This window comes from Archocentrus centrarchus, unplaced genomic scaffold (genome assembly GCF_007364275.1).
Source record: "Archocentrus centrarchus isolate MPI-CPG fArcCen1 unplaced genomic scaffold, fArcCen1 scaffold_33_ctg1, whole genome shotgun sequence".
In the NCBI taxonomy this organism is placed as follows: Eukaryota; Metazoa; Chordata; class Actinopteri; order Cichliformes; family Cichlidae; genus Archocentrus; species Archocentrus centrarchus.
The window spans coordinates 1,473,270-1,696,676 of NW_022060261.1; the positions used below are offsets into that span (position 1 = coordinate 1,473,270).

Below are 223,407 nucleotides of genomic sequence, written 5' to 3' on the forward strand. Positions count from 1 at the left end.
AGGAAATAAACAAAGCTAAAGAGGTCAGAGACAGCTCAGTGGAAGATGGACTATCACACTACCTGGAGTCTGACATCCCAGACTTGAAGAAGAAGGAAGAGCTCTTCAGTGATTATCTGCACATATTAGATGATGTGTACAAAAGAAGCAACAACAAGCCAGAAGCTTCATATTTGTCTGCTCTGAATGAGTTTTGGAGTATGTGGCTACTCACAAGCTTCAATGAAAAAGACTCTACTGCAGAGTTGAAAAGTAGACTGAAAGCAGACCTGCACACAGCCAGGGAGAAACTCATAAGGAGAGAATCACCCTCATCAAACATCTACCACTACATTGCCTTTGGTAATGACCTGCAAGAACAGGGGAACTTTGCAGAGAGCATCAACATGTACACTAAAGCCATAGAGAAGGATCACTGCTGGGGAGCTATTGCATATTACAACCGTGCTTTCACATCTCTGAAGCAGCACGACAGGCGTCAGAGTCCAGACTGCATCAATCGAGCTCTGGAAGATTTGCAACATGCGCTCCAGTCGGTTCAGCTTCACTGTGACCAACTTGAGGTCACATATAGGTTCTCACAGCAGCACAGCGAAAACAGTTATTCACTCACCAGATTTGACCAACACTTCAGAGCCAGATACACAGTGTTACTGTCATTCAATGAAAACATCACAGAGGCCATAAAGAAGGTGGAGAGAGCGAGAAATATGGGCAGGCATCTCAAAGTAGAAGAGAGTCCAGTCTACTTCATGGTTCCACTTGTTAATTTTTTACCCTTGATGAGCCTTTCAGTGGCATCAGTGCGTGTAATCCGCTCTCGAGACCCTCTGATGTGCCAGCAGCTCATCAGTGACCCCTCCTTTGATATTCTAAATGAACTGGAGTGTGTTAAATCTCAGGGCCTGACTCACATCTATACCTTAGACACACTGTTTTCTCTGGGAGGCTTTTTGTCAAAGATTGCTAGAAGCCTAAATTCAACAAGTTAGATGGCAGGTATTCAGCTTTAGGAAAAAAAAAAAAGCAAATAGCTGCTTGTCAACTGCACACTTTCAAGAGAAAACAATCTCCAGCTTCTAGCAGTTTCTTGAGATTTTCCAAGGTGATTTATTATCAGCAGTTAACACTGTGTTAAGGTGTCTGAGTTGTCTTGCTTCTCATTTAAAATCTTGATTCGAGAATGTTTTTTTCATTAATTCTATCGTGCTAACAACGCTAATGTCACGTGTTCACTTTTTCAATGTCTTTGTGATCTAGACCAGGGGTGCCCACACTTTTTCAGCTCGTGAGCTACACGCAAAGCTATCATGGTTAAATGCGCGTGTGTAGGGTGGTAACGAAACGGATAGATGACAGTTCATCAATCATCTTCTACTTCGTTTAATGCTGTGTGCAATCTACATTTTACCCCCCAACTCCACTGGGGTGTGCCATGCGATCTACCTGCATGCCTCTTGCGATCGACCAGTAGATCGCGATCGACAGTATCGGGCACCCTGATCTAGACATTAATGAAGTTATAACCAGTTTTTTTGTTTTATATGAGCATCATTGTATAAAGCTAACGACAAATTAGCATCTAATGCAGAATAGATCATTTAATGTATAATGATTGTAAATTATTTTAAAAGAGACTTTTGTTCCCATTTCCCATCCCAGAAGTCCTCTGAATGGTTGATTGAGTCATTGAGGTAGATTCTATTTGAGTGTTCATGATCATGATGAGTTTTTTTGTAAACATGTAAGATGTCTGTGTAGATTCTAAGTCATCCAGGTCATAGTAGTCTCTGGAGCTTGAAAAAAAGAAGTCCAGTCGCCTTTTTCAAGCTCCAGAGACTAAACATGTAAGAGTATTTAGGCTGTAAATGACTCAGTGTGGGGGAGTTTCTTTTCTCATTTTCATAATCTGAGGCATCAGTCATCCAAATAGATACATATATTGTCATTTTACAGATGATCACATAACTAATTTTGAGCATATTTTGAAGGTTTTTTTGTATTATTATTTAAATTATTATCTTAATAAAACACTCACGTTATTATCACTTATGATCAGTAACTTTTTGTCTGAAATGCCTAAAATTGAAGTGTGTTGACATTCATGTAGAAAAAAATATTTTATAACTAACTATATTAGGCAACATATTTCCAACTAGGCAACATATATATACTCCATATCCTCTATTTTGAGTTCTGCTGTTTGGAGCTTAAGTTGATTTTGCTCTTGAGCCTGTTCTTCATTAGATATGAAGGCTGAGCAGAGACTGTCTGATGTTATGTGGTACTGAAGCTTTATGTACTGGGCTTCAGAATCAGTGAATGTAATTATCAGTTGTTAGGCACATTTTATTGATATCATAGAATCTGTACGTATTATGAATAAATGTGATTTTCATCTAAGTAAATAAATGACAGCTTACAATGATCAACGAAACAATGTGCAACATACAATATTTGGCCTTAAAGGTATGTTAAAGTCTCATATATGCAATCCATATAAAACTCTTCATGAACTGAAAATAAATATATTTTGTTACCAAAAGAGAGGTTTTTTTCCCCCTTTTGTTTTGTTTATATATTTTTAAATGATAATGTTATTAACTTTGAGCTCAGGACTGATACTCTGTTAAACCAGAAGATTTAGTGTGTTCTCTATTTACTGTTTCTGAGTCTATTTCAGATGGTATATTTGAACTGTTTCTGTGCTTTTGTCCTCTAAAAGTCATATTCCACATATTCACAGGCTACAGAGTGATAAGTTCACATAAACTAACTGATGTTGAGTTCCCTTTTCAATAAGGTTAAAATTACAATAACAGGGTTGCAGGAGGATTTGAATGGATGCAACACTTTGGAATGTAGATCATGACATAAAAGAAATGCAAACAAATACTTGAGACCACATCAATTGTGTTCAACAATATTTTAAAACCTTTGCTCCTATGTATTTTAACATGGTCACAAATACGTGAAAATGATCCTTGACAGTCAAAGTCAAGTTCACAATTAAGGTCTCAACTCAGAATGTCCATCCATCCATCCATCCATCCATCCATCCATCCATCCATCCATCCATTTTCTTCCACTTATCCCAGGCCGGAGTAGAAGAAAGGAGCGTTAATTGTTGCACAACCAGGACGAAAATTGCATTGTTCCTCTTGAATTCGGGTATCAACTAACAGGCAGACCCTCCTTTCCAGCACCCTGGCATAGACCTTACCAGGGAGGCTGAGGAGTGTGTTCCACTAAAAGTTGGAGACAGCCCTACAACATCCAGAGCTTTCAGGAACTCAGATCCCATCTCGTCCACCCCAGGGGCCCTGCCACCAAGGAGTTGTTTAACCATCTCAGTGACCTCACCCCCAGTGATGGGCATGTCATCTCCCTCATCCCCAGATTGCGTCCACTACAGAAGGTGTGTCAGTGGGATTAAGGACGTCTTCGAAGTATTCCTTCCACCACCTGACTATCACCTCAATTGAAGTCAGCAGCACTCCATCCACACTATAAACCATGCGAGTAGAGCACCGCTTTCCCCTCCTGAGTCACCTGATGGTTTGCCAGAATCACCTCCATGCTGTCCAAAAGTCTTTTTCCATGGCCTCACCAAAGTCCTTCCACACCTGAGCTTTTGCTTCAGCCACCACCCAAGCCATGTTCCACTTGGCCTACTAATACCTGTCAGCTGCCTCCAGAGTCCCACAGGCTAACCAAGTCTGATAAAAGTCCTTCTTCAGCTTGATGGCTAACTTCACCTCCGGTGACCACCATCTGGTTAGGGGATTACCACCACGACAGGCACCAACCACCTTCCAGCCACAGCTCTGAGCAGCAGCTTCAACAATCGAGGTGCAGAACATGGTCCATTCAGACTCAATGTCCTCAGCCTCTCTCCGAATGCTGTCGAAGTTCTGTTGGAGGTGGGAGTTGAAGATCAAAGTTCTGCTGGAGTGGGAATTCAAGATCTTGCAAACTGGAGCCTCTTCCAGGCGTTCCCAACACACCCTCACAATACATTTAGGTGTGCCATGTCTGTCCAGCTTCCTCCCTCGCCACCTGATCCAACTCAACACCAGGTGGTGATCAGGTGACAGCTTAGCTCCTCTCTTCACCCGAGTGTCCAGAACATACGGCCGCAGATCTGATGGTACAATTACAAAATCGATCATCGACCTGCGACCTAGGGTGTCCTGGTGCCACATGCAGTTATGGACATCCTTATGTTCGAACATGGAGTTCATTATGGAAAAACTGTGGTTTGCACAGAATCCCAATAACAAAACACCATTTGGGTTCAGATCGGGCAGACCGTTCCTCCCAATCACACCCCTCCAGGTCTCACTGTTATTGCCCTCATGAGCATTGAAGTCTCCCAGCAGGATGAAGAAGTCACCTGATGGAGAACCTTCAAGCAACCAACCCAGCGACTCCAAAAGGATGGGTACTCTGAACTGTCATTCAGCCCGTAAGCAGAAAGAACAGTCAGGACCAGTTTCCTGGCCCCAAGGTGCAGGGAAGCAACCCTCTCGTCTACTGGTGAAAACTCTGATGTACAGGCGGCAAGCCAAAAGGAGACAAGAATACCCACCCCAGCTGGCCGTCTCTCACCGAGGGTGACTCCAGTCTGGAACAAAGCCCAGCTCCTCTCCAGGAGACTGGTTCCTGAGCCCAGGCCATGCGTTGAAGTGAGCCCAACTATAAGTTGCTGGTATCTCTCAACCTCACGCACTACCTCAGGCTCCTTCCCCACCAGAGAGGTGACATTCCATGTCCCAATAGCCAGTCTAGATAGCTGTGGATCGGTCCACCAGTGCCTCCGCCCTTGACCACCGCCCGACACACACTGCACCCAACTCAGAATGTGAATGATATTTATAGTGAAGCAAGAAATCTCCTCCTCTTTACTGTGTCACTGCTCTTGGCCCAAACATCAGGACCGAAAGAAGGTCTGTGAACAGACAGCAGTTAACATTCCTGCTCCTGAATTTAGGAATATTAAATGAAGATGTTTTACTCTGCTCTGCCACCAGAGGAAAAACTACTTATGCTGATTAGGTGATTTCTAACACTCATTTCTCACATGTTCCTTCAACATCCTCTCATTCAGGGAAAGCAGGGGGAGGAGATGAGATTTGCTGGACTGAAAGCTGGTCTGATCTAAGCAGTGAAAATTGCTTTCAAACTTTTCTTAGAAGTTTCTTCAAGATGCTCCACATATTAAACATTAGAAACACTTGGGGAGAAAAAAGCATGTGACCATTTAAGAAGTTGGTTTCTTTATTGCAGCACATTTAAACATAACAGATGTTGACATAAGTTCTGCATTACAAGTAATGTGTCACCAACTGTATGACAAAGTGCAAAGCTATAAAAAAGACAAAAGAAAAAAACTTTTATACTATACAGTCAGTGACCAGTCAAGATATTCTTTCTGATTCACTGAGGATTAGATATCTGGACAATCTTATCTCCAGAGGAAGGACCTCTGGTTAGCTCTCTCTACCTTTGCTTTGACAGTAGAACCATGAAACTATTTCATAGTTCAGATTTTTTTCTGGTGAAAATGGTCTCTGAGTGTGAATAGTGCCCTGGTCTCTTTGAGAGTTACACAACACAACAGATGTTGACAGAAATGTGGAACGACAAGCAGCTGAAATGCCAAAATTAACAGTTAAAATCATCCATCCATCCAACTTCTTTTGCTTATTCAAGACAGTTAAAATACTTTGAAAAATAAAACAGCTGATAATAACTGCAGATCACTGAAAATGTAAATCTGCAAAACCAGGATTCAGTTAAATATGGGATAAAACAATATTTCCCATTTTTAACACAATTCTTGCTTTGTGACAAACTGCTGTGGGAAATGTTTAACAACATGCCATCCTGGTCAGGTTCCTCTAAAAATATGTTTCAATAACATTTGATTATATCCTTTATGAAATGAGAAGATAATGGATATTTCAGGTTGGACAGTTTAGTTGAGGAGCAGCTTGGTGCAGTATCCAACAGGTGGCAGCAGATCACCTGCTCAGAGTGGTTCATAATGTAAATTTGTGTAGACACACAGATACTAAGTTTCAGGGGCGGATCTAGGATTTTTCTGAGTAAGGGGCCATCAAGGGGCCACAGTATTCATAGAGTGGCCAAGTATTTGTGGTAGATGTGGTGATATATGGACCAATAAAAATTAAAGCCATTAAAGTTATGGTAAATCTTATCACCATGAGGTGTAAGAATTCAGTGAACTTATGTGCCATTTCACTAAATAACAATATCACACATTTCATAGATTACAGCATTGACTGTTGTTGCTCTCCCTAAATGATTTCTGACCTGATGAAAAGGGACTGGAGGTGCCCTGCTCCTGACCAGCCTCTGGTCTGCTGTGTCCTGCTGCTCTCTCCCTCCTCTCACCCTGCTCCACTTCAGCTGGCAGACTCACTCTACTCAAAAACTGCTGAATTCCTGCCTGAGACTTTCTTTTCATATTCTTCTCTATCACTGCCAAACAATATAGTTAATGTTAACACACAAATGTTACAAAGAAGTACATGAATTAGTGAAATGCTAATTAATGAAATGGGGTGGCTGTAGCTCAGTAGGTAGAGCAGGTCACCTACTGATCGGAAGGTCAGTAGTTCAATTCCTGGCTACTGCTGGCTGCATGCCAATGTATCCTTGGGCAAGATACTTAACCCCAAGTTGCTCTCCGACCGTTCTGTCGGAGTATGAATGTGGGTGAATGTTACCGTAATTAAAGCACTTAGCTTAATTAATTAATCATGGAAGTGCTTGTATGAATGGGTGTGCATGGGTAAATGCAAAAACGTGTTGTTTAAGCGCTTTGAGTGCTCATATCTGAGTAGAAAAGCGCTATATAAGAACTAGTCCATTTACCATTCATATCCAAACACAAGTAGGGCCTCAGTTAATATTACTCTTAACTAACTTTGCTTCTTAATTTAATATTTGTCAGACTTACACTGTGTGACAGCTGTGAGTAAAAAGGGATTTATGACTTATTACCAACAAACTCCTCAAAATGTAGACTGGCATCAGTTGTTGGTTAAAAAACTTTCTCCGCAAGATCGTTCAAATCTTCTTTTTCTTCTGTAAGCTTTATTCACATTGGACATTCCTATTTGGCTCATTAGCGCTACTGGTGTTTTGGCATGGAATTGCATCCACCTATAATTTGATCCTCGCTCTCGGACAAAGGACAGATGAGTGACAGGACAGCGGCACTTCAGGGGGCCAATCAGATATCAGATGGGGCCAATGCCCCTGTGGCTCCGCCCCTACAACCGCTCCTGTATGTTTCCACCAGCGAGGTGACAGTGCACCTGATACCTGAACTGATTCAAAGCAGCAGTTCAGCCTTAGTTCAACCATCGCTTTTCTCATGTAATACACACCATGCAGTGAAATAGCGGTAGATAACTTTATGCTGAGATGACAGCACATTTATTTTAACAATAACAAAATAAGAGATACTAGGCCGCGGGGTTCGTGAAAACTGAGGGACGGACGCATACGGGGGGCTGTGAACGCATGCGGGTACACGGCGAGCCGCCAACATGCCCGGTCCGCCCGTGGGCAGAACGTCCGAGAGCCCCTCACAGCAAAGGAGACGGAGCCCCGCGCAGGCCGGGGAGTACGCTCGGCAGCCGGTAACGATCCTTCCGCAGGTTCACCGACAGAAATCTCGTTACGACTTTTACTTGCTTTAGTTTGAAAAGTTTGATCTCCGAACATTTTTTCTACACAGAGGATAGACTCACCTTCAGCTGTGTTTACAAGCTGACCACCAACAACAAAAGCCGGCTGCTCAGTGCAGCCAGAAAACGCTTCAAGTCACATGGTCCTATCTTACATTCTGATTGGTTCTAAGGCCATGGAGGCATTTGCGGACAATGGGAAATTGTATTTGCAGGCTGTTGGTAATTCAGACTAGTCAGCTGGCCTGTTGTTCCTGCAGCTGGAGCCTCGTTTGTCTGGTACTCTCAATCTTGGAGTCAAACCTCCACACTGATCTGTTTCTGAGTCTGCCTGTGGTCACAATTAAACCTGCTCTTGTGTCTTTGTTGAGTTTGGTGTCTTTGCAGCCATTTCTGGGCTATTGTGATGTATGAACCTAGAGATGTCCTACCAATACTTACCACAGGGGGGCAGACCGCCACTAGGGCATACAGGGGTTCTGATAGCAACAGTAGCATAATAAAACAAAGGAGTGAACCAGCAAGAAGTTGTCCTCCATGCTCTGTGTGTCGAGTAACAATGTTTACTTAGTGACACTATAAGGGAGCAACATAACATAAATTGGCGACGAGTCGTGTATTTCGGAATACTTTTCATCGACTGGCTGTGAAAGTTAAGTCAGCTTTGTGCAAGTTTTTGGACCGAAATGAACACCCGCGTTTTTGGATGGCTAATGTGCTGATCAACTATGAGCCAACCATCATCGGAGGGCCCGAGTGCAGCTAGTGTTACATCTGCGGATACAAGGACATCGAGTGCTTCGAGTTCATCTACAGTGCACGTAATCCCAGAAAGACGTATGATGGCTGGAATATATGGACATATGGACATTTTCGATGAGTCTGGTGAGCAATGGGCAACGTATATTGAATGTTTTGAGCATTACGTGGTGGCTAATGACATTCATGAGGCTAAGAAAGTTTCAGTACTGTTCAGTGTGATGGGACCTAAAACGTATGGACTGCTTCGTAGCTTAGTAGCTCCCGTGGCACCTGGCACAATGACTTACAAACAGGCTGTGACTGTGCTTAAAGATCACTTCACACCGAAACCGCTTGTTATAGCCGAGAGGTTCAGGTTCCACAAGCGAAATCAGGGGGAAGGAGAAACGGTAGCACAGTATGTAGCAGTGCTCAAGAAGCTATCGGAACACTGTGAGTTCGGGGCTTACCTAGAGGACGCTCTGAGGGACAGATTTGTTTGCGGATTGAAATGCGAAGCTGTGCAGAAACGCCTTCTGACTGAGGAAAACCTCACGTTCAAGAAAGCTGTTGAACATGCAGTGTCAGCAGAGACAGCAGCACGCGACGTACAGCAGTTAAGTAATTCCCTGAAAGTAAACGCAGTGTTTTTGCAAGGTGAAAAATGCCGCCGCTGTGGGAAGGGAAATCATAGTGATGATGACTGCTGGTACAAAGACCGCGAATGTCACCAGTGCGGGAGGAAGGGCCACACGAAACGAATGTGCAGGAGTAAATCAAAAAGCAGTCATGAAAGAGAACATAAACACAAAGATATTAAGCCTGAACAGAAAAGCCATGCACACAAACGCAGCGTGAAAGATAGAAAGAAAAAGATCCATCACGTCGAGGCGAATGAAAGTGAAAGTGAAGGAACGAAATCGGATAGTGACAGTGACTTGGGACTGTATGCAGTGTCTCAGAAAGGGAAATATTCACGCATATCAGTAGTGCCAACAGTTAACGGAAAGAAAATGGAGATGGAATTGGATACAGGGGCTGCAGTGTCATTGATTCCTTGGGAACTGTACAAACGAAAGCTGTATAAGTTTCCTCTGCAACCCACTGATATCATACTAAAGACATACACAGGAGAGCCTTTGGCACCAGAAGGAGTTGTTAAAGTGCAAGTGGCATTGAACAAGCAACACGCTGTCTTGCCACTGTATGTGGTGAAGGCGGATGCTCCACCATTATTTGGCAGGGAGTGGCTGAGAGCCATTCAACTAAATTGGAGAGACTTAAAGACTGTACATGCAATTGAGTACAGACAGACAGACAGCTTAGAGACAGTGTTAAAGAGACACTCCGCTGTTTTCTCCGATAAGTTAGGCACCATGAGAGGAGTGAAAGCCAGGCTCACTCTAAGACCAAACAGTGTACCCAAATTCTGCCCACCACGCAATGTGCCATATGCTCTTCGACTGCGAGTGGAAGCTGAGCTGACACGCCTCACTGAGCTTGGCGTCATCTCACCTGTGGCGCATAGTGACTGGGCTACGCCAGTGGTGCCCGTGAACAAGAAGGACGGCGCCGTGAGACTCTGCGGGGACTTCAAAGTCACCATCAACCCAGCTCTCTGCATCGACAAGTACCCAATTCCACGTATTGAGGACTTGTTTGCTTCTCTCGCTGGAGGTCAACGCTTCAGTAAACTGGATCTATCTAATGCATATCTACAGATGGAAGTAGAAGAGAGCTCCAAGAAGTTGCTGACCATCTCAACACAGAAAGGACTGTTCTGCTTCAACCGCTTGCCGTTTGGTGTAGCATCATCGCCCGCCTTGTTCCAGAAGGCCATGGACCAGGTGCTCCTCGGACTGCCACACACTCACTGCTACCTGGACGACATACTGGTCAGTGGTCCTGAGAAGCAGACACACCTGAAAACTCTGGATGCAGTACTCAGCAGGCTAGAGGAATACGGCCTGCACCTCAAGCAAGAGAAATGTCTCTTCTTCCAGGAATCCGTGGAATACCTGGGCCACATCATCGATGCTGCTGGGCTCCACAAGTCACCGGAGAAGGTACGTGCCATCGTGGAAGCACCAGCACCAGGCGATGTAAGTAAACTTCGATCTTTCCTAGGAATGCTAAACTATTATGGACGCTTTATCCCTGATCTGGCCACTGTGCTAAAGCCGTTGAATGAACTGCTGAACAAAGAAAAGAAATGGCAGTGGACGTCAGCCTGTGCATCAGCGTTCCAGAAAGCCAAAGCACTCCTGGTATCACAAGAGGTGCTCACACACTACAACCCTGAGTTGCCTCTCCGTCTCGCTTGCGATGCTTCACCCTATGGGGTCGGAGCTGTTCTCTCGCATGTCATGCCGGATGGCGATGAAAAACCCATCGCCTATGCATCCAGAACTCTCAGCAAAGCAGAACAAAACTACGCTCAGATTGAGAGGGAGGCGTTAGCGATAGTCTTTGGAGTACGCAAGTTCCACCAGTACCTGTATGGCAATACATTCACGCTACTCACTGACCATCGCCCGCTTACAACCATCTTCAGTCCAGTGAAAAGCACACCATCTATGGCTGCAGCTCGCATGCAACGCTGGGCGCTCATGCTTTCCGCTCACAATTACACCATTGAGTACCGAAAGGGGGCCCTACATGCCAACGCTGATGGACTGTCAAGGTTACCGCTCCCTCATGCCCCCAGTGAGAAACAAGGTGCAGTGGAGGTGTTCTACACGTCACAGTTGGACACATTGCCAGTCAGCAACGCCGAGATCAAGCGTCACACCATGTCGGATTCCACCCTGTCCCGTGTCATGGAAATGGTCACAACTGGTCGTTTTCCAGCTGCAAAGGACGCAGGTGAGCTGTCTCCCTATCTCCAGCGCCGCCATGATCTCACTGTGCAGCACGGATGCCTTATGTGGGGGTTGAGAGTGATTGTGCCACCCAAACTGCGCCCCCGGGTGCTGACAGAGCTACACTCAGCACACCCAGGTGTAGTAAGGATGAAGAGCTTAGCTCGTAGCTACGTTTGGTGGCCCAGCATCGACTCCCAGATCGAGCACCAAGCAAAATCATGCCACTCATGTCAACGAGTGCAGAAAGACCCTGGCCTAGCACCCTTACACCCGTGGATGTGGCCATCCAGTCCTTGGGAACGGATACATGTGGACTTTGCAGGTCCATTTGAAGGGCACATGTACCTGGTCATAGTGGACGCACACTCCAAATGGCCCGAGGTGCACATCATGGATAGCACCACATCCAGCAAAACCATCCAAGTGCTTAGGGGACTTTTTAGTCGCTATGGCATTCCACACAGTCTTGTAAGCGACAACGGCCCTCAGTTCTGCTCTGAAGAATTCAGCACGTTTCTGAAAGCCAATGGAGTCAAACACATTCGCTCAGCACCATACCACCCTGCCTCCAATGGCTTGGCAGAGCGATTTGTGCAAACCTTCAAGCACGCTCTGAAATCTTCCAGAGGAACTACACCAGTGCAGCAGCGTCTGGATACGTTCCTCCTGACCTACCGTAACACCCCCCATGCAACAACCAAGGAAAGCCCTGCAATGCTGTTCATCGGACGCAAGCTGCGTTCTCGACTGGATTTCCTGAAACCAAGTATGGCTGGAACAGTGCACCAGTCACAAGAGGCTCAACAGCAACGACGCCAGCTACACTCTAAACAGAGACAGTTTGAACTTGGTGAGCCAGTGCTCGTGCGTGATTATAGGAGGGGGGAGGATAAGTGGACGCAAGCTGTGGTGATCGAGAAGACCGGACCAGTGTCCTACAAGGTACATGTGGGAACACAAGGGGTCTGGAAGCGTCATGTGGACCAGATGCTGACTCGGCCCGAGTCAGACCCACCAGAGACTGCAGGGAGTTTTCCTGTGAGTTGTCCGCTGTCACTTCCTCAGACAACCACACCTGACCCAAATACACCTCAACAGAAGGAGGATACTGATACAGTGCCACACACACCACATGCACCACCAAAAACACCCAAAACACTCAAGACACCACAGTCCACAGAAATGACACACACAGAACATTCAGAGACAACAGGGACTGTACGACGATATCCTGTGAGGATCACACGTCCGCCGGTACGTTACAGGGATCAGTAACCTTAACAACCACAAAAAAAAAAAAAAAGAGTTGAACAATGTTGACATTCCAAGATGTTGTAAAAAAAAAAAAAAAAGAAAAGAAAAAGTTGAAGAATGTTTAAGAATGTTTGCTTTTGTAGAATGTTGTTAAATGGTTCTGAGTTTTGATATTTGAAGTGATTATAAGCTGTGACATAACTCTCCTATTTTCTGGTAATGTTGTGGAGAAGTAAAGAAAGAAATAATCTCATGTAGTTTAAAAGGGGATATAATGTCTTACGTTTGTTTCCGAAGAAATGTTTTTGTTACTGACAACAAATCTTAGTGGGGAGGAGATATGTGATGTATGAACCTAGAGATGTCCTACCAATACTTACCACAGGAGGGCAGACCGCCACTAGGGCATACAGGGGTTCTGATAGCAACAGTAGCATAATAAAACAAAGGAGTGAACCAGCAAGAAGTTGTCCTCCATGCTCTGTGTGTCGAGTAATAATGTTTACTTAGTGACACTATAAGGGAGCAACATAACAGCTCTGATGTGCAGTTTTGAGCATCATTTCGGATTCAGTCACACACTGTTTATTTTTTGTTTGTTTGTTTAATTTACCAAAAATAAATACAGGGCTCCTTTACTCTGTTTTTGCTGACTGTGGTGTATAAATAATTATAAATACTAACATAAACCCACCCTGTGGGCGCCCACCAGTTGATTCTGAAAGAGCTGTTAGCTGAAAATGTATCTCAGCATGTTTTGCAAATTTGAAGAAAGTGAACAAGTGGATACAAAATAAGAAGTGAGAGGCCTAAAAAACATCTACAGCAGATGAACAGAATCTGAAAGTCACTTCTTATAAAATTCATGGAGTTAAGCCAGTGACAGATACAGCTCAGTAACATGACCTAGACAGGAGAACAAATTAACATTAACTGGATGCTGCTGCGAGGAGTACAGTGGTTCCCTCACAGCTAGGAGGTCTGGGTTGGAATCCAGCTTGGCCTCTCTGTGTGGAGTTTGGATGGTCTCCCCGTGTCTGCATGGGTTTCCTCCCACAGTCCAAAGACATGCTGTTAGTGGGGTTAGGTGACCTATGGTATGATGGTATGGTATGATGGTGACCTATACAGGGTGTACCCTGCCTCTCGTCCTATGACAGCAACCCTGAACAGGATAAACGGAGAATAAGGCAGCAAGACCCCAGCTGATCCAAACTTCAGTTATTTTTCTTTAATTTGCATGCATGACAACAACAACACAACCCCAGCATGTAACTCATGATGATGAAGCAGAGAACATACAAGAGATGCAAACAAACGATCAGTCACATGTCTGTTTGTGTTGTGTTTTTGGCCTTTCTTCTCTATGATGCACTGAAGGACACACGGTTATTGTTATGGACGTTATGAAGAAGAATCCAGTCTCCTGGGAGGTGCTGCAGATGCAGGAGTGCAGTTTTGGTGTGAGTGGTGCAGAGCTGAGGTCAGACACAGACAGGTGACACATTTATGAGCCACATGTACTTTCAGTCTGTGGAAAAATGAGCACATGAGGCAGCTCAGGCCTGCCTGTGTGGTTTCACCCCCACACTGTAAAAACATGAACGGCCTACATTTATCTTCTCCTTAATCAAGGTCACGCTTCTTTGTGTCTGTGCAGCTCAGAACTGATGCTCAGTGGTCACTGCAACAATCTCACTGCAGTCCTCGGCCAATCCCTGCTCAGCATGGGTGGATTGTGCTGTTGCTACGGAGATGAGAAGGTTACTTCCTGTCAGACAAATGAGTGAGACACTTCCTGATAAAGTATGGAGGAGAGTCAGAGTGTTACCTTTGGCTCTGCATCGATACAAAGACACCATGAGGAGAGTGGAGATGAAGTATGGACATAACACCACCAGGTGGAGGACAAGTCTGAATACAAGGTGGGGGGAGTCAGGGGGTGGGGCTGAGGTAGAAGGTGGGGTTGTAGATGTGGTGGGAGGGACCCTGGTTGTAGGTCTACCTGCAGAGAATCCCACCTGTTCAGGTGAATATGTGGATAAATTAAGATGTGAAATGAGAGTGAAGCTCCTCACCTGTGACAGTGATCCAGCTGGATGGAGACTCTCCATGACCGCTGATGTCACACTTGTAGAGGCCTTCATCAGACCTGGAAACATGCTGGATGGTCATGTGACCTGTAGGCTGCTTCCTGATGAGGGAGCCATCTTTATAGAAAGCAGCTGGGAGGTTGGAGGGAGTGGTCTTTGTTTGACAGAGCAGAGTGACGTCATCTCCCTCCATCACAGGGAGGACAGGACTCTGCAGGATCACTGATCCACCTCAACACAGAGAAAAACTACAGCATTTCATCCATTTACACACAGCTTCATCAACACTAACTCCACACACTCAGCTTACCAGAGACTGTGAGATTAACCATGTTACTGATGGCACCTTCTCTGGACTCACACCAGTAAACTCCACTGTCTGATTGGAAAACAGTGATGCTACAGGAAGAACCAGACCATCTTCCCCACCCATCTCTACACTGAGTCCTCTGTGGTTTCCTTGTGTTCCTCCTCAGAGTCCATCCAGCAGAGCTGTCGTCCTCCTCACAGCTCAGAGACACAAAGTCTCCTTTAAAGAACTGAGAGCTGCTGGGACTCACAGTCAGACGAGCTGTGAGGGTTACAATGAAACATGAAGCTAAACAGGTCATATTAGTGAGCATTTATCAGGTTGAAGCTGTGACAGAAGAAGGTTACTGACCTTGGTTTGTTGTGCAGCTCAGCAGTGAGATCAGAACTAAAGAGAAATGACACTCAGGTTGGTTTGAGGTGAACACAAAGAACAACTCCACACAAACAGCTGACAGACCCACAAACTCGTCTCTCTGATAGATCTGCTCATTTTAGAGTTGATGCAGCAACAAGTTTCAATAAAGTTTGTAAAACACACAAAAACTGTGTTATAATTAAAAATGTATTGGGCCTAATCAGAGCTGCTGTGTTTCCTGGACTCCTGATCAAAGATAAAGAGTCAGTTCAGACCTGCAGTTGGTCCTCATGGTGTTTGAACTTGAATTCAGCCTGATTAGTTTTTCATGTCTTCTCCTCCATCATCAGTTATCAGGAGAGCAGACAGTCAAAGGTCAATAATTCAAACAAACACAGAGATTCTACTTACAGAGCAGACACAGCACAGATGTTTCCTTCATCGTCCTTCTCACTCATTTGAGCTTTTTTCATTTCTCTCACTGACACCAAGTAAAGCCCCGCCCTCTTCCTCTGAGCACCAGCTTTACTATTGGGGCAGAGACTGTGTGTGTGTGTGTGTGTGTGTGTGTGTGTGTGTGTGGACGTCCCCCTCAGTGAGAGAGGCAGATATGAGCTGAAACAGGAATCAAACCAGGGACGCTGCTGTTATGGAGCTGAACTGGAACCATTCACACACTGAGGCCCTCTGAACACATTTTAATGACAGCTGTGCAGAGACACACTGATGACTGACTGGAACACTATGATTCACATTTTAGATTAACACCATCCTCCCACAGGCTTTAGATATGGACACTAGAGGGAGCTGCTGGACTGGAAACACTACATGGATACAAGCAGGTCATCAGTGATGCTTTAACTGCATAACACATGTAAACTAAACTCTACACATTTCATATAAAAGTCCTCCAACCTTTCCTGCTGAGGCTGCTGGTCAGTCAGAGGTTCAGATCAGTGCAGCATTAACACATCAGTGAGTATAAATACTTATAAAATAAAAGTACTCAGTTACAATCTTCAGCCTTCTGCTGCCAGTGTCTCTCAGCTCCATCTAAAAACTTACATTTAATATACTCTGCTGAATAAATCAGTTGTTTTGTGTGTGCCCTTGTGTGGTGTTTATATTATTGTTGCTCAGCCAGTGTTCACGGGTCAACAGATGAGACCTGTTGAAGCTGAACCTCAGAGTGAGCCCGGCTCAGTGTGGTTCCTGTTTAACCCTTCTACTACCACAGGGGTCACTGCTGGCCGTGACCCCTGTGGTAGTAGAAGGGTTAAAAGAATCTCCTGGTTTTCCATGGAAAGATGAAAGCAGAGTTTTCCCACCTGGTGAGTTTTATAAAGCTCTGCTTCCAGTCTGTACCTCTCCTACAGCCTCGATTACAGCTACATGCAAATTAGGTGATGATGTCATATAGCGACTTTTAGGACAGCCAATAGTTACTTTACTGAGGAATTGGCAACAGTTGATGAAAGCTGCCGTCTTGTTCCATATTGTTTTTCATATATTTTGAACACTGTCACTGTGATCTCTGTATTTTTGCCTATTATTGATCATTTTCATCCATTGGAAGGTGTCCACATGGCCACAGAAAGATGGGAGACCCACTGTGCTGCTTGTAATTGTGATCAGTCCAAGTTAAAGGACAGTTTTGGAGTATTTGAGTTTCCAACTCCAGCGGGATCAGCAGCCTCAGTTTCCATTCCCGAGATGATTTTGTGTTTAAACCTGGGACTTCAAGGCTTTGGGCTGCACATTTTGAGGACTCTGCAGCATCAAACCTGTGGAACATACAGTATTTACAGGCAACAAACCTGCAAAAAACACTCGCTAGGTTTGCTGAAAAGCTCGTCCACAAATGGAACAGATACCAAAAAAAGCAATTGTATGGGACATTAACCCCCCAGGCCCAGCAAGCCACCTCCACGCCTAACATAAGTAGTTCGAGGTGGATCTAATGTGACACTTAGTGAACAAACACTCACACAATGTGAGAATGTAATCAAGCTGTTTATCAGGGGGAGCGTGTGACTTTTAGGATGTTGGAGCCTGGTAATATGAGCTGGTACACTGTTAGCGTATAACCTGCTGTTGTTGTTGTTGCTGTGACAGAAAATTATTTCTGGTATTTGCCAAAAAATGACTGGCTGCATTTAAACTGTTGTGAATTAGTTTTTGGCCTAAATTCTGCCACATTTTTGTAAGCAAAGATATCACACATCAAAAACACAGAAACACTTTTTGGTAGGTGAACTCTTTCTGGAACAACACCGGCTCTTGTCAGCTGTCCTTTAACAGCTGTCTGGAGGGGCTGATCTGCTGAAATATCAGCAACTGTGACAACATCAGGAATAAAAAGCATGTTATTCATGTTTTTGTGTTAGAGCCTTGACTTTAGTTCAGGAGACGAGGCTTGAAGTGAAGAGGAAGGAGGATGATGAGGTGGAGATGAGGGAGGACAGAGCACAGTGGCAAATGGAGCCCCAGGCATAGCTTGGTGATGTCCCAGATTACTGTCTGATTTATGGAGCTCGCAATCAGTTTTTATCAGACTGCTGATTAGGGGCATGCAGAACAGCTTCTGCTCACTCATTGATGAGCCACATCATAAAAAAATAACAGTTTTGGTGTTTCGAGCAGTGATTTATAATACATGTCCTTTAAGACTGAAGCCTTAATTAATGGTAGCTCTTCTTTAAGAAGTCTTGTAGTGGGGTTTAACAGGCATGTTGATGGTTTGGAGGAAGAAACTATTGAAGTTAACTAACAGAGATCAATGGAAAGTCTTTTCCTCCCACATGGCTCATATGTGGCCACTAGAGGGGGATGTTTGACTTTAAACACTAACATGGATACAAGATGTTTCCACCTTTTTTAAAAAAAAAGATAAAACATGGAGCCTGCGCTGCTCCTAATAAAATGGGCAGATTTTACTTAATGTGAGTCAAATTCACTTAAAAGTGTATTTGGAGTGGTCATGAAACAGACTTATGTGGACTTCCTGATCAGGCTGTGATACTTCTAATATAAACACAATAACTCATATACTCCAGAGTACAGTGAATAAAATTAATAATCACAGCCAGGAGTAAAAAGTGCTGTCTACTTACAGGCTGTCCTCTGCTGATCAACACAACACCATAATATTTTATTGATTTTTATTTTTTTTTTGGTAGCCTAACACTGATGCTGCTGTTTTCTCATCACCTGAACACATTTTCTCTAATACTCACAATGCATTATTCTGAGTATATAAAAGTCATCACTTCCTGTATCCATTTAAAACTAAAAGCCCTCTAAGGTTTTGTGGGCTCATTTAAAGGATTTTAATGAGGCTTTTATTATTAAATGTTTGCAGGAATGTATTTTTGAAAACTCAAATGAAATGTTAAAGATTCAATTTGATACAAGCTGATGTTACAGAAACAGAACTATTGAAATTTGCAACATACAATAAGCCAGTGCATCAACTTCTCACATACAGGGGTTGGACAATGAAACTGAAACACCTGGTTTTAGACCAGAACATCCCTTTCAAACAGCTTCCTCTTGCGTCCACAGTTAATCCTGTTGGATGTGGTTCGTCCTTCTTGGTGGTATGCTGACATTACCCTGGATACCGTAGCTCTTGATACATCACAGAGACTTGCTGTCTTGGTCACAGATGCGCCAGCAAGACGTGCACCAACAATCTGTCCTCTTTTGAACTCTGGTATGTCACCCATAATGTTGTGTGCATTGCAATATTTTGAGCAAAACTGTGCTCTTACCCTGCTAATTGGACCTTCACACTCTGCTCTTACTGGTGCAATGTGCAATTGATAAAGATTGGCCACCAGACTGGTCCAATTTAGCCATGAAACCTCCCACACTAAAATGACAGGTGTTTCAGTTTCATTGTCCAACCCATGTAGGAGCAACAGGCTTCAGGTGATAGAGCCACTGTTGTGTGAGAGACTGTTGACTTCTGTAAAATGCATCCAGGCATTTAAAAACAATTGTTTTTAAAAAAAAAAATCGGATTTGTATCAGTATCAGCAGATATCCAAATGTAAAAATATCAGTATTGGTATCGGACATTAAAAAGTGGTATCGTGCCATCTGTAGCTGTAATGCTTCTTATTTACAAGCATTCTCCTAAATATGTTTCTACTGCAGGTCTATTTTTAGTCACTGATCAGGGATTAAAGCATAAAAAAATTTTGATGGAGCCCCTCGGTACTGAAGGGGGGCTGTCTGTCATTACCAAATGATAGCTAGTGCTAATGGGCAAACTGTGGTGATAGCGGCCCGTTCTGGTAGCTAAAGCTGATGTTCTCAGCCCAGCGAGCACATCACGTGCGACTGTAGGGAGCATAGAAGTGTGGAAAAACATGTCAGCGATGATCTGCTGGGTGTTAAAAGGTCGTTTTTTTCCAACTGATGTCAATCTGTCACAGTGACAGAGAACTTTAATGCTGCTAATGTGAGTGAAACGCTGCGGAGACGTCTGAGCTGCAGAGTTTAAACGAAGCATCAAAGCAACAAATTTGTGTCGAGGATCTCTTATAATCGAAATATTCGAGTTACTCAAGGAATTGATGCAGCCCTAGTTGAAGGTATGATATGTAAGTGTTACTCTTCTGAGTCTGACAGGTGATCAATAAGTATTTATGATGATGAGAGTAAGGAAGATTCATTCATCCTAAAATAAGATACACTGACTTTCATAAACATTATTCAGTGAAAACACAATCGTCCATTAAAGAAGATTTTAATGTGTGAAAATGAAGATGATTTAAATTTGAAAGAAAACTGATTAAAATCAATTTTACAGCAGAAAACAAATGAGGACAGACTGAATTAAGAAAACATTCAGTGCTAATGTATGTAAAACTTTATTAGCAATGAACAAAGTCACAGAAAAATACTGAAATGAATGAATAACATGTGATCAGCTGTTGAACTGTTTAAACTGCAGAAACAAACTGAAGAGTCTCCTGCATGGAGGAAAAGCTGAACAAAGCTTCAGAGGAAACATCTGCCTGCAGCTGCATGGAGATGGTTTCTCTGTGCTTCATGATACTGTCTGTAACACTCACTCAGCTGGAGCTGATCAGTGAGTCCTGAACACTGTCAGGCACATTAGTGACTGTCTGTGATCCACACACAGATCATCACACTCAGTGTGTGTGCTGTCAGTGTGTTCTGTCAGTGTGTGTAATGATACTGTAACAGCTGATCTCTACATGAGGATCAGTTTGTGTGGTTCAAAGCTCACAGAGCAGGTTTGAGCTCACACACAGCTGCTGAACCTGAAGATAAACACACACTGATCCTGATGCTGTAACACACACGACACTGAACAGATCAGATTTATTGATACTCAAAGACGACACTGACAATTTGTAACAACACAAAGAGACTCACAGTTCAGCTACACAACAGTCTGAGACTTTTTATCCTGCTTTCTATAGATCACAAAAACAGCAGCAGCAACAAGAAACACAGCAGCAACTGACAGACCAACGATCAGTCCAACAGATCCTCTGTCCTCCTTCCCTCCTTCCTCCTTCCCTCCATCCTCTGTGGTTCCTCCTCCTGAACCTGCAGGTAGAAACAGGTGTGAGGTGTCAGCTGTCAGGTAGGTGATGAGTGAAGAACAGAACAGAATCCATTTCCTCTTCAAACTGCTGTCAGACATTATCTACTGCACTCTGATCACATCACTCAGACCAGCTGCTTTCTACAAAGTCTTATCAACAACATCTTTAGAAACAAACATCAACAACCAGGAAGCAGCTTCACCTCTGATCACAGACACACTGAACTCTGCTCACTCACCTGGAGGAACAACAACTCTCAGGTAGATGATGCTGATGAGCTCCACACTGTCATCCTCGCTCTGGACACGACACTCGTATGTTCCAGCATCATTAAACGTCACATTCTTCAGACTCACAGACACGTCTCCATCCTTCATCTGTCTGTCCTGCAGATCCACTCGGTTCTTAAAGGATGGATGCTGCTCTTCTGGAAGAACCTGACCATCCCAGCATACAAAGACATGCTGTGACTTCAGGTCAGCTCTGCTCCACTCTACAATGTCGATGCTGTGATTTGGAGCTCGACATGTCAGAGTGACGTTCTGTCCAGACTCAGCTGTGATGTTTTTCTGGTCTGAAAGAGGAAACAACACAGAGCAGAGAGGTTAAAGGTCAAAGTACAACTGGTCACATGGTTCCAGCCCTGTGCTGTGCCATGCTGAATTCAGGTTGAGCTGGGCTGATCATTGCTCCGGTTTGCCATCTTCACTATCACTGCAATTAGCAGGTGGACACACACCCCTCACACTGTGACCCATCGTCAATACCAGACTCTGATTCTTTCTCTGGTTAGATCGCTGCACTGTAGTATTATTTCAGAGCAATTTGCAATTGAACACCAGTCAGGGCCAGCTTTGTTTACAGCGTGCGATCTCCTGGTCCTGTTCCTGCTTGATTTTCACAGGCCTACAGAAAGCATATTTTTACTATTCATTTTCGGCTGCAGGTACAAAATACATTTCACTGTGCATTGTACTGTATATAACTGTGCATGTGACGAATATACATCATCTTATCTTAAATCGAGTAATTGAATAAGAAATACTTCTGTCTTATTAACAGTTCATCTGCATATTTTAACTTCTGCATATTTTAACTTCCGTACTGCAGTTTTTCCCTGTGTGACACAAACAGGGTGGATGGAGCAGCTACAAAGTTCTTTTCTTCACTTACTGATCAGGTGGTTGATGAAGGACCTCCAGCTGTTTCCCAGTAAAGGTTAAATGGAGGTTACAGGGGGGGAAAAAAGCTGCTGCTTTGTACACTAGAAAACCGTTTACATTCGCTCCTTCTGAGCTCACCTTTCAGTAAAGGCTCCGCCTGCCCGTGCAAACAGACTGCAGGTCGAACTGCTGCTGCTGCTGTGTTATCAGTGTTTTTGTTGAAAAACTGGGGGCTGCATGAGTGTGATGTTGTAATGCTTTGGATTTACAAGCATTCTCCTAAAAACGTTTATACTGCAGGTTTATATTAGTCACTAATCAGGGATTAAAGTATCAAAAATATTTTGACGGAGCCCCTGGGTGCTGTGGGGGTAACCGGGGGTGGGGGTGTGTGGAATGACGGCCAGTTCTAATAGCAGCACCCGCTTTTAACAATCTGTTTCAGTTCATTCTCAGCACAGTGAGCACCACCCACACACACACACACACACACACTCTTCTTTGTCAGCTTTGTGTCTCCTTCACACACAAACTGAACCATTATGTAAATAATTCTTGATTAAATATTAATATGCAGAGCAGACTGAAACTTTTCCTCCACCTCACAGAGTGAATCTCACCTGCAGACACAAACACAAAGAGGCCAACAAACAGCAAAGTCGAGCAGAGCGACTCAGATCCAGCAGCCATTTCCTTGTTCCTGAACAACACCTGGATTGTTGTAACTGTGTGAGGACGATGGTCTCTGAATACCTGAACCTGACTTTAAAACCTGACTACAAGAGATTAAATTAAGGTTTAAATGATGCTGAAAGTCTGTCTGTGAGCACAGATCTGACTTTGAGACACTCGTTCAGACTCCACATTTATGATTCAGCCGCTCTAAAGGAAGTCACGTTAGAGTGACGTAGGTGGGCTGGACTGTAAGGTAACCAGAAATAAGTGCGTCATAACTAAAGAGGAGAATTTAAAGCTAAATCATCAGCTACATACTAAAGAGCATCATCATCATCAAAGGACTTCAGAATGATTTCCCTGTATAAAAATGTAGATTGTACTATGGAGGAGGCAGCATTTAGCTGCAGCCTCCATCAAACCACAGCTATGCTGGAGAACTTTGACCTCCTTTGATTCTCTTTGAGTTGTGTTGGAGCCACAGAGAGCAGATCTTTGTTCTTCATGGAGAACCAGGGAGGCTGTAACCAGGAAGCAGTAAAGTGAAGCTTTAATCCTGCTTCATTAACATGAACAATCTGTTAATCCACTGAAGCTCACAGACTTCAGTCAGATCAGCTAAAAGGCTGAAAGAGGTCATTTTAAATACTTACTGTTGATGAAGGAGCTCTGAGAGAAATTATCCTCTGAGAGATTTAAAAAAGTGTCAGGTTGGTGTACTCCATCTGATTCTTCACTAGGTCATAAAGAATTTGCTTAAGTTTTATTCCACACAAGCAAAAAGGTTAAACTAAAGTCAAATATTCAAAAAAAAAAAAAAAAGATAAAGAAAAGTTCCCAACAGCCACCAATGTGCAACTGCACCTGTATTTCCTTGTTATAGTTCTTTATGTAACACACAGACCAGTATGACAGGTGCTGGAAAAAAATGCACCTCCTATTTCCTGATTATCATCATTATTATTGGTGCTCACAGACACTCAGCAGTTTAAACCTGTTTGAGCTGCTTTAACACCAACAATCCATTAATGATTACACTCAGCCTGTCAGCTGATCCACCTATAAAGAAATCCACTCTTTAAGACAAAGAAACAGCAGCTACACCAAACTGTGTCTGCAGTCACTGCCAGGCTGCTGTACAGCAGACTGTACAGCTTCATCACACTGTAGGTTCCTCTAAACCTGATAGTGATGCTTCAGTTTCACCCTGAGGCTGTGGGAGTGTTTCCAACAGTCAGAACTGGCTCTGCAGCAGCTCTGTGTGGGTGACCGTTTCTCAATATGTGTACTTGTGCGGACTTGAGACCATGTGAAAGGTCGTCACTCTCAGCCCAAGTTCTGTTCCAATTCAAAGTTCGCATAAAGGGAAGTTCGATCAAAATACCCAGATGTGTTCTTAAATTTTATTTTCCTCGGAAATGTACTTAAATCAGTGGGGAGTCCTCCTTGTTTGTGTGCCGGTAGATAATCGTATCGCTGCTATCAAACTACAATTATGGCCGAGTGGAGTGTAGTGGAACGCTCGGACACCTGGAGGGGGGGGGGCATGAAATGTCTCATTCACATTTAAAGAGACTGCACCAAAATGATTTACATATGAAAAGGAAGCATTTAAAAGCATGATATGTCTCCCTTAAATATTTATTGGCCTGTATTCTAAACGCCTTCTGTCTGTTGTAAGTGGTGGAAGGCTTCTGGAATAAAAACATCATTTTAACATCTGACCTGTTTTGTGCAGTAAGCAGCAGAGCGGTGTGTACATGTATAATGTTTTATTCAGAGGTGAAGTTTTAAAGCCAGTCAGTAAATTTAAGCTGGAAGGAGGTAGAAGCACTGAAGCTGAGCCGCGATGTCATCGAGGCCTCCGGTGTTCCCGTTCGAACTGGCTTACTTGTTTTTTGACAAACGGCCGGCGTCTCTGTCAGTGTTCAGGTTAAACTGGTTCAGCAGTGACTGTGTTGCTCTATTAAATTTTATTTTCTGCTGTTTGTGATCATGAGCCTTCTCGCTGTGAAGTGATTTCATTTTAACCTCAGAGTAGTAACAAAGTAGATCTGTGGAAAATCTAATTTTGATTTTGGCTCCAAACGGTCACAAAAACAGTGTAATCAACAAAAACAAGTATTATTAAAATGTTAGTGTAACAGGCCCCTGGCGAGTGGGCTGCCAACAGATTATATTTTGTCCTGAAAAGAACAGGAAAATCATGAGACGGACGACATCAGTGTGTTTCCTTCTCCCGCTTCTGCTGAGTCTTTATTTGTTTTACACATTCATGTGTCCTAAATGTTTTGTAAACACGTCTGTCTTCATCTATTACCAAAAATCAAAATAATATGGACTACAATTCAATATAAACTCAAATAATATAAACAAAATGTAACCAGTCAATAACAAAATATAAACTGATGTTGTTTGTAAGCAACCCAATAGAATACATGCTTGTTGTAATACATACTTTGTTTGTTACATACAATAAGTGCATAGTTACTCTCACATAGGTTTACAGGACAAACATTCCTGGGTTGTACCACAGCAAGGGTACATTAGTGTAGTGGTACACTTCAATGGACTCAGCAATGCAAAGAGGATTAACATTACACTAATCATTAACAATCATTTCAAAGGCACACAGAACAATCGCTATCAACGCATCAACTTTGATACATGTACAGGAGCAGTGCTATCCAATCATTACAAAAAAAAAGGAAACCTTAGGTTTAGAAAAGAACACAATCATAACTCCCACGCACAGCTACAGGGTGTGTGGTGAGCTAAGCTAGCTCCTCGTCTCTTCTCTTAGCAGCAACACGTCACTTTTTAAAGTACAGAATCAGAATCAGAATCAGAAGGTTTTTATTGCCATATGGGTGAACAGGTTCACAGCATTAGGAAATTGCTGCGGTACTTCGTGCGTACAGAAAAAAACAAATAAGTATAAAAACTATAAGACAATATACAAGTATACAAATTGCAAATATACAGAGATATTAGAGCTATAACTATAGCACAATATTACAAAATTACAAAATATACAGTGCAGAGACTAATTAAAAGATAAAAGAATGTAGACTATATTCCACTAATATGTACATCAGTGCAGTCAGACAGGTGCATAGACATAGGGTCATCAGCGTTTGTGGAGGGTGGTGGTAACAGTCTTAGGGTTATTGTTCATGAGTCCAACAGCAGAGGGGAAGAAACTGTTCTTATGGCGGGAGGTTCTGGTCCGTATGGACCGTAGCCTCCTGCCTGAGGGGAGAGGGTCAAAAAGTCTGTGCCCAGGATGAGAGTGGTCGGCTGTGATCCGACCTGCACGCCCCAGTGTCCTGGAGGTGTACAGGTCCTGGAGAGATGGGAGGTTACAGCCAATCACCTTCTCAGCAGAGTGCACAACGCGCTGTAGTCTCTGTTTGTCCCTAGTGGTGGCTCCAGCGTACCACACAGTGATGGAGGAGGTAAGGATGGACTCAATGATGGCAGTATAGAACTGCACCATGGTCCTTGCTGGCAAGTTGAATTTCTTCAACTGCCGCAGGAAGTACATCCTCTGCTGGGCCTTTTTGATGACAGAGGTGATGGTGGGCTCCCACTTGAGGTCCTGGGCGATGGTAGTTCCCAGGAAGCGAAAAGAGTCCACTGTGGTGATGGGGGTGTCAGTCAGGATGATGGAGGGTAGAGGGGCTGTGTGCTTCCTAAAGTCCACTATAATCTCCACTGTCTTCTGGGCGTTCAGTACCAGGTTATTGTGGCTGCACCAGGACGCCAGACGTTTGACCTCCATCCTGTAGGCCGACTCGTCCCCGTCTGAGATGAGTCCGATGAGAGTCATGTCGTCTGCAAACTTAATAAGCTTGACCGACTGGTGGTCAGAGGTGCAGCAGTTGGTATACAGGGAGAAGAGCAGAGGAGAGAGGACACAGCCCTGAGGAGGGCCGGTGCTGATGGTCCGGGAGTCCGAGTCATTCTTCCCCAGCCTCACGTGCTGCTTCCTGTTCATCAGGAAGTCAATGATCCACCTGCAGATGGGATCTGGCACGTTCATCTGGGACAGCTTGTCTTGGAGGAGATCAGGGATGATGGTGTTGAAGGCAGAGCTGAAGTCCACAAACAGGATCCTGGCGTAGGTTCCCTGGGAGTCCAGATGCTGTAGGATGAAGTGCAGAGTCAGGTTGATGGCGTCGTCCACAGACCTGTTGGCTCTGTAGGCAAACTGCAGGGGGTCCAGAAGGGGGGCTGTGAGGGACTTGAGGTGGGACAGCACCAGACGCTCAAATGACTTCATGACCACAGAAGTCAGTGCCACAGGTCTGTAGTCATTTAGTCCAGTGATCCTTGGCTTCTTGGGGACAGGAACAATGGTAGCGGTCTTAAAGCAGACAGGCACGTGGCAAGCCTCCAGTGAGGAGTTGAAGATGTTCGTGAACAATGGGGCAAGCTCGTTAGCACAGTGTCTCAGTGTGGCAGGTGAGACACCATCTGGACCTGGAGCTTTGCGAGCTTTGACACTCCTGAACTGCTTTAGCACCTGGTCCTCCTGAATACAAAAGACTGTGGGGGTGGGGGAGGAGGGGGACTCTGGGGTGGGAGTCCTTGATGATGTGGGCTTCTCTGAGGTGTGGGGAGTGGGGGAGGTTGGGGGGTGAATATTTGTGTTGGCTGTATTGTAGTTGGGACTGGTGGAGGTGTGAAGGCTGCTGAACTGACCATCAAAACGACAATAGAACTCGTTCAGTCTTTTTGCAGTTTGTAGGTCGTCTGTGGAGTGGGGGGTTTTAGGCTTGTAGTTGGTAATCTGCCTAAAACCTTTCCATACAGAGGCCGCGTCGTTCTCTGAGATCTGCTGCTGTATATTCTCAGAGTGATGTGATCTAGCAGTGGCCACTTCCTTGCTAAACCTGTACTTGGCCTCTTTGTAGCAGTCTTTGTCCCCACTTTTAAAAGCCTCCCTCTTCTCTATCCACAGCTGCTTCAGTTTGGGAGTAAACCAGGGTTTGTCACTGTTATAACTCACCCTGGTGCGTGATGGCACAATGCTGTCCTCGCAGAAGTGGATATACGAGGTTACAGTGTCCGTGTAGTCATCCAGACTGTCACAGGCAGCCCTCATTGAGTCCCAGTCTGTAGTTTCGAAGCATGTGCGGAGCTCCTCCACAGCCTCACGGGGCCACTGCTTTGTTGTCCTCACCACAGGTTTTGAGAGCTTCAGCCTCTGTCTGTACGCGGGGATCAGGTGGATCATGTCGTGGTCAGAGAGGCCGAGTGCAGCGCGGGGCACTGCGTGATAAGCCCCGCTTATCGTGCTGTAGCAGTGGTCTAGTGTCTTCTCCTCTCTGGTCGGACATGTGATATATTGTTTGTATTTGGGAAGTTCCTGTCTCAGGCTGGCTTTATTAAAGTCCCCAAGTACGATGATAAGAGAGTCCGGGTATGTCCGCTCCATGCACAGAATCTGCTCTGTGAGCGCGCACTGGGCCTCGTGCACGTCCGCGTCCGGCGGGATGTAAACAGCAGCCAGTATGAATGAAGCGAACTCCCGCGGAGAGTAGAACGGTTTACAGTGAATGAAAAGATATTCCAGTGAGGGAGAGCAGTGCTTAGCAATCTCTGTCACATCCGTACACCAGCCACTGTTTATATAGAAGCAGACTCCTCCACCTGTAGCCTTGCCGGAAAGCGCAGCTTGCCGGTCTGCGCGGAGGAGATGAAATCCCTCCAACTGAAGCGCGCAGTCCGGTATCTCCTCACACAGCCATGACTCCGTGAAGCATAACACACAGGATATGGAAAAGTCTCTATTCATGCTCCTCATCAGTATCAGTTCGTCCATTTTGTTCCTAAGTGAACGCACGTTGGAGAGGAAAATCCCAGGTAAGGCTGTGCGTAATCCACGTCTCCTTAGCCTCACAAGCACGCCAGCGCGCTTCCCTCTCTTTCGGCGTCTCACTTTCTGGGCCAGAGTGTGTAATAAATCCGCCGCAGATGCGACAAAAACAGGAAATAAATCCGAAGGTGTTGTGGACCTAATGTTGAAAAGCTCTTCTCTGGTGTAAGAATACCCAGAAGAGTGTCCAGACACAGAAATAACGCACAAAAACAAACAAAACAGAGCGCACCGAAGTACCAGGGCATCCATTCGCGGCGCCATCTTGGATTGGATCCGTACAAAGTACAACGTAATCACATACACATTCTGCTCTGATGAGCTACTGCTCAGGCGCTACTGTTACTCAGTATGTCAAATATAAGGATCACATGTGATTTTACTACTTACTAACCTGAAAAGAACAGGAAAATCATGAGACGGACGACATCAGTGTGTTTCCTTCTCCCGCTTCTGCTGAGTCTGAAGACGGAAGCGGAAGCCACACTAAACCATCTCACTGGGGTGAAGGTGCCCCCTTGTGGCGTAACTCAGGATAGCACTCCATTTATCTTGTAACAGAAATAAGAAAACTAAGATCCTAATTTAACAAAATTACAAACAAAATTCACACAATACCACAAAGTCAAACCACATAATGTGACCACACATTACGGTGTGTCACATTAGCTTGGGGCAGCACGGTGGCGTGGTGGTTAGCACTGCTGCCTCACAGCTAGAATGACATCTAGAAGGTCCGGGTTTGATGCCACCTTGGCCCAGGACGCTCTGTGGGGTTAGGCTAATTGGTCACTCTAAATTGCCCAAACATGTCTCTCTGTGTTGGCCCTGCGACAGGCTGGTGACCTGTACAGGGTGTACCCTGCCTTTCGCCCCATGTTTGCCCCCCTGTGACCCTGAAAAAGGTAAGTGGAAGAGGATGGATGCTTAATATACTCTAGGCTGGAATTATGCTTCTTTGGGTGCTCAGGCCATAACCAGAAACCCCTCTGAATTCAACACAGTAATCTATGGATTTTTTTTTTTTTTTTTGGTGTAACTTGACGTGCACCTCCTGAGAAACGTAACCACATGTCAGCTCGATGCAGCTCGCAACAATTCTGATTGGCCCATTCAGATTCCTCTTGTGCACATTTATAGAGTTTTTGAATTTATCAGTGAGAGAGAAACAATCCTCATCTCAGTATAAGGAATAACAATCCCAGCATCAATATAAGGACTCATATATGACAGCAAATTCCTGTTGGGAGAGCGGAATGAACAAAGCAGCACAGCATTCCCACTATAACCAGCATAACCAGTATTGGCTGTCAGTACACCCAGTATCTGCTGTGCCAGCCTGAATAATTAGGGCCCGAGCACGAACTGTGCGAAGGCCCTATTGTAATTGCTTCGTTTATTATTATTTTTTTTTTTTTTTTTTTTTTTTTTATTATTATTATTCAGGAAAATGAATTGGCTTTTTGGGGGCTTTATCATATTCAAAAACTCATGAAACTTTGCACATGCGTCACACCTGGTGAAAATTTAAGTATTTTAATGGGCTCGGGCAAGGGCGCGCCCAAATGGCTCGCTAGCGCCCCCTAAACTGGAGCCCCACCGCTGTGTTTCACGTACATGAATGAAACTTCATACACATGTATATCATGTCCAGGCGCACAAAAAATCCTCTTGGAGCCATGCCCTAAACCCAACAGGAAGTCCGCCATTTTGAATTAATTATGCAAATTTGGCGATTTGCAGCCCTCACACTTTTTCTAATAACTCAGAGGTTTTAGACGTTATCATCTTCATATTTGGTTTGTCTAACCTACACCCCCAGGGGAATCTAAATCTCGAAAATGGTGAGTTTTTGCCAAGGGGGAGGGGTCCTTATGCCCCTTTGAACTTTGATCATTCGCCATGAAATTTTGATTGCCTCTCATTCATACCTACATGATCCAATGTGCATCAAACTTCTCCAGTAGGATGAGGGTGCCCCCCTGAACACATACATATGACAATATTTAATATCAGTCGCAGCGCCACCTAGTGGGAACAGGAAATGTCATATTTTACACTTGGAGGTCCAGCTCCAAGGTGGTTTAGCAGAACCATCTCAAATTTCACCTGGAAAGCCTTAAGAAGTTGGACTTACTGTGTTTTCAAAACTGTGAGTTTTTGACAAAAGGGCGTGACCCTTATGGGACGGCAAAGTGCGATGATTCGCCATGAACACAAAAATGGCTGTAACTCCAAGCCAACTTGCCCAATCTGGCTCAAACTTCTGTGGTGTGATAAGCATGCTGCCCTGAACACACTCATATGCATAAAGTCCATAAACGGTAGAGCGCCGCCTAGTGGCAGCTCCGAATATCTTAAAATAGCATGTTTTTTGAGTAGCCCCGGAGCTACGTTTTATCTACATGTATGAAAATGTACAGGCTCATGTACCATCCTAAGACGTACAAAAAAGTCTCTTGGACCCATACCCCAAACCCTACAGGAAGTCGGCCATCTTCAATTGAAGGTGTCAATTTTTGCGATTTCCACGCCTGCTATTTGAACGAACTTGTCCTAGGGCATTTGACCCAGTGAGACCAAATTTGCTCCACATCATCTAGACAAGGAGCCCATCAAATATTGTGGAAATCTTTACAAAATATTAAATGGCCTTATCACACCAGGCCATTGAAGTTGGCCTTCGTTTTTCTCCCTCACCACCAAAATTGTTTGTGCACTTGTTCGCACATGCTTTGTCTGATCAGGCTGAAAATTTAATCACTCATGTACACACCCAGGCTGAATCCATAACTACAGATTCAAGACTGTAGGCGCAATAGCGCCCCCTACAGAAGCAAATGAAAATTTGTATGACCGTCCACAGAATTAGTTTTGCTCTGAAATACATGAAATATCTTTCACCATTCCTTACAAAATCCTCATCTATTTGATAAGCCTCCTGCCCTGAACACATTGATATGCATAAAGTCCATAAACGTTAGAGCGCCCCCTACTGGCAGCTTTAAATATCATAATATACCATGTTTTTTAGCTAGCCCCTGAGTTACATTTTATCTACAGCTCTGAAATTTTGCACACTCATGTAACATCCTAAGACATACAAAAAAGTCTCTTGGAGCCATACTCCAAACCCTACAGGAAGTCCAGCATCTTCAATTGAAAGTGTCAATTTTTGCCATTTTCAGGCCTGCTATTTGAATGAACTCCTCCTAGGGCATTTCACCCAGTGAGACCAAATTGGCTCCACATCATCTAGACAAACAGCCCATCAAAAAAGTCAATCAGACCCATGCCCTATTTTGCATGCTGGAGCCGTGACCACACCCCCAAATATTCCATTGCGTCTATGCCGAGAGCAAAAGATACCTTTTCCTATAAAAGAATTCAACTTTCTAGAGACCCATCACGATCACAAAACCTCCGAGTGCGGCACGGGTCGACAAGCGCCACAGGTCGACGCGCGCGGAGTGCGAGGGCCCGATATCACCGCTTGCGGTTTTAATTCTGATTCAGTCTGAAGCTGAACATGTTTCCTGTTTGCTCTGTGCTGTATGGGGCCAGCCTGGCTGGAATTAGGGGCGTAGAATTAGGTAGAGACAGTAGAGACACGTCCCCACCAATATCAAGTAGCATCCATTATGTCCCTATAATCACGGGGCATGATTAGCAAGTAGGAGACATCCCTACCAATCTTTGCTCCATGAGTGTAGTTAGCACCACGCCGGTCTCTGATTTCTCACCAAAACCCCCCCAAAAAACTCTTTGACTCACATCCCCGTTAATACCAAACCTTTGAGTACATGTGCAGGATCTGTCAGGATCTTGTGGGAGTCACTAAAATATGAGCAAATTTATTTGATCTAAATATCTCGGTCCTATTTCCTGTTAGTATTAACTGGCATTCGTCCTCCAGCTCACGGCTGAGTCAGGCTTCAGCGCTGTGTCTTTGTAGAGCTATGGCATAACCTGTGTAAGTGGCTGATGTTGTTGCAGCGTTTATGGGTGTGCAGGTGTGTTGCATGTGTTAATTACCTTTCAGTCATTTCTCTGTTTTACATGCAGTGTTGGCCGACAGAAACATAAAATGCTGGGACTTGTTCCCTCCTGGGTCCTACTCTTTGCTACGCTCAGGTCTTTTTAAAGGCACAAACACATTTGTCCCTCTAGTTTTTTGCTTCTGTGTACAAACACATTCTTCAATAACTAATCACACTTTCAATGCTGCTTACAAACGCGAGGAAATGAAGGTGTTTCCCAGGAGGTGCACTGTTGTAAAACCTCAAGAATAACAATATTACACCTAATAAAAATATAAGCCCGATATTAACAGAGTTATGGCATTTTTTTATAATGATGTCAGGGCTGCAGCTCCATCTGGTGGAAGATTGCTGCATAACATTTACCATTTACAGCACCGGGCATCAATGAAAACATTAATAATTGGGCTAACTGACTAACTGGTAACGACTAGTGACAATTAGTCGACTAGTTGTGCACATCCCTAGTTTTTGATTGTTTTTGTAATGAAACATTAATATCAGACCACCCTGAATTAAAATATCATGAAGGCTTTTTTTAATTTCTAAACTTACATCACTGAACAATGTCAATGTGCCATGAATTAAATTCAACACTTCCTTTGGAATTTTCACATTAAAAGTCTCTGTGCATTCTTTCATAAATGAGCTTTTAATGTGAAACAGAGCAGGAAGTGTTTAGTTTGGTAGTTTATGTTACAGAGTCTCAGTACAGTCGTGACTGAATTGAAGCTGTAAATATCAGCCTCTCTGCTCCTGTTTTAGACCTTTAAATGAAAAACCTGGTGTCTGTGGTCCCACGTCTGCAGCCCAGTGTTTTTGTGGTTAATGGACTAGTTAGTGTACCTTTAGTTTAGTAACATTAAATTTATGTACCTCTGTCCTAGTGCTGTCAGGTCTGTGTTTCTGTCTCCATGTTGTGCTGTTTCCTGTTTTACTTTGTCGGTCTGTGTCTCTTGTGCTCTGTGTTTGTGATTACATTCAGCTGTGTGTCCCATCTGCTGCCTGTTTCCTGATTATCCCTCTCTGTTTTTAATGTCTCAGTCTTCCCCTTACCATTTGTCAGAGTCTTGTTTTCCCATGTGTTTGTGTGCTTCCCTGCATCTTCCTTGTTTCTAGTATTTCCTGGGTTTTATTTCATTAGTCTCCGTGTTTATTGTTTGTGTTTTTCAGCCATAATAAAGACTCGCTTTTTGTTAACTCGCTCCTGCCCAACTCCTGAATTTTGGTGCTCACTTTTTACACGTCACGTCAGCTTTTACTGACCGTGACACCAGCACATTTAATAAAACAAAACATTAAAAAAAAATACAGTTACAATCACTGTCAAGTTGCATTTAACTTTCTTTAGTTTAAAACAGCTTCAGCAAACCCAATTTTGCTTTACATCTCAGTCCCAGGTTGTTGCTTTAAAGCTTTGGTGGCAGCTTTTCCTCTCACCTTCAGTGTAATAAAATATAAGCTTACATCTTAATGCAACTGTTCATATCTGTGTTTAGATATTTACTTTAACTAATATACAACACTGAAACATTGTTTTCAACTTTTTCTAATCAAACTCGTCCAGGCTTAGCCAGTGATAACAGTGAAACACTGCCACCATGAGGTCCAAATGCTGCATTACACTTACAGCTGTGCAGCTGTACGCGGATTGTTTTATATATGGCCACTAGAGGGAGATGTTGGACTTTAACACTACATGGACACCAACAGATCATCAACGATACTTCCGTGGTTTATTTAAAGGGCATGCGCAGTTTCTAACATGATTTGTGTACTTTACTTAATTTTGGATGCAAATTTACCTAAATGTGTGTTCAAACTGGTCTGGAAATAATCGTGAGTGTTAACATGTGTTTGGGCTGCCTGATGCAATCCTTCTAATATAATTAAAACAACTCTTTATTCCTGATAACATATTTAAAAGTGTTGTTAACTATTAAAAATGAGGACAGAAAATATTTTATTGTTTTTAATCAGATATAAATATCAGCCAGTGTAAATTCACACTCTGTGGGGCTCTGTGCTGCTTTAAATTTATCAGGTTTGAAACACTTCACGTCTTCCTTTTAGTGCGGCACTAAATGATTCCCAGAGGGAGAGCCATTAAATGCTGTCACAGAGTTTCCTGTATTGTCACTTTCAAAATTCAACAATTAATTAATAAACAGTTGAAATCTTTTTCCATGTCAGCAGCTGCCTGGTTTCTGGGTGTCTACAGAAATAAAGGAAAAATGAGGGCTGGGTGCTGGGCCAAAAAATATATAACCAAGAAAAAGTCTGAAGAAGGGCAATCTGTGGCCCGAAACGTCACTCGCTGTCAAGGTTTGTTTAGAATAAACATTATTCAGGAGCTTTGCCGGTGTGCCGACCCTTTTCTCTTTTTCTTTTTTACAGAAATAAAGAGATCACAGTTTCAAACACAGACGTCCTGTACTGAAGGGTTCCTGCGCTCTGCAGCTGCTGAATGAGGCTCCTGCGGTTTTTAGGCTGCACCTGTGGTTCACTGTTCTCTGCACTGAAGAGGGCCATGCAGCATTTAGCCACAAGCTAACTGGAACAAATCAAATTTCTCATGTGACACGAAACCCACAGAAACTTATGAAAAAACAGGAAAGTTTATTGATCCTGCAAACATCAATAAAATATTAATTACACTGAAGTTACTGAGGACATTAAAAAACACTTAAAACTCCAGTTAAAACTAACGTGGATTTTGAGTCACATCCATCCAGCTCAGTGATGAGAAAACATAAAACATGTTTCACATCAGACCTGCGTCACTTGTTTCAGTGCTGTCACAATCTTTTAAAGTCATTTTCCTCATTAATCTACACTCAGTACCCCACAATAACAAACTGAAAACAGAAATTTTTTTAACTTTATAAAAAAATTAAAATCTGAAGCATCACATTTACATAAATATTCAGACGCTTTTACTAAATACTGAAGCACCCTTTTGATTATGATGCAACAAGGTGTGGGCGGTTGGTGCTCAGCCATTTTCAGGTCTCTACAGAGATGTTCAGAGGCTTTGAGCCTGGCTCCATGCTTCAGTGTTGGGATGGTTGTGAGTAGGTGATGAGCAGGTCCTGGTGTTGTCCAGACGTAACATTTAGAACTGAGGTCAAACAGTTCAGTCTTAGTTTCATCAGACTGGAGAATCTGGTTCCTCACAGTCTGAGACCTTCAGGGGCTTTTTTCCAAACTTCAAGTGGGCTTTCATAAAGAGATGGTTCCATCGAACCTCTAATGGACAAAACTCCCACATCTGTGGAGGGCTGCAGTCATGGTTCTCCTTCTTGGTGAGCAGCTCTTGGAAGACTCCCGCTTGTGCCAAACTCCTTCTATTGGAGGCGTCTGAGCTCTGAGAAACCTTCAGTGTTACAAAACATGTTCATCTGCACATGTAGGCAGTTCCTTTGACCTCACGGCTTGTTTTGTTCTCTGGTTTTTCTCTGTGAGGCCTTCTTGAGTCAGGATGTGGTTTAGTTAGCTTAGCTTAGCATGATGGCTGCAAACAGCAGCTAGCTCGGCTCTGTTACAGAGCAGCTGTACCTGGGCCTCCTTGATGGACCGTGAGCCTGATGAGCTGCTACATCACTGATGTTCTGCTTTATAAACCATAGTTTTTTCCTCCTCTTAATACACAGACTGACCATGGCGGGGGGGGTTCTGAGAAAAAGGCAGGTGGACGACCACAAAGCTGCCATCTTTCTCCAGCGCACTCTGACTCGCCTCACCACAGAGCAAAGCAGTAACACTGTGGTGAGAACGTTCAGCTGTTTCAGATCAACTGTGATCAACAACAGGAAGTTGCTGCTGTGGTTTTACATGCACGACTTTAATAAAGTCCATTTATTGGAACAAAGAACATTTTGTCCATTCAGTCTGCAGCATCGCTATGACAACAAGGAGCCTAAACAACCTGAGCCAGAGTCACATGTTTCCTGTTTCCTGTTAGTCCGAAAAATACGGTAGTAATTTTAATAATAATACTACACCCCTGTTCAAATGCCAGGTCTTGTGATGATGGACAAATGAAGCTACAATAAGTCATTTTTTAAAACAAGCAGCATTAAGTCCTATTTTGAAAAAGCCAAATTTGGACTCTACTGATCTAAGCAACTACAGGCCAATATCAAAATTGCCTTTTCTTGCAAAAGTTGTGGAGAAGGTAGTGGCTGGGCAGCTGACTCCTTTCTTGGAAAGTAATAATATCCTTGATAAGTTTCAGTCTTGTTTTCGTAAGATGCACTCTACTGAGACTGCCTTGTTAAAAGTCTCAAATGACATATTGATGGCTGCAGACTCTGGTCAGTGCACTGTACTGGTTCTATTAGATTTGTCATCTGCTTTTGACACAGTCAACCACAAAATCCTGTTACATCGACTGTGGAATGATATGGGAATTTCTGGAACTGTTCTTAAGTGGTTTTCCTCCAATCTGAGCAATAGAACTTTTTCCATGTTTGCAAATAATGTAATGTCCAAAGTCGCTCCCTTCCTGCATGGAGTTCCTCAAGGTTCAGTCCTAGGCCCCGTTTTGTTCCTATTATACATCAGCCCCCTTGGTAAGATTATCAGTAGCTTTAATAAGGTGTCATTTGTTTGAAAAACAAATGACAAAATTGTTAAGAAGACAAACATGAAAAATAAAACATACACAATAAGCTGGATGCATAAGAGTGCACACTCCTAAACTAACACTATGTTCATGCACCTTTTGCTTTAATGACAGCATTCAGCCTTTTTAGGCAAGACTTTTGCCAGCACGGCACATCTCGACTTGGAAACACATTTTCCCCGCATGCTTTTTGGAGACCTGATTCATGTTTTCGCAAATTGTAGCCATCACATTCTGTTCTCAGACAAGAGGCCGCTATACATGCTCCATGGTGTGAAAAGAAAAAGCCATTGACTGCCTCACTTACCGTCTGGAGAAACTTCTCCATTCATTTATGGACTCCCAAGGAGCCACAAAGAAGTAGTCCCACTCAGACTCATCATCAGCAGTATAAACTCAGTCACTTACAGCATTTCCAAACATCTCGCCACCATCTTATCTCTGCATGTAGGCAACACACCCCATCACACTAAAAACTCCACAGATTTTACAAACAAGGTCCAGAATCTTGCACTGAATCCAGATGAAACCACGATGTCCTTTGATGTGGTTTCACTTTTCACTTGCATACCCACAACTGAGGCAGTGGAGACCGTCAGAAGACGACTACAGGAAGACGACTCCTTACAGAACAGAACCAGCTTCACCCCAGATCAGATTTGTGCACTTTTAGATCTCTGCCTTACCACAACATATTTCAAATACAATGATGGATTCTACAGACAGAAGCATGGATGTGCCATGGATGTGTCACCTACTGTAGCCAACTTTTACATGGAGGAAGTAGAAAGTAAAGCTCTTGGTTCTTTCAAAGGGATGGCGCCTAGCCACTGGTACAGATTTGTGAGTGACACCTGGGTCAAAATCAAAACCCAGCTCAGTGGATGAAGGTTCACCAGGGAGGATACCAGAGATAACAAGTTACCATCTCTGGACTGTGCAGTGCTTATTGAGGAAGGTGGAAGCCTCAACATTGACGTTTACAGGAAGCCCACACCGATATAAATCTGATTTTTTCTTTTTTTTAAATGCCTGGACAGCCTCTTTTTCTATTTTTTTTATTCTGTCAAGTCTTTTGTATTGAACGGTTGTTTTTCAATAACCTTGCCGAAGTTAACGTGTCAAAACACTGATGGCACATATAGACATTAATTTAAACTATATGGATGTGTAATTTTATGTTTCACCTTAAAACTTTTAAAGTTTCATCAAGTTTTCTTGATCAGAAAGTAGTTTAATAACGTAAGGAAAATGTCCATTGTCAAAGCGACAGTCCATCTCGGCCAATGCAATCAACAAATGAAAAAAAATAGTTATTTTAGCCAAATTAAACTATTCGGTTGGTTATAAAGCTGTTTTCTTAGCTCTTACATTTTCTGTTTGTCATACTTCTGGCTCTCTTTGCTGAAAATTTCATTCAAATATTGATTTAAAGTCAGAGAAAAAAAAAATGCTAACCTTTCTGCATGTACTGCACTTTAAGATCACAGTTTTCTTTGATTATGTGTTGTGTTTTGAGCCACATACGAGTTACGCCATTAGACTACTGCCCGCGCGGCTATATTCACTCCACCCACACTGTAGTGGTCCTCAGTTGCAATGGAAACACAACACGACCGTGGCGAATAGCTGTGAGTCGAGGCGGCCTGCGTCGAGTCGTCCCGTATGGAAGCGCAGCTTTACAGTGCTGTCCTGAGCTCGCTCCCCAGACGACTCAACCCCCATTCACACCTTTGTTCCAGTGACCTCAGTACGTCACATGAAAATTGGTTTCACCTGAAACCACTGATTGTAATGACCCTCACCTCCTTTCACACCTTGGCACATGTGATTATGCGCATGAAGAATAGAGGGTCATAACCACCTCCAGGGGACTACTCCCTCAGGGGGTTAAATACCTGGGTCTCTCCACCTTTTGGTTTTCTTTCAGTCTTTCACATGAGAGGTGAAACAAAATGAAGGCCAGTCGCATTTTTTCAAGCTCCAGAGACTATTTTGATTAATGGTGACGGGCCTGTTCGATTCCTTTTTTATGGTAGTGCATTTCTGAACCTGCTGTTTGGCATGTGAGTAAAACGCAGCCTAACCTTGACCGAAGCCAGTGGATTGAACTGTTGAATTGTTACCATTCATGAAGCAGTCTCTCTGTAGTAACAACCAATTTCACCAGTAGATGGGAGCAGACATTAAAGCTGGTTTGTCTATCTTACTGAGCGGTTTGATTGGAGGAACTCTGAGCTGGTTCAGGAGATATGGTCCAATAGGAAGTCCAGCCTGAGTCCACCGACAGAACGAGGTTTACTGTCCTCTTTGCTTACAAATTATTGATAAACTACAGTTGGAAATTTTCAGTAAGTGTTTTCTGGAGTCCAGGTTAACATGTTGAAATTGCTTTGTTTCTGACTAGGGTTTAATCCCGGGATCCGGGATTCCCGGGAAATGCGATCAGAACAATTTCCCGTTTCCCGGGAAACGTTAGACGGGAAACCGGGAAAAAAGTCGTGCGCGTCGATTTGACTTTCAGAAAGAAAAGAAAGCTTCAGAATGTTAAATTTAAGGAAATATTGAGAGAAGGGTTCGTTTAATGCGAAAAGCATTACTCTTCATTTCAGGCACGTTCAGCCTCCGTTTAAGGCTTCAGCCTTCATCTCAAGCGTATTAATAGAGGTATTACACATTTGTACTTTTTTCCTCTTTAATTTGTTGAAATTGTAGGCAATGTGTTTACCCTAAGGTATTTTGTATTATATAATTCTATATTATTATATATTGTTATATTGCATTATATAGCCTATAAAATATGCCTGCCCTGAACAATAAAGAAATATCTGTTTAACTTCGAGTGTTTCTTTTCCTCGTTTGCAGCCGCTTACTAACAATCATGAATTAGGATACGGGCCTAATGTGTGAAGAAATTATCATGAAATAGATTACTTTAACATATTTAGCTTTTAAAATGGAGTTGAGTAAAATGTATATTTTTTAGGCTATAATGATTGGCCATTTTTTCAAAAGACGATTCACAGCGAACCTACTTTAACCCTCAGACACGGTGTTATAAATTTGTTGTTGCCAGAATGGCAATGACCAAGTCGTAGTGCATTACTCAAGGCCCTGTGTTATGCCATATTATAGTGTAGTACGGTAGTTAACTTTTCAATGACTGTTACAGCGTTCCACTGGTGGAGATATAGCGCAACAGATGTCGCCACGACAGCGTGGCTGAGCCTTTATCAATGCTGTGTGGAGATGAACCGTATTGTTTTGCACCAGCAGTTGTAAAATATCTTGGTATAATTCCATGTGCAATGGAGGAATATTCGAATTATATTTGTTAAGGGAGTGTTGAGGAACGATACAACACCGCATAGCTCGAGCACTCGAATGCAGAGATCTAGGTTTTATTGCGTTAATCAAGCCGACGTTACCCCCTACTGGGCATAACAGGACATAGCTGGAAAGCTACCTCTACAATATCAGAATAGGTTAAGGCCGACACAGGCTACAGAAGGCCTAATTAAAATAAAAAAATAAATAAACTTTTTCCCGGGATTCCCGGGAAATGGCTCGTCATTTCCCGGGATTTGATTCATGTCATTTTCGGGAAAAATATTAAACCCTATTTCTGACTGACCAGCAGACAAAAGCTCCCAGTTTAAAATTTGGAGTGACTATAAAAGGGAAGAAATATTCAGATTTAAGAAGCTGAGACTTTTTTTTTTTGTTTAAAATGAAACAATGAAAAAGAAAAATGTTGCTGTGCCAGCAGCTGCTAGTGATGGTATAATGAGGCCCCGTCAATGTGTCGAATCGTTCTGATTCACCAAAAGCCTGGTCAGAGTGCTGACATCTGCTGGAAATTTGATGTACAGCATCCTTGCTGTTCTGTTACATGTTGGCTGGGGGATCTTTTAGCCTAATTATTCAATTCTGTCAAAATATCCATTGGAAAAAAAATCTCCATTGGAATAAATAAAATAAAAATTAACAAGAACATCCTATAGAAAACTTCTTGTAAAAGCAAATATGTTTGGTACATTAACGCACTGGGATCATCATTCTGATTGAGAAAACTGCCAGACATGACAGGCCCTAAATCCTAAAATCCATTTAAGCTCCATTTAAGCTGTTGTCACCCAGATTAAATAAATCTATGCTGATTGTGGTATATTAATAAAATATAAGATAAGATAAACTTTAATCATCCCACAACAGGGACATTTGCATATAACAGCAGCTAAGGTACAGAGAAGAATGAAATACAATAAAATGAAATAAAATAGGAAACACTATATACAAAATTACACACACACACAAATATATATATATATATATATATATATATATATATATATACACACACACACACACACACACACACACACATATATACATCAAAACTATATACAGTATAGTATAGAGACAGTATGTGGTGTCTTTGTGGATAAACAGTTACAGGAAGTGCTTGCATGGAGGTGCTTTATTAATTTTTATTCAGAAATAAAAACAACTGAAAATGTTGGGTCTGAGGTCTGAGGCGATTCTTTCTTTTTGGTATAACTTCCACGGCCCTAGAAACACAGGAGTGCAGAACCTGAAGTTCTAATGTGTGCAGGATCCAGGTGCTTCTGATTCTGCTGCTATAACAGCGGCTCAGACTCAGATCACCCAGGACGCTTCCTCTGTCTCACACGTCCTTTTCAGCAACTTGAATCATATAATGAAGCAGTCATGTGATTTTAGGAAACAGGGCCTCGTTTAGCTTTTGTCACGTGATTTTCTCAACAGTGATACGGGCCTCGACACCACAGATATATTTATGTCTATGCTCGACACAGGCTTCATTTGGACACGCCCCCTTTTACAGGCCTCGGAACATCACTAGCGGCTGCTGTTGGTTTGTGGGTGAACGAGCAAATAAAGACATTAAAACTCTTCACACACACTCTGTACTGAAGCTTTCTGTGCAGTTTGCAGCCATTGAAAAGTTGTGGCTGTTGTTGTGGGTTATTGTTTTTTCTTTGTTTTTTTCTGTACTGAAAAGAAATTTATATCGATTGGCCACAACCAAGTCAAATGTTCCACCCGGCACACTGATGAAACCCACAGAACCACATGAGAAAAACAAGTGAGAGCAAAGTTTATTAATCCTGCAGAGAAACCACATCTCTGCTGCATGAACAACAACCAACAAATAAAACATATAAAACTGTAAAGTTACATTATAAATGTTAAGGACTATTTTCCCACTGTTGCATTAGCAAAAAAAAATAAGCCTTTAAAGCTCTAGCTCAAAATATAATCAGAATTTTTTAGTCATTTACGTCTAATTAGGTGAAAAAATCTTAACATGCTGATGGTCTGTGGTGTGAGGTGCTGGGGGAGCAGTCAGAGAGCAGCAGCTGGACGTCAGTGGTTGGACTGGTGGATACTTCAGTGAAGAGTAGAAGACGTCTGGCTCTGGTTTAAAGTCTGAACACAAACACACACAGTTCAAACAACAGGAAACATGATTACAAGCTTTGGAGTTCAATCAAGACCTCCAACCTGCACCTCTCTGCATCACACAGTCCCAGTTCAGACTGTACTGGGACCAGTTCAGATCCAGTCACAGAGCTTCATACAGATTTATTAGTTTATGAACTGCAGCTTCTCCCTCTCTTCTCTCCACCCTGACAGAAGATTTCTCAGACTTCTACAAACTTCACCAAGTATTCAGTCTGTACATCAGTGGATCCTTATAAACAGGACTGCACCCAAATTTATATCCAGATATGTATTTGCTCTGATGCAGCAGCATTTCCATGATTTACAGTTCAAAATAATACTTCTTTATCTTATACTGAGGCTTAGTGCTGCCCCTCAGTTCATCTGTCTGAGAAAGCTTTTTTGTCATACATCAGTGTGTTGTTGTGGTTGTCTCTTCCTCTCTTCCTTGTTTCGGGGGGCTGGCAGGCTGGTTTTCCTCCTCTGTAGGGCGCTGATGAAGGCTGATGCTCGAAGCCCCTGCACTGCTGTGACAAGTTCTCATGCATTCAAGGTTCTGCTCTAACCTTGCTTTAGCCTCCTGTCTTTGCTAGAGGGTCTGCTAACATCTGTGGTGAAGGGTCCGCCAGCCTTTTTCGAGTTAGTAAAAAGTTTTCTGTTATTTATTCGTGTCTCTTGTTGAATAGAGGAGTTTGGTGCCTCACATCCTGGATTCTCATCAAGCAGACTGGTTATTCCCTCATTTGCTACTGAGACTCCCTCTGCCTCTCAGCCTTCATGCCCTCCTGGAAAAAAAGCTTCAGAGCCAACGCAGTGACCAGCCTCCCCACCATCTTCCTCACGTAAGCCGCTCTTTCCACATCTTCTTCCCTGGTTGTAGATGAATGGTCACTCTCTCCAGCAAATGACTTACTCCTCTTCTCCCTCTACCTAGACCGACCCCCCCACTTGTGATCCCTTTATGTGCCTGCAAGGAGATGGACTGTCTCCTGAGAAACCCCCAGAAAACCTGTTTACTCATTATTGCTGTTCTTTCTCCTTTTATTATTGTGTTCAATAAATTGTTTAAACTGTCCTATGACCTTTCTTTCCCGTCTGTGTGTGGGTTCACCTTGGACCGTGACATTTTCCACTTTAAGAAAGTATCTGTCTGATTGGCTGGATCTCAGGTGGGCGGGGTTTTGTACCCGAGATGACATCATATGGATCCAAGAGTGGAAAAACTTTGATAAACTGAGTGTTTAGAACAGTCTGATTTTTTTGGCTACCATGAATTTACATAAACTGAGTGTTTAGCTTGATATCCTGAGCTTGAGTCAGAAAGATAAAGAGCAGCTGTACCTCTGCTCCTCTTTGGTCTGATGGCTATTTGTCCATAACTGACGTCTTCTGTGCTCACTGCGGCGTAGACAGCAGCTGGATCACTCTCTGCAGAATAAAACACATGTAAATTACCACAGATACAACTACAGTACTGCAATAGCATTACACTAGAGTTTTTAATAGTGTTTAATGAGACATTAGGTGATAACTTCTGTTAAAAGCATCAGGTTTTCAGAGCTTTCCCCATGTTTTCACACCTCTGCTGTTTCACAGCTGTTTCCCAGCAGAGGTGTGAAAACATGACCACAAAGCTGCCATCTTCTTTCAGAGCACACTGACACATTTCACCACAGAGCGCACAATGAACACCCTCTCACAACATGAACACTCAGGTCCACTCTGTGGTGGGAAGGCTCTTCTGACTGCAGTTAATAGCAGGAAGTAACTGCTGTGGTTTTATATGCATCACTTTAAAGAAGGTCTGTTCAGTCTGTCTCTCTATATGTCTCATATTAATAAGATTTTCATACTGATAATAACTTGTGTGTACCAGACCCAGACAGCAGACACATCTGCCCACAATCTTGGAGCTTTTGGTTCTTATTGATCAGTTGAGGCACTGCTGGTTTAAATAGATGGTGACTTTCAAAAACTTTTCCCCCTATAATTTATACTTTTACAACACAAGCGCCAAATTTCCTGATATTACATCTTCATTAACGCGTCAATCCAGAGCATCAACATCATCAACATCTCTGGTTTCTGACACTTGAGCGCTGAACAAACCAATAATCAACCTCTGAGGCTGAAAATGAAGATCAGATGATAAAAACTGCAGTTCCTCTTCTGTCCACTTCAGGCTCCAGCAGTGAATCAGTTCCTACAGACTCCCAAATGTTCAACTTTGCAGCAGAAACAAACATGAGCACAGCCTGATACAAAATAACTTCTCCTTTCATAACAACTGCTCAGGTGAATTTTATTTATTTATTCATCTATTCATTTATTTGTTATTATTCATTTACTGTTGTTATTCATTTATGTGCCTCTTTGACTGACAGATGGATGGTGACACAGGCAGCTATAGCTGCTAGCTGTCTGCTAGCACTTCAGCTAACAGGGATCCTGAACTTGACCTCTGGATGGTTAATGTGCCGTTGGAGCTTTTGGAGTATTTTTAATGCAATTATCTGATAAATAACATGAAGCTGAGCAGATAATTACACTAACAGACTGTCCATCAAGTTTGCTTTGCTGAGTGAAATTTTCAGACATTAATTAGCAGGTATCTGCGTAATGCTCCTGTGTCTGTGGACACAGAGTGTTCTTTGTATGAAAAGCTAGACTTAAGACTTCTGGTCTGAGAGGACGTTGCTACTTCTCAGCTCGCAACAAATTAGTTTTGCTTTCTGTGCTGTTTGGCCTGATTTTATTTCATATTGGACCTTGTCATCTTCTGGTACTTCTGACATGGTACTTCTAAAATATTCTGCCTCAGCCTGTCTTGCAAATTCACGCCGGACTGTGCTGCTGTCATTAAATCCCTCAGACTCCAATGTCATCCCCGTTATATACATTGAAGCTCCACCTTCAAGTCTGTGTGCTTAGAATATCATAATTCCTCTATACTGCCTGACATGCATCCGGATATTGTTATACCCTCTGTGCTGTCTGGCAGGTGCTCCAGTAGTCAACAAGGACTTCACTGCAAACCTAAAGCGTGCATCCTGAGCAATTTACGTCCTCTGGCTTGCATAGACAGCGCCATTCCTGTCACACCTGCCTCACGATCAGCTCTCAACAGTGCATCTTTCAAGGTGCTGAATGTGTCATGGCCGGGGAGGAAACGGGCAAGGAAGGGCAAAAACGCAGGACTCCAGGGGTAACTTAAAAGGGCGTTTATTCCACTGGGGAAACACAAAAATACAAAAACCTTGGAAGGGAGGCACAGGGAGACGAAGGGCAGGCGCAGGGAACACGGGAACACAGGAACACAGGAACACACGGACACACAACGTCAACGACGCGACAGAGAAAAAATGAAAACTGAGGGCTAAAATACACAATGGGTAATCAGGGCAAGAGGAAACAGCAGGGAACAACAGGTGAGGCAAATGAAACTAATTACACAGGGGAAGCAAAGCTAAACACAAAGCACAAGGAAATCACATTGGCAAAATAAAACAGGAAGTGATAAACCAAGGAACACGCAGACAAGTCACAACACTGGGAACATGACAAACATACAGGGAGGACAAACTCAGGAAATAAACTATTAACACAAAACGCTGGGCCAACGGCCCAGGACATGACAGTACCCCCCCCTCAAAGGCCGGCTCCCGACGGCCAAAACCAGAAACAAAACCAGACAAGGGCGGGAGGCGGGGGACCAGGAAGGAGGGCCCGAAACAAAAACAGCCAGGGAGCAAACAACGTCAGGAACAAACCCAAAAACACAAGGAAGCACTGGAGCAAGGGAAGAGCACAAGGGCAAAAAACAATAAGCAAAAGGAACAGAACAAAGAAAAGCAATGGCACAAGCTGAATAACAGTCCAAAAACCAGAGCAAAAACATGGGGATGAGAAAACAAAAAACAACCGGATGAAATAAAAAGCGACAGCACAAGGCCGGAGAGCTCCAATGTCCAAAACAGGGGGTCAAAACAAGGAACAGTTCAGGAGCTATGACAAAACAAAAACAGCAGGGGAAAAAACAGTCCACAGTTCAGGGGAGTCAGTGGGAAATCCAAAACAAAAAACACACAGGTCAGGAGGCCGCAGGGGCCAAGGGGCCACAAAGCAAAATCCCAACGAGGGAGGCCGACCGCGCTCCCAGCGGCGGCGGCGACGAGGACGAGAAGGAATCACTGGAGGCCGACCGCGCTCCCAGCGGCGGCGGCGACGAGGACGAGAAGGAATCACTGGAGGCCGACCGCGCTCCCAGCGGCGGCGGCGACGAGGACGAGAAGGAATCACTGGAGGCCGACCGCGCTCCCAGCGGCGGCGGCGACGAGGACGAGGGGGAGTCACTGGAGGCCGACCGCGCTCCCAGCGGCGGCGGCGACGACGAGGGGGAGTCACTGGAGGCACACCGCGCTCCCAGCGGCGGCGGCGGAGACGAGGAGAAGACACTGGAGGCCGACCGCGCTCCCAGCGGCGGAGACGAGGAGAAGACACTGGAGGCCGACCGCGCTCCCAGCGGCGGCGGCGGAGACGAGGAGAAGACACTGGAGGCCGACCACGCTCCCAGCGGCGGCGGCGGAGACGAGGAGAAGACACTGGAGGCCGACCGCGCCCCCAGCGGCGGCGACGACGAAGACACACCAGAGCCGCAACATGCCCGGACTCCCCTGAGCCCAGGGCGGTCAAGGACACAGGAAACTCGGAAGGTCCGAACCGAGCGGGACCCCCTGGCGGCTCGGACTGAGCGGAACACTCCGAAGACTCGGACTGAGCGGGACCCCCTGGCGGCTCGGACTGAGCGGGACCCCCTGGCGGCTCGGACTGAGCAGGACTCTCCGGCGCGGAGCGCTCGGACTGAGCGGAGACCCCCATCGGCTCGGACTGAGCGGGACCCTCTGGCGCGGAGTGCTCGGACTGAGCGGGACCCCCTGGCTCGGACTGAGCGGAGACCCCCATCGGCTCGGACTGAGCGGGACCCTCTGGCGCGGAGCGCTCGGACTGAGCGGAGACCCCCATCGGCTCGGACTGAGCGGAGACCCCCATCGGCTCGGACTGAGCGGGACCCTCTGGCGCGGAGCGCTCGGACTGAGCGGAGACCCCCATCGGCTCGGACTGAGCGGGACCCCCTGGCTCGGACTGAGCGGAGACCCCCATCGGCTCGGACTGAGCGGAACTCCCTGGCTGCATTGCAGGGCACGCAGCCGTCTCCTCCGACGACTGGGGCTGCTTTGCAGATAGATCGGGTGAGTCAGATGGTGAGGATGAGGGTGACAGGAGAGCTGACTGAGGGCGAGCTAGTGCTACACTAGCGAACTGCGTGGAAGCAGACTGAGACTGGGAGGTGGCTGGAGCTACAGCAGACTGAGGACGAGGGAGAGCGGCTGGCTGAGAGCTAGGGAAATCAGGCTGCGTGGAAACTGACCGAGAGCTAGGGAAATCAGGCTGCGTGGAAGCTGACCGAGAGCTAGGGAAATCAGGCTGCGTGGAAGCTGACCGAGAGCTAGGGAAATCAGGCTGCGTGGAAACTGACCGAGAGCTAGGGAAATCAGGCTGCGTGGAAACTGACCGAGAGCTAGGGAAATCAGGCTGCGTGGAAACTGACCGAGAGCTAGGGAAATCAGGCTGCGTGGAAACTGACCGAGAGCTAGGGAAATCAGGCTGCGTGGAAACTGACCGAGAGCTAGGGAGATCTGGCTGCGTGGAAACAGACCGAGAGCTAGGGAGATCTGGCTGCGTGGAAACAGACCGAGAGCTAGCTAACACTGGGGCCTGAGAGGGAGCTGACACAACTGGAGCTACAGAAGGAGCAGGAGCTGAGGGAACTGGGACCAAAACCGAAGGAACTAAGACAGGGGCTGAGGGAACTGACTGAGAGGGCACTGAAACAGCTGACACTGGGGACCGAGGAAGAGTTACTGGAGCTAGAGCTGACTGAGGGCGAGGGAGAGCGACTGGAGCTAGAGCTGACTGAGGGCGAGGGAGAGCTGCTGGCTGCGTGGGAGCAGACTGAGGGAGAGCCGACTGCGTGGAGACTGACTGAGAGCTAGAGAGAGCTGACTGCGTGGAGACAGACTGAAGAGGCACTGTGGACGACACTGAAAACTGCTGTGAAGGCTTGGACCTGGCTGCCCCCACCCGCGGAACAGGAGCGGGCGCAGAGGTCAGCCCGTCCGTGGCTGCCTCCCCCCGCGGAACAGGAACGGGCGCAGAGGTCAGCCCGTCCGTGGCTGCCTCCCCCCGCGAAACAGGTACGGGCGCAGAGGACAGCCCGTCCGTGGCTGCCTCCCCCCGCGAAACAGGTACGGGCGCAGAGGACAGCCCGTCCGTGGCTGCCTCCCCCCGCGAAACAGGTACGGGCGCAGAGGACAGCCCGTCCGTGGCTGCCTCCCCCCGCGAAACAGGTACGGGCGCAGAGGACAGCCCGTCCGTGGCTGCCTCCCCCCGCGAAACAGGTACGGGCGCAGAGGACAGCCCGTCCGTGGCTGCCTCCCCCCGCGAAACAGGTACGGGCGCAGAGGACAGCCCGTCCGTGGCTGCCCCCACCCGCGGAACAGGAACGGGTGCAGAGGTCAGCCCGTCCGTGGCTGCCCCCACCCGCGGAACAGGAACGGGTGCAGAGGACAGCCCGTCCGTGGCTGCCCCCACCCGCGGAACAGGAACGGGTGCAGAGAGCTTCACAGAGGCTGGCGGAACCTGGGGCTCCTGGAGACGAGCTGGCATCACAGCAGACAGGGGCGAGCGCGACCGGGGGGGAGCGTGACGATACCGGGTGCGCTGCTTCCTCCGCTTTCTGTTGGAGTGGGAGGCACGATTCTCTACATCCAGAATGTCCACTAGCAGAGGAGAATCAATGATTTCTACATCTTGCGGCAGCCAACAGAGGTCGGGCTGCGCGACGGTGGAGTGGGAAAAAGTCTCAGCACTTGCCGCAATAATATCGAGCCCGGTGGTACTCACGGAGGTGGTGGCCTGTGCGTGAAGCGGTGACAATGTCCGCGGCGTTATACCGCTCGGGTCTTGGGGAGAGGTGAGTGGAATGGAAGATGGCAGGGCCTGAGAGCAAGGCAGCGCCAGTGGCGATGAGGGGCCATGGAGAGGAGGAGACGAGGATAAGCCGTCTGGCTGCAGGAGAGGTGCATTAGCGATGGCTTGAAGAAAAAAATTTGAGTCCCTGCCCTGGACTGGGCGGCCAATATTGTGCAGTTCATATTGTAGGTTCTTTCGGAGCATGATTATTGAATGGGCAAGTGAAGCGGTGTCAGGATGGGTGAGGAGCCAGGTGGAGGACGAAATAAGTCCACAACAGAAAGCTAATTGTATTAACCGGTGGTGACTGGTGGGGGCCTGAACAATTCTCTCGGAGAAATCCTTGAGCTCCTGGATCTTCTCTTCTTGCTCAGAGAGGGTCCTTATATCTGCGGGGTCCATAGTTTGGTCGCGTCGTTCTGTCATGGCCGGGGAGGAAACGGGCAAGGAAGGGCAAAAACGCAGGACTCCAGGGGTAACTTAAAAGGGCGTTTATTCCACTGGGGAAACACAAAAATACAAAAACCTTGGAAGGGAGGCACAGGGAGACGAAGGGCAGGCGCAGGGAACACGGGAACACAGGAACACAGGAACACACGGACACACAACGTCAACGACGCGACAGAGAAAAAATGAAAACTGAGGGCTAAAATACACAATGGGTAATCAGGGCAAGAGGAAACAGCAGGGAACAACAGGTGAGGCAAATGAAACTAATTACACAGGGGAAGCAAAGCTAAACACAAAGCACAAGGAAATCACATTGGCAAAATAAAACAGGAAGTGATAAACCAAGGAACACGCAGACAAGTCACAACACTGGGAACATGACAAACATACAGGGAGGACAAACTCAGGAAATAAACTATTAACACAAAACGCTGGGCCAACGGCCCAGGACATGACAGAATGTCCGTTAACTCAACAGTAAAGCACCACTAATCCATGATATCATCACTTACTGGAACACTGACTTCCTTTGCCTAACAAGGACACGGCAAATTCAACAGGACTTTTTCTCACTCAACCAATCCACTCCCCTGGGCTTGTGTACAATCAGAAACCTCGCTCCAAAGGTCGGGGTGGTGCCTTAGCTGTTATACAGCGAGCCGACATCCTGGTTAAAGAACTACCACTATCCAGCATCACCTCTTTTGAGAGTCTTCTTGTTACTCTGGCTCGATCTACACAGCTCCAGGTTGTCCTTGCCCCCCACCCAAGTCTCTACTTGCTTCACGTCTGACCTGTTTGAGTTTCTCACCTCTGTTGGTTACATGTCTCCAGCCACACTCTTGCTGGTGACTTCAGTATTCATGTTGACTCCAATAGCTGCATTCACTACCAAATTCCTCTCTCTGTTGGACTGCTTTAATTTCACACAGCACAGTAAAGTTTCCATTCATATCAGAGGCCACACATTGGATCGGGTTGGCTCTAAAGGAATAACTCCTTCCAATCTGAAGTGCTCGGACCTTGCTATCTCTGACCACCTTGCTGTTTGCTTCTCTGTTCCTGTACCTCTGCCCAAGTCGTGCGCCAAATCACATACAGGAACATCAAGACTATTAGTGCATTGGCCTTGAACAACCTGATAGCAATGTATTTGGCCTCTGACCCCCCCCAATATCATGACTGACTGACTTTGACCTGTTTGGCTTTGACCTGTTTGACCTGCTGCCCTCTGGCAGGCGCTACAGGAGCATCAAAGCCAGAACAAACAGACTCAAGAACAGTTTCTTCACCAGAGCAATCACCACCCTGAACTCACACACTCACCCACTGTAACTGTGCAATATTATATTATTCATACTGAACAATATCTATCACTCCTATATTGTGTAATATCCAGTATTCATTCACTAGTGCAATATTCATTCACCAAGTGCAATATTCATCATCTTCATTATTATATGTATACACGCATTTACTTTCCTACAATGTACAGATGCACCAATGTATGTATATATGTATATATTTTTATACATTCTATTTTTTGTATATTTTACACATTGTTTATTTTCTGTATATCTCTTGATCACATTGATTATACTAGATTATAATATTTTTATAATATTTCTATTTTCATTTTAGAGAGTTTGATTTTCTGTTACATGGCACTGAACAGGAGTGGCCCTCCAATCTCATTGTACATCCTGTATAATGACAATAAAGGCATTCTATTCTATTCTATTCTATTCTATTCTGATGGGCTTGTTGACCATTATAACTATGCCCTATTATGTAGCTTTAACTCCCTTGTCCCCATCAAAACCCGGACTTGTCATGATCCTGGGCCCAGTGTTTTGTCTTATTTTGGTTATGTTTTGTTACATCTCTGATTATGTTTATTTGGTTTCTTTCATGTTGGTCTTCAGTTTGTTATGGTTTTGAGTTTTTTATTCCAGTGATGGTTCCTCCATCTCACCTTCACCAGATGTTCAGAATTTGGGTGCCATCTTAGACTCCACACTTTCTTTCAAGAATCATATCAAATCAGTCACTAAAACAGATTTTTTTTCCACCTTGTGAACATCTCTAAACTTCTGCTTTTACTTACTGATTCTGTAGCAGAGACCCATGTCCACCCCTTTGTCACCACCCAGCTGGACTACTGTAATAGGGTCTTGTTCAGGATCTCCAGCAAAGCCCTGGACAGGCTTCAGTATGTCCAGAATTCAGCTGCCAGGCTTTTAACATGCACTAAGGTGTGGCAATACATCACCCCCACCCTTAACTACACTGGGTCGTATTGCATACAAGATCCTTCTAACTTACAAACTTACAAATCCCTCAATGCTGTTTCCCTTAAGTATTTGTCCAACCTCTTGCCCCCATACAAACAGCCTCAAACACTGCCATTCTCAGCAGTGTTAATTTAATTTACGAAATATTTTCGTCATAGTTTTCGTCAACAACCCTTTTTTGCATGACGAAAACGAGACGATAACTAAATGAAAACTACTGAAAAGGATTAAAAATGATGACGAAATTAATTCTTCAACGAATGAGAACAAGATGAAAATGCTTAGAGGGACAACATCCAATCAGATCTGATTTAATTTTGTGACAAGGCGTGACAAGTTAGGAAAACATCCAATCAAACGCACAGTTGCACAAATTTGCTCTAAACCCGGGAAGACCAAACTAGCCTGTGATTTGTCTTTACTCCCGATAGAACTAAGTTATGTAAACAATGTCAGCAGGGAGAAAGAGAAGAGCCGATGTATAGACACATTTGTCCTTTGATACCGTGATAAACAAAACGCTGTGTAACCCAGTGTTAATTTCGTTGACGAAGTATTTTCATCGACAAACCTTTTTTTCATGATGATAACGAGACAATAACTAAATAAAAACTACATAAAATGATAAAAACGATAGTGAAATTAATTGACACTTTCGTCAACGAATGAAAACGAGACGAAAATGTTTGGCGGGGACGAAATCCAATCAGAACTTATTTAATTTTGTGAAAGGGCGGGACAAGTTAGAAACACATCCAATCAAACACACAGTTGTACAAATTTGCTCTAAACCCGGGAAGAACAAACTAGCCTGTGATTTGTCCTTATTTCCGATAGAACTAAGTTATGTCAGCAGGGAGAAAGAGAAGAGCCGATGTATGGAAACATTTTTCCTTTGATACCGTGACAAACAAAACGATGTGTAAACCATGTTGGGTGACTATCTTGGGTAAAAACACAACAAATCTTAAACAACATCTGCAAACCAGTCACCCGGATCTCCATGCAAAGGTAAGCATTTTAATGTCATGCAGGGTAAAGTGTTTTTCCCAGTTTAGCGTTTGTGTTTAGAGAAAATCTCCACACCGCGGTGGATTAGCCTTTATAATCTTAGTCCTGAACACTAGAGAACTTTATAGAATCTGAGGAGGGTTTTTCTAACTCCTGATCCCCCAGTCCATTCCAGTAGGTGGCAGTAATGCAGCTCTAAGCTGGTTTGTTCTAGTGATGGGAATTCCGGCTCTTTTCAGAGAGCCGGCTCTTTAGGCTCAGCTCCCAAAGAAGAGCTGGGCCGTTTGGCTCCCAAATGGCTCTTTAGATTAAAATTTTTTTTTAAAAGTGTAAAATGAATTAGTAATGTAAAAACATACATTAGGCCTATATCAAACATTTCCTTATATACTCAACATATAATAGAGTGCTCCAAATACAAATGATAAAACAAACGATTGGAAATCAGAAAAAACAAGGGACTTTGAGGAGTTGATCCTGTTTCTCCTGCCTGATGACCTGCCCTGTTTTCTTCTTCTAATTGCACTGAGGGATGAACTATTTGTATACAGTATACCTATGTAGGTTGTTTGTGCAGCCTGCTCGATATAAAATTTAAAATTTGCAGTCTACACTGTCTATCTGAGTAATCTCCGCTGAATCGCGGGTTTACAAGCTGCAAACAGCTGATTAAGACGTAGGGTCTCACCGCAGAGTCACCTGGTCAAAGGAACTTGATCAGCTGGCTTTTTGTGGTAACTCCGCGACCATTCATGCTATCGAAAAAATTCAAACGGTTCCTGAAAGCTCAGAAATTACACTTCACAGTCATGTAATGGTATTTTGGTATTTGTGACCGGAAGTCCACAAACGCCGGCACTTTTGAAGTACGCTGTATCTCGTTCGACATGTTTGAAGGTATAAAGTTAAAATGTGTCCACTCTTTACTACGTTTTCCGTCACTCATTTTCCTCACCGTTCCCGGTGAGCCTCTATGTAACTTCCTCTGGCTCTTTCCTGTCTCCTAGCGCATTTTGCAGGAGCCCCTCCCTCTCTGATGTTTGTTTACTCACTGCCAGTGTGTCCGTGGACCCTCCCCTCCCGCTGTAGACAATCATATGCTACCATGCATCTTAACCAAACACGTGGGGCTTCCACAAAAAAAAAAAAAAAAAAAGGAAACGAACGAAAAGAAAAAAGAAACAGCTCACTATCAGGAGCTGTGTCCTGTCGTTCTTAGAACCGGATCGTTCGCAACCGACCCATCACTAGTTTGTTCAACCGCAAACCCACAAGAAGAAGATGACGACCGAAAACTGTAATGCAGCTAATGTGGGTCAGATCAGATCAGATTGCATTTTTTATTTCTTTCCAATATCCGATATCCAGTAATTTAGGCCAGGATCGGACCGATACTGACCGATACCGATACCTAGTGTAAACCATGTGGGGCGGCTATCTCGGGTAAAAACACGACAAATCTTAAACGACATCTGCAAACCAGTCACCCAGATCTCCATGCAAAGGTCAGCATTTTAATGTCATGCAGGGTAAAGTGTTTTTCCCAGTTTGTGTTTAGAGAAAATCTCCACACCGCGGTGGATTAGCCTTTCCTAATCTTAGTCCTGAACACTGCCCTGTACCTTTCAGAGCGTGTCCTGCTGTAAAACGCTCGGATTATCTCAGTAAGGTGGTGTTAATGATCAGGTGTGTGGGAAGTAGGTGAAACGCTAATGTTAATATTCCATAACTTTTAATAAATGTTTAATTTTGTGTAAGTGTGTATAATGACTAATTCAAGGGAACCGAAGAAAAAGCTTTTACATTTTACACCCTTTATATTATAGTCGACTAAATCGACTGTAGATTTAGTCCACTATATTCTTACAATAATTCGGCGACTAAAACTAAAACTATTCAAATGACTAAATTATGACTAAAACTAATATTATTATTAATAAAGTAGTCTTCACACAAAATTATCTTGCAACCCTCCCACCCCCACCCCCACCCCTACTCCCAACACCCAAAAACAAAAAAACAAACAGCACTACCTCTGCTTCGTCTGATTGGCTGCTGACTGTTTGATATTTTGATGTCACTGTACGTTATCTCATCTTCTGGAGCTTCTTCTTCATCTGCTGAAATGAACCAAATCAACAGCAAAATAAATAATCAGAAAAGGTGTAAATGAAACATCCATTTACACACAGCTTCATCAACACTAACTCCACACACTCAGCTTAACAGTGACTGTGAGATTAACCATGTTACTGATGGCACCCTCTCTGGACTCACACCAGTAAACTCCACTGTCCACTGTGTCAGCATAATTAATGTTACAGGAAGAACCAGATGATCTTCCCCAGCCAGGTCCACACACAGTTCTTAAGTCTGTGCTTGTGTTCCTCCTCAGAGTCCATCCAGCAGAGCTGTCGTCCTCCTCACAGCTCAGAGACACAAAGTCTCCTTTAAATACCTGAGAGCTGCTGGGACTCACAGTCAGACGAGCTGTGAGGGAAGTTATTTCATTCATTGTTATTATTATGGAGCACCAGTCAAATGTTTGGACATACTCACCTACGTTTGACTAATACTGTATACAGATTTTATACTTTCTTGAATTTCATGTGAATATTTCATTAGTAAAATATAAATGCACAAATTGAAAAACCTGACTTTTTCCAAGAAGTTTGCTCACCTTGCTTTGCTTTGCAGATAAGCATGGATGTCAGCACTGCAGAGAAATGAGCATTTTAATTTTAACGTTTGTATGCTTCAGATCAGAGACTGTAAAAAGAAAAGTAGTCACTATGACACTTTGTATAGGCCTTTATTCAAACTGGACCATCACTGGCATATTTGGATGTGCAGGTAGAACCAGTGAGTTAACCATTTTTGTTAGCATTGGCTAAAAAGCTTGATTAACAAGGTTTATTTCGCAATGACAGTGAAGGCCCTTTCACACCGGACGCGTAAATTCCGTGCGAATGTTTCGTGCGTTAAAAATATTTTTCGGACTCTCCTGTTCTTAATGCAGCCGTTCACACCGACCGTGTCATTTCACAGGACGAATTTGCGGCATTTATTTTTTCGGATCAAGTTCGATTTTTCTGACTTTCGCAAGCAAACAAACAGGACTGACCAATCAGAGTGCTGCATTTAGCAGCATGCGAGGTCATAGCTCAAAACCCGAACTGATGTACTGAATATACAGTGATGTGGGAACAATAAAATCATAATATTTTACCTCAGACACACAGCTACACGCTGCTCCGGGTCAGTCGGCTCGCTGATATTATCCTCTGCCTCCTCACATGTGATCCCAACTCTGCCAACAAGAGCTCAAACTGTCCCACTGACATCCAGAAATTTGAGTGAAAGCATCCGTGATGCAGCTTCAGCTCCGTGATCAAACCATGAAACTCTCCCTGCTGCTGCTTTCTTATGAGTTGGATGAACCCATAAACTCTGTTTCTTCTTCTCTTGTTTAGAAACATCAGGACCATTACATCATCACTTGATGTCGACTGCATTTTTTTTCCCACCGCGCGTTATATAGGGAGGATTTAGTCGCAAAAACGCAACGCGTCCGGTGTGTATATAGGTTACACGACAGGTTCGCATCCGAAAGATTCGGAATTTCGTGTCGTTTTTACGCAACGCATCCGGTGTGAAAGGGCCTTAACTCTTTCCCCCCTTGGACGCCTGCTAGGGGTAACCATTTTTTCTCATTTCTGTGATTCCTTTAATATTTCAGGCCTGCTTCCATCCATCCATCCATCCATCCATCCATCCATCCATGCCCAAAACACCTTGCTGAAGAGTTGTTCAGGAGGCATCCTTGTCAGATGCCCGAACCACCTCAACTGGCTCCTATCAATGTGGAGGAGCAGCAGCTCTACTTTGAGCTCCTCCTAAATGACTGCACTCTTCAGCCACCCTTTGGAAGAAGCTCATTTCTGCCCCTTGCATCCATGATCTTGTTCTTTCAGTCACTACACAAAGCTCATGACCATAGGTGAGGGTAGGGATGTAGATAACCTAGTAAATCAATGGCTTTGCTTCGCATTGACAACACTGCATACACAGACACAAGTCTGTCAATCTCCCACTCCCGTCGTTCATGAACAAGACCCTGAGATACTTAAACTCCTCCACCTGGGGCAGTAACTCGTCACTGAGCCAGAGTGGGCACTCCACACTCTTCCATGCTTTAATCTAAAACAATTATAAAGGCATGTTTCTTTTTTAATGTTTAACAAATTAGATTTAGCTGCTTGGGCAGGAAATGAAAATCTGAAAAAATCAAATCTAATCATAAGAGATCATAATAAATGTATGAATTATCCAGCAAAACAAAACCATGAATCCAGAAGTCTGAGTCTCACCTTCAGGTTTCCTGTGAACACATCGTCTCACCAGAAGAACCAGTAACACCAGTAGAACCATAACACAGACTGATCCAGTAAATGACATAAAAAAGAGAACAGCAGGAGAGGTGGATGTAGGTGGAGGTGTGGATGTAGGTGGAGGTGTGGTGGTGTGTCTCTCTAAAATAAAGCAAACACAGTCATTAAGTTCTGGTCACATTGTGAATGTTGAAACCTGCAGAAACACAGACAGGTGAGTGTGTCACCTGTGACAGTGATCCAGCTGGATGGAGACTCTCCATGACCGCTGATGTCACACTTGTAGAGGCCTTCATCAGACCTGGAAACATGCTGGATGCTCATGTGACCTGTAGGCTGCTTCCTGATGAGGGAGCCATCTTTATAGAAAGCAGCTGGGAGGTTGGAGGGAGTGGTCTTTGTTTGACAGAGCAGAGTGACGTCATCTCCCTCCATCACAGGGAGGACAGGACTCTGCAGGATCACTGATCCACCTCAACACAGAGACAAACTACAGCATTTCATCCATTTACACACAGCTTCATCAACACTAACTCCACACACTCAGCTTACCAGAGACTGTGAGATTAACCATGTTACTGATGGCACCCTCTCTGGACTCACACCAGTAAACTCCACTGTCCCATGTGGTGCTGTAGCTGATGTTACAGGAGGAATTAGCTGATATTCCCCACCCATCTCCACACTGAGTCCTCTGTTTTTTGCTTGTGTTTCTCCTCAGAGTCCATCCAGCAGAGCTGTCGTCCTCCTCACAGCTCAGAGACACAAATTCTCCTTTAAAGAACTGAGAGCTGCTGGGACTCACAGTCAGACGAGCTGTGAGGGTTACAATGAAACATGAAGCCAAACAGGTCATATTAGTGAGCATTTTTCAGGTTGAAGCTGTGACAGAAGAAGGTTACTGACCTTGGTTTGTTGTGCAGCTCAGCAGTGAGATCAGAACTAAAGAGAAATGACACTCAGGTTGGTTTGAGGTGAACACAAAGAACAACTCCACACAAACAGCTGACAGACCCACAAACTCGTATCTCTCTGATAGATCTGCTCATTTTAGACTTGATGCAGCATCAAGTTTAAATAAAGATTGGACAACACACAAAAAGTTATACTTAAAAAATGTATTGGGCCTAATCAGAGCTGCTGTGTTTCCTGGACTCCTGATCAAAGATAAAGAGTCAGTTCAGACCTGCAGTTGGTCCTCATGGTGTTTGAACTTGAATTCAGCCTGATTAGTTTTTCATGTCTTCTCCTCCATCATCAGTTATCAGGAGAGCAGACAGTCAAAGGTCAATAATTCAAACAAACACAGAGATTCTACTTACAGAGCAGACACAGCACAGATGTTTCCTTCATCGTCCTTCTCACTCATTTGAGCTTTTTTTCATTTCTCTCACTGACACCAAGTAAAGCCCCGCCCTCTTCCTCTGAGCACCAGCTTTACTATTGGTGCAGAGGCAGTGGGGGGGGACTCACATTTTTCCTTGTCTAAAGATAAAGGGTGAGAAGCAGTGTACACCCTGTACAGGTCACCAGCCTGTCGAAGGGCTAACACAGAGTGACAGACAACCATTCACATTCACATTCACATTCACACCTATGGGGGATTTAGAATCAACAGTTAACCCCAGTAACTGCATGTCTTTGGTGTGAGGAAAGTGGAGTACCCGGAGGAAAAAAAAACTGCAGTGTGTTTTTTTTTCTTCTTGAGACACTTTGAATTAAAATACTGTGGCTTAAAGCTGCAACACAAACACACAAGAACTGGAGATCATGAGCGTTCAGAAAACCCAGAAATATGCTTAAGAATCAAGTGTTTTAAGATTACATCTCATACCTGTAGTGAAACTTTTATCCTCCCACATGGTTTTTATATATATAAAAACCATATATATATATATATATATATATATATATATATATATATATATATATATATATATATGGCCGCTAGAGGGAGATGTTTGAATTTAAATACTACATGGACATGGACTACCGAATGAAATTGGGTATTTTATTTAACTCTGAATGAAGATTACTCTCACTTGTATATGTGTTCAGGATGATGATGAAACAAAGTATGGAGACTGTGACTGTGTGGGTCCAATACTTCCAATACTGCACAACTTCAAATATAAACTGAAGAATTGATTTATTCCAGAATACAGTGAACATGTTTAATTATCACAGTCAGCAGTAACAAATACTTTCTTCTTACAGTCTGTACTCTGCTGATCAACACAACAGCAGCAATGTTGCTGATTCACCTTAAAAATTGCTGGTTGCCTTTCAGTCATTTTTGAATGTATTCTAAAGATGAGACAACTGGATTATTTTTTTGTTTTTTTTTAAGCAACAAAAAAGGTCAACGGTAATGCAGACTGACCCTGGTCACAGCAACATTAATGTTGTTGTTTTCGCATCACAAGAATACCATATGTTCTCTAATAATTACAGAATTTTTCCCTGTGTATATAAAAGTCAACACTTCCTATCATCATTTAAAATTAAAAGCCCTTTAAGGTTATGTGGGCTACCTTAGAGGGCTTTAACAAGGCTTTTATTGTGAAATGTTTGAAGGAATGTATCTTGTACATGTAAATGGTAAATGGACTAGTTCTTATATAGCGCTTTTCTACTCAGTATGAGCACTCAAAGCGCTTATACAACCTGTTTGCATTCACCCATGCACTCCCATTCATACAAGCACTTCCATTTTTATGAAGCTAAGTGCTTTTAATTAACTAACATTCACTCACATTCATACTCCGACAGAACGGTCGGAGAGCAACTTGGGGTTAAGTATCTTGCCCAAGGATACATTGGCATGTAGCCTGGAGTAGCCAGGATTCGAACCGCTGACCTTCCGATCAGTAGGTGACCTGCTCTACCTACTGAGCTACAGCCACCATTGAGCATTGTACATGTTGAGCAGATTGTACATGTACAATCTGCTCAATGTTTTTGTGACTCATCTTAAATTATATTAAAATTTGAAATATTCATCTTTTTACTCGGCCAATGACAAATCTTCATACTACAGTGCCTTGCGAAAGTATTCGTCCCCCTTGAACTTTTCAACCTTTTGCCACATTTCAGACTTCAAACATAAAGATATAAAATTTTCATTTTTGTGAAAAATCAACAACAAATGGAATGAAATTTATTGGATGTGTCAAACTTTTTTAACAAGTAAAAAACTGAAAAGTGGGGCGTGCAATGTTATTCGGCCCACTTGCGTTAATACTTTGTAGCGCCACCTTTTGCTGCAATTACAGCTGCAAGTCTCTTGGGGTATGTCTCTATCAGTTTTGCACATCGAGAGACTGAAATTCTTTCCCATTCTTCCTTGCAAAACAGCTCAAGCTCAGTGAGGTTGGATGCAGAGCATTTGTGAACATCAGTCTTCAGCTCTTTCCACAGATTCTCAATTGGATTCAGGTCTGGACTTTGACTTGGCCATTCCAACACCTTGATACGTTTATTTGTGAACCGTTCCATTGTAGATTTGGCTTCATGTTTTGGATCATTGTCTTGTTTGAAGATAAATCTCTGTCCCAGTCTCAGGTCTCTTGCAGACTCCAACAGGTTTTCTTCCAGAATGGTCCTGTATTTGGCCCCATCCATCTTCCCAACTGATTGTTGTCCTATGGACAGACTCTCCCACCTCAGCTGTAGATCTCTGCAGTTCATCCAGAGTGATCGTGGGCCTCTTGGCTGCATCTCTGATCAGTCTTCTCCTTGTTTGAGATGAAAGTTTAGAGGGACGGCCGGGTCCTGGTAGATTTGCAGTGGTCTGATACTCCTTCCATTTCAATATGATTGCTTGTACAGTGCTCCTTGAGATGTTTAAAGCTTGGGAAATCTTTTTGTATCCAAATCCAGCTTTGAACTTCTCCACAACAGTATCTCGGACCTGCCTGGTGTGTTCCTTGGTCTTCATGATGCTCTCTGCGCTTTGAACAGAACCCTGAGACTATCACAGAGCAGGTGCATTTATACGGAGACTTGATTACACACAGGTGGATTCTATTTATCATCATCAGTCATTTGGGACAACATTGGATCATTCAGAGATCCTCACTGAACTTCTGGAGTGAGTTTGCTGCACTGAAAGTAAAGGGGCCGAATAATATTGCCCCACTTTTCAGTTTTTTATTTGTTAAACAAGTTTGACACATCCAATAAATTTCATTCCACTTCACGATTGTGTCCCACTTGTTGTTGATTCTTCACAAAAAATAAAAATTTTATATCTTTATGTTTGAAGCCTGAAATGTGGCAAGTTCAAGGGGGCCGAATACGCAAGGCACTGTAGCTGATATTAAAGAAACAAAACTACATTTAAAGAGTGAAGTTTGATCATTATAAATACAAAGCTTCAACACTTTCTTTCAACAAGTTTAAGATGTTTAGAGTGAATTATTTCCGTCACCTGGAGGTAAAAATACACTGAATATGTCCCTGAAAGACATGAAGACCAGTGAACAAGTGATCAACACAAAGTATTTGATGATGAGAATAAGGATTCATTTATCCTAAAATAAGATATACAGATGTTCCTAAATGTTCTCTTATTCAGTGAAAACACAGACGTCCATTAAAGGTTTTAATGTGTGAAACTGAAGCTGATTTAAAGCTGTTGACAGCAGCTTAGCAGCAGATCCACTCTGTGAACAATCCTCCATCCTGCTGGTTCTTGTTGCAGGAACAGACTCAGGTCTCAGCTTCATGTCTCAGTCTGATGCAGGGAGACGGTCTCAGAGCAGCTTCACTGTCAGCTTTGATCTGTTTCTTTCAGCTCCATCAGTTCTTTAGACCTGCTCAGTGGTTTGTTTGGACTGATTCCAGCTCACAGAAAATCTGCATCAACGGCTTCAACAGGTCAGAAAACTGATGACTGAAAAACTTCCACAGACACAGAAAACAAATGAAGACTGAAACATTCAGTACTGCAAAACTTTATTAGCAATGAACAAAGTCACAGAAAAATACTGAAATAAATGCATCAATAACATGTGATCAGCTGTTGAACTGTTTAAGCTGCAGTAACAAACTGAAGAGTCTCCTTCATGAAGGAAAAGCTGAACAAAGCTTCAGAGGAAACATCTGCCTGCAGCTGCATGGAGATGGTTTCTCTGTGCTTCATGATACTGTCTGTAACACTCACTCAGCTGGAGCTGATCAGTGAGTCCTGAACACTGTCAGGCACATTAGTGACTGTCTGTGATCCACACACAGATCATCACACTCAGTGTGTGTGCTGTCAGTGTGTTCAGTCAGTGTGTGTAATGATACTGTAACAGCTGATCTCTACATGAGGATCAGTTTGTGTGGTTCAAAGCTCACAGAGCAGGTTTGATCTCACACAGCTGCTGAACCTGAAGATAAACACACACTGATCCTGATGCTGTAACACACACAACACTGAACTCAGCAACAATGAGGACAATCAAATTATACACAAAGGAACTTCTGCTGAAATCAAAGGCAGATCATTTTAGTGTGAAATGCTTTCAGAAACTGAAATGTGGCTAAAAGCTGAAATAAATCCCTGATTCTGATGCTGTGCTGTGAGATCTTACAGTGAAATCAGGAGTTGATGTAACGCAGTCTAAACAGCTCTGATGATAATCAGAGAAATGTGGAATCAAACTAAATCTGGACGTGTTTGATGTCTGATTGGAGTTCAGCACCATCAGTTTCTGTCCTCAGATCAGATTCATTGATACTCAAAGACGACACTGACAATTTGTAACAACACAAAGAGACTCACAGTTCAGCTACACAACAGTCTGAGACTTTTTAACCTGCTGATATTTTCTATAGATCAGAAAACCAACAGCAGCAGCAACAACAAGAAGCAGAGCAGCAACTGACAGACCAACGATCAGTCCAACAGATCCTCTTGGCTGACCTGCAGGTAGAAACAGGTGTGAGGTGTCAGCTGTCTGGTAGGTGATGAGTGAAGAACAGAACAGAATCCATTTCCTCTTCAAACTGCTGTCAGACATTATCTACTGCACTCTGATCACATCACTCAGACCAGCTGCTTTCTACAAAGTCTCATCAACAACATCTTTAGAAACAAACATCAACAACCAGGAAGCAGCTTCACCTCTGATCACAGACACACTGAACTCTGCTCACTCACCTGGAGGAGGAGCAACAACTCTCAGGTAGATGATGCTGGGGTCATTGTTCGTTCCTCTCTGGACAACATGACACTCGTATGTTCCAGTGTCATTAATCGTCACATTCTTCAGGATCACAGACACGTCTCCATCCTTCATCTGTCTGTCCTGCAGATCCACCCGGTTCTTAAAGGATGGATGCTGGTGTTCTGAATCAAAGTGTCCATTCCGGTACAAAAGGACATATTGTGGCTTCAGGTCAGCTCTGCTCCACTTTACAACTGTGATATTGCCATTTTTATTGTTTGGAGCTCGACATGTGAGAGTGACGTTCTGTCCAGACTCAGCTGTGATGTTTTTTTGCTCTGAAAGAGGAAACAACACAGAGCAGAAAAGTTAAAGGTCACAGTACAACTGTTCACTTCTACAGCAGACAGAGTGAGGAGCTACAGAGACAAAGCTCAATGAGCACTGTGACACACACTCATTTCAGCTAATTGTTTTCTTTATTACTTTAACAACAGTTGCAGTTTTTGTCATTTTTCAACCAATAAATCATGAAGTTGACCTTGAAGATCTTGGTGTTTGAGAGATTTTAATGGATTGTTAACATGACCCCCCCTCTGCACTCCTACACAGTTTTATCAGGATTCATTCAAAACATTAGGAGCCATCCTGTTTACAGACAGAATGACACTCATGCAAACTTTACCAAAATCATGCAGAGGTAAAAATGATCAGAGAGAAAGCAGCCTCTGATCATCAGACACTGTGACTCTGCATGCTGCCTTTATGGAGCTACAGTCTGATACACTCAACACAAAGACACTGACTGCTGACACTACAACAACCTTTGTCTCTGAGATCTGATCACAGTCAGAGATGTTAACACCGCACAGACTCCACCCAACAACTCCATCTTTTATTGATTGTATAACTGATATTAAAAAACAGCTAAGTGATTTTGTTTTTAAATCATCAAAAATCTGAGTGTATTTTATTTGGTGATGCTACTGCCATAGACATCAGTGTTTTGCCCTTTAAGTTAAACACTACAGTTAGAAATCTTGGGGCATTATTTATCAGGAATTCAATTTTGACAAAGATTAATTCTTTAGTACAAACTAGTTTTTATTATTTGCATCTACTGGCTAAAGTCAAATCTTTTGTAGAGCACATTGATTTAGAGAGGGCAATTCACACTCTTATTAGTTCCAGGTTTTTCTGTATATGAGAGATCTTTGAGGTCTTCTAATCGTCTTTTACTAGATGTCCCAAGAACCAGGTTAAAGCACTGGGTCGATCGAGCCTTTTAAGTGGCTGCACCCCGACAGCCTCCATCAAACCACAGCTATGCTGGAGAACTTTGTCCTCCTTTGATTCTCTTTAAGTTGTGTTGGAGCCACAGAGAGCAGATCTTTGTTCTTCATGGAGAACCAGGGAGGCTGTAACCAGGAAGCAGTAAAGTGAAGCTTTAATCCTGCTTCATTAACATGAACAATCTGTTAATCCACTGAAGCTCACAGACTTCAGTCAGATCAGCTAAAAGGCTGAAAGAGGTCATTTTAAACACTTACTGTTGATGTGAAGGAGCTCTGAGAGCCTCAAACACTCTGCTGATCATCAGGAGGACAATGATCCATGGAGAGATAAAAAAGTGTCAGGTTGGTGTACTCCATCTGATTTTCAATAAGTCATAAAGAACTTGTTGAACTTTTATTCCACACAAGCAAAAAAGTTAAACTAAGTCAAATGTTCAAAAATCTAAATCAAAGATAAAATGTAACAAGTTCAAATCTAAACGTTCCCATCAGCCTCCAACAGGGAAATGTTCCTGTGTTTCCTTGTTCTCCTGTTTTATATGTCTCACCTTAGACCTGTGACAGCATCACCATAGCAACCACATCATTCCTGTCCCCTCATTGGCTGTCAGCTCACATATTTGACAAACAAATACCACAAACAAAAATCCAGAAGAACTGGAAACAACAACAAGCTGACAGCAGCTGCTGACAGCATCCATTATTAATGATGATCATTATTATTGCTGCTCACAGATACTCAGCAGGTTAAACCTGTTTCAGCTGCTTTAACAGCAACAGGCTATTAATCCATTAATGATCACACTCAGCCTGTCAGCTGATCCACCTTTAAAGAAATCCACTCATTAAGTTCTAATAAAAACATCCTCAAAGACAAAGAAACAGCAGCTGCACCAAACTGTGTCTGCAGTCACTGCCAGGCTGCTGTACAGCAGACTGTACAGCTTCATCACACTGTAGGTTCCTCTAAACCTGATAGTGATGCTTCATAATCAGCAGTTTCACTCTGAAGCTGTGGGAGAGTTTTTAAGCCTAATCTTAAAAACAGAGAGGGTGTCTGTCTCCTGAAGCCAAGCTGGGAGCTGGTTCCACAGAAGAGGGGCCTGAAAGCTGAAGGCTCTGCCTCCCATTCTACTCTTAAGTATCCTAGGAACCACAAGTAAGCCAGCAGTCTGAGAGCGAAGTGCTCTGTTGGGGTGATATGGTACTATGAGGTCTTTGAGATAAGATGGGGCCTGATTATTCAGGACCTTGGATCTAATTAGTTAAATAAAGAGCAGATGAACCTGTGGACATGTTTATGTGACCTGTGTATGACATCTTCTCAGACAATAATGATCTGGAGCAGGACAGTTTGGAAGTAAGAGCCTCTTTTTTTGGCATCTGCATTTATGACAAAAGATAATAAGGTAGAGTAGTTATGTCTCACGGACAAAAAGCAATGCTCTCTACGTGAATCCTCCATTAGTGGTGGACAGATTGATCCAAATATTGATAACATTGTTGGGGTTTTATTTTTTACCCAAGGAATAAAATGACAAACGGACAAATGTTTAAAAGTAAACTCCAGGAAATTAATTAATAAATATTGGATGAATCAAAGAACAGACAATTTAATAAATAAATAGAAACATTAAGCATTAGAAAGTGCCTGACTAACTTTTCATTCTCAGTGCATCTTATCTTGGAGGATCGGCTACAGTACGTACAATTAAAACATCCCCAACGTCACCGTGTTCTGTTATTAATCTGGACAAGATTGCTCTGTATATAAGGAGAGAGAGAGAGAGAGAGAGAGAGAGAGAGAGCGCGCGCACACAAGCCTGTCTCTTCCTTTGAGTCCCACATGCGCGTGTGTGATATCTTCTGACTCTTTAATATATTAAATATCTTACTTTTTTAATTACAGTGTTTCATGTGTCTTCCTTCACCAATAAATGAACACGACCTGTCAATACCAATACCAACATTAGTATTGATATTGATCAATACGAGTGTAATGAGATTGCTACCTTAGCTTCAGGCTGTCTCCGTTATGCGGTTTCATCAAAGATGCGAGCTGGTTAAGCGTCGCTCCTATCGCAGCACAGAGCAGGCACACTTTGCTCCTTCCCTCCCTGCAGTGTTTTGACATTATACCGTCACGTGACACGTAACAGATTTTACTTAGCAAAAAAAAAAGGAATTTGCTTTAAATGTTTTATAACATTGTGGAGTGATTATTATGCACAGCTTGTTTATTTAACAAAAAATCCAGAAAAATTAGTGAATGAGGGGATATTTTTATTATATTTTTGTATTATACCACTATCCTCCTTTACTCTGAGGATTACCCATAATCCTTCGCCATTACGAGTCAGTGCAGTGACATTTAAGACAACAGATGGTGCTATTGTCCCATTTAGCAGGGTTTAACCTGAACCTGCAACTGGATCAGGGGCAGACGCAGGGTTAAAGGTGGATCTTTTTAAGTTATAGACACATTGTGACATTGAAACTCGCTGTCATAATGGGACCAAATGCAGAGAGCAACATCAATTCAAAAGACTCATTTGCAAGAACTGATTCAGTCTGTGAGTGTTTACTGAGGCACCAACAGGAGGCAGGTGAGTGGGCATTCAGGTTAGCTTCCACACTTCTGGGACGTCTTTCTACAAGATTTGTGCCTGCTTGTTTTATGAGCCCAAGCAGATAATTTGCATTACAGTGCATCAACTATACATGTGCTCAAGCAGCAGCTTTCAAGCGGACTACATGAAAGGCAACTCCCATCGGATCTCCAGCTTCAGCTGCAGTGAAGGATAAAGCCTGGCCTACACTCCATGAGGATCTGTGCTACTTTGAGTTGTGACTCATATGTTCATGAGTTTGTAGTTTATCAAACACCAAATCACTTCATGTCTCCCTTTTAGTGCGACACTATAAATGATTCCCAGAAGGAGGAGCATTAAAAGCTACCAGACAATTTTCTGCATTTTTGCTTTCAAAATTGGACAATTATTCAATAAAAAATTACATTTTTTCATGTCAGCTGCTGCTGGCTGGTTTCTGGGTGAAAATTCAAAGTGCGCTTTCATGTGTTTCGCACTGAGGACAAACATCAATCAAACCCCTAATGGACAAAAAGCCCACGTCTGTGGAGGGTTACAGTGACGGTTGTCCTACTGATACTTGGTCCCATCTCCATACTGGATTTCTGCAACTCAGTCAGACTGACCATCAGGTTCTTGGTCACTTCTCTCACCAAGGCCCTTTTCCCTTGCTTGCTTAGTCTGGCTGGGCAAGCAGCTCTTGGAAGAGTCCTGGTTGTGCCAAACTTCTTCCATTTGAGAATTATGGAGGTTACTGTCCTCAAAAAATATTTTGAGTTAAGGCAGTTAATTTGACCTCATGGGTGGGTCTTTGCTCTGATGAACATGATCAGCTGTGAGGCCTCCCACAGAGAGGTGTGTGTGTCTCCAAATCACATCCACTCAGCTTAGTTGAGCAGCAAGGTGCAGAAACATCTCAACAACGATCGAGAGCAATGAGAAGCACCTGAGATAAATTTCAAGTGTTTTTGCAAAAGGTCTGAATACAAATGTAAATGTGCTGTTTTAATTTTTAATAAATTTACCAGAAAAAAATCCTAAAATTCTGTTTTTAGTTTGTCATTATGGAGTATAAATGAGGAAAAAAACAGCAATAATAATAACAGCATAACAACACTGAAAAAAGTCAAAAGGGGGTCTGAATACTTTCTGAACACACTGTTGGTCTCACTGTTGATTTTACTGCAAAATACCAAATGATATAAAGGCAGTGAAGGAGGGAGCAGTCAGAGAGCAGCAGCTGGACGTCAGTGGTTGGACTGGTGGATACTTCAGTGAAGAGCAGACGACGTCTGGCTCTGGTTTAAAGTCTGAACACAAACACAGGATTTTAAGCCCTTGTTAGTGTTCAGGTTTTTTTACTCAGCCAGTGTTTGTGTGCCTCTTGGAGCCACTGCCTTTTTTTCCTTAATCAATCAAACCATAAACAATTATGTAAAAATTGTTAACAAATGTTTATGTTATCTGAAGTCCAAGCAACAAACACCACATACATGGTTGCTATTTGGTATTTACCTGATAGAGCACATTTAAGAATAAATGCTCATATTTTCTCATAAATCAAATCAAAAATGAAAAATTAATCATAAAAGATATGAATGGGAAAAATAAGTTTATTTTCAAGAAACATAAAAGAAGTTTCTCAATATTGATGTTTACATCTTTGAACAGATTCATGTCAGTCTATAGTTCAGCATCACTGAAAGAACAGCCTGTTCAGGCCAGTGTTAAACTGCACATGTATTTTGTACACTTGATGCATGTTTACCGTGTCTATCTTGGACACACATTGCAGCGCACAACACAAGGAGTCTGAGTTTGAAATAACAATAAATCACTTATTTTTTTTTCTTTTGGTGCACTCTGAAACTCTGCACACTGAAACCAGGTCCAGCAGACCCAAACACACAAAGGTTAAGAGATTCAGGAACAGCTTGTCCATGAACATAAAGTTAGATGTGGGGTTGTCATCTTCAGGAAAGTGTGTCTCTGATTCATGGTTACTGTGTAAAAACACAACATGTGATGTGCAGGTGGACACCACTGTAGACATCACAAGACAATGATTGGAGTGCAATAACCCATATGGTGTGAAATACAGCAGTGAGTTTGGCTCATGGAGGTGAGCTTGAGGGACAAATTTAGTAGACCATCACCCAATCTCAGGTTTATGCCACAGCTGCCTTACATTAACAGTAGTGGTACTTTTACCGAAATCAAGAAAAAAAATCATTGTTATCCGTGAACTGTTGAATTGACTGTTTCTTTTTAAATACTAATTATATTATCATTATTTTTAGTAAGATGCCAAATTAGAGTTATGCTGCTGTGTAAAGCAAAAGATTCTGCAGTTAGTGAAAAAGAATCAAACTTCATGTCTCAGATCTTTGCTCAGATTCTGAAGCAGTTACTGTTGCATCACATTCAGTGTGTCCCACCTGCTTTATCAATTCAAGCAAACTCAAATCAATGCTGCGTATGTTCTGGTTGGAATCTGAGAAGGACTGGGATGATGGGGTTCATTTTCCACTCTTTACAGAGAGGTAACTGTTAGAAGAGTGTTCAGGACTCAGTCCCTCTGAGCTTGTGTTTGCTCATTCTGTGTGTGGCCCATTAAATCTGTTGAAAGAGAAGTGAGCTGGTGAAGCTGAACCTCAGAATTTGCTGGATTGTGTGTGTGGTTCCCATTTTTAAATTGTGTCACCCAAGGGAATTGGCAAGAGAGAATCTTGTGGTTTCTCAAGATGAAAGCAAAGCTTTCCCATGTGGTGAGTTTTTGACAGCTCTGGTTCCAGTCTGTACCCTCATTTCAGCGGGGCTTATTTGGTCCAGGTAAAAGTGGGTGACCATGATTATCTGGTCGCTACCTCTGATCAAAATGGCAACCTTTGCCATGCTACTGTGTTGAAACTGTATCCTAAACATAGGGCTGAACCGCTCAGTGGTCCATTTGATACATCATCAGGTCCTGACAAAACCATCACTGTTCATGGGGAACTGTCCGGTGCTGAACCAGTAAGGTTTGTCTCTACCTGTTTGCTGCACGTATGACTCCTCCTCTGTCCTTGGTGGCACTGGGATCTGCAGGCGGAGGAAGATGTTGACGTTTCCTGTAAAGCAATTGTACAGGGAAGGTTAAACATTTCATAGTTGGTAACTAACCTGGGTTCTCACCTGTCACATTTGTTGGATTTTCAACAAGCATGTATGAATGGGCTGATTTGATACAACAGCCATTATTTTCTGATGTGCCTTCATGAATCATGATATTGATGTTGGTGATTCTCCGGCTATTAAACACCATTTATATCATGTCAGTCTTGATGATGGTGGTTTAAAAGGAAGGTTGAGTACATGCTCAGGGATGTGATTGCTAGAGCAAGGCCAATCTCATGGAGTTCTCCCTTCATCTTAGTGGAAAAATCTGATAAATCTGCTCGGTTTTGGTCACTCTCCCATATGACTGATTTTGAACCATTTCATGCATGTATAACATGTGCACAGCAACACAGGCTAATGTATTCACAGACACTGTAATATCTGCCAGATCATATCTTTACATTTATACATGCTGTAGTACCATCTTGTGCAATATTTCAACTTATTATACATCAATAGAATCATCATCACCATAATTTTAATAATATGTCTGAAATAAATCCATAGTAACTACAGAAAGTAGCTAAAAAGTGCACTAACCCACAAAGAAATTGAGAATCGTTTTTTGTACAGAAATGCCATAGTTGTACATGCTAATGAAAACAATAAAGTGCATGGAGTACGTTTGGTTGTTTGTGCTTTTTACTCAATTTCTGTGAACCCATTAGGAGACGGTGCTCTGGGACACACTGAATGCATCATATTTAAGTATAAATTCTCTGGCTTTATTTGCAAACAGAATTATTGCTCTGTCATATGAGGTTTCAATTCAATTCACAGCAGCTAATAAAGTGCAACCACAGAAGCTTCTCACTGTAAAAAGACACAAAATTTGCCAAAATAAAATGCCGGGACACCCGCACAAAAAAGTTCTTAGCGACAAATCTAACCCTGGGTCTGCTCCAGAGGTCTCCTCCCAGTAGGACATACCTGAAGCATCTCACCCAAGAAACGCCCAGGAGGCTTCCTAATTAGATGATCGAAACACCTCAACTGGCTCCTTTAATGTGGAGAAGCAGCAGCTCTACTTTGAGCCCCTCCTGAATGTCTGCACTCCTCACCCTAGTCAGGTAGAGGTGGGTGTACATCATCTCATTTTCAGTTAATTATTTGTACGACTGTCCTGTGAGTTACTGCAGTCTGGGGGAAACTGTAAAGTTTAATAATTTCTTTTATTATGAAAATGATATTTTGCATTGAAGGAAAGTTGATTTTTATTTGTATATGCTGTCAAATACAGTTCTTAGAAATAAGATCAAAATTTGCTAAAATCAGTATCAGCAGGTTGGCCGATCACTGCATCTCTGGTTATCTTCAGGTCCCATTAACAAACCAAGCTGTGGTGGTTTCCACATTTGTGACAACTGATGATTTCCTCCATTACATAGTGATGGCTTTGGGACTGGACAATGCATGTGTTACATTTCAGAGGCTGGTTAACACTGTACTGTTGGGTCACTCTGAGTGTGAAGCCTATCCGGACAATTTGTTCATATATTATAATTCACTTGGTGTGGGTGAAAATAAGTCTTTGAGTGGATTTTGAGTGGCAAAGCAAATTTAACAAATGTGAAATGTGACTTTGGTCAGGTGACTGTAATCACCTTGGAGAAAGTAGTGGGCCATACTGGTGTTCCCTGTTCCAGAGTCTGTTTCTTTGGGATGGCCGATTACTACAGGTGATTTTGTAATAACTTCTTTGTTGCTGCAGCGTGATTTTTATGGCCTCTTTGTCTTAGGACAGGGTGACAAAACTTTCCCTGGGAAAGTCGACCTCCGATCTCTAACATACAACATGCAAATACAGTTTACTTTTTAAAATGCAAAGTGTGTTTATGGCTGGGTTGTTGTTATTTTCTTAACAATTAGGGGATGAAGTGTACACTTTTGAACACTAGGGGGCACTCCATCTATACAGGAAGGCATTCATTCAGGTGTGTCACTGCAGGAACACAACAGTTTTTGACCTTACTAACTACAGCAGGTATGTCAGCAGTGACCATGTTAAGTTAGGCTGTATAATAACTAATGCTGGAACATGAACAAGAACAACATGTTTTGTGTGTTTGAATAATATACAAGAAGTAGTAGGAAAGATGCACCCAGCAGCTTCTCACTGAAAAGTTGTTACAGTGATTACAAGCTTTGTAGTTCAATCATGATCTCCAGTCTCCACCTCTCTGGGTCTCACACACACTCCCAGCTCAGATGTGTGCGTTGAGCTTTTAGCTGGTAAAGAGTCAGGATGTGGTTTGGTTAGCTTAGCTTAGCATGAGGTTAGCTTGGCTTAGCAACAACAGGGTGAGTAACTAGCTTGGCTCTGTTACAGAGCAGCTGTACCTGGGCCTCCTTGATCTGATGGTTGTTGGTCCATAACTGATGTCTTCAGTTGTCACTGCTGAGTAGACTGCAGCTGAATCAGTGTCTGCAGAATAAAACAATTAAATTACTGCAGGAACAACAACTGCAGCAGTACTGTTCACTCTACAGCTACAGAACAACAGTTTTATCATCTGTAATGATGCATTATGGAGAGATTAAGTGATGATTGGTTTTTATAAACCACAGCAGCTTTTCCGTCTTATTAACAGCTCTGCTCTGAAACAACAGTTGGCAATAAAGACCTGGGGGGTGTTTCTGTGAAAATAAAAAGTGGACGACCACAAAGCTGCCACCTGCTTTCAGTGCAGACTCACACTCTTCACCACAGAGAACAAAGCAAACAGCTTCTCACAACAGGAACACTCTTATTGGCCAAAGCAGTCCAGACTGTGGTGAGAGGCCTCATTAGTTTCAGACTGCAGTTAACTAGAATCAACAGGATGAATGTAGGTGGTCAACATGTCAGGATGTCAAAGAAACTACCAAATTATGAACTTTAAACTATATATTCAGAGTTTAAGCATAGGTACTGAGATAGACTGGATTTAAAATGTTGGAGTCACTTAAATATAAAAAATTCAGAGTAAATTAATTCAATAATTGTGTGTATGACTTCATTTTTGAATGAATTGCTGGTCTGTGTGCAGAGTTTAGAGAAATGTTCCTTCCTCTTTTTTAAATGAACAGCTCTGTGCTGAAACACCTGCAGCTGAAGTGTTTTTATCAGAAACAGGATGCTGGACGACTGCAGAGCTGTTGGCTTCAGTTAACCACAGACCACAAACACGCAGTCCAGCTCACAGTCAGCAACACTCAGTAAGCTCAGTGTGAAACACACATGATTACATTTGACCAAGTTTGCAAACTTTAGATAAAACAAACAAATTCATAACAGAAGTATGAACTGAAATATTGTGATTTCAGGATTTGATTGCATCAAATAAGAAAAGTGTTTGTTTCACTGTTACAATTAACATTTTTACAGATCAGAGAAAATGTTCTCATAATCCAGATTTTGCTGATAATGCACATTCTCCTCCCTTCCATGGAGCACCATCTTATTGTGTGTCCCAGTATTCCCAGTGGCTATGTTGTCGGTGGAGCTTTTGCTCCCTGGTAGAGCCTCCTAAGGCAAAATGATCCTGGGTGAAGGGCCAGGCAAAGACAGAGTCAGATACAACCCTATCAAAGGAAATAAATCATACTGCGCCACCATGCTGGAGCCATTCCTGAGGAGGAAGCTCGAGGGAGAGCACCTGGTGGCCGGGCCTTAGCCCATGGGGCCCAGCCAGGTGCAGGTCAAAGATGAGACATGGACCTGATCTCCAGTAGGCTCACCACCTGCAGGAGGTGCCTTAGCTATTGGGCACAATATCTGTGTGTTAGGCGGTGATTAAGGGAGGAGGCACGTGGCAGCCCGATGCCTGGCTATTCAGGCTGGTTATTGGGACATGGAATATCACCTATTTGGTGGGGAAGGAGAGACCGGCTAGATATAGTAAGGTTCACCTCAATGAATGACTGGTGTTTGGAACAGTCTCCTGGGGAGAGGCTGGACTCTGTTCCAGTCTGATAAGTGGCAGGTTGGTGTGGGTATCCTAGTATCCCCACGGCTTGCTGTTTGTGCACCAGAGTTCTGAACTAGTGGACAAGAGAGCCACTTTCCTGCGCCTTTGGGTTGGAGAATGGGTCCTGACTGTTGTATTCGCTTAGGCACTAAACAGCAGTTCAGAGTGCCCAGACTTCTCAAGACTGCTCAAGGGTTCTCCATCTGGTGACTGCTTTGTCCCACTGGGAGACTTAAACACTCACAAGGTCAAGAACAATGAGACCTGGAGGGGCCTGGTTGGGAAGTACAGCCTGTCTGATCTGAACCAGAGTGCTGTTCTGTTACTGGACTTCAGTGATAGTCACATTTTCTATAACGAATACTGCGTTTAAACATTAGGATGTACATATGTGCACGTGGCACCTGGACACTTTAGGCCACAGGCCAATACAATCTCATTCTACATCCTGTATAATGACAATAAAGGCATTCTCTTCTATTCTATTCTATTCTATGATTTTGTAATCATATCATCAGAATTACGGTCCTATGTTCTGGACTAAATTCTCAACTGAACAGCACCTGGTGGGCTTGGATCAGGTGGTGGGGGGAGGATGCTGGACAGACCTGGCATGCCCACCTCCAGCAGAACTTCGACAGCATTTCAAGGGAGGCTGTGGACACTGATTCTAAATGGTCCATGTTCCACACCTCCATTGTTGAGGCTGCTGCACAGAGCGGCAGGTGCAAGGTCATTGGTGCCTGTCATGGTGGTAATCCTTGAACCAGATGGTGGACAATGGATATGTCTGCAATGTCACGTGGAGATCTGGGGTGGCACCTCTGAATTGCCAGACTGAAGTGGTCATTCCCATCTTCAAGAATGGGGATCAGAGGGTGTGCTGCAACTATAGGATGACCACACTCCTCAGCCTTCCCAGGAAGGTCTATGCCAGGGTGCTGGAAAAGAGTTTGTTCAGTAGTCAAACCTAAGATTGAGGAGGAACAATCCAATTTTTGTCCTGGTTCATAGAATGCTGAATCAGTCCTTTATTGTTTCAAGGATATTTGAGTCTGCATGTGTTTTGTGGTGCTGGAGAAGACATTTGACCTTGTCCCTCTGGGTATCCTGTTGGAGGTGCTTCAGGGTTTCTGGCACAAGTCAGTCAGTCCTTGCACAACTGCAGCAGGTGCTTGAACCACATTGCTGGAAATAAGCTGGATTCGTTTTTGGTGGGTGCTGGGCTTTGTCTTCGATTGTGTTCATGATTTTTATGGACAGAATTTCTCGCCTTAACCAAGTGGTGAAAGTCTTCATCTCTGCTTTTTTTGCAGATAATGCGGTCCTGTTGTCTACATCAGGTGGTGGCCTCCAGTTCATATGGGAGCAGTTTCTGTGTCGAGTGTGTAGCAGTGGAAATTAGAATTTGCACCCAGTCCTGGTCAGGGACAAGCTGCCCCAAATGGAGGAGTTTTACTGTACAAATGTCCTCACATAATAAAAAAAAGTTAAGAAAACACTGCACTACCGTCATGTCTCCTGATTGGCTGTTGTTGATCATTTGATATTTTGATGGCACTACACATGATCTCAGTTATGGCGTCATCATCTCCAGCTTCTTCTTGGTCTGCTGAAATGATCCAAAATGAACAATAATATATATATATTAAATATCTGAACAGCGATTACATTAAAGAAAGTTGTTACTGTGATCATAATGAATGTGAACTTTATTCTACTAAATAAACTCATGAATGAAAGATCAGGATGTCTGAGTCTCACCTTCAGGTTTCCTGTGAATACATCGTCTCACCAGCAGAACCAGTAACACCAGTAGAACCACAACACAGACTGATCCAACAAATGACATCACAGAGAGAACAGGAGGAGAGAGTGATGGAGAAAGAGCGATGGAGGTGGAACCAGGAGGAGAGGTGGATGTAGGTGGAGGTGTGGTGGTGTGTCTCTCTAAAATGAAGCAAACACAGTCATTAGGTCATGGTCACTGTGCAGGGTTTCTGCAGGGTAGTAAAAGGCAGTAAATTAAATGAGTTCATGGCTTAGTGCTGTGAATCCACCCCCACACCAAAAAAGGCTCCTGCTCAATTACGTGCTGGTAGTAAAAGGTAGTAAATTGAACTCTAGGATTCCTGTATAAACCCTGCTGTGACGGAGCGCCGCAGTCATTGATTATGGACAGCGGAAATTTATGCGCATCCATACACTACCCGGCACATATGTCATGGTTTACTTACGTCGGTGGCTAGAGGTCGCCGTTATCATTGTGGTAGGTTGCGAGCGGATTGTCAGAGTCAGAATGTCTACATTCTGTGCTACAGAAGCTGACAGTGAGTGGCCTTTTTCTTTTTTTACGTACGTGTCGTCAGGATAGTGCGCGCAGTCGGCCGGGTGCCTCTGTTCGGGGAGTTGGAAGCGCAAGACGAGGCTCACAGGTTAGATAGTAGGTTTGCGTGCACGTTTGGGGTCACGTGAACTGCATTATTTTGTTTGTTTGTTTATTTTTCCATTTGTTCCCTTAAACTCACCCGTTTAAGTTACAGGTAAATATTTATGTAAATATGGTTCCTTTGTTGGTTAATTATTTTGCATTGTAAATGTGAAGACATACTGTCTAGTGGGAAAAGAGTCTGAATTGTGTAATCCTGATGCCTACTGGGAGGGGCAGCGGGTTTACTGCTGTAACGCAAATGGTCAGTCTGCTGATGGTTGCAGTGAAGGTAACCTGGTCATTGTGGCACCATAGATTTGAAGAGGGCTGAGATTCCAGTGACATGTAGAATACTTTATTTTATTTTTTTATTCTTTCTCATTGTTTCCTGCTTTGGCATTGTTGTAAATAGTTTGTGCACTCTGGGAGGCTGGATGAATAAATTCCACCTTCAGAATATTCCGATTACGCCCTCATTTTTTTTGGAAGGAGTTTTTTTTTTGAGAGAACCCCGTGACAGTCACTTTGTGAATGTTGAAACCTGCAGAAACACAGACAGGTGAGTGTGTCACCTGTGACAGTGATCCAGCTGGATGGAGACTCTCCATGACCGCTGATGTCACACTTGTAGAGGCCTTCATCAGACCTGGAAACATGCTGGATGGTCATGTGACCTGTAGGCTGCTTCCTGATGAGGGAGCCATCTTTATAGAAAGCAGCTGGGAGGTTGGAGGGAGTGGTCTTTGTTTGACAGAGCAGAGTGACGTCATCTCCCTCCATCACAGGGAGGACAGGACTCTGCAGGATCACTGATCCACCTCAACACAGAGACAAACTACAGCATTTCATCCATTTACACACAGCTTCATCAACACTAACTCCACACACTCAGCTTACCAGAGACTGTGAGATTAACCATGTTACTGATGGCACCCTCTCTGGACTCACACCAGTAAACTCCACTGTCCCATGTGAAAATGTGACTGATGTTACAGGAAGAACCAGCTGCAAGTCCCCACTCATCTCCACACTGAGCCCTCTGTACATTGCTTGTGTTCCTCCTCAGAGTCCATCCAGCAGAGCTGTCGTCCTCCTCACAGCTCAGAAACACAAAGTCTCCTTCAAAGATCTGAGAGCTGCTGGGACTCACAGTCAGACGAGCTGTGAGGGTTACAATGAAACATGAAGCCAAACAGGTCATATTAGTGAGCATTTATCAGGTTGAAGCTGTGACAGAAGAAGGTTACTGACCTTGGTTTGTTGTGCAGCTCAGCAGTGAGATCAGAACTAAAGAGAAATGACACTCAGGTTGGTTTGAGGTGAACACAAAGAACAGCTCCACACAAACAGCTGACAGACACACAAACTCGTCTCTCTCTGATAGATCTGCTCATTTTAGAGTTGATGCAGCAACAAGTTTCAATAAAGTTTCGACAACACAGAAAAATTGTGTAATACTTAAAAATGTATTGGGCCTAATCAGAGCTGAACTGACATGTAAATATTCACAATTTGGACTCTTTATGCTCTTTTACTGCTGTTTTTTCTAAAATATTCTTCAGTCAATCATTGTGATACAATTTCTCCTCTCCTGTTCAGTGTCACTGTAAATTCATGTGTCCTCTGTGCAGCTGTGTTCATGTAATCAGTGAATGATTTGAGCTTTTCACTGCCTGCTGTGTTTCCTGGACTCCTGAGCAAAGATAAAGAGTCAGTTCAGACCTGCAGTTGGTCCTCATGGTGTTTGAACTTGAATTCAGCCTGATTAGTTTTTCATGTCTTCTCCTCCATCATCAGTTATCAGGAGAGCAGACAGTCAAAGGTCAATAATTCAAACAAACACAGAGATTCTACTTACAGAGCAGACACAGCACAGATGTTTCCTTCATCGTCCTTCTCACTCAGTTGAGCTTTTTTTCATTTCTCTCACTGACACCAAGTAAAGCCCCGCCCTCTTCCTCTGAGCACCAGCTTTACTATTGGTGCAGAGGCAGTGGGGGTGGTGGTGGTGGTGGGGTCACTTTTTTTCTTTGTCTAAAGATAGACATTGGTAGAAGTAATCCATCCATCCTCTGGTGTCAGTGAGCTGTAGTTTGGTTCCTGATCAAATCCATTTCCATGTAGTGGACGTCCCCCTCAGTGAGAGGCAGATATGAGCTGAAACACAGGAATCAAACCAGGGACGCTGCTGTTATGGAGCTGAACTGGAACCATTCACACACTGAGGCCCTCTGAACACATTTTAATGACAGCTGTGCAGAGACACACTGATGACTGACTGGAACACTATGATTCACATTTTAGATTAACACCATCCTCCCACAGGCTTTAGATATGGACACTAGAGGGAGCTGTTTTTGATGTGTTAATACTAATAATACTACACCCCTGTCAGAATTCCAGATTTTGTAATGATGAAAAATTAGGCCACAATAAGTCATTTCAATTTTTTCCCACCTTTAATGAGACCTATAACCTGAACAGTGTAATTTAATTTCTACTGAGTTGTTCATGTTACAGGTAACACATTTGTTTGAAAAACAAACGACAAATTTGTTAAGAAGAAAAACATGAAAAATAAAACAGCTGGATGCATGAGAGTGCACACTCTTAAACTAACACTATTGAAGCACCTTTTGATTTAATGACAGCATTCAGTCTTTTTAGATATGACTGTCAGCACGGCACATCTGAACTTGGTAATATTTGTCCAATAAAACTCAAAATCTATCAGACTGTGAGGCCTTCTCTTGTGCACACCCTCTTCAGGTCAGCCCTCAGATTTTCTATTGGATTTAGGTCTGGGCTTTGACTGATCCACTCCAAAACATTAATTTTCTTTTAATGAAGCCATTATTTGTTGATTTGGATATAAGCTTGGGGTCATTGTCAGGTTGAAAGGTGAGATTGCTCCCACATGCACGGACCAGTATCTCCTCTTTGACTCCCACCACCCTCTGGATCACAAACTTGAGGTGATCATGACCCTGCAACACCGGGCAGAAAGTGTTCCTTCTAATGCAGAAGGGAAAAAAAAGGAACACACATGTAAAGAAAGCCCTCAGAACACATTGTTATTCCAACTGAGCTTTCATCAAATCAGCCAAGATGCACAGGAATGAAAGTCAAACACAAACTACAGAGAATAAGAAGAACAACATTGTCATCCCTTATGTGTCAGGCTCAACAGAGAAACTCAGAAGAATTTTCTCCAAGCATGACATCTCAGTATACTTCAAACCAAGTCACACCGTAAGGCAGAAACTGGTTCATCCCAAGGACCAAACCCCTTAAATACAAGATCAGCAATGTAGTGTATGCTGTCCAGCGCAGTGAAGAGTGCTCGGACCTCTACATTGGTGAAACCAAACAGCCTCTTCACAAACGAATGGCACAACATAGAAGAGCCACCTTGACAAGACAAGACTCAGCTGTACATCTGCATCTGAAGGTCAAAGGTCACTCTTTGAGGATGCCAATGTTCACATTTTGGACAGGGAAGACAGATGGTTTGAAAGAGGAGTAAAAGAAGCCATCTATGTCCACTGTGAACAACCATCATTGAACAGAGGAGGTGGATTATGTCACCAACTTTCCCCACTTACAGTGCTGTCCTGAGCTCCCTCCCCAGACGTCTCAACCCCCATTCACACCTTTGTTCCAGTGACCTCAATAGGTCACATGATACAATGGAGCCAAGTCACAACTTGGTTTCACCTAAAACCACTGATTGAAATGACCCACGCCTCCTTTCACACCTTGGCACATGTGATTATGCACATGAACAATAGAGGGTCATAACCACCTCCAGGGGACTACGCCCACAGAGGTTTAAATACCTGGGTCTCTCCACCATTTGGATGAAATCTGAAGAAGTCTTTCAGATGAGAGGCAAAACGTCTTCAAGGAACAAAAGAAGTCCAGCACCTTTTTTCAAGCTCCAGAGACTATTTTCTCCAATAGTCACAGGCCTTCTCGATTCCTTTTTTATGCTAGTGCATCGCTGAACCTGCTGTTTGGCATGTGAGTAAAACGCAGCCTAACCCTGACCCAAGCCAGTGGATTGAACTCTTGAATTGTTACCATTCATGAAGCAGTCTCTCTGTTGTAACAACCAATTTCCCCAGTAGATGGCAGCGGACTTTAAAGCTGGTTTGTCTATCTTACTGAGAGGTTTGATTGGAGGAACTCTGAGCTAGTTCAGGAGATATGGTCCAATAGGAAGTCCAGCCTGAGTCCACCGACAGAACGAGGTTTACTCTCCTCTTTGCTTACAAATTATTGATAAACTACAGTTGGAAATTTTCAGCAATTGTTTTTTTTCTAGAGTCCAGTTTAACATGTTGAAATTTCTGACCAGCAGACAAAACCCCCAAGTTTAGATTCTGGAGTGAAAAAATATTCAGATTTATGAAGCTGCTACCAGAGACTTTTGTTTATTTGTTTAAAATGAAACGATGGCAAAGAAAAATGTTGCTGTGCCAGCGGCTGCTGTTGGTTTGTGGTTGAATGAGCAAATAAAGACATTAAAATTCTTCACACACACTCTGTGCTGAAGCTTTCTGTGCAGTCTGCAGCCACTGGAAAGTTGTGGCTATTGTTGTGGGTTACTTCTTTGTGTTTGTTTTTTTCCGTACTGAAAAGGCGTGTGTATCAATTAACCACAACCAAAGTGAAACAGGCCAAATGTTCCACCCGGCACACTGATGAAACCCACAGAACCACACGAGAAAAACAAGTGAGAGCAAAGTTTATTAATCCTGCAGAGAAACCACATCTCTGCTGCATGAACAACAACCAACAAATAAAACATATAAAACTGTAAAGTTACATTATAAATCTTAACGTGTATTTTCCCACTGTTGGTTTAACAACTAAATAAACTTTTAAAGCTCAAGTTAAAAATATAATCACATTTTTTTAGTCATTTAAGTATAATTAAATGAAAAAAATAGGAAAAAATCTTAACATATGGATGGTCAGTGAGGTGCTGGGGGAGCAGTCAGAGAGCAGCAGCTGGACGTCAGTGGTTGGACTGCTGGATACTTCAGTGAAGAGTAGAAGACGTCTGGCTCTGGTTTAAAGTCTGAACACAAACACACAGTTCAAACAACAGGAAACATGATTACAAGCTTTGGAGTTCAATCAAGACCTCCAACCTGCACCTCTCTGCATCACACAGTCCCAGTTCAGACTGTACTGGGACCAGTTCAGATCCAGTCACAGAGCTTCATACAGATTTATTAGTTTATGAACTGCAGCTTCTCCCTCTCTTCTCTCCACCCTGACAGAAGATTTCTCAGACTTCTACAAACTTCACCAAGTATTCAGTCTGTACATCAGTGGATCCTTATAAACAGGACTGCACCCAAATTTATATCCAGATATGTATTTGCTCTGATGGAGCAGCATTTCCATGATTTACAGTTCAAAATAATACTTCTTTATCTTATACTAAGGCTTAGTGCTGCCCCTCAGCTCATCTGTCTGAAACAATATTTTCCCCTTTAAGAAAACATCTTTCTGATTGGCTGCCTCTTAGGTGGGCGGGGTTTTGTGCCTTTGATGACATCATACAGATCCAAGAGTATTTAGGGCAGTCTGACTTTTTGGCTGACAGGGATCACTTTACATAAGCTGACCTCATTATTAGAAACTTTGGTCATGTTTGGTCACCACTGACACAGCATATATTTTTGTCTATATTTGAACATAAATCTGACAGGTTTCACTTCTGTTTCCACTCTGCAGGATATTTCTTAAGACAAATTTATCATCAATCTTAAATGCTGATGCTTACACACTATAAAGGAATAGTTCAACTATTTAGGGAATAGCTGTTTTGTCTCTCTGAGACAGTGATGAGAAGCTTGATATCCTGAGCTTGAGTCAGAAAGATAAAGAGCTGTACCTCTGCTCCTCTTTGGTCTGATGGCTATTTGTCCATAACTGACGTCTTCTGTTCTCACAGCTGTGTAGACAGCAGCTGGATCACTCTCTGCAGAATAAAACATAAATTACAGCAGCTAAAACTACAGTACAGTTTATAGTAGGGATCCTCAAATCTAGGCCTCGAGGGCCGGTGTCCTGTAGGTTTTAGATGTGTCCCTGATCCAACACACCTGAATCAAATGGCTGAATTACCTCCTCAATATGCTGTCAAGTTCTCCAGAGTCCTGCTAATGACTTCTATATTTGACTCAGGTGTGTTGAAGCAGAGACACATCTAAAACCTGCAGGACACCGGCCCTCAAGGCCTGGATTTGAGGATCCCTGGTTTATAGTATTACAGTAGAGCCTTTTGTATTTGTGTTTAACTTGACATCACATGTCATGAAGGTGCTGGAAAGACTGGTTCTGGCCGGGCTTAGCATGCCAGTACAACATGCTCTCGACCCTCTTCAGTATGCTTACCAGCCTTGTGTGGGGGTGGATGATGCAGTTACTTACCTGTTGCAGCGAGCTCACTCTCACCTGGATGGTACTAGTGGCATGGTGAGAATCATGGTCTTTGATTTTTCCAGTGCCTTAAATATGATCTAACCACCTATGCTGAGTGAGAAGCTGCTCAGGATGGTGTCACCACTTCTGCTGTCTCCTGGATTGCTGACTATCTGTCAGAGAGGTCTCAGTTTGTACGGCCGGGGGAACCCTGTCTGATGTCATGTCAGGGGACAGTTCTATCTCCATTCCTGTTTACCTTGTATACCTCAGATTTCCAGTACAGTGAAACATGCCACCTGCCACCTGCAGAAGTTCTCTGATGACTGCAGTGGCTGGGTGTATTAAGTGTGGACAGGAGTTCAGGGAGCTGGTGAGGAGCTTTGTGGAGTGGTCCAGCAGAAATCACCTCATTCTCAATGTCAGCAAGACAAAAGAGATGGTGGTTGACTCCCAGAGAAATAAAACTGTGACTAAGCCCATTAACATCTTGGGAGATGATGTGGAAACAGTGGACAGCTACAGGAACCTGGGCATTCACCTGAATGACTGACTGGACTGGATGATCAACAGTGATGCTGTGTATAGGAAGGGGATGAGCAGACTCTACTTTCTAAGGAAGCTTATATCCTTTAATATGTGCAGCAAGATGTTGGAGATCTTCTACCAGTCTGTGATAGTAAGCGCCATCTTCTTTGCTGTTGTCTGCTGGGGGGGCAGCATCAGTGCCAGAGATGCCAGCAGGATCAACAAACTGATTTGCAAGGCTGGAACCATCATATGGCAGAATTTGGAGGCGTTTGAGTCCGTGAGGGACAGGAAGTCACTGAACAAACTGCTCTCTATTATGGACAATCAATCTCACCCAGTCCACTCCACACTGCTGAAGCAGTAGAGCTCCTTCTCCCTCAGACTGACTCAACCTCGCAACCATAAAGAACACTTCAGGAAATAATTTCTACCGTTCTCCAGAAAACTGTATAATAACTCTTCTTTCTGCAACAGGTGAACATACCTGTCAGGACATAATATCCTACCACAAATTTTGTATTATATTCTCTTGCTGCTGTCTCTGGATTCTTTTTGTACATATTCTGATTTATAGTGTATATACACTGCTCAAAAAAATAAAGGGTACACTCAGATAACGCATCCTAGATCTGAATGAATGAAATACTCTAATTGAATACTTTGTTCTGTACAAAGTTGAATGTGCTGACAAAATCACACAATGGAACCATCCATCAATGGAAATCAAATTTATTAACCAGTGGAGGCCTGGATTTGGAGTCACACACAAAATTAAAGTGGAAAAACACACTACAGGCTGATCCAACTTTAAAGTAATGTCCTTAAAACAAGTCAAAATGAGGCTCAGTATTGTGTGTGGCCTCCACGTGCCTGTATGATCTCCCTATAACACCTGGGCATGCTCCTGATGAGGTGGCAGATGGTCTCCTGAGGGATCTCCTCCCAGACCTGGACTAAAGCATCCGCCAACTCCTGGACAGTCTGTGGTGCAACGTGATGTTGGTGGATGGAGCGAGACATGATGTTCCAGATGTGCTCAATCGGATTCAGGTCTGAGGAACGGGCGGGCCAGTCCATAGCTTCAATGCCTTCATCTTGCAGGAACTGCTGACACACTCCAGCCGCATGAGGTCTAGTATTGTCCTGCATTAGGAGGAACCCAGGGCCAACAGAACCAGTGTATGGTCTCACAAGGGGTCTGAGGATCTCATCTCGGTACCTAATGGCAGTCATGCTACCTCTGGCGAGCACATGGAGGGCTGTGCGGCCCTCCAAAGAAATGCCACCCCACACCATTACTGACCCACTGCCAAAGTGGTCATGCTGAAGGATCTTGCAGGCAGCAGATCGCTCTCCACGGCATCTCCAGACTCTGTCACGTCTGTCACATGTGCTCAGTGTGAACCTGCTTTCATCTGTGAAGAGCACAGGGCACCAGTGGCGAATTTGCCAATCCTGGTGTTCTCTGGCAAATGCCAAGCATCCTGCACGGTGTTGGGCTGTGAGCACAACCCCCATCTGTGGACGTCGGGCCCTCATACCATCCTCATGGAGTCGGTTTCTAACCGTTTGTTCAGACACACATTTGTGGTGTGCTGGAGGTCATTTTGCAGGGCTCTGGCAGTGCTCCTCCTGTTCCTCCTTGCACAAAGGTGGAGCTATCGGTCCTGCTGCTGGGTTGTTGCCCTCCTACGGCCTCCTCCACGTCTCCTGGTGTACTGGCCTGTCTCCTGGTAGCGCCTCCAGCCTCTGGACACTACGCTGACAAACACAGCAAACTTCTTGCCACAGCTCGCATTGATGTGCCATCCTGGATGAGCTGCACTACCTGAACCACTTGTGTGGGTTGTGGAGTCCGTCTCATGCTACCACGAGTGTGAAAGCACCACCAACATTCAAAAGTGACCAAAACATCAGCCAGAAAGCATAGGTACTGAGAAGTACTGGTCTGTGGTCCCCACCTGCAGAACTACTCCTTTATTGAGTGTGTCTTGCTAATTGCCAATAATTTCCACCTGTTGTCTATTCCATTTGCACAACAGCATGTGAACCTGATTGTCAATCAGTGTTGCTTCCTAAGTGGACAGTTTGATTTCACAAAAGTTTGATTGACTTGGAGTTATATTGTGTTGTTTAAGTGTTCCCTTTATTTTTTTGAGCAGTGTATATCATATTATTTATCAATGAAATTTGCACTACTTTCTTGTACAATGGCAGCCTTTATATAAGTCTTCCTTACCTATGTTTTTATATTTTATCTATTTTTGTTTCTATATGTAAAGTTTTGCACTCATCATTGGTTTTATCAGGTTTTCAGAGTTTTTCCCAATGTTTTAACACCTCTGCTGTGAAACAAAGAACTGGGGGGTGTTTGTGTGAAAAAGATTGTAGACGACCACAAAGCTGCCATCTTCTTTCAGAGCACACTCACATGTTTCACCACAGAGTGCACAGTGAACACTTTCTCACAATATGAACAAACCAGTCCACTCATTGTGGTGAGAAGGCTCTTAAGTGTCAGACTGCAATCAAATGGAATCAACAGCAGGAAGTAGCTGCTGTCACATGCAGCATTTTAAAGAAGTCAGACCGATTCATTAAAGGGCCTTTGGTCTGTTTAGTCTCATTATACATCTCATATTAATAACAATTTTATCCTGATAATAACTTGTGTGTACCAGACCCAGACAACAGACACGTGCCCATAATCTTGGCAGCTTTTGGTTGAGACTACGTGAAATACTCTCTGAAAGTCTACTAGAAAGTTATGGATAATCCCTACCATGACTATGACTGAAACCAATCAAGTGATGTATACCATGGCAACAGAGATCCTTGAGATGCTTGGCTATAAGTAGAACAGCATTAAGGAGCAATACGCCCCATGGAAAAGATGGCTAGAGGCTAAGATCAAAGCAGCACGGAGGGAAGTTAGCCAATTATTAGAGTTGCGGAAAGGTGTGAAGAATGGAGCGCCTATGAAATACAACAGGCTGTCCATACCTGAGGCCTTAGAGACCACCAAGCAAAGATTCACAGTCTTGGCTAATCACCTGAAGAGGTATACCAGAGAGATAGAAGCCAGGAGAATAAACCAGATGTTCTCCACCGAACCAGCCAAGGTATACTCTCAGTGGCAGGGGAACAATATGAGAGCAGCACCCCCACCAAGGCTGGAGACAGAGCAATACTGGAAGAGCATATAGGAGAAGGATGTATCACCCAACACCAATGCTCAGTGGCTAGTGGATCTAATAGCAGACCACAGCAACCATCCTGAACAGGCTCCAACACAGTGGCCGAAATCCAGGAAAGAGTCTCACATATGAAGAGCTGGACAGCACCAGGCCCTGATATGATACACACCTACTGGCTAAAGAAGCTAAGTGCACTCCACGAGTGCCTGGCAGCACAAATGAACCAGCTGCTAGAGGCTAAGACACACTCAGAATGGCTGACTGAAGGCTGGATGGTCCTGATCCCCAAGGACCCCCAGAAGGGACTGGTTCCATCCAACTACTGGCCCATAACCTGCCTCAGTACAACATGGAAACTCCTGTCAGGCATCGTAGCAGCTAAGATAAGTAGGCATGTGGCTCAATACATGAGCGAGGCCCAGAAAGGAATTGGCAGAGATACCAGAAGAGCAAAACTCCAGCTACTGGTAGATAAAGCAGTCACTCAAGACTGTAAGACCAGACTGACCAACCTGTGCACTGCTTGGATTGATTACAAGAAAGCCTACGACTTGATGCTGCACACATGGATCCTGGAATGCTTAGAACTATATAAGGTCAACAGGAGCCTAAGAGTCATCATCAAGAACTCAATGGGAATGTGGAGAACAACACTAGAATCCAGCTTCAAGCCTGTCGCACAAGTCGACATCAAGTGTGGGATTTACCAAGGAGATGCTCTGTCCCCACTGCTGTTCTGCATAGCCCTGAATCCCCTCAGCCAGATCATCAACAAGACTGGCTACGGATGCCGACTACGAAATGAAGCAAACATCAGCAACCTCCTGTACATGGATGACATCAAGCTGTATGCCAGGAGTGAATGAGATATAGATTCACTGATCCACACCACCAGGATCTACAGCAATGATATCGGAATGTCATTCGGACTGGAGAAGTGTACTAGGATGGTAACTAAGAGAGGGAAACTAGTCAGAATTGATGGGCTTGCAATACCAGTGGTTCTCAAATCCAGGCGTTGTAGCCCGGTGTCCTGCAGGTTTTCGATGTGTCACTGCTTCAACACACCTGAGTCAAATACACACCTGAGTCACGACTCTGGAGGACTTGACTGCATACTGAGGAGGTAATTCAGCCATTTGATTCAGGTGTGTTGGATCAGGGACACATCTAAAACTGGCAGGACACTGGGACACGAGGCCTGGATTTGAGAACTACTGCACTACCGGAAGGCAACATTGCAAACACTAAGGACAGCTACAAGTACCTTGGAATCCCACAGGCAAATGGGAACCATGAAAGGCCGCTAGGAAAGCTGCAACCTCCAAGTACCTGCAAAGAATAAAGCAAGTCCTGAAGAGTCAGCTGAATGTGAAGTACAGGATCTGGGCAATCAACACCTATGCCCTGACAGTTGTCAGATACCCTGCTGGGATAATAAGCTGACCAAAGGGGGAGATGGAAGCCACTGATGTCAAGACAAGAAAGTTCCTTACCATGCATGGATGTTTCACCCAAAATCCAGCACCCTGAGACTGTACGCTAAGCAGAAGGAAGGTGGCTGAGGACTAGTGAGTGTCAGAACCACTATCCTAGATGAAAGAATAAAGATCCATGAATACATCAGGAAGATGGCCACAAAGGATCATGTGCTTAGTGAGTACCTCAGGCAATAGAAACCTGAGAAAGAAGAGGAGCGAGAACAGGAACCGTCATGGAAGGACAGGCCTCTGCACGGCATGTACCACACCAGATACAGACAGACAAACTTCTGATGGCTAGTCAAACGGACATCATAGTGGTGGTGGACAAACAAAGAATGTGGAAGGTAAAGGTAGCAGTGGTCCCTGTGATAATCAAACACTCGAGGCAGTGACTCCCACCATGGGAGAGCGGCTCCAGCAGATTCCAGGAACAACATCCGAGATCTCTGTCCAGAAGAGCACAGACCTGGAAACAGCTAAGATACTGCACAGGACCCTCAAGCTCCCAGGCCTCTGGTAGAAGACCTTAGCTAGGAGGACAAAGACCACCGTAGGGCAACTAGTCTGGGATCACTGTAGCTGAGGTTACTCAGGTTACTTTAAAAAAAATAAAGTGGCAGGGCCTGTAGGGTCTGTAAGATTCATCTGGAGTTCTTTAAGGCTCTGGATGTTGTAGGTCTGTCCTGGTTGTTATGCCTCTGCAACACTGCATATAATTCATCCTGATTGTGGAACTCTAGCTCTTTATCCTGTCAAAGAGGCTCTAGGGTTAGTGAGCAATGGTCCAAACAGTCTACATGTGTCTTTTGGCCTTGAGGTCATTTGACGTGCCTCTTCAGGTGTCTTTTGGAGAGGTGCTTTGGGAATATGGGTATCAAGGCCCCTGCTGTGGGCTATACAATCCCTGTACAACTGTAATGAGAGCTGTTTGTATTGCTAACACTAAGTCAAACTCATTCCCAGTGGCTTTTATGTTCTCTGGACAATGTTTCTAGATGCAGCAAAGAAGTGGAAATGCTAGATTTGGTGGCATCAGACTCTTCTTTTTGCAGTCTGAAACTTTGGTTCTCGGCCAGTAAAGGGGGTAGTGCCTGCTCTGGGTTGGTACTGAGTTGCTGCATCAAGTGGAGAAGTTCAAGTATCTTGAGGTCTAGTTCATGAATGAGAGCAGAATATGTGATCTGGGAGCTTAGAGAAGACTGTGCCCAAACAGCTTACTCCTGCTTTACAGAGACACAGTAAGACAATTTTCAGTCTGGGTTTGGAAAAACTGTACTCTGCTCAAACTGCTCTGCTCAAAATATCACATGAACTTAAGACCGGTGTGTTTGTATTTCTAGACCTTTGCTTTAACACATCTGACCATCAAACAGACATTACTGAGATAAATGGAATTTAAAATGTTGGTATAGTATAAAACAATTAAATCAGTTAAAAGGTAAACTGTGCTAATAATACTAGAGCATCAGGAAGAGGATGCAGGATGACTGCACCACAGACGACAAGCACGTAATCCAGCATAAAGTGAACAAGTATCTGTGTCTGTGTGATGTTCTCATACAGCATGATAACCAAGCAAAGATGTCATATGTTTAAAAATATTATGACATTATGAAAAATATATACAATTCTAAGAAGTGTTCTCTTAATAGAAATACAGTAGTCCTCACACACAATAATCTAAACTGACATGCCAGATCCACGGCCAAAACAAATGAAAACTCAAAACAGCACTACCTCCGCTTCGTTTGATTGGCTGTTGTTGACAATTTGATATTTTGATGTCACTGTACTTCATCTTATCTTCTGCAGCTTCTTCTTGATTGGCTGAAATGAATAAAATCAACAAATAAATAAATTATGGGAAAGGATGTAAATGAAACTTTACGAAAGACAAGTAAAATATGTTTACAGCTTAGAGATAGCTGCGTGGGCAGGTAATGAAAATCTAATAAATCTAATCTAATTATAGGAGATCATAATAAATGTATAAATTATTCATGAGTCCAGAAGTCTGAGTCTCACCTTCAGGTTTCCTGTGAACACATCGTCTCACCAGCAGAACCAGCAACACCAGTAGAACCACAACACAGACTGATCCAACAGAGGAGATCACAGAGAGAACAGGAGGAGAGAGTGATGGAGACAGAGTGATGGAGGTGGGACCAGGTGGAGGTGTGGATGTAGGTGGAGGTGTGGTGGTGTGTCTCTCTAAAATAAAGCAAACACAGTCATTAAGTTATGGTCACATTGTGAATGTTGAAACCTGCAGAAACACAGACAGGTGAGTGTGTCACCTGTGACAGTGATCCAGCTGGATGGAGACTCTCCATGACCGCTGATGTCACACTTGTAGAGGCCTTCATCAGACCTGGAAACATGCTGGATGGTCATGTGACCTGTAGGCTGCTTCCTGATGAGGGAGCCATCTTTATAGAAAGCAGCTGGGAGGTTGGAGGGAGTGGTCTTTGTTTGACAGAGCAGAGTGACGTCATCTCCCTCCATCACAGGGAGGACAGGACTCTGCAGGATCACTGATCCACCTCAACACAGAGACAAACTACAGCATTTCATCCATTTACACACAGCTTCATCAACACTAACTCCACACACTCAGCTTACCAGAGACTGTGAGCTTAACCATGTTACTGATGGCACCCTCTCTGGACTCACACCAGTAAACTCCACTGTCCAATGGGAAAACACTGATGTTACAGGAAGAACCAGACCATCTTCCCCACCCATCTCCACACTGAGTGATCTTGTTTTTGGTCCTCAGAGTCCATCCAGCAGAGCTGTCGTCCTCCTCACAGCTCAGAGACACAAAGTCTCCTTCAAAGAACTGAGAGCTGCTGGGACTCACAGTCAGATGAGCTGTGAGGGTTACAATGAAACATGAAGCCAAACAGGTCATATTAGTGAGCATTTATCAGGTTGAAGCTGTGACAGAAGAAGGTTACTGACCTTGGTTTGTTGTGCAGCTCAGCAGTGAGATCAGAACTAAAGAGAAATGACACTCAGGTTGGTTTGAGGTGAACACAAAGAACAACTCCACACAAACAGCTGACAGACACACAAACTCGTCTCTCTCTGATAGATCTGCTCATTTTAGAGTTGATGCAGCAACAAGTTTCAATAAAGTTTCGACAACACAGAAAAATTGTGTAATACTTAAAAATGTATTGGGCCTAATCAGAGCTGAACTGACATGTAAATATTCACAATTTGGACTCTTTATGCTCTTTTACTGCTGTTTTTTCTAAATATTCTTCAGTCAATCATTGTGATACAATTTCTCCTCTCCTGTTCAGTGTCACTGTAAATTCATGTGTCCTCTGTGCAGCTGTGTTCATGTAATCAGTGAATGATTTGAGCTTTTCACTGCCTGCTGTGTTTCCTGGACTCCTGAGCAAAGATAAAGAGTCAGTTCAGACCTGCAGTTGGTCCTCATGGTGTTTGAACTTGAATTCAGCCTGATTAGTTTTTCATGTCTTCTCCTCCATCATCAGTTATCAGGAGAGCAGACAGTCAAAGGTCAATAATTCAAACAAACACAGAGATTCTACTTACAGAGCAGACACAGCACAGATGTTTCCTTCATCGTCCTTCTCACTCATTGAGCTTTTTTTCATTTCTCTCACTGACACCAAGTAAAGCCCCGCCCTCTTCCTCTGAGCACCAGCTTTACTATTGGTGCAGAGGCCAATAGTGTAAAGACAGAAGTCAATAAAGTTAATTAAATATATACTGTGCATCCAAAAAAAACCCTGCAGTGCATTTTTTTTTCTTAAAACACGTTGAATTAAAACAATGTGGCTTTAAGCTGCCACACAAACACACAAGAACAGGAGCTCATGAGTGTTCAGAAAATCCAGAAACATGTATAAGTAATGTTTCAAGATAATCTGATTGTATCTTTGTGATGGACCATTTATCCCCAACATGGCCACTAGAGGGAGATGTGAGTGCAGTGAACATATTTGATAATCACAGTCAGCAGTAACAACTACTTTCTGCTTACAGTCTGCTGATCAACACAACACCAGCAATGTTAATGTTACACCTTAAAAGTTGCAGGTTGCCTTTCAGCAGTGAGTTCATTCATTTTTAAATGTAGACTAAATAAGAGAGAACAAAGTCAGTCTGACCAGGAGCTCTTATAGCTGTGTACTGACTGCAGGAGCAGCGGTTGGTGCACATGCGCACATCATTCTTGTGCTCCGGTACATAAACAACACACCCCTAATGATGACATCACCAACGTTGAAGCTACTGATTGGTCACCGTTTTGAGTTAAAGTTGAACCGTATTATAGTGTTAGTCACTAAAGTACTTGGAAAGTAAATGTACTCAGCTGCTGTCTGCTTGATGTTTTTTTAAATTTTAACAAAATGTAGAATATTTGTCTTTTAACTCAGCCAATCACAAATCTTTAAGTATTCAATTTAACACCCGCTGATGTTAAAGAACCAAAACTACATTTAGTTAAAGAGTGAATTTTGCTCATTTTATATAAAATGTTTCAAAGTTTTTTTTAAAGAAGTTTAAGATGTGTAAAAGTTAATTCTTTCTGTCAGGTGGAGCTAAAAATATACTGAATATGTCCCTGAAAGACATGAAGATCAGTGAGCTTCAGTCTGACAGGTGACCAACACAAAGTATTTATGATGATGAGAATAAGGCAGGTTTTAATGTGTGAAACTGAAGCTGATTTAAAGCTGTTGACAGCAGCTTAGCAGCAGATCCACTCTGTGAACAATCCTCCATCCTGCTGGTTCTTGTTGCAGGAACAGACTCAGGTCTCAGCTTCATGTCTCAGTCTGATGCAGGGAGACGGTCTCAGAGCAGCTTCACTGTCAGCTTTGATCTGTTTCTTTCAGCTCCATCAGTTCTTCAGACCTGCTCAGTGGTTTGTTTGGACTGATTCCAGCTCACAGAAAATCTGCATCAACAGCTTCAACAGGTCAGAAACCTGATGATGGAAAAACTTCCACAGACACAGAAAACAAATGAAGACTGAAACATTCAGTACTGCAAAACTTTATTAGCAATGAACAAAGTTACAGAAAAATACTGAAATGAATGAATCAGTAACATGTGATCAGCTGTTGAACTGTTTAAAGCTGCAGAACAAACTGAAGAGTCTCCTTCATGGAGGAAAAGCTGAACGAAGCTTCAGAGGAAACATCTGCCTGCAGCTGCATGGAGATGGTTTCTCTGTGCTTCATGATACTGTCTGTAACACTCACTCAGCTGGAGCTGATCAGTGAGTCCTGAACACTGTCAGGCACATTAGTGACTGTCTGTGATCCACACACAGATCATCACACTTCAGTGTGTGTGCTGTCAGTGTGTTCAGCCAGTGTGTGTAATGATACTGTAACAGCTGATCTCTACATGAGGATCAGTTTGTGTGGTTCAAAGCTCACAGAGCAGGTTTGATCTCACACAGCTGCTGAACCTGAAGATAAACACACACTGATCCTGATGCTGTAACACACACGACACTGAACTCAGCAACAATGAGGACAATCAAATTATACACAAAGGAACTTCTGCTGAAATCAAAGGCAGATCATTTTAGTGTGAAATGCTTTCAGAAACTGAAATGTGGCTAAAAGCTGAAATAAATCCCTGATTCTGATGCTGTGCTGTGAGATCTTACAGTGAAATCAGGAGTTGATGTAATGCAGTCTAAACAGCTCTGATGATAATCAGAGAAATGTGGAATCAAACTAAACCTGGACGTGTTTGACGTCTGATTGGAGTTCAGCACCATCAGTTTCTGTCCTCAGATCAGATTCATTGATACTCAAAGACGACACTGACAATTTGTAACAACACAAAGAGACTCACAGTTCAGCTACACAACAGTCTGAGACTTTTTAACCTGCTGACATTTTCTATAGATCAGAAAACCAACAGCAGCAGCAACAAGAAGCAGCACAGCAGCAACTGGAAGACTGACAATCAATCCAACAGATCCTCCATCCTCTGAGGTTCCTCCTGTTGGACCTGCAGGTAGAAACAGGTGTGAGGTGTCAGCTGTCAGGTAGGTGATGAGTGAAGAAGAGAACAGAATCCATTTCCTCTTCAAACTGCTGTCAGACATTATCTACTGCACTCTGATCACATCACTCAGACCAGCTGCTTTCTACAAAGTCTCATCAACAACATCTTTAGAAACAAACATCAACAACCAGGAAGCAGCTTCACCTCTGATCACAGACACACTGAACTCTGCTCACTCACCTGGAGGAGGATCAACAACTCTCAGGTAGATGATGCTGACAAATTCATTTGTTCCTGACATGAAAATGCGACACTCATATGTTCCAGTGTCATTAATCATCACGTTCTTCAGAATCACAGACACGTCTCCATCCTTCATCTGTCTGTCCTGCAGATCCACCCGGTTCTTAAAGGATGGATGCTGGTTATCTGTATCAAAGTGACCATCCCGGTACAAAAGGACATATTCTTCTCCCAGGTCAGCTCTGCTCCAGTTTACAACATCAGTGCTTTTGCTGTTTGGAGCTCGACATGTCAGAGTGACAGTCTCTCCGGTCTCAGCTGTGATGTTCTTCTGGTCTGAAAGAGGAAACAACACAGAGCAGAGAGGTTAAAGGTCAAAGTAAAACTGTGCGGATCAGTTTTATTTATTTAGCACAAATTCACAACAGTCACAGTTTTTGTCATTTTTTGACCAATAAATCATGAAGCTGACCCTGAAGATCTCAGTGGATGTGAGCCAGATGTTAATGGATTGTTAACATGACCCTGCTCTTCACCCCTACACAGTTTTAACAGGATTCATTCAAAACATTTGGAGCCATCGAGTTTGCAGACATGCAAACATTACCAAAAACACGATGAGGTAAAAATAAGTGAACATAATCTCTGAGAGAAAGCAGCCTCTGATTATCAGACTCTGTGACTCTCTGCATGCTGCCTTTATGCAGCTACAGCTGTTTGATACACTCAACACAAAGACACTGACACTACAACAACCTTTGTCTCTGAGATCTGGATCACAGTCAGAGACGTTAACACCACACAGACTCCACCCAGCCTCGTGTCTCCTTCACACAGACAAACTGAATCATTATGTAAGTAATTCTTTATTAAATATTAATATGCAGAGCAGACTGAAACTTTTCCTCCACCTCACAGAGTGAATCTCACCTGCAGACACAAACACAAAGAGGCCGACAAACAGCAAAGTCGAGCAGAGCGACTCAGATCCAGCAGCCATTTCCGTGTTCCTGAACAACACCTGGATTGTTGTAACTGTGTGAGGACGATGGTCTCTGAATACCTGAACCTGACTTTAAAATCTGACTACAAGAGATTAAATTAAGGTTTAAATGATGCTGAAAGTCTGACTGTGAGAACAGATCTGACTTTGAGACACTCGTTCAGACTCCACATTTACGATCAGCGTCTCTGAAGGAAGTCACGTGACGTAGGTACGCTGCGCTGCAGGTAACCAGAAATAAGTGCGTCATAACTAAAGAGGAGAATTTAAAGCTAAATCATCAGCTACATACTAAAGAGCATCATCATCATCAAAGGACTTCAAAATGATTTCACTGTATAAAAATGTAGATTGTACTATGGAGGAGGCAGCATTTAGCTGCAGCCTCCATCAAACCACAGCTATGCTGGAGAACTTTGTCCTCCTTTGATTCTCTTTGAGTTGTGTTGGAGCCACAGAGAGCAGATCTTTGTTCTTCATGGAGAACCAGGGAGGCTGTAACCAGGAAGCAGTAAAGTGAAGCTTTAATCCTGCTTCATTAACATGAACAATCTGTTAATCCACTGAAGCTCACAGACTTCAGTCAGATCAGCTAAAAGGCTGAAAGAGGTCATTTTAAACACTTATTGTTGATGTGAAGGAGCTCTGAGAGCCTCAAACACTCTGCTGATCATCAGGAGGAAAATGATCCATGGAGAGAGGAAACAGTGTCAGGTTGGTGTACTCCATCTGCTTCTTCTTCACACAAGCAAAAAGTTAAACTAAAGTCAAATGTTCAAAAATCAAAATCAAAGATAAAATGTAACAAGTTCAAATCTAAACGTTCCCATCAGCCTCCAACAGGGAAATGTTCCTGTGTTTCCTTGTTCTCCTGTTTTACATGTCTCACCTTAGACCTGTGACAGCATCACCATAGCAACCACATCATTCCTGTCCTCTCATTGGCTGTCAGCTCACATATTTGACAAACAAATACCACAAACAAAGATCCAGAAGAACTGGAAACAACAACAAGCTGACAGCAGCTGCTGACAGCATCCATTATTAATGATGATCATTATTATTGCTGCTCACAGACTCAGCAGGTTAAACCTGTTTCAGCTGCATTAACAGCAACAGGCTATTAATCCATTAATGATCACACTCAGCCTGTCAGCTGATCCACCTTTAAAGAAATCCACTCATTAAGTTCTAATAAAAACGTCCTCAAAGACAAAGAAACAGCAGCTGCACCAAACTGTGTCTGCAGTCACTGCCAGGCTGCTGCACAGCAGACTGTACAGCTTCATCACACTGTAGGTTCCTCTAAACCTGATAGTGATGCTTCATAATCAGCAGTTTCACTCTGAAGCTGTGGGAGTGTTTCCAAAAGTCAGAACTGGCTCTGCAGCAGCTCTTTGTTCTTCATGGAGAACCAGGGAGGCTGTTTGGACTTTCCTCTGAGGTTTATTCCACACAAGCAAAAAAATTTAACTAAAGTAAAATGTTCAAAAAATCAAAAGATAAAATATAAATAATTAAAGATCTAAAAGTATCCAACAGCCTCCAACATGAAAATGCACCCGTTTTATCTTGTTATTCTTCTTTATGTGACACACCTTAGCATCACCATAGCAACACTATAGCAATCATATTGTTCCTTTTCATTTATTGTCTGTAAACTCGTATATTTGACAAGCAAATACCACAAATATTTTTATCTGACCTTCATTTGATCCAAACAAAAGAACTGTTTTGTATGGACACACCTGCTACTGTCAATATCACATACATGTTTCTGTCACTGCTGTAAGTCTGTTTCTAATAAATCACACATGCAAAGAAAAATAGACGGCGTATTAACAGAAAATTAACTTTTTAATAACACAGGTCGATGTGTAGAGACAGCTTTTCACTCCACTCTGTGAATTTATAAACTTATTCTAATGGATTACAGTAAAAGGTCATGACCTCCTGTACAGCTTAAACACTAATAACAGAAGAATATTTCTGATTTAATAGTACAAACTCCAAATGGAAAGAACTAATGTGAGAGGGAATATTCCAAAATGAAGCTTAAACCTCATTAAATTTTAAATTGCAGAAGTTATGAATCACGTAGGTTTGATTCTGCACTCAAACAAGAAAAATAAAGACAGGTTATTAATGAATATCTGTATAAAGGCTGAAAGAGGTCATTTTAAACACTTACTGTTGATTGAAGGAGCGCTGAGAGCCTCAAACACTCTGCTGATCATCAGGAGGACAATGATCCTCTGAGAGAGGAAACAGTGTCAGGTTGGTGTACGCCATCTGATTTTCAATAAGTCATAAAGAACTTGTTGAACTTTTATTTCACACAAGCAAAAAAGTTAAACTAAGTCAAATGTTCAGAAAATCAAAATCAAAGAAAAAATGTAACAAGTTCAAATCTAAACGTTCCCATCAGCCTCCAACAGGGAAATGCTCCTGTGTTTCCTTGTTCTCCTGTTTTACATGTCTCACCTTAGACCTGTGACAGCATCACCATAGCAACCACATCATTCCTGTCCTCTCATTGGCTGTCAGCTCACATATTTGACAAACAAATACCACAAACAAAAATCCAGAAGAACTGGAAACAACAACAAGCTGTCAGCAGCTGCTGACAGCATCCATTATTAATGATGATCATTATTATTGGTGCTCACAGACTCAGCAGGTTAAACCTGTTTCAGCTGCATTAACAGCAACAGGCTATTAATCCATTAATGATCACACTCAGCCTGTCAGCTGATCCACCTTTAAAGAAATCCACTCATTAAGTTCTAATAAAAACGTCCTCAAAGACAAAGAAACAGCAGCTGCACCAAACTGTGTCTGCAGTCACTGCCAGGCTGCTGTACAGCAGACTGTACAGCTTCATCACACTGTAGGTTCCTCTAAACCTGATAGTGATGCTTCATAATCAGCCGTTTCACTCTGTGGGTGTGGGTGGAAAAGAGGAGCGTGAGTCTGTGAGTGTTCAGGTTAAACTGGTTCAGCAGGTGAATGCAGACGTTATCAAAGCTCTGATTTGTTCGTCAGAGTGACGGCTGCTGGGACAAAGATGTTTTTCTGTTCTGCACTTTGTGGCCACAAACATTTGCTCAGAAGGAAGAAACTGAAAGTCACTGTGCAGGAGGCGCGTCACCAAGTAACAATGAAGCAGCCAAGAAAATAATAATAATGACTGATTCTCATATTTTTTCTTCCCCCACTGAGACTGATGCAGTCACTCTGAATCCACCATGATGACTAATCATTACAGCAGTTTCTTTTCTTTAGGGCGGGAAACACAATTATTTGTTTAAATGTTTTTAATGTATTGAAAATAAAACCTAAGAATCAGAACAGTGTTGAAGTGGGTGGGCTCTGACCACTGAGGCCCCCCCACAGTAAATTACAGGACAGTCTAATGGTGTGAAACAGCATCAAGGTTTCAAAACAATCTGACACCCAGCTCCATGGCAGCAGCTATTACCATATGATAATCATATTCTGTCAGATGAGCATTGTTCTCAACAAGGCTGCTTATTAAACTGGACTTTTATTTGATGCCACAAACACAACAGAAATATTTATGTTTCATCTGGCCTGGGATCACATCGGGAGCATATTTAAATACTGATCCAGGACCAGGACAGTACTGTACAGTAAGGCAACAGGACAGCTCAGACACAGGCACTATCAGACCCTCGGACCTTGGACTCTGGCTCTGGGCTTTCTGCTGTGCTGTGATCACTGAAATTAGATTTTTATTGCTGTTAAATGTTCTCAGTAAACTGCTGCTCTCTGTGTTAGTCACTGCTGTTTCTATTGGTGTTGTATTGTTATATTATATAAATACATGATTTTCAGCTCCTCCAGCACCTCTGAAAGGAACTGAAGCATGTTTCATTTTCTGTTTTATTATGTTTGTCACTGACAACACACACACACACACACACACACACACACACACACACACACACACACACACACACACACACACACACACACACACACACACACACACGACCTGAGCTACAGACACACCAGGATCCAGATCAAACTGGAATAAGCTGATGCTGATTTATTTTTGAAAGTCAGTGTAGTGGCATTCTAACCACCAAAAGGCCACTTGAGGGAATTTGAAGCTATTTCCAACACGATGATGTGAAAAGACTGAGGTCTGTGATGTGCATGATGACAATATAAAAGGTAAGCTCCAAAAACAGTATTAAAATAGGGCATAACCCTCAGAACCAACCACCAGGGGCGTGGTGGCCATCGGGAGGTTCCTGGTCGTTTCCAGGCCGGACCGGCCGGTGAGCAGAATTTTATTTTTACCCAATTAAACACAGCAGCGCTGGCGCTGCAGCTCTTGCGGCCACAGATGCAGTGCTGGTCAGTCGCGAACTTAGCTGGCTCTTTGAAGTGAATGACAGGAGCTTCACTGAGAGCCGTTTTCATCAGGAGGGGCTACAAACACAACAGCCAGCCAGCACACCACAGGAGAGGTGAAGGGCGAGACACCAGCTAAGGGGGGGGCTTTGCTGCTCATCTTTCACTCTCAGTGGCTCCACTCTGCATCCTGCTGCAGCATAAAATATATAACAATTTATCATTATTATTATCTGTTGGGTAGATTTGTTTGCAGTGTTTTGTTCATTTATTTTTGTGTTAAATAAAAAGTGAAACTTTGATTAAAATATTATACAAAAGTAAGAATGCCTGCTTTCGCAATAGAACAAATACATAAAATCAAGCAAGTAAGACTTCTCATATACTGAACACTGACTGCAAAAAGGATTTATCTTACAAAACATTCATGTTTACCGAGTTAAGCTAAAATATACGAGGCTGCACACAAACAGTTGTTTTAATGCTGCGGGAAAAAAAAGTGTTTCTATAATGCAAATAAAGTTCTCTTGCTTTAAAATTATGGTTTGTCCGTTGTACGATTGGAGGCCGCTTCCGGGCTGAATTTCAACCCCAGCCCACCCCTGCCAGCCACACACAGTTGAAAAACTGTGGCTTCCTCCTGAATCTAATTCCCTACACCTGTGCCCCTAAAGACTTAGAGCAAGCATGCAATCTAGAAACTGTGCCCCCTAGTGCCCAAACGACACCACTACATACCAAAATTTCCTAGAACAGTCTGGATTAGAGGCCAGTGATACAGGATACGCTCGGATACAGGACTCCACAGGAGCGATCCTAAAACTATGGACATTTAAAAGGAATATCACAGAAGCTCACCAGAAAACAACAAAAGCAAAACAAAACACTGGCCACTTTATTAATGACACATCACAGACAGTAAAGGGTTAAAGCACTGCTAACATGGAAAAATAAAAAGTTGAAATAGCTGTTTATTTAAAAAAATATGTTCATATTTTTCAGAGAGTCATTCATTTGAGTCATCTAGTAGAACATGCCTGGAACACCTCTTTGGTGAGGTGTTCCAGGCATGTTCTACCGGGAGGAGGCCCCGGGGCAGACCCAGGACACACTGGAGAGATTATATCTCTCGTCGGGCCTGGGAATGCCTCGGGGTCCCTCTGGATGAGCTGGTGGAGGTGGGGAGAGGGAAGGCTGGGCTGCTCTGGGCTACTGTCCAGCCTCAGATAAGCAGAAGAAAATGGATGGATGGATGGATGGATGGATGGATGGATGGATGGATGGATGGATGGATGGATGGATGGATGGATGGATGGATGAATGAATGGATGGATGGATTGCTCAGAGATGAGATGTTTGACCCTGTTTCACTCTGTTGAAGCAGACTTGTTGGAAACTGTGTGAGGTCAGAGAAGAAGCTGTTTGAACCAAGAAACAGATTTGACTCTGGAATAAAAACTTCCCACTAACACATTCCCCTCATGTACGTGATCACTTTACCTTCACACTGTGGCACAAGGACATCCTGAATCATTCTGCAGTGCTGAATTTGGATCTATTCATATTTTGTGTAAACATTACAATCATGAAAAGGTATATGAACCAAATCCAGAGATATCCTTATGATCATAATCATCATCAGTGGTTTCCACTGAACTGCAATAAGAGCTTCTGACAAACCTTCAGTCAAACCTCCAAAACACTGAAATACCTTCAGTCATTAGTCACAGAGCTGTCATATCTAAATCATGTTTCAGGCGATTATGAGTAACTATGAGTATGAACAGGACAGCAGATTGAAACATTAGTAAACTGACATCTGAAAATGTTATAACATCTTCATGGGTGAACAAAGAATGAAGACACAGCAGCTTCAGACTGAATGTGTTGCTTTTGTGTAGGAACTGGAATCAAGTGAGTTTGTGGCTGCTTTAACTGCAGCTGATCGCTAGATGTCGCTGGTAGGTTCTCTCTTCAGGGTTTGAATCTTTTTCAGGAAGAAGCCTGAAAAGCTTCAGTGACGGGAGTTCCGGCTCTTTTGGCTCAGCTCCCTTAGAGGATGCTTCATTTAGTATCACTCAGAGCTTCTGTTTCAGCCACATTTATTTAATATGTTTTTGAATTTGGTAATTAATTTTTTATTCAGCATTTTCACAAAAGCCTTTTTTGTACATTTTTTTCATTAAAAATACAGTTAATAGTTTTATTTTGAATCTAAATTTTTAAATGAACAATGAACCAAACCAAACAAAGCAATTAATTAAGACACTGAATTAAAATCCGGCTCCCCGTCTCTGTGTCTGGCCTCTACCATTACACTCTTCACTGAGTCTGTCCCCCCTCTTTCTTTCACATAATGGTATGAGCCTAGTCTGTCTTTGCATGTGATTGGCCGGATGGTGTGTCCATCAAAAGAAGTTCCGCCCCTGCCTGCACGGAGCAGAGTACTCAGAGCCATGCAGCTGAGCACAGGAGCGGCTGAACGTTCAGCTCTCCTACGACTGGAATCGGTAGTGATGGTGAGATGAAGCTTCATGAAGCTTTCCATTCAATCAGTGAACCCAAGGGTCGAAGCTTCACGGTGCTTCATTTGCTCTGCTGCGCCATCAAGTGGTCAAAGTGCAAAGTGGAAATAAATTGTGGAGACAGTTGTGATGTGATTGTGTTACTTGGTTTGTAACTGGCTCTGGTTAGTCGCCCCTGTGCTCCTTCACTGCCAAATGCAACCAGGAAGAAGGCAAAGTGGCAGCAGAGGCTGAACAGGCGCCTCTTATTATCCAGCTCTGACTGCGGAGCTGAGGGAGGAGTCGATGTTCACGCTGTGTCTGACACAGGAATACTTTTCTTCTTCTATAAGTGCAGTTAAAGCAGATTTTAACTGTATTTAAATATGCTTCCAAGATGATCCCAGGCCAGATGAATATAAATATTTCTTTTGTGTTTGTGGCTGTCATTTATAAAGCGGCTGCTGTGCTGTAATACCCAGTTTCACCAGCAGGCGGCAGACTGTGATTCAGGGCAATTTTGTGACAGGTTTAACAGGTGAGACTGTGCTGGTTCAGGTACTGTCCACTCACACGTACACGATGTGGTAGTTTATCACTACACAATGAAGATGCTCTGATTGTTGGCAGAGGAAGCCCTTAAAAAAAGATACTTTGTAAACAACCTCTGTTTTTGTTTGTAAACAACTGTTTTAACCAGATTAAACAGTTGTTTAATGAAGATGAACATTTATGTCATGTCAGCAGCTGTTTTATTTCCGGGTGACGTAGATCAGCCATGGAAATGTCACCGCTGTGGTTTCATGCTTGTTCTTTGTTTTCTGAGGGGAGCATCGGTTAGCCACGACAAACCAGAAGAAGTCATATTTTCCTTCTGACACCTCAGTGAAAGCCACAGAATGAAATGAAGAAAAACAAGTGAGAACAAAAGTTCATTAATTCTGTACAAAAAACAATGGCTGCCATAGTAAAAAGAGTGAATAAACATAAGTAAAATACATAAATATCACTGAAGTTACTGAGAACAAAGAGTATTTTAATATATTTATATTTTCATTGCTGAATTAGAGGTAAAATTTGCTTTTAAAAAAAAAATTTCAAACCTGGAACCCACACAACTGAAACAATTATCTTAGTCTTGTCCATCCTAATTGGGAACATCAAAAACCTGTTTTATTTGTTATTATCTATCGTCCACCTGGTCCTTACTCAGAGTTTCTGTCTGATTTCTCAGACTTTTTATCTGATTTAGTGCTCAGTTCAGATAAAATAATTATAGTGGGTGATTTTAACATCCATGTAGATGCTGAGAATGACAGCCTCAACACTGCATTTAATCTATTGTTAGATTCAATTGGCTTCTCTCAAAATGTAAAGGAGCCCACCCACCACTTTAATCATACTCTGGATCTTGTCCTAACATATGGCATAGAAACTGAAGACTTAACAGTATTCCCTGAAAGCCCCCTCCTGTCTGATCATTTCTTAGTAACATTTACATTTACTTTAATGGATTACACAGCAGTGGGGAATAAGTTTTATTACAGTAGAAGTCTTTCTGAAAGTGCTGTAACTAAGTTTAAGGATCTAATTCCTTCATTATTATGCTCTTCAGTGCCAACACAGTGCAGAGCAGCTACCTAAACTCTGCTCCCAGTGAGGTCGATTATCTCGTCAATAGTTTTACATCCTCACTGCGTATAACTTTGGATACTGTGGCTCCTCTGAAAAGGAAAGCTTCAAATCAGAAGTGCCTGACTCCGTGGTATAATTCACAAACGCACAGCTTAAAGCAGATAACCCGAAAGCTGGAGAGGGAATGGCGTCTCACTAAATTAGAAGATGCTCATTTAGCCTGGAAAAAGAGTTTGTTGCTCTATAAAAAAGCCCTCCGTAAAGCTAGGACATCTTACTATTCATCATTAATTGAAGAGAATAAGAACAACCCCAGGTTTCTTTTCAGCACTGTAGCCAGGCTGACAAAGAGTCAGAGCTCTGTAGAGCCGAGTATTCCTTTCACTTTAACTAGTAGTGACTTCATAGATTTCTTTACAAATAAAATTTTAGACATTAGAGAAAAAATTATTCATAACCATCTCAAAGATTATTCTTCATGTTCGGCTGCTTTCAGCACTGCTGGTATTTGTTTAGACTCTTTTGCTCCAGTTGATCTTTCAGAGTTAACTTCAATAGTTACTTCCTCCAAACCAGCAACATGTTTGTTAGATCCCATTCCTACTAGACTGTTCAAAGAAGTCTTTCCAATTATTGATGCTTCAATCTTAAAAATGATCAATCAGTCTTTATTAGTTGGCTATGTACCACAGACCTTCAAGGTGGCTGTAATTAAACCTCTGCTTAAAAAGCCATCACTGACCCAGCTGTCTTAGCTAATTATAGGCCAATCTCCAACCTTCCTTTTCTCTCAAAGACTCTTGAAAGAGTAGTTGTAAAACAGCTAACTGATCATCTGCAGAGGAACGGTTTATTTGAAGAGTTTCAGTCAGGTTTCAGAATTCATCACAGTACAGAAACAGCATTAGTGAAGGTTACAAATGATCTTCTTAGAGCCTCTGACAGTGGACTCATCTCTGTTCTTGTCCTGTTGGACCTCTGTGCAGCTTTTGATACTGTTGACCATAACATTTTATTACAGAGATTAGAGCTTGCTATAGGTATTAAAGGTACTGCACTGCAGTGGTTTGAATCATATTTATCTCATAGACTCCAATTTGTTCATGTAAATGGGGAGTCTTCTTCACACACTAAGGTTAATTATGGAGTTCCACAGGGTTCTGTGCTAGGACCAATTTTATTTACATTATACATGCTTCCCTTAGGCAGTATTATTAGAAAGCACTGCATCAATTTTCATTGTTATGCAGATGATACTCAGCTTTATCAATGAAGCCAGATGACACACATCAATTAATTAAACTGCAGGAATGTCTTAAAGATATTAAGGCCTGGATGACCTCTAATTTCCTGCTTCTAAATTCAGATAAAACTGAAATTCTTGTTCTTGGCCCCACAAATCTTAGAAACATGGTGTCTAACCAGATACTTACTCTGGATGGCATTACTTTGGCCTCCAGTAACACTGTGAGAAATCTTGGAGTCATTTTTGACCAGGATATGTCCTTCAATGCACATATTAAACAAATATGTAGGACCGCTTTTTTGCATTTGCGCAATATTTCTAAAATTAGAAACATCCTTTCTCAGAGTGATGCTGAAAAGCTCATTCATGCATTTATTACTTCTAGGCTGGACTATTGTAATTCATTATTATCAGGCTGTCCTAAAAGCTCCCTGAAAAGCCTTCAGCTGATCCAAAATGCTGCAGCTAGAGTACTGACAGGGACTAGAAAGAGAGAGCAGATTTCTCCCATATTGGCTTCTCTTCATTGGCTCCCTGTTAAATCTAGAATAGAATTTAAAATCCTTCTCCTCACATACAAGGTCTTGAATAATCAGGCACCATCATATCTCAAAGACCTCATAGTACCATATCACCCCAACAGAGCACTTCGCTCTCAGACTGCTGGCTTACTTGTGGTTCCTCGGATACTTAAGAGTAGAATGGGAGGCAGAGCCTTCAGCTTTCAGGCCCCTCTTCTATGGAACCAGCTTCCAGCTTGGATTCAGGAGACAGACACCCTCTCTATTTTTAAGATTAGGCTTAAAACTTTCCTTTATGATCAAGCTTATAGTTAGGGCTGGATCAGGTGACCCTGAACCATCCCTTAGTTATGCTGCTATAGGCCTAGTCTGCTGGGGGGTTCACATAATGCACTGTTTCTCATTCACCTTATTTACTTTGTTTATACTCCACTCTGCATTTAATCATTAATTGATATTAATCTCTGGCTCTCTTCCACAGCATGTCTTTCTCTCCCCTCAGCCCAACCGGTCGCGGCAGATGACTGCCCCTCCCTGAGCCTGGTTCTGCTGGAGGTTTCTTCCTGTTAAAAGGGAGTTTTTCCTTTCCACTGTCACCAAGTGCTGCTCATAGGGGGTCGTTTTGACTGTTGGGTTTTCTCTGTATTATTGTAGGGTCTTTACCCACAATACAAAGCGCCTTGAGGCGACTGTTTGTTGTGATTTGGCGCTATATAAATAAAATTGAATTGAATTGAATTGAATTGAATTGAATTGAATTGAATTCAATTCAATTCAATTCAATTCAATTCAATTCAATTTACCGTTCAGTCTGTGTCAGAGCCTCGTGTTGATTCTCTGCTCGAGGAGTCCGGTTCATAAATACACACACATAAATAAACTCCCCACGGCTGTGATAAAACTGCACACTGTGACACACAGGATCAGGAGGCTCCAAGGTGGAAGAAGCATGCACATAAAAAATATCATAATCAACCACAGACACCTTAAGCCTCCTGATCCTGTGTATCCTGTTTGTCTCTTTGCGTTAAACAAAATTATTTTGTGGGTTCTTTCTTCGACAATCTGATGTTTCCTGTTTTTCTTTCATCCTTTAAAATGTTACTTCTGTCATATTTCTGACTCCGAGAACATGTCAGCGATGTCTGGCTGTCAGGAACTGGTTTTTGTAACTTATTATTAATATTCTGTATTTTGGATGGAGGGATTCAAGGACGACTGATCTCTCTGTAGCTCCTCTCTCTGATTGGCTGCTGCAGAAGTGAACAGTTGCACTTTGACCTCTTTAACCTCTCTGCTCTGTGATGTTTCCTCTTTCAGAAAAATTACTTGTTACAATCAAAATACGCTGAAGAGCATCTCTGAGTGCACAGATGTGCTACAGCAACACCTTTCACCAAAGGAGTGAGTCTACAATTCACATGGACTCATCAAAACAGAACTATAGAAGATTGAAACAAATGTTTCCTCGTCTGATGAGTCCTGATCTCTGCTGCAACATCAGAATCAGGGACAGAATTGAACATGAACGCATGGATCCATTCTGCCTTGTATCAACGGTTCAGGCTGCTGGTGGTGTAATCATTGGGGGGATATTTACTTGGCTCGCTTTGTGCCAGCTGAGCCTTGTTTGAACCCAACAGCCTACCTGAATATTGCTCCCTGAATGACCACAGTGTGCCCACCTTCTGATGGCTGCTTCCAGCAGGATAATGCACTGCACCACAAATTCAGATCATCTCAAACATCACAATGAGGTCACTGTTCATGGGCTCCACAGTCACCACATCTCAATCCAATAAAACACATTTTTTTTTAATATTTTTGAATCTATGAAATGAAGAATTGAGGCATTTCTGAAGATAAAAGGGGGTCCAACCCAATACTGTACCTAATAAAGTGGCCAGTGAGCGTGTATTACCATAACTAAATAAAAAAAAAATGACCACATGTGGTGGTAGTTGAGTTGGTGACCCATATACCAGAAAGGCTCTGACTGGGGCCTGGGTTTGATTCTGCCTTGGGTCGTTAGCTGCATGTCTTCCCCGTCCACACTCAGACTGTCCTGTAACAATGACGGCTAAAAGGAAAAAGTACTTACAGAAACCATTTTATGACATTTATGTCTGTTAATATGAGGTTTCCACCATATCACAAACAGAACAGCTGCTGCGCATTCATAAAGTGGGAGATATGAAACTTTGGTGCAGACTTGAAGCTGGAGTCTGTTGGAGCACGTTGGTGCCACTAGATGGCAGCACCGGCCCGTGGTTTAATCTGACACATTTTCTGATGGTGTATCAGTAGTACATGAAAAGTATCAGATCAGCATGTGCAGACATGCAGTGATGCTTTGATACATTTTAACCACAACATGAATATTAAATAAACTGAAATCTTCACACAGGTCACAGAAAAAGAAACAACAGGAGGCTTCAGCACTTTACTCTTACTACAGTAATTTTTACTGCAGTGAGGACGTGTGTACTTTTTTCCCCCACTACTGTAATACTCTGAACTCAAAGTTTGTGCTTCCTTTCCCTTCTCATGCTGCTGATACACATCATAAAGGAAAGGTTCAATCCTGCGGTCCATAATGAACACCTGGTCTCACTGCTGAGAGGACCTCAGCTGGATCACTGTGTGTGCAATGCAACACAAAGAGTTTATTTATAATAATAATAATAATAATAATAATAATGTTCAAAGTAAAAGTCCATTGTGGCCAGTGAGCTCATGTTAGTATGAGTATGTGCTGTTTTAGCTCATCAGGAGATCTGTCCCACTTCCATGAACACACACTCCTGTGCTGCTCCCTGTAATACAAGCACAACTCCTCACAATGACTCACATGGAACAACAACAACAGAGAAACAAAACTGTGACACGATGTTTTCACTGTGAAGGCTTTCTGCACTCATAGGAGACATAGAGACTGTGGGAGGAAAGCCACACAGACATGGGGAGAACATGGAAACTCCACAGAGAGACGCCACCGACAAGCTGGAATCAAACCTAGGACCCTCCAGTCTCATTGTACATCCTGTATAATGACAATAAAGATATTCTATCCTATTCTATTCTATTGCTGTGAGGCAGCGGTGCTAACCACCACACTACCATGCTGCCCTCCTCCAAAAAAAAAAAAAAAACATGAATCCTTATAATACCGGTTATGCATAAATTTATGTAACTACTCATTTTGTCTGCATTTGGAAACAAAGTCAGATCTAAAACTGCAGCCAGAGGAAATGTGGAGCTCTGCTTCCATCTGACAGCTTCATGTTTTACATGCTTTGCATCAATCTGTGTGTATCAGGGTCACTCACTACCACAGGCTGGTGCTACAGAAATAAGATTTAATTGAATGATGAAAACATTTTAACTTATGTTTTATTTATTTTACAGCCACTGCATTGCTGTTACCAGTTACTGTGTATAGTTGGTTATTGTGTATATATTGAGTATATATTCTATAATTTATACTCAATACTTTCTTCAGCATCACCTGACAATAAAAGTTGAGTCCTGGAGAAACAAAATGGGCAGAAATTTCCAGCTGTCTTAACTGTTATTCTCCAGGTTTTCCCATTTCGGATTCTGGGATAAATACGTCATAAAGAAGATAAAAACCAATGCTGGTTTCTGACTGATCCCAGAGCAGCAGGATCACTGCTTTAGTTTGAAACAGTACACATGTCTGAGCATACCTGCTCGGATGACGCTCACTTCGGTCCTCCCCCTCCTCTCCTGCTCTGCCGTGTGTTCTCTAATGTGGCAACACCACCGTGTAAACACATGAAAGCCACAGGTGTGTGTGTGTGTGTGTGTGTGTGTCCTTTTCAGGGTCACGGGGAGGCTGGAGCCTATCCCAGCTGTCAGGGTACACCTGAGGCAGGATACACCTGTACAGGTCACCAGCTAACACAGAGAGACAGACAACCATTCACACCTATGGGCAATTTAGGGTGACCAGTTAACCTAACCCCAGTAACTGCATGTGTTTGGACTGTGGGAGGAAACCCACGCAGACACAGGGAGAACACGATCTTCTTGCTGTGAGTCAAAAGTGCTAACCACTGCTCCACAAAAAGAAATAACACAAAATTACATTTTGTGTGCAGCACTCCAAGAAAACAAACAACACTGAATCACAACAGCAAATATCAGGATATTGTTGCAGACGACAAAAGTCTGCAAGTAACTGGAACAGTTTAGAAAACGTGTATTTGTTGGAACTGAGGTCGAGTTCACCCCCCCCCCCCCCATCATTAACAGTTAATATTTGCAGACATAAGGAGTAAAAAAGGAGGTCAAAGGAGGAGACGAGTTATTGTAGAGAGGAAGTATTTGTGGGTCTGACTCATAAAGCTGGCAGTTAATTTTCTCTGTAACAGCAAATACAAGAGGCTGCACACACACACACACACACACACACACACACACACAGTCTGTGTGCGTGTGTGTGTCTGTTCTTTACTCTCTTTCACTTCCTTCCTTTGGTAAATTGGCACTGCTGAGTCATTTAGTCTTTCCAGACAGGAAAGGAATGTTAGCCATGCAGTGAGGAAAGCAGCTCTCTGATTGGTTGATAGAAACTTGCTGATTTGGCTTTATTGGTGTTTATTTCTTCAACAGGTTTTTATTGCTGCACACGATTTGTTATTCATGCTTGTGCGATCTTCAGCACAGATATATGAAGATGATGAAATAGAAGCCTGAGTGCTGGATTCAGCCTGACAACCTGCTGAAGGTAACCACTCACAATGCTAACACTAACATCACTGCATGTGTAAGGCTAACATGCTCAAGCTGAAGCTTGAAGCAGCTCAAACTAGAACAGGCAGGGAGCCCTGTTACATTAATACACAGTGTTACAGTAACGCCTGCAGCCTCTAAAATCAGGGTTGAAATGCTTTCTGCAAACAGCCTCATCATGTTACCAAATAACTTCCTGAGAGACTGGAGACAGTTTCAATGATCGCTGTCAGCCAGTGGTGTAGTCTACATGTTTGTAGTGTGTATACTGTGCTTAGAAAGAAAAGTACACCAGTTAGTGCAACGTAATCGACAATTTATTTATTTATGTTAATCATATTTAACATTGTAAAATTTCTCTGATGCTTAAATTTGAATAAATGAACAACAAACTGTACAACAGTTGGCTTTGAAATAAAATAAGCAGAGATTTTCAGCTCTAACTCCTCTGTTTTCTCTTCTCTCTCCCCACATGTATTTGCATGTGTGTGTATGTAAACGTGTCAGGTTCAGTGTGACCAGGAACTCAAACTGATTCAACTATCAGGTCGTTACACATGTCAAATGTTATGCGGTGCACAACAAAGCAGGTAAGCAAAGCAGTCAGTTTACCCAGCCTGCCTGTTGGAGGGCTGAGCTTCATCCTGGTAAACTCAGCCTCTCTGCTGTCTTTAGACAAACTGCAGCCTCATCATGAGACTCTGACCCTGGAAACACAACATGGATGCTGGAAAATCTGGGATGCTCTGCTGGATTCTGCTGTTTGTCTTCTTTCCACTGCCTACATCTGCAGGTGAGAGTTCACTCTTCAGTTTAAGCATGTCTTTATTTATCTAAACAAAGTGAGCAGTCTGATGTGTTTATCAGGGTCACTGAGTGTAACTGTGTTCCTTTAATCCTATAAATATGATTAAAGTTCATTATTTTGGCCATAATGGAGTGAAAATCAAATATTGTTACTTCCCTTAAGTACTCACAGGCTGAGTCTATAAAACTGCTGATTTGTATGAACAGAGCCGTCATGATGGGATGAACTGGGCATGTGCAGAACTGGGCATGTTGCTGGGTGAACAGAGCAGTGAGCGAGCTGTAGCTGACACCAGCGTCCTGATTGAAATGATGTTTTTACTGGAATATGTTTCACACTCTTCTTACTGCAGACTGGCAGGAGCTGCTTTAAAGCTTATTAAACCAGAGGTCTCTCTGATCCTCACTCTGATTGGCTGCTGTAAAAGTCAACAGGTGTACTTTGACCTTTAACCTCTCTGCTCTGTGTTGTTTCCTCTTTCAGAGCAGAAAACCATCACAGCTGAGTCTGGACAGGACGTCCCTCTGACATGTCGAGCTCCAAAAAACAAAAACAAAATCATAGTTGTTGAGTGGAGCAGAGCTGATCTGGATTCAGAATACGTCCTTTTGTACCGGGATGAGCAGTTTGCTCCAGAAGAGCAGCATCCATCCTTTAAGGACCGGGTGGATCTGCAGGACAGACAGATGAAGGATGGAGACGTGTCTTTGATCCTGAAGGATGTGACGACTGCTGATAGTGGAACATATCAGTGTCGTGTCGTCCTGGGAGATAAAAAACACAGGAGCAGAGCTCACCTGAAGACTCACCCCATCATCACCATCAACCTGAGAGTTGCTCCTCCAGGTGAGTGAGCAGAGTTCAGTGTGTCTGTGATCAGAGCTGAAGCTGCTTCCTGGTTGTTGATGTTTGTTTCTAAAGATGTTGTTGATGAGACTTTGTAGAAAGCAGCTGGTCTGAGTGATATGATCAGAGTGCAGTAGATAATGTCTGACAGCAGTTTGAAGAGGAAATGGATTCTGTTCTGTTCTTCACTCATCACCTACCTGACAGCTGACACCTCACACCTGTTTCTACCTGCAGGTCCAGGAGGATCTGTTGGTCTGATCGTCGGTCTCTCAGTTGCAGCTGTGCTCCTCATTGCTGCTGTTATTGGTTTGTTGATCTACATAAAGAAACAGAAAAAAAAGAATCAGGATTCAAACCAGCCTAATGCTGAAGTGTAGCCTGTTTGACATGTCCGAGCTTTTCCAGCTGATCTCAGTCTCCTTCTCAGAGCTGATACTGAGCATTCAGGGGAAAGACAGATGAGGATATAATGAAATTAATGTCTGTGAGTGCTTTAATTTGGTGCTAAGATTTTCTTCTTTTTCTTTTATGCAAAAAAAAAAAAATCAACAATAAGGTGAGGAAACGTTTTTAGTTTTAATGTTTAAATGTCTATTAAAAACTTTTTGTTTTTAATATCTGAAAAATAATCCAAAGTCAAAGTTGTGCCTTTAGCTCCATGAAAACCAGCTGGAAGTCTTCGTCCTGGTTTGAAGAGAGGAGTTTGTTAAGAACAAAAAACAGAAGAAAATCTGATGAATTATAAACATGTGTTCATGCTGTGAGGAGCGACTGTAGCTGCTGCTTTATGTGTGACTGCTGCCTCCTGCTGGGCTCTTTGAGTCTCTCTTTAACTGCATCCAACGATCTGCTTCAGCTCAAAGAGACGATTAAACCCTCGTCTCTGAATCACAGAAGAATCTGAAGATTATTATAATCCGCTTTAAGCACTGAATGCATTTCTGAACTTTGTTACAGCAAATCTTTATTTGATGTTTTTCTGATGCTCATTTTATTACAAATGTAATGTTTTGTTTCTGTAAACATGAATCTCCTTTTAAATTGGATGTGAAGAAACAGTGTTTAAAGGTGTGTTTTATATCTTCCATTTAAAGCGTGTGTGTGTGTGTGCTGCTGTTGCTGTTGCTGGTTCTGTGATCTACAAAAAATATAAACAACAACACGATCCATATCAGCATTCTGTTGAACCTGAGATGAAATGTCTCAGAGCATTTCCAGCTGATCTGTGAGTCTCCTGCTGGTGGTCCAACCTCTTGGAGTTTCATCCATCCATCATTCTCTTCCGCTTATCCTGTTCAGGGTCACTGGGGGGGCACAGTGTGAGAGGCAGGAACTTCTTGGAGTTGTCACTGAGAATTCAGGTAAGAGAGAGATGAGGATATCTCGAAATTGAAATCCATAACGTCCTGAATTTCAAAAGGAGATTGTCTTAAATTTTCTTCTTCTTTGGTGCAAAACATGGAAATTCACGTGTAAGAGCCATTTCCTGTGTTTTTATTTTGATTTACCGTGATTTTTATTTTGATTTATTGTGATTGTAGTTTGAGAGTCTGCATACTAGGGGCCTGTAAGAGTTAACAGTTTACACAGGTTAGGAAATAATGACAGTCAGGTGTGCTGCTATCAGGGAGGAAGCACAATTTTTTGACCTCCACTGTGGTTTGAGGTCGCGGGTGGCCAGCAATAAAGCCTCACCTGTCGCTGCACGCAAGTTGTTTGTGTCGAGCTATTATGTGTTTACTTGTTATGGACACTAATATGAAATATATGAGATGAGCTTCACTGCATGGATGTGTGGATGGCATTCATTTAACCCACGGGGATGTGTCAATCAACCAGTCACACTGTCACAGCAGCCCCACAGCAGTGGCCTGTAAAGTGGTGGATCAAGTCACAATGTTACTATAAATACAATTTAACAGCAAATATTACAAATACATTATAAACTTGCTCACAGTTTGTTCCATTTATAAACAAAAGAGCTACCATGAATGCTATCAAACACATTGTTTATGCTTTAATTTGCTAATGTGGTCATTAAGGTAATACATTAAGGTAGTATTAATGATTTCAAAAGCTGACAGTGATTCAGCTTCCTGTAAAATTGAGTTAGAGTCTGTTGGCAGACTGCCAAATCATCTTTTGTTGTCCTGTTTCAAAAATACAAAAATCATTATGAAGTCATTATCAGAAAATCATGTTCAGTTCCTCCTAATGACCTCGCCTTGAAATGTTTATAAATAATTAATGTGTAACTATCTATGTAATGCATGCTAGATGACTGGTAAAGTATCGTTCAAATGTTTCTTTTTTTTTCATCACATTTCAAAGTTTGAGTTTTCTTTATCATTTCATACGTCAGGCAACACTGACCAGCAGACCAAAAGGTTTTCAACAATAAATAACTCAGCTGTGAATGATAAAAATGAACAAAGTCCTCTCTGAGACCCTTTAGAACCAACCACACATTCATACAGCATCTTATATAATGCACTTCATCTACTTCACAAACACGGCTAACTTAGAACCACCAGTTAAACTTGATGTGTATGACATATTTAGACTGTGTGACAAAGCTTTAGTACCTGCAGGAAATCCACCACACTTAGCCAAATTTACTCTGGAGCGAGTCAAACATGCCAAGTCCACACAGAAAGGCCCAAGCCAGGATTGGAACCTGGAACCAGCTTGCTGTAATGGGACTGATAACCTCTGCAATTCAATTCAATTTTATTTATATAGCGCCAAATCATAACATGGTTGGTTAATGTAAAGACCCGACAATAATACAGAGAAAACCCAACAGTCAAAACGACTCCCCATGAGGAAACATTTGGTGACAGTGGGAAGGACAAACTCCCTTTTAACAGGAAGAAACCTCCAGCAGAACCAGCTCAGGGAGTAAAAAGAGGTGAATGAAAAGAAGCACTCGGTGCATCATGGGAACCCCCCAGCAGCCTGGTGGTGATCTGAAAAGTGGCTAAATTGGCAACAGTGCAGCACAATCTGCAGTCTGGAAGGCTGGTTGGTAACTGGACTCTTACTTATTTTTATAATGGTACCGCCTCGCGTCTGCCCCGAGGTCTCACTGTAGAAGCCCCACCACTGCCACCTAAAGTCACGTGACTACCAGTTTACCGTCCACCAGAGGGCGCATTAACATAAACATGTCTCCACAGAATTTTCTGTCAGTTTTCTGCTGCAGGTTAATTATAAAATCCAGCACACTGTGCATGAAGGCGGTTTATTGGTGGAATAAAGAATTTATTTCACAAAAAAAAAATCTTGATTTGGATCCATTAAAATATGAGTTTGACTTAAAAAACGGAATTAATGTTGTATTAATTCATGTGAAACTTTTACTGCTACCTCACATGACATTTCTTAATATTCAGGCATTAAATCATGTTCATTTTTATGTTCGCTGTATTTCACACTGAAACAGTTGTATGAAGTTCACAGCCAAACATCACATTCATAAACAGGAATTCATTCTTTTATGATGTAGAAAACTCTGAGTCACATTATTTGCATTATTATCAGTCTGCTCTACAGTGAATCAGCTGTGAGGTGCTGTGTGGAGCAGTCAGAGAGCAGCAGCTGGATTCCAGTGGTTGGACTGGTGGACGACTTCAGTGAGGAGTAGAAGACATTTGGCTCTGGTAGAAACTGTGAACACAAACACACACAGGAGCAAAATATCAGCACAGAGTCTGTTTATACAGAGCAAAGTGAGAGGATGAGGAGATGTTAGTGAGGATCAGAGCAGCCACAGTTACAGGGACATGAAGGAGCTTTTTCAGGACAGGCTCATATCAAAGTAAAGCTCTAAAATCTTTCAGTGGATCCAAACTCAGCACTTCCTGTTTTCCTGCTGCTAATTCACCACCACAAAGACCCACATGTTCTGCTCCACATACCTGCTGAACTTTGGACACATTTTCTGATGGTGTATCAGTAGTATGAAAAGTATCAGATCACAGCATGTGCAGACATGCTGTGATGCTTGGATACATTTTAACCACATAAATATTAAATATACTGGAATCTTCACACAGGTCACAGATAAAGAAACAACAGGAGGCTGCAGCACTTTATTCTTACTACAGTAATTTTTACTGCAGTGAGGACGTGTGTACTTTTTCCACCACTACTGTAGTACTCTGAACTTAAAGTTTGTGCTTCCTTTCCCTTCTCATGCTGCTGATACACATCATTAAGTAAAGGTTAAATCTGAGGAAACAGGTTTATCATGTTTGCACTGAAAGAAGAGCAGCTGTGCCTGCAGGCTTTGGTTTCTCCTGTCTGATGAGACATCCAATAAATTTCATTCCACTTCACGATTGTGTCCCACTTGTTGTTGATTCTTCACAAAAAATTACAATTTTATATCTTTATGTTTGAAGCCTGAAATGTGGCAAAAGGTTGAAAAGTTCAAGGGGGTCGAATACATTCGCAAGGCACTGTAGCTGGCTGGCACTTAGAGTGCGGATCCATTGAGACGTAAGTTTCCTTTTCCTTTGTAGAAATAATTTGAATTATGGATGTATATGCTTATTTTGTATTATGGGCTGATGGTTGTAATGATAAAGTCGTGGTGCTGTTCAGTGTGTGCAGCAGAATTGAGATGATGGTCCCCAGTAAAGCCATGTGTTCATGTAATTTGGTAATGTTGAATAAGAAACACACAAGTGTGGAAGTGGCAGCAGTTATTTAACAACCAGAAAACATGCACAACTGTTGTGATGCAGGAAACACACACGATTCACCCATTGGTTACATTTTAACCACAGACCAGGATGCTCACCACCTCCACCTGTATGAGAAGTAAACAAACTGCTGACAAACCAAACGCCTCACATCTCACTGCAGTCTGACACCGTTTGGCCATCAGCTGCAGAGCCGGCCCAAGGCGGCTGCATAGGGCCCCCTGACCACCAGGGGGGCTCCAAGCTCACCGACATTTGTGATGAAACTCTGTTCTTTTTTTTTTTTAACATGCCAGTGTCCTAAAAGAAAGAAGAAACTATTCCACCTTTCATATTTGTACAATTGTAACAGCACTAATTTTATGTGTTGCTGACTGACTGCGTGTGTCAGCCTGAGTTCAGGTAGTTTGGGCAGCATCAGCAGTGCTCCAGGTGACCTGGCAGAGAGGAGGGTATGTTTGAGCAATTACAAGTTTAGTTTATAAGCAGATCCAAATGTAGTTGGTTATCGCTAGCTGGTATGTATGGTATTTATCATGTGGCCTGTCAGTCTGTGTCACCGTCCTCAGTGTGTTTCTAGTTAATATATATTTTCTTGGCTGTTATTGTCATGGTCCTGGGTTTTTGACCCAGAGTTTTTAGTTTTTGGACTTTCATTTTTCCATTGTTAATGATGTTACTGTTTGATTCCTAGTTTACTGTGTTTTTTTTGTCTTTTTCTGGTAATTCCTGGTTGGTTTCATTGTTTCAGCCCTCAGGCTTCCTCTGTTCCTGGCTTCGTTTGGTGTTTTATTGTTTCTGATTTCTTCTCCTGTTTAGTGGATTTAGTCCTGGTCTGTGTTCCTTGTGCTGTAGTTTAAGTCTTTAAGAGTGATTTGTTACCTTAGATTGGTAGCTGCACACCACGTGATAACTACAGACTCTGTGTTAGTGGTTAAAGATGTAGTTTTTTTTTTTTTTAAATATTGATAATTATAAACCTATTCCAGCTGTCATAGGGCGAGAGGCACGGTACACCCTGTGCAGGTCGCCAGCCTGTTGCAGGGCCAACACAGAGAGAGACAACATCCACACTCACATTCACACCTGTGGGTAATTTAGAGTGACCAATTAACCTAATCCCAGTAACTGCATGTCTTTGGACTGTGGGAGGAAACCCACACAGACATGAGAACATGCAAACTCCACTCAGAGAGACCCCAGACAAGGTGGAATCAAACCTAGGACCCTCTTGCTGTGAGGCAATAGTGCTAACCACCACCCCAAAACTAAAAAAATAAATATAAAAAAATCATGAATCCTAATAATACCAGTTATGCATACATTTCTGTAACTACTCATGTTGTTTGCATTTGAAAACAAAGCCAGAGGAAATGTGGAGCTCTGCTTCCATCTGACAGCTTCATATTTTACATGCTTTGCATGTTATCAGTGTCACCCTGATAACTGTGAGTAATCAGGGTCACTTTCTACCACAGGTTGGTGCTATTGTCAGCATCAACTGACAATAAAAATCGGGTCCTGGAGAAACAAAATGGGCTGAAATTTCCAGCTGTCTTAACTGTTGTTTTCCAGGTTTTCCCATCTCAGATTCTGGGATAAATAAAGAAGAAGATAAAAACCAACACTGGTTTCTGACTGATCCCAGAGCAGCAGGATTGCTGCTTTAGTTTGAAACAGTACACATGTCTGAGCAGATCTCCTCTGATGAGGCACACTTCCTTCCTCTCCTGCTCTGTTGTCTAGTTGCCCTGTGGTCATGTGACAGCAGTGAGGAAGAGGAGCAGGGTGTGGAGGAACTTCGAGGCTGTAAATGAAAATACTGCAAACAGTGAAGTGTGTTCTCTAATGTGGCAGCACCACCATGTAAGCACATGAAAACCGTGTGTGTGTGTGTGTGTGTGTTTGTGTGTGTGTGAGAGAGAGAGAGAGAATGGGTGAAAGCACTTAGAGCTGCACGACTGATGATAATTGGTCCATATCTGACATGTTCAGTTCTCACTGCTGAGTGGACCTCAGCTGGATCACAGGGGACAGCACTGATGTAATTTAAAATGTAACACAAAACCATCCATCCATTTTCTTCCACTTTGCTTTTTCGGGGTGGGTGGAGGTGTGGGGGCTGGAGCCTATCCCAGCTGTCATAGGGGCATGGTACCTATTAGAGTTAATATTTGCAGAAATAAGGAGGAAAACAAAAGGAAGTCAAAGGAGGAGACGATGTGTAGCAGAGAGGAAGTACTGAGTCATTTAGTCTTTCCAGCAGGGGAAGGAATGTTAGTCATGTAGTGAGGTAAGCAGCTCTCTGATTGGTTGGCTGAATCTCGCTGGTTTGGCTCTACTGCTTTGGTTTGTTCATTCAACAGGTTTTTATTGCTGCACATGGTTTGTTATTCATGGTTGTGCGATCTTCAGCACAGATATGTGAAGAGGATGAAATAGAGGCCTGAGCGCTGGATTCAGCCTGAACCTGCTGAAGGTAACCACTCACAATGCTAACATCACTGCATGTGTAAGGCTAACATGCTCAAGCTGAAGCTTGAAGCAGCTCAAACTAGAACAGGCAGTGAGCCCTGTTACATTAATACACAGTGTTACAGTAACGCCTGCAGGATTGAAGTGCTTTCTGCAAACAGCTCCATCATCACTCAGGATGTTACCACATCACCTCCTGAGAGGTCAAAGACTGTGTGTGTAAATGATTGTTCCTTCTATTACAGCCGAGACACAGGCTGCAGAGGGCGTTAATGATTCATATTCATCTGTTTTACTGATACAACCTGTGGTTTTACTTTCTACACGACTGTGTAAAGTAATCTCCAACAGCTGAGGAAGCAAAACTATTACAGACACACCAAGTTCACCATGCAGCAAATGACATTCCAGGTGGATGAATCATTAAACAGTCACAAGTGCAGTTTAGGACGAGGTTAGTTATTTAAAAGACACAAACAAAATGAGGTGCATTAAATTCATAGTTCACACTTTGTAAAGATTAGAGCTTTATTCTGCCTGCAAACTTAAAAATATGTCCATAAACAGTTTTTTGCCCTGTGGAGTGAGTTCAACACACCCTCAGGATCTTTCCATTATCTCCATTATCTATCACTTTCCCCAGCATTGGTGATCAGGTTAAAGGGTCACACTCATTATGAACTCGATAACCAACCAAGTGTGACACTGAATCACAGAGATAACACGTAGGTCCTTTTTTACAAGGTCGAGGTCGCCGACATTCAGGTTTCCAGGGTTCTAGTTAGAGGACCATCGTCCGGTGCTGCGCCTGGCTGAGAATTTCAGCTATTAGCAACCAAAATAGATCGCTATCATTACAGTTAGCTAGTGTCACAGCCATTAGCACCAGCAAGCTGTCTTAACTTATTCATTTTATTCTTTGGGTAAAAAATAAAACCCCAACAACTCCCTCCTTTGACACCTTTTACCAAGAAGGTGTCAAAATACACCACCATGGTTATTATCCTATTGATAAGAAAAACAATGGCATGATTATAATTTAGTTTAAAGCTCAATAAGTCATTACAAAGCAGACTTACTCTCTTGTGTGAGCCACTGAGTTTTTGTTATCTACATTTATACTCCACATGTTCAGCACACACATTTGTTTCAGGCAGACAGCTCAGGACCCCCATATTTATGCAGCTAAGGATGAAAAAATATAAAAAGCAATTAAAAGCATCATTATTACATACTCATAATAATATATACTCATATTTTCCAAAACCACCCTCCTTTTCTATAAATTAAATCCAAACAAACAAAATGCCAAAGCACGGGACACAAAATCATGATTATTCTGTAAACGTAATTCAGAATATATCTGTTTAAAAGACATTAAATAAGATAATTATTCATTATCACACCTTCATTATTTGTTACTTATTAGGTAGATAATTGATCCTGACATTAGAGGTTCAGACCCTTTTTTTTTTTGTCTGTTTCAGAGGAGTTAGTCGTCTAATTTTTACAGTAACTGTAATAAAGACTAAAAGAGAAAAACTAGAATTTGTCCATCTGATTTCCGAAAACATTTTCCCATCATTAAAGATGCAGGATTTATTTATTTATTCATGCTCTGGAGAATTGAACTGCTATGATTAAGTATTATTTAGACTGAGTCAACAGCACGAGTCACATCTATGTCATTCTGCTCTGCGGTCAATGACCTTCTAGTAAAGTTAATCAGCATTCCTGATTTAATATTATAATTAACCCAATCTAAATTTTCTTTAATCTTGGCCTGAAAGGCACACAGTGACTGTACCTTAAATGTGTTAAGAGCCCCACCGGGCACTCTGTATGAGAAGGACCCTTTGGGGCTGATTGTTTCATTGGCATTACAACCTGGACCACTGAACAGACACCATTCCATTTTCTCGGAAAACTGAGGACACGGTCTGCATCCCCTCCTGTGGCGTGTTCCCACACCAATAATACAGGTATCCTAATCTCTCAGGTTTTGAATTGTTTTTTAGATCATGAAAATAAATTTAAAATTTCCCCTACTCTATATCTATTCTATTTCCCTCCTTTGAGACATAACAGAGTTATGTCTCAATAATTCAGCTCATCTATCAAAAGGCAAACTGACTCTTTGTATTATTACCCTTTTTTCTTCAAAGTTTGATTTAACTCAATTTGTGCAGACATTCAAAATGATTAATTCTCCTTCCTCTTATGATCTATATCGGTTTTAATCAAATCTGCCAAATAAATAAATGTAAATGCACAAAAGTGTAAATCAGGTCATTTCCTTTTATTCCATATTTTCAAAAACAGGTTTAATGGCCAGCTTTCACGCAACTGTTGTTCAAATTATTTTAACAAAACAAAAAGACAAAAATAGCAGAAATAATTCCCTCCACTCTCTCCTGCCTTCCAGTGTGGGCTAATAACAGGCCTATAAAGATTACTGTTAGATTAACAGACCTGTGGTGTTTCGCTTCAACGGTTCTGGGGCTGCATCGCCATCTAGTGGCGGATAGCTGCATAACAGGAAAATGTTTACCAGTGTTCCCATTAAGATAAGATAAGATAAGATAAGATAAGATAAGATAAGATAAGATAAGATAAGATAAGATAAGATAAGATAAAACTTTAATGATCCCACGACGGGGAAATTTGTGCATTACAGCAGCTCAATACAGAGAAAAAATTAAAAGGATGAGTAAGAACAAATAACTAAACTAAAAACTAAAATTCAATAGAATAAAATAAAATAGCAAAAAACTATACACATATACATAAGCACTATATACATAAATATATATATCAGTGTCAATACCCACATTTACATATACACACATATACACACACGTCAAAACACTATATAAAGATATCAAAATATTAAATACATTTGTAGCCGGTAAGGTACACAGCATACACGGTATGCATTATATGGGTGAGTGTAATAAATAAAATGTATCTGACTGTATGGATAAAGTAATGGCAGAGGAGGTAAAGTGTCCAAGTGACTCAAGACATTATGATGCGTTATACAGTCTAACTACTGTTGGGATGAATGACCTGCGAAAGCGCTCCTTCCTGCAGCGAGGATGTTTCAGTCTCTGACTGAAGGAGCTGCTCAGTTCACCCACGGTCTCATGCAGAGGGTGATGGGGGTTGTCCATGATGGATGTCAGCTTTGCTAACATCCTCCTCTCACCCACCACCATCACAGACTCCAGAGGACATCCCAACACAGAGCTAGACCTCCGCACCAGTTTGTCGATCCTGCTCCTGTCCCTTTCGGTGCATCCACCCCCCCAGCAGGCCACTGCGTAGAAAAGGGCAGATGCTACCACTGTGTCATAAAAGGTCTTTAACAGAGTCCTGCAGACACCAAAGGACCTCAGTCTTCTCAGCAGGTGGAGTCGACTCTGGCCCTTCTTATACAGGACGTCTGTGTTTGTACTCCAGTCCAGCTTGTTATTGAGATGAACACCCAGGTACTTGTAGGAGACCACTGTCTCAATGTCCTTTCCCTGGATGTTCACCAGTGCTGTAGGGGGTGGCTTCCTCCTGAAGTCTATGATCATCTCCTTCGTCTTGCTGGCGTTGATTTGGAGTGCGTTGTTCTCACACCAGCCGACAAAGTCACTGATGACCCCCCTGTATTCCTGGTCGTTCCCATCTGATACACATCCAATGATGGCCGTATCATCTGAGAACTTCTGTAGGTGGCAATGGTCTGAATTGTACCTGAAATCTGAGGTGTACAGACTGAACAGGAAGGGTGAGAGGACCGTGCCCTGTGGCGCCCCCGTGCTGCAGACTACTACATCAGACACACAGTCATGGCACCTCACATACTGTGGTCTGTTGGTGAGGTAGTTGATGATCCATGCCGTCAGCTGCCTGTCCACTCCGGCTCCCTCCATCTTCCCTCTCAGTAGTGCAGGCTGGATGGTGTTGAAAGCACTGGAGAAGTCAAAGAACATGACCCTCACAGTGTTCCCCGCCTGCTCTAGGTGAGAGAGGGATCTGTGCAGCAGGTAGATGACGGCATCGTCCACCCCGATGCCAGGCTGGTAGGCGAACTGCAGGGGGTCCAGCGCTGAGCTCACCAGTGGGCGGAGGTGGTGCAGGATGAGCCTCTCCATGGTCTTCATCAGGGCCATCAGGAAGTCAGGGCCACAGGTCTGTAATGGTTGGACTCCCTGGGATGTGCGATCTTTGGCACTGGAACTATGCAGGAAGTCTTCCACAGTTCAGGAACCCTCTCCAGATTCAGGCTCAGGTTGAAGATGTACAGGACCACCTGACAGAGCTGGTCTGCACAGTCCCTGAGCAGTCTGGGGCTGATTCCATCTGGACCCGCTGCCTTCCTGATCTTCGTCTTCCTGAGCTGACTTCTCACCTGATCAGCTGTGAGGTGGATGTGAGGCTGGGTTTGGGTGGTTGATGGGGCTGGCTCCGCTGTGGGTGAGGGTGAGGAGAGCGCAGGCAATGATGGCATTGCACCAGGAGAGAGGGGGGTCAGCATAGGGAAGGGGGCAGATGGGAGCTGAGGGGTGGGGAGGTGGTCAACGACCCAGAGTCAAATCTATTGAAGAATAGATTCAGGTTGTTATCCCACCCCCGGTCAGCAGACACTGTGGCTCCTCCATTGTCCTCAAAGTGGCCAGAGATTTTTTTCATGTTTCTCCAGACTTCTCGGACTTTGTTATGTTGGAGCTGTTCCTCCATCTTCCTCCTGAAGCTCTCTTTGCCTCTCCGGATCTTGTATTTTATTATTTATTATTCCTACTCTGTCTTCTACATGATAATTCCAGTGATTTTTGGCTACTTAAAGTATCTTTATAAACCTGTGATGCTATAAATAAATATTTATGTTTATATTTAAATGTGGATAAATAAATATTTTAAAGACACTTTTTCTGCTGCATAAATAAAATAAAATTATGCTTTGAAGCAGAGAAATAAAATAAGCAGAGATTTTCAGCTCTAACTGAATCTATAACTCCTCTGTTTTCTCTTCTCTCTAATCACATGTATTTGCATGTGTGTGTGTGTGTGTGTGTGTGTAAATGTGTCAGGTTCAGTGTGAACAGGAACAGGAACTGATTCAACTACCAGGAAATGTCAAATGTTATGCGGTGCACAACAAAGCAGGTAAGCAAAGCAGTCAGTTTACCCAGCCTGCCTGTTGGAGGGCTGAGCTTCATCCTGGTAAACTCAGCCTCTCTGCTGTCTTCAGACAAACTGCAGCCTCATCATGAGACTCTGATCCTGGAAACACAACATGGATGCTGGAAAATCTGGGATGCTCTGCTGGATTCTGCTGTTTGTCTTCTTTCCACTGCCTACATCTGCGGGTGAGAGTTCACTCTTCAGTTTAAGCATGTCTTTATTTATCTAAACAAAGTGAGCAGTCTGATGTGTTTATCAGGGTCACTGAGTGTAACTGTGTTCCTTTAATCCTATAAATATGAATAAAGTTCATTTTTTTGTTCATAATGGAGTGAAAATCAAATATTGTTACTTCCCTTGAGTACTCACAGACTGAGTCTATAAAAGTGCTGATTTGTAAGAACAGAGCCGTCATGATGGGATGAACACAGCCCTGGCAGGAGCTGCTTTAAAGCTTATTAAAGCAGAGGCCAGCAGTCTCTCTCTGATCCTCACTCTGATTGGCTGCTGTAGAAGTCAGCAGTTGTACTTTGACCTTTAACCTCTCTGCTCTGTTGTTTCCTCTTTCAGAGCAGAAAACCATCACAGTTGAGTCTGGACAGAGCGTCACGCTGCCATGTCGAGCTCCAAACAACAACATTGTAGTTGTAGAGTGGAGCAGAGCTGATCTGGAGTCAGAATACGTCCTTTTGTACCGGGATGAGCAGCTTGCTCCAGAAGAGCAGCATCCATCCTTTAAGGACCGGGTGGATCTGCAGGACAGACAGATGAAGGATGGAGACGTGTCTGTGATCCTGAAGGATGTGACGGTTAACGACACTGGAACATACGAGTGTCGTGTCGTCCTGGGAGATAAAAACCGCAGGAGCAGAGCTCACCTGAAGACTGACCCTATCAGCATCATCTACCTGAGTGTTGATCCTCCAGGTGAGTGAGCAGATAATATCTGACAGCAGTTTGAAGACTGTCACCTACCCGACAGCTGACACTTCACACCTGTTTCTACCTGCAGGTCCATCAGGAGGACATTATGGACTGATAGTGAGTCTGTTAGTTGTTTCTGGGCTTTTCATTGCTGGTTTTTTGTGGTACAAAAAACATCAACAACCAGAGAGGCCATACCAGCCTCCTGTTGAACTGCAGCCTGTTTGAAACGTCTCCAGTTTCCAGATTAGGTCAACAGAGGACGCCGTTGCCACAGCCCTCTGCTCTGCTCTCTCCCACCTGGAGCAGGTGGAACTACGCTCGGCTGCTCTTTGTGGACTTCAGCTCCTTCCTGGCAGACTGGTGACCAAACTGTCATACCCGGGAATACCACACTCCACCTAGTGACACTAGTGAGTGGAGTATGGAGTGTAAGAGGCTAGTTTGGGAATGGCAGTGTCGCCCTGGTGTGTCAATAAGAACACCTCAGGAGTCCCAGTGTCTTTAAAGAGTTTATTTTGGGTTTATGCAGCACAGCCATACACAGATTCAGCACAGGCTCAGCCGATATGCTTCACAGATGAAAGTTGTGGTCTAAGAAAGGAAATAAAATAAACACTGGTTTGTGAAAGCTAACACTAATATAACTAAACAAACTAGCCGCTAATGCCAGAAGTGTTATGACGACAGGGAGCAACCACATCTAACAACGAAAGCAACAATCATCAGCAACGCACAATCTTGCACCTGACACAAGGTGAATAAATCCACGGCCATGTGAGCCGTGAACCTCGTTTACTACCTGTCTTTGGATCCAGGACTTCTTGACAGACCATTCCCAGAGGGTAAAAGTAGGCTCCGCCTCTCCTCAGCCTTCAGCCTCAGCTCTGGCGCTCCACAGGGCTGCGTACTGAGTCCACTACTCTTTACCCTCCACACACAGGACTACACCCGAGCAAGTGCATCATGAAGTCTGTGCATGACACCACCATGGTGGGGCTCATCTCAGGGGACGATGGGTCAGTGGGTGAGGTGCTGCTGCTGTTGGGAGGGTGCAATGAGAGCAACTTGACTCTGAACATCACTAAGACAAAGGAGATGGGAGTAAATTTAACGAGGGCATTAAATGTCATTCAACCTCTGTTCACTGTAGAGGACGGAGTAGAGATGGTCTCAGATGTTTGGTTCCTGGGAGTGCACCTGGAGGACAACATGACCAACACTGTCAAAAAGGCCCAGCAGAGACTGCATTTCCAGAGGGTTCACAGGAACAACAGTCTGACCCTAAATCTGCAGGTGTCCTCCTGCTGTTACTCTACAGAGAGCATTTTGACTGTTTGTGTGTGTGTGTGTGTGTGTGTGTGTGTGTGTGTGTGTGTGTGTGTGTGTGTGTGTGTGTGTGTGTGCGCGCACAGCAGCAGAAAGAAACCCTGAACAGGATATGCAGATGAGGATGGATGGAGGCCAGATTACTTCTTTCCATTGTGTGTGTTTCTGCTCACAGGTGCAAAACACAAGTATCATTAGACAGGTGCATAAGGTACCTGCATTTATGCACTTTTCTACTCTCACTGACCACTCAAAGTGCATTCTATACATTCATACTCACAGGAGTACCCACAGGAAACCCACTAGAGCTTCTCTGGAGTGGGTCCCAGCCAGGATTCAAGAACCTTCTTGCTGTCGTGTGACTGTGATGACTTTCTGCACCACCCTCTGACCTCTGTATGACCTCTGTTGCTTATGTGCACCTTATGTGCTGTTGTACTATTTGGCTGTTTGGAGATTCCCCCATGATCCTTCAGAGACAGTTCCCATGACAGCATCAGGGTCCTCCCCGACCTCTGTCACCACTGTCCCATAAAATATACACACAGATGTAACATGTAGAGTTTCACAGCTTCAAGATTCCCTAAAATCTCAAATTTTACAGTGTTGGCTTTAAAATCCACCTGAGGGTTCAGCCTCAGCACTTCAGGAAATGTCACCAAGTTTCAGACTAAAATAATAACATTTAGGGAGTTCTTACTGCTGTCAGATGTCAAAAAGGGTCAAAATTAAATGAACCCAACAGGATGTCAGTGATAGTCCTGTTGGGCCATACAAGCTTGATTAGCACTTAGCATGAGGAAGCTATTTGCCTGTGAGAAACTTTGTTCATGTAGAGCTTGATTACTGACCACAGTGATGAACTTCTGTGGTTTGACTTTTGGATGACAAACAAAGCAAAAGCTTCAGGTCCACAAACTACACTGAGCAGGCATGACGTCACTCCATCCAAGCTGAATGAGAGCTGCTGTCTGCAGAGAGAGCTGCAGTCAGCTGCTCCCGTCTGTCACAAGGAGTCGCCACTGCGCAGCTCAGCAAGCACCTAATTTACATAAATATGACAATTGAAAACACATCGTATATAAATATCAGATTAAAGCAAATATTCCCATCTGATCTGTAATCCATGAGTAAATTGTTTAAAAGGCTTTTTAGTTTGCAGACAGAGCTTACAAAGATGAGCTCTTAGTTCGCTGATCTTTCTCCAGCCTGGCCACTTCCTCTGGAAATCTGTTTTTCCTGGCAGAAAAGAAAGCTACATTTTTTCAAACTGTTTATTTAATGTTCAGTATTATATTCGTATGGGGAAGGGTAAAGGAAAAAAGAGGTTATCTTAGTTTATTTGATTCAATAACACATTTCCGATTTTATTTTGAAAAGTTCTAATTTCCCTAGTTACTCAGGATTTCTAAGATCCTATTGGAGGGAGGAAACGTGTCCTCCCCCCTCCCCTCACTGAGCAGGCACGGTGCAGTTAGAGCGGGAACCCTGAGTGGCGCGAGCGATAGGAGACGAGAGCGGAATTTCAGAAAGGAAGGAAGCGAGGAGATGAGCTTTTCCCATGTCTCTGAAGTGGTTGTGGGAGAAAGTAAGGCCGATTGAAACGGCGAGCGATAAGTTGATACAGCTTGATTGCTCGCTAGTCGTCTTGGTGAGTAGACGTAACAGGAGCTGTAGCTAAGCTAAGCTAGCAGTCTTAGCATTAGCTCGTCAGCCAGCAGGGTGTGTTGCTGGGAGCTGTGCTAGCTGGGGGCAGTTATTCTCGATTGATGCTAACTGGTGGTATTAAACAGGGTTTCCGCGGGGTAGTAAAAGGTAGTAAACAGAATTTGACTTGGTAGTAAATTTTTCATCACCCCTTCAATATATTTTGACTTTTCCATTGATGCAAACTTTTTGTTTTAAGTTCGTTTAACTGTAAGATCTGTATAAAAATATAACTACTCAGCAGGACCTGAGCTGACGTTGATAGATGAGCGGTTCCACTGTCCGATCTGCTGTGCGCATGCGCGGAGTCATTTTGCGCCTCTTCATGAGAAAATGTAGTTTTCACAACTTTGGCTCTATGACCCGGCAAAGACTGGCTTAACCCTCCGGAGTGCACGGACGCGCTGGCGGGTCAAAAAGACATCTCCGATTTTAGATGATGTAGCATCGGGACGCTGCTGACATGAATCGAAAGTGCAGACTTCAAACTATGTACCAGTTTTTAAATTACATTGATAGGCCAAGTAAAACCAGAGTTATGCCCAATAATTTACGCCATGCTTTTTCCTGTATATCGTCCTCACCTTCGGTGCGCGTTTTGTGCAGAAATAAACTGCGAAAATGTGAGTTTCGCTAACAGGAAGTTCTTGCTAATAAAAACAACAAAACAAAATAATTCCTGACAACCCCTTTCCTATTGGTGGAAAAATCAACCAATCAGAAAATTATGCGGTAACATGATGCCTTTGGGTGCATTTGACTGCTGCGGAGCAGGTGAAAAAGTGATAAAAGAGACATTACTGGCAATTTTTGCCTGTGATGGGCCCCTCAGTGTTGTGGAGGACAGAAACTGTTTTTTGAGGTGGCATAAATAATTTGTCTAGCATCTTAATGTGAGTCCTGATTGCTCTGCCAATAGTTGTACACAAAAACACCTGAAGCCTTTCCTGTATTTTAATGTGAATAGTTGTATTTAACTGTATTTACTATATTTTTTACACAAGTTTTGCAAATTTACAACTTATATTTGCATTTTAATTGTAAAAATATTTTGTTAAGCATGTTTGTGATTTTTAACTTTTTTCTACTCTGGTTTTATGTTTTTATGTGATTATAAGTCTTAACCTCCTGAGACCCAGGAAAAAAAATATATTTTTATTTTTATTTTTTTCATATAAATCAAGCTTTGGAATGGTAAAAAACACATTGCAAAGATTATTTTGGTTTTAACTCATTTTCTTTAAATTTTGCAACATGTGTACTCCAGTGCACAACAGGACTTCATTCATCACGAGTGTGAAACATTGATAAAATTCAAGAGCTGACTATGAAAATTGATAGCTCCACTAAAATCATTGTGAGCAGAATACCAAAACATATTTAACCTGTTAACTGGCAAGGGCCCGCCCCCGGGCCCTCTGTAGCGATTTCCGACTTTGAAGCCTCATAGCGTCACAGTAACGCTGCCGTTCGCCCTCACGATGCTTTTATATGACAGACTAGACCCTCAGAATTCGATTGACACCTCATTTAGCCAATCATGTTATGAAATGGATTTTCCAGAGCCAATAATATCCAGAGAGCGTCATGTGACATTTAAGGACATGCCCCCAAATGTTCTCCAATCGTTCTTATTGGTCAACTCTAACCTGAAATCTAAAACCACAGATGGATAGCCAATATAATTCCCGACACGTGGGTATATGGCACTATGGGGTGTGTTTTCACATGAAGGCATAAACTCCCTGCGTATTCAGTGCGTATTTGCTGCGTCCTCCATGCGTAAACCAAACAGGAAGTAGGAGTCTATGCGCTGACGTGCATAAACAGTATTTACAATGTTTTCTCTCGGCAATGGATTGTCAGAATGCATCAAAAACAGACTACATTTATTCAACGAAGTGACTAAATGACTCACGAGAGTGGATTATTTTGTATTAGAGAATGTCGTCGCTGATTTGACCAGTTTTATCGCTGCAAATGAACACCTGTTACTCAGAAGGCAGAAGGTAAGTTTTTATTCTCAGCTCGTCCTCGTATTATATGCCGTTCTGATGTAAATATGTATGTAATGCTGAGCTTGGCATGCACCATTACACAGAAAATATAACCGTGCGCCGCTGTGGCGCCACTTATATTGTGTGTTTGCGTGGGCGCTGTATAGTGGTGTGATTTACATATTGAAATGTGCCAGGTGTTTGGGGGTAGGGAAAGGTGTACTGTAAGTATCGATTGGGGGTTTCGCGGGCTTCTCTATTACGTCAGCATCACCCGATAAAAGGGCAAGGTGAGGTGGACAACGTCTCAGAGCTTCATTTGAGATTCGTCGTGATCGCATCGTTGTTTTGGAGTTTTGCGAAATGGCACAGCGGGCCGCCGGCAAGACCAAGTTCAGCGCTCAGGAGGTTGTGGAATTGCTCACACGGAGAGAGAGCGACATTTCAGCATCAGACTTTTTGGGTTCAACTGATGATCCAACATCAGAAGAAGATTTGTTTTCCGATGGAGATGACCAGTAAGTGTCTAAAGTTTTACAAGTTGGGGGTGGGGGTTATTGTATGGGAGGAGGTTGTACATTTTGTATCAGACAAGGACTACTGGGAGGATTGTGTGGTTTTTATTTTATGTGTGTATGCACTGTCTGCATTTACTGTAACTTTTTTTGATATACAATGTATTTATTTGTGTGTGTAAGGGAATCACTGAAAAATGACTGGGTTTTTGGTGCATGAAGGCCTGACATTTTCCTTCTTTTACAAATTAGGGGAACCTCTGATCATGAGTGGCAGCCAGCCAAAGAGAAGATGGTGGAAGAGGCTTCTTCATCTGATGAAGAGGATCTAATGCCTGTTACAGCACAGGCCAGAAGGGCCAGTGCACCACATGTGACAAGCCATTGTGCTTTGTCCCAAACAGAGACTGCTATAACCAGTGGCACATTGAAAATTCCATGTGAGGGGGGGTGGGGGTAGAGCAGAATAATTGTAAATAGTTGCAGTTTGCTGTGCTGTGTTTTTTTTTTACATTACTCTGAAAAATAAAATAGCATTTACAGAAATGGTGATTTGTTTTGTGACTATTTTTTTTTTTACAATGTACAATAGTGTCATTCATATTTTATTGGATTAATATGGCTTTATTTATGATTTATTCAGTAATTTTGTGTGTAGTACAGGATTCCTCAGGACAGTATCTTTGATTAGAGCCCTCATTGATGACTGTATGTTGAAGCATTGATGAGTTACAGCCCTTTAAAATTTGCATGTCAAAGGGGGCTTAGATGCGGCACTTGGACTATCCAAATGGCACATGAGAGAGCACGCCAGGGCATCAATGCACAAAAACCTTTACAAAACAATAGGCTTTTGTGCTATCTTGATGAAATTCGAAATGCACGACAAAAAGACTTCATTCTACAGCTCCAATGTATTTTCCAGTCGTTACCTTCTATATTCAGTGTGTAGTTACATGATAACAATCAGGAAAAATCTAGGCGAGGCAAAAATTGTCTACTTTTTCTGTGTTCCAAACTTAATAGCTACAAACTCATTACAGTTACAGTGCTTTTGACTACATAAATGAAAAATATAGGTTGTCTGCTTCGCAAAGACACTAAACTTTTGTGTGTACTCCAAAGAGTTCAGGAACAGCAGCTGATTTAATTTGGGTATGCTTTTTCAGGCGTTTTTTGTTTTTTTTAGCCGCCAGTTAAGTGGTTAAAATATTTACATAAAAATATCAGAAAAGTAGGTCATGGATCAACTGAGAACTTAGTTTAACCAGCTGTAGGCCATTTAACTAGGAATGACTGATTATTTCACAAAAGTTCATTCATTTATGATATCTGAGGAAGCACTGTGATTTTTTGGAGACACAGAGGAACATTTGGCACTTCACACATCTCACATATGTTTTACTGTTGCACCCAGGCATTCTGCACCTGAAAAGCCTTGGACGGTTAACCATTTCAGGCAAGTGGACAGCACCATATTTTCTTACTGTCTCATCTGGATGGGGCTTCCTTTTTTGATTTCCAGAGAGAACTCTTCATCACTTGAAACATTCAGGTCTTGTTGACATGTTTGTCCCTGGGTTATTAGTTCCTCTGCCAAGAGGAGTTTGAACTCCAGATACTGGGAGGTGTTCTTTGCAGCCCGTTGCAAGGCCTGGCTGTCTTGTTGGTACTGAAGCCATGAGTTGGTGATGGCCAAATCAATGAAGTGAAGTATGGTGCGGACAGTCCACTTCTTGGTCCGGCTGGACATTCTGTAGAAGCTGAGCATGCGATCACACATGTCAACTCCTCCCATGTTGATGTTATATTCTGCAACTACTGCAGGTCTCGGGACTTGGATTTGTCTCTGTTCTTTCTTTGACCATCTGGAACAGGTATCCTAGGGCTCAACTCCATGGGCAGTTGATGCCATGATAACAGGCTTGTTGTCCATCCACTTGGTGATTGCTATTTCATCAGGTCTCCGTACAATCATTTCTGATGATCCTCTTGGTTTTTTAATCAGGATGTTGTCAGCAGTGAAGTGGCACTCTTTTGGGATTCGATTCTTTTGAATTGTTCCTGTAGCAGACAAGCCCCTTTCTTGAAGTGCATCTAGAAGCTTGACAGTCGTAAAATATCAATCAAAGTAGACCAGTGATCCTCTGGGAAGTGTCTCAGTCAAACGCAGGACTGCATTTCCACTTATGCCCATCTGTTGAACTTGAGTGAAGGTGTTCTTTCCCATGTAAGTTTCAAAATCCAGTACCAAGCCACCTGGACTTGCAAGAACGAAAACCTTTAATCCTGTTGGATTTGGTTTCCCAGGCACAAACTGACGAACTGGACAACGGCCGGTGAATGGAACAATTTGTTCATCAATACAGACCTTTGTTGGCCTAGGTAGGCCAAGGCAACCTTGGAGGACTCGCTTTAGAACTGGTCTGATTTTCCACAAGGGATCCATTTTCTTTTCGTCTTCTGGTACAGCTAGATCATTGACCACTTTCAGCAAAGACCTGATCTTGTAGAAACGATCACGTGTCATGGAAGCTGCTATAACTGCGACTCTTGTTTTGGCAGCCCAGTACATTTTGATTCTTGGATATCCAAGGCATGCCATATACATGGAAATTCCTAAAAAGGTTTTGATCTCTTCTGGTGTTGTGTTTAAACTAGACCCTGAATCCTGTACCATACGCTGATTGGTGAAGAAAGACAGGTCCTGAATTAGTTTTTGGTCAATGTACTGTTGGAAGTACTGCTGTGGGCTCCAATCGCTACGGGTCATTGGGGTCCCATCATCTGCAAATCTGTGTTCTTCCAAAACAGGCATGAACCTAAGGGATAGAAAAATGATTTAACAAAACAAAATTTAGCAGAACTAACATATGAAATGTTTTCTCAGATATCTTGGATACGTCTCTTACAAAATTTTAACACTATATTAAGAACTATAATTTAAATCAGTTTATTGGAACACATTTCTGTACTTTACCCTTTATTTTTTGCTCAAAGTCAAAAATCCCAAATTCTTACATGTTGGTTTTGGACCAAATAGGACGACGGTACACTTCAGCAAGCCCTGTGTCTTTGTCCACTACATCTGGCCCTGCATCTTGTAGGTCATCCTCATCTGGTTCTTCATCTGAGTTCTCAACCTCTCCTGTCTGGCTCACTTGACTCTCATCTTCTGAAAGATCTATGTCTGAATCTCCCTCAATGATTCTGTTAAGAATTCTCTCTGCCTCTGTCAAAGAGCTGGCTACTACAAAAAGTGAAATAAACATAAGTACGAAGTCCTGACGTGCACTACAGTGAACATTAATAGATTAGTAATTTCTACTGTGAAACTAAATAAGATGAGTTCTGAAACATCACTCAAATTATTTATTAGATGCTCATTTTGAAAAATTAATCAAGATATGACATTAAAAAACATTTTAAATATGAAAATCATGCTTACCTTTATTTCTTCCATAAAACGAGCTTGCCGGGATGCCAGCCATTTTGAAAAGGCAGGAAAAGGAGAGTTGACAAGGACACACCCCCACACATGTGACATCATTTTAAAGCTACAGTGGTCCTCTTTAAGAAACATCAGGATGTAGAAGAGTGGAACGTGTAGTATGAGAGATATAAGCAAAAACTAAATGTGTACTACAGTGCACAAAAATGAATTACCGGGTCTCAGGAGGTTAATACAGTATGTCAAAATGAAAGAATAACTATACAGTCACACACATGAGGTCGTACTGAAAAAAAAATTATACCAAACAAGGCAAGTTAAACAGTTTCTAAGGTCAACTATGAAGCTAAAAACAAAAATAGTCAAAAATGGCCAAATATACCCCGGACCCCAGAGGGTTAAGATCGAGAGGCGTTTTCTAAAGTGTGCAGAAAAAATATAAATTTGACCTGAAAGGTGTGACTGCGATCAAATCACACCGAGCATCCACCGTTCACCAGCAGCGGATTCGTGCGCATGTTGAGCAGATCCCTATTTTGTTTTTTAGTGCTACACAAAGCGCTGTGACTGCAACTTCAAGGTCAGCTACGAGCACAAGTATTGCCGTCACACCTCAGCAGCAAACTAGTATTCCAATATTGTATTGGAAAATAATCGGCTTGTGAAACTTGAATTTCATTGCATTTTGTTTATATTCTTCAAAAAACAAATTTAAATGGATTCAACTCATTGTCATTGGCATCTGCGGTCATGCAACCAGAGACCGGCACTACTGTTGGGCAATGTGGTTTAAGTGTCTTGCCCAAGGACACAACGCAGCACAGGGACAGGGACTCAAACTGGCAACCCACCGGCTGCAAGACAGGCGTCTACCTACTGCGCCACTTTTTGAAATGTGTTTGGAATATTAATTTGTATGAGGTCTTAGTCAAGACAAAGTCACAGTTACACCTTCAAGTAAGTGGGATAAAGTTTTATCTTTGGTGAGAGATGGGCGATCATCTTACATGGCTTAGTGCTGTGAATCCACCGCTACCCCAAAAAAGGCTGCTGCTCGATTTCGTCGTGGTAGTAAAAATAGGTAGTAAAAGGTAGTAAATTTAACTCTAGGATTCCTGTATAAACCCTGTTAAAGTTAATCGTGTTTTAGTGCTGTGTACTTAAAAGTGAGTGTATTTCATTGTTGCTCAGTGAATTGAGTCTGCGAATGTTTTGTTTTATGCAATTAAGTACTGTAGTGTGTGTAATTGTTAATGTTTGTAAAGTAGTTCATTGATAAGTCATTCAGTGTTCGTGAGGATTTGTGGGTTGTGCCAAATATGGCCACTCACAATTGTAATGCCAGAACTGTGTGCAATAAGGATTTATTATGGAGCTAAATTGGGGCCATAAAGTTTGTTGGAAAAAAAAAAATCTGAAAGTGCAAAAAAAAAAACTTGAATCTGAAAAATAGTTTTGAATTTTTTTTTTTTCCTGTTTCACATCTTTTTTTTTTCAGTTAGAAAACTTTTATTTTCCTGTTTCAATTTTTTTTCTGGTTCAAAATAATTTTTCAGTTTTAAATTTTGTTTTTTTTCCAACAAACTTTATGGCCCCAATTTAGCTCCATAATTTATTGTTATGCAGGCTGGGTTTTTTTCCCGTGGATCACTTTTGATAGCTGAACCTCGACCCAAAGGATTTCCTCCTAGACGCGTTTGTTTTAGATGTCGATGGAGAACTTCACTCATTCCTCCCCTGGTACCAGTGAACCTGTTGCCTGTGGTGGGATTGATATGAACACACACTGTCATTGACTATTGCACGCCAACTGTGTTGGGTGAATGCATGAGGAGACTGTAGACTTAACTCACTACTCTTCGGATTGGAGACGCAAGTGATCATGTGACTGAGACTCAGATCCACAGTGAGCTAGAAGGAAATACTTGTTATTGATACCGTTTCATTTATTGTACTGATTATGAAGACATGCCTACATGGTTGTGACTTCGTTTTCTTTTCTTTCCCTTGGATTGTAACATTCACACACATTCATACTCCGACAGGACAGTCAGAGAGCAACTTGGGGTTAAGTATCTTGCCCAAGGATACATTGGCACGTAGCCTGGAGTAGCCAGGAATCGAACCTCTGACCTTCCGATCAGTAGGTGATCTGCTCTACCTACTGAGCTACAGCCACCCCTAACCACTAACTATTGTTCTCTTATAAATTCCCATGAGGCCTCAGGGGGACACGCCCTGATTTCAGTTTAGATGACTAAAGATAACAAATCTGCAGCGAGCTGCATGTAAGGTCAACAAACAATGGTGTTGTATGACCTCTGACCCTAAAAGTATCTACGTTTTGACTAAAGACTGTCATAACATTTTTATTTTTATTCTAGTTTGTTTTATGTTGAAAATCCCACTGCAGGGTTTTAGATTCAAAAACATAGAACTACACAAAATTAAAAAAAAAAAATAGTTAAAGCTTCTATTTCACTGCTGAACTAGTAACAAATGCTGATGTTGTTTTAGGTCAAGGTTACCGTATTTTCCGGAGTATAAGTCGCACTTTTTTTCATAGTTTGGCTGGGGGTGCGACCTATACTCCGGAGCGACGTATATGTGACATTTATAACACATGAACCAAAATACTCCAGCCACTTGACATCTCCGTGAACTGCAGCTTTAAGGCAGTCTTGCGTAACCTGTGGGCGCAGTGGATGATGGATGGAGAGCACAGCTTAACGGCAACTGGGAGAATGCGCCACTCAACTTTCCTGGAAGTCATCGGATGGATCAAGAAAACATGGGCTTCAGTGACAACCAAACCATCCTGTTGGGATTCAGAAAGGCTGGAATAATTGGAACTGCAGCTGACGACGAGTCTGACTAACGCGACACAGAAGAGGAAGCGGCGCTTCGTCTACGGAGTGTACGGAATTGTTTAGAAGTGACACCGAGGATGAAGAATTCAATGGATTGATGGTTTGGTTAACTTGTTAGTATGTTCTTTATGCTATGGTTATCTGAATAACTTAATGTTACGTTAACATACCGAACACGTGTTCGTTGTGCGTCATGTAGCTGAATGTGTTACGTTAGCATAACGTAGGCGTAACCGTGTTCGTCCTGTTCTTTAATCCATTATTATTTTAAATTGCCGTTCAAGATGGAATTTGTGCTCTTGGTCTCGGATTATATCACCCCCCCCCCCCCCCCCCAAAAAAAAGTGCGACTTATAGTCCAGTGTGACCTATATATGTTTTTTTCTTCTTTATTATGCATTTTTTGGCTGGTGCGACCTATACCCCGGAGCGACGTATAGTCCGAAAAATACGGTATGCATTTTTCCCCTTCATAATTTAGTAACTTGAGGTTTATGAAGCCATATTTTGTGTGCCATAATTATGCTTTTTGGGGGGGGTATAGATCCTTACAGAATAAATATAATTTTGAATCCAGTAGAATACTTTTAAATGAGTTTGATTGTCGATCTTTCTAAGATGGGACAGGCTGGCGACCTGTTCAGGGTGTACCCTGCCTCTCGCCCTATGACAGCTGGGATAGGCTCCAGCCCCCCCGCGACCCTGAACAGGATGAGCGGAAGCGAATGGATGGATGGATGGATCTTTCTAAGATATTTTATTTCTCCTTCTGCCAAAGGAGTCAGATTTGAACAGTAATTTTACAGGTACAGACAAAGTTATCCAAGAGCTGTTTAAAACTAGGGAACTTTAAAATGATTATTTTTAGATATTTTGAGAATCATCCCATGTTTTGTTTTTTGTTTTCTTGTGTTCTTTTTGTTCCACTCTAGCTTACATATAAGGTGTGTCAAATTTTAATTTAAACCATGTATCAATATGGCTGCTGTTTTGAATAGTGACCTAGGAAGTTGTTCCACTTCAATTTTAGGAGCTTGCTGCTGCATATCATGCAGCACTTCGGGTCACAAGGGTTCCACAATTGTTATGTAATTGTTGAGGTGCCATATTTACCACTTGCGGCCAGTTTTGCTGCTATGTCAGCATAGCTGTTTCCCAATACTATCAAGTCTGTGCCTGTTTTGTGTGCCGCGCATTTACAAATGGCCAGGGCTGATGGTAGTTTTATGTCCGTTAATAGGTTTTTTTAAACAGTTCAGCATGTTTTACTGGCTTCCCTGTAGAGGTCAGCATTCCCCTTCTCGCCCACCGTGCTGCAAACGAACGTACGGCAGAAACGGCATACTGGCTGTCAGTGTAAATCGTGACTTCTTTACCTGTATAATGCTTGCATGCTTTGGTTAACGCGATTAACAGGAAAAATCCAGGCGAGGTAAAAATTGTCTAATTTTTCTGTGTTCCAAACTTAATAGCTACATTCTCATTACAGTTACAGCATTGTTGACTGCAGAAATGAAAAATATAGCTTGTCTTCTTTACAAAGAGATCAAGCTTTTGCATGTACTCCAAAGAGTTCAGGAACAGCAGCTGATTTAATTTGGGTATGCTTTTTCAGGCGTTTTTGGTGATTTTGGAGCCGCCAGTTAAGGGGTTAAGGACATTAATTTGTGTTTTAAATTTCTTGACGAGTTTGAGACCAAAATACAAAAGTTAACTTAAACTGAGACAGCTGACTCTGACCTAAAAAAAAATACAAACACTTGCAGTGAAGAAGCAGCTCACACTCGCTCGCTCGCTCACTCACTCTCACACACACACACACACACACACTCGTTCGCTCACTCACTCACACACACACACACACACTCATTCGCTCACTCACTCACACACACACACACACACACACTCGCTCACTCACAGACAGAAGCTCAAATGAGCTTTTTACTTAATCTGACATTTAACTCTGGGTGCATTAAATCAGGTTCACTTTTGGTGGATTTACTTAGTAAATTAGTGGTATATGAAAATTGTAAGATCATTTTCTCAGGATGACAAACAAAATAAAAGATTTATAACTAAAAGCATTAAATAAATATATCCTTAGAATATTTATGGGCATTTTGATGTCCTGTCTTAGTTTGTGAAAATTTAATTATTGACCCACAGACCTGCAGTTCATGGTATTTTGTTTAATTGACAGGGAAAAATTGGAACTTTCCTCACTGGACTTTTTCCACAGGTACCTGAGATCATACCTGAGACATTATGCGCCTTTCACAGGAAACTAACCAGGATGACGGCCATTCGTGAACAGCTGTGTCTAAAGAGGTGCAGGAATGCATCTCCAGGGACGAGTGCTGAATACTGTGGTTTGAACATCCATGGCTTTGGTGAATATGAGCAGGCTATGCTGTATATTGGTGTACATGTTGATGCTTTCTGCAAAGTTCCCCTGTTTGCGTAGCTCATTACCAAAGGCAATGTAGTGGTAGATGTTTGATGAGGGTGATTCTCTCCTTCTGAGTTTCTCCCTGGCTGTGTGCAGGTCTGCTTTCAGTCTACTTTTCAAGTCTTCAATAGAGTCTGTTGCATTGAAGCTTGTGAGTAGCCACATACCCCAGAACTCATTCAGAGCAGACAAATATGAAGCTTCTGGCTTCTCGTTGCTTCTTTTGTACACATCATCTAATATGTGCAGATAATCACTGAAGAGCTCTTCCTTCTTCTTCATTTCTGGGATATGAGACTTCAAGTAGCTTGATAGTTCACCTTCCACTAAGCTGTCTCTGACCTCTTTAGCTTTGTTTATTTCCTGCTGTGATGTTTCAGTCAAAAGACCCTCAAGTATTGAAGACATATCTGCAGGTCCTTTTTTATTGTGGCTTCTCTGATACGACCTTAGCTGCAGATCAAAGAGATGTTTACTTGATAAGAGCAATAATTGGAGCAGCTCTGACAGATGAATCAAACACACAATGAGCTGAGCAGATCCTGGAGATCCTTGTTTTGCCTGCGCCTCCACACGAGCATTCTTGGGCATGAAGGTCTGCACAACAAACAAACCTCCAGCTCTCTTCACGTCATCAGAAACCTTCAGGTCAGTTCCACGGCCTGCGAGGTTTGTTGCTTTGATGACTTCTCCTGCTTTGAGCTCCTTGGAAACAATCAGACTGTTGTCCATGTTGTTGCTTCTATAAAGACTTTTGTTCTTGACTCTGTCTCCAAGATGATGATGGATCATCTTTGCTCGTTTGATGGTCTCACAGATAACGAGCACAGCTCTTGGGTTCCTGTATGATGTAGGCCTGGTTTCGGACCACCGTTGAATAAAGAAAGACACAGGATCCCGTAGTTGATCTTTTAACCTGCAGGGAGAGTCTCAGTCAGCTCACACTCGTGTGTGTGTCTGAAAGAGAGTCTGACTTCCTTCTTCCTGCCGGCTCTTTTATTTTAGCATCACGGGGGTGTGTGGGGGTGTGTGTATATGTGTGTGTGTGACGTCAGGAAACAGGCGTTACCTGCTTTCCTCACCTGGAGGGTCCGGGTGTATATGAGTATGTTTTGTGCTTACAATCTGATGGTCATGTGCATGTTTATGATGAACACATTGTGATACATAGAAAAACAGTTAAATGTTTATCTATTCTAACATGTAGTTGTAGATGGGAATCTTCTTCCCACTGCCTTAAAGAACTCAGCCAGCTGCTTCACAGTAACACTTTTAGTCATTTCAGTTCAGAGGCCCTGGTTCTCTCTCAGGTCTTTGACTGATCCTGTTGTCAGTATACCTGTGTCCTCTGCTATCTGACAAATGATGAACTCATCACCATCTTTGACCTTCATGTTTTCAAGCACTTGATACAAACATGTTTTTGGTCCCACAGTTGCAGCTGTGCCTGTTTTCTTGTACTGATTAACAGTGGCCCATATAAATTCCAAGAGTGGATTGAGATGCTGCAAAGCAGGCATGTTACTGCTTAAATAGACTGTATGATGACCTTTGTCTAGCATCAGGGAGTCCACTTGACACACTAGGTCCTCTGTCCTAATATGTCTAATCTCTGAAAGTGTTGCCGGAGCCAGTCACCAGCAAACTCTTTTGCAGTGCCGTAAACAACTCGACACTCGTAGCACTTTTTGAAATCTTCATCTGCTTTGTTGCAGTTGTGGTCTGCATGGATCTTCAACTCTTTATAAAACTTTTGCCATTCTTCAAAATCTCTCTTTGCAAGAACTGGTGAGCTCGACATGATGTCGACTTTTTCCCCTCTCAGAGCCCTGAAAGCTGCAAACATGGCCACGATGCAGGACTTCCCCTCTCCAGTCCTGACCTGAAGTAACCGCCCTGTTTCTGAAAGAGCCACAAGACTCCAGCTCACCATCTGTGTCAGCCGTGGCCCAAATGGCTTCTTATTGTTTTCAGTTTGAGTTTTTTCCACTGCCAAACAGAGTTTCTTTAGGATGGTTTTCAGTTCACTGTTTTCATCAACCTGGTTCAGCTGTTCTTGCTGGATTTCATCAATTATTTCCTCCAGGGTCTTCTCTCTGTCACTGGCTCTGTCACATATAAGAGTGCTCTTATATGTGTATCTAGTGCTAACCAGCTGAACCAGGTTGATGAAAAGCTTTTAGCTGATGTCAGAGATACTGTAACATCAGTTCAGGAAGGACGTGATATTCCCAATGACGGCTCAAAGAACAGTCAACTGTAAAACATCCTCATAAAACAACACACACACACACATACACACAGTACATATATATATATATATATATATCACTCACACTCACACACACACACACACACACACACACACACACACACACACACACACACACACACACACACACAATGGAAAATGGAAAAACACTTCTGGAACTGATCCAAGAAAACACACACACACATATACATATATATATATATAACATACACACACACACACACACACATACATATATATATATAACATACACACACACACATATACAGTACATATATATATATATATATCACACACACACACACACACACACACACACACACACACACACACACACACACACACACACACACAAAATGGAAAATGGAAAAAAACACTTCTGGAACTGATCCAAGAAAACACACACACACACACACACACACACATATATACATGTATATATAACATACACACACACACACACACACACACACACACACACATATATACATGTATATATAACACACACACACACACACCCCTGCCCGCCCCAGGCTCACTCTGCCCCGGCTACATTCTCCACAGCATCCCCCGGAGAGAGGGAGAAGCTCCACACACTGCGGCCCGGGCCCGGGAGCGCTCTGCCCCGGCTACAGTCTCCACAGCATCCCCCGGAGAGAGGGAGAGCCTCCACACGCTGCGGCCCGGGCCCGGGAGCGCTCTGCCCCGGCTACAGTCTCCACAGCATCCCCCGGGGAGAGGGAGAAGCTCCACACACTGCTGCCCGGGCCCGGGAGCGCTCTGCCCCGGCTACAGTCTCCACAGCATCCCCCGGAGAGAGGGAGAGCCTCCACACACACCTGCCCGGGCCCAGGAGCGCTCAGCCCCGGCTACAGTCTCCACAGCATCCCCCGGAGAGAGGGAGAGCCTCCACACGCTGCTGCCCGGGCCCGGGAGCGCTCTGCCCCGGCTACAGTCTCCACAGCATCCCCCGGAGAGAGGGAGAAGCTCCACACACTGCTGCCCGGGCCCGGCAGCGCTCTACCCCGGCTCCAGTCTCCACAGCATCCCCAGGAGAGAGGGAGAGCCTCCACACGCTGCTGCACGGGCCCGGGAGCGCTCCACCCCGGCTCCAGTCTCCACAGCATCCCCCGGAGCTCCTCCCCGAGAGAGGGAGAGCCTCCACACGCTGCTGCCCGGGCCCGGGAGCGCTCTGCCCCGGCTACATTCTCCACAGCATCCCCCGGAGAGAGGGAGAGCCTCCACACGCTGCGGCCCGGGCCCGGGAGCGCTCTGCCCCGGCTACAGTCTCCACAGCATCCCCCGGAGAGAGGGAGAGCATCCACACACACCTGCCCGGGCCCGGGAGCACTCTAGCCCGGCTAAGGGTCTCCACAGCATCCCCTGGAGCTGCTCCAGGGGAGAGGGACAGCCTCCACACACACCTGCCCAGGAGCACTCTGCCCCGGCTACAGACCGCACAGCATCCCCTGGCGCTGCTCCAGGAGAGAGGGACAGCCTCCACACACACACACACACACACACACATACATACACATACACACACACATAATACATACACACACACACGCATGCATACATACATACACACACACACACACACATATATATATATATTTTGTTTCTTTTTTTGTTTTTTGTTTTTTTTTCCAGAAGTCTTTTTCCATTTTCACATTTCCAATCTGAAGTAATAAAATTCATCTCTATGCAGTGCAGCATTTTGATCATCCATGTGAGGAGATGTGACTTCTCATTTGTTGATTCAAATCGCTTTAAAAGAGCATCAAACAACTCAGAGACCTGCTGTGGGCTCCATTTGATGTTTGTAACCAGTCCTTTCAGCTTCTGGAGGAGAACTTCTTTATCATCATCCATTTCAAAATTAAGATCAGGAAAATGTGGCCAGAAAAAAAATCCAAAAAGCTACAAATATAAAAATCAGTACGCCCTTTAGATAAATAAGGTCAGTTGTTTATCCCTCCTTTGAGACAAAACAGAGTTTATGTCTCAAAGGAGGGATATAGACTAGGAGAAGAGGAACGATTTAACTAATAAAGATTTCTCAGTTTGATTGTAACAGGAGCCTGAACAACATCACCGGGGCCGCAGGAGACTGGATCAGCTACCAATAAAGAAACTGGTGCAGATGGAGGTGTTCAAGATCATACCAAGCTCTCCTGAACAGACTGACAGCTCTAAAGACTCAGGAAAAAGGCTCCTGGTTCCGCACGACCCTCAGTAAGAAGGCCCAACTTCAGACAAAGAGGTGAACTGTAAGTTCCTTGACCCCTGACCTCCGTGTAAAGTCTGAGACCAGGAGGAGGGTCATCAGGAGGAGATCTCCTCGACGTGGGGAGTGTTAGGCCTTAAGCATGCTCAGTCACAGGCTCTCAGTGAAGAACCAAAACACATTAGTGGTCAAAGGTCAAAGAACTGCAGGAAAAATACCAACTGACTGCAATGTCTCAATTCCAGTCTGAACGTTCTCAGTAGTCTGACTCGTAATCTGTAATCTGTGAAGAGAAAATCGGCATGATGGGAATCTTCTTCCCACTGCCTTAAAGAACTCAGCCAGCTGCTTCACAGTAACACTTTTAGTCATTTCAGTTCAGAGGCCCTGGTTCTCTCTCAGGTCTTTGACTGATCCTGTTGTCAGTATACCTGTGTCCTCTGCTATCTGACAAATGATGAACTCATCACCATCTTTGACCTTCATGTTTTCAAGCACTTGATACAAACATGTTTTTGGTCCCACAGTTGCAGCTGTGCCTGTTTTCTTGTACTGATTAACAGTGGCCCATATACATGCCAAGAGTGGATTGAGATGCTGCAAAGCAGGCATGTTACTGCTTAAATAGACTGTATGATGACCTTTGTCTAGCATCAGGGAGTCCACTTGACACACTAGGTCCTCTGTCCTAATATGTCTAATCTCTGAAAGTGTTGCCGGAGCCAGTCACCAGCAAACCCTTCTGTGGTGCCGTAAACAACTCGACACTTGTAGCACTTTTTGAAATCTTCATCTGCTTTGTTGCAGTTGTGGTCTGCACGGATCTTCAACTCTTTATAAAACTTTTGCCATTCTTCAAAATCTCTCTTTGCAAGAACTGGTGAGCTCGACATGATGTCGACTTTTTCCCCTCTCAGAGCCCTGAAAGCTGCAAACATGGCCACGATGCAGGACTTCCCCTCTCCAGTCCTGACCTGAAGTAACCGCCCTGTTTCTGAAAGAGCCACAAGACTCCAGCTCACCATCTGTGTCAGCCGTGGCCCAAATGGCTTCTTATTGTTTTCAGTTTGAGTTTTTTCCACTGCCAAACAGAGTTTCTTTAGGATGGTTTTCAGTTCACTGTTTTCATCAACCTGGTTCAGCTGTTCTTGCTGGATTTCATGAATTATTTCCTCCAAGGTCTTCTCTCTGTCACTGGCTCTGTCACATATAAGAGTGCTCTTATATGTGTATCTAGCGCTAACCAGCTGAACCAGGTTGATGAAAAGCTTTTAGCTGATGTCAGAGATACTGTAACATCAGTTCAGGAAGGACGTGATATTCCCAATGACGGCTCAAAGAACAGTCAACTGTAAAACATCCTCATAAAACAACACACACACACACATACACACAGTACATATATATATATCACTCACACACACACACACACACACACACACACACACACACACACACACAATGGAAAATGGAAAAACACTTCTGGAACTGATCCAAGAAAACACACACACAAACACACACAGTACATATATATATCACACACACACACACACACACACACACACAATGGAAAATGGAAAAACACTTCTGGAACTGATCCAAGAAAACACACACACAAACACACACAGTACATATATATATCACACACACACACAGACACACACACAGACACACACACACACACACATTTACAGTACATATATATATATCACACACACACACACACACACACAATGGAAAATGGAAAAACACTTCTGGAACTGATCCAAGAAAACACACACACACACACACATATACATATATATATATATAACATACACACACACACATACATATATATATATAACATACACACACACACATATACAGTACATATATATATATATAACACACACACACACACACACACACAATGGAAAATGGAAAAAAACACTTCTGGAACTGATCCAAGAAAACACACACACACACACACATATATATATATATATATATATATATATATATATATATATATATATATATATATAACACACACACACACATATATACATGTATATATAACACACACACACACACACACATATATATATAACACACACACACACACACATATATACATGTATATATAACACACACACACACACACACATATATACATGTATATATAACACACACACACACACACCCCTGCCCGCCCCAGGCTCACTCTGCCCCGGCTACATTCTCCACAGCACCCCCGGGGAGAGGGAGAAGCTCCACACACTGCGGCCCGGGCCCGGGAGCGCTCTGCCCCGGCTACAGTCTCCACAGCATCCCCCGGAGAGAGGGAGAGCCTCCACACGCTGCGGCCCGGGCCCGGGAGCGCTCTGCCCCGGCTACAGTCTCCACAGCATCCCCCGGGGAGAGGGAGAAGCTCCACACACTGCTGCCCGGGCCCGGGCCCGGGAGCGCTCTGCCCCGGCTACAGTCTCCACAGCATCCCCCAGAGAGAGGGAGAGCCTCCACACGCTGCTGCCCGGGCCCGGGAGCGCTCTGCCCCGGCTACAGTCTCCACAGCATCCCCTGGGGAGAGGGAGAAGCTCCACACACTGCTGCCCGGGCCCGGCAGCGCTCTACCCCGGCTACATTCTCCACAGCATCCCCCGGAGAGAGGGAGAGCCTCCACACGCTGCGGCCCGGGCCCGGGAGCGCTCTGCCCCGGCTACAGTCTCCACAGCATCCCCCAGAGCTCCTCCCGGAGAGAGGGAGAGCCTCCACACGCTGCTGCCCGGGCCCGGGAGCGCTCTGCCCCGGCTACATTCTCCACAGCATCCCCCGGAGAGAGGGAGAGCCTCCACACGCTGCGGCCCGGGCCCGGGAGCGCTCTGCCCCGGCTACAGTCTCCACAGCATCCCCCGGAGCTCCTCCCGGAGAGAGGGAGAGCCTCCACACGCTGCTGCCCGGGCCCGGGAGCGCTCTGCCCCGGCTACATTCTCCACAGCATCCCCCGGAGAGAGGGAGAGCCTCCACACGCTGCGGCCCGGGCCCGGGAGCGCTCTGCCCCGGCTACAGTCTCCACAGCATCCCCCGGAGAGAGGGAGAGCCTCCACACACACCTGCCCGGGCCCGGGAGCACTCTAGCCCGGCTAAGGGTCTCCACAGCATCCCCTGGAGCTGCTCCAGGGGAGAGGGACAGCCTCCACACACACCTGCCCAGGAGCACTCTGCCCCGGCTACAGACCGCACAGCATCCCCTGGCGCTGCTCCAGGAGAGAGGGACAGCCTCCACACACACACACACACACACAAATACATACACATACACACACACATAATACATACACACACACGCATGCATACATACATACACACACACACACACATATATATATATATTTTGTTTCTTTTTTTGTTTTTTGTTTTTTTTTCCAGAAGTCTTTTTCCATTTTCACATTTCCAATCTGAAGTAATAAAATTCATCTCTATGCAGTGCAGCATTTTGATCATCCATGTGAGGAGATGTGACTTCTCATTTGTTGATTCCAATCGCTTTAAAAGAGCATCAAACAACTCAGAGACCTGCTGTGGGCTCCATTTGATGTTTGCAACCAGTCCTTTCAGCTTCTGGAGGAGAACTTCTTTATCATCATCCATTTCAAAATTAAGATCAGGAAAATGTGGCCAGAAAAAAAATCCAAAAAGCTACAAATATAAAAATCAGTACGCCCTTTAGATAAATAAGGTCAGTTGTTTATCCCTCCTTTGAGACAAAACAGAGTTTATGTCTCAAAGGAGGGATATAGACTAGGAGAAGAGGAACGATTTAACTAATAAAGATTTCTCAGTTTGATTGTAACAGGAGCCTGAACAACATCACCGGGGCCGCAGGAGACTGGATCAGCTACCAATAAAGAAACTGGTGCAGATGGAGGTGTTCAAGATCATACCAAGCTCTCCTGAACAGACTGACAGCTCTAAAGACTCAGGAAAAAGGCTCCTGGTTCCGCACGACCCTCAGTAAGAAGGCCCAACTTCAGACAAAGAGGTGAACTGTAAGTTCCTTGACCCCTGACCTCCGTGTAAAGTCTGAGACCAGGAGGAGGGTCATCAGGAGGAGATCTCCTCGACGTGGGGAGTGTTAGGCCTTAAGCACGCTCAGTCACAGGCTCTCAGTGAAGAACCAAAACACATTAGTGGTCAAAGGTCAAAGAACTGCAGGAAAAATACCAACTGACTGCAATGTCTCAATTCCAGTCTGAACGTTCTCAGTAGTGTGACTCGTAATCTGTAATCTGTGAAGAGAAAATCGGCATGATGGGAATCTTCTTCCCACTGCCTTAAAGAACTCAGCCAGCTGCTTCACAGTAACACTTTTAGTCATTTCAGTTCAGAGGCCCTGGTTCTCTCTCAGGTCTTTGACTGATCCTGTTGTCAGTATACCTGTGTCCTCTGCTATCTGACAAATGATGAACTCATCACCATCTTTGACCTTCATGTTTTCAAGCACTTGATACAAACATGTTTTTGGTCCCACAGTTGCAGCTGTGCCTGTTTTCTTGTACTGATTAACAGTGGCCCATATACATGCCAAGAGTGGATTGAGATGCTGCAAAGCAGGCATGTTACTGCTTAAATAGACTGTATGATGACCTTTGTCTAGCATCAGGGAGTCCACTTGACACACTAGGTCCTCTGTCCTAATATGTCTAATCTCTGAAAGTGTTGCTGGAGCCAGTCACCAGCAAACCCTTCTGTGGTGCCGTAAACAACTCGACACTTGTAGCACTTTTTCAAATCTTCATCTGCTTTGTTGCAGTTGTGGTCTGCACGGATCTTCAACTCTTTATAAAACTTTTGCCATTCTTCAAAATCTCTCTTTGCAAGAACTGGTGAGCTCGACATGATGTCGACTTTTTCCCCTCTCAGAGCCCTGAAAGCTGCAAACATGGCCACGATGCAGGACTTCCCCTCTCCAGTCCTGACCTGAAGTAACCGCCCTGTTTCTGAAAGAGCCACAAGACTCCAGCTCACCATCTGTGTCAGCCGTGGCCCAAATGGCTTCTTATTGTTTTCAGTTTGAGTTTTTTCCACTGCCAAACAGAGTTTCTTTAGGATGGTTTTCAGTTCACTGTTTTCATCAACCTGGTTCAGCTGTTCTTGCTGGATTTCATGAATTATTTCCTCCAAGGTCTTCTCTCTGTCACTGGCTCTGTCACATATAAGAGTGCTCTTATATGTGTATCTAGCGCTAACCAGCTGAACCAGGTTGATGAAAAGCTTTTAGCTGATGTCAGAGATACTGTAACATCAGTTCAGGAAGGACGTGATATTCCCAATGACGGCTCAAAGAACAGTCAACTGTAAAACATCCTCATAAAACAACACACACACACACAATGGAAAATGGAAAAACACTTCTGGAACTGATCGAAGACAACACACACACACACACAAACACATATATACATATATATATATAACATACATACACACACACACACACACACACATGTACATGTATATATAACACACACACACACACACCCCTGCCTGCCCCAGGCTCACTCTGTCCCGGCTAAGGGTCTCCACAGCATCCCCTGGAGCTCCTCCAGGAGAGAGGGACAGGCTCCACACACACCTGCCCGGGCCCTGGAGCACTCTAGCCCGGCTAAGGGTCTCCACAGCATCCCCTGGAGCTGCTCCAGGGGAGAGGGACAGCCTCCACACACACCTGCCCGGCCCAGGAGCACTCTGCCCCGGCTAAGGGTCTCCACAGCATCCCCTGGAGCTGCTCCAGGGGAGAGGGACAGCCTCCACACACACCTGCCCGGCCCAGGAGCACTCTGCCCAGGCTACAGTCTCCACAGCATCCCCTGGGGAGAGGGAGAAGCTCCACACACTGCTGCCCGGGCCCGGGAGCGCTCTGCCCCGGCTACAGTCTCCACAGCATCCCCCGGAGCTCCTCCGGGAGAGAGGGAGAGCCTCCAAACACTCCTGCCCGCCCCAGGCTCACTCTGGCCGGGCTACATTCTCCACAGCATCCCCCGGAGCTCCTCCGGGAGAGAGGGAGAGCCTCCACACGCTGCTGCCCGGGCCCAGGAGCGCTCTGCCCCGGCTACAGACCGCACAGCATCCCCTGGCGCTGCTCCGGGAGAGAGGGAGAGCCTCCACATGCTGCTGCCCGGGCCCAGGAGCGCTCTGCCCCGGCTACAGACCGCACAGCATCCCCTGGCGCTGCTCCAGGAGAGAGGGACAGCCTCCAAAAAAAATACATTTTCAGTTTTATTTTTATTCCTTTGTCTCTCTTGATTTTTGGGTTGTCTGGAGCTTTGCTTAGTTCTTTTGTTCCCCTGGGGAGCAAAATATTTTATTTCACCCCATTTCTTTCTTTTCTTTTTGCTTTTTGCACATTCTTAACAGAGTGGTTTGATAAATAGTCCTGAATATCTTGGGAAAATTTGGGGAGGGGATAAACCCTGTTAAATTTCAAGAAAACCATGAGGAGCAGAGTTTTAGTGAAACCTTAAAAAGAAAAGTTAGAGGAAAAAATAAAACAGTCTGTGTGAATATTTTGTGACACAGCTGAATCAAAGCAAAGCAGAGAACTAAAAAACCTATTTATGAAAATGTAGGGTCAAATAAAGTCATCCGATTTACTCTTTTGTGCATTTCTCATTTGTTTATTTGGTAGATTTGTTTAAAGCTGAGATTATAAGAGAAAAGCAGAGAACATTTGAATTTTGAATGTCTGAACAATTTGATATTAAATCAACCATTAAAGGAAGAATCCAAAAAGCTACAAATATAAAAATCAGTACGCCCTTTAGATAAATAAGGTCAGTTGTTGAGACAAAACAGAGTTTATGTCTCAAAGGAGGGATATAGACTAGGAGAAGAGGAACGATTTACCTAATAAAGATTTCTCAGTTTGATTGTAACAGGAGCCTGAACAACATCACCGGGGCCGCAGGAGACTGGATCAGCTACCAATAAAGAAACTGGTGCAGGTGGAGGTGTTCAAGATCACACCAAGCTCTCCTGAACAGACTGACAGCTCTAAAGACTCAGGAAAAAGGCTCCTGGTTCCACACGACCCTCAGTAAGAAGGCCCAACTTCAGACAAAGAGGTGAACTGTAAGTTCCTTGACCCCTGACCTCCGTGTAAAGTCTGAGACCAGGAGGAGGGTCATCAGGAGGAGATCTCCTCGACGTGGGGAGTGGTATGTTAACAGAATAAAACAGTTGTAAAAGTTTTTGCTGCCAACAGGAAACCAAATCAAACATCTAAGAATCTGTATTTATTTCTGAGGTTACTGAGGAAACACAGTGACGTCAGACACTTCTGGAAAACTCCTGATCTCACCGCAGAGCTCCGAGGGATCCTCCAGGAAGAGTGACGCTATTCTGGAGAATTCATTGGACAATAGGTGGTGATTTCATACCTGCTGAACTTTAATCTAGAACCTAACCTGCTTCAGAACAGCTTTGGTTCCCAGTATAACTCACCATGATGAGTTACCCTAAAAAGAAGTGAACCATGTTTGTACTAGAAAAGCCCAAAGTTAACCCCAAAGTTACCTGGATAAACCAAAGTCCTGCTTTGCCCAGAGGTGAAGCTGCTTCCTGGTTGTTGATGTTTGTTTCTAAAGATGTTGTTGATGAGACTTTGTAGAAAGCAGCTGGTCTGAGTGATGTGATCAGAGTGCAGTAGATAATGTCTGACAGCAGTTTGAAGAGGAAATGGATTCTGTTCTGTTCTTCACTCATCACCTACCTGACAGCTGACACCTCACACCTGTTTCTACCTGCAGGTCCAACAGGAGGAACCACAGAGGATGGAGGGAAGGAGGAAGATAGAAGGATGAAGGACAGGTCAATTAGACCTGTAATTGGTTTGTGTGTTTTTGGTGTCTTTGTTGGTGTTGTTTGTTTTTTGATCCACAGAAGACACAAAGAACAGAGTCAGGATTCAAACCAGCCTCCTGCATAACAGCAGCAGGTTCAAATGCTGCAGCTGAATCACGAGTCTCCTGCTCCTCTTCCAAGTGATCTGAGCACAGACAGAAAATAACACTGGTGAACATCCAGCAGATGGCTGCTGCATGTTCTTCTGCAATCATTTTCCTCACAAAACATTAAACAACACCAGAATTCATAAAGAAAGGAGGATGAAATCGCTGGCATGTTGGACACAAGTCAGGTCTCCTGAAGATCTCAAAAGGAGTCCCCCAAAGCTACGTTTTAGGCCCTAGTTATATTCCGTTCTGATTGTAATATTGGAAAGAGGATGCACATGACGCAGTACTTTACTCACTTGGCTCTACTTTAAGTCAGACTGTTGAGCTGCTTCAAACTGCCTCTCAGTGACTGCATGGAGCATTGTGTGTTAACTGAGTTTAAAGCTGGTTCTAAGAAAACATAATTCATATTATTGTCCAGAAATTACTCCTTGATTCCAGATAATGCTGGTATCCATGCATCTCCATACAAGTACTTGAATATGATATGACTTTCCTTTAGAGTTCATATTGAGCACTTAGTGAAAAGTTTGAAGAGTAGACGGGCTCGTCTGAATTTAGCTACGACACTTGTACAAACTGTCATTAAATGTCCTGGATTACAGCGATATTTTACATGCACTTTGTTATCTAGACTGTGAGTCACAGTTCTTTACGTTTCATATTAATTCATTTTCCATTACTCACCTCTGTGCACTTTATAATGTTGCTTCTTGGCCTTCACTGACCCTAAGCAGATAACAGCACTGATACATTTTTATGTACTAAGCTGTGCTGCAGCTCTTATCTGTGTAAATGCTGAACACCTTCAAACAGCTGCCATGACTTTGCCTTCGTCTTCATGGTTTTTCTTGAGGGTACCAAAGATTCTGAACTTGTTCATAACCGCACATTAATACACAACGCTTCGGTCTCTGTGGGAGAGTTAGAGCTCTGACCGAGGCTTCTGTAACTGAAGAATGCAACTGATATTCATAAGATGGACTTCGTATTTGGTACTGTGTTACTTTGTTCCTGTTAATGTGTATCCATGTTATTTTTGCTTCTGTTCATTTTGTAATTTCATAATGGTGCATTATGGTGCTTACTTACTGGATCTCCCCTGGAAAAACAGATTTTAATCTGAAGGGGTTTCCTGTTTAAATAAATACTAAATAATTCAATAAAAATGAGTAATGTATTTCTGTTACCACCAGCAGGACCACATGATGTCCAGCAGAGTCTGGACTGGAACTGAGAAACCACAGACAGGTCTGCGTTCTCTTCAGTGACCAGCAGGGGGAGACTCGAGGCTGCTAAAGGATTTCTGGCTCTGTGAGAAGCAGCTCCTTTGCTCTGTGACCTCATAGATTCCCTGTGACATCATTAAAAATTAAACTGCCCCCACAAAGCTCACAGCCTCTTCCTGTCTCAGTAACATGTGGAGGGAAATTAGTTGAAGTCAGTCTAATGTAAATGTTGGATTAATTCAGCGGCTCACAGTCAGTTTCATCAGGAGGCTGAACGTCTGTTGGGTCAAACTATAACAGTTTTCATTGTGCGCTCTGTAATCCAAAGACTTTCTTCTCTGAGACTCACAAACTTCTGTATTCTTAGGATGACTCTAATTTATAAGATGGACTTGACTTTAAATGTAGTCACCAGGAATCCTGAGGTCACAGAGCGAAGGAGCCTCTTAAACTACGTTTGCAAACATAAGTCTCCCCCTGCTGCCCACTGGAGAGAATGCAGCTGTAATCCCTCACTTTCTGGACCTGAACTTGAAGTCTGTGCTTTATACAGTCTGTGGCATGAAATCACCAGTGACAAGTTTCCTCAGTCAGGAAACCAAAGTACTGTGAGAGTCCACATTTCCACACAGTAAAATCTGCTCTGGGGTAGATGCTGACCTGAGATCACGGTTCTCTATCCACACAAACAGGATGAGAACTGAACAGGTTGGTGTGGACAGTGCTGTTTGATCCATCCATCTCTGCAGCTCTGCCATGATTCATGCTGTAGAACAACACAATTCAGAGTTTGTAACAAACTCTGAAAGATCCAAGTCCTCTTCAAGAGGTCCCCAAAGTCCTTCTAGAAGCAAGTCTGACCTCTCACCAGCCATCTTTATGATGCCTCTGTTATGTGAGGCTCCTGTTTAAGTAAACAGGGAATGAGCCTTAACCTTAATTACATGTACACTGATCATAAGCAGTTTATTCCCTGCAGCTTATACTGCTACAGTCTCATTATCAGTTTAACCCCAGAGCAGCTCCAGCTTGGTGCTACATCACAGACTCACTTCTCCTGCTACATCATTCTCACCTCCTTCCATACACTCATATTATTAATGTCATCATTCCTGCGGTGAGGAAATGCTCTGAGCATTATTTTTATATGAGGGACATCCAGATTTGAATCAGTTGGTAATCAGCATCAGGTCTCACAGTGTGACCTCAAGCTTCTGTCCACCAGAGGGCGCTTTAACATAAACAGATGTGGCTCTGACACGTTTGCTCAGGTTTCTTAGGAAAGATCAGTTCATCAGTTTTTGGGCTCATTGTGTATTGATCACAGGAGCAGAACATGATCGTCCTCTGAAATCATGCTGTGGTTAACCTAAAGCTTTGTGACCATCATTGTGATTGGCTCACAGGTTTCTCCTCAGTGCTGTAAAAGTGTCTCAGTGAGATGCTGCTGGTTGATGTGGGTTCCTGAATTTAAACCTCCTTAGCAGTAAAAATGCACTTAAAGCCTTAAAAACTATCCAGACTCAAACAGTCAGACAGGAGCGTTTTCATGCAGGTGCAGCTGCATGCACCACACTACAAGCACATAGCTGCTGCTGTAATCTTACACCCACAGTCAGGTTAGGTTTTCAGTGATGACAGCAGCAAACCTCAGGTTCATGCTGCACATACAAGTTTCCCCTTGTATCTGCTCACACTGTGGGCTTCTTGCTCCTTCAGCACGTCTTTGTGCTGTCAGAAGAAAACACACTGATGGCGACACGCTGACCACACAGAGATTTAATCAGCTGGATGATGTCACAGAAGAAACAGCAGAAAAACAGATTTTACCACAATGAAATCCACATTTTATTCTGAATGAAGGGAGCTTTTAAGGTGAAGGAAGTTTGTAACAGAATCATAAAGAAACTGTTTGCTGCAGAGAGTCAGACAGTTTTAGATTAAACACCTGCAGCTTCACGTTCACTGACAGGAAACAGGAAGCGTGGCAGCTACAGAGGTGTTAGCCACAGGCAGAAAGTCCCACTGCTACCTGTCACCTACAAACACAGAGCGACTGCAGCATCAGCATTTACAGCCGGGGCTGTGCTGGTTCTGTGCCACAGAGAAAAAGGTTCTGTGGTAGTTTGTGTTCAGGTTCCTGTCCGGTTCCTGCAGCCTCGCCCTCCCTGGACGCTCCGTCACATTATGTGCCGTCATCTGAACAAGCTAGGCATAATTATGGAGGTTTTGATTGCAAACTCTGAATGAGCAGAGGCATATTTTATACTAAAAGAGAAGATTTGGACTCAGTATAAATTACTGTAGATGCTTATTACAAGTTCTGTAATTAGAAGTACAACAATCTGCTTCAGTTTCTACCTGATTCATCAGTAAGAGCCACATTCAGCATTTACACTGGTGTGAATGAGAGAATGAGATAACCTCCGTCTGACTGATGGAGCAGGAACTTCATGTCAGTTGTGAGCAAATCTCTGCTCAGCCTGGATGGGTGGAGCTGCTGCTGCCGTGGAGATGGTCATATTATTTCCTGTATGATGAGGTAATCACACATTTTTTTTTTTTAAATGGAGGCAAAATGAAAGAAGCATGATAAATAATGGAGGAACGTCAGAGTGTTACCTGTGGTTCTGTGCCAGTACAAAGATATCATGAGGAGAGTGCAGATGAAGTACAGACAAAACCCCACCACGTGGAAGAACTGTATGTGCACAGCCTGGAGGATGGAGGGGTCAAGGGGTGGAGCTGAGGAAGTGGGCGGAGTTTGAGACTTGCTGAGCGTGGTTGTGGTTGTAGGCATACCTGCAGAGAGAATCCCACCTGCTCAGGTGAATATGTTGATGGGGAAAAAACGGTGAAATTAAAATGAAGCTCCTCACCTGTGACAGTGATCCAGCTGGATGGAGACTCTCCATGACCGCTGATGTCACACTTGTAGAGGCCTTCATCAGACCTGGAAACATGCTGGATGGTCATGTGACCTGCAGGCTGCTTCCTGATGAGGGAGCCATCTTTATAGAAAGCAGCTGGGAGGTTGGAGGGAGTGGTCTTTGTTTGACAGAGCAGAGTGACGTCATCTCCCTCCATCACAGGGAGGACAGGACTCTGCAGGATCACTGATCCACCTCAACACAGAGACAAACTACAGCATTTCATCCATTTACACACAGCTTCATCAACACTAACTCCACACACTCAGCTTACCAGAGACTGTGAGCTTAACCATGTTACTGATGGCACCCTCTCTGGACTCACACCAGTAAACTCCACTGTCCCATGTGGTGCTGTAGCTGATGTTACAGGAGGAATTAGCTGATATTCCCCACCCATCTCCACACTGAGTCCTCTGTTTTTTGCTTGTGTTTCTCCTCACAGTCCATCCAGCAGAGCTGTCGTCCTCCTCACAGCTCAGAGTCACTAAACCTCCTTTAAAGAACTGAGAGCTGCTGGGACTCACAGTCAGACGAGCTGTGAGAAGAATGTTTTTATTTTATTTTTTTAATTTTGTGGATTTAAAGAAAATAAGAATATATAACACTAGACTCACTTTTAAGGGCCGTGTAGAAAAAACTATCAAAAACTATGAAGAAAATAAAGCTTTCACCTCCTGACAGCTGGTTATAATAATGGGGGTTGGGTACAAAAATGCCTTTAATTCATAAACAGATAAACTAAGTCTGCACTTTATATGGCATCTCGATCTTACCAACAGATCCTTTACGTTCTGTCAGCTGGGATGTCTATGAATCAGAATGATTGCGATATGGGGAATTTGCAGGCCAAGCCAACACCTCAAACTCTTTTTATGCTCCTCAAACCATTTCTTAACCATTTTTGCTTAATGGGATGGAGCATTATCCTGCTGAAAGAGGCCACAGCCATCAGGGAAGACCATTTCCATTAAAGGGCACCCTGTCTGGTCTGCAGCTGTGCAGCCCCATATGCACCAAACTGCAATGCACTGTGTATTTAGACACCTTTCTATGGAAGCTTGTTTCCGCCACAAAAAAAAAAAAAAAAGAAAAAAAATCGCTATCCATAACTCGAAATTTTGATTTACATATCTCAATGTTTTGCATTAATAACTTGAAATTTCAACTTAGCGCTGTAAATCAGGAAGCTCTGTGATCTGCACATCATTTCCTTGTTAACCAGAAGCAGGAAGCTGAAGGCATCAGCTGTCCAACAGACTAACATGAACATATGGATTCCTTACCATTTTTGTAACTGATTTTTGCTAGAAGACATTTTGACCATTGACTATCAAAAACATGCTGACAATTTGTTTGCATTGGCTAGAAACTGCTAGCTCACTGATCCTGTTGCTACCCCATTTTGAGTGCGCATGTGCTGGTGGCATCTGCTTCCGGGTAACAAAGAAATGACCTCTTTCTCAGAGCTTCCTGATTGGTAGCGCTAAGCTGAAATTTAGAGTTATTAACACGAATATTTGAGATCCGTAGCTCAAAATTTTGAGTAAGTAACTTTAAATTTTGAGAAAACAACTCGAAATTTTGAGAAAGTAACTCAAAATTTCCAGGAAGTAAGTCGAAATTTTGAGAAAACAACTCGAAATTCTGAGAAAACAACTAGAAATTTTGAGAAAACTCGAAATTTCGAGAAAGTAACTCGAAATTTTGAGAAAACAATTTGAAATTTCGAGAAAGTAACTCGAAATTTCGAGAAAGTAACTAAAAATTTTAAGTTATTTTCTCAAAATTTTGAGTTACAGCTGGCGATTTTTTTTTTTATTTTATTTTTTAGTGGCGGAAACAAGCTTCTATACCTTTCTATCAGAACCTGCATTAACCTTTGTTGGACTGGACCGGTTCACCACCGTTCCTTCCTTGGACCATGTTTGAGAGATCTGACCACTGCACACCGGGAACACCCCACAAGAGCATCAGTTTGGGAGATGCTATCACCCACACAATTTGGTCCATGCCAAAGTCACTCAAATGTTTACGCTTGCCCATTTTTCCTGCTTCTAACACAACACATCATTTGTTCCCTAATATATCACACCAACTAACAGGTGCCACAATGAAGAGATAATTAGTGTTATTCACTTCACCAGTGAGTGGTCATAATGTCATATTAAAATCAGTCTACAGTGAAGCATGAAGCAGAACCAGAGCATCAGTGAGGTGTCGCTCATTCAGAAGGTTACTGACCTTGGTTTGTTGTGCAGCTCAGCAGTGAGATCAGAACTAAAGAGAAATGACACTCAGGTTGGTTCAAAGTTTGAGTTTAACAGGACAGCAGAGAAAACGACTCGAGTGTGAGGAAAACAGACGTCACAGGTTTGGTTGAGTTATGATAATGAGCGGCGGAAAGAGGAAATGGTTTTGTCTTTTGTGTCCTGCACAGGCGCATGTCTGTGGGTGTCAGGGCCTGAACATGATCGCAGGGTTTCTGTGTTATGCTGCTTTCTGCTTCTACTCCACTGCACAGCAGCGTATAAGCCATTAATCTAATCTCCAACTGCAAATGATGCACACATTAATGAATGAACAATTAGGCGAGGTGCTGATTCTAAATGCGTTATTAGCTACTTATTAAAACAGTCATTCAGCACAAAGTCCTGCTTAAACTGCTATAAGAGGGCTGCAGATTAAACTATAAATGAGCATTTTCTGCAGCACATGCTATCAGTTTATAATCAAATATTTGATTTCCTGTGAACAGTTCTCCTTCCTTGTCGCCACATCTGTCCCCTGCATCCAAAAAACCTTGTACCCCCCCCCGCATTCCACAACAAGCTGGACGTTTGTGTTGCAGAAAGACCCGATGGATGATCTTTTAGATCAATAATCAGCGTACTCACAGAGAAGGCACAGCAGAGATGTTTCCTTCATCCTACCTCTGGAGGATATCAGACCAGCACTTTGACCAGTTCACAGTTACATCAGCTCAAACTCTCCTCCTCTTCCTCTGTGACAGGATGCCACTGTTGTGGTTTTCATCGAAGGGTTCGTCTTGTTTTTTTCTCTTGTGGATGTAACAAAGCAGGAAATGAAGTTTTGCAATGTTAAATCTGATAAACAACTATAAAGATGGACGGAAACACAATCAGCTGACCTAAAGGAGATCCTCTCGACCTGCGCGGTGCCTTCACTGTCTTTAAATCAGAGAGAATCTCAGCATTCAAAATGAACTAAAAGGTTTGATAATTATCTTAAACACTGCTCGTGTTGATCATGTTTAATAGAAACATGTCTTCTTACTGTAAATGACTGCTGTTCGGCTGACAGGAAGTGAAACGCAGGTAGTGTGCATGAGTTGCAGCCTCTCAGTCTAACCACTGGCTTGTGGTCAGACAGTGAATAAACTCTCTGAAAACAGTCAGAGGGTGGAAGACGAGGTTGGTGGTCAAATGATTTAAGGACACCTTTGTTGGTGCTTTGGAGGCGGTAGCTGTTATTTTCCTGCGTGGACAGAAATGTTTTTACTGAAAAGCAAAGATGACCTTTAAGAAATGTTAAACCACGCCTAAAGCAGCCAGAGTTAAAGCACTGCTGCCACGGTCCTGAGTCTTTGAGTTTATTCTCCATCCTTATTTTATAGTTTTTCTTATGCAACTCTGAGATTTTTAGAAATGTCCAAAATACGATGACGATATTGAAAGTTCGATCCAGTCGAAGAGTTAAAAGCTTGATGAATATGGTGCTGCTGCTGGATTAAAACTCCTTATGTGCACATTGAAGCTCCACTGTGAGGCTGTGAGGCTGTAAAAATTGTTGCTCTCAGCCTACTGATCCTGTTTGGAGGTTAGCTTTTTATTTCATTATACTGAATATGAGTAAAAAGTCATGTGGAGACCCAAACCGTGACGTTCTGTGGTTTCTGAGAGTGTCGCTCAGCAGGAAGCTGGTGGATCTTTCTAACCTGTGGTTTTGATACAGCAGCATGTGCTGGAGCAGCTGATGTGCTTTCTCTGGCTGTGCTCTTTAATCAGCCTGCTGAGGAGGCTTTCTGGTTGTTGTGTGATAGTTTCTGTTGTGTGGTTGTTAAATCTAAAATCCTTTTATCACAGCACCACAACACTCACATTGCATCACATCCTGCCGATCTGTGTTTACCTCCTAACCGCCGGTCCTTTAATGTGACAGCAGATTTTTTTATCTGCACATTTTTTTCATATCATTTAATTGGCTCACATTAGATTCCTGTGTTTTATTACCTTAAAGACTGTGAAGATACCAGAGACACTTTCCTCCTCCCACGCTGCTTTTTCCACCTGTCTCAGTGTGATCTGTAAGTGGGCGCTGCGAGCTTCGTGCAGGCTGATATTGTGTTGGAGTGCGATGATGTCGCTCTGGCCTGTGACTGCAGGAACTCTGGTTACATAACTTTAGAAAGAGTTAGGACTCATTTCTGCACCTCAGGCGTCGATCGGCACATGCAGACCCTTCTGAAGTCCCCACCTGACCTGTGTGTACTTACTGGAAATGCAACTGCACACTGTAACACAACCCACACATACGCACACCACACGCAGCACCCACTGTACCGCCGAGATATCATGAAGCTTAAACTGTTACAGACTTCATCCATGTCCTTCTCACTGGTTCATTCAGAGTTTCATGAGCTCACAATCAAACGTCTCACTGTGGAACGATTTATTAGAAAAAGTTACAATAAATTAAAAAAAATAAATAAATAAAAATTTTAATGAGAGTGTAGTTTCCATAGTGAGTCAGAGTCTCCACAGACAGCCAAACAGCTCACAGCTGGAGATATTAAAACACCCTGATACATTTTCAGATCTGAGCAACAATAAACAGACACAACAGAAACACTAAAGCACACACTGAGATTAAAAAGTAAGCATAAAGATCAGAGTCTGCATGAATCTAAGCTCCTCCTCCTTCATTTAAATGATTCTGATCCAAGAACAAAAGTGAAACCAAAGAAACTGAGGAGGAAAGAAGAGAGGAAATGATGCTATGATATCAAAGTGGACACACTAATGTGAGGTGTAACTTCACTCACTGGCTTAACTAAAAGTGGACTAAACATACCCCCCCACACACACACACACCAGACAGAGACACAAAAATCCAACCCAGGATGTAGCAGCCATCAGCAGCTGACCCTGTGGGTCACTCAGTCGTGGATTGGAGGTTTTTACCTGCTGTTCAGTACGAAGCTGCTCATTTTTCCAGCTTCCGTCTTTGTTTGTATTCTATTAAAATCACAAAACTAACAACAACAATGAGCACCACAAAAACTTGCAGGCAAACAAAAACATCCTCCTTCCCTCCATCCTCCTTCCCTCCATCCTTCTTCCCTCCATCCTCTGTGGTTCCTCCTGATGGACCTGCAGGTAGAAACAGGTGTGAGGTGTCAGCTGTCAGGTAGGTGATGAGTGAAGAACAGAACAGAATCCATTTCCTCTTCAAACTGCTGTCAGACATTATCTACTGCACTCTGATCACATCACTCAGACCAGCTGCTTTCTACAAAGTCTCATCAACAACATCTTTAGAAACAAACATCAACAACCAGGAAGCAGCTTCACCTCTGATCACAGACACACTGAACTCTGCTCACTCACCTGGAGGAGGAGCAACAACTCTCAGGGTGATGATGCTGATGGGGGCAGTCTTCAGGTTAGCTCTCTTCCAGCGGTTTGTTCCTCTCTGGACGACTCGACACTCGTATGTTCCAGCATCATTAACCGTCACATCCTTCAGGATCACAGACACGTCTCCATCCTTCATCCGTCTGTCCTGCAGATCCACGCGGTTCTTAAAGGATGGATGCTGGTTATCTGGAACAAACTGTCCATCTCTGTAAACAAGGAGATATTCTGGCTCCAGGTCAGCTCTGCTCCACTCTACACCTGTGATGGTGTTGTTGTTTGGAGCTCGACACGTCAGAGTGACGTTCTGTCCACACTCAGCTGTGATGTTCTTCTGCTCTGAAAGAGGAAACCACACACAGCAGAGAGGTTACAGTAACTGCAGCAGACAGAGGCCACTGAGCTCTGCTAAACCTGAGAGGTGTACCAGGAAGTGAGCTCTGTGGGTCAATATATATCCAGCAACAAAGCAAAGCAACAAAGTTGGTGACAACACAAAGAAGTGTTTACTGTGTCACACAGTATGGTTTTAATGAAACAGTGATGGCTGTGTGAGAGCTGGCTGAGAGCTGACAGCTGCTTCAATGTCCACAGAAACTGCCTCTGCTGTTACATTAAGAGCTAATTTTAATGTTTGTAAAGGTGTAAAGAGCTATGTGCATGACACTGTTTATATGAGGAAATGAATAATAAAATCAGAGCAGCAGCTTTAACTCTGTAACTGTGAGGAGGCAGGGCACAGATCACTCTAACACATATTTACATCATGAAGTTTGATCTCACCTGCAGAGACGAGCAGGAGGCAGACAGGAAGCAAAGTCCAGCAGAGAGACGCAGACGTTACAGCAGACATTTCTGCTTCATGTGAAAGGATGGTGTTCCTATCAGAGAACACCTGAGAACCTGACCGCACTGCAAGCTATTAAATGAAGCTGAAAGTGAGTGCTTGAGTATGTGTGAGTGTGGGTGTGTCCAGCAGTGACAGTTTCCTGGAACAGGTGGAGTCAGAGTGAGAAGAGTTTGAGGCCTGAACTCAGCACATGTTCCTCATGCTCACAAAGTCAGAGGTTAACCTTTACAGACACTGAGCAGGTCATTTCATTCATGTTATTTGGACTGTTATTAATCACAGAATCCATTCTTATTAACATACAGTGTTTCTTTCACCACCATCCAGGCCTGGTTTTGCCTGAAGGCCTGAATACCAACAGCACTCAGTCCTGTTCCTCAGGTTTTTGCATTCTCTGAATCGCTGAGTGACACGTGAACATGATCAAATACACAAAAGTGGAACCGATCGGCTCGTCTGACGGCAGTCCCGGGAGTCCCTGCGGCTGTCATTGGAACATGTGGCCGCAGGTCTTTTTCTAGTTTCTCTTTCTTTTTACTCAGTGTGTAAACTCCGGCATTACTACGACACACACACGAATGTGAAAAATAGCACGGATAATAATGAAAGGACAAACACTGACAGCAAGATCTACAGAGCTCATCTTGGAAGATGCATGTTTGGCACAACTGTGCATTCAGATCATAATTCTGCTTGAAAAACAAAGAGGATGTGGTGCAACTTTTCATTTACAGTTCTGAGAGATACAGCGATGACTGTGAGCTGCAACTAGCAAAAAAAAGAAAAGCAAAAACATTATTTTCAATTATTACATACATTTTGTGATATAGAAGTGGCACTACAGCATGTAAAAATGTAAAGCTGGTGGGCGTGTTCTGTGGTTATATTAATGATGTTCTTTAATTTCTTCTTGATTGTGACACACTTTAAATCAGAGCTTAATAATTAACAATAATAATTCCCGTGGTGTTATTTTCCCGCATTTGTTTGTTCAGTTTTACTCATAAAATCAGTTCCATTTCTTTCAGGTCTAATTTTACAGGCATTCGTTAATTTTAATAAACTGCTGGGTGTGGAGATGATTACCATCAGAGTCTTTAAACATCAGGTTTTTTTAAGCTTCATAATTCAGTAGCTGATAATATAGAAATGATGTTTGTGTCCAGCCCAGTGCAGAAAATGAAGTGAGCTGTTCTTGTACCTGATCGCCCCCCAGTGGTTACAGATGTTACTGTAAGAGGCTGTTCATTAAAGGGAGACCGTATTCAGGCGTCAGTTTGTCACCGAGCCACATGTGAAACACTCCTGTCTGTGTGACCAACCCACCCTAATCAGAATGCAGCCTAAGAGCTGCTGATGTGTTCAGATACATCACTGTTGGCTCGCTGTGCAAAGACACGAGGTCCAGTTGTTTTTGTTACCGCTGTCGGCACTAACCTCATGAGAACTGCAACTGCAGGTGGCAGTTCTCATGAGGCTAGTGACAGAATTCAATTTGGAGCGACACACGAATGCTTTTTAAAAAATATTATATTAAAATACGGGAAATTTAAGGGAAAATTATAATAGGCGGGACAGAGGGTAAAATATGGGAGTTCCCCAGCCAAAAAGGAAGACTTGACAGGTAGGCATATATGAATGAGGGCAACAGCTTCCAAACATGACCTCGGTTAACAATAATAAAGACAGAGAAAGCTGTCAGTGCGTAGTATATGATAATTAAATGCTTTTGGACCGTACCCCACAACTGCATCATGTGACATAAGTGTGTATGTGTGTGTATGTCAAACTGTTGAACAGCTGATTCCATCCGCCTCCTGCTTCCCTGATTGGCAGAACTAACATTGAAATATGACTTAATAGTGTGAACTTTTGCATTATTGAGTTATTAACTGGGCAGCACGGTGGCGTAGTGGTTAGCACTGTTGCCTCACAGATAGAATACCATCTGGAAGGCCTGGGTTCGATTCCACCTGGGCCCAGGCCTCTCCCTCTCTCTGTGTGGAGTTTGCCTGTTCTCCCCGTGCTTGTGTGGGTTTCCTCCGGGTACTCCGGTTTCCTCCCACATTCCAAAGACATGCACTTACTGGGGTTAGGTTAATTGGCTAATCTAAATTGCCCATAGGTGTGAATGTGAGTGTGAAAGGTTGTTCGTCTCTCTGTGTTGGCCCTGTGACAGGCTGGCGACCTGTTCAGGGTGTACCCTGCCTCTCGCCCTATGACAGCTGGGATAGGCTCCAGCCCCCCCGCGACCCTGACCAGGATAAGCGGAGATGGATGGATGGATGGATGGATGGAGTTATTAACTTTAACCATCATTTCTATGCTTCTGTTCGCCCTTCAAATATTTAGTTAAGTAAGTTAAAGCAATCCGGCTGCAGCTAGCATGTACTATTGCCTGCATCACGCTGAGGAAATTCAAATTTAGGAATGTTTAGTTGTAACTTTTGTGGGAAATCAGTTAAGACATTGAGGAGTTTTGTTCTCCATCAGAATGAACCCCATTGTTTATTTAAGTGCTTTGGTGCTGGTTGTGAGCAAGCATTTTGGGCTAATTTTTATCGAAGGCATGCATCTGCTCCTGTTGTGATGGCTGAAACCACTTTTAAATGTGCAGCGTCATTGTGTGAACACCAGAGTCGAGATGGTAAGGCTGTAATAGCTCACTTGAAGGAGCATATTGTGGAAGGACGGGCTGTAAGTTGCCCAGTGAGAGGATGCAAAAATGTTTTCAAGCTCAAATCGTCATTTACCGCCCATATGTCACGGAAACACAGAGACTTTTACACAGACTGCAGTATAAGTGATTTACACAGAGGAGCTGCTTGCAGTCATCTGTCCAAACTGAATCAGGTGATTATGGCCCTACAGAGACAGATGAAGGTGATATGGAAATGACTGATTTCAGTGATCTTTTCCTGAGAAACGTCACTTTATTCTACCTGAAATTGCAGGGCGAGTTACTACTACCTGCTTCAAGCATTCAGACTATTGTTGACAAGTTGCAAAGGATACATTAGCTGGGTCAGACATATACTGAGTAAAATTCACTGCTAAATCATGAAAATTATCAGACGAGGATATCACCAGAGTTTGTGAGTGTGTCACAGGATTTGATCTCTTTTCTGCATGGCATCCAGCATACTCAAGAGCTCAGTCTTTCAAAACAATGTTCAACTATGTGGAGACAGGCACAGATGAAGGAGCCAGTGAGAGAGACTTTGAGATCTTTGATGGAGTCAGATATGTGGCAGGCTTGTGTCTCAGGAGAGCGCTTAACTTAGTCTCCCTCAGATGTCCTAAGTGACATCAGTGATGGTCAGATTGTCACGGTCCGTTGGACCCTGTGTTTTTGGTTTGGTTTTAATTTGTCTGTTCTGGGGTTTTTCTTTTGTTGTGGGGTTTTGTTTATGGTTGATTTTCTAGTTCCTTGTGTTTCCCAGTGTTCAGTGTCAGGTCTTGCTCTCTGTTCCCTTGAGTCACTTCCTGTTTTATTTTGACAGTCTCGTGTTCCCTGTGCTTTGTGTTTCGTTTTGCTTCCCCTTTGTCATTAGGTTCATTTGTTTCACCTGTTGTTTCCACTCTCCCTGATTTCCTTGTGTGTATTTAAGCCATTCGTTTTTCTCTGTTTGTTGTGTTGTGGTCTTTGTTACCTTCAGTGTTTCCTCTCGCTGTGTGTTTTCTAGTTTGGGTTTTGTTTTTCTACTTTCTCCCAGGCTTCATGTTTTCTTCAAATCCAATGAAAACAGACTTAAAAGGGATACTGGGCACCCCCCCGCCCCTTTCATTTTAGGTTATTGATATTGCTTATTGTTACTGTGTTCATTTATCCTCGCACTGACACATATTATGCTCACTGACAATCTAACTGTAATATTTTAGTATGACATTTTTGAGGGTGTTTTGTCTTATGATGTTGCACAGATCCTTAAGTATTTCATAAAGAAAAAGGCGCGGTTAAACAGTTCAAATACTGTGCGTCTGACGCTTCTGCAAAGCCATGTGAAGTAGATAAACTCTCAGGACAGGCCATACAAAACTGGAGTTTTCTAAGGCTGCTGCCTGTCACCACTGGTGACCAGGTGAAAGATACAGCACATGAAGTTTGGCAGTTGACTCTGCAACTGAAAGACATTGTGGACATGATATGTGCTCAGAAAATCTCTGTGCCTCAAGTGACATATCTTGATGTTCTCATTCAAAAATATCTTGAATCAAGAAAAGCTCTGTTCATAGACATTAATTTGAAACCAAAACATCATTATTTATGTCACTACCCAGCCCTTATTCTGAAATTTGGTCCCTTTATCAGACTGTGGACAATGTGCTCTGAAAACAAGCACAGTTATTTCAAGAGGTGTGCAAGGAATTTCAAAAATCTCTGCGCTACGCTCTCTGAAAGACATCAGATGTTACAGGCTTATCGTTCAGAGGGAGTATTTGGAGGAGCAGTCTTGCAAGTTATTTTACTTCGTAGTATATAGTAACGTCATTCAAGATGCAGTCAGACAATTTGGCTTCACTGAGACAAACACAAATATCACAGTTGACATGCTGTACAAGGGAACATGATATAAGAAAGGACAGTTCCTTGTCACAGGGAACAATGACTCCATGGAATTTGATGAACGAGTGCCTGTAATGCTAATTATAAACTAATGCTCATCGTCCTCAGCATGCTCCTCACTGCTCCAGATTGGGTTGACAGATTTCAGATTCCAAATTTCCTAAAGGCTTGATGGACTGTTTGGAGAGGAGGAAAAGACCAAGCCCATGTGCTTTAATTATGTAACATTCACTCACATTCATACTCCGACAGAACGGTCGGAGAGCAACTTGGGGTTAAGTATCTTGCCCAAGGATACATTGGCATGCAGCCAGCAGTAGCCAGGAATTGAACCACTGACCTTCCGATCAGTAGGTGACCTGCTCTACCTACTGAGCTACAGCCACCCCAAGACAGGACGTGATGCGTTTCCTCTGCCTCGGATAGATGAGTGTTTTGATGCTCTGCATGGCGCTGCATTTTTTTTCTACCATCAATTTGGCCAGTGGTTACCATCAGGTGGCGGTGCATGAAAAAGACCAAGACAGCTTTTACGACCCCTTTTGGGTTGTTTGAGTATACCAGGTTGCTCGTGCAGGCTACGATGAGTGATCTGGTGTTTCAGATCAAGCTGGTGTATTTGGATGACATCTTGGTGTATTCGCACACCTTTCAAGAACATTTGAGCCGGCTTCAGAAAGTTTTGCAGAGGCTCAGAGAGACCGGTTTAAAGGTGAAAGTGGACAAGTGTCAGTTTCTCCAGTCCACTGTTCGGTTTCTAGGGCACCAGGTTTCATCTGAGGGGATAAGTGCGGACCCTGATAAAGAGCTGCCGTACAGAATTGGCCAGTGCCGAAATCTGTAAAAGATCTCCGGTCTTTTTTGGGTTTTTGCAGCTACTATAGACGGTTCGTTTCAGGTTTTTCTCAAATAGCTGACCCTTTGCATGATTTGGTTAACACCTCTGGTAAAGTAACCAGGCCCACCCAGTCAAGGAAATTTTTTGGGACTCAGTGGACATTGAAATGTCAGGAGTCTTTTGAGTTATTGAGAGAGAAGCTTACTAGCTCTCCGCTGCTTGCTTATGCTGATTTCTCTCTTCCGTTTATTGTGGAGACAGATGCCAGTTGTGCGGGGCTGGGGGCTGTTCTCTGTCAGGTTCAGGGGGGTAAGAAACGGGTGATAGCATATGCCAGTAGGAGATTGAAAAATGCAGAGAAAAATGATTGGAATTACAGCAGCATGAAGTTGGAGCTCTTGGCATTAAAGTGGGCTGTGTCTGAAAAATTTAGAGGTTACTTGTTAGGCTCTAAATTTACAGTGCTGACTGATAATAATCCTTTATGCTATCTGAGCACAGCTAAGTTGGGGGCTATTGAACAATGGTGGGTTGCACAGTTTACTGCATTTGATTTCGATGTACAGTACCATCCAGGCAGAAACAATGTTGCAGCTGATGCCCTCTCTAGGCAGTCGTTAGCAGGGGAGCCTCTGCCGGGTGGGGATGATCAGGAGCTGGACGACTGTATATCGATCTGCAACACCATCCAGAGGGGAACTGTTTTGGACCTGGATTTGGTGAGTGCGGGTGTTAAATGTTGCCAGGTTCGGCAGGTCCGGGCTGCGGCCACAGGGCCGAGTGCTGATTTCAGTATGCAGAGTAACATACCTACTCTGCTGGGCTATTCCAAAGAGGAGCTTTGCCAGCTCCAAAATGCAGACCCCACTATTCAGTCGTTTAGGAGTTTTTGGGACAGACAAAGGAAGCCTACCTATCATGAAAGAAGAGGTTTGACAAGATCAGTAGTCACGTTACTTGGACACTGGCCCAAAATGAGGAAAATTGATGGATTGTTATATCGTGTCATTGATGATGTGCACAAGGGGGAATGCAGGCAACTTCTTTTGCCTGTAAGCCTGAAAGAGGTCATTTTTTGTTTTGAGAGTGAAGTGGTCCATGAATTGTGCAAATTATATGGTATCAAGAAAACGCGTACTACACCTCACCATCCACAGGGAAATGCACAATGCGAGCGTTTTAATAGGACCCTACATGACCTATTGCATACCATGCCTCCGGAAAAGAAACGGCGTTGGCCTGAGTATTTACCAGAATTGGTTTATGCTTATAATGTGACACCTCATGCTACCACGGGTTACTCACCTTATTATCTTTTGTTTGGTAGGCAACCACATCTTCCCATAGATGCTCTGTTGGGTCTGGAGCAAAGGTCTGACAGAGGGCAGGACTGGTTAGCAGTGCATCAGCAATGTCTGAATGATGTTCATGCCCGAGTGAGACAGTACATGGAGCAAAAGGCTGCAGAGAGGCTGACTAGAGATCAGGACAAGGTATATTGTCCCCCGGTAGAAGTGGGTCAGTTAGTTTACCTCCGCCAGTGGCCTCAAGGTAGAAATAAGATCCAAGATGCTTGGGGATCGACTGTGTCTGGAGTGGTTGAGGTGCGGGGTAGCACGCATGCAGTGGAGCCAGTCGAGGGTGGCCCCATTAAAAGGGTCCACCGGACTCATCTTAGGCCCTGTGTGTGTCCTATTCCGACCCCTAGGAGATCAAAGGGTGGTCTTTCCCCATTGCCAGTGCTGGATTCTGGTCCAACTTTGTCGGTAGAGCACCCCGATTCAGACCCTGAGTATGTGGTTGTGGAAGAAATTTCATATCCTAGTTTGCACCACAGCAGTAAGAAGGAATTAGGATCTGAGTGTGTACTTACTGTGCTCCAGGACGAGGTGGGGGCTGCCCCTGTTTCATCTATTTCTGATGCCATACTCATCAGCAACTGGGCCAAAACCTCAGGACTAATCGAGATGGCACTACAAGATGACTTAGGGAGGTGATAAGGATTAGAGTGAACTCCTGCAGTTAATCTTTGACTCCGACGGGGTGCTGGAATGGGTGCGGACTCCCTGACGCTGTCTGAAAAGCTGTCACCGGTCTGTAAAATGGGTACTGGTTTCTTTAGGAAAGCCATGAGTGAAATTAAGAGTGTGAGTTAAGTCACCGGAGACGTTGACTTTTTAGCAGGGGAGAGTGTAGCCGGGTGGCAAAATGGGGTGGAGGATGTTTTCCTTTTTTTGGCCACTAGTCGGCAATGTGGGTTTTCCGGGGGACTTTTTTGGGGTTGTGAAGGTCGTAGTAGAAGGGGGAGGGAGGCTATAAATACTTCCATGGGAAGTAGGAAGTTGTTTTCACTCCACCCATCTAAGCTCAAGTAGAAGGCCACACCTGAGGTTTCTGGGGAAAGCACTTCTGAGGTAAATTTACCTGTGTTATGGCAACTGCTTATGTGAAGTTGAGGTCAGGTGTATCCTGTTTTTGTAAGTGTTAATTATTGTAATGTTTATTTGGTTTGGCCATGTTCCCAGGCTGCTTGGTGTGACAAAAGGTCAGAATCAGAATCAGAATCAGAATCAGAAGGTTTTTATTGCCATATGGGTGAACAGGTTCACAGCATTAGGAAATTGCTGCGGTACTTCGTGCTTACAGAAAAAAAAAAACAAATAAGTATAAAAACTATAAGACAATATACAAGTATACAAATTGCAAATATACAGAGATATTAGAGCTTACAAAATATACAGTGCAGAGACTAATTAAAAGATAAAAGAATGTAAACTATATTCCACTAATATGTACATCAGTGCAGTCAGACAGGTGCATAGACATAGGGTCATCAGCGTTTGTGGAGGGTGGTTGTAACAGTCTTAGGGTAATTGTTCATGAGTCCAACAGCAGAGGGGAAGAAACTGTTCTTATGGCGGGAGGTTCTGGTCCGTATGGACCGTAGCCTCCTGCCTGAGGGGAGAGGGTCAAAAAGTCTGTGCCCAGGGTGAGAGTGGTCGGCTGTGATCCGACCTGCACGCCCCAGTGTCCTGGAGGTGTACAGGTCCTGGAGAGATGGGAGGTTACAGCCAATCACCTTCTCAGCAGAGTACACAACGCGCTGTAGTCTCTGTTTGTCCCTAGTGGTGGCTCCAGCGTACCACACAGTGATGGAGGAGGTAAGGATGGACTCAATGATGGCAGTATAGAACTGCACCATGGTCCTTGCTGGCAAGTTGAATTTCTTCAACTGCCGCAGGAAGTACATCCTCTGCTGGGCCGTTTTGACGACAGAGGTGATGGTGGGCTCCCACTTGAGGTCCTGGGTGATGGTAGTTCCCAGGAAGCGAAAAGAGTCCACTGTGGTGATGGGGGTGTCAGTCAGGATGATGGAGGGTAGAGGGGCTGTGTGCTTCCTAAAGTCCACTATAATCTCCACTGTCTTCTGGGCGTTCAGTACCAGGTTATTGTGGCTGCACCAGGACACCAGACGTTTGACCTCCATCCTGTAGGCCGACTCGTCCCCGTCTGAGATGAGTCCGATGAGAGTCATGTCGTCTGCAAACTTAATAAGCTTGACAGACTGGTGGTCAGAGGTGCAGCAGTTGGTATACAGGGAGAAGAGCAGAGGAGAGAGGACACAGCCCTGAGGAGTGCCAGTGCTGATGGTCCGGGAGTCCGAGACATTCTTCCCCAGCCTCACGTGCTGCTTCCTGTTCATCAGGAAGTCAATGATCCACCTGCAGATGGGATCTGGCACATTCATCTGGGACAGCTTGTCTTGGAGGAGATCAGGGATGATGGTGTTGAAGGCAGAGCTGAAGTCCACAAACAGGATCCTGGCGTAGGTTCCCTGGGAGTCCAGATGCTGTAGGATGAAGTGCAGAGTCAGGTTGATGGCGTCGTCCACAGACCTGTTGGCTCTGTAGGCAAACTGCAGGGGGTCCAGAAGGGGGGCTGTGAGGGACTTGAGGTGGGACAGCACCAGACGCTCAAATGACTTCATGACCACAGAAGTCAGTGCCACAGGTCTGTAGTCATTTAGTCCAGTGATCCTTGGCTTCTTGGGGACAGGAACAATGGTAGCGGTTTTAAAGCAGACAGGCACATGGCAAGCCTCCAGTGAGGAGTTGAAGATGTTCGTGAACAATGGGGCAAGCTCGTTAGCACAGTGTCTCAGTGTGGCAGGTGAGACACCATCTGGACCTGGAGCTTTGCGAGCTTTGACACTCCTGAACTGCTTTAGCACCTGGTCCTCCTGAATACAAAAGACTGTGGGGGTGGGGGATGAGGGGGACTCTGGGGTGGGAGTCCTTGATGATGTGGGCTTCTCTGAGGTGTGGGGAGTGGGGGAGGTTGGGGGGTGAATATTTGTGTTGGCTGTATTGTAGTTGGGACTGGTGGAGGTGTGAAGGCTGCTGAACTGACCATCAAAACGACAATAGAACTCGTTCAGTCTTTTTGCAGTTTGTAGGTCGTCTGTGGAGTGGGGGGTTTTAGGCTTGTAGTTGGTAATCTGCCTAAAGCTTTTCCATACAGAGGCCGCGTCGTTCTCTGAGATCTGCTGCTGTATATTCTCAGAGTGATGTGATGTGATGTGATGTGAAGTGGCCACTTCCTTGCTAAACCTGTACTTGGCCTCTTTGTAGCAGTCTTTGTCCCCACTTTTAAAAGCCTCCCTCTTCTCTATCCACAGCTGCTTCAGTCTGGGAGTAAACCAGGGTTTGTCACTGTTATAACTCACCCTGGTGCGTGATGGCACAATGCTGTCCTCGCAGAAGTGGATATACGAGGTTACAGTGTCCGTGTAGTCATCCAGACTGTCACAGGCAGCCCTCATTGAGTCCCAGTCTGTAGTTTCGAAGCATGTGCGGAGCTCCTCCACAGCCTCACGGGTCCACTGCTTTGTTGTCCTCACCACAGGTTTTGAGAGCTTCAGCCTCTGTCTGTACGCGGGGATCAGGTGGATCATGTCGTGGTCAGAGAGGCCGAGTGCAGCGCGGGGCACTGTGTGATAAGCCCCGCTTATCGTGCTGTAGCAGTGGTCTAGTGTCTTCTCCTCTCTGGTCGGACATGTGATATATTGTTTGTATTTGGGAAGTTCCTGTCTCAGGCTGGCTTTATTAAAGTCCCCAAGTACGATGATAAGAGAGTCCGGGTATGTCCGCTCCATGCACAGAATCTGCTCTGTGAGCGCGCACTGGGCCTCGTGCACGTCCGCGTCCGGCGGGATGTAAACAGCAGCCAGTATGAATGAAGCGAACTCCCGCGGAGAGTAGAACGGTTTACAGTGTATGAAAAGATATTCCAGTGAGGGAGAGCAGTGCTTAGCAATCACTGTCACATCCGTACACCAGCCACTGTTTATGTAGAAGCAGACTCCTCCACCTGTAGCCTTGCCGGAAAGCGCAGCTTGCCGGTCTGCGCGGAGGAGATGAAATCCCTCCAACTGGAGCGCGCAGTCCGGTATCTCCTCACACAGCCATGACTCCGTGAAGCATAACACACAGGATTTGGAAAAGTCTCTATTCATGCTCCTCATCAGTGTCAGTTCGTCCATTTTGTTCCTAAGTGAACGCACGTTGGAGAGGAAAATCCCAGGTAAGGCTGTGCGTAATCCACGTCTCCTTAGCCTCACAAGCACGCCAGCGCGCTTCCCTCTCTTTCGGCGTCTCACTTTCTGGGCCAGAGTGTGTAATAAATCCGCCGCAGATGCGACAAAAACAGGAAATAAATCCGAAGGTGTTGTGGACCTAATGTTGAAAAGCTCTTCTCTGGTGTAAGAATACCCAGAAGAGTGTCCAGACACAGAAATAACGCACAAAAACAAACAAAACAGAGCGCACCGAAGTACCAGGGCATCCATTCGCGGCGCCATCTTGGAACGTCAGATGACTTTACAGGCCTGAAGGGATGTGGACCATGTGTTTTGGTGACTGTTTATGGTATTTCTTTTTGGTTACTTTTTCCTGTTTATTTATTTCTTGTTTCTTTTTGTTGAATTTTGATTAAACTGCTTCTTTTGTTTCTTGTAGATTTAAAGGTTATTTTCAGGGGTGCATTTGTGGGTAGGCCTCGAAACAGTGCACCTTGGGTTAGTATTGTGTACATTTTATTTTGTTTAATTATTTTGGGGATTATTTTGTGATTGATGTTTTTGTGTTTCTGTTAATACAGGAAACTAGACCATTGCAGTTGTTAGTGCACTCAATCACAGGTTGTCTTTTATGGGTTTTATTGGTTGTTTTAAGAGAGTTGTTCAAATAAAGAGCTTTATTTTACGGAATTCGTGTTTTGTCTTGAGCTCTTTGGCCAGACACCACACATGGTTACGGAGAGAAATGATCTGGGTTGTTGTCTCTGAGATGGTGACTGCCTGTCCTTCTCCAAGTAAGCAGGCCTGGTTGCCAAATATCCACAGTCCCTGCAAGACATCACAGAAGGTGATGTGGTGGGACCAGGATATCATTCACTGGTCAAGCAGTTACAAAACCGAAATGCAAAGCGATATTCAGCACCAAAGATGATGAAACGCAGACGGGGATCAGATGAGGGTGACACAGATGAACTCCTAGCTGAACAAAAAGCAGCTGATCAGGACATATAAGGCTGCATAAAGTGGGAAGTGAAATTCATGCCAGTGACTGAGATGCTGGAAAGCCAGCAGGAGAAAAAGATAAAATGAAGATGCTCAGTGAAGAGAGAAATTTTAGGCCAGATGAGGTAGAGACTCTTATGAAGTGCACCTACTACTCCCAACGTAAAGACATAAACAAGGGAACAGATGTCCGGTGTCTCATGGAGGAGTGGCCATTTTTGTTTGAGGAGATTGGTGTGATCGTCCACTTCCAAGAGCTGACTGGAGTTTCACTAAAGGAGACGTTTCTATGCAGTGTAGAAAAAAAAAGGGAGAAAAGGGCAAACAAATGTTGCAGACTGTCACAAAGCTGAAAATCCTGAGAGGACAGTCGGAGGGCTGCTCAGAAGAGGTCAAGGAGATGGTCCTCCATCTTCTCTCATTTTTTAACGAAACAGAATACAACCTTTTTCCACTATGTCAGGTCATGTTTGTAAATGAGAACTGGTTCTCAAACATTTTACCTGGTAAAATAAAGATTTAATAAAAATGTAGAAGAAACATATCTTGCAAAAGAAGTAGAAGTGGAAAGCTTGCCTGTGACACCATGCATCATTGTATGCGGTAAGTCTAAATCTATTTTTGACTGAAGGAGCTGTTATAGGAATATTACTGTGCTTCCTCGTACACAGGGGCACAGCTATGGACCTTTTTACTGTTTGCAAACAATGATGACGTAGGTAGCGATTAGGGTTTAATATTTTTCCCGAAAATGACATGAATCAAATCCCGGGAAATGACGAGCCATTTCCCGCGAATCCCGGGAAAAAGTTTATTTATTTATTTATTTTAATTAGGCCTTCTGTAGCCTGTGTCGGCCTTAACCTATTGTGATATTGTAGAGGTAGCTTTCCAGCTATGTCCTGTTATGCCCAGTAGGGGGCAACGTCGGCTTGATTAACGCAATAAAACCTACATCTGGACATTGGAGTGCTCGAGCTATGCGGTGTTGTATCGTTCCTCAACACTCCCTTAACAAATATAATTCGAATATTCCTCCACTGTACATGGAATTATACCAAGATATTTTACAACTGCTGGTGCAAAACAATACGGTTCATCTCCACAGCATTGATAAAGGCTGAAGCCTTAAACGGAGGCTGAACGTGCCTGAAATGAAGAGTAATGCTTTTCGCATTAAACGAACCCTTCTCTCAATATTTCCTTAAATTTAACTTTCTGAAGCTTTCTTTTCTTTCTGAAAGTCAAATCGACGCGCGCGACTTTTTTCCCGGTTTCCCGTCTAACGTTTCCCGGGAAACGGGAAATGGTTCTGATCGCATTTCCCGGGAATCCCGGATCCCGGGATTAAACCCTAGTAGCGATGTGCGCACATTTTGGAAACGGAAATACGGCAGAGTTCAATAGTGTTTCAATCTAGGAGAAGGGATTATCAACAAAAGATCGTGAAAACTACCTGCAAAAATTAACTTTGACCACCAGCAACCGACTCCGATCCCTGTTGTACGTTAGCAAGTGGCCGAGTATCCGTGGGCGGATATATACATGTATTTGGTGGAGAAACCCAGTTTTACTGCCATAGTTTCAGTTTGTGTTTTTCATTTTGAATTATGCATATATTTTTGTGTCATTAGGACATTTGTTTTTGGAGTTTCTTAGTAGGAACTAAATTACGGGTTTTTGGTTCCGCTGGGGCACCTGAGAGAGATGCACCCCGCCTCTGGCGAAGTATGAACAGAAAAGGAAGTGGCATTAAGGAAAGCCAATCTAAGTTAATCATTTGTAACAACCTAATTTCTACCTCGAAGAAAGGGTCAGCCAGCGAGGTATGTTTGATATTATATTGTTTTATGTCTTTATTTTATCTTTTGCACCGTCTTACGGAAGTTTATGTTGTATTTTAGTTCGACGGTGGCAGACGATGTCGAAAGGTAGCGGAATACTGTCGGGAAGTGTTGCTGTAATGATACCTACTGTAAACTGCTACAGCCCATATTAAAGCCGACTTCATGCCATCAGTGAAAGAGCTCTTTATTGACTTTAAGAAGAGGTGGAAGTGAAACCCAGCGTACACACCGGAGGGAAGTTGCAGCGCATATAAGTCACTGGATGCTTACAATTATGTTTGCGGCCGTGTATGAACATCAAATATCCTGACAGACTCGAAGTTTTGTGTCTTGAAGGCAGAAGTTCTTCCAAGTCAAAGACGAGGAAACAGGAGCGCTGTGTCTGAGGCTCGGGTCATTGGAAACAAGTCAGAGAACTACGTCCTCACAGCGGATTGTACCTGCATGGCAGCGTGAGCAGTCAGTTTGCTTTTCTAGCTTGTTAAGAGTTTTCCGGCTGCAGATATTATTGATTTACAATGAAAAATATATATATACTGTTCCAGTCACACTGAGACTTGCTCAACCATTCATATGTGAGTCTGCTCAGACTTTTGACTGGCACTGCATTTTGTAATCTATAGTGCGATTAAATATTAATTTAAAAATCAGGACTCTGAGTCCAGCGATATCTCACCTGTAAACAGCCACACTACAGTTTAAAAGCCAAACAGCCTACCAGCTAATGCTGTTTACTTTAGATACCTGACATCCCGGTATAAACAACTGAAGATAAATAACTTTACCTGATATAAAATGGGCGCTTCAAACTTGAGCATTTCTGATCGTGTCCTCAGTCCAATTTTTATCAATACATTTGATGGCTTGCAACTATAGATGCCTCAGTTTTCTCTCAAACAGCCGGGATTCGGTACAACTTCAGTCCACTTTTGGTAGAGTACAAATTCTGACCATAGACATATATACCTAGCTGCCGCGTTGAGTGCTGACTCGTACGTCAACGCCTTATTGGAGGGGGCAAAAGCGGCAACGTAACATGAGAGAGATGCTGCACTCTTGTTCGAACCATTTTACAGTCAAAACGGGATCACATGGGATTAACTTTCACAGGTAAGTGTCACGGTTCGAGGGTGCAGGCCATGTGGCGTGGAACTGCGTTGAGGACCCAAAAGCAGAACGCAGGAGGGGGTGTTAAATGATGAACCAAAACAAGCCTTCATTATGGCAAAAAATAAACAAAGCAGCAAACAAACAAAGGAAACCTATACTGGAAAAATGAAAGATTCCCAGAGATCTGAAGATCTGGAGAGGACATGGTAACACGACAACAAGACTCTGACATCTGACCAGGGAAAACTCAGACAATAAATACACAGAGGAAACGAGGAGTGAGTGGAAACAGCTGAGGTAACAGGTGAACAGAATAACACTAACGAGACTCAGGGAGGTAAAGCAAAACACAAGCACACAGGACAAAGAACTGTCAAAATAAAACAGGAAGTAACCCAACATGGTACACACAGACTTGACACATAAGGAGACTGGCACACCGAGGGAATCTAAACATGACTAAACAGAATCCAACAACTCCTAAGCTGACAGCAGACAGGGAACAACTGAACAACGAAGACACCTGAGACACAAACAATGAAGACAAACAGCAGCACACAAGAACACGGGGAGACAGACACACAGAGGAGCACAGACACAGGAAAATCAGAATAACCCATAATTAACAAAAAACCAAAACAATACAAAACTACAACAACTGAGAAACTAGACTGTAAGAAAAAAACTAACAACCAGAAGATACAACAACACAGAACATCACTAAAAGAACTCAAAACGCCGGGCCACTGGCCCAGGATCATGACAGTAAGACCGAGGAATCGTTTTTGATCGTATTTGGTCATTCTAACATTTTGAAAAAGAAATAATTTTTTTGTGCCTCACAGTTTCCCAGTGTATATTAGTGCATATTTGAATGCATGAATGAACACATTAACTTAAATAAGAAAGGCACTTTATGAAGATCAGTCCATTCACTTGTATTAGTCCACAGTGCAGCTTTGCCTCCTCCAATATGGTGGAAACACAGTTACGTAACAGCAGCGGGCCACCCAGTCAACGAGGTGTATACATATATATGTCTATGATTCTGACAGCCAAACACGGAACAGGCAGACATTTTGATGCTGATATCGCTTTTAAATCAGTTTTAGGAGGTATTGACCATTGATGCCTCTTTTTCCTTTTCTTTGTTGGTTTTGTTTTTCATACCTGACAAATACTTAAATGTTAACTTCAATAATTAGGTGCCCCATATGTTTCTTTAAGTGCTTAACAGATTTATTATGGGCTCGACAAACGACAGGTCGTGTCACTTGTCTCCATGAAACTTGATTGGTTAAGAAATTGGAGGAATTTTGAGCCCATAAGACCACATTCCATAGAAAGACCATACAGCATCACAAAGTGCTTTAATGCACACTTTTATCTTTTTATTTCAACAGGAGTGTAGGATTTCAAACTGCATTATGTTATACCTGAATTTGAGCTTTTTTAATTCTTTTTCTGCCTTTTTCTGAAACTGAAGATTTGAAGATTAATGGATACCAAGAATAATAATATTTTACTTATATTGAAAATATCATTTGATTAAAGGATGATCTCCAAAGGATGATTATGCCGGTCCACATAAAATCTCAACACTGCTATACCTGCAGAGGACAAGTAATTGAATCAATTACATATTTTTCACAAAAACATGCCTAAGTGCAAAAAGTAATTTATATTTAAACAACGTGTCTTTGTTTGCAAAGGGCTTTATATGTTATGTCCTTTATAATTAACCATGGGCAGTTCTTGGTTGTAAAATCTTAGCCATTGTTCCATATTATTTCCGGTGAATTTCTGGCAACAAAAGCTGCCACTGTTTTACTGTAATGTTGATTTTTACAATAAAATACTGTTCTGTATCATACAGTTGTATTGTGTTTTTTATCACGGACTGTAATTAGGTTTAATGTATATCTATATTTGAAATTGTCTACCATAAACAGTTTTACATTGTCACCATATTTTATATGGTAAATACCAGCAACCACAGCTGCCAGTATTTTACAAAGAACTCGTATACGTCTTTGTATCCTAAACCCGTTTACGGTATTTTATCGTGAACCCGTTTACGATATTTTACCATGAATCTGTTTATGGCATTTTACTGTGAATCTGTTTACAGTAAAATACTGGGAGTACTGCCAGTATTTTGATGTGAACTTGTTTACAGTATTTACCATAGGTTTACAGTAAAGTACTAGCAACCACAGCTGCCAGTATTTTACCATAAATTCAACTTTTTTTTTTTTTTTACACTGTAACTGTCCCAATGGTGACTCAGTAAGTCCACCCTGTCACAGTAACCCCTGACCTCTGGAGGATTAAATGTTCACATGGCCAACAACCCACTAGATCGGCATCTTCTATTGTTGTGTTACACGTAGCTGACAAAGCAGAGGAGCTGTTTTAGCTGTCAATGTGAGGCCAGAGCTGCTGTGGACCGTTCCTTCACTGGTTTGATGGAAGTCTCAGATCGGTTACATGAAATCCATAATTGTGGTCATTTTCATGAGGATTAGCATAATCATCATTTTCATGCTGTAAAAATGCTTTTTGCTCACTACAAATTTTATACAACTTTGATATTTGTGTGCTAAGCATTTAGTCTAGCTTTGCACACAGACTGTAAGCAAAGGAAAAAAGTAGACATCCACAAACAGAAGTGATTTTAGATGCATGAGAATGCTTTTATTATCATCATATCTAATTATTCTGGGTTCTCATGGATGAAGAAACAGTTTCAGGATGATAAGGGAATTGAAAAGAGAGCAAACAGTAAGGGAAAGATAGAAGGGTAAAAGAGGTGAAAAGAAAGAAAAAGAAAAAGCAGGGAGAGAGAAGAAAGGGATGGAGAGGATGGCGAGAGGAGGAAGACGAGTCTAGTGTCGTCCAGGTGGGACTGAAGAAGCAGCAGAGTGATGCCAGAGAAATCTGAAGAGCTTCTTCTTCCTTAGGCAGCGCTCCTGCAGAGCTTTGTGCTGCAGTATGACCTTTTTCAGGTCACTGAGGTTTTCTGCGTTCTGCTCTTCGAGCTCTGTGATCCTGTCCTTAAGTTCCTCGATCTTTTCCTGCCTTTCTGCTTGCTTTTCTTCCAGTTCTTGATGCTTCTCTTCCCACACTTTCTCAGCCTCGTACACGGCTTTCTGTGCTTTCACCTTCAGCTGCAGCTCCTCGTTGAGTTCAGTATTTCTCTGATGCAGCTCTGCATTTTTTAACAATTGTCCATCGAGCATTATTCTCAAGCCTTCATGCGTTTTCAGGGAGTCTTCAAGCTGGCAGTGCATCTCTGTTAGTGAGGCTTCCATTTCATGGACTTTGTGCTGCAGCTCAGGGTGTTGGTCCTCCTCTTCCTCCTCCTCTTTCTGCAGGTTTCGCTGTTCCAACAAGCCCTATTTGTAAGATTTTGTTTTCTTCATATGAAGCTTCCACTGCAGCTCCATATGTTTTGCTCCGAGTTCTTTCTTTTCATGAAACAGTTCTCCGTTTCTTTGGAGAGCTTCATCCAGGTTTCTTTGCAGCTCTTCATTTTTTTTCTCAGCGTATTCCAGCTTGCCTTGAATCCCCTTGTACATCACCTCCAAGTCATTGAGCCTGTTCTGGACTTGTAGGTGTTTCATTTCTTCTTCTCTGGACTCTTTCAATATTTGTCTGTTTCTCCCCAACAGTCGGTAAAACCGGACTTCATTATTTTTCTCTCCACCCTGGAGCATGCCCTGCATCTCTGTGTAGGTTGCTTCCATTTCTCGGAGCCTGCACTGCGTCTCTCTGTGCTTTGCATCTTGTTCTTCCTTTTCTTGCATCAAGATTTGAATGCGCTCCTGGGCTTCTTTAAGCATCATTTTCCAGTAATGCTCATTTGGCTGTCCAGCCGCATGAAGCGAGTCGGTGGAGTCGCTCTGTCTTTGGTGGTGAGACATGCTGCGATCCTGACTCTGTAGAGTTCCCAAAACTTTCCAAATATTTCTCAGCAGAGGACGAACGTTTCAATGCTGCAATCAAACTGGCTTCTAGACACAAAATGTTCTCCTGAAGTTTCTCTGGTCTACATAAATGCTAAAGATCAAAGCTGCGTTGTGATGTAACAGAGTCATAGATAATGTCAACATTCTATATGCAAATGAGGTGGTCACATGACAGTTTTAATGGGGATTTTTATATGTAGTGTGAATGCTGGTTCAGATACTGTTCAAATCCTCATTCAACCTCCTCCTCTTTCAACTCTAACTACTTCCACATACTTTCAGCTACAGACACCGTTCAAACTTTAAAACGATGCCAAGACATTGAACTATTGATCTTGTATTTATCTTTTCAATATCTTTGATGGCTTTTCTTCAGTCCCAGTTTAAGTTTCAGCCCTTTCAGACTTTAGAATAGAAGTGTATTGGATGGAATCTTGGTGGTTAAGGCCGTTTCACACCGGATGCGTTGCGTAAAAATGACAAGAAATTCCAGATCTTTCGGATGCGAACCTGTCGTGTAACCTACATACACACCGGGGACACGTTGCGTTTTTGCGAATAAATCGTCCTCATAAAACACACTGTGAAAGAAATGAAGTCAACATCAAACGATGATGTAATGAGGATGTGATGTTTCTAAACAAGAGAAGGGAGAAACAGATTCTGGGTTCATCCAACTCTTAAGAAAGCAGCAGGGAGAGTTTTATGGTTTGGTCCCGAAATTCTGAACTCCCAATCATGGAGTCTTTGGTTGTCTGTTCCTCCATAATCCAGAAGAATTGCTGCTCTCAGAGTGTTGATGTGATTTCAGTGAAACCAGATGAATGTGTGTGGATGTGACTGTTTGTGAGTCTCCTCGACTCCTCAGTGGATTTTAATTCTCATTAGTTTGTCCAATACAGCCAAACAACAACAAGAAAACTTGTAACTTTCTTTGTGTCCTTCACACATTACAGTAACCTGAGAGCTGTGATGGACCGTGAGCCTGATGAGCTGCTACATCACTGATGTTCTGCTGCTTCACAACTTTTGCTCCTCTTAACACCTCTGCTGAGAAACACTGGCTGACCACAAAGAACTGGGGGCTGTTTCTGAGAAAAAGGCAGGTGGACAACCACAAAGCTGCCATCTTTCTGCAGCGCAGACTCACACTCTTCACCATAGCGCACAAAGCAAACACGCTTTCACAGCATGAACACGAGTTTTACCCACAATACACCTGGAGAAAATATCGGCTATACACTTGAAAATTTGCTTGTCATAAAGTTAAATGTAAGAGTGAAAATAAAGCCAGTCATGCAGCACATTTTATTCAATATTTTACACCTATTACATCACTAAAGTCAGTCGGTCTTGTAAAGTTTTTAGCAACCATGACTCAGTCCTGACTGTGGCAACCTTTAAAAGCCCCGTGTTAACAGTGACTCATGGGTAATGTAAAGTGGGCTGTACCTTTGGCCATACACTGTGCTCATCTGCCTACACTAAACAGAGGGGCCCCCCTTTTCTGATTCTCCTCAGATGTGATAGATGCCTGGCTACATGAAATCTTAACCTCCCTCCCATCCGAGCCCCCTCAAGGCCCGGGCCGGGGGCGTGCTGACCTCCCAGCCCCCCCCCCCCCCCCCCCAGAAGCTCCGTCCATGAGCAGAGCCATGTGGGCTTCATCAGAGCTGCTCTCAGCACCTGCTGCTCAGTTACAATACTGCTTATGTTCTGTGGGCCAGAAACACCCCTGACATCTGGACCTGAGGCTGAGTCCAGAGAAAACTACAAAGGGTATACATAGCATATTTTGTGCAATTAAATATGTTGCATATATAAAAAAACTTCTTCTACTTACTTCTACTACTATGTGAAATGATGCATCAAACTGCTCAGTCAGAACATCAAACCAAGCAGCCTGTAGAATCAAATGCTAAACTGTCCACCTTTGGTTCATGTTATGAGCACAGTAATCCAATGAAAACAATAACAAGCAGCTGAAACTAAACAGCTAGCAATTATATATATATATATATATATATATATATATATATATATATATATATATATATATATATATATATATTTATGTTCCCAGCTTACCCTGTGGGGGTTATTTGTCCTCCAAGCTCACGTCCTCTACCAGACACCTGGGAGCTTGAGGGTCCTGTGCAGTACCTTAGCTGTTCCCAGGACTGCATTCTCCTGGACAGAGATCTTGGATGCCAATCACCTTCTCAGCAGAGTGCACAACACGCTGTAGTCTCTGTTTGTCCCTAGTGGTGGCTCCAGCGTACCACACAGTGATGGAGGAGGTAAGGATGGACTCGATGATGGCAGTATAGAACTGCACCATGGTCCTTGCTGGCAAGTTGAATTTCTTCAACTGCCGCAGGAAGTACATCCTCTGCTGGGCCTTTTTGACGACAGAGGTGATGGTGGGCTCCCACTTGAGGTCCTGGGTGATCGTAGTTCCCAGGAAGCGAAATGAGTCCATTGTGGTGATGGGGGTGCCAGTCAGGATGATGGAGGGTAGAGGGGCTGTGTGCTTCCTAAAGTCCACTATAATCTCCACTGTCTTCTGGACGTTCAGCACCAGGTTATTGTGGCTGCACCAGGAAACCAGACGTTTGACCTCCATCCTGTAGGCCGACTCGTCCCCGTCTGAGATGAGTCCGATGAGAGTCATGTCATCTGCAAACTTAATAAGCTTGACAGACTGCTGGTCAGAGATGCAGCAGTTGGTATACAGGGAGAAGAGCAGAGGAGAGAGGACACAGCCCTGAGGAGTGCCAGTGCTGATGGTCCGGGAGTCCGAGACATTCTTCCCCAGCCTCACATGCTGCTTCCTGTTCATCAGGAAGTCAGTGATCCACCTGCAGATGGGATCAGGGACGTTCATCTGGGAGAGCTTGTCTTGGAGGAGATCAGGGAGGATGGTGTTGAAGGCAGAGCTGAAGTCCACAAACAGGATCCTGGTGTAGGTTCCCTGGGAGTCCAGATGCTGTAGGATAAAGTGCAGAACCAGGTTGATGGCGTCGTTCACAGACCTGTTGGCTCTGTAGGCAAACTGCAGGGGGTCCAGAAGGGGGGCTGTGAGGGACTTGAGGTGGGACAGCACCAGACGCTCAAATGACTTCATGACCACAGAAGTCAGTGCCACAGGTCTGTAATTCAATTCAATTCAATTTCAATTCAATTTTATTTATATAGCGCCAAATCACAACAGTCACCTCAAGGCACTTTGTATTGGGGGTAAAGACCCTACAATAATACAGAGAAAATCCAACAGTCAAAACGACCCCCTATGAGCAGCACTTGGTGACAGTGGAAAGGAAAAACTCCCTTTTTTTTTTTTTTTTTTTTTTTCTTAAGCCTGTCATGTCTGGTAGATCTTGCAAGCAGAACTGTGATCTGAATGCGTTGTTGTGCCAAACATATTTGCTATTTCAAGATGAGCTCTATAGGTTCTCAATAGGCTCTTCTTGTTGATGTTTTAACCCTTTATTTTATTTATCTGAGTTATTTTTCCACATACTATGTAACAGCCAGAGCTGACAGGCTGAAGAAGAGGAAAATAAAGAGAAGAAAAAGGGAGAGAGAAAGGGAGCAAAAAAAAGGGGAAAGAGCACAAGTCTATTAATCAGATACTTCATCACTTTAACATATAAAAAAATACTATCAATACTTGCAAAAATAAATTTGTGTGTGAAAAACAAAACTAACAAAGCATGTTACGCACACCAACAATTTTGTTGAGTTGTGATTGAGTGGGCGTTTGTGTCTGTGTCATGTTTGTGTCTGTGTCATGGAACGTACTTACCAATGAGGGCAAAACGCTGCAGCTCCACCCATCAGAAGCCAGAGGCAGGTACGGAAAGCCCCCGGAACCCCAGGCCACCAGCAGCCCACCAAGAGCCAGGAAGACCCCCGGCCACTCAGTCCAAAGACAACCGCACACCTACCCCAGCAGACGGGAGAGGGTGGTCTCAGACGGAGCCCCCCCAGTCGAGGAGCAAGGGCTCCAGGGAACCCAAGGCGATGAGAAGCCAGCCCCCCCCCCGCGGCCCGCCCCCTGCACTGGCCGGCGGCAGGGCCCCCGGGCCCACGGCACCCAAGGACCGCCCGACCCTCCACAGAGCCCCCCCCCCACGCCGAAGAAGCCAACGCAGCCCCGCACCGCACCCCCAAGGGGGGCAGGCCAGCACCCACGCCAGAACATCCAGCCCCACCCAGGAACCCCGAGGCACCCCCATCCCAGGGGGGTAGGGGGGAGGAGGCAACCAGCAAGGAGCGGCCAGGAGGCAAGGCACAAGGCCCAGACCCAGGTCCAGCCATACATACAAACACACCCACACACCCGTGTACACATTTATACACAGATACTCATACATGCCCATACATACTTACCAACACACAGATATGCCATACATACACATTCACTCACCCACCCATACTCACGGAGACGGTGACAAATACACAAAGACACACATTCATCCATAGCTACCCACCCTCTGAAGGCGGGGCAAGTGGAAACCACCCCAGGGCCAACAGCGACCCCAGGACGCCACCAGCCCGGTCCCCAAGGAACCACCCGACCCCTACCCTGGGCGAGACGCAAGAAATCGGGGTGTAAGATGACCCATCCACCCCTCCTCCTCCCCAACTTGTAGGTCTATGTGTTAATGTTTGTGAGTGAATGAGGTGTATAGGGTGCAGTTAAAATTGAGGGGACAGTTATGCCACAAGCGCCAACTGTTGGTCGTCAGTGCTTGCCCACACTGCCCCCCCAAAACCCTCCATGTCTAAAGTGCAAATAAGACCATATGACCAGGAAGAATCCTGGAAGAAGAGAGCCAGCTGTCCGCTGGCTCAATAGGCACCCCGACCTCCCACACCCCAGCACAGGGCAGGGGGAGGTGAGCCCGGGGCCGCGGTGACAGCATCCCAGAGCACTGCAGCACCCGAGGTTGGCGCCCTCGCCCCCACTGCAGAGGGCGGCCCGCTCCTCCTAGATGCCCATTCACTCAACAATAGACACAAACAGGCGACAGGACATACTGGCCTGGGCATGGAAATGCAGTGCCCAGTCCCCCCCAACCACCCCACCGCGGCCCCATCCCCCACCCCACCGGACATCCCGACGTCAGGCCAACCCACCCCACCCGGCGGCGCGGCCGGGACAGCAGAGGCCCCCCCCGCGCCAGGGGGGACCCACCGGGAGCTGGCGCGGCCCCAGTGTCGGGGCCCCAGACCCCAGCCCCCAAGCCATACAGGGAAGACCAGCCAACCGACCGAGGGCCGGCACCACCCCCCCAAGCACCCCGCCCACACCCCAGGACCGAAGGCAGCATCATCCAAGCCCCCACCACCATCAACCAGGACAGGCACACAGACATCACCAGAAGGTCGCCCCAGGACTCCAGTCTCAGGAGGCTACCAGCTACCTAGGCACCCGGAGTCCTCACCCACCCCCCCACAAAGCACATCAGGAGCAGAGCCCGCAGCCCACCACCCCCACTAAGTAATGGAGCTGAGCAGTGGGAACCAAAGAGAGTCAAATTCCTCCAATTTGTTTTTAGAAGAAGCAGACATTCTCTCTAAACTAACATGATCTACTAATAAATTTCTGTACTGAGTAATACATAGTTTATTTTTTGTCTTCCAGTTCATGAGGATCATCTTCTTAGCGATGCACAAGGCAGTAAGAACTATGTGTGATATATTTAACTCCATAATTAATTCACTGACATCACCTAAGATGCATAGTCTGGGGGAAGTTGGGATACGACAGCTAAACCATGTGGATAGATCTTCACAAATCCTCTGCCAAAATCTCTGAACTGGTACACAAGACCACAGAGCGTGTAGATGATTATCCTCTGAATTGCTTGTACAGTGGGTGCATATGTTTGAGTGTGTAAGGCCCATTTGGAACATCCTTTGTCCAGTGTAGTATGTTCTATGGAGAATCTTATATTGTACAAGTTGTATTTGGGGTCTTTTAGTCATTTTGAAGATATTTAAACATATTTCTGTCCATAAATTTTGATCCAGGTTGACAGAAAGATCACGCTCCCATTTTGCAATTGGGAGGGAAACTGAATCATCAGTTTTTATTAATAATTTATATAATTTTGATAACAATTTTGGGGTACAGAGGTTAAGAAATTCTGTTACCCAAGTAGGCATTTCTAGATTCAATTGATTAAGGTTAAATCTTCCCTGTAGGACGGACTTAACTTGTTGATATTCCAGAAATCTACCGTTGCCAATTCTATATTTTGACATAAGTTCTTGGAATGTAATAAGGTTTCCATCTTGGATAATATGTTCTAAGTTATTTATACCCTTATCACGCCATAACGGAAAATTCAGCATTTTCTTTTTCTGACAAATATCTGGATTGTTCCAAATGGGTGTTAGTTTAAAGGGGATAAGTGAAGACTTAGTTATTTTTAAATATTCCCACCAGGCTGTCAGAGAGGTATTTATACTAAGGACTTTATAGCAGTTATGATGTTTAATACTGGAACTAATGAAAGGTAAATCTGAGATTTTTATTTTTCCACAAAACGCCTGTTCTAGATCCAGCCATGGGTTGTCTAATGAATTGGATTTGATCCACTTTGAAATATACTGCAATCTACTGCTTAAGAAATAGTAATAAAAGTTTGGTAATTCTAGACCTCCACTGTGTTTTGGCTTTTGTAAAGTTTTTAAGCTTATTCTTGACGGTTTGTTTTTCCATAAAAATTTTGAGATGTTTGAATCTAGTGACTTAAACCAAGGAAGAGTAGGTTTATTAGGGATCAATGAAAATAGATAATTAATTTTTGGTAAAACCATCATTTTAATGGCAGCAACTCTCCCCATGAGTGATATAGGTAAACTGTTCCAACGTGTGAGATCATCCTCTATTGTTTTTAATAAGGGGATATGATTTAATCGTACCAAGTCTGAGAGCCTGGCGGAAAAATTTATGCCTAAATATCTAATATTTCCTGACTTTAGTGGGGTCCTAGAGGTTCTCTGGAAATTTCAATTCAGAGGCAAAACTGTTGATTTACTCCAATTGATAGAGTAATCAGATATAGATGAGAACTTATCTATCAGTGTGATAGTCTTCAAAAGAGAGCCTTGTGAATTCCCAAGGAAAAGTAATACATCATCAGCATAAAGGCTAAGTTTATGGTCCATATTTTCAGTTTGAATCCCTTTAATATTTACATTTTGACGGATTGCTGCTGCTAGCGGCTCAATGAAAATTACAAAAAGAGAGGGAGAGAGTGGGCAGCCCTGCCTGGTGCCCCTCTGCAGATTGAAACTTTGTGAAATGAGATCATTTGTCCTAACACGCGCATTCGGAGAGCTGTGTAGTGTTCCGATCCAGTTTATAAAGGATGAACCGAATCCAAATTTTTGTAGAACTGCTAGTAAGAATTTCCAATTTACCCGATCAAATGCCTTTTCTGCATCTAAAGACACGATTGTCGTCTCTAATTTGTTAATAGAACAATAGTCTATTATATTTATCAGTCGACGTGTATTATTGGCTGAGTGCCGACCCTTGATAAAGCCTGTTTGATCTGGATGTACAATAAATGGAGTAATACTTTCTAATCTTTTGGCAAGGGCTTTGCAAATTATTTTAAGATCTACATTAATGAGAGAGATTGGCCTGTAGCTGGATGGGAATGTTGGGTCTTTGCCTGGTTTAAGAAGCAGGCTAATGTTAGCAGAGTTTAAGGTTGGAGATAAGATGTGATCATTCTGAATCTGAGTTACCATTCTGAAAAAAATGGGAGCTAGCTAGGACCAAAATTCTTTATAAAACTCGGCTGGAAAACCATCTGGGCCTGGGGCTTTATTATTTGGGAGATGCTGTAGGGCTTCACTAAGTTCAGACAATGAAAGAGGTAAATCCAGAGCTGCAGCCTGGCTGTCATTTAGTTTTGGTAGATTTATATTATTAAGAAATTCTTCAATTTCAGTATCAGATGGGTTGATCTGTGGTGAATATAAGGCTTCATAGAAGTCTTTGAAAGAGTTATTTATTTGTTGTGGGTCATGAGTAATAATACCAGTAATAATACCTATTTTTTTAATAGAAAAAATAGCTGTTTTTTCTTTATTCAGTTTTAATTGCTTGGCCAGGAATTTTCCAGATTTATTTCCATGCTCAAAGTTTTCCAAACGCAGCCTCTGCAACATAAATTGTGTCCTTTTATCAATTATTTCATTTAGCTCCAGTTTCAGTTTCCTCAGGCTGATAATTGTATGTTCTTGTGGTGAAGCGGCATAGGCAGTTTCTAAAGATTTAATTTTTTGTTCTAATTCTAACACAAGTGCTTTTTCTTTATTTTTCCTATGCGAGCAGTAAGATATTATTTTGCCCTGCATTACTGCCTTTCCTGCTTCCCAAAGAACACATGGTGATATTTGTGGAATATCATTATATTCTAAGTATGCTGACCACTCCTTTTTGAAATAATTAATAAAATCTTCTTCTTTAAGTAATGATGTATTAAATCTCCAGTTCCTGATTGGTGGTGTGACTCTTTTCTGTGTCAGAGACATAGACACCGGTGCATGATCGCTAATAGTGATAGGGTGAATCTGAGTGTCTGTGATATCCATCATTATGGAGCTGCTAACTAAAAAGTAATCTAAGCGGGAATGAGATTTGTGTACTGGTGAGAAAAAACTATAATCTCTCAGAGTGGGGTGATGTGAACGCCAAGCATCGCAAAGTCCAAAATCCTTCATGTACTGTTTAAGAATGTCTGCAGACTGCCAGTTCCTCTGACTCACTGCTGTACTGAGCCTGTCAATATCTGCATTAAGTACCAGGTTGAAGTCTCCTCCTATTACAAGTGTGGTGTCAGAGTGATCTGAGAGTGAAGTGAACAAAGCATGAAAGAAGGAGGGGTCATCAACATTTGGTCCATATATACTAGCAATACATAAATCTGTATTCTGTATAGATAAATTAAGTATTATAAATCTACCTTCAGGGTCTATTGTACTGTTGCTAATGTTAAAGTTTATCTTCTTGTTAATCAATATAGCTACACCTCTTTGTTTGGAGTTATAGCAGGCTGAGTACGTGTGAGGGAACTGTGGAGAGGAAAGAGTGAGCACAGATGTTTTGGACACATATGTCTCCTGTAGAAAAACAACATCTGCTTTTAAGTCTTTTAACTGATTAAAAATTTTTAGTCTCTTTTCCCTCGAACCAGCCCCGTGCACATTCCATGAGACAAATCTGAGTGTGCTCATATTTAAACTAACTGATGGACTGTTGTGTGCTCACTAAAGATGTGTGTGTGTGTGTACATATGTTCTGTATGTTGGCGTGTGCCCTTTATATTGATGTGTGCATGTGTATGTGCGCTGTATGTTGGTGTGTGTGCATCTGCGCTGTATGTTAGTGTAGTAAACTGTAGCATTGTAAGTGACGTAAACATATTGCTGAGTGCAGAAAGAAAAAAGACGTGTAAAAAGTGACCTAAGTGACATAAGAATGAAATTAGATGAGGGGAAAACAAAACAGAACAAACAAACAAACAAACGATCACGGTACTATGCTGACTCGTCGGCGTTAATGGTACTACTTAGACAGATTTAGACTATTTAATGGTACTGTTTAGATGGTTGAAAAAAAAACTCAGAAAAGAACGTTAATATGGACACAGATCACCTGATCGATCAGCAGAGCCATGGCGTGGTGTTTTTGTCTCGGTAAAGCTGTCCGTTTACATACAGTTTGTCCACGGCGATGACAGCCCGGGAGCCTTCCTGCATGAGCTTCTTCCGGATGGGGAATAGGGCCTTGCGTCGCTCCAGGATCTCCTTTGGAAACTGGTCGTTGACGCTGAAGTCCGTCCCTCTCAGCTCCCGGCCGCGGCTCTTCACCAGCTCTTTTTCTTTGAAGTGTTCGAATTTGGCCACGATCGGTCTGGGTCTGCGTGCTCCGGGTCGCTTCCCTCCCAGGCGGTGGACTCTGTGGAAGGCGATGGTCTTCACGGCGTCCTCCGGGAGCTTCAGGTGAGTTTGGATAAATTCCTTCACTGTAGCCTCCGGGTCCTCCTCTGCCTTCTCCGGGATACCTGAAAACACAAGATTTTCTCTCATGCTGCGGGCCTGAAGCTCGATAATCGATTCTTTAATTGTCTTATTTTCTTCTGAGAGCCGGGTCGTTTCCACCTGATGCTGGCTGAACTCGACTTACTCCCGCAGGGCCTGAAACTCCTTGTGGAGGATTTCAACCAGGGCCAAGCGGGCGTCAAAGCTGGACAATTTGTTATTAATGGACTCCAGAATGTCCACAATATTGGTGGTGGGTGGCGAAGTTGCCTCTGGGGAATCTTCGGGGCGGCTTCTTTTTGTGGACGGCGTTCCTTTGCTGGTGGAGGGAGTCGGCGTCTTGTCTGTTTTCCCCATGACGACTCGCTCAAAACACCCGTCGATGTACCGCAGCAAACTATCCAGGTCCTCTTCACCGTCCTCCAGATTGTTGAAAATAATTTAAGTTAGGCTAAGAAACTACCTATATTTTTTAGTTTTAAGCCTGTCTAGTTATAAATTGGCGAAAGAAAAAGGCTAATCACGCAAATGTTTGCTGATAGAGTCACGCCGCCATTAACGATACTGCCGAGATTCACAAAGTCTCGCGTGACTACAGCATAGTCTCTGACTGCTGCCCCTTCTGAAACCCGGAAGATGAGCTGTCACAACATCACAAAAAAACGTCACAAAAACTCCCTTTTAACAGGAAGAAACCTCCAGCAGAACCAGGCTCAGGGAGGGGCAGTCATCTGCCGCGACCGGTTGGGCTGAGGAGAGAGAAAAGACATGCTGTGGAAGAGAGCCAGAGATTAATATCAATTGATGATTAAATACAGAGTGGAGTATAAACAAAGTAAATAAGGTGAATGAGAAGAAACAGTGCATTATGTGAACCCCCCAGCAGCCTAGGCCTATAGCAGCATAACTAAAGGAGGGTTCAGGGTCACCTGATCCAGCCCTAACTATAAGCTTGATCAAAAAGGAAAGTTTTAAGCCTAATCTTAAAAATAGAGAGGGTGTCTGTCTCCTGAATCCAAGCTGGGAGCTGGTTCCACAGAAGAGGGGCCTGAAAGCTGAAGGCTCTGCCTCCCATTCTACTCTTAAGTATCCTAGGAACCACAAGTAAGCCAGCAGTCTGAGAGCGAAGTGCTCTGTTGGGGTGATATGGTACTATGAGGTCTTTGAGATAAGATGGGGCCTGATTATTCAAGACCTTGTAGGTGAGGAGAAGGATTTTAAATTCTATTCTAGATTTAACAGGGAGCCAATGAAGAGAAGCCAATATGGGAGAAATCTGCTCTCTCTTTCTAGTCCCTGTCAGTACTCTAGCTGCAGCATTTTGGATCAGCTGAAGGCTTTTCAGGGAGCTTTTAGGACAGCCTGATAATAACTAATTACAATAATCCAGCCTATCCAGGGTCTCAGGACCCTGCGTCCTCATACATCATGTGATGAGGATGCAGGGTCTCAGGGTTTAAGATTACACACTGGGTGACCATGTTTGAGCTGTGCTGTTGTGTCATGAATACTCGAGGTGGTAGGAGGCGGGTGCTCTCATGGCGTTAATGACAGAAGGAAAAGTTACATCACACTGTGGCTTCAGAGCTGCTGTCAGCTGGTTCGTTTGGGAGGAGGATGATGGGATGCATTTTTTTTTTCTAGAAACCAGGAGAGCAGCCATGACAACAATGAGCACAAGAAGAAAATAACCAGGAGCCAGAAGTGCAGTTCATAACACACATCCCTCCTGTCCATCACTGCTCTGTTCATTAAACACAACTACAGAGCAAAATACACATTAGACATGCTAGAAATCCATAAATTAATGACTCTCCTGTTTATAAGTCGGACCTCTGACCTCAGACAGGCCCCAGAGCTGCAGCTGCTTCATGTGTGCTGTTTGTTGGAAATGACTCACATTTATCTGCAGATTCAATCTGCAGGAAAGCTTCTAAACCCTTCCTGTTAGACTGCTGTGTGGGTGCGACCCCGACTCTTCGCCCTTCCTCTCTGCTGTTTCTGCTAAAGTAAAAGTTGCTTTGAAAGCGGCGGCTGATTTCAGCTTTGTGCTCAAAGGAAGTTTCCTTCCTGTTCTTCAGAATGACAGGAACTAACAGTTTCAAACTCACACCACGATAAGTATTAACCGAACAGACCGGGACATGCGATGAGCTGCACATTATTTAAAGACTTCCCTCCTTTGTCTTTGGGTGAGGATTTGTTGACTGAAGGAACGATGTGAGCTTTCCTGGCTGCTCTGACACTGGGCTGATTAATAAGGAGATGCTGCTGATGTGGTTTGATCATGTTGAACATCCTGAAGATGGACTACACAAAGCTTAACATTCATCGATACACTTACTGTTTCATGCATGTGATATAAACATGTACAAATAGCTGTAACATCTCTGCAGAGGGTAAGAAAGAAAACACGCTTTCCTCTCCCTGCAGATCCATTTTGGCCCGTCCAACAGCTAATTTATCATCTCTGATAAAATAGTCTGTTTTCATTTTTTTCAAAGGTTTAGTTTGTTTTAGTTAAATCTAGTTTTAGTTAACTATGATAGGTTTTACAGTTCATTAAGATCTCAGCTCCTTTCTCCCCCTCATGTATTCTCTGGTGTGACAGAATAAAGCACTAATAACCAGCAATGATAATCACCATCAATAATCTGAGTTATTGTAGTTTCTGGATGGCTGAGAGAACAAAGGCGAGACAACAGGCTCAAACACACAGTTTTATTATCAGCTCTGCAGAACAGAAGCTGCAGTCAGGCTGCTCATGTTCATCATGAAGATCACACAAAGCACTGAGGAGAAATATCAGTTCATCAAATTCTCATCAATAAACTGATTACCAAGCTGCTGCTTTCAGTGGACAGTAAAATATAAAACTGTACGTGCTTTACACAAACCTCCTGATAACATACACAACAACAACATTAGCATTTTGATTTCTAGCTGCAATGAACACATTGTGTTGAATGTCAGTGCTACATTAATATAACAGCTGAAGTTACAGGACACCTGATACAGATTTCACCTGTAAAACAGTTCAAAAAAACATGCTGTTAAATTCAGTTACTGTCAATCCCATAATATTCACGTAGCACCTGTTCACAACAACAGTGATCTGAAGTCCTGTGCACGAGTTCATGTGCATACAAAGTACTCGAGGTACTTCTTTGGTATTTGTATGAGTTCATGTGCTCTTAGCCTGGCCCTACCAGCCATCATGTGACTGTAACCTCTGTGTTTGCAGCATTTCAAGCCCATTTATTATTTATTACATTTACTTATATCAAAGTTTTTCTTTTATTTTCACTGGTTTATAAAACCAGAAATCTCACTAAGGTCACTGGATCAGATTCAGGCTCTGCAGACACGACTGAAACGATCAAGAATAAGTTGTTGAATTGCTCTTAGTCTGGCTCATCCTCTGGGACCTGTTTGTCATGGGAGACCCTACCAGGAGCTGGACGCTCCAGACAACTCAGCTCCCAGGATCCTCTGAGCTCACAAACCCCTCCACCACGATAAGGTGGCAATTCAGGGAGGGGGATGAAAGAGGGTCACTAGCATGACGCGTACATGTCAAAATGTGCACGTCACATCAGCAAGCCTTAGACATTTGTTAATGATACAGGAACATCCGATTTGTGGCCGAAAAACTGTCTTACACGTCTAAAGCAAGACTGAAACAGGGGAATTTTTTCTGTTTTAGATCGAATTTTAAAGATTAAAAAGGCCACAAAAACAATCACAGCAGAAACTGAAACAGCAGCTATCACTCCGACAGGTCGATCCTCTCTGAGGGCTCCCGGTGGATCTGCAGGTGAGAAACAGGTGTGTGAGGTTTCGGTCTCAACAACATCTTTAGAAACAATCAACAATCAGCTCTGATCTCAGACACACTGAACTCTGCTGACTCACCTGGAGGAACAACTCTCAGGTAGATGATGCTGATGGATTTCCATGAGCGTGTTTCCTCCATGAAGACTTGACATTTGTATTTTCCGTTATCGGCAGTTGTGACGTTATTCAGAATCGAAGACACGTCTCCATCCTTCATCTGCCTGTCCCGCAGATCCACCCGGTTCCTGAATGACGGATGCTGGTTGTGTGGGTCAGGCCTCTGATCCCGGATTAAAAGCACATACTTTCCTCCCAGGTCAGCTCTGCTCCAGTTCACAGTTATGAAATTGTTGTTTGAAGCTCGACACGTCAGAGTGACGCTCTGTCCGGACTCAGCTGTGATGTTTTTGTGGTCTGAAAAATAAAGGTCAAAGTGCGACTTTGTGAAACAATCCAGTAACCACAAAAATGGCAAAATGGCAAATGGCAAAAAAAGGCCAATCAAGGAGAAGCATTAAGCGGTCCAGGCCAATCATGTTGCTGCACTGAGGCACATGGAGGCTCAGGTTAGTGAACATGTAGGTAAGAGTCCTACTTAGAGCAGCTTTTTTAAAAATCAGCTGTGATTATTGGTTACATGAAGGTAAAATTTCACAGCAATTATAAATGTTCAAACTTTGAACCAAAACATTATTATGCGAATGGGAGGCAGTGGAGCAGAAGACCCGTGCTGATCTGAGGAGGAAGGATCCTCCCTGAGACCTCTTAGAGGTGATCCTCTCTCCACATTCATAACAGCTGCGCACATCATTAATAAACCCTTTATAGACCCGAAACCTTAGTGGGCGCTTCGCCTGTTCTACTGCAAAGCCACAGCAAAAAGTGAGACTTTAAAACCTGAAAAAAATAAAGCTTTACCCCCCCACCTCTGACGGTCTCTGACTTCAGTAAAGTTAGAAAGATATAACGTCATAAGACAAATGTTGGAACTTTTTTTAATCAGTGGACAACTAATTATGAGCAGACTGCCATCGGACAGAGTTCAGGCAGAATAACCTTGAACTGTTAAATGTGCGGTTTCCACTCACCTTCAGCGGCTGAGACGAGGGCCCACAGCACGGCCGTGACGACCGTGCGGCTGATGTCAGCCATGTTCTGTGTGCACACAGAAAGTCGCCCTTTAATCCCTCAGACTGTTTTAAAGTAGAAGTTTCTTTTTTTGATCCCGTAAACCGGTTTAAGATGCTGTCAAACAAACACTGCGCACTCAAAAATACAACACACAATGCGACTTTCCATTATACACACAGAACCATCAGTAGCTCGTTTCTGGGGGGGCTGATAATTTATACCAGGCAGCGGAGTGATACGGAAACAGCTGCACGATCCCCATCCCAGCGAGAGGCAGAGTGCACCCTGCTGTTCATAACCCAGTTTGTGTCTGCGCTGTAATAAAGTCTCATTCAGACTTCTGCCTGATCCAGATATCAGAAGATCGACGTCTGACCTCATTCATTTGAGTTAAATGTGTGTTTAATTATCAGCAGAGGGCACCCGATGAGGCACATGTGCTGCCACCAGGATCTAACATAATGCTTCATACAGGAACTATTTCTTCTTGCAGACCGATCTTAACTTCCTCACCCCGCTGCTCTCAGCGGGAGGCACCAAGAAGAACAAACTGATCTGAGAAGAGGACTTAGACTCACAGCGGCTCAGTGAATTTCAAAGAAAGAAACGAGAACTTAGACAGAAGAGGAGCCCGAGTCTGTCTGCACCCAACAGGACATATTTACTTATCCAAAATGAGTTCTATTAATTTTCTATAGACTATTCTTATTAGTGTTTTTTCCTTCCTTTATTTATTTATTTATTCTATTGTTCACACAAGTGTGCGTGCAATATGGCGACACCGGAGCAGACAGGCAGGAAAAAACAGGGGAAAGTTTGAGTCTGGATGGGCTGAAAGTTTTAGGAATAAAGAAGAAAGATTAAAGTATTTTTACTTCAGCTGTGCAAACACTAAAAAGCCCTTTGTGAACTATGGAGAAAAAAAAACAGGTTACAATCAGGATCCTTATTCTGAGCACTTGATGAGAGCCCCAAATCACAACAACAGGAGCTTTATATTGTGAACTAATGACCCCACAATAACACAGAGAAACCCCACGATCAGATGAGCCTCTGAAGAAGCAAAAAACTCCCTTTAACAGGAAGAAACCTCCAGCAGAACCACAGTCATCTGCTGGGGGTGAGGGGAGAGAGACAGGACAAAGACACAAGAGAGACAGACATTAATAATGACACTAAAGTCCGCTTAAAGTTACAGAATGAGTCGGTCCTCATGCACAGCCACATTAAAACATCCAGATTTACAGCAGGAATGAACATGATGAAACTCTTACAGTCACACTCACACCTATGAGACCGTGAATATTTAATCACTGGTCTGACTTTGAGCTTTGTTTTAAAGCAGAAAAGCTTTTTGCAAATAGTTTCATGTCAGCTGATCCCTCACATGGTTCATCACCTACTGAGAGCCGTCTGTGCACTATGGAAAAAACCAGCACTGTAACACAAATCATGACTTAACATTTCAAGTGAAAATCCTCTGAGAGGTTAGTAACCCAGCACTTTGGTTTTCCTTTTTTAAAAAAAATAACTTTAAACCCTTTAAATTCGGTTATTTTCCTGTTATCAGTAAAGTTTCAAAAAACAACGCCCACTCCCACTCCTCCCACTCACTTAATCTCTTCACTTATCACCATATATGGCCAGTTGTGTGCATGAGTGCCAGTTGTTTTCATTGCTGTGTGATAGTGTGGAGTTCACTCTTGCACCAAGTGGGCGTGTCCGACAGTTTGATGCTGCACCTAAAACCACAAAACAGTAAAACCCTAAATCATGACTGACTTTAACAGAGTAAAGAAGAACATTGTGTTAAATGTTTCCAATCTAAGTGTAACTCTGTAAACTAAAGGACACCTGAATGAAAAGTTCTTCTTTTTTTTGTGCAGAAAGCAGCTTCCTGGTTTAGGCTGTGGAGGGGGGGGGGGGGGGGGGGGGGGTAGAGAGGCTCTGGCTCTGGCCCCCACCCCTCCACTGATGCATGTGTGTTTATTTTAAAGGGGAGATGAGAGGGGAAGGAGAGGTGGATAGATTACGTCAGCGACAATGTTACACGAGTTTCTGCTTTTCTAGAGAAACACTGCCATGTCTGTTTACAACAGGATGGAACGAGGGATATTTTTTTTGTTCTGCAGATAAAAAAGGCCACAAAAACCATCACAGCAAAAACTGGCACGTAAACTGTGACTCCAACAGGTCGATCCTCTGTGTTTCTGCCTGGTGGACCTGCAGGTGACCTCCTGGAAGAGCAACAACACTCAGGCTGGTTCTGCTGATAGATTTCCACGAGCGTGTTTCCTCCACAAAGGCACGACACTCATATCGGCCAGCGTCACCAGCTGTCACACTCTTCAGAATCACAGACACGTCTCCATCCTTCATCTGTCCGTCCTGCAGCACCACCTGGTTCCTAAAAGACGGATGCTGGCTGTGTAGATCAAAGCGTCCGTCCCTGTCTGTCCAGATTCAGCTGTGATGTTTTTGTGGCCTGAAAGAGTGAAAACAGAGACACCTGGGCAGAGCCAAAGATGTTGTAAAGCACTTCTTATCAGATGTGATTAGTGATTACCTACTAAAGGTGTTGGCATTTTTTTTTTATTTGTAAAAATTAGACAGCTTTCTGAACACACACAGAACCGCTGGTAGTGTGCTGACGGCGTGAATGTGCATTTATACACGGCTGTGGATTGATACTCAAACACCTCAGTTTCAGCTCACTGCGGGTGGCAGACCCGCCCACTTCACTTCATCCTGAGCACTTTCACTTTCATCTTCAATTATCAAAACCATTGACAGACAGACAGACAGACAGACAGACAGACAGACAGACAGACAGACAGAGAGAGAGAGAGAGAGAGAGAAAAGTGTAAAGTGTATTTTCCTTTTTTAAATTCAAATATAAAAGTAAACAACATTGATGTAATAACCAAATATAAACTCTGACCAAACACAGCAGCCTGGTAAATCAGAGTAAACACTCACGGCTCAGAGAGTTCAGCCGAGCATGAAGAAATCTTCTATTACTTTTTTTTTCATTGTATATTGTCATGGATGCAGTTTCTTATGACATTAACATAAGATATGGTTTCTGAGTCACTTCCTTTGTCTGCATACACCTGGAGTCATTTGTGATGAGACTCATTAACAGATGGATCACCTGTAACTAACAGATGAAGCCTGAATAAAAATGCAATAAAGGCCTTTATTGCATTTTTATTCAGGCTTTCACACAGTTTTATTTTTTAATGCTGCGTCACTTTCTGGCTGCGCAGTATGAGAGTAAAGAGGTTACAGTGAGAAGTCACTGAAGGCAGAGCAGTAAGTACATGCTCTATTGTAAGCAGACCCCCCCCCCCCCCCCCCCCCCCCCCAATTAACAATAGACAGGAGTTTCTATTGACATAAGTAAGTGAATGTACTCTGCTGATATAAGCAGCTCAGCCAGTCTGTTTATTTCTCTCTGCCTCTCATATGTATGATGATATTTATTTAACTACACTCTGGATCTCAGTGTTGACGTGAACCGATGGCCTATATTGGGCTTCACCAGTCACAGCTAAACTAACAATCATAGATCAGGTTCTGTTTCCTTCATTTATGCATATATTTGTGATCCGTCTTGTAATGCTTATGTAATTACAAGGCCCGGCCCAAATACTGTGGCCAAAATCAGACATCAGGAGATCGATTATAGACTAATTTGAGTTCAGTACATGTTTGATAGAGGACACACGATGAGGTAAAAATGCTTCAGACTGTTTTTAACACGTGGGTGCCACCTAGCGCTCATATCTGGTATCTCAGTGAAACACAGATTTGTTTGGGAGCCTGGAACGCAGCAAAAAGGGCACCAAGGTTATTGAATATACCCTATATGAGAACAGCAAATACTGCTTGTCATACTGTTGATTTTCTATTAAAAAAAACAAAAACTTAACATTCATTCATCCAAAACAGAAGACATTCTGTCATTTTTCAGTTTCATGTCATTCCCACGGAACTTGTTCTCCAGTGTTTTAGTGTCTATTGAGAAAACTCACTAACACGTGGCTCAGGCTGGACTGTTTGGAAATCAGGTACTAAAATGCCAATTTGTTGTTTTTTAGATAACCTTTGGCAACATCTTGACATCGAAGTGGGCAGGCAGACCCAAAGTGCCTCAGCTGATGCCAACCAGGAGGTGCAGAGATACCTGGCAGAGGTCCCAGGATCCTTGGAGATCGATCCAAACTTCTTCCACCTTTCCTTACAGTTTCTCTGCACTCCAGCCTCATCTGTGCCCTGTGAGGGGCTGCTGACCAGGATGTGCAACATCTAAGAAGGGCTGGATGACATAAAGAATCAAGTCTGCTTCATTTTTTGACATTAACACAATAAAAATGTAACAAGAACATGAGCAGGTCTCCCTCTGACAGCACAAGAAAACAGAAGAAACAAAGTAACAAAGAAGCTTTTGTGATTTCACTCATCGTGATGTGATAACCACCATCAGACTGATGGAGCATCAGAACAGATGCTCAGTGGTCAGTCTCTGTGAATCTATGATGCTTTACAGCTGCACAGAAGTTTGGTTTCTCTTCTTTCTTTCTCAGCACAGACCAAAGTAAAGCACACACCATCAGAGCTAATAATACTGCTGTCACACCAATAAAAACACTCCTCCTCCTCCTCCTCCTCCTTCCTCCCTCCTCCCTCCTCCTCCTCCTCCTCCTCCTCCTCCCTCCTCCTCCTCCTCCTCCTTCCTCCTCCTCCCTCCTCCTCCTCCTCCTCCTGTCTCTTCTTGTGGGGTTAAAGTTGGTCTCTGAGGTTGGAGCTGATCAGCAGCTGCTGCAAAAATAAAATATTTACTGACATTTGTTTGTGTGCAGAAATGAAATGAGGAGCATCAGGATGTCTGACATGTGCAGCACATAGTTTAACAGAGCAGCAAATATAAAAGTGATGATTGATTTTTAATAAAAGGAGCTGACTTCTACAAACTTACCAGTGACGGTGAGTCTGCAGCTAGCAGAGCTGAGGCCATCATCCGTGATCACCTGGCACCTGTATCGGCCTGAGTCATCAGTCCTGAGTCTGGACAGCTGAAGTCTGATTCGTCCTTCTCTGAGGGCGTCTTTGTCACTCTGGACTCGCCCTGAAAAATTCTCATCCTGAGACTCTGAGACCTCAGCACAATCATGAAGGTGATACAGGAGGAAGAGTCCATCATCAGTTATCAGGTCACAGTAGATGTTCAGATGTTTGTAGGATCTGTCAGTCTCTGCTGTGAAGGTCCACTCCAGTGTGATGCTGTGGTTCTCCTGGGCCTGATAGGAGGTCTGTGTCACATTCACTACAAATGATCCTGCTGAGGAGACACAGAGGGAGAGAGGAGCAGACACACACTGAGAACTGGATCAAACCTGTGGCTCACTTTGATTTGGAGCTCATAAAGTGAAGCTGTGAACCAACCAGAGACACACGAGGTGAGGATGAAGAGCAGCAGGAGCCTGCAGATCATCTTCTCCCTGTGAGGAGGCAGAGGAGAAGAGTCAGGACCACAGGAGGTCATAGGTCACTCAGTACAGTAAATCTGCAGTAAAGTGATTCCTGCCTCCTTCAGAGGTTCTGTAGAACAAACTGTTTCATGAACTGATGCTCAGGTTCAGGTTACTTTAGTCATTCCTGTGGACAGATTTACTCTGCAGCATTAACTCCTCCATCAGACACACAACACACAAACAAATAAGCACAAACACTGAAAAATAAAATAAATTAATGATAAATAGAGAATCTCCACATTATCAAAGCTTTGATTGTTTTTCCTCTGGTTTCCTCTCGCAGTCCAAAGACATGCAGTTACTGGGCTGAGGTTAATTGGTCACTCTAAATTGCCCGTAGGTGTGAGTGTGAATGGTTGTCTGTCTCCCTGTGTGAGCCCTGTGACAGGCTGGCGACCTGTACAGGTGCACCCTGCCTCTCACCACAGCCACCCACAAAACTTTGTTCAGAAGGAAGAAACTGAAAGTCACTCTGCAAAGGTGGAGAGTCATCAAGTCAAAATGAAGCAACCAAGAAAATAATTTCTAAATAATCAAAGAATAATAATTTATATATTTTTAAATCACATCTATAAATTACAGATGATCGATTCTCACATTCTTTCTTGACTTGAAACGACGTTTCAACACTGCATAAATGTTGTGATCAGGCTCTAACAGAAACACACAGTCATGATGAGTGAGGCCTTTTTATCTCACATCATTTCCACCCTCTGACCACAGCTCATATGAAACTGCTAGACTAAATAATGGCACACTGATATATATCATGTGTTGTTGTGCATCAGCTTAATTTTAAGACCTGCTAATCACCATTTTTTTTATTTGTCAAGTTGTTTTTTTTTTCTGTGTACTGACTTCACTTTGGTGGAGTGAAAAATGATACAGGAAGATTTTTGTCTGAATGTTTTCACAATGTGAGCTCCAACCTGTGGGCCTGCTGTGACTCTGTGACCCACTGGGTGTGGCTTCCTCTCTCCAGTCTCAGGTGCCACCCCCTTTGGTGCAGCAGACTCAGGCCATAACTGCTGATTGATGTCAATTCTTTATGCAGGAATCTGTTCAGCTGTCATCTAAAGCAGCTGTGTGTGTGTCTGTGTGTGTGCTGGTGGAGACCAGGATTTCATTATTTCTGGATACAAAAGAAGATTTCCAGACAAAAACATCAGCTTTGCTTTCATGTTCCAGTGATTTATAATCTGATCTAAGATCAGCCTTCACTGATAGATGATGGCTCTCTGACGGCTACAGCAGAGTTACTATTAATATAAATCCACTTTAACTCTTTAACATTGAACTAAAAACGACCGAGCGGCGAGTTTCTGCAGCTGTCAGTGTGCCGGTGAGAACGTTCCACATGTTGCTCTGGAGGAGGCTGGAAAACTTTGTGAAAGCAGTTCAAATCAAGTGAAGCTCTGCTGATCCTGAGGACATCCTGACCTCTTTCTGTCAGAGTCACTTTGCTATCTGGGCAATCAATGAAATCAATGAAAACCTGGAGCAGTGCACAGAGGCAGAGCCTGAGGCAGGTCCAGCTTCTGCTCCCAGAGATGAACCCACCTCTTGTGTGAGTGCAGCAGAGCAGGAACTCGCACATTTGGACTCATTAGCTGAGAAAATTTCCAGGCACCTCATGGTCTATCTCTTCACAAAGGTAATTTCAAAGTGTAGGATTTCTAGAGAAATTTCTACCATAAGAGTCAGGGACACCGTCAACAGACTGACAGAGGTGATTACACAAGTTGTGAAGGTGGAAATCACAAAGGCCCAATCTGTGACAAAGCTCATAAAGAACAGATGTGAATTCATTGAGGCTGTGACGAAAGGCGTCATGAAGGAGTTCAGATCTCCAGACCACCTCTTGGAAGCTGCTCTGACTTTAGAATATTCATCTTTTAAAGTGGCTCTCCTGAAGCACCTGGAAATCAATCTTGGTGTCTTCTTCAAGCCTAGAAAGAAGTCCAAAGTTTCCAGGTTCTTTTCAGCAGTGGGAAAAGTTTTGACAAAGCCCTTCAGGTGCTGCTGTAAGGGCAGCAGTGGAAGCCCCATCATGCCACTATATTTAAGCAAAGAGAACTTCCAATCCAACATCTCTGAATGGTTTCCCTCCCTCACACCTGAAATGGTTGTAAATGAGATCCTCAGTGCAATAAGAAGAAACGTGCATCTCTTACATGATGAAGTCAAGGAGTGCACAGAGGCGGAGCCTGAGACAGGTCCAGCGTCTGCTCCCAGAGATGAACCCACCTCTTGTGTGAGTCCAGCAGAGCAGGAACTCGCACAACATTTGGACTCATTAGCTGAGCAAATTTCATTGCGCCTCATGGTCTATCTCTTCACAACGGTCATTTCAAAGTGTAGGAATTCTAGAAAACTTTCTGCCGTAAGAGTCAGGAACACCTTCAGCATTCTGACATTGGTGATTGCAAGAGATATGAAGGTGGAAATCAAAAAGGCCCAATCTGTGACAAATCTCGAAAACAACATACTCCTGTTCATCGAGTCCGTGACGATAGGCATCATGAATGAGTTCGGATCTCCAGACCAGCTCTTGGAAGGTGCTCTGATTTCAAAAGGTTCATCTTTTAAAGTGGCTCTCCTGAAGCACCTGAAAATCAATCTCGATGTCTTCCTCAACCCCAGGGTCTTTGTAGGGGTGAGAAGAGATTTGAAAGAGCCCAACTGCTGCTGCTGCCTTTTAGGCTTCATCATCCTACTATTGTCACGCATACTGAGACTCCAATCCAAAACCTATGAAGAGTTCCTCACAATTGAAATGGTTGTAAATGAGATCCTCAGCGCAATAAGGAAAAATGAGCATCTCTCACTTGAGGAGTACACAGAAACAAAAAAAACCGCTGAAAGGTCCCAACCTTACAGCACACCACGAGAAGATTATTGTAGTCAATACGGTGAACTGATGATATGTGGCTAAATGAGGAGCGGGGCTTTCCTTCATGAAAGTTTAATTGTTGAACTGCCACTTCATCTACATATACTCAAATCATAAAACTACAGCAGACATAAAACACAACATGTCAGTTAGAAACGGCTTGTTACACTTTCACATGTATTTAAATATTTCTTATCAAAATAAGCACTCTCACATTAAGCGATTATCAAACACGGACATCGTTGCTAGGTAACAATGTATAACACAGGCTAGTAGCAAAAGGCTAACACAGAGGTGCTTCATCAAAACTTAACTTAATGATTAAAAGAAAACGATTCACGTGTCGTATTATATGACAAACTGGAAAAATTTCTGCCATAAGAGCCAGTTGTGAAGGTGGAAATCACAAATCTCCCCGTGTTCTTTCCCCCAACCAGCCGTGGCAATCGGCCGCCCCTGTGAGCCTGCTTCTGCCAGAGGTTTCTTCCTGTTCAACGGGAGTTTTTCCTCTCCACCGTCGCCTAGTGCTTGCTCACAGGGCATCACCTAAATGTTGGGGGAATTCTTGCTAACACACCAGGGTCCTTATATTACATCAGAAAGCACCCTGAGGAGACCTTTGTTGGGATTGGATGCTAGAAAAATGATCTTGAATTGAACGCAATCTTAAGATCATTTAATACGGCATCAAATCAATACAAAAACAGATGAAGCCTTTGTAATCATATTTATACCTAGTTAAATCATATTTGTACCATCAAATAAAAAAAAAAAAAAATTCTAGTTTCTGTTGTGTTTTCCTGTGTTATAAATGAATCGTACTGTTGCAGTACTGGGCAGAAAAACAGAAAATGGAGCAGAGACTGCATCATTACACAAGCAATAAGTTTTGGAGAAGCATTAGATCTAATAAATATGAGCATTTTATTATGGTTTGGATTGAAAACTATTGAGAAACAAATTTCAAATGTGCATTTTGTGAATAAATTTTGAGAAAAAAGTCCAAATGTGCAGATTAAAGTGGTTTTGAGTCAAACAACTGCCACGTGACGTCTGCTATACCCTCTGCAGAACGTCATGTAGATGAGTTGATGAAACTATACTTCAGAATGGGGTTTGGTAACAAGGAAATCATTTCTCTTTTAGCACATAAACACCATGTAGTGATAAGTATGAGGATGTTAAAGAGATGGAGCTCTTTGAGCAGGTTATGACCTGTCATATGACAGCAGCACAGTACGACTTTACCGCCTGCTGCAGAGAGCGCCCCCTGGTGTTTCTTTGGGTTTTCTGGAACTGGATGAACAGGATCAGCTGCTGCCAGCACTGATCAGAGTCACTCTGAGACTCCGACCATCAAAATGCCATCATTTAGGCCAACATCTGGGCCAGGGGTTTTAAATTAGTATTTTTAAATTAACATCATGAAGCAAGAAACAAAACCGATAGTAATGGTTTAGAAATATATATAAAACATATAAATTTAAATAATGACAGAACAATGATATTGTGAATGCAGTCATGTAACCTCATAAGTTTTTCTTCTTTTCCCTGAAGGTCATTAACTGACAGATGTTGCTCAAGTCAACACATAACTGATGAGCCTGATTGTTCCTGATACATTAAAGCTTATGAAACATAATATCCTTAAGACTGTTTTCATAAAGTGCAATAAAGATTAATTAGAGTCTCTGTGACTGTTGTTGTAGTTTTCCACCCACGGTTGCTTGGAGCAAAGCTCGGGAGGACGAGCTGTGCTCCTCTGACTCTGATTCAACACCAGAGGGAACACACAGGAGGGTAACAACAGCACATATCATGGCTCAAATGGGACTGCTCCCAAAAATGACTAACATACAAATTAACCTCCCAACCTCCTGTCCTCTGTCTCTGTGAACCTCAGCCTCCTCTCAGTTTCTCTCTCTGCCAAAGTATTGTTTTTATTAATTAAAAAAAAGTCTGTTTTTGTGTTTCGACTTGAAGCTGTGACTGAAACCAGCAGATTAAAGTCTCTCCTCCCTTCGTTTCTGCATCAGTGTCTGCTGTGGGTTCAAAGCTGGAAACTCATGAAAGCTTCCTGCTCACATTCAGACAGTGTGCAGTGATCCTCCCAAAGAAAAGAGCACATTTAGACAAGCTGAGAAACGATGAAGCACTCAAAGGTGCTGATTTTTTTGAGGGTTTGAAGTTCAAACAGGCTTTTAATGTCAGTCCAGCTTCAGCTCCCTCTGATCCAGCTGAGTCACCTCTCCTCTGTGAACCGGCTGCAACAATGAAGTGATGACTATCACGCTTAGTTTTTATTATTTTTTTCATGTTGAGTTTGCAGAAAAGTATTAATGTCTGAGCACTTTAAACACAGTTTGACATTAAAAGCACTTCATGCTTTATTTTTTATTTTTTAAATCAGTTCTGAAGAACTTCTCCAGCTACTGATTCCATTTATACTCACATACAAATATTTATTTCCTGGTGATGGACGTAAATCAGTTCATATGAGAGAGGTCAGAGGGGAAAGTTGTGTTTGTGAAAGTGAACATAAAACGGTAGAAAATAATAAACAGTTAAAATTAGCCTTAAAAAACAGAGAAATGGGGACTATGTGTCCACAAACATGAAGAAAAAAATATTCGCGTTTATGTCTCTAATTTGAGCCCACAAACAGTCCAATATGATTTTAATTGCTCTAAAACTAATCCCGAAAACTATTAGGGAAATATTAAATGAAACGAGCAAACGTAATGTGGAAATAAAGTGTAATAAAAAACTGTATTATATTAAAATCTTATTTAAAAAACACAATAATGATGTTTAAGATTCTCCGCTGTACCGGATCGAAAACGCCTCCGCAGAGCTTTGAGACCGTCGGTGCTCTCAGTGTTTTCATAGGCTGCGACAAAACAGAAGAGCACCTGTTTCTGTCCGAAGGTGACAGCTTACCTGCTCAAAAACGCTCTTCGACACTGAGTTAATCGAAGATTGGTGAATAAACGTCGGCGCAAAAGGATGGAGGAGACGCGGCTCCTGGTTAACTCGCAGCGAGAATGGCTACATTTACACCTGCGTCGCTTTTCGGGGGCGTGGTCTGCGTCTGCTTCCTGGTTTCGGCCGCTGAAGGTGAACTCCGCGGTCATTCAGACTCTGATACAGGTGAGCAACACCTGAACAGCTCCGCGCCAGCAGAGCCGAGTCAAAGCTGATGATCATTTTAAATGTGGTTTTATACAAATACACAGGATAGCACTGCACCCATTATTATTATTATAATAATAATAATTATTATTATTATTATAGATTGACTGCTCAGACACCTTAGTGTCTGCAGCTCTCCGTTCCTCTTCAGTCCGTTTCTGTTACCGTAGGCTGACCCAGGCCCGGATTAAGGTGGGTCTGGGCCCTGGGGCAAGGAGATTGCAAGGGCCCCCCCCTCCCCCCCCTCCCGCTCCGAGCCCATACCAACCCAACCCCCCCCCCTTCCGACACACACTCCCCTACAAAAGTCTCTTTCTACTCCTCCTTCGTGCAAAATCATCTACCAACTCATCAAAGTTCAGCTGTTGCACAAACTGTGATTCAATTGCAAGAAGTGAGAGGGAGTTCAGACGATTTTGGGTCATTTTCATCCTGAGCTCATTTTTTATTCGAGCCATTCTGGAGAATGACCGTTCCCCTTCACAGTTCGTAATTGGCAGAGTCAAGAACAGTCGAAGTGCGATGTAAAGACTTGGAAAAGTGGACTGCAAATCCAAATTTACCACGGTCTTTAGCATTGTATTTGGGCATCTTTGTTCTTTTGGAATGAATGATTTGAATTGAACAAGTTCATCTGCCAGGCTCATGGTTAGATCAGTGGGATATGCTGCAGCAAGTGCTTCGGCCCTTGAAGTGAGCTCACTGATTGACATATTATCAGGCATGAAAAGAACATGAAAAAGATTGGTCAAGTGTGTGTATGCAGTTAACCGATGGTCAAGACAGGACACAAGCTTGTCAATTAGAACATTGAACGTTTCAATTCGAAACTTTTCTTTTCCACCTAATTTAACATCTGGCTCTGCACTTTCATCAGCCATATGTTTGCGCTTCTTTGTGCGCTGGAGATCATGTCTGTAGTCTTGGGAGACTGAATCAGTAACACTTAAGGCTGATCTTTCAAAATGGGCAAAATTGTCTCTCTGTGCTGCCACAAAATCACAAAGAGAACTGAGAAGCTGTGTTGCCGTATTTATGTTGATGTTAGGCTTCTGTAACTGCAGGCTTGTGGCTTGGAACCGCTGCAGTATTGTATCCCAAAAGTATGCCATGACAGCTATCTCTAGGGTGTCCAGCTTGCCACAAAGTGCAGAGGCCTCACTTCTAGTGTCACGTTTCTCCTGTGGATCTTTGGAAATATTGTTCAGTGAATCTCTCACTTGTGCATAATATTTCCACAGAGCATTTGTTGATTCAGCTCTTGCACTCCAGCGAGTGCCTGACAAGGACTTCAGTGTGAGTTTCACATTTGTATTTCTGAAAACCTTTCCCCACCTGTGTGTTGAAGAGGCACAAAATGTGTACAAAGATTGCAGGAAGTCAAAGAAACGCCCAGCTTCTGGGCTACTGTCAACAGCACTGACACCAACTAAATTCAATGAATGCGCAGCACAGGGGACATAACAAATCAATGGGTTTATGCGTTTCAGATGAGCTTGAACTCCATTGTACTTTCCTGACATATTACTTGCATTGTCGTAAGACTGGCCACGACAGTTACTTATGTCTAGGCCCAGGTTCTCCATCATTGCAACAACACACTCAGCCAAATTGCTCCCGCTATGATTCTCAATAGGGTCGAAACCCAGAAACCGCTCAACAACGTCTCCCCCAGCTTCAACAAATCTGAAAATAAAAGTGAGTTGGTCCACATGTGCAAGATCGGGAGTGGAGTCAACGATAACAGAAAAGTATTTGGCCTCTTTTATCTCACTGATAATCGCTTCCTTTGTTCTTTCTCCCATTAAGTGGATAAATTCCCCACAGATTGTGGATGAGAGATAGGACACAGAGCCTTTGCCCTTGCCTCCAAACCTTTGGAGATGGTCAGCTAGAAAAGGGTCAAATTTGGCCAACAGTTCGATAATGCCTAAGAAATTACCATTGTGAGGTGATCCAAACTGCTCGTCATCTCCCCTGAACGCAAGGCCCCTCTCTCCCAAAAACTGAATTACAGCAACAACTCTTCTCAAAACGTCCCGCCAGTATTGCCTTTCTGCATCAATTTGTTTCATAAGATCAGAATCAATTCTTCCTGTGTCTTTGGAACGACTGTGTAATGCTAACATGCAAGCCCTATGCTCCTCATTCCTCTCATGCTCACCGATACGCTCAGAATGTTTCCAATCAGAAAACCCATTGACAAATGCATTGCACTTACTTGAGAACAGTTTGCAAGCAAAACAATAAATGCAACCAGAGGAAGATGAGTAAAGGAGCCACTGCCTTTCCACAGACTGACCATTAGGTAGACAGCATTTGACTAAGGAATTTGTGAAACTCCTAGTGCCACCCCCCCATGGTCATATCTCTAATTGAGGCAGGGTACTTTTCACTCCGATTTTGAAAAGCAACTGCTCCTCTACTAACCAGAATCGACTTAGCCTGTTCAGTAATGGCATTTGGCCACAAAGCAGGGTCATTAACGGTTTCACACCAGGAGTTTGAGGTCCTAGCTGCTAATGGGATACTGGTCTCAGTGTACTCCTCCTGGTCTGACAGTGAGTCTGCTGTTGTAAGAGTACACGAGTCTGGAATGGCTGTGGTATTTGAGCATGAAGCAGAAGATCCATGACTGGAGATGGTGTCCCCAGCTTCTGGGTGGAAACTGAGCTCTGTGTGTGGCCCTGAAGCCTGAGCCTGAGAGGCCAGGTCTACACCGGATTGGATCTGTGTGGGCTCCGGCATGATCAAATCAGTGGTGCTCTCTACACTGCTGCAACTCGGACCACTGATGACATTATCAACATTGGTATCAACATTGGAATCCTTTGGCTTATCAAAAAAGCCAGAAATCGAAGGCACATTTTTTAAGAAGTCAGCCTGTTTTGCCTCTCTGTTTTTTTTTGGCTCTTCGCTTTGAAGCGCCACTTTTTTGTTTGCAATCCATAGGCCTACTATTAATGACAGTTGCAAAAAAAAACCAAAAAAAAAAACAAGACAAACAAAAAACCAAGTCGCCACTGGCTCTGTGAAAAGTCACTTGATGACAACACGATATATGATTAAGGGCAGAAGCTAGATAAAGGTAATATCTCAACCGTGTAAGACTTCCTAAGACAGAACAGAATATGATGAAATGATTAAAATGGGAAAAAGTCGCTTATCAGCTTTTTAGTTATTAAAGATGGCCAAAAGTTGCAGTGTGAAGCTTAAAGGCAGAAAGTAGCTGTTGTTTACATATCAAAACTAATAGGCAATGTCGCTAAATTCACTAAATGAAGTTGCCAGAGAATGGCCAAATACAATACAACACTCCTTAAAGTTCGGAAGGTGTTATATTTAAAAACGAAATACACTAGCCTTTTAAGGTAGGCTTTTAACCTTTAAAGGTGTAATGTGATATGCGTATAATGTGATAAAGTATAATGTGATATAGTACACAATTATAAAATATAAATGTATACAAGCCTTTAAAAAGGCTGTTGAATATTAAACTACATATGATGATATAGTATGATATAATATAATACAATATAATATAAATGTATACAAGCCTTTAAAAAGGCTGTTGAATATTAAACTACATATGATGATATAGTATGATATAATATAATACAATATAATATAAATGTATACAAGCCTTTAAAAAGGCTGTTGAATATTAAACTATACGTATAATGATATAGTATAGCTTAATATAATATGATACAAATGAATGCAAGCCTTTAAAAAGGCTGTTGATTATTACAACTAAACAAGTGATGTTGCACAGGTTGAATGCAAAGCAATTTGTCAAGCAGTAAGCCAAGGTCAAGTTCTGAGTGAACAGAAGTGATGCAGGGGGTTATATATATAGAGACAGAGCCAAAGTCTCCGCCCCTTCTTTCAGTCCACTACTTGTGGCCAATTCAGCGACTTTTGATGGTCCCTGGCGACTAAAAATGTCGTGTAGCGCCTTTGGCAACTTTTTGGTCAGCTGATGACTCAACTCATCTTTTCAGTGGCATTGTCCGTTGATTCTCGCTATCCCGACATGCCGCTATTCCGACAACTAATGTAATAAATATTTGCCTTTACTGACGGTTAGGGTTAGGAATAGTTTTAGGGTAAGGCATATGCCTTTATTGACGTCATATGTCACGTCATGACGTCATCTGGCGATTTTTCAGAGAGCCAATAGTGACTTTCTGTGATTTCCACAGGAAAATCCATATTGGACATCCAAATTTGTTCATATGGACATATGCAAGCGAAATCTGCAAAGTTGAGAGGTACAAAACCTTGTGTTCTTAAGGTGAATATCTACTGGTGTATTACTCTCCCCGAAGAGAACTAATAGGTTATAATGACAAGTGAATAACCATGTCATTTTGTGTGCAAACAATATTGTGCAGGAGCGAAATCACTTCCCACAGAATATAGATACAAGTTCTGCTAGCTCTCTACTGGGGCCAGCGTTAGGCCCAGGATATGCGGTGGTCACAAAGCGACAGTGTTGCTAGGTCTAGTAACTTGTGCGCATCTCTAGCGATAAAAGAAACCATCTATTGACTTTGGCGATTTTATGGCGAATCTGGCTACTTGTCTTTTAAGTGACAAAAGCATTATTTTTCAACACAACTGTAGCCCTGCGCCACTGTCAGAAGCCATTCTAATGGAGAAATAGGGCAGCAGATTAGCTCTGATCTGTAAAAAGCTGCTAGCACTGCCTTGGTTAGCAATACCTATTCCGACATCCCGCTATGTCGACATGTCGCTATTCCGACACTTCTTCACTGATGGTTAAGGTTAGGAATAGTTTTGGGTTAGGCACATATTGCTATGCCGACAATAGACATCAATTGTCGGCATAGCAGCATGTCGCAATAGCGACATGAATCCCACTGCCTTCTTGTAGGATAGTCGTAGCCGTGCACCCGTTATAACGCTGTGACATTATACATAATGTCATGACTTTATCTGGCGACTTCTAGCGACTTTTGAGAGAGTCAATAACAACTTTCTGTGATTTTCTTAACAATACTGAGTCCACTGGAAAATCGACATTGGAAATCCAAATTTGTTCACTGAAAAAAATACAGTTGCTCTTTCAATGACATAAGTCTTTAAGTACAATATAATTTATTCCAATACAGTTATAATATTATGTAAATGTCTATGAGCTTTTAAACAAATTGTTGGTGGCTAAATCTGATATGTGAGATATTAATAAAATAATATTGATAGAAGTTTCGATAAATGGATTTAAGAATATTAGATTCAATTTTCACTTAACTGTGGGACATATGGAAGCGTAATCTACAAAGTGAAGTGGTACAAAACCTGGTGTTCCGAAGGTGAATGTCTACTTGTCTATTACTCTCCCCGAAGACAACTAATAGGTATCATGACAAGTGAATCACCATCGAAATCACTTCCCACAGAAAATAGATACAAGTTCTACTAGCTCTCTACTGGGGCCAGCGTTAGGCCCAGGATACGTTGTGGTCACGAAGCAGGTGTTGTCAATTGAGAAACTTTGCCGTTAGATTTAGTGACTTGTGGGGGTTACACCTCTCCATTACGAAACCCCGCTACTCCGAAACCCGAAACCGGGGGTGCATATCCCTACCCCCTTACCCTAACCCTAACCCCGTTCGGAGTGGCGGGGTTTTGGAAAGGAAAAACGTCCGCACTTGTGGGCGTCCCTAGCGACAAAAAAACATTTAGCAACTTTCGCAACCTTTTGGTGAATCTGGCTGCTCGTCTTTAAAGTGACAAAAATCATTGTTCTCAACATAACTGTAGCTTTGCGCCGCTGTCAGAAGCATTTCTAACGGTGAATCAGTGCTGCAGATTAGCTCTGATCTGTAAAAATCCGCTAGCACTGTCTTCTTCTACTACAGACATAACCGTCCCCACACGTTTTCTAGAGATTGGCATTGCGTGCATGGTGCTGTGACATCATACGTAATGTCATGATGTCATCTGGTGACTTTAAGCGACTTTTCAGAGAGCCAATTGCGACTTTCTGTGATTTTTAGCAGGACTGAGTCCACTGGAAAATCCATATTGGTTTTTCTCTTACAATGGCTGCCGTTCCTCATGGCCCAGGGATCCTCTGGTTGTCATCCCCCATGCCCCAGGGGCCCTCTGGTTGCCATACATCATGGCTCAGGGGCCCTCTGGTTGCCATATTCTGTGGCCCAGGGGCCCTCTGGTTTTCGTACTGCATGGCCCAGGGACCATCTGGTTGCCATATCCTGTAGCCCAGGGGCCCTTTGATTGCTGTCCCCCTAGGCGCTCTAGTCGCCGTACCGCATAGCCCAGGGGCCCTTTGATTGCCGTTTCCTGTGGCCCAGGGGCCCTATGGTTGCCATATCCCGTGGCTCAGGGGCCCTTTGATAGCCGTCCCCCGTGGCCCAGGGGCCCTCTGATTGCCGTCCCCCGTGGCCCAGGGGCCCTCTGGTTGCCATATCCCGTGGTTCAGGGGCCCTTTGCCATCCCCCGTGGCCCAGGGGCCCTCTGATTGCCGTCCTCCGTGGCCTAGGGGCCCTCTGGTTGCTGTACGACATGGCCCAGGGGCCCTCTGGTTCCTATGTCCTGTGGCCGAGGGCCCTCTGACTGCTGTCACTCCCCCCAGCCCATTTCAGTTAACCCTTATAGACTAAAGAAGTACAACTAAAGAAGATCCTAGAATAGAGGGCTCTATCGCAATCAGCATCGACATCGGTATCTGGATTGTTGTTGGGCCTCCCCTGGGCCCCCTGGATCCATGGGCCCCGGGGCGCCAGCCCCCCTCGCCCGGTCGGTAATACGGCTCTGGGCTGACCTTTTGGTTTTCACAGCTTTTGTTGTCTAAACTATAACAGTTTGTTTTAATGACATTTTCACGCTGCAGTTTGCTTATTTAATTATTTCTGTAAAGTAATACTAATGATGTGTGGAGAAAAAGATCGATCACTTTAAGACTCCGCCAACCCTTCAACCTTAAAGTGTGGATTTTATCATCCTTTAAATAAGGAAGATATTTATTTCCTGCACATGGACACAAAGCAGTGCACGTGTGAGGTCAGATTAAAGAGATTAAAAATAAAACAAACTGTTTCCGCTCCGCAGCTAAAACCCGGAATGAAGGCTTTCCGAAATGTTAATCGAGATTTCGCTGTTTACACGTTGGTGCGAAATTATGGAGGAGACACCTCCCTCGGTTTGTTCTCAGCGAGAATGGCTACAACAACTGCTGCGTCACTCCTCCGGGGCGTGGTCTGCGTCTGCTTCCTGGTTTGTGCCGCTGAAGGTGAGCTCAGCGTTCATTCAGACTGTGACACATGCGGAGCAACAGTATGAACAGCTCCACGGCAGCAGAGCCGATCTAATAATGCAGTATGAGAGTTTTTACATGTTGTATTAATGGGGACAGATCAGCAGTAATAATACTCAGTGAGGTAACTGTAAGTGAACTTAAAGACGCTTTCAGGGCTCATCAGGCTCTATGTGTGGCCGTCTCACTGCAGTCTGTGAAATGTTCCACTTTTAAAGGAGGAAAAACTCCACCTTTGGGGGTTGATGGTCTTGGTTGGAGACGTTCACAGCAGAGACAACAGTTCTAGTTTTAAACTTATTATTTTAGGTAACTGATGCACACGATTAACTTAGGCAATAATAAAAGTTTGACTCAACATCAGAAACAGAAGTCCACCAAATACCAAAAATCCTAATCAGTGTTGTTTTGGTCAACTTTAATTCACTTAAACTTCAAACAGTTATTGATCGGTTGCCCTTTGACCTCTGTGACCTCTCTGCTCTGTGCTGCTTCCTCTTTCAGTCCAGAAAAACATCCCAGCTGAGTGTGGACAGAAGGTCACTCTGCCGTGCCGAGCTCCAAACATCAGCAACATAGATGTGAACTGGAGCCGAGCTGACCTGGGAGAAGAATATGTCCTGTTCCACCGGGACGGGCGCTTTGATCCAGACAACCAGCATCCAGCTTTTAAGAAGCGGGTGGATCTGCGGGACGGACGTATGACGGATGGAGACGTGTCTCTGACTGTGAAGGATGTGACCGTTAATGACACTGGAACATACGAGTGTCGCGTCTTCATGGAAGAAACACGCTCATGGAAATCCATCTGCATCATCAGCCTGACAGCTCACAGCTCACACCTGAGTGTCCCTGAAGGTCCACCAGGAGGACTCAGAGAGGGTGGAGGGAAGGAGGGTGGAGTCAGCAGAGGCCGTGCTGCACTGATAGCGAGTGTGTCACTCTCTGCTGTACTTGTTGTTGCTGCTGTTGCTTTGTGGATCCACAGGAAACATAAAGAAGAGCAGAGTCAGGATCCATCCCATCCTCCTGCTGAACAGCAGACTGTTTGAAATGTCTCAGAGCTTTTTCCACATGAACTCTGAGTCTGCTGCTGCAACACAGAGACACACAGATGACCCGAGGACAGACGCCATCCAGCACCAATGAGCCCTGAATGCATTTCTTACTGGTCCCTTATTTCTATGACATCACTCAGCTGTGTGCATCTCTGATCACCTGCTGTGATACAGTGACTGTACTGTGCGATCAGTCAAGTTCTCCTGGAGATCTCCGTGTTTGAAACAGCAGCAGGTCTCAGCTCTGCCTCACTGCAGCTGATTATATTTAACTTACATCAGATGTTTGTGCACTAACATGTAACACTCAGAGATTCTGCTCTTAGCTGTGACTTTGTATTAGATTATTTATGCATAGTTGTTGATGTTTTCATCATTTGTTTAGCCTTTCATTCATGTTTTTATGTAAACTGTAACAAAAAGAGAATAAATGTTAAACTCAGCACTTTGTTGGTCTGCTTCTGTTTTATGTGGTGGGCTGCCTGCAAAGTTAGCATTGTTGTTGTTAGATTATCACTCTAACATCCACCCAGTAGTGATAGGTGGATTGATCCGAATATCAATAATATCGATACCAATGTTGATATTGATATTGATCAATACCAGTGTAATGAGATCGATACTTAAGCTTCAGTTTCTCTCCTGTATGTAGTGCTGCGGTTTAATCAAAGATGTGAGCTGACTGTTTAAGTGCCACCCCTGTCACAGCACAGAGCTTTGCTCCTCCCCTCTCCGCAGTGTTTTGACGTTATACTATCACATGACACATAACATATTTTACTTGCGGTCTCAAAGTCCCGGCCCCACCCCCTAACTCCGACCCACAATTTGATGTTAAAAATATGAGACATTTTGGCCCTTTAATTTCCTTTTTTGATATTTCGCTTTCCCCTCCAATTAAGAGGAGTGAGCGAAATGTCAAAAAAGTAACTTAAAGGGCCAAATTGTCTTACATCTTTCACATCAAATAGCAGGGTGGAAGTAGGGGGCGGGGCCGGAAGCATAAATGTTTTAACATTGTGGAGTGATAATTTTGTACAGTTTGTTTATTTAAGAAAAAAATCCAGAAAATTAGTGAATGAATGGATATTTTTTTGTTGCATTTTTCTATTATACTTTCTGAAAATCTACCTGAAAATAAGTTTTAATTTGTTCTTGAGTGATCGTTTTGTACACTTTATTTAGGAAAAAAATCCAGACATCACAGTGTGCGGGGAAAATTGTTTTGTACTGTTCTAATGTTTTAATTTTTATTTTGATAAAAAATTTTCTATTTAACTATGAACTTTGTTCAATTCTATCCTGGGTTTTTACTAATTAATGATCCAAAGGAAAAATAAAATCACAGAACACTTAAACTTCATGAAAAGTCTTCATAATTATTAAAAAAGTATCGGTATCCGTATCAGTATTGGCAATACTGGCCCTGTATTTACTTGGTATCGGATCGATACCAAATCTTGCAGTGTCACACACGCTGGATATTTGTTCCACAGATATACAATTATGATATCTGACAATCATGGCTGTTTATTTATCAGATATAAAGATATATGAGTCTCTTTAATCAGCCTGACCCACTCTGTCAGCATCATAGACAGAATAAAAGTTTGTTATAAATATATCATTTCTGTTATAATGTCTGCTGTCATCATTTACACAACTTGAATCTCCATCAGATGAAGCTGAATCCTAATTTTACATTTAATTTATAAAATCTAATCTAATCCTGAGGCTCACTTGATGGGTATGTAAGCCAAAGGAAGTTTTCAGTCCTTGCTGGACTGTTGCCCCTACCAGGTAGCCAAACTAGGTGCCTTATTTCTGTGCTGTGTAACGCTCTCTTTGCCTTGTGGATTAATCACTGTTTGTGTGCAGAGTTGAACTGGGTTCCATTAGCGTGCGAGCCAAGGATTCTGAGGGTCACTGAACACATAGTCAGACCGACAGAGTGCTGGAGACGAGCCTGCCTATTCCCGGACATCCCCCCCTCAAAAGCTTTGTTGGATTTGTACAAATAAATGCTCTAAACATTTAACGTCTGCCTCTGCAGTTGGGTCCTTCCTTTCCCTGCAAGCCATGACAGAACGATCCGGCCAGCTGGACCCAGCGGAAGCAGCGTCACTGCAGGGAGTGCTCTTATCTCTCAGAGAGCAGCTGCAGAAACGTGACCAAGTACTCTGGCATCTAATGGCAGATCAAGCAGCGGTGACTCCTAAGATGGACAAAATTGGAAATGTGTTGCAAATGCTATGCTCACCCAGTCGTGCCTCCCCCACAGCTTCTCCTCTGGAAGAGGGCACCTCACAGCCTGTCACTGTGCGTTCCCCGGAACGATCTCTTCCCTCTCCTGCTCTCTTCTCCGGTGGATTGGAAGAGGCTCCAGGCTTCCTGATGCAGTGTTCACTTGTGTTTAAACAGCTCCGGAAGACATATACTACGGACAGTGCTAAGATTGCATACATGACCACACTAATGAGAGGCAGGGCATTACATTGGGCACAGGCGGTTATTAGTGCTAATGATGGTCTTTCTTATGCAGAGTTTTTGAACAAGTTTAAGTGCATGTTTGTGAAAGGGGATAGCTGTGACCAAGCAGCCCAGCGCATGTTTAACCTATGGCAGGGCAAACGGCGTATGTCGGATTATGCCATTGACTTTTGGATTCTAGCAGAGGAGACAGGGTGGGGGGGTGAAAACTTTACGGGGGGCCTTCCTCAACGGCCTCGCAGACTACATCCATGATGAACTTGCAACTAAGGAACTCTCGTCTTCTCTAGATCAGTTGGTAGCAATGTGCACCAAATTAGATGACCGTGTCCATGAGCATTGCAAACAATCGTGCCCCAGACCCAAAAATCCTCATGCTCAGCCTATCCCTTCTGATGAACTGATGGCTGCAGGGTGGTCTTTTGAGAACAAAGTGGAAGCCATGCAACTTGGCCTCGCACACCTCACCCCGGAAGAACGTAGGCTGGCAGCTGGTGAGCGCCTTTACTGTGGTGAAGTGGGTCATTTTCTTTCCTCCTGCCCGTGGCGGCCAAAAGGCAGAGCCCATCAGTCCAAGTAGGGGTGCTGGCGGGTGGGTCCTCCTCCCTACCTCGTCTAATGGTGCCAGTTACTGATGATTTCGCCCTGTAGGCATTGGTGGACTCCGGCGCTGAACAAAAGTTACTGGATTCTGCTCTTGCTCAACAATTGAAACTACCTCTTATTCACCTCCCGCAACCTCTGCAGGTCAAAGCTTGTTGGGTTGGATTATAGTGGGTCACAGCTGGATTATAGTGGATTACAGCTGGATAATCAAGAATCAAGAATGCCTTTATTAGTCCCACAAATGGGGAAATTGCAGTTAACAGAACATCCATCCAAAACAAGCATAAACATAACACAGACAGGGGGGGACAGATGTCTGAGGTCATGCAGCCGTTTCTCAACGGCGCTACCTTTAGCAGAAAGACAGAAAGAGATACATTGGGATAGTTAGGTTCAAAAAAATCATCTCATACTGTGTTCATAAAGAACACCTTACGAGGTTCCAAAAAACACCTCAGCAAAAGCATATTGCACATATAAAGCCGGGATAGCAGTATGGTGGGTAGGGTCAGGGTCAGGAGGGGATGCAGACGGAGACGAGAGGGTGGGGGCATTGTGGAGCCCAGATGCCAGCTCCTAGCCAAACAGTTCGCTGATAGTGATGGAAGTTCATCAGCGGCCGTGGTACACCAGATCCAGCTTCACAAATCACAGAGAGGGCTGAGGGGGAGGGCGGCCGTCACGCATAGCTCTGGAGAGATATGATTGCCAGCCAAGGCCGGCTAGGGAGCCGAATTCTGATAATACAGATGTTGTTTTGGAACAGGCTGCTTGTTTTTTTCAACAGCCTTCAGTCTCACTGGGAAACCATTCAATAAATCCAATAATCCAAATTCATTAGTTACCGTCCTCACTGTGCAGAACCGTACCTTATCTCCAGATCGAACCCCTCTCACCTGCTACTCCCCAAGTCTACGGCTCAGGTTCATCAGGCTTTGAGTCTGAGTCTGTACGGTTCTGGTCAGCCCATCCACCTGGGTCGGCAGCCTCTGCAGATGTCGAACTGCCGTCCAGGTTTTCTTGATTTCTCGGTAAATCAGGTATCCTCTGAGCCCAAACAGAAAAGATACTGCTACCAGATAGCCAAATATGTAAGCGTCTTCCACGTCTTCCACCTCGAGGGCCGAGAAGCACACAGGTCTCCACGAGCTCCAAGAATCGATGACGTATCCAACCGGGTCTGTTCCACTCGGACACGCAGGCTCCCCTTTCCCAGATCTCATAGTGGAAAAAATTCGATCAATGGTCTTGAAGGCCCAGTTTGCCAAATCCATATTGCTCTCAATCTTATTCTTATTCGAACAGTGTGCAAGAGACGCTCTCACAGCAAGCAGCAAGCAGGAAAGATAGGGAGGGCAGGGACAGAGATAGAATGCGACCGTCCCCGTCAGAGGCTGGAGCAAGAAGCATACTGGAACTGGAATACTGGAACACGATTGAATTATAGTGGGTCAAAGCTGGATCATAGTGTGACACATTTGGATTATTGTGGATTACAGCTGGATCATAGTGGGGCACAGCTGTATTATCTTGGATTACAGCTGGATTATAGTGGGTCACAGCTGGATTATAGTGGGTCACAGCTGGATTATAGTGGGACACAGCTGGATAATAGTGGGTCACAACTGGATTATAGTGGGACACAGCTGGATTATTGTGGATTACAGGTGGATTATAGTGGGTCACAGATGAATCATAGTGGTTTACAGCTGGATTATAGTAGGTCATGGCTGGATCATAGTGGGTCACAGTTGAATTATAGTGGGTCACAGCTGGATTATAGTGGATTACAGCTGGATCATAGTGGGTCACAGGTGCATTATCTTGCATTACAGCTAGATTATTGCGGGTTACAGCTGGATTATAGTGGGTCACAGCTGAATCATCGTGGGTCACAACTGGATTATAGTAGGTCACAGCTGGATTATAGTGGGTCACAGCTGGATTATACTGGATTACAGCTGGATCATAGTGGGTCACGGCTGCATTATCTTGGATAACAACTGGATTATTGTGGGTCACGGCTGGATTATAGTGGGTCACAGATGGATCATAGTGGGTCACAGCTGAATCATCGTGGGTCACAACTGGATTATAGTGGGTCACAGATGGATTATAGTGGGTCACAGCTGGATTATAGTGGATTACAGCTGGATCATAGTGGGTCACAGCTGCATTATCTTGGATAACAGCTGGATTATTGCGGGTCACGGCTGGATTATAGTGGGTCACAGATGGATCATAGTGGGTCACAGCTGAATCACCGTGGGTCACAACTGGATTATAGTAGGTCACAGCTGGATTATTGTGGATTACAGTTGGATTATAATGGATCACAGCTGAATCATAGTGGTTTACCGCGGGATTATAGTGGGTCATGGCTGGATCATGGTGGGTCACACCTGGATTATAGTGGAATA

The 223,407-nt window shown here is 43.4% G+C and overlaps 5 protein-coding genes and 1 long non-coding RNA gene across 7 annotated transcripts; 3 read left to right on the plus strand and 3 right to left on the minus strand.

Annotated features, from left to right (window-relative positions):
• Nucleotides 1-9,136: 9,136 nt before the first annotated feature.
• On the plus strand, nt 9,137-12,604 carry LOC115776525 (uncharacterized protein K02A2.6-like). Its single transcript, XM_030724243.1, has one exon. The coding sequence runs from the start codon at nt 9,227-9,229 to the stop codon at nt 12,602-12,604; it is 3,378 nt and encodes a 1,125-aa protein (XP_030580103.1). The 5' UTR covers nt 9,137-9,226.
• A 1,609-nt stretch (nt 12,605-14,213) lies between these two features.
• LOC115776505 (Fc receptor-like B) lies at nt 14,214-15,785 on the minus strand. The gene is made up of 6 exons (XM_030724225.1): nt 15,755-15,785; nt 15,338-15,373; nt 14,987-15,247; nt 14,662-14,907; nt 14,415-14,588; nt 14,214-14,330 (listed from the first exon to the last, which is right to left on the minus strand). Exons 1-6 carry the CDS (start codon nt 15,783-15,785, stop codon nt 14,245-14,247), a joined length of 834 nt encoding a protein of 277 aa, XP_030580085.1. The 3' UTR covers nt 14,214-14,244.
• Nucleotides 15,786-20,762: 4,977 nt separating this feature from the next.
• LOC115776526 (butyrophilin-like protein 2) lies at nt 20,763-163,953 on the minus strand. The gene is made up of 6 exons (XM_030724244.1): nt 163,884-163,953; nt 163,074-163,439; nt 95,475-95,813; nt 64,137-64,481; nt 21,170-21,505; nt 20,763-20,932 (listed from the first exon to the last, which is right to left on the minus strand). Exons 1-6 carry the CDS (start codon nt 163,951-163,953, stop codon nt 20,763-20,765), a joined length of 1,626 nt encoding a protein of 541 aa, XP_030580104.1.
• LOC115776509 (programmed cell death 1 ligand 1-like) lies at nt 111,387-114,094 on the plus strand. Its single transcript, XM_030724230.1, has 5 exons — nt 111,387-111,522; nt 112,035-112,117; nt 112,203-112,320; nt 112,819-113,181; nt 113,419-114,094. The coding sequence occupies exons 3-5, from the start codon at nt 112,248-112,250 to the stop codon at nt 113,559-113,561; spliced, it is 579 nt and encodes a 192-aa protein (XP_030580090.1). The 5' UTR covers nt 111,387-111,522; nt 112,035-112,117; nt 112,203-112,247; the 3' UTR covers nt 113,562-114,094.
• On the plus strand, nt 151,576-154,384 carry LOC115776514 (uncharacterized). Of its 2 annotated transcripts, none has more exons than XR_004019472.1 (3): nt 151,576-152,486; nt 152,576-152,696; nt 153,078-154,384. It is a non-coding gene; the product is annotated as an uncharacterized LOC115776514 (long non-coding RNA). The 2 variants fall into 2 exon arrangements; XR_004019471.1 differs by having other exon boundaries at nt 152,576-152,693.
• Nucleotides 156,308-160,371, minus strand: LOC115776506 (high affinity immunoglobulin epsilon receptor subunit alpha-like). The gene is made up of 7 exons (XM_030724226.1): nt 160,341-160,371; nt 159,688-159,723; nt 157,718-157,981; nt 157,393-157,638; nt 157,136-157,315; nt 156,875-157,043; nt 156,308-156,721 (listed from the first exon to the last, which is right to left on the minus strand). The coding sequence occupies exons 1-6, from the start codon at nt 160,369-160,371 to the stop codon at nt 156,970-156,972; spliced, it is 831 nt and encodes a 276-aa protein (XP_030580086.1). The 3' UTR covers nt 156,308-156,721; nt 156,875-156,969.
• Nucleotides 163,954-223,407: the final 59,454 nt, after the last annotated feature.

What these genes read in the sequence shown, in the direction of transcription:
- LOC115776525 (XM_030724243.1), top strand. Translation starts at nt 9,227, where the DNA reads ATGTGCAGGAGTAAATCAAAAAGCAGTCATGAAAGAGAACATAAACAC.
- LOC115776505 (XM_030724225.1), bottom strand. Translation starts at nt 15,785, where the DNA reads ATGAAGGAAACATCTGTGCTGTGTCTGCTCT. An exon ending in ATCTGTGCTGTGTCTGCTCT is followed by an intron (nt 15,374 to 15,754) that starts GTAAGTAGAATC and finishes ATTTCTCTTTAG; the next exon opens with TTCTGATCTCACTGCTGAGC. An exon ending in GGTTAATCTCACAGTCTCTG is followed by an intron (nt 14,908 to 14,986) that starts GTAAGCTGAGTG and finishes CTCTGTGTTGAG; the next exon opens with GTGGATCAGTGATCCTGCAG.
- LOC115776509 (XM_030724230.1), top strand. Translation starts at nt 112,248, where the DNA reads ATGGATGCTGGAAAATCTGGGATGCTCTGCTGGATTCTGCTGTTTGTC. An exon ending in TCCACTGCCTACATCTGCAG is followed by an intron (nt 112,321 to 112,818) that starts GTGAGAGTTCAC and finishes TTCCTCTTTCAG; the next exon opens with AGCAGAAAACCATCACAGCT. An exon ending in CCTGAGAGTTGCTCCTCCAG is followed by an intron (nt 113,182 to 113,418) that starts GTGAGTGAGCAG and finishes TTCTACCTGCAG; the next exon opens with GTCCAGGAGGATCTGTTGGT.
- LOC115776506 (XM_030724226.1), bottom strand. Translation starts at nt 160,371, where the DNA reads ATGAAGGAAACATCTCTGCTGTGCCTTCTCT. An exon ending in ATCTCTGCTGTGCCTTCTCT is followed by an intron (nt 159,724 to 160,340) that starts GTGAGTACGCTG and finishes ATTTCTCTTTAG; the next exon opens with TTCTGATCTCACTGCTGAGC. An exon ending in CAGCTGGATCACTGTCACAG is followed by an intron (nt 157,316 to 157,392) that starts GTGAGGAGCTTC and finishes TTCTCTCTGCAG; the next exon opens with GTATGCCTACAACCACAACC.
- LOC115776526 (XM_030724244.1), bottom strand. Translation starts at nt 163,953, where the DNA reads ATGTCTGCTGTAACGTCTGCGTCTCTCTGCTGGACTTTGCTTCCTGTC. An exon ending in CCTCCTGCTCGTCTCTGCAG is followed by an intron (nt 163,440 to 163,883) that starts GTGAGATCAAAC and finishes TTCCTCTTTCAG; the next exon opens with AGCAGAAGAACATCACAGCT. An exon ending in AGTTGTTGATCCTCCTCCAG is followed by an intron (nt 64,482 to 95,474) that starts GTGAGTGAGCAG and finishes TTCCTCTTTCAG; the next exon opens with AGCAAAAAAACATCACAGCT.